Consider the following 243,793-nt stretch of genomic DNA (forward strand, 5'->3'; position numbering starts at 1 on the left):
TAGATTCATACAGCATGGATGATATTGTGCTTTTGGATTTCTGCCAATAATGAACCTTCTAAAAACAGGAAAGACAGGAAATGTTCCTGGAATGCAAAAGGAAACACCCACAATGATGCCATTGATGCTTATAGTGAACATGTAATCCTATAGCAAAATGTAAACTGCAGAATAAGTAGGAGGGAAAAACTTACAGATTTAAAATTAGTTAATCAGTAAAAATAAACCAATTAAACCTAACATCAGTTAAGATTACAGTGACTGAAAAACCATTTCAACACTAGTTTGTATTTTGAAGTAGGCTAATGGAGTTACATCAAAACAATGATCTACAGAAGATGAATTCACCAAAGCAAAATACAATCTCTAATTCAAATTAAATGGATCAGAAATTCAATAGATACATAAAGACGTAGCTAAAGTTGAGACGTGCAGGGATGTTTCTGACTTATCTGAAAGCCTGGCCTTTAGATAAAATTAACAACCAGTGCATGTTTTAAGGGAGGTTGCTTTTAAAATGCATCATTAAGAGGAGTTGAGGTGAAGAGGGTCTTCATGTGCTCTCATTAAAGATCTGTTGTTGTTCTGAGGAGTTGTTCAGATGTTGTGTATGTGTTCAAGGACAAAATGTTTTCCTTCTCCTGGTAGTGATGTGAAACCTCTTCCTCTCCACTCCCACTGATACGCTTGAACTGTGAAGCTGGATGTTTTCTTGTAACACAGGCAATTTGGATCTCTGATTCTCTCAACATATCCGTTTGAGTCGAGATGTGTTTCTTTTCTGTAATGCCGGACACCTCTTTGTATGTGTTTGACCCTGATGAGTGATGTTATCCAAGGTTAGTTAATAAAAGACTGACCCTTCTTTCTCCCGAAAGACTGAGAATGAAAATACACAAGGCAGCGAGCAGGAAACATATTTAAGATTCCTTTGCAAATAAATCCTTTCACTTTCAGACCAATGGGACTAAACAAAGTGTCACATTTGATTGTTTTGGCTTCTTTTAAACGGTCTTTAAAGTTTGCTTTTATTGTCAACATGACAGTGAGGAAAGGTTGTATCATGCCAAGACAAGTAGTTGAATATGCTGAGCTTTGAATAGAAAAGGATTGTTTAACTGTCTGACAATCCATTATTCTAATAAAATATTTTGCATATGTTTGACATATGTCAGAAACTTATATACAGACATGGTTGGCAATAACTTTAGAGAGGCCTTACAAAAAATCATCAAGCAATTAACAGAGCATTATTCCATCCTCTGTGAGTCTCAGAACATCAATCTTCTTGTTAACCTTTAATATAACCCTGAGTGGAGTTGTGTTGACTTTGGCTTTACCTATTACAGGCAGCATCAGTGAAAAGAGACATGCATGTTAGCTTTGGACTTCTTTCTGGTTCGTTATCTGCACACTCCATCAGCTTTGGACATGCAGGGAGCAGCATGCAAAAAAGACAAGCTTCCAAACGCAGGAGGTTTCATGCACGCAGCACGCTGTTCCCACATTCCTCCCACATCTCTCATGTCAGTGCCGAAGTCACGACCTGCAAGAAAAAAAACCTCTCCACCTGATTAGTGCATCACTTCTGTCACGTGTGGTCCTCCAATGAGTCGATGTCACACCCAGTGTGGGCGGAATGATTAGGATTTAAATTGTGTCTTGATTCATTTGTGTGGGTTGAAACAAATTCAAATTCCATCCCTAACAAACCAGTTAAAAGCATCCTGTGGGGAGCTTTTTAACTTATTAAAAACAGCCTGACTTTTGAGCTTCACAAACAAATAAGTCTATCAGCCGCAAGATTGACTGTAATGTATTGTCCCCTTGATAGGTGTCAAACGAGCATGTGTGGAATACTGATAGCTGAGTGGTTATGTCATGAGCCCCATGTGCAAAGGCAATTGTCCTCGTTGCTGCGGCTATAGGTTCGAACTCGATCTTGGCCCATTTGCTACTTGATATCCTCTACTCTCTCCTACCGACATTTATTCTATCTTTGGCAAAAGGGCCAGAAAAGAACTTTAAAAAACACAATTTAAAAAAAGAGAGCATTGACAACATGCTGGTTTTCAAACCACATATTCACAGTTAAACCAACACAAAACATTTGTTTATGATTCGGCTGTAGAACTTCAGTGATTGATTAAGATGTATAAAGGATTAAAATAAACAGTCAAATTATTTATGAAGCAGGTTCTGAATCTTTGTTTTCTTTTACATGTTACATTATAGTGTCCTTGAAGATTTCCAGTAAGCACATGTAACCCTATGTTGGTCAGTCTAAGTCTATACTCTCACACAGCTGTCAAAGAAGGCTGGAGGTGGGTCCCCGGGGCCATATGTTGAGGTCAGGAGAACAGTGTAACGTGTTGGGCAGGGGCCAGGCTGATAGTCAAACACAGCCCTGTTCTTGCTGTCAGCTCTGCACGGAGAAGAAAGGCCTTTCAGTCAGAGCGACACACACAGACAGCTGGAAGAGGGACAAGTGATAAGAGTTTTTGTTTCTGCGTGAAAAGCCTGTTAACCTCTGTGCAGCCATGTGCCTGTATGTGTGCTTCTCCTTGTTAATGTCCATGTTCACAAATGATGACAGTGAACTCTGTGGGATTCAGAATTACTTCTTCTGCAGCGTCATGATGACAATTCCTGCAAAAGAGCAACAAAACAAAAGGAGCACCATTAGCACGATTAGAACTAAACGGTTACTGTAGCAACCGGGAGTCTCATCCCAATTTTACCCAAAAGCTTTCCCCTGAGTACCTCAGAGAGTATTTGCATATGAAGTGTTTGTTTTCACCATGATTTCTTCACACATTCCTCACATGACAGTCATCTGCACCACACCTACACGTGCGTTTCCCACATCCCATCCACTTTCACGTTTTACTGTTTACACATCTACTCGTTTATTTAAGCGTTGCACCTTCTACCTTCTGTCTCATTATTCGTCTTGGCAGTGTGACAGAACATAAATCATACAGAGTGACAGCTGAGACATGAGATACGCTGAAGAAGTCATTTGAGACGTTTCTTTTCTTTTCGCACTGGGAACACTTCAGGACTCATAGGTTTGACATAATCTCATACGTCCACAGCTGCATTCTTTGTCTCCATTTCAACGTATCACAGCCACCTGCCAAAGATTCAGGGACAGAGAATCTGATAATACCATTCCTATCTCAGTTTAGAACGTATATCGAAACTGTTTTGGTCCAGACTAGACCTACTTGTGAAACCCCAGTCGAGTTTCAACTTGTTTTGACAATCGAAGCAGGATTACTTGATTTCTTCTACCTTTTATTATCCCTGAGCCTGGTATTAGCACATGTTTTTTAATGAACGCCTTGTTACACATCTCTATTATAAAGCTCATGAGACACAAGTCCTGCTTGTGATGTTGTGTTATAATGTACCTTCCTCTGAAACCATTCCATTCACAGCAGGTTACTGATACCATGTAATCAAATGAAGTGTTTTGTAGGGAGGATCCTTCACAACACATTGACCATTCATCAAGTTAACATAGAACAACACAATACTTGATGTACCAGGATCATTAATTTCAAATTTAGCGCCTCAGTATGATTTACAGCTAAGTATTCACGGAGGTTAACCTTTACACTTTCATATCCATGTCAATGCAGACAAATGTTTGCTGACAGTTATTACAATATTTAACAGAATGAACATTTTGTTGAACAAATGCTTTTTTTTGCAACTCAGTTGAGAGTTCACAGAGAAGATTGAAGAATAAGCTCTATAGTATGTGTAAATTAAGCACATGAAGACATCCAAAATCAGACTGTGACTTTTGCTATTTGTGAGATATCAGCTCTTTATCACATTTTTAAATTGTGATATTATCAGGTTGCAACATTTTCCAGTTGATTTGTTGATTTCTTACCACTTTGACTGACTGAAATTACAGCGCTTAAGGAGACTAAATGTGAACTTACTGTCAGGTCTGCACAATATCAGACGATTGTTAACACTGTTTTGCTGCCCCTGCTAAATCTCTAAATAGAACTGCATACCTCATCTATTTAACAGGTGATAATATACCAATTGTGTCTTCACGCTAGTTTCCACTGGCCCCAGGTGAACAGCTGGAAAAGTGAAAATGACAGGTTGTGGTTTTGGAGAGTGTGGGAACTGTTCCCTGGCTGCGCTTAGTGAATTCCTAGAGACTGACAATGATATTCCAGAGAGGCACGTTGTTAATGGTAGCCTTATTGCTGTCAACTAAGGGATTTATCCGTGTTCTGTGATTGTTTGGGTTAACCTCCTAACTAAAATGGTTTGTTACTATGAGCAGATTTGGCATACAAGTACAGAATACGTAGGCAAAAGACCTTAGTTTTGTTATCATTTGTGTTCTTACTATATTAGGCATTTATTGTATTTTAGTTTTGCAAGGGTTTTGGTGTAGGCCAATTGTCCATGAGCATTTCAACAGGCAGAAAAAGAGAGTGCATAGTGCAGTTAGTAGTTATGCAATTGTGACACCCAATAATTTAGCTTCTTTAATTGTATATTAGGACAGGTGTCATTTGAGTGAACCCATTAGCATGCTCTTTGATTTCGTTTGCATTCTTGCTTCTCAAGCTGCTCGAAGGACTGTTAACCAATCACAGGGAAAAGAAAGTCAAGGCCAAAAGTCCTTTATTGCTAACTGCTGGCTACCTCAGGATTACCGAAAAGTTGGAGGTTGAAGCTGTATCGCACTGTATCGTCGATGATAGCAGATGTTTTAGGAGATTATACTGTATGTGTCCTGGTTCAGAAAAACAGGAGGTAGACCCAGAACAATTGTAGAAATATTTATTAAACAAAAAGTCGAAAAACAAGGCTGAAACAAGGCTCAAAACTAAAAAACCACACAGGAGCACAAGGAAAAACTTGACCTCTGATGTGGGAAGAACATATTGATGTGACACAGAAGAGAAGACACAAAAAGACTAAATAGAATCAAACACAGGTGAAGACAATGAAATCAAACTGAAGAGAACCACACAGAGGCTAAGCACAAGACAAGAAACATTGGGGAATAGAACTACGTTATAAAACCAGACACAAAACCAGACACACCTAAAGATACAGAGAACTCAAGAATTTAACAACACACACAAGAACAGAAAAAAAACTTAACAAAATAAAAACAGGAAACAGTCAAGACTAAACAATAGGAAACAAACACACAAGGTAAACACGCAACACCAGGATAGAACAGGGAAACTCATAAAACATGCAAAATACAAAACCAAATCATGACAGTATGCAGCAAACAAGTCCATGTGGAGAGAGAAAAGAAGCAGAACCAACAAGTATATTTCCTACGTTAAAAAGATGATCTGCTTAAAGGTGCAGATCACCAGTGGTAAAGAGACATTTGCTTTCAACTCCAAAGCAACTCTTGCATCTCAAGTTGCTTATCCCGCAAAACCAAAGTCAATGTCATGATCAACCTGGAATTATCTGTAGCCTTCGTGCAAAAGAATGAGTCATTTTTTCTCTCCAGTACATTACAGTTTATCGTGATTGTTATTTGTTAAAACTGTAAATCAACCCCTCGATCTGGCCCCTGATGAGTGGAAGCCGATGGGAGGATGGATGTACTTGTGGAGAAACATCTAAGAATCTTTTTTTTTTTTTTTCGAATTCAGTTGATTCAATGTTGATTAACCAAACACAATTCTGTCCTCTGTCCACTGACAAGTGATCCAGTTCCCCTGAAGTTCTCCGTAGACACTGGCTTTGCCCTGTAGTCTTAACGCCGCTCATTTGGTTTCGTGTCTAGTGGAGCAGGTGATTCCTCATGTCCAGCACATAAAGAGAGATTCCCACCCTCTCCTCCTCTGTGAGAAACTCTCTGCGGTCACCCTGCTTTGTTACTCCCACGGGCTGGAACACCATTGTCATGGAAATCTCTGTTGTGCTTCCCTTGTGTGTGTGTGTGTGTGTGTGTGTGTGTGTGTGTGTGTGCTTGTGTGTGTAATAGCATGCAGTGGGGTGGGACAGACTACAGATTGAGCCAAGAACAACACGCCGTTGGTTTAGTACTGCCGCCCGCCCTTCTTTTTATGCTGCCCTCCAATGCACCTCATCTTTCTCCTCTCCTTTAGCACCCACCCTTGCCTTCTCTTCATCCAACCTAATGCCCTCTAAAACCACGGAGAAAAGCCTAGAGTCTGGACTGGGCAAGAAATCACATGGGTGGACCCCTTGATTCACCCCTCCCGAGCATCTGGAAGGGGGTGTTGGGCCTTAAGATCTGGTTTATGTTGTTGCTCTGTCCAGCTGATCGGGTGGAGCTCTTTTTCCAGGGTTTTTTGTGTCACCAAATTAAGCAGGGAAACAATTTGAAGGCTTTGGATTCTTTTCCTCGTTGGAGAATATGACAAAATACTTCACACAGGCTTTTGTTTTTACAATTTTGCAGAACTTTCAGGCCATATTTTCACAGAGTAGGGTTTTGGATCAAGGTGAAAAGTTGTGCAAGTCCTCCCTGTTGCTTTTGGAGAATAAAGCCATCGAACTGTAACACAAGCTGAGGAAGTGTGTGCCTGATGTGGTTCTGATGGTGAAGCAGGGTGAGGCAATGGTCAGATCAGGGTGGGGGTTTGTGGTATGCAGGACCTTACAGGGAAGTTATTTTAAGGTAGAGCCCTTCTGGAAAATCACTCAGAGGTTCCCGCTTCGGCTGCTTTTCATCAGGATGTTACTGCAGAGAACACCACATTAAAATCCAAAGTCAGAGTATGGAAAAGAAATATGTTCCTTCACTATATTGAGAACGTCTTTACAGCATCTTTGAACAGCATTTCAGTTTGAAAGAATGCACGTTAACATGTGTGGAAGGCAAACCCCTATAGGCAAGAAAAACGGGTGGCTAGAAAAGAGAATGAAGCAGCTTCTTTATGAGGAAGAAGATCACATCATTCTCAAGATATAAACATTATCATCTCCACCCAAACAATCACAATGTTACTTTTTTACTGTTACTCCTGCTGCCCTATAACATCAACTCTACCCAACTTAGCAAAGACATTTTTTACTTGTAGAGAAACATTCCTGGTACAGTCTGGGTGAAAAAGTGTTGTATGTAAAGCTGGGTGGACAACATGACTTGTATAACAGCAGTGTTGGTTTTTGTCGTGTAATCGTTGCATCAAGTTCTTCCAAAGAAACAATAATCATAAAAAAGTGCACTAAAAGCTTTTTTAAAAGGTCTCTGGAAACGACAGCGACTGAAAATGTCACTCGTTGACAAAATGGATGGATTCTTTTTTTTTCTTTCCTGGTAATGAAGACTCACTGGGGTCTGTCTAATTGCTGGTATGATATGTTCACAGTTTAGTTTCCAACCATCCAGGAATGCTTTAAAACCCTACAGTCCGAGGGAATGTGAGGAAGAAAGATTCACAGAGGGGGAAAATGTTGGCCTCTACAGCCTTACAACCAGGGAAGAAGGTTTTTTTTTTCTTTTCCTTACCACTTATCATGTTCCTGTCACTCTATGTTAGAGCTCTGGCATGTGCACAGGCTGTAATGTTAGCAAATTAACCAGTTCAGGCCTTGACTCTCCCACTCTGTGTGTTTGTCAACTTACTTCAACTTCTCCTGCTTCAGTGGAACAACAAATTGGACACGGTAGCTTAACCTGAATTGTATTTAGCTAAAATCTTTTTTAAATTAAGTACGGTAACCCTTTCTTCTGTTTTTAAGATCACCTTAAAGTGAGGGCATCACCCAAAATGGTCAGCACAAAAATGCTAACACTTAGCTCTCTTCATCATTTTTGATAATGCAAAATAATGTAGAAAATTCATGTTGTGCAAGTCAGAGTTTCCTTTTATTCATTCTGTCAAATAATCAATTTTTAACATTTCAAATACGTTACACTTAGCTAAAACATGGAAGTCAAAACTCTCCAAACATGAGTGAAGTTGTATGGAATAATGCTCGAACATGATGAAGCAACACATACATCAGGGAGCAATGAGTCACCGTGCATGGACGTCTGTGTTGTCGGAATAAAACCTTTTAATCACGCTTGGCTGTATACTTTCGACAGTCTGATGTTAGTTTTCCAATGTTGACGTTTGCTTTGCCAGACTGTCCCAGAGGTGGCGGGGTTGGAGTTGGTATCAAACAGTCTGCCCAAAGTCTGTGTAACAATGTCTGAGCTGAAAAAATCGCAAATATTCCCATGCCTTCTTAATGTAAGACATTGTCCAGGGCGAATGTAAGAATTTTTATTGACCTGTCCAACCATAATTTTGGTTGCTCAGAATTTCTTATTCTCCTGTATTTCATTTCAAACAAGTTACTCTTCCAACTTATAGTATGGAAAGTTACAGAACATAACAAGTAAGCATACCAAATTAGTTCATATGTTGTATTAGTACATTGTTATTGATGCTGTCATAATAACAGCTTTATTATACATTGCACATCCTTCTCTTTAAAGTTTTGCCCTGCCTGCTCATCCAGCTGTAATCATGGGTTAGTTTAAAAAAAACTCCACCCTGAGCCTGAACTACTGAAACCACACAGTTTAATCAGCTTCACCTGTGACAACACCGTTAGTGTTATTAAAATCACTTGTTTTATCGGGGGCATTTTGTATAAAGTAGAATGTGATTGAATACAGTACTTTGGCATACTCTTATATTACAGCCTAATTCCACTGTACAGACTGAATTCATTGGCAGCTCTCATTTTCTTTTACAGAACTAATTCAGTTCAGCGCGAGCTGTTGAGACTCGCTTTGTGGGCACCGGCAGCAAAAAAAAAAAAAAAGTATGCACAAAGAAGTAGCTTAGTGGAAGACAGCCTCTTCGGGGATACACTGGGGACTATGCTTCCTCTTTGTCTTTGAAACAGTTGACTAATTCTGGAAATGCCCTTCAAGCTAAGTTTGTCTCCGTCATGATAATGTGTTTTTAATGTTTTCCAGAGGCTTATAAAGGAAAGAGAGGAAGGAACGGCTTTGACAATTTGCTATAAATCGTTGAAAACACCAGCGAGACGTCACTCACTGGCGTATCAGAAGAAGAGATATGGAAAGGAGGATTTCTCTGGATGGGACTCTTGAATGATTATTTTTGTGGCTTTTGTTTCTCAAAACAGGAATGTTGTTTTCAGAGATGGGACAGCATCTCAAGAATGCAGACTGTGTTCTGAGGAAATGGTTGTTGTCTCCGGAGGGAACTTGGCTGCAGAGGAGGGGGGGGGAGTTTGACAGGGACGGACTTTATGTGGAGTACAAGGAGTGTGTTAAACTATTCTCCTTTCCCTTTAACATACAATGTATCGATAAAAAACACACAGAGCCTCACACATGCAACAATACAAGCTCAGTTTGCATTACGAAATCAGCTAACCACGCAAACATCATTAACAAAGGTCAACCCTGAGTTTGCAGCTTTATGACCCAAGTCTTACGTCACATTTATTGAGAAACTGGTTTTGGTTAACTGTTTTTTTCCACAGAGACATGTTTTTGGATCTCAAATATTGGATACCAGCCCAGCATTTGGTGTAATCTACAACATAGAATCTGTGTATTTTGAGGGTGAAGCTAAACTGTCAAACTTGTATTTTTCAACACTTTGGAAGTCGTGTTAGCTGGATTTTTTTTATTCCAAGATGAAGCTTGGCATGTTTGGGGTGTGCCACGTTTTAATTTCAACAGTGTTTAACCCCCTTTGAAGACCCTTTCTGAGTAGTTGGTTTAAAGATTAAAGTAATGTTGTATAACCAGGTTGTTTGTGAATGTGTAATGTGGATTGAAAAGGATAAGTGGTTAGCAAACTTATGTTCATAAGCACCAAGGGACTCCACAGGCACAAAAAAGCATCTCGTCATGATGATGTTATGGTATAAAAAAAAAGAAGAAGCAGTAATTAAATAAGCTAAAAACTGTGGAAGTGCAATGTATTTTGAACTGTATGTGAACACCAAGGTAAACCATTGTCAATGAAGACAAAATTGATGCTAGTTTTGTTATTTACTGTCAATCTTACTTATTTACATGCTGGTGAAAACTGTGAGATTTTAAAAATCTTGTATCTATCTTTGTATCTATGTGTGGATTCATTTTGATTGTGATTATTTCCATTGTAATAATGGATGTTGCTATCCGTTAATTCTATTTTGAAGTGTTGAAGTGGAGACAGTAACACTTTTATGATGCATACTGTGAACTTCTTCTGAATCAGTGCGACATTTGTGAATTTGTTTTTGGCTGATTGGTAATCTGGCATCTGTCTGCATGTAATACTAGCATGGGGGTGTTCAAAAGTCTGATCTAGCTGCAGATCTCATACAAACCCCAACAGGAAGTGACATCATCTGATGGTCAAAATTAACAAAGAAAACAAACTTCAACTTGCAAAAATGCACAATTATATATATTTTTTTAAAAACATTCATAGAAACAATTGTTTTAGCAAAAACTGAAAATGGTTTGGGCATGGAGAGTATGAATCTTAATGGATCACCAAGCTGATAATAGATACAGAAGTGCTCAGATCGGAATCCCCACCACTGCAGTTTCCATGTGATGACACAGCAGTGCTGACACTACTTTTGACTTGCTCAATTACAGACTGTGGTCCAGATATAACAACAGCATTCTGTGCCCTGGTTTAATAGTTTACAGGCTTTGTGTTTGTCTGAGCTAAGCCTCTCTCTCTTTAGTTCTGTAGTTTCCCCTGCAATTTCCACAGCTACCTTCGTGCCTGACTCATCCTATCTTAAGATCTTTAGATTTCACAATCTCTGTACTGGAGGAACAAGTCCTGTGCCATGGGACAACCTGAAACTGTCTAACATAGATAGGACTCACACAAACACATGCTTTACCTGTCCAGGCCTGTGGAAAGGAAAGGTTTAATCACTTTAAACACAGCAACACACGCATATATACACTCAGTGCATAATTAGACCTACTTAAAATACCAGGATTAATGTATCACATGTTTTCCACCCAACTACATACTCTCTAAGTGCAAAGCAAGAGCACAGGGATTATGGCGGGTTTAAAGTATGGTCTCTGCACTTTAAATCCACTGAAATGTGACAGCGCTATGGAACAAGGGTAAATTAGTAGCCTATTTCCAAATGTCTTCTGAGGCCAAAAACCAGTCAGAGGAGTTTGTCACACCCTGAATTCTGATGTCACATTAACATTCCTCACTCCCATTCTAGATCGAAAGTTAACTGTGGTTTAGGTCCATTAGCATAAATACAAAAGTGATCCTGGCCTCATGAATTTGGTAGATAAGTTCATAAAATTAGTTTCCTACCCATTTTCTGTGGTGCTGTTCCAGGCTGTACATCACTTTGACTTCTTGGCAATCTGATTCTTTCTTTCTGCCTAAGAATTTTTCGAAACGATTAATGCTAAGTCTATTTTAAGAACGAATGTCTGTTTTTATGGACCAGCGAGATCAGAAACGTTCACAGTACATCCCCTCCTCTGCGGACCACCAAGTTCGGATTTTTTTGGCAGCCAGTTCTGACTCCCAAGTTATCAAACATGGCAGCCATCGGTCAGTCCCCTTACAACTCCAATTTCTAGACATTGTACCCTAGCTTTTTTGTTGGACGTGCTGTTAAAGACAATCGACGCACTATGGCTCAAGGGTACACTTGGATGGTGGTCAAGGGGCATTGACATTTCAAACAGACCCAGGAATTTCATCCAAGACATTACACTTCCATTCTTTATGAAAACTAAATCCATGTTGTCTTATTTAAGGAGTGCAATGTTGGTAAGGTATTGGTGCTGGTGACTTATATTTTGTGAATTCTGTCCTTTTAATTTCAGCCACTATACTTTCCTAGCCCTTACCTAAGCCTAACTGAGTAGTTTTGATTCCTTAAGATAAGCTGGTGCATTAATGTGTTATAGAGTTTTTGCACATCTAATTGTCATAGAATGTTAAATGTTTTTTTAGGATTTTATCTGGTTGTATACACATCAAGGGTCAAGGGTAATTCAAGAACAGCAGCAATAAAACAAGAGAAATGCCTGCACACATGCTCAATATGACAAATAACTATTTATTATAACCTTAATTTTAACCTTATGGTCTCCTTAGGGAGATTAAGGATTCTTTATTGGGACAATTGACAGAATTGTGTGTATTTTGTTTTCACATTCCCTGTTTTGTTCTGAAAGTCTTACCTGACATTGCTTATATGCTTATGCAAACTTAAAAGCAGAGTCCAATGGGGAACCAAATTGGGGCCTTAGTTGTACCCAGAGAGTCATGTTTGAAGCTTTGGGAAACAGACCAGACCATGTTTACCAGGAATAATAACATGTTGAATGTCTCTTGATTAACTTGTCAGGAGATCTACTTGAACTAGAACTAAACTGGCAAAATATTTCATTGGGACTTTCCAGAAGAATGTGAAAGCATCCAGAGTCCAGCCCACAGGAATGTCCACTTCAAAGACAGGCAAAGTGTTAGAGATCAGCACGGCTGTATATTAGAGTTTATGGGTGTTTTTGGTTTTTGGCATGTTTACTAGGAAGTGGTGAAGTGAACCTGAATACAAGTTGATAACACATGAAACATTAGTCATAAAAATAGTGGATTTTTAATCTGCCACCTATGGCTGTTGTCATCATTGATCTCTACAGAAAGTAGTAGGAGTAGTGTTTGTGTACATAAATTGGCTATATATATATATATATATATATATATATATATAAGATTTATTTTTGGCATTTTGCCTTAATTATAGAGGGAGAAAGGTGGACAGAGGTGGAGTGGGGAGAGACATGCAGGAGAGGAGCCGCAGGCCGGACGTGAGCCTGGTCTGCCCGCATAAGGACTATAGCCCCAATGCATGGGGATGCGCACAATGCCGCTGTGCCACTGGCACCCCCATAAATTGGCAATATTGATTGATTGAAGCTGGTTTTATTCCACACCAAACAGACACCTTATTCAAAAATGTCTGTTTTTACAGCACAAGTTAACATGCTTTGTACAGAAAAACATTTTGGTCTAATTCGTAGTTGTTTTCATTGGCTCACTTTGGACCGAGGGGAAAGTTGTGCAAAGTCAGGCACCTATCTGACCTGATTGGCGGGCAGGAGCAATATAACGTTTTCTTCAAGAGGCTTTAAACCCACCTCAACTCCAGCTAACCTGTCATTAGCTTGACTTAAAGCACCTTAACCACAGCATGTCCAGCATGGCGACTGTCACCGAGGGGCTTCCAAAGCCCGCTGATGGATGACGTCACTCACTCCAGTAATATTAACCATCTACTGTATTACCCTAGTCTGGAATTCCTACTATGTATAAGAAAGACTTACAGACACTTAAAATGCATTTTTCTAATAATGAGTCTGGGCAACAACAAACATCTGGAACTGATCAGTCTGAAGACTGGTTTAGCCCCCCCATCAGTGTGCATGCCCAAGGGCAATAAGACAGGAGGGTGAGGGAGGGCAGACAGAAAACCAGAGACAAACTTAAAAATGAAAAGAGAAAAGAGTAGAAACTACAGAAATGTGATTATTTCAGGTTCATAACTTTGTCCAAATGTGCTGTACTAGTTTATAGACATTGTTTTTATTTTCTCATGAGCTCAATTTACTTATAGTCAAATTAAGCTATTCTTATTGCTGGCCAGTGTTAGCACAGTTTTCATTTTAAGCCATACTAGTGTTGCAGGGTTAAAGGCACCTTAACTGAGGACATCAGGACAAAAGCATGTTTGTTGTAGTTTGCAGCTTCCTTCCTGTTTTCTTCTTCTTTGGTTATTTCTGTATATTTGTTTTGCTCTCTCCTCTTTACGATATATATATATATATATATATATATATATATATATATACACACACACACACACACATATATACACACACACGGGAAAGACATACTGTGGCCATGTTTTTATAAGCTCCAATCCATTTTGCCTCTGTGTGCTTCTTCTTGGCATCTGTAAATTAAACTATTAGCTAACACGTCAAACAGACTAAATGTTCTGGAAAAAAAGTTTAATTTAGTACATCTGTTCACCGCCTACTTGTTGTCCGAGAGCTTTGATTCAGCTAAAGAATGTAGTGAGAAAAATATGACTTAGTCTTTCCTTCCTTCCACTTTGTAAATAAATAGTCACATTTTCTAGAGAAGTTTGAAAATGTGCTTCTTAAAGCAACAGGTTCGAAAGGACTGACTTGTTATCACAGTGGAGGGTTTTGTATTTAAACAATTCAATCCCTTTAAATATTAAAAACTTTCCCAATGACTCTGAGAAACACAGTAAAACTTAATTGTAGAATTACTATATTGGTAATACAATGAAGGACCATTATCACCCCTAAAAACCAGCGGTGCCAGAATTCCTTTTCCCAAATGAACTAAATGGAGCCACAAATCTGGTTTGAGTGTCGCCTTTGGGTCCTGTTGCAGCATTTCCCCATGGAGCAAACAGCAGGAGGAGGAGGTCTGGGTAATACCAAACCCACCATGTGTGTTGATCCAACCATCTGTTGCCTTTGTTTCTCTTTGGTTGCATTGGGTAGAGGACGCTGTAATCCTCTGCCCTGTGGAGGTCAAGTCCATGTCAACAGTCCGTCCAGGAGTGATACGGCAAGTCTGTCTGGACATACAGTGGGTACATGAACGTATTCAGACCTCTTTAAATTTGTCACTCTTTGTTTCATTGCAGCCATTAGCTAAAATCCAAAAAGTTCATTTTATGTCTCATAAATGTACACTCAGCACCCCATCTTTACAGAAAAAAAAAGAAAGGTAGGATTTTTTGCAAATTTATTAAAAAGGAAAAACTGAAATATGACATTGTCATAAGTTTTCAGATCCTTTGCTGTGACGCTCATATATAACATACCATTTATTCTGATCCTCCTTGAGATGGTTCTGCTCTTTCATTGGAGTCCAGCTGTGTTTAATTAAACTGATTGGACTTGATTAGGAAAGGCACACATCTGTCTATAAAAGACCTTACAGCTCACAGTGCATGTCAGAGCAAATGAGAATCATGAGGTCGAAGGAACTGCCCAAGGAGCTCAGAGACAGAATTGTGACAAGGCACAGATCTGTCAAAGGTTTCAAAAGAGTTTCTGCAGCACTCAAGGTTCCTAGGAGCACAGTGGCCTCCATAATCCTTAAATGGAAGAAGTTTGGGACGGCCAGAACTCTTCCGAGACCTGACCGTCCAGCCAAACTGAGCAATCGTGGGAGATGAGTCTCGGTGAGAGAGAAGAACCCAAAGATCTCAGTTGGGAGATGGGAGAAAGTTCCGCAAAGTCAACTATCACTGCAGCCCTCCACCAGTCGGCGCTTTATGGCAGAGTGGCCTCTCTTCAGTGCAAGACATATGAAAGCCCGCATAGAGTTCAAACACATGAAGGACTCCCAAACAAAGACAAAGAAGATTATCTGGTCTGATGAGACCAAGATTGAACTTTTTGGCATTAATTCACCTTCCAACAAGACAATGATCTACAGCTAAAATAACAAGGAGTGTGACCATTCTTGACTGGCCCAGCCGGAGCCACACACCCATCGCTATCGCCGGGCCACAGCACGCCCGAAAAAATGCTTGTGCCCGCCACATGAGGCACAGATCTTTTTTTCTTTTTTAAACTTAATATAATATTATCATAGGTGCAAATTATGTTGCATTGATGTTGCATTATTTATCAGTAAACCATCAAAAATATAAAGAAACAATGGTGTGATTGTGTTTGATGAGAATTTACACTGCAACAGTCTATCACATGGTTAGCCTTTTGTCATTCTGTTAGCATGTAGCTGCAGCATTTCTTATAAGTATGAGCATGTACTTCAGTGACTATGTGTAGCGTTAGCATTAGCCTGGGTGTTTTATGTCATACATTTCTTCTGAGCTTGTGATGTAGCATAGCATGTTGCTTAGCTTGAGCATTAGCCTTGTTGTTATTTTTTATGTAATGCAACTGAGGTAGCATAGCATTAGCGACAACTACGTATTCAAGTTATTTTATATATTTGCAGTACGTCAGCATTTACCATTTAGTTATTAATGTTAAAAATGTATTTCTTTTAGGGATGGGACTTATACCAATTGCTTACGATTAATTAATTACAAGAAATTTTGTAATTAAATCACAGTTTGCCTCATAAACAGCACAGAACTGTTTGTCATTGCTCCGCACTCGCTCTGCGCTAGCTTCGCCACAAGACTGACTTCTTTTTCATTAAGGGAAACTAATGAGGACTCTGAGTACGCAGTGTCCTCTAAGGTATCCTGTCAAGGCGACTGGAGGTGCAGTTTTTTTACCATGGAAACCCCTCCTTTCCTTCACTCAGCATCTTGTTTTTTTTCCCCTTCTTTTATAGACATCTGCTGGCAGTTTAAACCATAACTCCTTTACCATGTGCCTCTGCAGCAGCACTGTGGAACCAGGAAAAAATCCACGCTTTTCCTTTTAGACCAGCCAAGCTGAGCTGATTTAGAAAGCATGAAAAGGTGTTAAGAATGTGCAAAGTATGTAAATGTGACTCTCAAAGCATGACTGGACTAGTAGGTACATTACATGTGATAATTGAAACACAGCTCTGCCTGCAGAGCATTCATTTTGCACCACTTTCGAGACCTTTCCAACAACCTTTCTCTTCTTCTAGAAAAGAGAGGTAGTTAGTTTCTGCAGGCTTTAGCTGTGTCTGATGGAAAAAGGCTAAAAGAAGGCAAAGTTTATCAGTTTTTTTCTATCTCAAACTTCTTCGCTCACACGAATTAGCTTGCTGCAAGAAATGCACTGTAAGCATTACTTTGGCAATACCTCAAGGATTTGGAACTTATTCCGAGGTGTCATTTTACTGCCATTGAGAGCCCCTCTAATACTCTGCGGTGTTCAGAACTGTGGCAGAAAGACTTAATTTGTCTGAAATAACTCTTAAAACCTGCTTTCAGCTCTCAAATTAACCTGGCGGTTTACGCTTCGATTTTAGACTTCCATTCCTCAGTCAGTTTCGGTTTTTTCTATTTAACTTGATGATGTCTCCTCCTGGCACATATCATGAAGGTGACATCACTTCAATGCTCCAGTTGCATACCAAAACCTGAGAGAGCCCAGAGTATTAGCATTTGAGCCAGGCAGTGAGTTCAAATAGAAACATCTGGATTCTCTTCTCTTTTCAAGTTGAAACGATTGCAAGTCATCAAGTGCATAAGCTACTTGGATATTTTATTCCTGACAGACAGTGGAGCAACTTTGATTCTTAGCATCCAAACTTCTCAATGCAAAAGTATTGTTTTGAAAAAGGAAAAACATTTTAACTGTTTAAACACCTGTTGTCTGGGGGGAAACAGAACAGGGAGCTTAGTATTCTGAATCTCAGTGCCAACACCTCATTCACTTTTAACAGCAAAGCTGTTGATTTGAGCCTCACAAATGAAGTGTTTGCTTCCGAAACATCTGGAATATGTAAAGAGAACCTTGTTTGTTTGACTTTAATCGGTTGGAATATGCCCATGATTAGCATCCATTAGTTGTCTTCAAGAATGTATTCATCAAAACTAATTTCAGGAAACTTTTAATAAAACTTTCCTTCCCCCAAGGTCTATCAGGATTTGCATTAGCTTAAAAACACTCCACAAATCCTGTTGTTGGAGGCTTTTCCGACCCTCTTCCTCTTCTACTTTTAGACTGAATGGACAACAAAAGTTGCAGATAAGTAAAGATAACAAAAGACAAAAACAGAGGCTACTGTTTTAAGCTAACGCCCATATCAGAATCCTAATGACCAAAAGCTGTGTCTACATTCAAGGGCAGCTCCCTTTGAAAGGACCCAGCATACGAAGGACTGAAGCTTTGTAGGGTACAGGCCGGCTGGAGTGAAATGAGGCAGTCTGGTTTACAGAGGATTTACCGTATGTGTCAGCTGTTCCCACACCTTACCCCTTCATTACTAAGTGCTTCTACTGTCACTAAAGAGTTTGACAGCTTTGTGAGAACGAGTTAATATAACGTAACTTAACCTGTTCATTTACAGTTTCCAAGGGTTTACTTCACATCTGAATCTTTAGTTTTTGAAACCAGTTACAAACATTAAAGTGTAATTGTCAGCAGCTTGAAAGGCTTCCATTCACTCATTGGGCACGTAATGAATCTTATGATGCTTTGAGTTGCTCCAGAAAGAATCCTTTAGGTCCCGGAAGAAATAGGATTTGTTCGTCAGCATTTGAAGGAGCTTTTTAGGTTTGACAGAGTCTTCAAAATTTTAAGGATACGTCCCTTCAATTTAGACACGTTTTGCTTGTTAACATGCTAACTCTTGCTGATCAGAACCAAACAATCTTCAATGCGGAACTAAATTTATCTTTTTTTCCATGAAGGCATGTGGAAGTACATCCTAAGACCAATTATTAGCTTTGAATGTATTTTCAGGTCAGTAAGTGGAGGCCTACATTTACTCACCCTTTGCTTTTCAAAAGAAATGTGTCTAAATTCACACCATTCAATGTAGAGGTTTTCTAGATTCACTCATGATACATCTGTTAACCTCTGTATTGGAAAGTGAGGAAAAGCTCAGGGATTACTGTCCTCAGTATCTAGCGGGAGACATTGATGTTTCTACCAAATTTCATGGCAGTCCATCCAATAAGTGTTAACATATTTCTGTCTGGACACTCAGACAAATGTCTGCCATGGCGTTACCATGGTTCAAAACACAGTAAAATATGTAGTCTGGTCAAAACACAGACATGATAGATATAACAGATTGTCTTCTTCAAACCAAAACCTTGGATCTAGCACATCTGGCTGCATGTGCACATGCGTCTTTGTCTAATTTACTTTGCTGTAAATCACTGTGTCACTATGTTTATAAGTACACGTAAATTGGGATAACAGCTCCTGGCTGATCTTGTTTGGATCATATTCAGGACAAACTGACTCTTTGTGTAATCGCATCCTGTTCAGAAATATCAGTATCAGTTATGGATAGAGTAAAACAATAGTTGGAATAAGACAAAAACAAAGGCCTATTGCATAATGGGTTTCTTTTTGTACACTTTAGATGGGAGGAATGAGGAACATTAAAAAATAAAGATGATGCACATCTTCCAACTATAAAACTGAATACTACACCGTCGAGATGCAATGCATGTTTGGAAATCCGATAAATAATGCTTGAAATGATGAATATTCCTGTTATAAAATTCCACAAAGAAGAGAAAGACAGAAAGTGATCTCCATCATTGCTTTTATTAAGACCTTTTTATGTCCCCTTCCCTTTAATCATTTGACAAATCACTTACTGCAAATCCACATCTGTTATTTCAGAGATTGAAACTCAAGCACAGACTTCCTGAAACTCCCCAGGTCACACATTCATGTAAAGAAACAGTCACTTGTGTGAAATGCCTGGCATTTAACTTATCATGCAGCTTTGGAACATGAGAGGAAAGTGTCGTTATGAAACCTGATTAGAGCTGCAAGCACTTCTTCGAATGTTTCTTTTTTTAGATTCTCCTTTGCACCTTGCATGTTTTCCTTTTGCCAAAATCTCTTTGCCTTGTCCTTTTTTTTGTTTATTTTTTGGAATGTTTCTTTACTTGTTCCAAATGAGCTCTTCACATTTACTCAAAACAGATTTGAATACAAAACCAGAAAGCACATTTAAGTTCACAACCAAACAGAGTAAAAAAAAAAAAAAAAAGGAAGCCCGGTAGAAAATGTCTTGACTTCTTTGGTCTCGGAGTAACTGCAACAGGGTTCAAATGCAAACAGATGTATAAAAAGCAAAGGTTTCTTCAAAAATAAACCAATGAAAACAACAACAGCATATTTAGACAGCAAAGGGTTAAAGGCTGCAGATGTGGATAGAACAGTACCAGTCCTTTCTGAGTCACACACACACACACACACAGAGACACAAACACAGCCTTATTTGTTTACTGAAAAATGTGCACTCTGAATCAGCACATCTTTATTTTTGTAGAACCATAATAAATTTTGCAACTTCAACTTCTGAAAAACAAAATGAACTTTTTTATTTCTCATGCTTCCACAAACACACGATTCAAAGATCAAACCCTTTTAAGTCACAATGAAGAATCAATCCCGACCAGTTGGCAAATTAACTCTGGGAACAATAAGAAGCGTGTCAGGCTCACAAAATCCTCGTCTACACCACTTGAGGTAATGCTAATAAATGCAACAGACTCCAAATAAAACCTCTTAGGTTAACAGGACTCTAAAGATAGTCTCGTCCAACCGCATGTTTCCAAAAAGTGTTTTTTTCTTGTTAAAGTGAATGAGTAATGTTACTGGAACAACTCTTATAAAGTAATAAACACTCAAAACTGAAAAATGAGAAGACGAATCGTCAGTCACCCAAATCTCATTTCGAGGGGAACATTTTCTTCACTTCCTGTTAAACTATACATAAGAGTCACTTAATTGTGATCACAGCTGGAATAATTTTGGGTACATTTTCTCTTTTCTTTCTTGCAGAGTGCAAGACGAGTACATCAATACTGCCTGTAAGACATTTCAAGCTTGTTAGCTTAGCTTAGCATGAACACTGGAAACAGAAAGGGAATAGCTTGCCTGGCTCTGCAGACGCAATAATCTCTGCCTTCCCTCATTTTGAAAATTTAACTGTTGGATGGTGAACTGTCACTTTATTTCCCGTCTTTATGCTAAGCTAAGGGAAGCTACGCTAAACAGCTGCTGGATGTAACATTATATTGAATATACAGGAAATCAAATATGTATTTGAGAAAAATATATAACTCCTTTAAGTTACTGGTGTGGTACAGAGATCATTTAAATGGTACAATAGTTTTAAAGTGCTTGATGTTATCCTTAAATCCTGTTGTTTTTAAACCCACCATGCATCAAACCCTAACCTCTAGTAAAAAGAAGGGTTTGGTTTTGTATCAAGTCAATGTTTGAATGTAAGTACCTGACATCCTTCCTTGATGTTCTACCAGTTAATCCACTTTAACCATCTTGTACTTTTCCTTCCAGTTAGCCAGACAAACCTGCTGCCACAGACAACGATTTCTTTTTTTTGGGTGTGTTTTCCACTGTGGAAAAGGGAACTGATCAGCACAGCCATAGACTCACTCTCGCACATAAACGCACACTCCCACAGTTACTGGAACAACAAGAACATGTGCAAACTTGTTTCTACATACAATTCATTCCTATCAAACACAAGCCATGCTACAGACAACTCGTCTATTTTAAATAACGCCACCAGAAAGCCTCTGTTTCTTAAAAGGCACTTGCTGCATGAGATAAAGAAAATAACTGAGCTGATTTACATGATATCAGTGAGTCCTCCACGTCAACACAAACATTTTTTCCTTGGACTACGACAAATCAGAGACACTGACATGTTGTTTTATGACCAGAACACTTAATTTTATGGATCGTTGAAGAAATGTTAAATCAAGTAATTTGAATCAGTCCCAGCAGAAGCCAAAGTGCATGATGTCAGAGGGAAGGGGACAATCTCTAAACAGAACCCGTTTTGTGGCATGTTACACTATAAAAACCAACAACTAAAGTTTTACTATGAATTTGAAACCTATATTGTTATTTTAATGGTAAAAACATCTTAAATTATGTAAAGTAAACAATATGCTGTCATACTGTCCATGTGATGTGTATATCGTGAATTAAAGGTACAGTAGGTCTTTAAAAAGAAAAAAAAAACATGACTTTGAATCCATCAAAGTGAAAGACTGACTGGCTTCTTATGTCTTTCTGATAACTCCTGCTCCATTTACCTGCAAGTCTTTTGAAACAAATCCAAACATGACCAACGCAGAACACCTTTATAAAACAGTTTTCTACTTTCTACTTTTTTTCCGTCTGTTTTTTTGGCATCTTGAACTGGGCAGCAGTTCGTCGTCCTCACAGACAGTCGTACATGCGCAGCGTGCGCTCCAGTTGCTGGACGATGCGCTGGTAAAAGGCTATCTGCTCCTTGAGGTAGGCCTGCATCATGTCTTTGAAGTCCACCTCTCGCCGCTGATGGAAGTGGCTCATCTCCGCCTGAAGGGCAAACCCAACTGTCCGGCAGCGTTTCCTGATGCCGTCCGCCTCGTCCTGGTCCATCTTCCCTTCGTCACTCATCCGCTGGCTCTCCTTCACCTTGGCAAAAGCACCTTTGGATGAGACAAGAAGAGATATGAACGTTAAGACAAATTAAGACAAACAGATTATTAAAGCCAGGCGAGACACCAATCTGAGAAAGCTTGTTCCAAAACAAAGTTGAACCTTTCACTCATGGACACGGACTTAGTCTGCTGTCTGTTGGACAGTCAGATGGCAGTTAGCTTGTGCTAGCATGCTGTAGCTTGAAGTGTAGGCACAGACAGTAAATGTACACAATAAACTCCTGCAGTGAGTATGAGCTTCAAGGGATGATGAGCCCAGGAGAGGAGGTGTCCCAGTTTGTCCCAAAAAATCTTGCTGACTCCACCTTTAAGGTAAACTCTAATAAAGTACATCAGTATAAAATATAGATCACTATAGGCTCATCAGTCGTGACTGAAAAGATCTAAAATGTGTCTCTGATTTTCACAATAATTCATAACAAAAGTTGTAAGAAAAGTTAAATATAGTCCTCAAGGTTTTTTTTGGCTCTTTAAGGTGGTCTGTGTATTTCTGTATGTCGCACTATAAGAAAAATGACTGCTACAGTAATGCTATGTAAACATCACCTCCACTCAGCACTCAGCAGTTAAAACCGACATTGTAAATTTTGACTCCAGTATTAACTACAGCAGAGCTGCACACTTTATAGGTAAAGCAGTGAACAAACCACACAATTACTTTTTGTTTCATTGCATACCAAACGTCTAGTTTCAGTGCAAAGCCGACCAGTTGTAACCACATTCATCCAGACTGCCATGACGTCACTTTCCAGAGAAAGAACATGGCAGCCTGATGGCATGTGGCCACGCTGCATTTCCCATCAGATCACTGAGACATGCTGCGACGCAAACCAAAAAGAAGACAGACGTCAGTCACACATCAGGTAGATAAGCTAGGAAGGGTTGGGACGAGCTGGTGTTTCAGGTATCCGCAGCAGGGTTCAGGTTTTATCCATTAACTGTATCTGTGACTTTTATGCCGCCCTGGATTTTTGTATGAAATTCCTGGCAGAAGTCTGGGAAAGCATGAACAGCACTTCCAGTCTGTTCCAGCGAGGAGGCGTGCGGGCTTCAGTCTGTGGTGCTGACCTACATTCATGTGTTCTGTTTTCCACATGAGAGGAGAATATGCATCAGCAGATAGCAAGTCTGTGGGACATAAAGGAAAGGCGCTGTGTGTGTGTGTGCGTGTGTGTGTGTGTGTGTGTGTGTGTGTGTTTGTTTGTTTGTGAGTAGAGCAAAGAATTATGGGGGGTGGAACCAACATATTTGGGTTATGGCTATAATGCAAAATCTCAACCAAAGGAAGGACTCGCTCATCCTTGCAGTTATATCTGATGTCTAGAATTATGCCGAACTATATGAATGCTGCAAAAACGACAAACATATTACAATTTAATGAATTTAAAATGCACAACTGGTTAGACCAAATTCTTTCGAACAAACTCAGACCATATTATCACAAAGACAGCGTGATGCGCTCTTCCTGCTGCTATATGCGCTCTCTTACATGATGCAACCTTTAATATTTAAGCGGCAAAACACAAGCTTGAAAAATATCAGATGAAACAAGCCGGGCTCTATAGATCACATTTCTTCCATCAAAATTCCATCTTATCTTCATCTTGGAGCTAATTCTGCAAACAGGAGGTCCAACCGTTGCATTAAAGCTACAAACACAAGCGACGAAAAAGAAAAAGAAAAAATGTGGCAAAATAAAACAGACTTTTCACAATGCTTTTGTTGTCTAAAACTTGATTCCTCTCAAAACAAAAAGAGCTAAATGTGCACGCCCCAAAAACAGGTCTGCTGTCCAACATAAAACTATGATTTAAAAGCTGCAAATGAATTGTGCACTGAATATTAACGAGGTGTTGCAAAATTCTACATAGAAAATGAATGAATAAATATAACCAACTTCCTTCCAAAAACGTGGAACCAAAGAAAGCTTGATGTGCTCTCCTTGTAGATATTCTGCTCACATAATGCAGACTTGGAAAGGAAAGGAGGGGAAAGGGCAAGGACATCTTTTCTGCAATCAAACACCAGAACATGTTAAGATCAGAAAATGCTAAATCGTCTTACACTGGAGACCTGATTGTTCTGTTTCTCACAGCTAAATCAGCTTGTAATTTAAAAAAATAAAAAAATAATTCCCACAGCTCTGTGATGCACGGCCAGTGGTGTGGAAAGTCACCAGATTTGTTTATCTTGCCCAACCAGACTGGCTACCGCATGTTTTATGGCTCTCTCTGTAAGACAGAATCAAACTATTTCAGCTTCATGAGTCTGTGCTGCGTAGATATTAGTGCTCTGTGGAGGATAAAGAAAGAAGGAGAGCAAAGGAGGCTGCAGAGTTTCTGCAGGGTTCACCAACTTACACAACATCTGTTTTATATGGAAAATATTAACTACACTTTTAATAATTATACCTCCCAAAGAATCACAGTAAAGTTAAAATCTAATTGTCACAGTATGTTCACTGTTTCATTTGTCATGGTATCATCTTTACATCAGAGTACCTGGGCTCACAAGTGAGGACAAAAAACAGATGAACTGGCAGAGAAAAAAATTATTAGTAATTCTATTCAAAGATTAACAAAATAAATACACACAAAAAAGCAGGTTAAAGGGCTGAATAATGTGCAAGATTGCTGCACAAACAGACCGCACACTCACACAAAAACATGTAAGTGATATTTAAATGTTTTAGATAATTTTGCATCTCTCGTTTTTGCCAAAATGGACGCTCGTACTTTATGAACTTGCAAGCTACAGGAGCAAGCCATCCTTTTAGCTACACGGCTGTTGATGCTGACTTAAACTCCGCCTCCTGCACATATACTGTATGACATGCAAAAATCTAATGTATTCTTTATGATTATGTAACTTGTCCTGACATGCCCTTTTACTTCTGGATTTCAAAGTTTTGGTTGGCTTTAGTTTTCAAGACCTGCAGATACAACACTACAGCATGCGTGCATTTCAGATAGAGAGGGAGAAAAAAAAATACAAGGACAGTAGATTAAGTATGACCTCAACCCCCCCTGGGCGTCTTAACTCATGCATCTGCTAGATTCCCCATTCTCCCTCCCAGGCTTTCGTGCTGGGCCCGAGGTCACTGCACGATGAGTTCAGGAAGTTGGTCCTCTAAATCCATCTTGTGTCTGTTTAACATGTAACCTGAGAGAGGAAGTGAGTCTTTCAGTTATTTGTGTGTTAAGCAGACATGGTGTTTGTGTGCTCGTATTTCTGTATGAGTAGTGATGACATTTCCCCAAATGTGCTCCTTTTCAGCAAAGCCAGCATTACATTTCTGCACAGTGTGCACATTATTTCAAGGTCTAAACATCTGCAGCACACTGCCGTTTAAAGACAAGTGAATATAATTCTCATCTGGAGCCATGGTCCCCATTCGTAGCTAATTAAATCCTTCTTTTGGTTTCACCATAAAACAAAGGGTTTGGGGGCTCTTAAGTTAAAGCTAGTTAGTGTAAATTGTCCGACTGTGAAGTGTATGGAATGCATCAACAACATGGACTGATAGGTGTTTTTCTGGCTCTCTGAATAGTAGTCAGTGCTTTAAGCTTTTAGAAAGACAATATTAACTACATTTCCAAAACAGAAACATGAAAACGTCTTTGGGTGAAGTGGAATGACCCGACCATAATAAGTCATAATAAGATCCTTCAAAAGTTGCACTTTCTCTTAGAGGTTAAATTTGAAAAAAGAAAAAAAAAAAAATTACTGTGCACTGCTTCTGAATCCTCTCGAGGTCTGCGAGTTTGTGTATGAGTGGGGAAGGGTGACACATTACTGGGTTAAAATGTGAGAGCATAACCACCAGTATGAAATGACTTCACTGCTCCAATGCAAACCACAAACACACAACACCCCCGTTTTTCTTAAAGACTTGGACCCGGGCTACAGCTCGCTCGCTCTCTCTCTCTCTTCCAAAGCAAAAGAAAAAAATATTTGGCAGGTAATGATATGACGTTTGCAAATCTAAGATAGGAAGTGGTTTGGAGAACCAAGTGGCTGAAACAGCCATAACTGAGGTATATTATATTCTTAAAATACAAAGTAATTTATAAACTGCCAGTAGATAATATTCAAAATGCTTACATGTCCAAATACTGCCTACTCAGAGTGACTCTATCCACAATCCTATCTCTACAATAAAGGCACAAAACGTTGGGGGGGGGGGCCCTTAATATAATGGTAGGGGAAACACTACCTTATAGGAAGGATAAGTATGGCAGATCAGTGGATGTTGCAGGAGACAGATGAGTGAACAGAAACATTTTTCAACTGAGGACAAACAAGGTTTGTCACCACAAACACTGGCCATTAGTGAAGGGTTCTGAGTGTGAGTGTGAGTGTGTGTGTGTGTGTGTCTGTCTGTGTCAAGCACAGCAGTGAACTAATGACACATTTGTCCTCTTTTAACCCCTTGAAGAACAAAATGAGCTAAACAAAATGCCTTTCTATGGAAACATACTGATGTTAAAAATATATGTTTTCTTAGCTGAGGACTTTTTGGTGACATCAGGAAACCTAACCCTGTCTTATGAGTCAATGTGAAATGAATCAGGCCATGCCAGAGGCTTTATAACTGTGGTGCTTTCAGATTGTCAGTTGAAGGTGCAGGATACTTGATCCCCTGTTACACCTTGTGTGAAATGTGTAACATAAACAGAATGGTGGGGCAAGTGATGGCAATGTGTCGGCCTAACAATGGAGTTGGCCAGTTGTGACTGTGTGTGTGTGTGTGTGTGTGTGTGTGTGTGTGTGTGTGTGTGTTTATGAAGCTGCCACTGTGTGCTCAGACGCAGTTTTTCTTACAAATCCAAAAATTAAATGTCATTATGGATGCAAGTATGCATGTAAAGGCCAAGTATGACACTGGAGGGTTAGCTAAGTCAGTCGTCCCCTGAACTCCTTAGCAAAAGATTTTTCTAAATAGCTAGCAAAAAAGCTTGACTAGCAAGCAAACAATTACTGAAATATCTCAACTGGTATGAGTCTTATATGATTTTGTTATCCTAGATGTTTCTTGTCAGATAAGTTGTTCAACAAACACAAAACTGTGTCTTAAATGTCTGCATTCTTCATTGTCATTACATTTCAGACAGAATACAGTTTAATCTAACTGGATTGTCAAAATCAGCTAATGAGCAACAACATCGTCCTCCATTTTCATCAACAAGTAGTCTGAGCTAGTTGTTTAGCTAGCTAACTTTTCTGACTTTGACATTTAAAATCTTCCTTGGGCAGTATCAAAAAGAATCAATCCATCTACGATTTGAAACAATTGGTCCTACTAAAAAGACAGAATGCAGAAGGATGAGAAAGAGAGAAGAGGACAAAAGGATTGAAAACAGGACAGGACATTTGTAGAAACTCTGAAAATGAGGGAGGGTTTAAAAAAAGGGAGGAGAGGAGAGGGTCAAAAGGACTCTTCTGGCTCACTGGGGGTTTAAAAGCCTCAAGTATACACAAACATGGAAAAACCCTACTGCTGAGTAAGCTAACAGCATAAGAGTTTACAGCAGCCACTCACATACACAGATAAAAACAGGGCTTGAGTTTATGTCCTTAGTTGGAATGTGCTCAACTGATTCTATTCATCTCAAATATCCTTTGTCAATCTCTCTGCAAGCTTGATTTTTACTTAAAGGGGATGGGATAGGCTACTGACGCAAATTTTTCCAATACTTTCGTTTTTGTTTTTTTTCGACTTCAGGGATGAGGAATGTACAAAACAGAACCACCCTCTTTAGTTGCATGGGAAATTAGTTACCAGAAATGTTTAATCTGTGGCCGGGCAACTTCTATTGCACGCTCTTGATTACTTTGTAGACATCAACATCTTTGTTTTTTGCAACTGTTACACTTGAAGAAACAAGACATGAAGTTTCCTACAAGCTCGAAAGCTCTATGGTGCAGATTTTTTTTAATTAAAGCCATGCAAAGAAATGTTCAACAGATGTTAGACGAAGAGGCTGATCTACAACTATTGTACACTTGTTTTTTATTACTCCACCCTCTTGTCTGACATGTTCTTATCAAATGGAGGAATACCCTCAACACTGGTGTTTATCAACTGGTGGGGCGATACCCAAAAGTGGGTCGCAGCACAATTTTGATGTGTGCCTGGAAAAAATAATATTCTAGAAAAGTTTCTTTTGTTTTGTTCTGTCACATTTTGCACTGTGTGGTGTCCAAACTGCACAATTTTTCACTGAGTAAATCTGATTGGTTGAAAAATATCTGAAATTTAGGTCGAGATTTTTCATGAAGGAGTTGGTGGTGGGTCCTGAGGCCAGACCAGATGAGAAACACTGCTCTTCATTGATCTTGAAGCGAAGAATAGGCCTAATTTATAACATTTGGAAAAGCTCTTGCTTACACACAAAACTCCTCTATGTAAGTATTTAATTTGTCCCTTTTCCGCTCAGGTTTCAATCCAACATTCTTACTGAATGAGGGCTGCAGTCACTGTACAATCAACAGTTGGACTGATTTTTGGATAAAAATACTTGGGATTTCCAGCTGCCATTTGTAAAAAAAAAAAAAAAGAAGAAGAAGAAGAAGAAGAGAAAGATGACAACATTCATTGTTATTTCTAGTCGTTCATTTGAACTCACACAGCCACACAAAGACATAAAATAAAATTTATGTCACTAAACATCAAGTAAAACAATGCAGCACCATTGATCAATGTGACAGAACTCCTTTTATATTACATTAAGCTTTGAGAGACATCCTTCAATCCCTCTGGGTCTTAATGCTTTGTACTCCAACTGTGACATTGCATTGAAATTTAACAGTATGACTTTTGTTATGTAACATTTGTATTATCCCCTGAGTGTTTGCTTTGGAACTAGTGTCTTTTATTTCGTGTTGCAATGACTTGGAAGAGGCAGAGAGCATCTGAAAATTACAAGATGTTCTTTTGATCAAAGATGTTCGCTGATGTTAGAATGTAAACTGGCCTTGTTGTAAAATTGAAATCCTCTCTGCAATGTGGAAAATTAACCTCAGTTGACAGTCAAATAAAATTAATTTCCAATGTCTTAACTTTTATGATCGCTAAGCAAATGACATCTTTTGAAACCGGAGAAGACAGAACGCAATGGACAATACTCTCCTCTAAAGGATGGGGGCTTTGTGCTTCTCTTGAGCTGCACTGGAGGTCTAGTGACGATGACTTAAGAACAATTCATCTCTGAGCTAACTGGCGTGCATGAAGCCAAGAATGAATGGATCAAAACACAAACAAATACAGATGGCATATATTTATTTTTTTCCATTTATTCATCACAATTCAAGTACTTGGAGAGTTAACCTCCAAAACCACTTTTCCTGTCAAGACCACTGAGGATTAAATCCTCTCCTAGCATGCAAAGCTGAGTAAGTGACTGGGTTCAGCCTACAAAGCTAAGACAAAAAGAACCATGTCAATAACAAACTGAAAACGGCAGTGCATGTAGACAGCATTATGATTGGCCATTTAAGAACATTGACACACCTGAGACCACAACAGTCCAATAATAAAGCTGTTACATCAACCATGTCTTTATCAGACACAGGACATCATAAGTATGCAGTCAGAGATACGTTTTAGCTTTGTTTTGGTCTCTACCGACTTAGTGCTAAATTGATCTGGCTTGGTAGTTGGTAACTCTTTTGACTGATTAAGCTGAAAATAGGATTTAATTTGCAGTGAGAACAAAATGTAAAGTTTGTGTTAACTCAAAACAAAATACTTGGCTAAAAGACACTTAAATTCCCATACAGTAGTCCTAATCATAAATTTAGGTTATTAATGCATGAGCATCATAGGCTTATGCATGCTGAAAGACAAATCATTGCATTGTTAATACTGCAACTTAAAGCTGCATATAGGGTGTTTTTAGCGTGTTGTGACATGGACTGAAATTGTAAGTAATTCCTCTGAAACTCCTTCAAAAGCAAACAAGCCCATAATCATAAAGATTGATTATTTCCTTGTAGTATTTTTATGTCCAAAACTGCACCTGTGGCGTAGGTGTTAGACCAAGTTTAACTGCTTGGTCTAACAGACAGCAAGGATAATTTTTCAAGGGAAAAAGCCACCAGGAAATATACATTACGAGATTACTTCCACACGATCTTAAAGCTCCTCACATGAGCTTGAAGTAACTTGAATTTAATCACTTTAAATGTTTAGCCATATGGTTTATGACTGTATTCAGCTCAAGAGGTTAGCTAGGCTACTATGCAACCTTTGGTACTCCAGTTATTGACTCTTTGTGACGCATAACTTTTCTGCCCCATGATACAGTGTAAGAGAGGTCTTAGACGTTGTTGTATGGAGATTTAAGTTCAAGATGTTTTAGTATCAGACCCCATCATAGACTGAAAGGTAACCTTTTTTTGTAAATTCTCTAAATCTTCTCAAGTCGTAGAGATTAGAAAACGACGTGGGAAAAACTGAAGCACCAATCTTTAATTTTTCACTTCTACCAAATCTGTCTTTCTTTTGCTTTTCCAGTCCAACACCGCTCATCCACTAAATCGGTGCTTCTTTAAGAAGGAGAAGGAGGCAGTGGTGTTAAAAACCGAGTTCTTGGAAACATCTGTAATCCCCTTCAGTGTGAAACAACAGTTCACTGGGCCAACACGGACAGGAATGCAGAAGCATGAGGGCAGACAGTGTGTGTGAAGACGAGAGCCGAGCCTGTGTTAAGATTTATGAGTAAACAAACAGCAGAGAGAAAACATTTGCTCTCCACAGTAACCAGAGTCAGAAAAAGGACTTTAGCTAACAAAATAACATACAATCAACATTCAAAAAGTGCCATACGTGGGATGCTGCACACTCCTGAAACCAAAGCCAGGTTTAACAGACTAAGGTTTGTCTATCTGCTGACAGTGCATCGTTTCCTTGTGTGCTGCAACCAGCGTAGGGAATGTTAATCTTTAACATGTTTGTCAGAAATGAAAAAGGAGCGCTGGCAAACACTCATAAACCCTCAAACCAAACACACAAAGTTGTCCCTTTGTGCATGCAGGTACCTTGCTAAATCTTGAAGTTAGACAACCTGGTGATCAAGCTCAAGATCTTCGGGGGATTTGGCTAAAACATTTCTTCAAAACTGCAAACAAAACGTCTTTTTATCTAAAACTGATAGAGCCTGCATGTGGTTTTGTAATGTGTTGCCACATGGAGGACAACTAAACTGTTGTCCAGATTAAAAGTCTGGCCTGCATGCAGGATGGCGTCCCAGGGGAGCTAGCTCATTCTTACTCTGAATAAAGCTCTGCTCTGGTGTGGATCATAGAGGGTTTTATCCCACTATCTCGAATGGCTGGAGGCTGAAACGGAGAGAAGACAAGGAGCACACTCTCTGTACTTTAAAATGCCTTCAAAATGTCAAGATCAAAGTAAAACAGCTAAGGTCTGGTGCATTTAAGTCAGGGAAAACATTCACAGTACGTTTGTAAATGTTCCAGATTTTAAACTCCAATTATTCCAATGGGGATATTTCTCACTGTCCCACAAATTGCAGTTCAATTGAAAGTACAATTTCTTCATCGTTTGGTTTTGTCCACAAGCATTTCTCAAAAATTGTTGCCTTACTTTTGGGGACGCAGGTGAAGCCAATCCAGACCTCAAGCTGAGCCAAAGACTCAGATTTCATTTTACATGCAATCGGATCGGATCAGAATGAGGTGGCGAACACACAGCGGGCGGCGGGTATCTATCGGGTTTCAATCTATCGTGAACTCCTTTGTGTTTTATCCAGAGCTTCAAGAGGTGGGTTTGTCTTGAATAACTACCTCTGTTGTTGCCAAATACAAAATCCACTGAACATGATATCTGCTTTAGGCTCACTAGTTCTGATAAAACTGCTTAGTAAAAACTATAACTGATTCAATCAAGCTATACAAAAATGGAAATATTCAGATTGTTCTCTAATAACATCCTCAAAAAAATCTGAGATGAGGCTTAGAATTTAATACCAACTGTGAAGACTATGGCGGTAGCTAGCTCTCTCCACAAAAGGTAATCAAGCAATAAGACCAATGCAGCTCTTGATGTTTGGGTCGTCTGATTGTGACTCAAAGAATTGAGCAGAATCCCAACAATGTTGGTTTGTTTGCAGAATTGTGCAATTTCTGTGGAAAGGTAAAACTGCACCTCAGTCAAATCAAAAAGTAAGTCCCAATACTTCAAGTTTAGATTTATACTTGTTTGTGTTTATACAAAAGAAGGCTCTTTACTACATTGGTCAGAAGACTATTGTGGGTTTGGGTCTCAAGTGGCTTTTTCATATTACCAAGAGGAGCATTGCTCACTTCATGATTATGTATGACAACCCAAATGAGTCTCATTAAACAGGAGACAGGAGACCAGGATAACCAACAAACAGGCTGTTTTATTGTAACGATCAGTGCAGTTGTAGTCAGCAAAGCTCACATCTGCCTCTCACACAAGAGGCCCTTTTATTCTGTTGCAGCTAGATGTGATTAACCCTTCAGATCAAGATTTTCTAATGTATTCAAACGAGATCAAGGTCTAATCATCGGATTAGCTTTGGAAGAGGTTCAAAGTACCCAGACAAGATTGATTCTGTCCATTATTGAAACAAGGGCAGCTGCCCAGACAGACAACTGTGGTACGGGTGTGTACAATGGGAAAGATAAAAGACAAAGATGTATGTGAAGAGGATAATAAAACAGAGGTGACGCTGTAGTGACAGACTGACATTCAGTTTGCGCAACAGCAAAGACCGAAAGAGACTAATCTGTCAAGTAAAAGCCAAAGGGAGAATAGGGATGTCTGGAGCACACCCTGACATTTTTCTGACATCACCCAAAAACCTCTCCTCCCAAGGTCCATTTTATCAAGGCCACATGCAACACCGCATCTCAAAGACAGCTAACATTCCTAAAGTTCACATGCTCACTGGGATCACTTTTAAAATAAAAAACAGCTCCTGCAGACCTCAGTGAATGGGGGGGGGGGATGAAGAGGAGGAGGAGTGCACCGGAAAAGGTCGACCTCAGTTCTGTGTGTTCTGAGTGTTGCCACAGCTGCGTCTGCTTCAGCAGAACACAAGTCACATCAAGAAAAGTGATCTGGACCGGCAGGCGAGACGCAGCAGAGGAAAGAAGGTCTCTGACTGCACAACAACACTGCTGAACGACCTCCTGTACTGAGTTAGTGTCTTTTGGCTCCGTTTACAACAAACAAGTCTCTTGTGATGACATTAACAAAATCGTGAATTATGCTGGTTACCTAGCAACATCATAATGTCAACAACTCTCCAGGAATGTAGTCTGGTCCATGACACCCTTTGTATTGGCAAAATGTATTCAAAACTTTTTCTCAAATTCATTCGCAAAATAATTAATGAGGCAGATTTTGTTAAAGAGCCATGTTAGCTTTTCACTCTACTATCATTTGTTCAGCGAAGCTAGCCCACTGCAACCTCAAGATCTATTTTTAGTCAACTCATCTAACACTCTGCTACAAACATGAGAAAATAAACCTCCAACATTGTTCTGCTACTACGTTAGTGTCGATAAAACGCTGCTAAATGTTGAAGCTCCTGTGAGGAGGTTTGAGCTGGAAGCTCTGTATGATTTATGACCACAAATCAGACCAGCACCAACAAGATTCAATATTTCTATATCTATATAATTAATGCCTGAAACTGCTGGTAGGTGTCAGATACATTCTGCACTTCACTGCTGGTTGTCTTGGCCAGGTCTCCTTTGGAAAAGAGGTTTTGAATCTCAATGGGACCAAAGTGGGTAAATATAATAAATAAAAAACCTGGCTCTTACACACTAATCTTTAATTGACAAAACATTTAATTTAAATGTTAGACCAATTAGTTTGAACTTTACATATGATATACTTGATATCTACATATCTGTATGATATTCTACATCCCAATCTAGTAAAGAATATGTACTCATTGTTTTAAACGCACGGGTATAAATAAAAATGAGCAACATGATGGCAAAAAAAAGCCCTGACTTATCTTCTCTTACATTAAGAGGAGTTATTTTTGACAAAAAGGGGCTCAAACTCCAACAACTGTTTTGTCTCTTCATATTTCAAAAGTTACAAAGTTCAAGTGAGGCTTTTCTGGGTCCGCTTGTGCAAATTAAAGACAGAGAGGACCATTTTTCTACTTCCCATAGAAAGCCAATCAGATATTTGTTTTTGGCTTTTCGTGCTCAAGCTTTTAGATATCCACCTTTGTCATCCAAATATAATGAGGAATTTCCTCTGTGGAGCTCCAAGTGTTGAAACATTACATTTCAGAACTGATTTCTCAACCAACTGAGAAACCAAAACGAGTATTTCCTTTGTATGTTGTGAGAGAACTTGCCGTTTAACATTAGTCAGATGGACCTTGTTTTTCTTATTTATATCTGGGTGGAGTGACTAAATGTAACAAGCTTAATTGTATCACAGATGACCTATGTTATAAGCAACTGGCAGTTTGTAGTAGATAACGTTGGCAGATAGCATTATTCCAGGGTGGTCACAGCCCTTTCCTTCCTACTGAACTTACTCCGATCAGCTGATATAGGATTTTTTTGTTGTTGTTGTTTTTTGACAGAGAGGAAGAAAGAGAGCTGAAGTAGAACACTGATAAGCCAGAGCTCTGACTTTCTTGGACAGAAACTTGACAAGAGTCACCATGAAAAAAGGGATCCAGACCTAAGTCGGGCTGACGTTCCACCATGGAAATCAATCATTGTGAACACGACTGTGGCAGAGTATTCAAATCAGGAATGTTACACAGTTACAGGAGTATGCTTCATGAATTTACATCAGTATAGTTACTGATTAAACTTCATTATACTCAATAACATGACAGTAAATAAACCTTGTGACTGTAACATCAGCTCGCAAAATATGTAAGCAGCAAATCTCAAACATCTGCCTCAAAGGTTAGAACTCGGCCCTGTTGGCGTCTGAGCTGTGATTCACAGTTTGGAGTGCAAACCAGATAAACCACTTGAGGAAATGTAATAACCCAAAGAAAGATCACCTGATTTGGTTTGTACACATTCACCTGTGAGAAGAAGGAGGATATTGGTAACTGAAACTCTGTTTCATCTGCTTCCTGCTCATTTGAGGATTAGGAATACAATGTCTAGTTTTCAAAGTATCTATATCTGGTTTATCTTGACTGGAATAAAATATCAGCCATTTGCCTTTAAGAATCAACAAATTACGAGAAACCAGGAAGGTGATGGAAAAAAAGAGATTTCAAGGGGTTACTACAGTCATGTTCTTGTTTACCAATCATGAATAATATGTTCAAAATGTGTTTGATCGTCGACAATACAGAACAAACTATCATCATAGGAAAGCCAAGGTTTTAACAAGATGTTGAATTTAGTGGATTGTGGATTAAACTAAAACAAGTGGCTGCTTAGACCTGTAATGACCACAGCCCAAACTCAAAGATTAAATAGTGTACCTGCCTGTCTACATTCCAAGCTGCCTAACTAGACATTCTGCCTTTTCACTTATTACATTCAAATGTATTTTCATGTAGGTAGCAAAGACAACTATGTGCATCTCTCTCCGCTCCACCACACTCACTAAATACTTAAATATCTCCAACTAAAGCCAGAGAAGTCCTTCATTTCTTTCGTGTGAGCTGACATGACAGACATGTTTACCCTTGCTACCACACACCTGCTGTTACATAAAGACATCTGTATAAGGAAGCAGGAATTGCTCATAAAAGCTCCTGTTGTGTTGCTCTATGTTCTGCTGATGCAATTACTTGTCGTAAACGTATTCTCTTCTTTAGGTCGATATCGCCTATTCATCTTGACTATGGTCGTTCGTGTTACATCGAGGGAGAATCGCTCCCATGATTCCCCATGATGCCAGCCTCAACATCATCTTTTGTTGTCGTTTAGATGACGAACACAACAACTTCTGCAAAGTCACGAGTTCATTATTCCTTCATATACTCCCATCGAAGTCGTGTTTGCACTGGTTGACAAAGTCCGTCATTGTTCTAAAAATCACATGTCAGAACACAGAGAATGGGACAGTGTATGGTAGGTGTGTTTGTGTGTCTTACAGGGTGGAGGTCACGGAGGTGGAGTTGTTCCCTCAGGATAACAATATGACCTAATACTCATCCAGACTCCCACTTACTAACACCAACATGTCTGTATGTGTTTTCATTGCTGGGTTTACACGGCGTACGTATGCATGAGTGTGTCAGCAGTATGCTGGAGGTGCTGGAGGCAGAGCCTGACCTGATCTGTCATCCAGAACAGAGTAACTGCAGCGATTGTGAAACAATTGTACTAATTGTTCCCATTAGTACACTCTGTGTATTATTCTTGACTATAACTGAAGCTTGTGAAACACTTTCTCATGTTTAGCTGCTGCCTGTCTCCACTGTTGGATTGTCCAGCACCATGCAAGTCAGTCTCATGTGGTTTTAAGTTGATGGTAGTTGTGTCAAAGCATTAAGGTTTAATGATGATCGGCATAATCCTTTGAGAGCCTTCTCCATTAAATAATGATATTGAGTATTCTTTGATGAATTGTGATTAATTTGACTCCTGTACTGTGACCTCAACTCTCTGCGAATGGACAATAACTTTCATTTCATGTGGAGTACTGCTTTGTGTGCAATCCTTTTAATATGATATACAGTACAACATATCAATACTGGGCTAAATTATGTGCAAGTGTTATACTTCTCTTTCATGTTCAATGACCACCTTTACAATTGGGATCAACTACTGTATGTTTTTTTTTTTAAAGTGCAACCTCCATGGGCAGTATATCTTTTCCATATTGGGCTTCAACATGTTCATCCCCATGTGCAATGTTCCTTCACATCACGTGCAACATCCTTTTTCTTTTCATGTCGTACTATTAGTGCGGTCGCGGCCTGGGTCTAGATTAAAGGGAACCTGGGTCTGTGTCTGAGCAGATAATGTAAAGTCATGCTTACCATACTCACTTACTTTACTTATTATAACCCTATTTCTACTTATTTAGACACTGTTTTCTCTGATTGGATGTTTGAGGTGGTACATGACTTTCCTTCAGGATTAAGGTTGGATTTATTTGATTTTCTAAGAAGGTCATTTGTAGACTGGTTAATCATTTTGCAGCTCTAAAACAGGAAGCTGTCACTGGACACGAACGAAGCTGCTGAAAACATACTCTGAGGTTTCATCTAATATCTCTCAAACAAACACACCACCACTGAAAATACTCATGGATGATTTTACCTTTCTGTAGATGAATGATGTCAGGGAAGTTGGCGAGCAGGCCTTGGTAGAGCGACAGCTTGTCCAGCATGAGGAAGAGGTCATACTTAGGTTGCTCGGCAAACATCTCGCCAATGTTCTCGTAGGTGCGGCCCGTATGGGAGATGGCGTTGTTGAAGGTGTCAGAACTGTGGGGGGGGTCCAGCATAAATGCCTGGCTGATAGACTGGAAGGCATTGCCCAGCCTCTGGAACTCTTTCCGGAAGCCGCCTAAGTGTTTACGGACCAGCTCCGAGGCCACATGTGTGAGCTGCATTACGCTGTCATCCATTTTCTTGGCGAAGGACTTGAAGGAGTCGATCCGCTCCTCTACATCCTGGAGGTCCTGGTGCTCGTTGGGGATTTGGAGGGTCAGCATGAAGTGTGCACCCACCATCTCATCCTTCTCTGCCCGTCGTTTGCCCAGTTTCCACTGCTTGTCGTCGGCACACATCAGAAAGTGCTCAAAGCCTTCGTACTGGGAGAGGACTGGGTGACTTGTCATGTGGTTCATCCAGAGTATTAACCGCCTCTTTCGCTTCTCGATGAAGTCTTCCTCAAACCGCCCAGTAGCCTGCTTCTCAGGCAGGTGAGGCACGGAGATCACAGTGAACTTGTGCAGCAAACGGTTGTACAGCCAGTCAAAGTGTTTGTAGCGTCTGTAGACGGGATGCCCAGTGTGACTCGGTGTGACCCGGTATGAAATGTACGTCTTGATGCCCTTGAACTTTGTCTGTTTTGTTGGGTCTTCAATGGAGCAGGAGAAGGGCTGGGGGCTCTCCTTCCATCCAGGCCCCAAGGGACCCATGTCAATAGTGTATGACTCAGCTATCTTTGCCATCATGGGTACATCACCCAACACAAACGCCTCGACCCCTGAACGGACAAAGCTGGAGAATCTGTTCAAGTTCCTGCCCACCATGCTGCCTTTCCTGGAGCTGGAGATGCTGTCCTGTCTCTCCATGTGTGGTTTTGAGCGGTAGTACACGTTGGGGTTGTTGGACAGTGGGCTTTGATTTGCATGTCCATTGGCCCCTGGGCTCCTGGTGTGGTCCGCATCATCCACCACCGTCGATCTGTCGTCCCAGTCATCCCAGTCGTCATCGTCGTCGTCATAGAAACTCTGCTGCAAATGCAGGGATGAGTTTGGGGTCGAGGGGAAATAGGAGGAGTCATTTCCTAAAGATCCTGCCGGGCTGATGGAGCAGTCAGTCACATTCGAGTTGGAGCGAGTGCGAATAATCTCCACATAGGAAGCAGGGAAAAGACCCCTCTCACCTCGGCTGTTCTCCCCCTGAAACCAGCCGTCCACCGAGTTCTCATCAAAGATCACCAGTTCCTCATTCTCCTTGATACTGATCTCCTCTTTGTTCTCACTTTGAAAAGTGTAGATTGCCTTGGCTTTCACTGACATCTTGATTCTCCAGCGGGTCCTAAAGCAACAAAACTCTACACGCACATAGTGCCTACTTTATAATGATGTTGCTGTCTGGATGCATGCTGTTTTGGAAACATCTGACACAAGCTCACTTTAATATTCAAAACACACCTCAAATTACATGGCAGCTGTTGGATCAGGTGTGCAACAGCACAGCATATCCCATGCAAATTTAATGATCTTACTTAGTAAACAAAGGCGAAGTCAACAGTTGTGTAAAGCCATTTCTGCCATCTGCCAGAATAAAGTCTAAAATGTGTCTACGGTGAGCACTAGCATCCTCAGCCCATTGAGGCTCTTGCTCTATTGTCTCTCATTAATCGTAGGCTGACTATTGTGCTTTAAAGTCTAACCCTAACTTTAAGCAATGAAGGATCTAAATCACAATAAGTCCCACATGCAGACTCTAACGATACCTCCGTTTACATAACAAACACAACAGGTTCAAAAAAACAAATCTGGTTTCACCAAAGAGCTCCTCTAAAAGAAGTGCCGGTGGGTTTAATCCTCAGAAACTGAACTGCAACCTCACGTTGTTCACTCATGGGACACTGGATTCTTAAAAACCCTCCTCGCTGCAAATATTTCCAAGACAAAGCGAGCCGGCGTGAAGAAAAACACAGAAGGATGCGTAATGGTATCCCTGTGCATTGTTAGCCTGATCCGCATTCCCTCAGTCTGAAACTTTGCTGCCTTTTCCTTGTAAACAGGTTCCTGCGCATCTTCCTTCAGTCGATCCTGAAAAGTGATCCAAAAAAAACAAACCAGCCTCCTCCTTCACAGTATGAGGACACAGCGCGGCTATGTGTTGTTTCTTTGGATTATTCCTGAGCGCGCTACAACAAAGTAACTCTTTCCATGACGTTAGGGTCGGACAAACTGAAGGCAACTTCGCCTTTTTTTTTCATCAGCTCCTTTATGTTCTGAGAGCGCGGAGACACTGACTCGACACCGCCCTCTGCAGGACACACAGAGTATAACCTACAACATCAAGTAAAACTCGTTAATGTAGAAATAGTCCGTGTCCTGTTTGTTTTATGTGATAGCCTCAACAGCTTGATTTTAACCAACCATTTAATCCCGCCTTAGATTCATTATGATAAAGACACCAATATAACGCCACTGCAAAAAAAATATATAGCCTATATTGCATACTTCAAGTATCATTTCAATACATAACTCGTCGTAATGTGTTGTCATTCAACATGGTATTTTATTGCAGTAGGTATTAAAAACGAGTCCAAAGTGCAATTAGACATTCAAACAAAGCACACAAACACACAACTAGAGAAATATTGACAGTAAAGTGCAAAATGTTCAAGTATTTGAATACAAATGGCTCTGTAGCCTCTTTTTTTTTTCAACAAACAATAATTGTGCCTTCATTGCTTTAATGTAGCCTATTAATCTTACCAACGGTATGTAGGGCTGTTTTTAAAATAGCTCTCGACAAAGCTGCAAAAAGGTAAATCCATATATCTTAAAGTCCCAATAATACACAGACTGAACACCTGAAGGGGTCAGTCCTCATTATTTTTTACTTTTACTGTTGTTACTAAGAGCACAGTGGTGTAGTTTATTCTCCACAGGGTAGATGTGCATTTCTAAATCCTCTCTGATTTACACCATGATAGATGGACTATTCAGTAACGTGCTGAAAGGATGACACTCCCTACTCCGTCTCTAATTGTTATAACACACACTAACTAAGGATAAGGATCAACTTTATTGATCCCGCAATGGAAGACATGTTGTTGTTAAAGCAGCTCAAAAAACAAGAAAACGGGAAATATAAACAGCATCAAGAGCGACATCTTAAAAAAAACAGCTTACAAGCAAGTTTACATTAATTAAATAAAGGAAGAAAAAATACAATAAAATTAAATAATTTGTGGCAATACAACTAATTATGCAACAGTAGTCTTTCTGTTAGTAACTGAGGCCGATTATCCTCTACTGGATGGGACATGAGATAAAAGAACATTTGGAGTATACCCACTTGTTTAGGCTCCACTGTACGAGCACAGTGTGATTGTTGATAATATAACTATGCACTTAGGCAGGACTTGAAGTGTTGACCTTAACGCTTTTACTTTATGGCAAAGTACTTTCCCACTAATGCAAATATTTATGCACCGCAGAGTGAATATGACTTGAATGTCTGCCATGAGAAAAAAAAAACTCCGGGATAGTTCGCTGTATTTAGTCGGCCAACAACAAAAAAAAAACCCTGCAGCCCTGACGGCAAAGATGACAGCGTGACGTTTCTTCCCCGCCTGTTACCCAAGGTATGTGTCTGCGTGTGATTTTAGCTCATGTTATCGGCTAAAATTTGGTCAGTTACCAAAATTTCATGTCATGTTAGACATGTACAAATATGTGTAGCCACATAAAATATGTTTTAAAAATGTTCTAGAGAGAGAAAGAAAGAGAGCTGCCCACAGCTAGGCTAGTTAGCCGGTAGTATGTTAGCACGTTTAGCATGATGCTAACTGTAAATAAATAGTTTGAACGTAGAGTTCAGTTTATTCATGTGAAACAGGCTTCATCAGATGTGTGTGTGTCATATGTGACGTTTTATGAGCGAATAGTTCAGCCTTTTGGGTCAAACCTATGAAAACCATCCAAGGTGCATGTTGATGCATCTCTGTTTTTACTGCATTCAAACCCCATTAATAAAGATCTCTGCAGTGCATTAGACTGGTTTGGAAAACTAGTTATAGGAGCTACTGGAAGTAATATATGAGCAGGGAATAATGTGTTGGTTGTGAAATGATAGCATGTTAACAGTGTCCTACTACAAACAACAACAAACACTTTTAAAGTTTATCTTACATTTCATCGAACAGTTTATAATAAAGTGAGTCTATTAAAAATGTTAGTCATTGTCATGCAAAAGAGCTGAAAATTTTCTAGTTAAAGCTTTTAAAGTGATGTTTTTTTTTCAATATTAAGTGTTTTATTTATGAATTATCTGTATGTTGAGCTCAGTCTAAGGACATATGACCGGCTCTGTAAAAACATCTTTTTTTTTTTGTGGCATTATGTAGACAAGAACTGGTTGTAAGTCACAGCAGCAATCAAAGCAGATATGTCTTATAGAAATAGGGATGTAACGATTTACTGAACTCACGATCCAATTCTCTGGCGATTTATTTTAAGAGTATCTGGAGGTGATTGGAGCTTCTCGTCGTGCTGTTGATTTAAATGCTGCATCATGTTGGTTTGTGCTGTTCGTGAAGTCCTCTGTCTTCTTGTAATATTTGCCCTCAGTTTTTGTCTTTTATTTAAGTCAAAATGCCACTACCATGATAACGTCCGCTTATCACAACCGACCTCCTCTGCTCTGCAGCTGCTGACGCTTCACGATACGACAGCGATTCATGTTACAGAGAACCGATCTGAACTTTGACACCGGGGAATCAGTTTTGAACCGCCTCACGATTAATCTTTCCATCCCTACTTGGAAACACATTAAAGAGAGAAATGGTGTTTCTGAGGTAATGCAGTGAATAGTCCTGTGTTTATAGCTTGTCAGTGACATGAAGGTTGATAGCGGCGGTCACCCACATTAAGCATCGTGAACATGTCATAACTTCAAAAAGACTTCACTGAATTTCAGTTTACTGTCGACCTGAATATAATCTGAAGTGACGTGTTTTCAGTTTCAAAGAGAGAAAAGCAGAATGAGCCTGAGGTGTGTCCTTTCACAGAGTCCCCATGGATGACCTGACCAAAGCCCTGTCCACCAGCTTTGCTGTGTCCAAAGAGCCCAACAGCACGGCTTGCTCCCACCCTCGGCTGGCTCAATACAAGAGCAAGTTCAGTGTGCTGGAGCAGAGCGAGCGGCGCCGACGCTTCCTTGACCTGCAGAAAAGGTAAAGGCTTTACACGTAAGAGACAGAATCTGAAGGTTTACATTGAAAAGAGGACGTTCAGATCACAGTCCTCCTTTTAGGTTGCAAGTGAGAGTCTGAACTCCAAATAAATCCTATTCATCGGCTGATACTTCAGGTAAAGCTTTGTCTCCTTTGTCTCTCCTGCGTGTGAGGTGTTACCAGTAATCATTTATTTTATAATATACAACTGTCACTGTCGTCATCTCGATCATAGAAGAAGTAAACCTTCGTTCTGGGAAGCATTCAAATGTGACGGACAGAAAATGGTCCTGTTGTCACTTCAAGCTGCGATTTAAACACAATATGTCTTACACAGTGTATTTTTTTTTAACTGAAACCCTTTTTTTTTCAGTAAGAGGCTTAACTACGTCAACCATGCACGGCGTCTGGCTGATGGGGACTGGACGGGGGCAGACAGCGATGGAGAGGAGGACATGGAGAAACAGAACGAGGGGGAGCAGGAGAAAGACGGCAACACGGAAGAGGAGGAGGAGGGAGAGGAGGGGATGGAGATTGAGAGAAGGAAGCTGCCGAAACACTACGCCAACCAGGTCAGCCTTTGATGGGTCATATTACGGAGAGATGTTCTCCTCATTCATGTGTGAAGGACGGAAGATTATGCCACAGGTTATTCTGTGCAGCTCGTCATGTTGGCCAGCAGAGGGAGCTCAAGTTTTGAGCTTTACTGCTCGAGGAGGCAGATAAAAGCAGCCTGGGTCAGGAGCTGAAGGCTGAAGTTGACTCCTAATCCTGACTCTGTTTAGTGCAGGTCATCCTCCCACTCTTTCTTCAGAGTCTCTTTATGTTCAGCAATGTTGTCAAATAAAGGCAAAAAAAAATCCCCCCAAAAAGCAGCCGTGTCTTAATTACATTCGGCTGGATTCAGAGCTGAATAAGAGGAAACGCTGAGTTTGTTCATGAAGTTTTTTGTCTTCTGTAGCTCATGCTGTCAGAGTGGCTTGTGGACGTGCCGTCAGAGCTTGACACTGATTGGCTGATGGTGGTGTGTCCTGTGGGGAAAAGATCTCTCATCGTCGCCTCGAAGGTAAACAACCTGTCATTGCACTTCTTTAGTTTTACACAGTCTGTCCCTGCAGTCCAAGATGTTAGCGAGTCAGGAGAGAGGGAGATCAGCATTTTAAATTCACCACATACAAAACTGTCAGTCAGAAACCTTTGAAATTCTGTGCATTGCCTTATGACTTAGTATTTCCATCGCTCCAGTCTCTCATGTGTCGTCTTCAAAGGATTGTGGAAAGCCTCCTTCATTTTTCAGAGTGTGATTAGCATGAACAGCAGCAGTCGGAGTCTGGTTTTTTTTTTTTTTAATGAAACAATACTTTGAGAGGAGTATGCTGCTGTGCATTCATGTCTCGTAAATTTCAAATCTGTATTTCTGCTTGTGCCTTATCTGATTAATCCTGCGCAAAAGTAATTATGTGGGCGAAAAGGTAGGATGATAACTGTGAGGGAGAATTCAGCGAGCCTGAACTGATCACACTTTGTTTCAATGCAGAAAAAAAATTAGATTTGTGAAAGGAGTCAAATGTGACACATTATTTATCAGAACTTAACAGAGTTTTTATATCAAGCAGTTTTATTCATATCAAGTCAGCTGCAGCATTTCTATCTACTTCTGCATGAAGGTCTGAAACACTAAAGAATATAAAGCCGCCGCACATCAGCGAGAATGTGAGTTGGGCCGAAAAGAGGAGGTTAGCCTCGACACGGACAAAGTGGTGAGGAAATGGTGATGTGCAAGATGTGCCAGACGGATAGGCACCACAAATGTTGTAATCAGAGTCGTGTTGAGCAACTTTCAGTCTCGTCATTCATTCGGACGCAAAAGAAGTTCCCATTATTGTGAGGTAAACATGACTCGTGCCATTCAGGGAGGTATTACAGGAACATAAAGAGAGATCTGGGCCTCCAGTGAAAAGAATGACATGAAGGCTGTAATGTTGTGTCATGTTCTCTGTATCTGGACATGCAGCTAAAATTCCCAAAGGTGTGTGTGTGTTTCTTCTTAAGTTGGTTCTAAGGGTCCAAAAATCCCCCCTGAAGCCTCAAAACTCTCTTGATACGTCCATGTCTGCTAAGAATACGTTCATGTCTAATAAGCAAACAGCAAATATGTTTTTTAAGAATATTAAACACTGACAGATTCATTTATTTTTTCATTGTTGTTTAGACTAAAAAGTCACTTAATTATATAGTATATATTTGCAGCACACTGTGTTGTGCGCCACATGTGAAGAGGCTCCCAGCATTCCCTGTCTCTCTCAGCTGCTCTCTTACGGAGACAAAAAAGGCTTAAACCATAACTGCATGTATATTTAAAGGTTACGTATAATATAAAATACACCTTTTAATAAGTTTTCTGAACACTCATGTGTCCCTGTCCTGTCAAGTAAACCCTCCCCTCCCCCAACTGTGAGAAAAGTCCAGCCTTTTAGCTGCTCCACTTTTCAGAAAATGTGATCTCAAACAGGCCATTCATGACATCACAAGGGGCAGTAAGTCCTCCCCCACGTGGTTGACACTCCCACAGCTTTTTTTTTCACCAGAATCCCACTTAAAACAGATAATTTTTCTCTGTGTTGTAAGACCTTATGGACACTATGGACAGTTGACACTAACGAATAAATGTCCCCTTTAAGAAAACCGTTCAGTCATTTACAAACACAGTTTCAGAGTGATTGACATTAAAGAGTCAAATTAGCTATCTTTTATCAACTCTTTGGCTCTTCCATCAAACACACATCATCACTTTTATCTCTGTGTCAGAGTTAGCTGTAAAAAAACTACTGCATCACGGATCTACTATCAGTTTTCTGAGTAATTTAAATGCCTGTCAGGTCTTATCAGCACGAGATGCAGACTGCGATAGATTTAAGTGTATCATGCCCGCCTGTCCTCTCAAACGAGCCCGAGATTACACCTTCCTTTCTCTCATGCAAACCTTTGTTGTACCAATGTAACAGACGCTCCAAACCCGCTGATGCAACCGTCCCTCGCGTCATAATGACAGTCATCTGCTTCCTCATTCATTATTTCACATCTGTGCAACGCAGCAGCACAGCGCGCCTCACAAAGACCAGAGCTGAGGACTCTTTGAAACACAAAAACAACAGATGGTTTCTGTTGCCTGATGAAAACTGGCTGTGATGCGTTTCATCTGCTCGGGAGTTTTCATGTTTATTTGTCAGAGTTACATAATGTGACACTTTCAGATTTGTATCTCCAGAGTCTCTGTGCAGCTCTGTGGCATTATACTGTAAGATGTCTATTAAATGAATAATATTATAACACAGTTTGAGGTCCAGTCTGAAAATGTTCACAAGGGAGTTGGAAATGGGTCCTTAGGTTTAGACCAGTTGAGAATCATCATCTCACATTCCTACAAAACAAATGAAGAAAAGTCCGACCAGTGAAAACATACAGAATGAAAAGTTCTGATCTTTGTCTCGCAACAACAGTTAAATGTTTTGTGGAGTAGCTGGTGACGATCGTCTCTTCCATCTTTCTTATTTTATTTATTTATTTATTTTTTTTTTTTTTGAAGGGTTCGACTGCAGCTTACACTAAAAGCGGCTACTGTGTGAACCGTTTCCCCTCCCTGCTGCCCGGTGGGAACCGACACAACTCGGCCATGGGAAAAGGTAGGTGGGCCTGTTTGTATGAGGAGCGCTCAGCGCCTCCTGATAGTGAGCCTCTTCTTCTACTTTGACTTCTCTTTAGCTGACAGTTTATTTACATGTCAGGTTGTGTGCATCAACATCAATAATGTCTGTGACAGGTTTTAAGACCGATGCAAACCTGGCTAAACACTGAAGCTACTGCAGACTGTTTCTGTTCAATTAAATAACACATAGAGAATTTTTGCATTTTAATTGTCAATAATTCACATTGGGTGACTTAAAATGAGTTCTACATAACTTTTTTTTATGTGCCCCATGCAGACTACACCATCCTGGACTGCATTTACAGCGAGGTGGACAGAACGTACTACATCCTGGATGTCATGTGCTGGAGAGGCCACCCCGTCTATGACTGCCCGGTAAAACGTGCTTCTAATCCTCCACAAATCCAGGAATGCTCGTCTAATTGCTTAAGTAGTAAGGTCTGGGCCACAGATGTGCTTTTTCGCCACGTTAGCCATCTCATTGGCTCGAGGATCAGAGTTTTTTTTTTTTGTTTACAGTTCTTGTTTTCTCATCAACAGACCGAGTTCCGTTTCTACTGGCTCCAATCCAAGGTCCAGGAGGCAGACGGCCTATCAGAAATCGCCAAACGTAACCCTGTAAGTAAAGGAGGCCGAAATAGAGATTCACATCATGTCCTATTTTTTGTCCTCTCTCGTTTTGAACCCTTTGTGTTGATATTTTACACACTATAGCATCTTTATTCAATCTGAAGTGTTTGGTTTTTCCTGTTTGTTGTCCCGAATGCCTTGCTTCAACTTGTTGCCACATATAGGTTAAATAAACTTCCCCCTCAGATGGAAAGGAGACAAAGGAAAATCAAAGGGCAAAACTCCCTGGTGCTCAAGATCAATAGTTGCACACAAATGTTCAGGATGAAGACTGAGTAAATGTTCAGTTAACGTTCCACTTCTTAATCTGCAGTGTTTGTGTACAGCTCAGTAGGCTTAGCCCCTGTACAGTAAACTTACCATTTGAAAGTCATTTCCCACATTTGACAAGAAGACGGATTGTGTTTGGATCTTATAACGAGGTGTTCGACATTTGTTTGGTCCAACAGTTCCGTTTTGTGAGCCTCCAAAGCACAGAGTGCACATCAGAGCTGATTCAGAAAGCCCTGACAGCGGAGTACAGCTTCAGTGTAAGAAAAGTTCTTTTGTCCTTCAACACTTTTCCACAAACACATTCCTGCTGCACACACTGCAAATGTTGGCCTTGATAATGGGTTTTGAGAAAATGTGCAGAAATACTTTTTTAGGGCTTCCCATAAGTTTAAGTGTGTTTTTTGTTTACCCTTGTAGGTGGATGGTCTTCTCTTCTATCACAGACAAACCCACTACACCCCTGGCAGCACGCCTCTAGTGGGCTGGCTCCGCCCCTACATGGTCACTGACATCCTTGGCATAGAGGCTCCCGTTGGACCTCTCACCACCAAGCCTGAGTACGCCAGCCACCAGCTGCAGCAGATCCTGGAACACAAAAAAACCTCGACTGAAGTCCGCCCGGCCAACAGAAGCGGAGGCTATGAGTTAGAGTACCTGTCCACCCCGGGCCAGGACAGCGGGGACACTGTGAACTTTCTCAATCAAAAGCCAATAAGGGAAGCAAACATGGAGCTCTGAGTGGGAGGCCTTAGCAAGATGCACATTTTGAACTCGGTGTTTTTCTGAGTGATTGCAGCCCACATATGGCTCTTTAGAATGTCTGCTGAATGGTTTTGCAGTATAGGCCAATTGCAAAGCATGGCTAATTCTAATCCGGCACTGTTTAGGACACCCACAGATTGCAGATTAGTAGAGCTGTGCTATATGTGTTTTTATACAGCTGTAGACTCAAGTCTGACATTTACATCTGAACTTTAACCTGCTGAAGAACATGAAAACAGATTTGTTTCCCAGAAAATAGTTGTTAATCAGCCACGAGAAGTGCTTTTTCACAGTCCGTTACAGATCCGTTTCTTAGTGCCATTGTTTTTTTTTTTACATACATTGTGTAAAGGAGAAAAATCTGATTAAGTGATATCATCTCGTAAAGTGCAGAACGGTAGAATTAGAGCATTATTTTGCTTCTCTGCACTTTTTGCACTTAAAAACAGATCCTTGCTAAGAAACCTATTTACTGTCACCAGTCCTTTCTGCTACTGTCATTGTTGCTTCATGAGGTTTTGCTCGTTGATAAGACCCTGTGATGTACTGTATCAGCAGCATGGACTTTTATAATATGATGATACATTTAAAATTGTTCTGAAAAAGTTTTAAAGTGTATGTTTCTAAATAAAGGTGTTTTTTTAATCAGCTGTGTTTTTACAGTTTGTTTTATTTGTAATGGTCTGGATCATTTCTTTAAACTGAAAATACATTTAACAAATGTTCTTAATTCAATCTTGAGAAGCAAAGCTGAAACAAAACTATCAATTTACAACCTCCATAATCAATTTGATTTTTGATGCAAAAAGGAGCATTTGAAAATAAATCAGCCTTTTTGGTTCTGTTTCTTTGAAAGTGTAGTTAGACCACTTTGGCTGTTGTATCTGAACTTACATGTCTTGTTGATTCGGTTCAAAGGTTTTCCCAGAAGACAGATGTTGTCATCTGATTGATTATGAGTATGTAGTTTTTTGTTGTTTGACAGACTGGAATAATGCTGCAGAGAGGAACAGTGATGAGCCATACGACAGTCATCTCTCCTCTCCACACACTCAGACTCTAGTAGTTCACACAGGAGCCAAGAGCTAAAACAGAGTCCTTCCTTTTTCCTGAAGTCGAACACATGACAATCTGTTCACAGGACTTTTTTAAAAGGTCTGATGAAGCTTAGCTCGCAGTGACAACGGACCTACTACATACTGTATTTTGAGCTGGAATCTTTGGGTCACCTTACAGTTTATTTGTTGTTGTTGATTCACTTTGATAGTAGCAGCATTCATGTTGACATTGCCCTTACAAAAAACACTAACTTTATTCCAATTGTTTATAAGTTTGTTTTGCCTATTTCTATATCATATTAAAGCACATTTTAGGCAGTTGTGTGTCTACAGAATAATGAAGTGGTATTCTTAGTTGCACTGATATTATAAATCTTTAAAATATAGAATTTAGTTCTTTTATTATCTATAGTGTATCTATTGTAAAGTGTGATAAGTTGAAGTGACATAAAAGTTCTTTACGGTTGCCGCGACCTCCGACCTCCCCGCCGGCCCTCCATTGTGGCTGTGGGAGGCAGGCGGGTTCAACGAAGGTCGCCCAAAAAAACCAGAGGGATATCATTATTGCCACGATCATCCCTCGACTGGTTGACATATTTGTGGCGTCTCTGCTGCCAGCTCTTTACCATGATATCTACATGTTTTTGTTTAAATTTGGTTAATTTGTTTGTGTGCTTTATTTTAATCTACTCAGGTTATTTTCCATCTTTTTGATTAGAGTTATATTTACTCAACTTTTAACAAAGTTAGATTTAATTAATAATAATGTGTGTAATCTGTTGCCTCAATTGTATTGAGTAGTTTATGTCTATCTCTTTTTACAGTGCATAAACCCTTTCCTTTAATCTCTTGCGGTAAGATGTTTCTTGTTCTTGGGCCACTACTCACTTTTTCTACACACGGGGAAAAAATGATTTTCTTTTGCTCCTACGATCGTATCACTGTTGTTCTCACCACCTACACGGAACACCGACAGGTGAAAATAGCACCATTCACAACGTTTCTGAGGAGTTTCTTAGTACTCATTCTGGGAAACTTGCACTGACTAAATGAGAGGAAAGGTGCACAATGCAGCTAAACCCAGCACATCCCATAAACAGATCTGATCACGGTATAATTCTTAGGAGGCATCGAACAAAAGCAATGAGAATCAATTCTATCAGTAGATAATGTGTTATCAGCAGTTTCTACTACTTTATCTACTTTTGGGTTTGATTTTAGTTTTATTCAGGTCAAAATGTGTAATTGAAGAAAGTTAAGCAGGTAATAACCATTCATGGACCGTTTTGATTTTCATGGAAAGCATTAGCAATCGTTCTGTGTGGTTCTCAATTTTATCTCAGTGTTTCATTACATCGAGGTCAATGCTTTGGCCGCAGATTTAGAAAAAGTCCAAACACTTCAATCTACCAGACTCTTATATCTGTTCAGAACTCAATGTTTGTTCATCAAATACACACGGATGTCTTAACTTTCACATTCAGTCACATCTTAACCATGAGGCCAGTCATGAAGAGCAAAGTCAGGCGTGTGGTTACTTCAGAAATCCAGATATTAGTCAGCAGCGCTACACCTTCCAGGAACTCAGCACCTGTAAGTTACACATCTCAGAGAACCCTCAGTCTCCCACACATTCACACAAAGTTGGTTGCTTAAGCTCTCTCACATCTAATGAAAATCTTGTTGCAAGACTTCTATAGAGGAAAGTTGTTTTGTGTTTCTCTTGTGACATTACTGTCATGTAAGTTCAGCTCACGACTTTGGTATGAATTGAACAAAGATTCTTATTGATTTGTGGGTCCAAACAGCGCTTTGGTGTTGAGTATATATATATATTTTTAAAAGAGGTCTTCCAAAAAACTACTCAGTCTCTATCAAGAAAAAAGGACTCATTTACTTTATAATAAAAAAGTCATTAAATGTTGGTTAGACTGGTAAAACGTTCATGTTTGTGTGGTGAAGAAAGGAGCCAGCTAGTTATTAGCAAGAAGACTGACAACAGGCAAACAGGCTCTGGTTTACAATACGTTTAACAATTAAGTGCTTTTATTATTAATCACTTATTTATTCTACATCAAAATCCTAAAAAATCACAATGTTCTGCTACATTTCTGTTTACAACGCTAGTTCATGAACAATTGATAACCTCAGACATGCAGAGCTGCACTAACAACATCATGACATTCATGAAATACTTTACATGCGAATAAAATGCTGAGGCTTCTTTAAGCTAATTGAACCTTTTTTAAGGCCCTTGAGTGGCTATAACATGAACATTTGTACAGCTCTTTGTTTTAAATGTGCCACAGAAGTAAAGATTGATTGAGTAATTGCACATTAAACAGTTAAGTTGTTAAAACAGTGTAGGATTATTTTTTTTAACAATGCACAACTATACCTTCCTCTCCATTTTTGAACTCATATATGTTTAATGCATTCAAATGTTACTTTGGCAGGGCTGATGGTGCACCGATCACATTTTCCCAAATCACATGATGTCAGCTGGTTTGTCAGGAAGTCTATTGTTGTCCACTCCCTTTTCCCTCCAGTGTCCAGTCCAGACTTTCTCACGACTTATTATTTACAGTTTGCCTATTGTGGGATCTTTTCTTTTCTTTTTTTAGGGAGTGAAAACATAAACAGCATGTGAACACACCTTTCATTTTCATCCCTTCCGACAAAAGCACTTGAAGTCATATTAAACCATTTTTTTCTGATGTTTAAAAGTATGAAAATATGAGTATGATCAGAAGGTTGACAGAGCATTGAGAAATCTTACCAACTTTTAACTTTCATCTGTTCTGCATCATGTTTATTTTATAGCCTCGTTAAAAACACATCAAGGTATGAAGTAAAGTCTATCTATAATCTGTGCTGGGAAGCGTCATCTCCTGACTGCTGTGAATGAATCTCCTGACTGAAATCTATATCAGTAGCCTATAATACTCCTATGGAGACCTGAAGTGTGTCTGTGGGTCGTATTACACTCTCTTTATCGGACTGTCGGGTATTTTCTGTTTCCTATGATGTCATTCAATTCCTGTAAACTGTACCGGGTTATAATAATGTAGCAAGAGGCTGTATGACTTGAGAGTTTCACTAATTAAATTGCCATTCTTGCAACCCACTATTGCAGAACAGCCTGCTCCTATTATCAGTTATTTCCTCTCACTATATTTCATCCATTAGTCATGTGCAGCAGTTGTTTAGAGGGTGCTTTGTGAGTGTGTGTCTGCTACATGAATTAATGTAGACCCATTGCTAAAATAAGTCACTCAATATATAATACATACAATAGACTAAGTGTCAGGAAATGTTCATACATGTTTCACTATACTAGAAAGCAAAATTCAGCTCTTCACCATTACTGATATGGTCAAAGATGCACATGCTTTTTTCCAGAAGTCTCACTGCTATTGACCTTGAAAGTTACACGGGATCATTTGCATCATATACTGTAGATGAATGTGCTATCTGACCACAGTTGGTCAGAGGATTAGCCGTGATATATCAAAGTTGTGCTTTCCTCAACAGCACTCAATACTTAGAAATAGGCATACCTGCTTTCTAATTGAGGGCTTAATAAGAAGAAGATGAATATCTTCCTCAACATTTTCAGTTATGATGATTAAGCATTGAGACTGATGTGCTAATATAGCTGCAAGCTTAGCTTAGGAAGACCAACTGGTTCTTTGCTAATATAGCTGCAAGCTTTGCCTAGGAAGACCAACTGGTTCTTTGTAACAAAATTGACCACAAGCACAACAAACTCTTAAAACGTGTTTCAGTAAAAACAAACTGTAAAAACATTATTATTTATAAAGTCAGTTTTACTAAGGCCTACTTCCTGAAGTCTGTCCTCCATGTGCACACGTGGCTAAACTTCTGCAAATGAGAGTTTTTCTGTTTTTTTTTAATGGATTAGACTTTAATAATAATAAATGATAAAGATTAATTAATTAGCTTTAAAAAAACAATGATTAGATATATTAGTGACTTTAGACTACGCCCAAGCTTCTGTCACCATCTAGTCTATCTTGCTAACAACACTAAGGGATTTTATCTTGGTTTTTTTTAACCTCAGTGGGCACATAGCCGACAGTACTATTATCAGAGCTATTAGAGCTATAGGGCTATTTTAGCAATTAAATGTCTATTTCTAAATTGCCCCTTTTTTAGGTAGGCTATCTTATATTAAGAGAAAAGTCAGCTACTTCAGAATGGATTAGCTTTTCAACCTGCACAGCCAGCCAAGGTTAGATAAAAACACTGACCTCAAATATAATTACAAGCTAACTGTAAGAAGGCTAGGCTATTGTTAAGAATATGCTTTAACACTAATGGTCAGGAACCTAAAATGGGTCGCAGAGCTGTTTTCAGAGTGCTTGAATGAATGTGTGACTGGAAGAAAAAGGCGACCTGTCAGAAAGATGGTAGGTAGCTAGGTAGCTAGGTAGGTAGGTAGGTAGGTAGGTAGGTAGGTAGGTAGGTAGGTAGGTAGGTAGGTACTTTATTGATCCCGAGGGAAATTCAAGGCATCCAGTAATATGTATAAGACATGCAGGACACAAGACATTAGCTACAATATGTCCCCCCTCCCTTCAGTATATGATAAAGCCGAAACAAGATTTAGGAGCCCCCCTGACTAAGAATAAACAAATGACAAATTAACCGTGCAATAAAAAATAGACTTATACCTACAGTATATAAAGAAAGCCTATGCAGCACTTTTTAAACTCGTCTAATTTGTTCCAATGTTGTACTCAATCTGATTGGTTGAAAAGTATCCAAAATGTGGATCACAATGTTCACAAGGGAGTGTTAGTGGGATCTGGGGCTAAACCAGTAGAGAAACACTGTTTAAAAACATGTAGTCTACTTTTAGAGAAACTTCCTTCGTATTCGTAGAAAATGCTCACACCGTCCTGGACAAGTGACTTTAAACAGCAATTTCCCGGTTTTGGTTTCCTATTTTTATGAATGAAGGCGGAGGTCGAGAGCTTTTGTCTCTTTCTAGTGTTAACCACCAGGGGGTAGAGCAACATGCAGAAAGAATAGCCTCCAGTCTCTCTCACTGTTCAGGGCTGTGTGTGTGTGTGTGTGTGTGTGTGTGTGTGTGTGTCTCCCTCGCAACATAAAGGCGACGTTCAGGGGCTCAAACTTGCAATTCATGGCGTGGAGGACCCAGCGGGCCGCCGCAGCCCTCTGATCCGTGAGAGGTTTCATGGTGGATGAGAGGCAGATCATGGTCTAAATCTAGTTTAAAAATCGAGTCGAAGGAAGAAAAAAAAACCTCGTCTAGCTACTCGAGCGCTGTCCTCTTTTTTTATCCCCTCCTTCTCTTGTCTCATTTTCCCTCTGCTCGGTGAAAACTGACACAACATCAGGCGAGTTTTCTCTCTCTGTGTGGTTTTGGATGGCAGACGCAGGCTGATTGTTCTGCGTGTTTTGTAAGTCAGGCAGCATTAAGAGGAAAAAGAGAAACAGAGTCGATGCTGTAGCGATTCAAATGCCTTCAACTTTGTGCCAGAGGTACAACCCCTAAACCCCGTTTTTACACGCGGGACAGACACACAGACATCTCCGTCATCTTCCTCTTCATGAGAAGGACGCGTCGCGGCGAAAAGGTGATCAGAGAACCCGACGGAGATCATGGCAGCTACGTTATCGGTGGAGGAAGAACAGGTAAGGCCTTGCAGAATGTTTATATGCTCTGTTAGTGTCTGTGTGACTTCAAGCCTCGGCGCTACCTGGACGGGGGGTTTTTTTGTCGGCCCTGTGGCGTTGCGTGTTGCGCACCGAAGCGAGTGACGATGGCAGTGCGCAACGGATCGTGTTGCGAAATGCTCCTGAATGCGGAGCGGAAATAATGCATCGATTTGTGGAGCTCGCTTTTGCCCTCGTTGCATCACTGTCAGCTCCTCTCCTTCATCAGCGGCTTCAGGGCCAAATGTTGCGAAACAGGCCGAGCTCACCTTTTCTAACCAGCCTCCACAGGTCGGGGCTTTAAAGTGAGACATTTGTGACTATACAGACTGACGTTGCACCGAGGAAGGTTTATTTGTGAGTGTGTGTGTGTTTGGGGGTGGGGGGTCTAGTTCTTCATTTGGTTCGTTCAGGAATGTATACAGTTGAAACTTGGCTTGAGCTTGTAATGTGTTGCTACACGACAAACTGCGATCATCTAAGTGTATTATGAGACTACTCAACATCAGCATGAGGGGATAATCAAATATATTTTGGACACAGCCTCATGAAGCCTAAACGAGTTCCACACCGTCATTACAGCTGTAAACTTGGAGAGTTTCCCTTATTATACATCCCTGTCTTAAAAGAGTTTGATCCTTACTATGGCTGTAGTATTTAATCAACTCTTCTATTGGCACTATGGACATACTTTGTAAGTGTTGAGGCCAAGTGAAGGCATTGATAGTCATTAAATAATCAGTATAAAATAATAAGTCATCAAGTGGATTAAACATGGAGGTGCGTGGTCAACTATTTGAACCTGTAAAGTAATGGCTATTACAATCACATCTTCATATTTGAAACATCAGAATTGTGACATTTTGCTCTGATTATTGACTTCATCGCTACTGTTTATTATATCAATAATCATTTCAGCTTTAGTATTAGTATACACCACTGTTATGTTCCTGACGCCTTGAAGGACTAGACTTATTTTGTTAAATAAAGGTCCAAATCGGAGAGTACTTTCACAGAAAGTAGCACGATTCTTATAACGCAGCTGGCTAGAAGTTATGCAGTCTTCTTTAGGTTTATTTGTAACTTGTTTTGTGGGTTTAACTTTATCTGCATGACTGTTCTTTAAGTTAAGAGTTGTCCCCGGATGTTTTGTCTCCCTCTTTCTTTATAGACTAAAGTTGAATCAGCGCCTCTTTAAAACAGCTTTAACAACAACAGAACATTACAGACTCCGGGCAGGTCAGATTTATCGCTTATCGGTTATTTCTGGATTATGCTGCTCAAAGTGGAGCTAGATGTACCTTTAGCACCTTTGGATGGTTTTTAGTGGAAATGACCACTCGAGGCTGTAAACCTCAGCAGCGCAAAGCAACGAGAAGTCGAAACATACGGGCAATGTAGGAGTTGTACTGAAATGTTTCCTTCCTTGCAGAGTGCACTGTGTGGGAATAAGTTAGTTTCTAGCGGTTAGGTCTTTAGTTTATGCATGATTTCTTTTAAGTCTCTTCTTCTTCTGTGGTGCTGGTAGTGCTCTCTCTTCCGCTGACTCCTCTCATCATCTGGCCAGCAGAAAGCCTTATCTGGCTACTCCATTTCCTGTGTGAGCCAGGGCCCCCGCTAGGGTACCGGACGCCCTCATTACATCCACATCACGCGGGGGGGGGGGGGGGGGGGGGGGGTGGTTGGACTGTGTGTGCGTGTGTGTATTTGTGTAGGGTGGCTCTCTCGGGAGTACACACGGCTGTAGGAACTTTATTCTAAAGGCAGCTGTTAAAAGCATTTCTACTAGACTCAGGGGGAAGGGGGAGTTTATGAGTTACAGAGAGAGATTCTGCGCGTGTGTGTGTGTGTGTGTGCATCATGTGCTGTAGAGCTTTTTTCTGTTTGTGTGTGTGTGTGTTCGAATGTACTCCCAGGAAGCAGTGGAGTGAGAGGAATTGGGGAATAGGGAGGGAGTGACGTTATCGACTTCCTGTTTTGGTATTGACTCGTGTCGAATGGGACTCGCTGAAGTGAAGCTGCTTGGCAACAGCGGCCCCATATTTGTAAATAGATCTGCAATCAGCTAGATTGTGGATAGAAAATGTCAATGGCAGCCACAAGTCGTCTCTTTAACGTCACAATATAGACAAGCATCACAGGTCTGTGTGCAGCAGTTAAAGTGGAATCATGATGCTGCAGAACACCTTCACTACTTTACATAGACCTTCATTAAAACACCTCTCAGCAGAGCCATTAAAACACAGTGTGTGTGAAGTCTGACTCCCTCTGGCTGGAATGTGAACACAACAGACTTTATGGCAATCTAGAGACACTAATGACCCACTGTAGAAACAAAGGAGCATGATGGAAGTGAGTAAGACAATACCGTCAATCCATCCGTGTCAGTAAGCCGGCATGTGCAATCCCAAAGTCCTGGCACTGACACGTCTAGATAAGAGGAAGCGATTAGTGAAGTGATATAGTGCCTATACGCATGGCCTGTAAAGTGTTAGTGGATCACAATATGGAAAACATCATCAATCATCTATCTGGAAACTTATTGCATTAACTCCACTTCCTGTCACATTCAGGTTGGAAAGGTTAACTCGTGTCAGTGAGTTGTGGCAAATGATGAATGTGCTATCATGATACAGCAATTCTGCAACATCTGACATACATCTTTTTTTTTTTCTTCCAAAATATCCCTGTATCTGATCAACGGAAGAATGCAGAATTTGTGTTCTGTAAGGTAAAGTGCAGGATTAATGTAATACTCGCTGTATTTTTTCACCTTAGCCTGATTCTTCCTTTAACTTCTTTTTACCGCGGCGCTGACAGACATCATCGTGCTGTCAACTTGACTTCTGTCCATGTTGCCTTCCTTCGTGTCATGAGCGCCCTCCTGACATGTCATGAAGCATTGACACGGTGGGTTGAGTTGGCGGGGGAATCTGCTTACAGTAATGAATTCATTTGAATTAAAGTAGCTATATTTGGAACCAGCGATCCGATAACTGCATCTTAATAGTCAGGAAGTTGACTTATTGCTGTATCAGAATATTGTCTCCCCAACTTCACAAATACATGACGGATCATAATACGACACAACAAATCAATTGAAAAATAAGTTGATCCGGGGAGCCACATGGCCGAGCAGTTAAGTAACGTCCCCCGTATAGGTGCTGTAGTCATCCAAGCATGCACCTTGGGTTGGAATCTGACCTGTGGCTCCCTCCATGCATGTCATTCACCACTCTTGCAACATTTCTGACGAACCGCTTTCCTTTCAAAATTAAGCAAAAAAGGTCCAAAAGTAAAACAACAACATAGTCCACCCCTAACTTTATGTCAGGTTCACAATGAGTGCACACCAAAATGGCTCTCAACCATGAAACAGACCCCAGCTGTGCATCTTACAGGCACTATTAGAAAACATCGTTTCATTTTCTTTTAGTGAGAATTAATTAAAGACGTCCCCTTACAAAATGTGACTTTTCAAATGAGTTTAGTACTTCAATAAGCACAGACTGAGTTCCTCCATGACGTACAGCCAGGTTATTGAACTCGCCCAACGAATGGTTTGGATTGGCCTGACCGTGGCCAGATTTCTGTAGTGCCAGGGCTCAAATATGAGTCACTGTAGGGTTTAATAGGCCTTTTTAATGAAGATATTGAGACTTGTAATACAAGTCTCACATTTTTCCTTTGGCACTTGTAAAATGCAGCTGCCCGATATTCTTTTTCTATGTTTAAACGAGGAATCGTTTTGAATAAATCAAGGTACAATGTCACTAAGAAATGCAGTTAATAATGCCATAATGATTTGCAAAACAGATTTCTTTTGCCTCGTCTAAAAGCAGGTGTAGCTGTCGAGCTGTTTTAAAGTAACTGTTGCTTTCTTAGTATAATCACGACAACACATTATCTGACTATTGTTTCATGGTACGCACAGCTGTACCTCTAAGTATGTATCACACCAGAGGAACAAAACCTGTCGTGACAAAACAAAAATTGATCAATCGTCAGTTTAAGGATCAATCTGTGCTCAGCTGGTGCATAGAAAGCCTTAGTCGAATAGGGTTGGATGGAGCACAGTGTCAGTGTTGTGGGAGGCAGTTTGCTAGTTTATAATAAGCACATGGATGATAAATTCAGACCAGCAGAAAGTCAATAAGTACAGAATGATAGAAGAAGAAGCTGGAGTATTTCACATTCAGATGACCCTTTGAGTTGGATGGTCAAACTTATCAGTCTTATTTAGAAGCCGCTGAAGTACGTTTTCAGCATTTCTTAACATGTGTTGTTCATAATTCCCAACACCACCTTGGAAGTTTATGATTGACTTTTAGAGACAAAGTCATCAGAAGACTCGATATCCACTAACATTATTTTGTCTGACATGTTCTCTGCGCATTGAAAATTACAAAGGTGTGACTATAGCTGTCATTGATGCTGCTCCACAGTAGTTATTGTCTAAAAAAAATTCATTTCTATTGATGGTTTCATATCATAAAAACTTTCTGAGAATTTAATGAGTGCACAATTAAGTGATTTCTGAAACAGCACCCTTGGCACATGGCAGCAGTTTCCCTGTGATGTCATGGCGTTTCCTGGTAGTAGGGAGTTCTCCAGGTCATAGTGTCCAATTTCTGTGGACCTGTGGATTGGCAAAGAACCAATCGCAACGTCATTCAACACACAGCACAGCTGGTTACTACCACAGTGAACTAAATCGATTGCTTATTGACATTCACGGTCAACGCCACCAACGGACATAACCCCCGACAACAAATACGATTGTGTAATAGCAGCTGTTTACTGGAAGGCCTGAAACCACTCGTTTCAAATGCCTCACTCACCGTTCATGAACTGAGGACACAAAGACAGCTGAACCTGTACTGAAGTAAAACGTATGATCAGACACCGACCTTTGAGTCTTTCTAGATTTATAACATGTTGAAATGAAAGGCTTTAAAAGAAGTCATCAAGAACTTCTTGGAAAAGAATATCAGAACTGGAGCGAGTCAAGCAAATATTTATGTATCCTCCAGGAATCGAATAAGTCACTCCTCCGCAGCGATTCTTCCACTGCAGTCCGCTCTGCTATCATGAAAAAACAAACTGGTTCATCCTCAAATTCCACTTTGGCGGATATGGCCCCTAGTGCAGAAAAACCAAACAAGACTGGTTTCTCCAGGAACAGAGGGGTCACTGGCTCCAGTTGGCAGGCGCTCCTTAAAAGGCTTCAAGAGAAAGAGCAGCTGTCAGAGAATTGAAGTCTTGGAAACCAGAGTGTACCTGACAGCAATCTGACAGGAAGTTGTCTTTGGCCAACAGAGAAGGATTAATGCTTCACATTGCAACAACAAAGAACACATAGTCCTTAATGAGTTTAAAGTGTGCAATTGAGGTTGAAACACAGAACCAAAAAAAAAAAGATTTACTAACCATTTTATTGACCAAAACTGTGATAGAAACAAAGATTGACAAACTGACTACTTAAATGTAAGACTTTTTTTTTTTTTTTTAAAGCCAGTCTTAATCCCATGAGAAAACCTTGTTACTCCTTCCCCCCCTAAAAAGAAGATCCAGATTTATAGTGTTGTTGACATCATAAAAATGTGTAACTGCACCATATCTGTAAATAATTTACAACATGAAAGGGAAGTTCACAGAAGTAGATTTTACTGCATATCAGCTTGACTCAAACCGACTTTAAGATGACCGAAGATTTAAATCAGGAAGTCATCCACGAAAATCAATTATCTGATGTCCTGAGTAGTTGTCTGATGTCTTGCCTTCTTTGTCTCAAATCAATGACTCCAAAAAAATTGCACACTGACTAAACTCCCTATGTATGTCAATAATACTGTTAAGTGAGCGTAGCTTAATGGGAGTGAAATGAGAGGGACAGAAACTCTTAAAGGTGCTTCACTACGTTTTGTAAAACATGTTCCAACCTCTCCGTGGTCTTCTTCGGTGGTTGCAACTGTCTGGGATGGCGTAACACTCGAGTCACATGATAACGTGGTTAAATGCTAAAACGGTTCTTGTGACTTACGTGAATGACCTCCCTGATCTTTCTTTGGCCTTTTGCTCTCAGACTTAGTTTGACCCTCTTTCCAATGTAATGCTGTAAAATCCAAGAATCAGTTTCTCTATGGGTTTGTGTTGCATACTGCATCACATTTAATAGTAGGTATGGTATTCTTAGCTCTTTGGCCTACCGCACCGCTAACGGTACTGTATCGTAGGCCTGGTGAGATTTTAGGCTTGAAGACTGTGAGATTTGGTCGTCAGTGAACCTCTGGAGAAGAACTTGCTCATTGTTTGCTTTGTTTCGATGGAAAGAAACCCAAGACTTTTCCACTGAGATATTCTGTCATTGTACTGTCGCTCATGGCAGGACTGTGTTGTGTATTTTGAAGTTTAGCTGAGAGCTTTTATTTGAATAGTCAATGTTTGATGTAGATATCGTGGAATGGGCTTGAAATTATTGGAAGTTCATTCACTTGTATGCTGAACAACTACGAATTCAGAGTAACCCTTCTCCACCCCCCCCCCCCCACCCCCCCCACCCCCCCCCACCCCCCCTCCCTTCCCATGAGAATCGGATATGAACCGACGTCAGGCCTGTCAGGTGCAATCATCCCTCATCCCTTGCATGTTAAGGCGTCTGAAAAGGCCTGAAGCTGCAGGCCCTCCTGTCTGTGAAAGGCCTGGCTTTCCTTTGGAGAGACAGTGGCATCCTGTCTTCGGGGCTCAGTGCTCGTCAGTGATCGTTTTGTATTCCTGAAGAGCCGCGGACTCCCAGAGCTTGACTTCCTGTCCCCCGTGCATGCCCCACCGAGCCTCCACAGAGAAGAGGAACCCTGTGTTTAAGTGTGAGCTTTCAGTGCCTCCTCTGTCGCCTTTTGACGATTCACTGGGTGCTGACTCGCTAACTCTGTGGGCACTCCGGGTGGTGGTGGTGGTGGTGGTGGGGGGGAGTGAGGGGGGTTCCTGAGGGACAGTATAAAGCAGGCAGAGAGGAAGACAGGAAGCCCTTGAAAGACTACTAGCTAAATGCACAAGTTATTTGCAAGATGGGTGGAAGGCTTTGATGGTAAACTGAAAGCCTCGTCACTGATTTTTCAATGCTCATATCTGTATAACAAGAGGGACACACATTAAGGAAGCTAGCTAGCGTTTTTCTTTATTAATGTTGGTTAGTTTAAGTGGCTCAGACAAATGGATCACATGGCTACATTTACATGAAAAGTACCACTTAAAGTGACGAAACCTCAGAGTGTCACTCGGCTCTTCAGTCTCCTCAAGACTTTATAGAGTCTTCAGTGGATCGTTTTATTTCAACAGCACACATCTTCTGTTTTGGTTCACTCTCTAATCTGTTGCTGAGTTGTTTTCAGTGGACAAGCTTTAAAAGAAGCTCTAAACATTTTCTTACCAGGACTATATGTGTCACAGTCGGTAAACCGAAGGACATTTAGTGGATAAACCTTAGAATTGGCGTGCTGGTAAGGAACAAATCAGAGAGAAACATCCGGTAAGAAACAGACTCCATGTTGTTTGGTATCTGCTGGATGTGTAAATGAGCCGCCATGTGCCAGCACTGATATCGCTAACTTACCAGTTGATTCTTCAGTTATGTTTCCACTTCCCACCCAAGTGGCCAAAAAAAAAAAAACCCCAACCATAATTGTATGTTTCAAATTACATTACACCAGAATGCCCAAAACTTTGAAAATATATAATCACTCTAATCTGTCTCACACTGAACTAAACTCAAGTTCTCATTTTTGGCTCTTTTTCACTTTGCTATCTGGTATGTTAGAACAATTTTTCACAAGAAAACTAATCGGCGTCTTGTTATGTACTGCGGTAACGTTTCATGAGTGTGACGGCTGCTTTATCACCTTCTTTTAGGTAAAGAGGAACAGAAGGCAAGAATTAAGCTCTCAAAGAAATCTTCTTACAAACCATCTCTCCATCTGTCATCCTTTCACCAAGCGCTGATTTCTTGCCAATGAAAACGTCCTTTATTAGTTTATGTCCAGCTGACAACCGTCTGCGTCTGACTTGACTGTGAAGTGCAGTTTTAAACGTCTGAGCTCGTTGACCTACTTCATCACAGCTTCATGACATGAGCTCCAGTTCAGCAGGATTCCGTCTCACTCGTCACTCGTGCAGCTGCCGCCTTGAAAATCTATCTGGAAAATGTTTCAGTTTCTGAATGATTGTCCCTGTTGTTCGAAGCGCTGAGATGTTTTACCTGGAACCTGTCTTTTTTTTAACTCAACCATGCCCTGTATTTTTTTATTTTTTTTATTTAGTGCTCTGTAGCGACAGTTCAGACATAAGATTATTCAGCAAAACTTATATTTGGTTGGCTGCACAGTTCACACATCTGATTATATACCTCCCTTTTTTTTCTCTATATCAACCTTTGGCAAGCAGTGGCCCAAAACACCCTTCAGACTATACAGAAGTACATGCAACAGCATTGTGGATGACAAACCCGGCCATGAAGTTGTCAAATATTATGAGAGGCTGCTGATGGCACTTCCTCTGAGGATGTATCAAGTTTAAAGCCCAGTTTCACTTCCTTCCTGTTTGACCCCTCTCAATGACGGGGAGTTTGTGACCACATCTGTGTCTGTTTCAGGCTACCAGGCAGTTTCTGGAGGAAATCAACAAGTGGACCAGTCAGCATGGAGTGTCACCGCTGTCCAGGGAATTGGCCGTCAAGTTCCTCATGGCTCGCAAGTTTGACGTCCTCCGGGCGATTGAGCTTTTCCACAGTTACAGGGTAAGCCGACACAAGGGAACCGTATGAATGAACTATCAGCTGATTTTGTTTACATGAGCACTCTTTGATAGTCTTATTAGACATCCACATCTCTTCGACGGCTAAACAACACGTCCATAGAAAAATCGTCAAAAAAACAAACAAACAAGGTCTATTCTCCTTGTTTGTGCAGCTCTGGCTCCGTCGGTAGAGTCAGTCAGTCTCGTAATTGGAAGGTCAGGGGTTCGATCAGCAGCTCCTGCAGCCACATGTCCGATATGTCCAAGACAAGACACTCAACTCCAAGTGGCTCCCACTGCTTCGTCGGGGTGTATGAATGATGAGTTCACACTGATGGTCACTTTACACAGCAGCCTGTGTAAGTGTGTAGGTGGGACCTGCACGAGTCCATTTACCATTTTTCTCTATTCTCTTTTTAAATAATCCATATTATGTAAAAGAGTAGAGTACCAAGGGGGCTGGAAATATACTTTGTCTTTGGTAGACCTGTAAAGATGTAGATTTAAATATCCCTAGGGGCAAACAGAGACTAATGGACTGACCTTTGTGAGTTTAAGAATCGCTGTGCTGTCCAAGATAAAGGAAGATCTGATCTTGGACACTGACGATGGGTGGATTGTTGTTGTTGTTGTTGTTGATTTGCTTCCTACTGTTGTGGAATCGTCACAGTATTCGGGAGCACTTGAAGCTTCTAATGCTGATGACTTTTTAAAACCAGCTGAACACCACATCATTACCTCTGCCCTGAGAGTTTCAATGACAGACTTTGCTGTGTCTGACGCCGTATATTGATAGACTCGACAACATTACGATACTGACATTAAAACATATTCTTCTTCACTCCCTTTTGGCATACACGCATGTCAGCCTCCTTCTATTTAGTACAAAACTACTGAAAACATCCATGTTTAATTAGAGGCTTTGCTTCTGAGACAAGACAGATACTGTAGAAATGTCCCTGATTTGGAAGTAAAAAGACATTTGTCTCTTACACTCTTAACAGTGTGCAAACAAGTGTGTTGATCAAAGACCGCATCTGCTTCAGCTCATACTAGTTATAAAAGAAAAGAGGCAGTGAGGAGGATGCTCATGGCGTGCACTTCTGTCAGCATGTTCCATCAAATGTACCGAACCCTGAGGCTGTAACAAAAGCTGTAACAGAGCATGCAAAAGGAAATCCTATGAGTTTGTGTTTTTTTTTTCTTTTCAGACGAGCTGATTCATCTCAAAGTTTATCTGAAGTTGTTTTGGGGAAAAACTAGTTTCCAGCTCTGTGTAGCCTAAATTTAGAAACATCAACATTATCAAAAGAATTACACCCACACTGGAACAAATCTTTCTTATAAAACCATGCGTCAGCCCCGTCACGAAACCAGATGTTTTCTATTAGCGTCTTGTGTGCAGGGTTATTAAATGAAAAGATATATGATATAATGCCACGTTACAAAAGAAGCTGGAATCAGGTAAAGACATGTTGTATGTAAATGTAAAGCCTAATTAAAATGTACCTTAATGCCTATTCAAAGTAAAGGACTGCACAGAGATACATGATGACCTCGAGGTTGCAGAGTGAAGGTCATGTAGAGATTCTTCATGACGCCAAAGGCACAGCAACACGAGGCTTTCTTCAGTGAGCAAACCCCTTTAGAAGCTCCAGCCAAGCAAGAGAACACACACACACACACACACACACACACACACACACACACACACACACACACACTTCATTTTAAGAAGCAGCATGCAGATTTATTCAGAGAGCTTGAAGCTTATCATGTAATAAGAGTTCATTGGGTACAGCAGAGGTTATTGACTTATGAAGTCGGATTAAATGAGGAACTCAAAGTTTCAGAAGGACACATGGTTTCTGTGTGTGCAAAAAAAAAAAAAAAAATCATAGAGCTGAGTATTTGTCAGGTAGGCATGATAGGTGGAGTAAAAGACTTTGGAATGAGGTTCCTCTTTACATTAGTGATCTCATTTGAATAAACATGCAGAGCTGTAACTGACTCATTGAAAGTGCACTCCAACAATGCATTTGCATTTGATCATTATTGATCTTCTGCTTTTTTGTTTCCTGTACGTTTACAGTACTCTGAACCAGCTCTCTGGGGGAAACACTATGGAACAAAACAATTGACATTTGTATCTGCTGAGACTGGAGCTGTGTCTTTATGTGCACATTTACTGTCTCATAATCAGTTGGAATAAGTAGTACCAAAAAAAAAAAAAGAAATCGACCTATCTTTGAACAGGAAGAAGTCCTGAAGAATGTTGATATCCTCCGGTAGGGGAAACTGAAGTGAGTGTGTCATGAACGATGACATTTTTCATGCATTGCATTAACATTGTTGTGCAAAAAACAAAATTGCATTCTCATCTACAAAACTGAACTACGGCCATTTTAATGTTTCCCCTCTCATCAGAGATGTGTCTTATTTGTGCATTCAGCGCCTTCAAGTATTTGACACATAACACACATTCCAGAAATGAACTGCATAAGAATAAAGAGACAAATATTTCTATTGTCTTTATCTATCTTCACTTTGCAAAAACTAGAATGAAGTCTCAATATCCTAAATGAAGTAAGTTACATTGTGCATCATTGTCATGTATTACATTACAAGCATCTGAACTTCTGATGAGGTCCTGCACCTTGTCAGATTTTTGTCTTTGGATTGAGTGTGATTTGTCAGGAATGGCTGACGCTTGAATTCACATTGATATTTGAATGGGGGGGGTTTTGCCTCAGGCAGCTCGAGCAGTTGTTAGCGCTGTTGCCTCACAGGTAGAAGGTTCCTGGTTTTGAATCACCGTCGGACGAGATCTTCTCTGACTGGAGTCTGCGTGCGTGGGTTCTCTGTGGACACTCCAGCTTCCTCCCACACTCCAAAGACGTGCTTGTTGGGTGAACTGGTGACTCTATTGTCCGTAGGTGTGGCAAGTTGTCGCTCTCTCTGTTAGCCCTGTGATTGACCAGTTCAGGGTGTGTCCATGCCTCTCGCCCAATGACGGGCTCCAGCTGCACCACCACCCTGAATGAGAGAAGTGGCGTAGATAAAGGATGGATAGATGGACTTTGCTTCAGCATCAGTCACGGACATTTGTAAAATAAAACGATGAAGGTGTAGGAAACCCCAAAATGTAATGACCCCTGATGAGGACGCTGGGTCACAGGAGATATGTAAAGTATCTGGCTGTATAGCTGTAAGTGAAATATAGATGAATGGTCCCCACTACTGTGAATTCCATTCGAGCCCAATTTGAACATCTATGTGCTCAAGTTGATCTACCGCAGTGAACAGAAAGTTCCCCGACTTCTCTTTCAGACTCTAACGAGCAGAATAGCTTCAGGCCGTCGCAGGATTTAAGTGAACTCCCTTTCAGTCACCAGGTGGGTTTTTTTTAATTCTGCCATGAAAAGTTTCCCCTGCATCAACATGACTCGTTAAAGAACGCCTTGAATGTGACTTTGAGAAGGATTAGTCTCCCCCTGCCGCGCCACGCTTCATTTAACCCGCTTTAATGCTGTGTCAGCGCCCCGACACAGGCTGGGTACACATTATCGGTCTGAACAAACTTGAGAGGAATTTTTATTATTATGTGAGATGCTTTTTAAGTTTTCGCGGTCGAAGAAAGAGGCCAAGCTGACATTCTAACTGAGGAGTTCAGCAGAGCTTATAGGGTCGACCATTGCCCAGCGCTATCAGCATATGAGCATGTGGGAGAAGACGCAGGAAGGAGTTATCCTGTGCCGCTGAGGTGAAGGTCGATGGTTGTGTGGACGATGCAGTCGGATTGTGATGGCTAAACGTATAGGTAGCAGGCGCAGGTGGTAAATATGTTTACGCAGCCTTATTTAACACGTAGGCTAAGAATCAAACCAACAATATATAGCATGTTAACTGGAGAGTTTTCCAGTTACTGGTTGGTGTTTTTTCTTGGTCTCAGTTCATTTTAACTTTCAGGTTTCCAGTGTTTCCTTTCATTGTGACGTCAATCCAAAAATTCAGTCAGGCTGACGCTCAGCTGTCAGGTACACAGGAAGGCATCAGGTCTCTGTGCAGAGCTCCAATATTACATTACATGGAAGACGGCTGCCCTCTGCTATCATATTATCCTTTCTTTTTATACTCCTCGTATCAGATATCTTTCTTTCATATGTCTAACAACACGTAATGGATTTGTAAAAAGGAAGAAGAGCTGCCGTCACTGTGACAGTAATGACTGCTGCTCCAGGTGAAAGAAAAGGACATTCGTGACTGTTCCCTGTCTGAATTTGTTTGGATATCCCTTAATCACAGGTTCAAGCCCACATTATTTATAACACAAAGAAGCCTCAAATAAAAGAGTAAATGGGAATGACGCCTCCCGTGCTTTGGCCTTAGACTGAGTTCAAGAAACTCCCACACGGCCTCCCCAGGGGAAGAATGGAAACGTTGAAGAGAGGGATCCTCCTGACAGGAAAGTCATGCGGATAATTGTCTATTGTTCGCGGAGAGGAATTCACCTCAAAGTGACGGCCCTGCTGTCGTTACCACGCAGCTTAGCTTCACCTGCTGTGATCTTTTTCTTCTCCGACAGGAAACACGTCTGAAAGAAGGAATAGTCCGACTTCAGCCGCAGGAAGAACCTCTGCGCTCGGAGCTGCTCAGTGGAAAGTTCACTGTGTTGGTAAGAAACCTCCGTCATTATGCACTTTGTGCCTTTAAATGTGATGTATTACACAACAACCACGCAGTATTACTGAATTAACTGAAACAAAAGGTTGAAAACAACACTGACAGTAGTTGTACCTCTTGCTCATAGACCTCCATTGTTCTTCAAACCATATTGAAAACACGTGACCAGTGACACGTGGTGTAAATGAAAGATGTGCTCCTTCATTAATAAGACGTTTGTGTGAGCCCTTTTCCAGACGCTCTTTTCATTGACCTTGGTTGAGAACATGATGTGGTCAAAGCAGCATGTGAAGAAACATTACTAAGGACTTCGGAGCTGTAACAAAAAGGAAAAAGAAAATAGGAGTTTACGTACATCAATGTCTTTATGAATGAGTCTGTTATCTTCAAACAATACTGCGAAATCTCAGATCAGCTGTTTTCACACATGCTCAAAACTGTGCAATTTCTCTTCTTCAGTAGGGATTGTGTGTAAAAAGTGCTTTAGCCCATCCTGTGCATTCTTCCGTGTTGACATAACTTTATTACTAAGTTTGGGAAAAATAAGGATAATAGGATGCAAATTTCAAGTCTCCTGAGGAACACACTGTGAAGGAAAGAGCGGAGAACAGCAGACGTACTGCAGCTGTTTAATGACGTGCACGGAGATCGTAGCGGTCGCCTGCGTACACTCTACGCACCGTGCAGCAGTCAGTGTCGAAGCATCACTCCCCCTCCTATTGGCTCGAGCTGAATTCTCCGGGGAATATCCTGTGGCGGTCTCACATCAGCTCACTCGGACTTGCTGCTGGAAAAACAACAGGGGGTCTGGCAGGAGAAAATAAATGTGTCTGTTAGCATTCACGCATACAGCACAGCTCCGCCTGCAAATATCAGGAGGACTGCAGGAGTTTAGTTCTATCTCCCTCTAAGTGTTGTGTTTTCTAAGGTGAACATAAAAAAAGGTATACATGTGTAGCTTCAAACAGTTTGCTTGGTAATTTTCCACTTAAAACATGAGTTGAATGTTTTGGGTTTTTTTAAATAAAAACACTTGGGACATGGTCACATCTTCAGAAGGAAACATGGGTTTAAATGCATGCTGAGAAAGTCCAAGTGTTACGACGGGCGTTGTCTGGTTTGATAATATCACGAGGTTTATGACTCTCAAAGATGCAGTCTTAATGTTTAACGATCAGCTTTATCTTATATCTCAGCTTACTCGACAGTATATGGTCGTTCTGATGAAACAATAGAGCAGAGATTTCAATAGCGTCAGTGCTGCTCCCCACACTGACAAACATGGAAGCTTTCTGTTCAGCTTTTTTAGATTTCTGGGCTGGCTCGTTTTTACTTCCCGGTAGGTTCACATTCCATGTATTTAATTTAAGTCTGAGGAACAATTAATGACTTCTCCTTTAAAGGAGCCATTACCCCGTTAATCTAACTCGATTTTCATTGAGAAAAAGTTCGAGGCTCTGGGCTCTCATAGTGAGAAGTGTAGTGTGCTTTGAGGGTGTATTTAATTGACTTGCGTTTGTGCCAAGTGAGGTTTCCTGTGCCAGGTAAAATTAGCCCCTTTTATCAGCCAAGTCACCATAAAAGACGCTCAACACACACACACACACACACATTTAGAAGCACACACACTGCCACTCTGCTGTGTTTCCTTCCTCTTTGACGTGCCACAGTGGCATTGATGCTGCACATCCTCTTTGTCTGACGTCGGAGTCCTCCAGCCTCACCAGCGGGCTTCATATCCTGTCTGAGGTATTTTTAGCTCCCTGGGGGGGGGAGCAGCGGCTCATTTGCTTACAAAGGACGTTTCTATAGCACCTCAGGTCAGCTCCTTCATTCAGCCTCTTCTCTGGTTTCATTGCCTCCAGCTCCCATAAAACAGATCATGTACGATGTGAAGGAATATCCTCTGGAAGAATAAAAGCAAAGCTGTGTGACCTGCAGCATCATCCATGACAACAATTCTCCCTCCTGCTGAACTGTTGACAGCCCCCTTTGATTTGGCAAAATGCCAGCAAGCAGACTGTGAACCTTAGTGCCCCCCGGTGGTCACTGTTCGTCCTTTCCTTTTACAGAGCTTCCATTTGGCTTCCTTGATTTTAAAATAACCCCAGTTAGATCCATGAATAAAGCATCATCGTTTTGTTTTTTAGGAACATCCCAGTCTGGTCAAGTTTCTGCATTTATAAGACCACTAATAAAGAACACTTGTCCATCAATTTAAACTGGAATAGGATGAAGGGAAACATGGAGTCTGAAGTTTAGGTTTAGTCTGTTCTACGTCATGGAGTTTTTGTTGGTGGTTTAAAAAAAACAAAAAAAAAGTGTTGCACGAGGTCAGTGGCTGATATAACATGTAAGTTTTGTGTATCTCAGAGTGTTCGGGACCCTTCAGGCGCCTCCATTGCCTTGTATACGGCTAAGCTTCACCACCCAAACAAGACTGGGAACCATGTGGTGCTGCAGGCCCTCTTCTACCTCCTGGATCGGGCCGTGGAAAGGTGACGACTGTAGTCTGAGATAACTCATGTGTTATAGAATTTATTCTGTTTGTTTCTAGACTATAGAAGTTTCTTCTTCTGTTTATTGTTATGCACTGAAACCAACGACCAATGACTTTCTCTTTCATTGGTTAAACTCAGATCTCTCCTCCCTGACTTCCAGTATTATTTGTAAAAAAAAAAGTGTGACCATTAAAAGACAGCGTTCACTGTTGTCCTTGCTTACTAAAGTGCATGAAAAGTTACTAAGTATTATGTGCCGTCTTTCTCGGGGCTTCTGGTGTCTCTTTTACTCATCAGTCCTGTGGACTTGTTTGATGACCATTAACATGCAGTCTCACTTTGTGTTTACTCTCAGCTTTGAGACCCAGAGGAATGGCCTGGTGTTCATCTACGACATGGCCGGCTCCAACTACACAAACTTTGAGCTTGACCTGAGCAAGAAGATCCTCAACCTTCTCAAGGTTGGAATTACTGTGCTGCATTTGACATGTTGACATTTTCATAACCTGTTGAGCAAATGGCCAAAAGCGGCAAATAGTGTATATATCAGGACTAAGCATCTATATCTGTGTACCATTAACAGCATAGACTGTGTTCTCTAAAGAGACTTAGATGCAGAACCATTATTTGTATTATAAGGCCTGTTGATTTTCTTGGTCTGTTGGATATGATCCCCTTCTGTCGAGGGAATGATCAAGACCTGACTCCACCCTATAAGACTCCTTAGACTGGCTCACGTTGATGAACGTTTATACATCAGACGAATACTCGAGTCGACATCACACTTGTGATTCAGTGTCATGTTCAAACAGAACTGCCGGACACTTCCAAAGGCTCAGCTTGTATTCAAAAAGACATTATCATTATCAGGGTCGTGCCACATCGACCCACCTACAATAATCTGTGACGCTTAAGGAGCTTGGAGTGAACGAGTTCTCCCAAACATCCTTTCAGATATCAGGAAGAGCTGCTGACACCCTCTAAGATGTCCTTGGTCTCCAGACAAAATTAACATTACACATTTAATCAAGTAATTACAGAACTTCTATGACTGCGAGGTGACTGCAATTGGATTTATGTTCCTCATCCTGTGAGGCAGCTCATAGATTTAAAATAAAAAAAAAAAGGTCTTAAAGCCTGACATTAGCTGAAAAGCACACGTGTTATTCTACATGGCAATTGAAGGATCAAAGACTGGTGCTCTGTGCTTTAATGAAAGCAGTATGTCATCAGGAGTCAATAACAGACACTTCAGTGGCCACATCAAGATCAACAGAGCGGTTTGTACCCACCCAGAGCTGAAGCTGAGTCGCATAATATAGCGTGGATAAAGTGTGGGTATACATGTGTCCTTTAATGACTAACTGACTGATGATAACACACGTGGGATATAAATTGAACTCGTCATATATTGTGCTGTATTTCTCCACCAGGGGGCGTTCCCAGCCAGGCTCAAGAAGGTGTTGATTGTTGGAGCCCCTGTGTGGTTTCGAGTGCCCTACAATCTGCTCAGCCTGCTGCTCAAGGAGAAACTGAGAGAGAGGGTAAATGGAGGAGCCTGCTGTTTGTTTTCTAATAACTGCATCATGTTTATCATCATACTTTTAAAAGTGGCGTGAACTGAGTGAGCAGGAAAATCTGTGTCACAAGCTATGTTTTACATGTGCAACATTAATTAACCACTAAGGGTAGGTTCAGTCCATGACATTACTGTCCCTAAAGAGCGGAAACAGAATGGATTACTTTGAGGACAGTCCCCTGATCCTCAACAGGAAATAGTTTGGGGTTTTTTTATTACTGGATCCAATCAAGAATTTTTTTTTATTTTTTATGTAGGCTCCTGCTAAGTTATTAAAACTGTAACACACATTCTCCCTGGGCTCCTTACAAAAGAAAACAAGATTGGAACAAAGACAAAAAAGAAACGAACAAATACACTCTGACATGTAACGGCATAAAGTAACCACCTTATCCCAACCCTTAGAGTACCAGGAGGTGACTGACTTGAAACTTCTGTCGATCCCTTTCTCTTCTCATTCTAGGTTCAGATGGTGAAAATGGCCGATCTGCGCCAACACCTTCCCAGAGATTGCCTCCCCCAGCACCTCGGCGGCCTGCTGCCTCTCGAGTCATTCAGCTGGAATCAGCAGCTGTTGGCGGGTCAGAACGGCCGAGTCGATCCGGTGGACGAGCTGGTGGGCATCCCTATCGAAGATGCCTCCATTCACGTCCCCGGACCAGAGTCCATGCGTCCACAGGAGCTACTGACCCACCTTGGGAGGCTGCAGCGCTCCGGCATTCATTTAGAGTATGAGGAGCTCCGTAAAGAACCTCCGACCGGAACCTTCCACTGTGCACAGTGAGTTAACACAGTCTGAGGACTTTAGGCTAACATCTGCAGCACTAAATATTTATTTGGGTATTGTGAAAAAGGAATTCCAGGGTGAATATCTGTAGTGTCCTCATAGCTAGAAGCTACTGTAGCAAAGGGTCCTTCGTAATTAGCTTTACTCGTCCACAGATCCGTCTACAATCAGGAGAGGAATCGCTATGGAGACGTGCTGTGCCTTGATCAAACTAGAGTTCGTTTGAAACCCAGAAGAAACGAGGTTTGTGCTTTTTTATTATGAAATATCAAGTGTCCTTCAAACAAAAGAAAAAGACTATCTGACCAGTTAGCCATTCCATATGTGCTCTCTGTTGGCTGCCAAGAAAAGTGCCAAGCATCGTCTTTTTGAAAGGCGGACACACTGCCAGTGTTCTGCTTCACAAGCAAGCTGGTAATAGTCCAGCCTGAGACCCAGTTACTGTGATCATTTTGTTGTGCTCTCTCTTTTAAAATCACTGGATTCTCTCATTCAGCCTCATTATGTCATGGCTTGGTTTTTTGTTTTTTTTGGGGGGGGGCGAGGGGGGGGTTACTGACATTGACATTATTAACATCGGGCAACAGTTACTACCGTCTTTATAACAACGTTTTGCTGCTTCCACAGAGATCTGACTACATCAATGCAAGCTTTATGGATGGCTACAAACAGAAGAGTGCATACATAGGAACTCAAGGTATGGAAAGGTTCACCTATACTTGTGTTTATTGGTAGATCCATGGTTGATGGTCATCATGATCATGAGAGCCAAAACAGGGGGTTCTTTTACAACTGTTTAATTTTAGTTTTCTTGTAGAGAATGTGGGTGTACCTTCATGACTATAGCTCAGGTATACATGAAAGGAACATCACTTCCTTGGTCTTGGGTTTTACAAGCAGGTCCTCATTTCCTTGGATGGATGCTCAAAGTCTTTGATAAACGAACTGCTACAGAGCAATCCTGTCTGAATCCGATAATCGTTTTAATGTGTGTCGACTGTTTTCTGCGCAGGACCACTGGAAAAGACCTACAGTGATTTCTGGAGAATGGTCTGGGAGCAAAATGTTCTTGTTGTTGTCATGACAACCAGGTAATTAAAGCTTATTTCTCATAAGTGCCTCGTAGTTATTTGTTTAGTCAAAAAAGGAGCCCTCTGAAATGTGTCTGTGTGCTGCAGGACAGAGGAGGGTAGTCGGAGGAAGTGTGGACAGTACTGGCCTCTGGAGGAAGGGGGACAGGAGGTCTATGGCCACATGGCAGTGGTTAACCAGAGAGTCGACCACCACACCCACTACAACCACACCACCCTCGAACTACACAACACTGAGGTACAGACGTGGATCACTGCAAGCATTTGGGAATTAACAAGAAGCTGCCTGAGGGGGAGGTTTTTTTCATATGGCAACAATTTTCAGTTTATCAACAAACAACTTGTGGAATATAAAAATGGACTACATCTTGGTAGTGGGATACATGCTTCTTTGTATTTTTTTTCCAGTCAAGTGAAATGGAGGCAGCATTGTAGTCCAGATGTTGTGCCCCCTGACTTTTCATGAGGTCTTGTCCTCTTTTAGAGGAAAGGAAGTCACTACTTTGAGCTTACTGTTTAAACCTTTCTACGTCCTGATCTTTAAAAAAATGACATATACTCATTTTTGGATGTAATGGAAGGCTGTTCGTGTTAAACTTTCACAGAGCCAAGCTAACTTTTTAAACCTATTTTAAATCCTTAAGTTTAAGCCAAACCACGCTAAATGACATGACCTTGTTTTTCGGTCTTGTTGTCCAACTTGTGCACAAGAGGAGCTAACCCTTTTTCAAAAAGTAACAAACACTGAAGGTGGTACAAGCCGTTATAAGAGCAGTAGGCAGTTTTCAAATGTGCCGGTATTTTAGTGCAAGAACCTAACTCATAGCATTTGATCTATTCAGACATGTGAACAGAGACAAGTGAGTCATTTCCAGTACCTCAGCTGGCCTGACTACGGGGTCCCCACCTCAGCAGTGACTCTTATTGACTTCCTGGGAGCTGTGAAGAGACAACAATGGAAAATGGTGAAGACTTTGGGACTTCAGTGGACTGGACACCCGATGGGACCACCAATGGTGGTCCACTGCAGTGCAGGGATTGGGAGAACAGGTGAGTGTTTACACCTCAACTTTTAGATTATACACTTTTCTTTTTGAAAATCATGATCATCACACATCATGATTTCATGAAGGAGATATTCAAGCTTTACATTTGAACACACAAACCTTCCATTTTAGCCACATTTCTACAATGAATCTAGTTTCCAATGATCTCATATTGTGTCATTTCTAACAAGCCATGTTTTCGATAGGTACCTTCTGTGCCCTGGACATCTGTCTGTCCCAGCTAGCTGACGTCGGCTCACTAAACGTTTGTCAGACGGTGCGGCGCATGAGAACACAGAGAGCCTTCAGCATTCAAACCCCGGACCAGTACTACTTCTGCTACAATGCCATTTTGGAGCACGCTCAAAGACAGGGTCTCCTCCCATCCAATCAGTGAGCTTAAACCCTGACTTAACAACCCCAATCCCTGAATCCTGAGATTTCTGCAGTCTGTTAACCCCAAGCCGCATTGTGTGTGACCAATTAGTGAGACCAGAAGAGTTCACATCTTGGCTATCTTTTAGGAGGAGGAAAGTCTTTTGTGTGCAAGCCTGACCGAGACAAAAGCGTGACAAGGAAAGGCTTAAGTGTTGATGGATGTTCATGGTGTTTCAATGTTAAACATTCCCAACTATGTGATGTTTATTTTTTACAGAACATATCTCAGAAAATATGGGGAATATAGGCTACTGCTCTTCTAGTGTCTGGGCCAGGTGGATTGGGAGACAAGATTGAGATAATGTTCATTAACTTCTCTTTATTTATTTGCTACTTCAAAGCAACCGTTTAGGTAACCTTAAAAGAGTAGCTCACCCTAAAATGGAAGTTATTGACTCATCCCATATCACTTCAAACTTCAATATATCAAAGTTTTTATTAGTGCAAAATAATGAATTGGACTTAATAATTGACTTCAAATTGTATTTTTGTTTAATCAGCCTGACTTCTAATTATAAAGTCATTTTGATGCAAAAAAAAGTGCGTTGCCCTTCAACTGCTATACAAAACAAAGTAGCCAAAACAGAACCATATGGGTACAAATTAAAACAGAACAGATTAATTGGCCAGCTGATAATATCGTCCAATATTACCTTAAATTCCAGACTATTGAGCGCACCTGGATATAAGCCGCACCGGCTAAAAATAAGTAAATAAATGTATTTGTACATATATAAGCCGCACTTGATTATAAGCCGCAGGTGTCCACGTTGTAACTTTTAATTAAATACGAAGCCTACTGGAAATCCTTCATCGAACAGTGTCTGTAACACGGCTGATGAAAAAGATGACCGTAATACATTTCACAAGAAAAAGTCCATCCATTCACTGCCTCAGAATGACTTCATTACTCACTTCCTCAGTCTCTTTTTCGTTGTCGCTGTCAGTGTCAACTTTACGTGCAGCAGCTCTGTTAGCTTCTTTGACAGCCAGGTCGATCGCCTTTAACTTGAAAGCTGCATCATATGTATTTCTCCGTGTGTTTTCCATGATGAGGGTGCGTGCATGAAGCGCAAAATGACTGATATTAAGATCTGACGTGACGAGGTCAAATGTTTTTGCAGCAGAAGCTCATTATCCCCCGACAAAAATCCATCAATAAGCCGCATCCTTGTAAAAGCCGCAGTGTTCAAAACGTGACAAAAGTAGCGGCTTATAGTCCGGAATTTATGGTACACATCCAGTGACTATTGGTATCGGCTAATTTTATCGCAGATATGCCCTGATGTTACTAGATTTAGTCGTCTGTCAAAGAACATTTCATTTGAGTATCGTTTCACCAACAGAGTGTGCCAAATGGATCACGACAAGTATCATCATTCCCTAAAGTGTCAAGCATTGATGCACGTACATGGACAGTTAGTCTCCAGTTGAGTGACTATCTGGTTTTCGTCATACATCTTTTCCCCAAGTGTTTGAGAACTGTAATTGAGTTATCAGCACAATATGTTTGTACATCTACAGTATTTACATCCATCTGTAAAGATCTCAGATATCAGACTTTATATCGGTACCAAAAACATGTTTTCCTTCCCAATACCACTATTGAATACAAATCCACATCAGTACCGTCCTAGTAAAATATTTAGACAATAACACCAGTGGTTCATAAAGAGCGAAAACTGGAATTTATAGTTTTGCTGTTGGATTAAGGTAGCTTAATGTAATCATTTTTATGATGTATTGGTATTTAAAGTGACATGGGATCACAACTTTGATTTTGAGGTGAGAATTTTTGGAACCCGGACACCATTTTTATTTCACTCAGTGAGCTTTATCTCCACTGCCATGAAACAGTCAGGAGTTATCGAGGAGTTTTAACACCACCTGTGTGCGGGACATTCAGCGTTCACTTTACTGTATTTGTAGCACATGGTGTTTGTCATGTAGATGGTACGAGCTAGTTCTGCGTAGTCTCAGGAGTGTCGTTCTGAACACAAGGAGGTGAAACTGCCCAACAAGCCAAAAAACGATTACAACGGTTTGGAAGCCTCTTGCAAAGTAAGGTGCCGTGTTTCTGTGAGGTTGCCTCTGCCTCAGGAAACACCCCTGATTTGCAGTAAAGAGGGGTAAAGCACATCCTAAATAATCCAGCTGTAAACTCCCATCTGTTATCAGTCATTAAAGTGCTGTACATGGGAATTTTGGTTTCTTTTTTTTTTTTTTCTTCAAATGTATCAAATGAACATCAGACCTTATGTATATCTACAGCTTGAGATTTCCTGTCTTACAGTACAAACAAGTGTCTTTGCTCACTAGCAGTGCCATCATGCTTTAGTGACTGTGGGAATGTAATGCTAAGCGCCAGCACAATGCATACACGCACATGTTTAGAGCAGTCTGCTGTGACTCTGCCATTAAAGTGTACATCTGTGAGAGTCATCGGTTGAGACTTCATGAGCAGTGCAATACTTTTTTTTCTTCTTCTAATAACACAAAACATGTGATATTGCACTTTCAAATAAGTTTCCCCCATGTGCTCGAGGAGAAGTGATCATGGCGGTAGGGTTGGATTTGAGTGACTCTGTGGACCTTCACTTCATGCTGGAATAACAATAATAAATTTAGTAATGCTATAATATAAAACATTAAGTGGGACTTAATGTAAACATCTGCCTGTAGCATCATTTGGTAATTATTGAAACCAGAAATTCTTGTTAGAAGCTTAGCTAAAGAGAAGCATGAACAAATCTGTGCCTACACCTTATAGAGTCCCTCTTGGACACTTCAGTCAGAATATTTGTCTGTAGTATATTTTCTTTTCTTTTTTATTGTGTTACTTTAAGTTCTACAGACTGTGGTTGTGATCCGTTCTTTCATCTGGTCCAAGTATCTTGCCATTCTTAGAGTACATGTACATATGTCTGTGTCATATGTTGCATTCTGTCGCTGCCAGGAGAAAAAAAAACTAAACGTCTTCTTTACTACAGAATTCATATTGAATTTGCTTGTAGTGAAGCCTTTTTAAATTCTGCCATATTCATGCACTCTGATTTTAAGATTTTTTTTTTTCCTTTTTCAATGGACGCAAAATGTGCCCTATTTTTATTTTTCTATTGTATTCAACAACTGTTTTCATACGATTATCCAGGATATACAGTTATCTACATTAATTTTATATTTGTTTTATTATAACCTTATTACTTTATCATTCGTATGACTATTGAATCAAGCTATACTGTATTAAATACAAACTATGTCAACGGATACGTCTGTGGAAGTGTCTTTTTTCACCCTCAGGTTATTAAGGGTCTCTCATTTTTGGAGAAAGGATTTGTTGAATTTCTCTGTCTCAGATTTAGCAAAGCACAAAACACTGACATATATCCTGAATTTGGCTCTATATGTGTTCATCAACTTTCAAGCTTTACTTGTATATATATATATTTTTTTACATATTCTGCTAATTCTATTTTTTTTTTACAGTTTATTTTTGGGCTTTTTTTATATCTTTATTTTAGAGACAGGATCATGGAAAATCTGTGTATATGTGAGAGAGAGAGAGGGAAAAAAAAGGAGCCACAGGTGGGATTCAAACCTGTGCTGCCCACTCGGAGGACAGCAGCCTCTCTACATGGGGGATGTGCAGTAATCACTGGACTGCCGGCGCATAGAGAATTCTGTTTTAACAGTACGTCAAAAGACATGCTGAAATGGGAAAGTAGTCACAGAAGAAACACACAAAGAATTTCACCCAGTTCTTTAAATCCTCCAAGTTCAACAGAACCGTTTAGTTTTTCAGCTGCTTGTTTTGGTTTTGCAGCTCTTTTTAAGGATTCTACTCTTGCTAATAATCACGGACTTATTAGGAAAAATGTCCACGTTTTGGTCCCTCTGAAACTTTCGAGTGTGTTCGACTTTTTTTTTCCAGCAAGAAGAAAAACTGATGGTGCCAGAGAGAAACGAGGAAATACTGCACTTTTTTATTTTTAAGTGGCTAACTCAAAGACTGCAATTAAAAGTCAAACACCAAAAGACTGAAACAATTCTTACTTTTGTATTTTCTATCTAAATATTTGGCACTTTTGGTTCTAACACTGCGACTACTTAAAGTAGCTGACACGTTGAATTTGCAGCTTTATACACAACCTTTTTATAACCCAAGCTTAAATATATCAAATGACAAGGCTTGGTAATGATTACAAGTCTGACTCCTACGCTGCAGCAGACGCTCAACAAATGAGACTGAGAGAAAGAGTTTGGTGAAACTGCTGGGGTTTACCTCTGCACTAAAGAGAGCAGCGAAACAAACGGTGCTATACTTACTCCCCTCAAGTTTACAACACTGCAACTGTGAGGCATGCTGGGAGCTGAGTTAAGCAGAGAATGGATGTTTCTCTCTCTTTGTGTTGCTTTGGTTTAATGCTCATATTATTGCGTTACATTGCAGCAGTTAATCTTTCTAAGAGTGGCGCAGTCGTCTTTTTCTCTCCATATAATTTCAAGCTCAGGAAGATGAGGATTTTTTTTTTTTGACAGCTTTTATTTTGTTTGCAAGATTAAAAAAATGAATGTTAATGCTATATGCCAACATCCCCTTGATGTTATTTCCCCTTTAACTGGAGGTAGCTGTGAGGAAGAAACGACTTACCCCCCTAAAAGACGTCTTTACTCACTGAAGTTACGCTTCTAATAATCAAATCATTGCTCTGAAATATGTTCTGGGATGTCAATGTATTTGCCTTTAAATGGTAGTAAAGAAAAGCCTCAAAGCTGTATTTGTAATAGACAAAACACAGTGAAGTGAAAAGTGAAGTTAGAATGTCTTACAGTTTTTTTTTATCAATACTGTTTGAAATAATAAACAAGTGGCTTATATGCCACAACGTAGTAAAATAAAAATATAAGTAATTTTGTTTGAAGTTAAACGTAATTTTATATTACGTTTGTTTAATTATGTAATACGATTTAGTTAAATAATATTAAATATTTTAAGAGAAAAATGTGCACACCAACCCCTATTTCAAAAATCCCCTTTTACCATGTGCATACATGGTAAAAGGGGAAACAGTGTAAAGACCAGCAGTAAGAGGCAGCTGTTACAGCTGTGCTAAATTAAAGATTATTCACATAAAGACTTATGATTGAGAATAATATTTGAGTAAATGTCTCCCCACCTATCCCCTGTTCTTGTTCTTCCACAGTGGGAAAAACAAAAGAGTAAGGATGTTTCTCGAGCCTTCACAGCTTCTCTGAAATGGAGGGGGGGCGCACTTGTGTCTCCCTGACGCTGGCTCGCTTTTAGCGGGTGATATTCAAAATAAAGTGACGCTGACTGGAGTGTGCGCCAATGCCGACGGAGGGGGGCGTCTCCAACTATTTTGTTACAAACACGAATCCGGAGTAAGGAGTCTTTTTCCTGGGTATGTAACAGCTGCATAAATACAATTCTAATCACTGTACTCGTGTTATTACAAGTTAACGTTGAGGTTCGTGAAGTGTTGTGTGACCACTTGCGCTTTGTGGGTCTTTAAAAATGAATTGACGGGGGGCTTTTTTTAATGGTCGTAAAAGGGCTACGGAATGAAAAGCCAAATAGATAACGTGGTGGCTGGATAAATCAGCAGGTCGTCATTTTGTGTGCTGGTTATCAATCTGTCCCCGGGTGTGTGTTTGTGTGCTCATGATCGGGGGGCATCCTGCTGTCTGGGGAGTGCAAACATTTTGTCTGCAGCGTTGTGTGAGCATGTAACGCTAATGGATCTGTAGCAGGGGGAGGGAGGGAGTTGTTGTGGTGAGGCAGGTTAGACATTTTACTCCAGACTGTTGAAGTAAACAAAGAATGGCTTGGGTTGTTTTAGGGCTCGGTCGTCAAATGTGCAGGGGAGAAACGAGGGGCTGCGTATTTTGGAGTTTACGCGCTATGGCGTGGCTCTAACAGCGCGACGCCGCCGTGTAGTTCCCCGTTTCGTTTGACTTTGGCATTGTTTAGTAAGGGCAACCGGATCAGCGTTCTTGCCGCCCCAGAAAAGATGCAGTGTCGCTCGCTTTTTGGGCCGTGTTTCCCCCAGGCAGCAAACGACGTCCACGCAAAGGCGTCGATTTCCCCAGCTGATGCGTTTGAGTGCCATGAGCCTTTTGTTTGGAGAGTGCACGTCGACGAGCGCCGAGTGGATGCGGGCTGAATGGTCAGCGTGTGGCTCGGTGTTGTGGGGGATCTACAGCCCGCACTGCGTTGTCTTGCATGCTTTTGCACAAAAGTTAAGGAGAAAAGGGAGCCTACTTGATCCGCTGCAAACACGCCCCATATTGTGTTAAAACCGCGCGTAATGATTATCACAAGCTGGCTTCGTGTGTTTCGCAAGAATGCACGTAGTTTTGTACAGAAAAGCCGTCGGGATAGTGGAGTACGGTGTGTGAGTGCGTGCTGCAGCCTACGATCGCTGCTTCCCTGAGTCCTCCGCCTCGGCTGGAGGGAAGAATCCCGGGCTGGTGGCGCAGCTCCGCCTGTCGTGGGCGAGGGTTTATTTTGGAAGTTCCACCTTTTTGGGATTTGCAATGACGGCTGCATGCAATGATTGGCTGAGATGTTCAGAAAGAGGAGGGACACAAGTGCAAAGGCAGGTCTCCTTCTGTCCCCCCCCCCCTCCACAATGTCACGTGTGTTCAAACTCCAGGAAGTAGCTAATCTTGTCGATTTTTTTTTTTTTTTAAATTAAGATTTTAAGCACAACGAACTCTCAAATATATCCTTATAAAGCACCCATTAATGTAAAGCTTAGCTGTGCTGGGTGCGTTGTTGTATCACAGTGTATGTGTTTTATGAAATTAACAAAGATAAAAACCCAAAGACAGAAAACAAGAGCCTTATTCCAGAAATGCAGCACTTTTTGTTTTGGTTTTTTTTTGTGCAACATACACTGATACTCTCAAAAGTGTTGTGTGGAGGATTGGAAATAAATTAAAAATAAAAACATCTGGAAATAAAACATCTTCCAAACTGCATATACTTATACAAAAAAAAAAAAAACGTAGATTTTCATTTTGTATTTGCTGAAGGGACATCAAGCATTTCTTTGCTTTAGGATATTTTCTCACTTCGGTGGTTATGAATAGAAGTCATAAACAATATTTATACACAGAGAAATGAGTGCTTGTTTATACTGGCTTACATGAGTGTTTTTAATGTAACATACATGTACTTTTTCTCATCATTCCTTATCGAGAAAGTTACTTTATTGAAGTAGGTAGAATAATCCTGCAGGACGATTAAAAAATGTACAGATGAAGATCAGTCTAGATCCTGCAATGGTAAATATAATTTTATTTTTTATGTAATCTTTTCACTCGTGGTGTTACTTTAGATTATAGACTGTTCTCATTTAAAACAAGCGGGACTCATCTCACTGCTACTTGCAGTGTCGCGCTTCAAGTTAAAATGGGCGTGCTTGGTTACTGTGCAATAAATTCTTGATTGACAGTTCAGATTCACGAACCGGGTTCATTAACCCCGCCCATTAGTGGACTCCCTGAACGAACTGACCAATAGCCCGCATCAGAGGGCGGGGCTATATCTGAAAACCCCGCCCACTCCCTCCACAGCTAACTGAGCGGAGATTGTTTTCCTCTTCTCGGGGAGATCTTCACTTTGCTTGAACTGTTTATTTTTTAATTCACACGCTTCTGATAAGTTGCTATCAGCCCTTACTGTGGTATCAACCTCCCAGCCAGAGTTGTAGCGGTTCACCCACACTTAACGGATTATATCTATTCATCATTTTGGGATCACCAGGTTGCTATTTAGGAAGAGGGGTGAGTTCATTCAGCGAGCTAACACAGCTAGCTGCCTAGCAACCGTTAGCAGCCGTTTTCAGTAAACCACACAGGGGGATCGCGACATGTCTTTGCTTGTCATTCACTTGTGGCTCAACATAATACGAGTTGATCTAATAAATCGATGCCAAGTGCTGTCTTTTTAAAGGCATGTGTCAGCAACAGGGGGATCGTTAATAGTTAGCTGCATGTGCTTCCCCGCTAGCCCACTTAACACTGTGCTCGGTGTTGTTTACATTAGCATTATCAGCTAAACTGGCAGCTCACACTCAGCCCCCCCCTCTCCTGACTGACTGAACAAGTTCTCGGCGTGGTTTATGGAGGGTAGAAAAATGCTTTCATTCACTTTAAACACTGAGTGGGTTGTGAGACACCCTGGGAGTGTGAGCCTTACCTTCCTTGAAATGGAGGTTTGCACGGCTGCACTCCTGCGCCACGCTGCTGTAAATGGCGGGCGGTGGTGGTGGTGGTGTGTGTGTGTTTGGGGGGGGTGGGGGGGCGTCGTGCTGTAACTCGAGTTCGGTGCTTGTGTTGCGTTTGCCAGGCCAAAAAAAAGGGGATGGTGACACGCTGTTGCTGTAGCAGACAGAAGGGGACTATTTGCCGCTATGGGACTGTGTCGTTAACAAAACCAGAGTGTAGCTGAGGTTAACTATAAATACTGCCGCCTTGATTTATTTTTGTAAAGTATACACACCGACTCCTCACTTTGACACCCATTAAGTCACTTTTGCTCGATACTCTGGTGCTGTATTTTCCCATTGCTCATGAGTTGTTGCTGTCTTGAGGAAGTTGTGAATGGCGAGCTGACTTCACACGGCAGCACCTGTTTGTTGCCTTAGTGACGTAGGCTGCCTGTGTTTTCATTGGCTCCGGACGATTTAAGTTTTTGCATTCAGCGCGTGCTAACATTTTAGCAGACGCATTACAAGATGTGTTTCTTATTATAGAGTTGACGGTACGAGACAGGCAAACGCGGGAGTGCAGTGCTGCATTGTACACCCTCTATGTTACCATATACACACAATAAAGTGTTAACTAGGTACAGACACAGACTTTCTTTATTGTCATTCAAACTTGAACTTCACAATGCAGATAAAAAAAATTCGTTGTAGTGCAGCATCAAGTATTTACATGAGGAATGTAGTATTTTCAAAATAAAGTGCAGATATAAATGGACTATGTTGAGATTGTATTCAACCTCACCAAACGGTGTTTATATTGCACACTTTAGAAAAAGACATCAGTAATGTTTTATTGTTTACTCTGCAGATATGTAACCATGTCTTTGTTTACCAATTCAATCAAATGTATCTCTATCATCCAAAGAAAAGGATCATTTACAGAAAAAGTGCACATTTAAAGAGACCATAGATGTTACAAAAATAGGCTGCACCCTTTCAGAGTGCACACTGCTCCCTAAGTTCTTGTTTTTGCCTGAACACCCTCTTCCAGTCTGCTCTTTCCTTGTTTTCATACTGATGCTCTGACATGTGGTGACGTTTGCTGCTCTGTTGTTATGTATGCGGCGCAGTGAAGCGTCGGGTCTTGGCCCGATAAGCAGGATCTCCTATGGATATGCTTCTGGTCCTATCCTGGTTTTGTGAGCTATAATGAGACATTTGATGTCATGTCTGCGGCGATGCACACCGAACTACGTAGCTCCCATGAAAAGAAGAAGAAACGTCCAAAAACAATAACAAACAACAATCAGCATGCTGCATCACGAGCTAGGAAGTCAAAGCAGTCCTTAGAATTTGACCTCAGGCATTCTTGTGTAGCAATAAGGAATCAGATATTTTGATGGCTGTAAGGTCAAAGTCCATGTTAAAATTGTCCTTGTAAGCAGCACAACAGAAGTGGTTAGCTGGCAGTGTGTGTGTATCCATAAATTTACAATTTAAGTAGAGCAAATATTTCCATGTGTTCACGAGCGAATGATTGAAAGCATCAAGAAGCCGACTTGACAGATGTCCTCCAGTAAGAAATAAGATCCATATGCTCTTTCTACGCAGGTCTCTCACTTCTTACGAGTATGAGTTCATAATGAAGCGGCGTCTGGAGGATCAGGAAACTGTTTTTGCGTCCCAGCAGCGGCGCCTCGCTGGCAACGCGGAAGCTTTCCAGCATCGGGTCCTGGCCCCTGCTCCAGCCCCGGCTGTGTACGAGGCCGTGTCTGACAACATGCAGCCCACAGCAGGCGTCCAGTACTCCGTCCCCCAGGGATACCAGGTATGTTCCTGTATGTCCTCTGCAGATTTGTGCAAGCTTAATGTGTTTCTTAACGTTTGTAAGTCAAGCTGCTGCTATCAGCATGAGCTGCCTGTCAGCGACTGACACTGAAGCACTTTTTCTTTCTGTAAGCAGTCACATTTGTTCAATATAACTAAGGAGGGTTTTTTTTACCATTTTAAAAGAGCTACTGGTCTTCAATGCTCTCCCATTAAATGACATGATCAAAGTGTCCTTCACTGAAGTTCACCATTCAGCATCACCCGCAATGTCTCTCTGCTTTCCCAGGTTCCCACTGTGGCCCAAAACAGCGGCGGGCACGGGCACACTCCGAGCCCAGCCGTTCACAGCGGGTCCCACCACCACAGCCCGGCAGTCCAGTCCCATGGGCCCTCGGTGATGTCAGGGCACAGCCATACAGCTGCTCCCCAAGCCTCTGCACAGGGCCAGCAGCAGTTCCAGAGGCTCAAGGTTAGTCAGCACATTTTGTTTTCAAAGATACAGCTGACTAATCATGTTTGATGTACATGTCAAAGTTTTCCTCTTCTGATAGTTTGGCACTTTTTATTTGATTTGATTTGATTTTTGTTTAATGATTAATAACAAATGTTCCCCTTTTAAGTCTTTTAGTGTCTACATTCAGATAAATCCTCAAACCTCTGACCATCATGTTTTAGTAGAGGCTGTGTAAATCTCCTTTTTGAAGCTAGGTTAACATCTGAATTATTCACATCTTCATTACCTTGTTGACATGTCAGAGTAAAGAGTCTCTTTTCATAAGAATGTTGTTGTTGTAGTTTTTTTTTTGGGGGGGGGGGTAAAGAGGAAAAAATGCAAATTGATGAAACTGAAATTTCCTTGTAGGTGGAAGATGCTTTGTCCTACTTGGACCAAGTGAAACTGCAGTTTGGCAACCAGCCTCAGGTCTACAATGACTTTCTGGATATAATGAAAGAGTTCAAGTCTCAGAGGTGAGACTACTGTTGAATTTCACAGAATTTTTTTTGGGCAAAACTGGCAATGGTAACACCTGTAGCCTGCACTGTAAGTTGCAGAAGTAGAAGGTCATACTTCAAGTTTGCTTTAAAAGATGTTGTTTGAGGATGATCTTTTCCTGTTTAAAAAAAACATAAATCAAAGTTTTCTACTGCTCTTTTAATCCTTGGTCTTAGTTTTCAGTTCAGTTCTGACGGCCCGACCAGTTAGGGGTTTTTCTGCTTTCCATTCTTTTGAGTTTTATGCCATTTTTTTTACAAGAACAGCAAGACGATAAAAAACTCATTTATTTATAAAAAAATATTATTATTGTACTCTTCAACAACGCCAAAACATTTACATTTATACACATTCCTGGTGTATGGTGAACGTCTCAGTGAAAAGACGGCAGCATTCAGGTCGTGCTATTTAGACCCTCTTTACAGATAGGAAGACTTTCAGTATTTAAAAACAATATATTTATTTAGGCTTTATATTTTTCACAGACTTTCACACAGAAAATAGGTCGCGAAGTATTGATATTTCATTCTGTACGGCAGCTTTGTCTCAAACACTGCTCTGCTTTTTCCCATCGTTCACTCTCACCTCGTCATGAACGTATCAGCTGGTGTCTGCGTGTCACAACAGACGGTAACTTCACATTAGTAATGTTAGAGCCTGTTGTAAACTTTAGTCAAACTCCCCTAAATGTTTCCATTTGAGTAGGCGACACGTGTAAAACATTTCTCCTGTTGACCGTTTTTCTCTTCCATGTCAGTATTACACCTGCGCTGAAAGGGGACTGTCCACACAGCACTCTTTTAAAAGACACCGATGCTTCCTCATACTACTCTGATGTGTGAAACCTGACACCAGTGTTGTCACCTTCCCCCAACTTTAGCTCATTGTGATTTGATAATAACTTGGGGGAGGTGTTTCCTTATCCCAGCGCATGGACTTGCAGGTGTACGCACACACAAATCAATTCATCATTCCTCTCAATCAAACATGAATGAATAAAACCTGAAGGTCGTCAAAATAACAAAGAACATGTTTTTGTTTGTGTAAATACATTTGTCCCTACACATACCAACACGAGGTATAAAGTTATAAATTAGTCAAATACAGCTTAAAGGGAATGACAGAATGAGTACAGATATACCCACTCAAATACTCAGACTGGTCCTTTAACCTTTACTGAAGGTTTTGTATATAAATAACCGTCTGTGTATCTGAGATTTACTGACTTAAAGGATGACTGCCATGGGTGGTTTTGAATGAATTTTTCCTTCTTTTTGTTTTTGTTATTCCCAGTATTGACACTCCGGGGGTCATCAGCAGAGTGTCACAACTTTTCAAAGGTCATCCTGACCTCATCATGGGCTTCAACACCTTCCTGCCTCCCGGTTACAAGATCGAGGTCCAGACGAACGACCTGGTCAACGTGACCACTCCTGGTCAGATCCACCACATCACCCCGCATGGCATTTCAGTCCAGAACATCCCCATAACTGGAGCGGCCCCCCAACACCCGGCTCAGCTCCCGTCTGCTCCAACCACAACTGCTCCGCCCCTTCTGACGCAGCCCACCCCAGCCAAGATTAGCAAGGTGAGGACTTCAATCAGGAAAGGAACTTAAGGACACCCTCCCCCCCCCCCCCAAAAAAAAAAGAATAATAAAAAAAAAATTGCGTTTTCTCTGTGGTGCATCATCAAATCCTCTAATACCTTCCATCTTGTCGTCACCTGCAGCCTCCTCAACCCCCGGCGTTGACGCCCAGCAGTCAGAGCAATCCGTCCATACCTGCATACACCTCTCCTCGCTCCCCGCCTACGCAGATCCATCCGCCTTTAAGTGGGACCCCCACCGGGCCGCCCATTCAAAACAACCAGCCTGTGGAGTTCAACCACGCCATCAACTACGTCAACAAGATCAAGAACCGCTTCCAGGGCCAGCCCGACATTTACAAAGCCTTCCTGGAGATCCTCCACACGTACCAGGTCGGTCAACACTACTCTAATCTCAGCTGAACAGTACATGTGCTCCTGCTTGTCAGCAGTAAAAAGGCAGTAAGCAACCCGTACAGTCAAACCCTGTAGCACTCTGTGAAGTCCCTCCCACCAAATCATGTACCAAACAGGCCATTGTCACTATAACTGCCTGTGCTACTCAGCAAGTTTGGTTAGACTGAGCAGCAAAGACACTGACAGTAAATCAATTAACATCCCCCCAAAAATGTAAAAGTAGGAGCTGCTGTCTGCTGCACAGCTGTTGAGTTCTGAGCACCACCGAGACAAAGACAGAAAGTGAGAGAGCCACAGACAAATGTCGCGTAAAAGACAGATGATATAAGTTCATAGAGAGTGGCTGTGATTGGCTAGCTCGGCAAGACTAAAGCTGATCGAAGCACCTCTAAGAGAGGCTTAAACTGGAGCTGCAGTTAGTTAGTGTTTCCCAATTTGGGAACCAAATTGAGACCAATAGGGAAGTGCAAAACGTTGCAGTTCCTCAAGTGTCCACTAGAGGCTGGCTGCAGAAGCTGATGATTCTTTATTGGGTCTCGAGCAAATTTACAGCAGAAATAATTAGCTCATTTCTTGATTGGTACACCCACTACAGGGGTGACTTTTTCGTAATATTAACCTAGGAGTTATTCTTGACTTTGCATAATTAGGGGCGTGGCTGAGATGCTTTGTAACTGGATGGTTAAGCTTATGCATGTGTTCACCCCCCACAGAAAGAGCAGCGTAATGCCAAAGAGGCCGGTGGGAACTACACACCGGCTCTGACGGAGCAAGAGGTCTACGCTCAGGTGGCAAGACTTTTTAAGAACCAAGAGGACCTGCTGTCAGAGTTTGGCCAGTTTCTCCCAGACGCCAACAGCTCAGTGGTGAGCACAGCTCCGACATCGCTAGTGTTGCTCTGCAGTTCAAAGAAGAAGAGCGTTTATTCCCGTTTCCTCGTCTTAATCACCTGTGTTTATTTCCTGTAGCTGTTAAGTAAGACCACGGCTGAGAAGGCGGAGTCAGTGAGGAATGATCACGGTGGCACCGCTAAAAAGCTGCAGCTCAACAACAAGCAGAGGCCCAATCAGAACGGCTGTCAGATCCGTCGACATCCAACTCCAGGAGCCACGCCCCCTGTGAAGGTACAAACATGCGTATGCATCTCATATACAGCTGGAGATGGAGTCGACTCCCTTATTGAGAGTTTTAGTGACTGATGTTCTCGTACCCGTGTGTTCTGCTCCCTCTTTGTGGTGATGCTGCAGAAGAAGCCCAAGTTACTGAATTTAAAAGACTCCTCGGCGGCGGAGGCCAGCAAGCATGGCGTCGGAACAGAATCTCTGTTCTTTGAGAAGGTGGGCTTTCGAGTTGTTTGTGTTTTTATTTACGTCAAGAAACGAACAGTCATTAAATAAGCCGATCAAAAGACGACGTGAAGGAAGAAAAGCAGATCAGCAAAGTGAATCTTTCTGTCATGATAAATTTTCAAGACCTCTGCTCAACTTCAGACAGTAAAGACTTGTATACTCCTATCAAATACATCTCTCAGGAATGTTTGGACATATTCTAAGATGTACACTAAGTACAAATAAAATAAGGTACTGTGCAGACGCCTCAGGCCAACATTAGATTTCCTTTTTTTAACATTCTGGATATATGAAGAAATCTGTAACGTTCTGTTCATTTTGTTTACCCTTCTCCAGACTCTGTCATCTATTCTAACTTTGAATTCTCGTCACAGGTCCGCAAGGCCTTGCAAAGTGCAGAGGCCTACGACAACTTCCTGCGGTGTCTGGTCATCTTTAACCAGGAGGTGATCTCCAGGGCTGAACTGGTGCAGCTGGTGCTGCCCTTCTTAGGGTGAGTACTCAGTCCTCTCTGCTGACCCATGACTTGTTCTTATTGTTTATTTTTCAGTCCACAATATCTGTCGTTGATATGATTTTCTTTTTCCGTACAGAAAATTCCCCGAGCTGTTCAACTGGTTCAAAAACTTTCTGGGATATCGGGAGATGTCCCACATCGAAACCTACCCTAAGGAGCGAGCCACCGAGGGCATCGCCATGGAGATCGATTATGCTTCCTGTAAGAGACTAGGCTCCAGTTACAGAGCACTACCCAAAAGCTACCAGCAGCCCAAGTGCACCGGCAGGACCCCCCTTTGTAAAGAGGTAAGACCTGCGAGAGCGCACAATAGACATCAGAGAGGTTTTAGAGAGTGGTCTTAGATGATTAAAATACACCTAAAAAACCTGTCCACGTGGACACACGTTTACATCAATGATCCGTCTTATAGCATCGGACAAGAGCTTCTTCAAAGGTTAAAGTCGATATCTATATGTTCATGTGAACGCTTCAGTTCTCTCTTTGTTTCTTTGGTTTCCAGGTCTTGAACGACACCTGGGTCTCCTTCCCATCCTGGTCTGAAGACTCCACGTTTGTCAGCTCAAAGAAGACGCAGTATGAGGAGCACATCTACCGGTGTGAGGACGAACGCTTCGAGGTGAGCAGGAACTTTAAACACCTGGAACGTATCTGTTGAACAATAAAAACCACAATAATCTGCCAGGAAAACAAGTTTTTAAATCACTTCGCTAGATTATTTTTTTGTTAGCAGTGAACCTAAGAGCACGACACACACAGAACATGATATTAAATCTGCTGTGCTGTCTCATCCACAGCTGGATGTCGTACTAGAGACCAACTTGGCCACCATCAGAGTCCTGGAGACGGTACAGCGGAAGTTGTCCCGCTTGTCGGCGGAGGAGCAAGCCAAGTTCAGACTGGACAACACTCTGGGCGGCTCCTCGGAGGTCGTGCACCGCAAGGCCATCCAGAGGATATACGGAGACAAGGCGCCCGACATCATCGATGGCCTGAAGAAAAACCCAGCCGTGTCCGTCCCCATCGTGTTAAAGAGGTGAGAGATGTGTGTGTTTGGAAAAAGAAGAAGCCGCTTCTTATTACAAAGTTTAATTTAAGGTAACAGGTTGTTTTCGGAGTGGTGAGGAATCAATAAAGAATATTACCTCAGTTTTTTTTAGAGAGGTAAATGAGCGTCTGATTCCTTCTTTAGGGCTTAAACTGAGCTTTTCAACACACTGATGTACACAGGGAAGGGAAGAGCTGATATATTTTGAGGAGCGGGTTTAAAAAAAGTTGTGCTTGATATTGAGATAGATTTTTTTTTTTTCCCTGCACTCTCCTTAGCCGTGAAATGATTTAACAGTATTTAAATACGCTGCAGCACATTCTTCTGGCTCGCTGTGATGATGCAAAGTAACTGAAACTCTCCATATAGCTTCGCAGTATGTTCCCTCTCCTGACTTTGCCTTCTCCTCCGGTCCAGGTTAAAGACAAAGGAGGAGGAGTGGCGGGAAGCCCAGCGAGGCTTCAACAAGATCTGGAGGGAGCAGAACGAGAAGTATTACCTCAAGTCTCTCGACCATCAAGGCATCAACTTCAAGCAGAATGACACCAAAGTGCTTCGGTCGAAATCGCTGCTGAATGAAATTGAAAGCATTTATGATGAGGTACATTTTACTGTCAAGCTTTATGGCACACTTATACTTACAGGGACGTCGTCAAAAAAAAAAAAAAGATTACTGTCACCTCAGAGTGTGCATCGCAGAAAATCACACGTTTCTCAAAAGTTAACATGTTTTTTTGCCCTGCAGCGTCAGGAGCAGGCATCTGAGGAAAACGCCACTCCACCCTCAGGCCCCCAACTGACGCTGGCGTACGAGGACAGCCAAATCCTGGAGGACGCCGCCGCGCTCATCATCCACCACGTCAAACGTCAGACCAGCATCCAGAAAGACGACAAGTACAAGATCAAGCAGATCATCTACCACTTCATCCCCGACATGCTGTTCTCCCAGCGAGGCGCGCTCTCTGACGTGGAGGAGGAGGAGGAGGAGGACGAAGAAGAAGACATGGACCTGGAGGAAGGAGCTTCCAAAAAGCACAACGGCGTCCCCAGCAGCGGGAGCCCGTCCAAATCCAAGCTGCTGTTCGGCAGCACGTCGACGCAGAAGCTGCGGGACTCGGACGACGCCTACAACCTTTTCTATGTGAACAACAACTGGTACATCTTCCTGCGGCTGCACCAGACGTTGTGCTCGCGTCTGCTGCGGCTGTACGGGCAGGCGGAGCGACAGATCGAGGAGGAGGTCAGAGAACGAGACTGGGAGAGGGAAGTCCTGGGGCTGAAGAAGGAGAAGAACGACAACCCGGCTATCCAGCTCAGACTGAAGGAGCCCAGTGAGTAAAACGAGAGAGGCTTTTTACAAATCTGGTTCATTTTCTTTCTCTATCCATCACACCGTTCTGACTTTCCCTTCAGAGAGCACAGAATCAATCTTTTGTCTTCACCTACGGTTTGGTCACAATTTGGTAATTTAAAGGGGACATAATATGGAAATTGACTTTTACAGTGTTTTTGAACATTTATAGCAGTAACCTGAGTGTCTATGGACCCATAAAATTTGAAATTAATCCTCCCAGTCATTTGTTTGTGGTCTGCTTAAGTCTTACCACAAAGAGAAAAATGCTCCGTTTCAAATTTTCTCAGTTTGTGACATCACAAGTTGGATTCTGGTTAGAAAAAAAAAAATCCCCTCCCGTCTCCTGGTATCTCCACCTCCAGCCTAGAGCAAAACTTTTGCAGAGGTCCGCCATTTTTATTGTCGTTAAACTCGGGGTTTCATTGCATTTAAAGAGACACACCAAAACGGAGCGTTCTGAGAGAGCTGGTTTCTACAGGGTCACAAACCTCCTCTGGTGTTGATTCATGTTAGATTTGGACCAAAGCACAGCATACATGTTTGATTTAGAGCACAGAGAGACTGTTTGAAAAGGTCAAAAAAGAGTAAAATATATACCCTTTAATAGATGATGCAAATTCCTCATTTTCCAAGAGAAACTGTTTTGGCCTGTTGCACCAGCTTGGTGTCAGTTCTGTGCTACGTTAGGGTGTAAAGTCCACGTTAAACCCTGCCATAAAACTGGTCAGGCTCCAATTAAAGGCCTGGCAAAGCCTGCTTATTAGGTGATCATAGCTGTAATCTACAAATGAAATAATGGGAAGTCTTCAACTTTAAGATAATGGAACTATTATACTTTGAATGGAACTATATTATTAGAAGCACAATTCAAAGCCATGGGATGTAATCTGTCACAGAGAACTCACTGCAGACACCAAACAGCCGGTCAGATCCTCGGCTCCTCCTCACCCCTAACTCAAACATCCCCTCTGGATCCGTCTCTGGAACGTCAGCGCAGCGGAGCGGAGCGCGCCCGTAAAACAGCAAGAGAAAGATAAATGAAGGACATCAACAAAGAGATGAAAACACAGTTTACCATTTGTGAGTTATTCAAAGACAGCGAGAAACTTGCAGCAGTGTTTCCAGAAAGACGAGGAATCCTGTGTGTCACTTACTGAGGGCCGAGTGAGAGACATGATTCATGATACATGCATGTATACATCAGTTTAAACTACCAGTGATGTCGACGTTGGAACACACTAAAATGTTTCCTTTGCTTTTCACACACACACTGGATATTTATTATTTATTTGATGTGGACATAGCATTGCAAAATAATTAAGAAAGCCAACAGCTGATGAAATCAAAGAGGGCGGGACTTCAGGCAAACTTTATGAAAGCTAAGCGAAGATGATTTGAAACTTCTGCCAGTCTTTCTGATCAACTTTAAACGTGAACGTTTCTTTCTACATTCTCCTCTCTAGTGGACATCGAGGTGGAGGATTACTACTCGGCCTTCTTGGAGATGGTGAGGAACTTGCTGGATGGGAACATGGAGGCTTCTCAGTACGAGGACTCGCTGAGGGAAATGTTCACCATTCACGCTTACACCGCCTTCACGATGGACAAACTCATCCAAAGCATCGTCCGACAGGTTTGTTCCACCATGTGCTCAGCTGCCTCATGTAGCTCACGTTAAATGCTTTTTTTTTTCTTTTCTTTTTCTCGATGGTTGTTGCCGAGTCTGACACAGTTCTCTGCTTCCATGCAGCTCCAGCACATCGTGAGCGACGAGATCTGCGTCCAGGTTACAGACCTCTACCTCTCCGAGAGCTCGAACGGAGCCAGCGGAGGAACCATGTCCACGCAGTCTTCGAGGAGCTCGGCGGAATCCATGTACCAGCGGAAAGCCGAACAGCTCATGTCTGATGAAAACTGCTTCAAGGTAAATCCCCCAAAATTAAATATAGCGTAAAAATCTGGAATATAAGACTATAAGTCTATGAGACAGTCTGTTTTTCGAGGTCACCAAGAAAAAAAAAACCTTTAGTAATCTGCAAAGTGCAGTTTATGTACAGCTGTGTAACTCTTTTAGTACCATATGTTCGCTTTCACACCTCTTCTAGCTGCAGTACGGTAGTGAAGACATCTCTTCTCCTTACCAGCTGAGGCTCTGAGCATTTCTCCTGTTAGGGTTTGATCATCACATTACTGCTGTTTACTTTCAGTCTGGACAGCTCTGTACTCTTCATTATTATTATTATTATTATTATTATTATCTAAAGGGGCTAAAATGAGGCCGGCAGCTTAAGAATTACTCGACGATGAGATGCAGTTTTAAAGATAACAGTGTCGAAAAGCTCAGGTGGAAGCACCTTCGAAGCACTCAACCTTAACCTTACACTGCAGCTCATCTCGTTAAGAAATAAGAGAAATGACAGGTTCCCCTGAAAAAAAGACTTCAGGTAGTTTAGGTCACTCTTGATACCTGAGCATGTGAAGCATCTGATTTTTTTTCCTGAGTTTGCAGCTATGAATCCCTAACTAGGAAGCTAAATCCTCCGTGTTCAGTGACTCAAGTGTTCTGGCAGCTTCCTGATTTTTGCTTCCTCTGAGCCCTCAGGACATCCTTGTTATTTTTACCGCCACTTCGCTGAATACGTTTCCCCTCACACTTGCTGCACGCGTGTCACTTCCTCCAGGTGATGTTCCTGAAGAACAGAGGGCAGGTGCAGCTCACTGTGGAGCTGCTCGACACAGAGGAGGAGAACTCGGACGAGCCCATGGAGGCCGAGGTAAGGAAACAGTAAACAGTGAGCTGTCGTTTTTTGATGCCTCGTCATGCTCTTGGTCCAAGACGAGTAGAATAGAATGCCTTTATTGTCAATATACAAATTGTACACCTTAAAGCGCACACAGCTAAAAAGAAAAACAACAAGAAGAACATAAAAAGTGACTCTAGTTAAAGTAATGTATGTGTGGTACTGTAGGACTCATTTACAGTTAGCAGCACAATACATTTGAATAGATATAGCAGAAATATCAGATTAGTTATTGCACAGTACGAAATGTAAACTAGCAGGATATAGAAATAAGAATATTTGCACTGCATGAAATGTAAACTATTGCAGGGTATAAGAATATAAACATCGTGTTTTACCAGCACGTGGCTGTTAGATATTACGTTGCATCACTTGCTCTCCACACTGCATCCGTTACATTTCTCATTCTTTGCTCTGTGATATTAGTTTCCCCGGGCAAATAAAATGACATCCAGTGCTTTAGTATCGAAGGTGAACAAACTGAAGTGTGGAGCTGTTGACTCAAAGCACAACACTCAGAGGCTCGTCAGTAAACGACTCGCAGCGAGCCAGGAAGAAAGGTTACTCCTCTTTTATTCACCGTTAACTCCACTCTGTAAAACGAGCTAACGAGCTCTGTCGAGTGAGAAGAGCTCCTCGTCTGTCTGCGCGAACAACACAGAGGAAAATAGAAACAGGGCATCAGGGTTAGAGCTCCAAGTCAAGCTGCTTCATGCTGCGTCGCTCCTTTTCAAGTTTGGACACTCCAAGAGGACAAGCTGGAATCAAGCTGGTTCTGATGCTCGCTCACGTCCTCTTAGGAGAGGTTTCCTTCATTCTTCCCCATCACATCAGACAAAGCCAGACACATGATGTTCTGTTAAAGTAAACAGGGAGGTGTTCATTCAGAAGGGAACTCAGAAGCTAAAGACACTTATTTTAGTTTTTGACTGTGAGACGTGTAAGGCAGGAGGTCTCAGTAACAACATGCTACAGAAGTATAAATAACAAATCTGCTCTGGCTGTGTCAGCAGGCATTACAGGGTTTAAGAGCTGATTTAAATTGAAAAGTTTTGACATTTTATGCCCTTGAATTGTCACATTTGATAGAAATGTCAGTTGGACTTCAGTTTGTGAGTTTCATTACACTTCAGTCTTCCTACTAAAGTTTAAATTAAAAAGAAAAAATCATGTGCAGTACCTCTTCTTTTCATCAAGTCAAAAGTTGACTTTGTTTCATACTCGGGTCCACTGTCCCAGATGTTTCCGTCTTCACGTTTCCCACCTGCTCACCATGCTGCTGATAGAGCTACTGTACGTCTTTAACTTGTCGTTTTGTTCGCAGCGTTGGTCTGATTACGTCGGCCGCTACTTAAACTCCGATTCCACCACACCTGAGTTGAGGGAGCACCTCGCTCAGAAGCCCGTTTTTCTTCCAAGGTGGGTGCTTTAGTTTTTGTGTGAAGTCTGAAAAATCCTTTTTTTTTTATTTTTTTTTTTATTAGATTTAGACCAAATCTGATCTTAATATTCAGCATGTTCAGGAAGTTGTTGTGACACAAAGCCAACATGAATGCCTCTGATGAATGAACTGTTATGGATAAGTTCTGACACATTCCCGCTCTCATTAGTCACTCTCATCTCGTCTCATCCCGTCTGTCTTTGCCATCGAAACAAGGAATCTGAGACGGATCAGGAAGTACCAGAAGGGCCGAGAGCAGCTGGACAAGGAGGCCTGCGAGGGAGGCAAGAAATCCCTGGAGAAAGAGAAGATGGAGTGCATGTTCAAACTCAACTCTTACAAGATGGTGTACGTCTTTAAGTCGGAGGATTACATGTACCGACGCACCGCCCTTCTGCGAGCGCACCAGGTAATACAGCTTCCTGTTCCTGTTGGCTGGAACTTAACAGTTAGGCACAAACTAGGCCATGTCAGCATCTCAAAGGACGAAACAGACTAAAGGTCACAGCTGGTTCAAAGGCACACAGAGCGGTACATAAACCACAGTGCAGATATACTAAAAATCTTAACCAGGGGCGCTGGTGTCATAGCGGTAGCGGGCGTCCCATGTAGCGAGACTGTGGTTCTCGCGCGGGCGGCCCGGGTTCGCGTCTGGCCTGTGGCTCCTTTCCCGCATGTCTCTCCCCGCTCTCTCCCTGACTCTATCCACCTTCCTCTCTCTATAATAAAGGCAAAAGGCCAAAAAAAAATCTTAACCAAAGAATAAAGTGTCAAGATGCAAATACAAAGTTAAAATACAAAATCTAGTTTAACATGAAGGTTAAGCTGATCAGATCTCGTCCAATCACGTGTGTTCATGTCATTCTTTAGAATTAAAACAAGCGTCCATCTCTGTGTTTCCTCAGTCTCATGAGAGGGTGAGCACACGGCTGCACAACCGCTTCCAGGCCTGGGTGGACGCGTGGGCCAAGGAGCACGTCACCCGCGACATGGGCGCCGAGACCAACAAGTGGCTGATGGGTGAAGGGCGTGACGGCCTTCTACCCTGCACCACCAGCCGGCAGCCGGAGATCCTTCACTTCATGAACATCAACAAGTACAAAGTCAAGTACGGCGCTGCCAGCAAGGCGCCGTAACGGAGGAGGAAGAGGAGAGAGAAAGACTTATATCTGGGAGTGTGTGGCCTCAAGTCACACAGGTCAGGAGTAGACGTAGGGACGAGGGCTTATTAAAGTATTTTTAAGGCCGAACATGGGAGCACAATTAAGCTAGCTACCGTGTGTGTTGCACCCAGGGCGGCAGGATTACTGATTTTACCAGCGTTTTTAGCTGGGCCCATTTTTTTTCACAGGGCCTTCAGTGCCAAAACTTAGGAATGGTCATGATCCAGTCGCAAACCTGAACTCGCACCAGCACTCAGAGCCACTTCTCAAACGAACGTCCCTCGAGCCTTTTGTTCGACAGGGCTTAGCGTCGCTAACAGTGAGCCTGTGAGAGATCAGAGTGGTGCTTTTTGTACTTTATCACAAACCGAGCTTCGGTTCCGTTATTTCCACTCACTCATACGTCCGAAGCCATCAGAATAAGAGTACAGGGTCTTCTCGTTGGTGGCGTTATTCTACATCTTCCATGGAAAACAATGTGGTGGACAAGTGCACTTATTTAGGAAAAGAGGAAAAATGTCTTTCAAGGAATTTTTGCTTCCCAGATTGAAGGCTTTCGAGGGACAGACCTGGTTCAGACATTCCTGCGTTACGGCCAAATCACAATAATGTATCTTTCACTAAACGGGAAGAAGGATTGTTTCCTTCTTTCCAAAACACATGGCAGCATTATCAGAAACTGTGCCTGAGCCCCAAACAGTAGTGTCGGGTTAACATCCTGTTGCATTTATGTAAAAAAAAAAAAAGCATCCTCACAACACTGTTTGGTCTCAGGTTGTAAAATTGTATAGCTCGTGAATGTCAGATACTGACATGTATTCCGGTGTATGTGTTGTGTATATATATTATATATAGTTCTATTAACACAAATGATCCTCGCCGCCCTGAGAGTGTCAACCGTTTTAAACTGCCCTCCGCCAATACACCAGCTTGAACACACAGACACACACACACACACACACACACACACACACATCGACAAACACACACTTGTTCTCGGGGGGACTGTCCACATGTATGCCGCTCACTTTGTAAATACACTGTAAATAGTCTCAGACTTTTTATGACAGATCTGTGTTGTTGTGCTAGTTATTCTTTCCAAGCTTTCTGTGGACTTTAGTGATGGATGGCTAAAGTTAGTATGTATATGAAAAAGACAAATGCCATTTATTACAGTTTTTACCAAAGGGAGTCGATTATCAAAACTAGCTGCCCCCCCCCTCCCCCCTTTGTGTGTTCCTTTATGTCTTTTCTTTTTAATTTCTGTAGTAAAAATGTGGGAAATAGTAGAAATGTATCCAGGTCTTTCAGTTTTTATATATAAATATAACATTTGTTTCTCCTGATTGTGACATTTGGTTTGTTAAAATCACTGCCCCCCCTCCTCCCAAACCCCGACGCCATCATGGTGGGACTCCTTTCAAAGTTCCTTCTTCAGATGAACAGACTGATCGTCCGCCTCACTCTGTGATCTACGCTTCCCTCGTCCCTGGATAGATTTCTGCTGCAAACTTCAGCCCACAGCATATTTTTGATAACGAAAGAAGAAGTCACACAAGCATGTCTTTAGTCCCTTTATTTAGACATTATTTAAAGTATTAATAAAAACGACATTTGTAGCCTATTGAAACGTGGAGTTGTTGAGTCACTTTATTTTAACCCCTTTATATTTTGCTTTTGTGTGGCCCATTAAACTAGCAGGAAAGAAAGAAGAAGATGATTGATTATGTTTGACTCTTGTCAAACACTCAAAAAGCAAACACTGATTAGTCTTGGTTTATCTGTTCAGAGTTGGTTGTCTCCCACCCTGAAGGTTGGGGGTTCGATGCCCAGCTCCTGCAGCCACATGTCTGACAACTCCCCTTGTTTGGACGGCAGCGTGTGTAGGAATCACTTCTGATGGTCACTCTACGTAGCTAAAAAGTTAACGATAGATTAATGTCGTCAACCAGTCTGTGGCACTCGGAGGCGTTACAAGTCCACCTGCATTGACTACACCATCGCATTACAGTGGAGAAGTCTGTCTGGTCCAGCATGGTAAGAGACAAGTTCCAGTCACAGAAATAAGGAACATTTGTGGAGGCTTCATCTGTGTGAATGTGGTGTGACCTCAGATGACCTTGAAATGCACTCTACAAGCTGGAGTCCATTCACCATTTACAGCATGATAACAAGTAGACAGGCCTCTTCTACATCCCGTTAAAGACTAGAAGACCTATTACACGTTCATTCAGTGTAAAAGGTTTAAAGAAATGTCTACTTTTTCCCCACAGGAAAAGTTTGGTACATACTTCTTGACCTTAACCATAACAAAATGTATGTTAATGAGGAAGGGTCCAAGGCTATGCTACTTCAATTATCTGAATCTAGAGGAATTATTTTCAGTTACTGTTTTGAAGTATAGAAAAATGTGGCATAAATAAATGTAGACATTATTTATTAGACTTTAATCCGAGATATTGTAAAACAGGTAATGTGTTATGGCAACCTCCATCAAATAATCATTTCCCTTCACATCCTGTAGAGGGAGTCCTCTCCCTGATCACAGACGTAAAACGCGCCCTTCGGGGGACTAACATGGGCAGCTTTACGCTCTCCTTTATGGATTATTAATGAACCGATTAAGTGCATGTGTGTAATGCCTCCCAGTTTAAACGTCAATGCAGAGGACCTAGAAAGCTGCATTCTTTCTCATAGCCAGCAGGGGGCGACCCACTTCAAACATAAAGAGGGCCTGAAGAGAATCTGTACAAGTGTGGAAGAAAATGGCCCTAATTTCTCAATGAAGTTTTTGCCACAGTGTTTCTTCTTTTTTATTCAGCAGGATCTTCAACTTATAAATCATGGTCCCATTTAGACAGCACATTCAATGGTGGCAGTTTTAGTTACTTTTTTTTAATTTCCTTTCTTAACAATGTTATCAGTTATTTAACAAAACAAAGATGAGGTCAAATGATCAAAAATGAAAGACAGTTTAGGGCTGCATTGTGACATAGAGGGGCAGATAATATACGACGAATCTTCTTTCTGCTCCTTTTCATTCAAAATGTTATGTTTTATAAATTATGTTGTATTTAATTGTAACGTTTGAATGAAATAATCATTGAAAAATAACATACAGTATAAGTCACTATAATAGTTACAAAAACTGGGATAACGGTGTCGTGCAGCTGATTCAACATATAAAGCTCTATGTAGGAGAAATATCTAACAACACTTTGTTTATTCAGGGTGCCGGTGGTCCAGAGGGTGTGTTCCTTGAAGTGGGAGGAGTTTGAAAATGACCTGCAGCTGATTTCAAGCATGTCATACCCCACTCTGTCTTTGCCGATGTCTGAGTCTGTCCTCCGTCACGTCTCTCCAATAAAGGCATAGAAAACGTCTTGTATTCAGACACGAAAAACTGTATTTTGATCATCTCTGACATGATCTCACAGGTTTTAGGGACTGAAGACTTTCACAGATTAGTCAGTGACCCCTGACAGAGATGGAGCAGATTTGGGAGAGGTCCAGCTCTAATGGGGGACAATCACTCTGAATGTAAAACGTGAATTCCTCGGGGTAACTGGCCCGACTCCAACAGCCGCTGTGGGTGGTCCAACATACTGTACAGTGAATCGAGTTTACAGGCAAGAGGCTGAACGTATCAACGACAAAGAACAACCTCCCATCCTTCATGGTACCTGCAGCTTCCATTCCCCTAACAAAACCCATCCTCTCATGGACACACACCCTTTACCCACTTGGCTGCTGCAGTGCTGAGGCCATGATGAGGAGTGAGGCTGACACATGCCAGCAGAGCCCTCCACGCCTCCCACTGGCAGCGCTAACAATGAGTTCCTCAAAGGCAGCACCGGCTATGGGGGAGTGGAGAGCTTTTTTCCCCCCCCCTAAAGCTCTTCTGCGTGATTTCTTCCTTGGAGTGCACACTCCTGAACTTTCAACAGCTTTCAGCTCCCTAATGTCTGCGCTTCCGCAACTTCTGACTCAGAGAGCTGGACTATTGTCACAGCTACAGAGCCTGTATTGTCCCTCCAGCTCTGAGGCCTTGGCACTCAAAATGTGGACCAATTAACTCACAGTGAATGACCATGTACATTTCTGTTCCCTAGATTTGTACATTCGTAGGCGGAGGTTTCCACAGTGTTTGCTGAATTTCAAATTTGAGAGCTACTTTCACCCTTCTAATTGCATATTTAAGAGGAACAAAACCTCAGGAGTAATAATCCTGTACTTTATTGAAGCACCAGAACATTTCGGCAAATAGACACAAAGCTTACAGCGATTTAATGATGACAGCTGCTTGTTGCTGAGTGAGACAAGGCAAGACTTACAGTGCTGAATAATCTGAAACTGTAATTTATTTTTGGACTCAGTAAAAAGGTTTGAAGACCGGCGGATCAAACAAGTTTAAAGCTTAAATTGGAGCAGCTATTAATAACATAAGGCACTGGTCCTTTTTTTTCCCACATTTCATCTCTCTCACATCCAATAAAAGTCTGTGATTTCCACCAGCAGCCTCCAGACGCTGTTTGTGTCTATGTGTGCCTTTAGTGGTTTTGGACGCACCGTCTGGCTGTGACATCTTCTCTGCTGCCTGATTTGTCTTAATGATGAGAAAGTGCCACCCTGCAGCCTCCTCTTCTCTATAAAAGGATTATTGAAGTCTGGCACTCTTACATAACCTCGGCAAGCTCCTGTGCTGAACAGCTGGGTTTACATGCTCAGCTGCGACAACTTGAACAAAACAGAAATCAACAGTCGAGGTGTTGAGTTCTATTAAGTATGTTGCCACACTTTATTGTTTGCTATTACATCTTGACTAAGCTTCATACTGTATGAATGCTATGAGTTCTTTATAAAGATGACAATAAATTAGTGTTTAGATCATGCTAAAGTGGCGCTCTAATGGCATCCAGATGTCAGTCAGCTGCTCCAAGAAAATATGAAAATAAATATCATAGACACATTCAGGCTCTTCGCATCAAAACAATTTAACATCTGTTATCACATCATGTGCTTAAGTGCTGGTGTATGACACATCATTATTAGCAACTGTTAGCATGCTATGATGCTAAAAGGTTCACGTGTTAATGAGCATGTTTCTGTCTTATGGACACAAAGTATTAAAAGTCATTTGAGTAAATTATAAATAACTTAAATAAGCACCATAGCGCTTTAGCCATTCTTAAAGTCTGCACTTTCACACCAAGTTCCCGTTTGACATTGATCATATGACTCAGATAGGACTGTTTGTCATTTTTAAATAACTGTCAACTTTGTTTTCTTCAGTCACTTTGAAATGATTTTCCTGTTTTCAAAAGAAACTGAACTATTGACTCATTGTTAGATTTATTGACAGCTGTTTTGATGTTTATCAGAAGCCAAGAACCAAAATTTGGCGGAAAACTGACATATAGATCAACTTAACATGTGTTATTAATAAAGATCAAAAAGCATCACTGCAATCAGTTTGAACAACGTTTGGCCACTAAACCGGTTGGGTTGTCAAAATCCATTTTTCAGTCGCTGAAAGCAGCAGATTTTCCAAAGGACAGACAGTTTAAAAGATTCATAGAAGATCGTAGACTGACGGCCAACAATCTCCTTGGTGTTTCAGGGCCTTAAGACTGACCAAGGATTATTTTTTTGAACTACTGCTATACATTCATGTTGTACATAATCATTATGTTTGTCTTACGTTACAAGCATACACTTGAGTTTCAACTGCAGAAATGTTGTCTATATCTTTGTGTCCCCTCATGAGACAAACATTCATTGACACCTTGATGTGACAACCACTCTGCCCAGCCATCAACACAAACCATATACCAACACACCGAGTAGTGCTTGACTTTGACCTTCTCCACCCTTGCATCCCCTCAATTCCTTAGTGTTTGTGTCAAATACATGCAACCCTCTCTACACCTGATTGAAGGGTTATTCAGCACCATCTGTTTGGGTTAAACACAGGTGCAATGATTAGCATTTTCATACACCTTTGAAGTCACTTCTGCATAAGGCTACACTCCTCGACTCCTTGGTTGCTGGATAGATTCCCAATCCTGATGCTGTTTGGTAAACTAGGTAGCCCCCCCCATGTCCTTTTTTTCAGAATCTGAATTCTATCTTCTATACAGCTTTAAAACAATTAAATATATCTTCTTTTTTTCCCAGAATGGTGTTTGATATATAACTGTTTATGTATTTTACGCAACTGGACTGCTTTGTAATTTTGTTGTTACGTTCCCACACTTTTATAACAAACTAAGAACATTCAGTCTTATTTAGGAAAGGCTGGCAAAGCAAAGAAGTGTAAGACAGAGGTTGTTTTTTTGAAGGATTTCCATTAAAGTTTGCACTAATTAGTTTGAGGTCTTATTGTGAAGAAGACAAAATGGGCAGTTTTCCGAAGCATCCAAAGCCCAGTCATTCCCTGGGAGAAGTTAAACTGGGACACCAAGTGGTGAAGAGGAGGGAAAGTTTTTGTTTGTTTTTTTTTCTTTAGGAAGCGACATTGCACTCGGCTGTACGCACAGAGGCTCCTCTGTTTCGTACCCAGACGAGAGCGGTAAGACAGGCGGAGGGGCCTTTCACTACGAAATGGAGCAAAGAAAGAACCCACAACAATCCCTTTATTTGGCTGTTTGGACCTGCCATCTGAACAGCGGCTTGTCATTAAATTAACATCACAGCAGGCGCGCGCCCTGGCCCTTGCTTCCCCGACCATTGTGGTGCACTCAGGAGGAAACTCATTCTTTGAGGGGATACCAGGTCAAAAAGCAGGGGTGGTATAGATTCGACCCAGCAGCCTTGGCGTTGAGAAATGGGAACAGTCGCCATGGAGTGTTAGTCCTCGCGAGGCTTGGTGTTGAAAGGACAACCTTTTAATCTTTGGCAGCCGTGAAGGACATAGACAGATTTGCTTTTTGTTTTTGATGTTGTGCCACTTTCTGGCCACATCCACCCCGAGGACAAAACTGTAGTCTGTGCCAAGGCCTGCGAACACTGATGAGGCTTCAACGCATTCACTGCAATCGAGCAGTGGCTGTTTTGGCCTTGGTTATGGACTTGTGTGTTGTGCACCTGCTAAAGGGGAAATGTGTTGCATAAGTTCCCCAATGTTTATTCAAAAGAAAGATTTGTATGGTGGCAAGGCACTGCTTGGCTCAGGTAACAAAGCTGTAAATGAGCTCCCGAGCAGCTTTAAGACACAAGAAATAAGAGACAACCTCCTGCACTGTAAGAAAATGGAATATTTTGCCTTTTTCATTGTAAAAATTGAATATGTTTTATCCAGTGGTAAAAACTGGGCCTTGGAGTGCAGCATGTGTGAATGAGTTCATTTTTCCCAGCCTGCCACTTCGCTTTGTCCCCCAAAAAACCCTTCTGGCAAAGACATCAAAAACAACTCCAGCTGGGGCACTGATAGCCTAGCGATTAAGTTGCGCGCGCCCCATCTATGAAGACTGTAGTCCACGTCACAGCCACCATGGGTCCAAATGAGACCTTGGCCTTTTGCTGCATGCCTTCCCCAACTCTCTTCCCAACATCTTCTGTCTTGCAGCTGCTCTATGCAATACCGAAAGGCAACAATGAAAAAAAAAAAAAACTTCCGAAGCAAAAAACGAGTCCCTTTCCTACAAGCAAATGAAGATGGTTTAAATACTGGTGGTTAACATGAAGGACCTCAGAATGTTTAAAATTTTGATTTTACTTCGAAAAATTATAAATGAGTAAGCATGAGGCCTTCGATGTGAGCCACATATTTTATGGCCTGACCTGTATCGAGTACCCAAATTAATTAAATAGTTTTTTCATGCACAAGTATCACCTTTAACTATCAGGTAAAACCAAAACAGGATCCCTCACTTGTAGACCCTGGTCAAATGAAGTCTTCCTAAACTAGCTGATGAAATCAAATCAAAAGTGTTTCTTGCTCTTCTTGGTTTTGCCTTTTTTAATGGACTTTCTCTTTGAAGTTTTCTTCCCGTTAAGACAAGATAATCCGTTTGGAAAAGCAAGTGAGGCAAAAGAGTTCAGGTAGACGAAATGACCACAACATTACTGTGTCAGTTTACTCCGATAATGTAACCTCTACATGACGGGACCTGAGGGCAAGTCATGCATGGACACCTTTCTGGATTTCTATGTACTTGAATTCCAAAATACATCATGCAAATAAATGAATGTCCTGCATTAAAATTAAAAAACATTGAGAAGATTGAAGGTCGTCTGTATTCTCAATGAGTTGTTAATAATAGAAGACCCATAGAAATGTGAAATTATGGCATGAGTCACGCTGGAGTGACGGGTCCCGGCTTTGAAGCTTTCAACTGTATTTTCTCTAGTCTCTGGTCTTATCTCGCCACCCCACTCTGTTTTTAATCTTGTTGCCTCAGAACTGCATCAGACACAAAGAAGCGTCTCTTGGGAGAGTCTGGGAAGAAGCAGAGCCAGTGACGAATGGCAGGGAGGCTGGAGCATGATGGGATGTGAGGTTTTTTCAAACTAAGACTCTCTTAAACAGACAGTCAAGGAGGTTCAAGACATCATTCAGAGAACATGAGAGGCTGTTGTCATCACTAGTTGTCTGTTCAAGGCAGAAAAACAGAAAATATTTCTTAGACAATCCTAAAACTTTGTCTTTGAACAACAATGTCACCCAAAATCTAAGATGAGCTACTGGAGTGACCTGGAGTGACAGTGATTTGGCTTCTGGTATCCAATCATCTTTTTTTTTTTTAAAGATGCTTAGAGGAGTTTTTGGTATCTAGGGGTGCTGTGGCACAAGTTACAATAAAAACACTTTGTTTTATTGATAAAAGAACAACTAAGTAGAATTATAAGGTGCAATTAAAAACAGACCTAATGGTCACTACCCAGGTAAGCTGAAGTGCTACAAGTCAACCTTTGTAACCAATAGCAACATTAAGTGCCAGTGAGATCCCTCTGAAATCGATCTTGTTGCCACTGCCAAGTGACACTAAATAGGCTGTTTATGGACACAGGCTCTTATTTTGAATTTTCCAGTAGAGACTTAGACCATAACTTGTTATTGAATGCATCCTTAGTGAACAATGAAACTGAAAAATGTAACTTCCTGTTTGTTGGATAACTCACTTCTTTATAACCAGCGCAGTCAAAAAAAGGGACTTGTTAATTATCATGGACTGTATGTGTGTCGTCTAAAGAATTGACAGGAATAAACGTACCCATTTTACAATCATTTCTAGTTGACTATAATAGAAATGTAAATGAACTCAAAGAGGCTCTGAGACTGTTTGTTCAACTTTTTATTGTTTCCTGTCTCTGAACATAGTCGTAATTGATGCAATAGACGACAGAACACCGGGGTTGCGGATAAGAAAGCAGACAAATCCAGCTGAAGCAATACTCACTACAAATAACCAGATTACAGAGACGTTGCTACTGTTTGTGGAAACTATGCAGTTTGAGTGACTACACTGAAGAATTTGCTAAATATGTAAGCGTGTTAGCGTGGCAGAGTGCTTTTGTGTAATAAACAGGTTGTGGTCCAATCGGTTTCCTGCCTCGTCCTGACGGAGGTCGAAGAGCGTCATTCTCGGTGGTAAATCCGTGTGCAAACTACGTCATCTGCCCCGAAAGTCTGCAGGAAACAAAAATATAACTCTTCATTAGACACCTGATATTGGTTAGCTTTTACATTCAGCTTGGCTATTTCACTTTTAACCTGTGACAGAAACTCATAGGCTAATTGAACACTTAATTCTGAAGTTGAATTACTGATCATAATCATAAGAGACAAAATTGTTGATACTGTGACAATGTTGGATTCTTCTTACTTCTAAGTCTTAGGCGCCCAATGTACCCCTTGTCCCTACCATTAAGCCCTACCACTTCATTCTGTGCCAAGTCAGCTTGGTTTAGTGTGTCCGGATTCTTCTGGGGATGGAGGTAATTTAGGCAACAGGCTTGCAGGTTTACTAGACATGAGCTTAATTCCAAAATGCCAAGGAAATCCCATTAATCAATGATATATATTTCATTCACGTTTACGGCCACAGTAATTCAGGTCATACTGCGAACGGTTGATGATGAAACCAAAAGAAACCCCTTCAGAATTGACTTATTCATCTCTTGAACGCCTGAGCTTTCAGTCATCACATCCAATATTCTGATGTGCCTTCATTTTTGGACTTTATACTAGGCTTGATCTTTCTGAAGAAAATCCACATGACTCTGCACCTCTGTGTTTTCAGACTAAACCAATTAAACGGATCATGCAAATCGTATGGAAATGTGCCCCACTTACAGTGTGAACTGCCACAGCCAATCAGACCACTGTGTTATGATAGCTTGTCCTCCATCTCAAGTTGAAGCCCCGCAATTGTTGGACTGTTTTTCTGTATCAGACCATTTGTTTGAAAACAGATTTTTTTTTTTTTATCCTAAAGAATGAGGTGTTTTGGGAACAAAGAGGACTCAAGTCTCTTCTTTTCTAGAGGAGACTACAACTTTTCAAGATTTCTATAAAACAGTTATTGTTATAAACCCATGTATATACAGTTTCTGTTCAACATGTCTGTTTTAAAATTTGAGAGAGCAATCACAGTAAGCTGCAAATTCATTTGAACTTCAACTAAGTCAATTAAGACATGTCATAAACAAGGAGTGCTCAGCATAACCCCAGTCAAGTTATTAAGTACAACAGCACAACCTCAAGTGTATAAATCAAACTCTATCAACTTTACCTGCAACCCTGCTACTTTGCGTATGTCTATATACAACAAAACAAATACAATCTTTCAGGTAGCATATCTGTATGTTAATGGGGTCATATCACTTTTTGTCTACCGTTGTTTTTCATTGTCTTTGCTTAAACCAATGATCTCCAGCTGCTGTGGCCGCAAAACTAGGGCAGATGTCTTAGGTGAATGATGAGAGGTGTTGTCATGGAAACAAATACAAGCCGAATCCTGCAAGAATCAATTTGACACCATTAATCCTAAACTATAATAGAGGGTTGGTCTGATACTTATAAGGGGGGAAAAAAGTCCAAATTGGGACTGTAATGAACAGTGAACTTTTTGTTTCTCATGGTAGTTTGATGGTGTGACAGCAGGGAGGACGGAGGTGAGAAGAGCACAGACTCGGCTGCAGTCACAGCTTGGCCACATCTATTTCCATCAGTACATGAATGCTTTAACTCCTCCAGGGCTACAGGGCCAAAGTGTCACAGGAGGGGCCGTCGGTTTAACACATTCTGCTTTTATCACCCAAAGAGCAGAGGAGCTTTCTGCCTCCTGGACAAGGGAGAGTCATGTAAGCATTGAAAGTTTGATTAAAGCTGGGGTATTTTCTTCTGGGGGGTAAGATTAGGCTATGAAAACATCCTGTGAATACTTTTTTTGCAGCATCTAAACCTTCCATATTGTTGTTACAAGCTTTTGCCTTTTGGACATTCATCTTGTAAGCACTTGCGGAACAACAAAGCAGAGCGTGGGAGCGAAGAACGATGGGAGAGGAAAGCTGTTGAGTCCCTGAGAACTCTTCGCCCGGTCCATGGGTCTTGGATGGCTCCCCTGCACATCGTTCGAGGGGCTTTGGACCCATTGACTTCTGCCCATATTAATCTGGCTAAATACAGAGGGTATTACTGCGATGTTAGCGTAGCAGCTTCTCTTGTTCTCCTTTCACATCTCTCTGCGGGGTGGATGAAAGCTGGGCTCCTTGGGTAACGGTCTCCCTTATTTCCTTAACGGATGAATATCTCCAGGGTGACTTCATACAGACCCGGCCTCGTTTAATTAACCATTTCTCAAACGTTTCTCAAGAGTTGTTTGAAATCCCTCGTTAATGCATCCCTAGCCTCCATGAGAAACAAGCCATGTAACAGACAAACCATACGGATTAGATCTGCATCAGATCCTCTCTCTCTCTCTCTCTCTCTCTCTCTCTCTCTCTCTCTCTCTCTCTCTCTCTCTCTCTCTCTCTCTCTGTGTACTCAGAATGACATCTTAGAAGGTATTTCTCTGTCTTCTTTCTGGTGAGCCAATCCTGAAGCAAGAGTTCATTAATCGACTGAACTTCTGAGCTTTTGTCTTTCTTCAGACACTCTTTTCTGAGCAGTAATCTATTAAGAAGCTTTCAGTAAGATGATGAATCATTGCTTTGCCCTCACCAGTGTGAGCTCATCGCCGTTCAGCTCTCGGGTCCAGAAGGTTTTGGGGCCATCACCATCCACCAAAGTCTGTTTACAGTACATCTTGTTCTCCGTCTCCCAGGTGGCGAGACTCTGCAAAGAGACAGCAAAGAGTAAAGGTCAGAATGATGGTAAAACACATTAGTAAGACATACAGTTAAGGGATTACTTCATAATGGCCTCACTGATTAATATGGCAGCATCCCTTGAAAAAGTGATGTGACAATTTACTGACACACATGAATCAAGTTGACATTTTAAAATGTCTATTATCAACATGTTCATAATGATAAAGTATTAAATAACAAAAAAACCTATAACCTATAGAGAACAATCCGGATAAGAGCAACAACCGAGCTGGTGAAACAGCAACAGGTTTTCTCCCTGTGTGTTTGTGTTCCTTTTTCCATGACTTCTTAATTTTCCCTTTGGATATTGAATTCCTTGTACTACTAACAGTAAGCTTTCTTTGGGTCATTTAAAATACCCTTAAGTCTCTCCATCTCTCTCTCTGTCAATACTACACTTGATCAATATTTCTCTGAGGAGTTGGTGGAGACCCAAAACAGAGATAAAAGAGTGTGCATTACATTTGTCAGCTGGACATAATGACTAAATAATTGATCATTTCAGCAAATAAATGTCATCATATCAATTTGTTTTTTAACCTATTCATTGAGACAAATAAAATTGATATTTCAGCATAATGCTAAAATTGGTTTTTACACTTCCTATTTGAAGAGCAATTCCCAGAGGTTTTACTACCACAGAGTACTAGATAGCACAAAGTGTGTATCAATGTTCATGGTAGCGCTCATTTGGAGGTCATTTCCTGTTCTAATGCCCATGTGAACCACAGACTTTATAATAAAATGTCCATGATGTACACAGAGAGCCAGGTGCATAAAGTAAAACTGCTGTTGGTAAATTGGACAAGTCGGCATGAACTCAACCATATCCATGCATTTCAGCTGAAGTGAAACATTTTTGTGAGCTATAGACTGACCTCACCTCTCTTCCTGCTACTGAATGTGGAAAAGTGTCTCAGCCAGAACCTCAAATCTGTCTGAAATGCCTTTCTGACGATTGAAGGATTTTTCAGAGTCAGATGTTTTACCATCACTTTCCGTGTGTTTCATGTCCACATTGTGTCCACTTTTAGCCATATTTTAAAATATTCCAGCTACTACAAATGTAATTTGTGACATGGTTATCAATAAATGGCTAGACCTCTAGGAACAAAGAATCAAGATGTTATAAATCAGACCTGAGTTTTTAGAGAGGGCGGGGGGGGACAATCCTCTTTGCAATTAGGTCAGTCAAGGTCCCCAACTCTAGCCTACTAATTCACTTTAGTAATATTTCAAATGACTTCAATAGGATTAGTCAGACTCTGACATCAGGACTAATTTCTTTAATTTCTTTGAGAGCTCAGAACTCATAAAAGATCAGGACCAAGTCGACCCTGTGGCGCTAATTTGTGATAATGGGGAGTATTTATTATTTTTCAGGGTGGGTAAAGGTCCATTAAGTGACATCATATTTCAGTACTGTTTTAGTCATAAATCTCCAGGGTTAGAGAACAGCTGGACATTTTGGAAAATACATCTATGAACTTTCTTACTAAGGGTTCAAAATGAAGTTATGTTACAGCTCTTGTTCATATCCACTGTATTTATTTAAAGTTAGGAGGCTCAAACCAGGAGACTGCCTCATATAATCCCAAGTAGAATCCAAAGTCTTTAATTTTATCATCAGCAGTTTGGTTAACAGAATATTTTTGAACTGCTTTTTCGTTGTTGTTGTTGTTGTTGTAGGTATTCAATTTGGAATATTTGTGCTAAACCAGGCTAACCAGGCAGATGTTATTTCCCCAGGTCACCGGCGGACTACAAGGACTTTTATTTGTCTGTCTTTAATATGAACATATTGAAGGCTTAGTTTACTCGTCACATTTACTCAAAATTGGCTTCTCATTGCTATCTGGCTTTGATTAAATCTTCCCACCCTGCTGAAATTTGTTTTCCATGTCAACACAGCCAGCTTAATTTTTCTTTTCAATATCGCACATTAAGCGAGTGATCCCGCTCCAAAGCCTGGAATTTATCAAAACTGCCTTTGCTTCATCCAACTCAAGCAAAACTTCCACATCCAACACAATGAAAATCTGGGCGGACTATAATAATTGTTTCCAAGCGTTTTTTGGGGGTTTTTTTACACATATGCCTGTTTGTACTGTTGCTCATAGACAATTTGTTGAACAGTTTCATAGGCGTACTCTATGAGGCAGCCATATGCAATGTTCAGAGACGCAAGGTGTTAGTCACCAAATCAAAGGTAAAGAAAACCAACCCTGCAGGATGCCATTGAGAGACTCTGCCAAGCTGAACAACAGCACAGCTGTCCCTCTGACTGAAAAAAAAAGCCAGAACTCTGAGATGCGATTAGCTACGGCCACATTTTAATGTTAGCGTCAGACTTGGATGGATTTTCTGTTTTCTGTTGCGCATAAAGTAACGGACTTTCTCTTTCAGAGCTTGTGCAAACAGTTGTACCAAGTTTGTCAAAGCATGTGCTGTGTATAGCCTACATTCATTCTTTGAATTATTTGTTTTCACAGTTTAAATTCTATTTGCATTATACGGCCTTCACATTGCCATATTTATATACATTTATATTGTATTGTATATTTTATATATCATTATTTTACAACACTGATGATGTGTCTAAGTTGCACCAATAGTGTTTGTTAGAACTATTTTTATTATTATCATTTTATTTTGCTACTTATAATATTTTCTATTTTTAGGCATTCAGTGTGGACAGCAAAGTATGAATTTCATTGTACATGTAGATACTGTGCACATGACACAAACACTTTGAATCCTTGGCTTTGGTTCTGTCTATGGAAGAGTTTCAAGTTTGATCAGACATGAACAGTGGAAAAGTAGAAGATCTAATATCCTGTTAGGTTTAAAGTTTTGATGTTAGATTTTATTACATTTTCTCTCAAACTGAAATAATAAGCTAACTCCCGCTTAGACTCATCTGCTCCCACAATTTGATCACATTAAACCTCCCACGTTAGTGTTTGCTCATCAATTTTCCAGAACTCAATAGCTTTGGCTTTAACCTCAGGGCAACTAGTGTTAGACACAATTTCTCTTCGATCAAATCAACTCATATTTCGGGACACAGATCCCATATAAGCAGCGAAGACATGGAAAATTGCCCTCAGCTGCAATTTCCTCAATAACTGCTTACAGCTGACAGCAACGGAAAAACTCACAGTGGAAAACATCTAATTTTTCTCAATGATAGGTTGGAAGAAGCTTATTGGGCATCTCAATTATTCAAATACATACTCCTTAACATTTCTCAAACAAAGAAATTATTATTGGTCATTATTCGTCTGAAAAGTCAAGTATTAGTCCTGAAAAGGTCTCAAACATTTTAGACCGACTTCCTTCAGTTTCTAAATCCTTCTAGGTTCTCCCTTCGGCGAAGCCAAACAGGGTGGGTTCAGGTCGTTTCAGGTGTTTTGTGTATGTGTGAAAGCACCAAACGTTGTTTTCTGTGTCAAAGTCCAGTTTTTTCATGTGATTATAGTAGTGCCATTTTTCATTTCATAAGAAATTTCCAACAGGCAATGAAAACTTCTTTAAATCTCTCTTTGCTTTGGAAACATGTCAAGTCCTGCATCTAAAGATTTTAAAAGATTATCCTTCACTTTTTGTAGCAAATCAAGTTTTTCAAACGTGTTTTTTTCATTCTTTTGCCCAAAGCCAATTTATTATCCTAATATTATGTGATTACATATCTTTACAGTTTTCATTGTTTACATTGGAGACAAATAGAGCACAAATGAAAAAGCATGTCACTTCACTTAATCTGCTGCAAGTTGTCGATCTTTAGGTATCCCTGGCAAAATTTGCTAATGCAAACATTAGTTCACTCACAGAGCATTTACACTTGCATATGAACTGCTTTGTATGACCAACTGTGGCAAGTCCACAGAAATGTTGAGTGGTTATTTTCTATCCAGAACTAATAATTAATCTGAAATCATTTTATATAGAAACAAAAAAAACCTCCCATCCCCTGAAAATCAACCAGGATTAAAATTTCAGCTGTCTCTCCAAAGAAATGAATATTTGACATCACAGTTTTTAAGCCCACAGCCTCTAATCATGAGGGGTAATTACATGTCTACATAAGTCACAGACAAAATGAAAGGAGATCATTCAGCAATAAGAGTGTCGAGACAGATTTTACAAAAAAGAGCTGCCAACCAGACCTCAATATCTTTACCCTTTGTTAAAGTCACACTGTTAGAGAGTCAGTCAAACTTAATCTGTCTTCCTCTTGTCTTCTCTTTCAACAGATTTTTCATTTGCCCATCATTCGCCTCAGGCCTATTCCTGCTGCTCCTGAGCTTTGGTAGCACCTCTCTATTCTTCTGACAGCTCAAAGCGCTTTCACACCCCATGTCAAAGTCATTCACACACTGATGGCAGAGGCTGCTCTGTTACTGTAAGTGAACTTCCGAAGTAACTATTCATACACATCCACTGACAAGGAGGAGCATTTAGGGTTGGCTCAAGGACACAACGGACATGTTGCAGGAGCTGGGGATCAAACCCTCGACCTCCCGGTTGGGAGGCAACCGACTCTACCAACTGAGCCACAGCTGCCGTCAGACAGACATCTCTGCTCCATTTGTCTTTCCATGTACCCCGACAGAAGTGACTGAGAGTAAAGATTTGTGTCTTGAGCTCTCAGCTGTGTTAAAAGATTTTAGCATTTAAGTGACAGACGTTGTTTCATGATGGGAAAAAAAGCTTATAGGTTCAGATGAAAATATAGCTGTTGCACAGGTTTTCTCTCCCTTCTCAAAAAAAAAACAATTTCAGTCAGTAAAAGTTTCTCTTTGAGCTATTTCACGGTATTATACTGCCTTCATCCTTCTGCACAGCTTAAACTTTGCCTTAGTATGATTTCAGCACTGAGCTACAGCCCGCCTGGTGTCTGTTACTTCTTTGGCTTTGAGATCTACAGACTGTGCCTTATCACGTTCTCCTCCTGGAAGTGAGAAGAGGCTGTTCCCTGATCCCACTGCACTCCCTCAGATTAACTGGAGCTTTTTAACATAGTGGCGATGTTAATCAGACCTCTGCTCCACGCCAGTCAAAGATCAGCATGTAATCCCTTTAACCCGGCAGCCTCAGCCAAAACCAACATAGGACTCTTCCTGCCAACCACCACCTGAGAATCAGCCAACACCCCACACACTCCATACTGCCCCCCGCCCCCCTTCCTGCACATGTTCCAGTGTCAGTGGGCGCTGCCTCCTGCAGGTCAAGCTTCACTCTTGCGTATGATTGCAACACAAAAGCATCCTGTTCGTGCTGCTGTAAGCCACCTCCCTCATTTCTTCTTGATAAATTATTGATTGAATACAGTCACAATGACTGATTAGTGATTTTTCCTGTTTCTGTTAGTCTTGTATGTCATCAGTACTGTTTCTGAGCTTCATTATGAGGTTGTCAGATCAACAATGTGGCGAATTAAACTCAATCAGTTTTAATCAATTCTCTGCTCCTCGTGGGAAAGCTCTGTTAGGAACCTAAAAAAATGAAAGAGTTTTACCACACTTTAAAAACTCATCTCATGAGTCACATGTTGAGCTAGTCTGGGCAATTTGGGGAAATGACATTTTCAGAGCACACAGTGTCATTACATTACATTACCATTTTTGCAGGCCAATGATTTCATAGTGATGCTCAAGCCCAAATAAGTGGATGTGGTAAATGTCTGCTGACAACTCGACTTGTCGGCCCCCGTAGCCCCGCGGAGCCAGAATTCATACTGAGAGCTGTCGAGCTCTGCCCAGTACCCAGCATGCCCCAGGCCACAGACAGAAGGAGAAACACCGTCTACTGGAATCTGAAATAGGCCAAGTCTGCTCAGCCTGATGGCAACATGTTGTTCATACCATGAATATAAAGGTATATTCATTCATCATGTATACGATATAAGCTAATTAAAATACTGTTGTATTTAAAGGACAGAAAATATGAAAATAAACTCCTTAACTCGATATTGAGCACTCATGTAGTTACACATCTTCCCTTTTACATCTGCAGTTCTTCTTCGCCACAAGCGTGATTATCAGATATTGTATGCCAAAGGAGTTAAGGGGAATGTTGAATTTCCATTTCACAGCTTTTTTTTTTTTTTTTTGAAGAAGGGTTTTTATTTTTAAGAACGTTAATATACACATGCTTTTCACATTATTCTTCCTTTATTGGTTTATAACTTCAAAAGAAAAAATCACCCTCAAAACTTTCAAAAGCTTGTGCAGAAAAGTCATTCGGAATTTTTTTGATTGAGATGGATTCTTAAAAAGTTCTGAATAATCAAATAAAAACATCTTGAAACCATTTTAGCATGCTGGTTAAAGTTTTTAAATATCTTTTAATGTATATCACAATGCTTCCTTTGTTGTTTATGAGCAGTTTAAGCAGACCAATTTCATTGACACTCTAGTAAATTTTTGTGGAGTGGATAACACTTGATTATATGGTCATGTTGTTTATCAACTCTGTCCTAGCTTAACTCGAACAAAACATGTTTTCTCTCCAGCTGAGACTCTGTCTGCCGAGCAGAGGGCGGTAAATTGATGTCCGCATCTGGATCATTAAGGCATAATTTGTGTTAACCTGAAAAGACTAAGTTGCAGCATGTTTGTGCCGTGGCAGCTTGTCTGAAAGTTAAATTGCGTGGAGGTGCAATAATTTGGCTGATAAATTATGTAAAGAAGCGAGATGCTAACACCATATATCAGCTGATGCAAAAGCTACGAGTCTTAAGGGGAAATAAAACCATTCGTTTCAATAGCTTTGTCTCATTTTATCGAGTCATGACTACATGTCCACAAAGACACTTACAAGCAGTTTTAATTTACTTTGTTATACTCAGCCCAATATATAGATGTAATATGATCGTTTTGTGTTTACATGTTACTAGCCTCAACAATCAGCCGCCTTATGCCCTTAATCTACTTTATATCCATTACACAGATGACATAACTGTGTCAGTGTGGAGATAATATCAGATGTGTTTCAGGGACCTGTTCACTCTCATTACATGGAGCAGAATACTTTTATTTCAGAGCTTCAATACTTACATTACTATTCTGAAAGATATCCTACACTGTACGATACGTTTGTGGTTTGCTTTTTACTTAATTGATGTCTGACGGTGCTGCAAGGATTTAATCAGAATTGTTTAAATTAGTTTGGAGGATTTAAATCAGGCAATTTATGGATGTCTGTCTCACTCTCTCTGGCCTCAGCAGTACCTGTAGACCTGCCAAAGAAGCTGTTTACAATGAAAACATAGACAGTAAGAAAGAGTGGGCCTATGTGTTTTCAGAGTAAGACTGTTGTTTTAGCTCTGAATGAATTCTAGTGAACCAATCACTGTTAGGTAAAAGAAAACGTGTCTCCCATTGATGTCACCACTAAGCACTATCATTAGTATCACATTTTTATTACGTTCCTTTTTTTGCCGATGTAGATAACTGATATTCATGTGAATAAAATCTTCAAGATTATTACCTTAAAACAAACCTTGAAGTTCTGATAAAAACACAAACACGTCTCTTCTTTCTTTCCAAACCTGTGAAGAAGCTCTGACAGCGTATATGTGAGAAATCCCCCTCAGGGACTGACGAGGTTCAAAGAGAAACTCAAGCTGTCCTTAATCCAACTGCACAGACGTGAGGATAATACAAATGGATGAAACTGCAAGGAGTTATACATTTTTCATTCAACCCGAAGCAACTAAAGCATACAGATAGCTTTGTGGACCTGGAATACTAACATATGAAAACAGGGATTAGGCAGGTAGAATGTTAAATATTACAGCTGTCTGCTGTAATATACATCTGTAGAGGTTAGGATAAAAAAAAAACAACTTGTAGTAACTAAAGATGGAATAAGTTATGAATCGCAGTTTTACCTTGCACTTTCGTCCATCCACTGTCTCCTCATCAAACTCTTCACCGATGTGGAAGTTGATTTCGGTGGTGCGAACACTGGTGGATGTTTTGATGTAGAACTGCTCCCCGTCCTGACGGATCTCCACGTGGGGGTTTGAGGCTGCTGCTACAGCCACCTTCCTCAGCATGGTGTTTACTCCTAACCAGGAATAATCCGGACAAACAAGAGGGAGAGAGATTCATTTAGACATTGAATTTGTATTGAGTAGGATTATTAGTAGCCCACATATACAAACTTAAACAAAATGCTCTTTGTGAATGTCGCTGATCATTCTCACTGAGTCAATACTTGTACAATATGTTGGCTTTTGTGGCATTTTGTCCATTTTTTCAGTCTGTAGCTGAAATATGCCAATACTTATTATTTCTTCGATTTCTGTTATGATACTTTTTTAAGGTTCATTTTGGGTCTTTGGACGTCTTTATTTTAGAGATAAGACAGTCGACAGAGTTGAAAATTTGGTAGAGAATGACAGAAGGATAAAAAATGAAACATGAAACTGAAACATCTTCTACAATTTGCTTTTGTCTCTTTTATTCTGCCTTACCCCGAGACCCCACCCAGATTTAGACCTCTCCAGGCCCTCATGCCAAACTCTATCAGACTCGTGACCTTAAATATGGGGGCTCCTGCTGGCTGCATGTCTCCTTCTATTTCTTTTTAAATGGATAAACCAGAGCCTCTACCAAGTTCACATTTTAACAAAGAATGACAGAAATGTATTTTTTTTTTCCAGAGAAACAACCCCATAATAAATCCTTTGTGGCTCTGACAGAAGCCTCAGCTATTTGTCAATGTTGAGAGAAATCTGTGGAATTTTGGCACTAAATGCTGAATGAGGGATTTTTTGGCAATGTTTAGAGAATAAAATAAACCCTCGGGTAGGTCAGCGCTGGCTTGTCTTTTGTCTGTGGTTTGTAGGAGTGGTGATTCTGCAAGTGGCCTTTCCCAAGGATGTGGCAACACTTTGGCACACCCAGTTTGACTCCTAGAGACCATCTGGCTTCACGTCAAACCAAAATCCTGATTTTTTAAATCTTATTTTCTTTCACCACTGGAAATAGTTGAGAAAGACTATATCTTATAACAAGATTAAGTTTTTATTTTTGTTAAGTTTTCCTCAGGCTGCAATTGGTTTTGAGGATTCCTCTTCATCCAAAACCACCGGAGAATTGTTAAGTCAACACCCATGCAGAAAAACATCGATATGACAGCTCGCACCCGACCCCACCCTTTATCTGAGGGATCACGCCATGTGTTTTTATAGCATTAAATATGTATGAGCATCACTGAGCCAACCGTCTGTACTCGATTTTTGGAAATTTGACATTTTTAATTATTTTGCATTTTAGTTGTTAGACAACATGCACTTCCAAAGCAATGTAAAGAGGAAAATAAGTCTATATTTCTGGAGCTTTTGAACCAAGGACAGCCATGTTCTGCCTGAACTGTCATTCAGCAGGATAAATAATTTCCCAAAACATGACTGAATAAAAAACTGGGCATTCTACTGATCCAATTGCTCCATTTCATATTTCTGCAGTTTATGTGATTTTACCACTTCTAAAGTTGACTATCAAAGCTGTTCTCGAACAGTGCATAATTTGACCTCAATTAGCAAACTTTGATCCTGATCAATTTGTACAACTGAGTTCACTCAGCATGTTCTCCCGTTGTATGTAGCCTGAATATAACAGTCCCCTCCGACTGAAGGGAAACCTACGATCATTATAAAGATGTTGATGGAAAGTGGCAGCCCTGCAGAACCAGAATTCACAGCATTTCTCCTTTGCAGTTCTCCAATAATATGACTAAAACCTTATGTAAGGTTGAATAAGTGATTATCTATAGGGCATATCTAATGTGCTCAGAAATGGATACGGTTCTCTTCGTGTACTTGCAAATGAAGGGATGGTTGCTTTGTAGACCAAATATTGGAAATATGTATATATTTAATCGGGGTCATCCTTTTATCAAAAATATCTAATAACACTGGAACAGAAGAGATTTTTTATCTGAATAGTTTTATATGACTCAAACAGTAAATGTGTTTGAGGATGAACTGTGACAGCTTCTTCATTGATTTTCAGGTCTTAACAATGAATATGGCAAAAGTTATTTGCATTTTTCAAAAGTCAAAAAATTTCACGCAGAGTCAAAAAAAAAAAAAAAAAAAAGGATGATTACAAGAACACATTTTGGTATCCTTAAACAGCAGAGCCCCTTAATATTGCAGTTTTGGGCACTATTTTGACCCGTGAATTAACACTGGTATTTATGGCTGCAAAAACATATTTGGCAAATGTTTTTTTGTTTTTTTTAAAATGCAGTGTCTTGGTACAACATTGAGACAAAACATGTCTACACGTCCAACACATTGCTCACATATGTTTTTTTTTAATTATTATTCACATATATTAAGATCTATGGTACAGAGAAATAATATCACCTGCATTTGACTAGACTTTACAATAACCATCCTTATATAAACAGAATACAACATTAGAGAGAATTATATATGTAAAAAGGGAGTTTCCAACCACAAATTGGAGACTATTTGAGACAAACCTGCACCAAGAAATCTTTCATGTGCAGAAGCTTACGCACTGCAGTAAAGCACAACTAATCGATCAATTGTTGAGACAGTATTTTCAAGCACAATACTTCCTTTTCAACACTAATATTAAACAAAAACAGGAAGACTTCATGTGTTAAAAGTAGTAATTGTTTTCCAGTTTTATGTCTGCAGATCCTGAGTGTTTGAAGCAGCTCCCTGCACTCACAGTGGGACTTCTCCCAAAAGATTTCTACATTATTCTAAAGACAGCCAGCCTTTGGCTGTGCCCTGTGTGTTTCAGAAGTGCCGGCGTGACCAGACGCTTTAAACACAATTGAATGACCCAGTTAAAGTGGTCCAAATCTAAACCATCACAATCATCAGTTAAAACTAAAAAGGGTGAGGAAGAATGAAAAAGATAGGACACAAGAGACTAGCACTGGGCTCCAGAGACCTCCCCTGGCATTGCTAATGCATGCCCTACTTAAATGCTTAACATGAATAATGTTGTGCCCCCTCCTCTATTCATGCAACAATACCACGTCTGTTTAGGCAGGAATTCAGCATCCAGTGTTTCATATCTCCTGTAAAGCCGAGGGATTTCCCTTCAGCAGCATCTCCCTGTGGATCTCTGCATCTTTTTTTCCCAGAGAGCTTCTCCGAAAACAAAACCATGTTGTTGGAAGTCAGGCATGCCAGCCTCAAAGAACAAGAAAAGCTTTTTTCTGTATGGACATGATGGATAGTCAACCTCACGCAGGGAGGGATGTAGGGGAGAGAGGAAAGGGAGAGAGAAAGGAGGCAGGAGAGGGCTTACCCAAGGCTTTGAGAAGTTCATCAAAATTCTCGCTCTTCTTCATCTTCCAGGTGCCGGCAAAGTTAGGCATGTCTGCAGAAAGAAGAACCTGTTTCACGCTGTGATACCTCTGTCTGTCCTCTTCCTTGTGTCTCTCTCTGACTCTTTCTCACCCTCCTCTTCCTTCCCTGTGCTCCTCTCTCAGCCTCTTGCTCACTCTGTTAAACCCAACTGACTCTCTGGTTGTCTTTACACCTTTTATTTTTCTTCACACACACTCTTGCTGCGGCTGTATGTCTCAGTGTGCCGGCTGCAATCTTGTCTCGGGCTCCTTTATAGCTACTGTCTTAAATGGGAGTCAGAGGAGGTCCCTCCCCCTGAAAGCTCTGTCCCATTAATACAGTAAAGCAAGACTGACATGTCTGCTTTCTCAAGGGACCAAATAAACTCAAGGGATTCTTTTATAGAGACTATTTTTAGAGCTTTAGTTTGTTGTTATAGTGTGTTTTAAATATCTATAAATTTAAAGTTCAACTATTCTCATGAAAGAGTCATTTCATGAGGAGTGATTTATACAATTTACCATTTACATTTTAACTTTGTCATAGGTTCTTAATTTTTATTTCCTTTGATACAGAGTGCCAAACCCTGATCCTATAATCAGGAGAGACTTTATAATTTAGGGGTCCAAAAGCAAGAAAATGACACAATTACATAAAGGACTAACTCTGTCAAAGACTTTGAAAGTTAAAGTCCCTGTTTGTGTCAAATTGTGTGGGAATGACGGAGCAGGGACAAACGGTAATTTCTTTACAAGTAAAGAACATTAAACATTTGAGATGTGTTTAAAAGAGAGATTTTGCAGGATAACGGTTTGACTGTGACTTTGCAGTTCTGGCAATCACATTATCTTTATCTCAGCATTTATATCTTCAAGTTCTAATAAAGCCTATGCATGCAAGCTAATTACATATATTGAATGATTTATGTTGTTCCACTCTCAGAGTGCATCATTTTGTCCCATCCAAGGTAATGAAATGAGATGTACGTCTTTCTTTTTAGCGCGCAGCAGCTAATGCCATAACATAAGGTTCATTACCCTCCTCCATCATTAATGCCCTGAAAACATGAATGAATCACTTGGCTGAAAATAGCAGCACTACCATCATTACTGCCTGCAGGACCAACAACAGAGGAAAAAATACAAGTGCCTGAAAAAGTCATTATTGATTCTATTTGAGGGTGGAGAGCTGAATCCAGACATCATAAATTATTTTGATTATTCTGAAGGTAACTTTGCTCTGCCGGTAAAGTTTTCTCCCCCAAAATGATGAAAATGTACAAAAACAAAGTTGATATAATGACCTTAGTCTCAATGTTTAAAAATATGAAAAAAAGTCACTCAGTCCATTGTTGGAAAAATCTGCACTTGCCTGCAGTTCAGCAGTGGTTAACATGTTCACTTTTTGGATGTGACAGTCACAAGAAAGTAGAATAAGTTGCGGACAATTGCATTACAGAAAGTTGTGATACATTCATGGTAAATCTGGTTGAATTTTGTTTCTTTCACTATATGAACCTCAATCAAATATCTCCAATGGAGGCACGAACAAGAAGGCACTGTATGAAATGTTTTAACCTCTTGCAGTGCACTGAAAGCTGCAAAAAATGTAATTATTGATCATGCTTCAGCCTTCAGTGCTGGATGGATTGTACACCATATGTCTCCTTTATCATCAAGCTGAGAGTGAGTTTAAGATACATATATCACCAATTGCTCAATTATAATTAAATGCACAGTAACTAAATATAACCTGGGATATCAGTAAAACATTACATAAAACACAATAATAATCCCAGACTTCTGTCTTATTATAGTCAGAGAAGATATCTCTTCTTTTTGCTAATTACTATTTCAGCTTTCATTCTCTAACACCTGTCACAACTTAAACATTTGCCACATTTATTTGTTGTATGATATTTAACCCTTTAACTGGATGTTTCCCTGCGTGATGTAGTATACTTGTTAATTCTCATCTAACTGGTTCATACATGAAAACATAATATTAAAGGAGAGTTGCGTAAAAATTACAACAGCTGTCGTTATAAATATATTTTAAAGTCAAGAAATTGTTTGAAATACTCGTCGCGCCGTTCTATACCGCTGGCGGCGCTGGTGCACCCCTGAACAGGTTTTTCCAACAATTTAGTACCAAACGAAGAAGAACGAAAGCGGAAGTTACGCTAAATGCTGTCATGGCGTCTCACATGTAAATTATCGAGTTTCAAAAATCAAATAAACATCTTTATTTGGTGATTTGAAGGTAAGTTGCTGCACCTTGAATGCAAGTGAAATTGTTCCCGTCTTGTTATTTAAATACAGAGAGTCAGTGAAGCTGAGTGTTCATGTCATAATGTTGTAAATGTTTTACTTTGTTGGTGCTGCTACTCACAGCTAGCTCCCTCAGCAGCATGAGATCCTAATCTGTATGCAGTTTTTGTTCCCATTCATTTCTTCAAGCATGTTTCTGATTTCATGTTTCTGATTTAGTTTGTTGTCAGCCTCACCTCTTTATTTAAAAATAAACATGTCGTGTTTTAAAAAGTCTGAACTCTTCTCTGTTTGTTTTCAGGCTGATCATCTCATCTGTCTGTGAAACTAACCCAGGACCAAAACAATGAGCACTCAAGTAAGCAACACGTATAACACTCAGTTTAGTTTCTTTAAGTTATTTAATAAATAGAAGAATTCAAAGATTAACTCAAAAGGTGTTTTGATTTCAGTACAGCATCCTTTTCAAACAAGAACATGGTGAGTAATTATTATTTTTATTGTTCATCTGTTTACTTCTTTTTATTTTATAAGCTTATGTTGAATTCTTTGGATGTTTGTGCTCTGCTGTAAGTTGGGTTTTTATACTTTGTTGTGATTAATTATTTTTGCATTTGTTAAAGCACTTTTTAAACCTTTTTTTTGTTTTTTAAATTCTACACATGTGAAATTATTAGCTATTATAAGTACACCATGTTTACCAGAGGGAGTCCTGCCTGATGTTTGTTCTCACTCAGCGAGAATTAAAAAAAAAAAGTTCTAACAAACAAAATAAATTGTAGGGATTTAATGATTTGCTCAACTCTTGATACGAATCACGATTTATTTTACAAAATTAGACCGAAAGAGATTTTTTTTTTCATGAAGCCACCAGTGCACCTCTTACTCTCTGTGGCTCTTGCATTCATTTGGGGCGAGCATGGCTACAAACTAGCTTGTTAGTGGGGTTTGGGGTCACAGTTTCCATGGTAACGCCTGCTTGTTACAACCAACCGCATGATGCTCACGATATTACTACGATTCATTTTCAGAGTACCGCTCCAAAATCAATCGCATTTTATAAACACTTGCTGAAAACTAAACCAATGTCGTTTAAACTGCATTCAAACCTTGAAATCATCATTTAAAAAAGAGATGTGATCCACAGACAGACCGTCAGAAAGTAGGCAGAGTTTCAGTTCAACATGATTTATTCGGTGTTATACTGTCTGGGCTTTGTTGTTGACAATAACAAAAGAAATATTAATCCTCATCAGCCCTGTGAAAATGTTCAGAGTTTAAACTTTAGTTTGTTTCCTGTCAGCTCACGATGATGCCATCTGGACGGCAGCGTGGGGTAAAAGTGAGGCGGACGGGACGGAGACGATCGTCACTGGTTCCTTAGATGATATGGTGAAAGTATGGAAATGGTGAGAAACACACACACACACACACACACACACACACACACACCAAGCTGGTGTTGTTTTCCCCCCAAATGTTGTCTTTGTTGTTTTTTTCTTCATTTTTATTTAGACAATTCTGAACTGTCAAATGAACTGATACTGATTACAATAATTCTTTTGTCATAACGAATACTGTTGTTGTTGATGTTCTGAGTACGGCTGCAGTAAACCTTTGCATTGTGCTGTCTTCACATATAAACAGGAAGCAGCAACAACTGAAGTGTAAGAATGTTATTTTTGATCATCTAAATGTTTCCAATCCCACTTTTGACGGGTGTCCTGCCGGAGATCTTTTCTCATCATGAAGTCCTTCTTCTCTCCGCTCCACTGGTTTCATGTTTTATAGACGGAGTCTGCAGCAGCACAGTTCATACAGACCTCAGTGTGTAAACTTGTCAGCTCCTCCCAAACCTGTGTGTTAAAACGTGACTCATACTGTCGAGGCAGAGAACATGCTTCAATATGAAGCAAACACAACAGCCGCTTCAACACTGAGGTGCTTCAGCTCCACGTCTGAAAGGTCTTAGAGCCTAAATCTGTGGTATTGATACGATGGGATGTCACGCTATGGCTTCATGTTCATCAGCAGACAGACTTTTAAAAATGTCTGTTGTGGGCTTAAAAGTTCAGTTGACTTTATTGGGCGTGACACGGTGGAATAATCTGGCCGCCGCTCGCCTCCTGCAGGTCAGACGAGAAGCTGGAGCTGCAGTGGACTCTGGAGGGCCACCAGCTGGGTGTGGTGTCAGTGGACATCAGTCACAACGGAGCCATCGCCGCCTCCAGCTCCCTCGACGCTCACATCCGCCTCTGGGACCTGGAGTCTGGAAAGCAGATCAAGTCCATGGACGCCGGACCAGGTAGGTTCAGTGAGGCTGATTGTTTTTGAGTAGGTTTTAACCACAGTGATAGAAAAACAAAAGCGCTTCTGTGTGGCTTTGTTCTCCACCTGTGGACTGAAAGTCTGCGTCCAGAGGGGAGAGGCTGAGGAGCAGTGTGTAACGTCCTCTCATCCAGGCAGCATGATTTTATTTATTTTTCACTCTGTACCTCTAAGGACAGATTGATTGACTGGAACTTGAGCAGCCAGTTTGTGGTAATAGATGAATAGTACGTTCTTTAAGACCAGAGGCTGGGGAGTGAGCTCCTTCTGTCATGTGATCAGAAAAGTGCAAACAGGCTTTCAGTTGTCCCTCATCACATGAACATATTCTTAAATGAATTGACAAATAGAGAAAATAAAGAATAGAACTGTCCATTTCTTACAGCCTTATTGTTTATTTTGAACACATGTCATTAACAGTAGCCCGTTTTTTTTAAAGGTACAATAAATCCCATTTCTAAAACAATGTCTGTCTCCTTTAATGTGAAATCAGATTAATATTTGACCTTGAGAACGAGCTCTGCTGTGCTCTGTTGAGAGTTTCTTCTTTTCCACAGTCGGCCTGTCAACGCTGAAAATGAGGTCACTCCAAAAAAAAAAAAAAAAAGGTCACCCAGTTTATCATGGAGAAAGACCTCCAGGGGTGACAGTCTCTGCTGTGTGGCACACTGAGCTGGTTTTTATTTTTTACTCTCACCTCTCAGAGACCCCACACCCGTGTGTGTGTGTGTTGTGTTGTGTGTCCTGAACCAAGCTGTACTTCATCTAAATGCCATGTCAGCTTCCATTAGTGACACTCTGTTTCACACAGCGAGCGCTCTGGGTCAGGGGATTTAGACCCTTTGTTCCCCCTTTAACTTACCGTCTCTGCTCTGTCGCTATATTTAGATTCTGATTCATGTACAACGTGCATCTTGTCCCGTTTTTATTCAAATTGAAATGATTAGCATATCGTAAACAGAGAAGGATCATATTAGAAAGTCTGTAGTCTTTTCCAGGGGCAGTGACAAAATAAAGCTGGTAAACGCATGAAAATATAAATGAACTTTAAGCTTGTTTCAATGAACTCCTAAATGAAAAAACCACATACGCTGTTTTATGTTAACCTTCACTCCGTCTGCTCCCTCTGCAGTCGACGCATGGTCGGTCGCCTTCTCCCCAGACTCCAAACACATCGCCACAGGAAGCCATCACGGCAAGGTCAACATCTTTGGCGTGGAAAGCGGCAAGAAGGAATATTCCCTGGACACCCGAGGAAAATTCATCCTCAGTATAGCTTACGTAAGGAAAGCGTACATTGTCATTCTGGTCAGCCGGGCGGGAGTCTCTGCAGCTCTCACTGCTCGCTGCCTTGACTTTCTCATTTGTGTTCCTTCTCGTTCACATGAAGAGTTTCTCTCGTTTAGTCACACTGTCTTCAGAGAGAGTCTGAACTTACCTGGTGTTATGTCTTTACATTTTGACACTTAACATTCCTAAAAAGTGTTTTTCCTCCTTCTTTGCACTGCAGAGCCCTGATGGTAAATATTTGGCCAGTGGAGCTATCGATGGAATCATCAACATCTTTGACATCGCTACAGGGAAGCTGCTCCACACACTGGAAGGTGACCTCACTCACTAATATTCTTCATTACGGTTGTGAGTGACTCGTGCTACATGTATTAAATCATGTCAGGAACAAACAGGAAACGAGTCCATGTGAATTATGTACGCACAGGTTTGGTATGAAGAAGATCCTGACCCATGTGGGATTGTAGGGGCAGATACTGATATCAATGGTAGGAGGGGGGAACATCCGATCTCTCAAACGCAGTTATCAAACACTGGTGGAAAATATTTAAAGGTTAACGGAAGCAAGGTTTTAGCATTTATTTCGGCTGGCTGATTAATCAGTCGGGCTCTAGAATAAAGGATGTAAAGGAGTTTTTCACTAATAGACTGTAGTGTTTTCTTAATTTGTAGCCATGATGTTCAAACAAAGTGATGGCCTTCTCTCTCTCTCTCTCTCTCTATCGCTCTCTCTCTCTCTCTCTCCAGGTCATGCCATGCCCATCAGATCTCTCACGTTCTCCCCCGACTCCCAGCTGCTTGTCACCGCCTCTGACGACGGTTACATCAAAATATACGACGTGTGAGTTCAGCCGAGAGTTTGTAGGAAAACTCCGCTCCTTGGTGTGTGACGGTTTGAATGTGTGAAAAGCAACGCATACACCTATTAGACTTTGTGTTTGTGCTCGTCTCTCAGGCAACATGCTAACCTGGCTGGCACTCTGAGCGGACATGGATCCTGGGTTCTTAACGTCTCCTTCTCCCCGGATAACACCCACTTTGTCTCAAGGTGAAGTTAAACATGTTGAGGTGGATTCAGGAGAAAGAAAAATCATTCTGCAGGATTTGATTCTGTCCTGGTGAAGATAGAGGAAGAGGGTTTATTCATGTTACTCACGCATGGAGCTGAAGAACACTCAGTGTGGTCCTGCACTTATGGAGGGAGGTCAGAGTTGAGGGCTATGTGCCATGCTCAAAGGCACCTCTGCAGTGCATGGAAGTAAACATACACCTCTCCAGCAACCTGCCCAGTCTCAAGTCGTGATTCATAACTGGACTTGAACTAACAACCTCCAGTTCTGCTGCCCTTCAGATATTAACACCTGTTTACACTTGAAGCAGACTGTGCTGGTTAAAATATATACAAATATTTCAAATGTGCTCTGAACTGAACATAAGAGAGCTGGGCATGTTGTCCGTCTGTCTGCTTTCCCATGCACACACACACTCACAGTGTTGTGAAGCAGTCATCGGCTCACTGTGCCAAGATAAACGGAGCAGGTCAGCCAGACAACAGAAGAGCCCGTACGTCTGATGTTGTTTAACTGTGTCCTCTGCCGCTCTCAGCTCGTCGGACAAGAGCGTGAAGGTGTGGGACGCCAGCTCCAGAGCCTGCATCAACACGTTCTTCGACCATCAGGACCAGGTGAAAAAGCTAACCCTGAATCATCCTCGCTAAAGTGTGTTTATAATCCCATCCCAAGTGAGAAAAGACGTCGGCTGATGTGTTGAGGGCGGAAATCAATACGTCCAATGTCTCTCCCATGACGCATCTCTGGTGTTTCAGCTCGGGCTAAAGTAATAATCCCAGCTGTCATTAGATCTGTGGTTGCAGGCGCCTGTAGGGAGGCTCATCTTTTTCTCCTGCAAAGCCTCTAATTGAAAGCAAGGCTCCTCAGAGAAGGAGATCAGAGGCGGTCCACTCTGCCATATTGTTTGTTTCTCATCATAAGATATCTACAAAGACAGGAGACCTGCAGGGACGTCGAGCAGCCAATGACCTACTCAGCTTTTCTTTACTCCTCTGTCATCTTATCATACATTTAATATTCAGTACATTTGATGATTTATTTCACGATTATTCCTTTAGTTTGTAAAATGTCAAAACGTTATGGAAATGCTTGTCACAATTCCTCAAAGCCGAAAGAGATGTTTCAAAGGTTTTTCCTTTATGAATGTTGACGTGTTTAAAGTTCATGTGATCCAGATTTTTGTAAAATCATTGCGTAGTCATGTTTAATAATTGTGATGTTAATATCAAATGAATCCTGATTCGGATTTACTTGCTCCTCCAGCAACACCCGTAGTTAGAAGATGAACTTTATTAGACCCCTCGTGTTTCTCCTTGTGGCCTGCATCAGGCTCCTCGATTGTAATTTGGAATTGAAGTTTTTCAAAGTGACTCACATCCCTCCTCTGCATGTCCTCTGTCAGGTGTGGAGCGTGAAGTACAACAGCAACGGCTCCAAGATCATCTCAGCTGGAGACGACCGCGCCATCCACATCTACGACTGTCCTATGTGATGGAGAGGATCCACGCTTCACAGCTGCACACGTTAAAGATCAGATGGTGGGAGGAGTTAAATATGTAAATGTGTTTTTTTTTTTGCACTGGCCCAGTAAGGTCAAATAAAGGTTTTTTTTGTAAACTCTTGAGAGTTATTCATCACTTTAAATTTTTTTTTAATCACTCCTTTTCAGAATTTTTTTTGCATTGATTGATAGGACAGCTGAAGAGACATGGGAACTATGGGGGAGAGAGAAAGTGAGGTAGCAAAGCTGGGAATTGAACCTGTGACCGATGCATCAAAGACTTTCTCTTCTGTACGTGCAGCGCCTGCTTTACAGGCCTGTAAATTCGTTAAAAAAAGTAGAACGTGAGTGTCAATAGATGCCCCATGAGCAGAGGCTGTAGCCTCAGCCCTTTGCTACATGTCACTCCCCACTAGTGTCTCCCTTCAGCTGTCCTATAAATGACTTTAGACAGGAGAACAATGTCAGTGTTTTTGAGTTATGATCAGGAGCTCCCTCAAGGGGACGAGCAGGTGAAGTGCAGCCTGAGAATACTGACGTTTTCTAAAGTGACCTCTGTAACGTGCGGGTCAGAACTCATGTAACCGACCTCAGCATTCATTCAGAATTCTTTATTACGTGTCAAAGGACCAAAAATTTAAAACGCATCAAACTGTACTCTTTTTTTAATACAATCCTCTGATCTATAACACACACAGCCGGTAGTCTGTACATAAGATGTAGCACCTCCTCCGTACAGACACATGTCCATGATATTTGTTTTTCAGTACCTGGAGGTGATGCAGAGTCCGAGGTTCTTCTTGAACATTCATACTGAACAGTTTGTAAAAAGAGGAAACATCACTGGGTTTCCTGGCAGTACTGACGTCTAAATATGGCTGTATCACAGTGGCCTGCAGCTCCCGCACTCACTCAGAGACAGATGACACCTCAAGGCCACTCTGGAGTTTTATTGTACCAGCTGTTGTCTGAGTCTCTGTCTGTGTGTCCACTTTGAAACAAACGGTTCGTTCACATCTCTCAACTCCAATGGAGCGGCTGCAGAGTTCATTTCACATCATTCAAACAGTTGACAGAGACCGACGAGGAAACCTCTTATGCTACCACGCCTCTTTTCTGTAAAGACCCAGGTGGATGTTTTTGCAATCCACTTCAACAAACTGAAATGAAAACGAAAAGAAACGTGTACCTGATTGGCTCGATCAGCTTATCTATGTGCTGAATTCATCATTACACCTCTAGTACTGACTTTATAGACATCTGGAAAATAAATCAGAGACACAGCTATGTATATTATATAAAGGCTTCAGATCCATTCACAAACTGGAACCTGATTTCAAGAAAACACCTTATTTGCTAAATGTAATGTTTGCAGTCCTGTATGTGAACTGGGGCCCGTTTCAGTAAGCACTAAAGAGTTGCTTTATCCTGAAGGTGGGAAACTCTAGGTCTTCTGTTTCAGCAGGAGAGGTAACTCAGGCCTGTTCCAGAGAGAGGTTACTTCAGCTCCAAGTTAGTTACTATGGTAACTGATTCTGTGAACCTCACCTCTTTCAGAGCCAGAAACACCGTTTGATTTCATTCATTGGTTGTACATCGTGGTACCACGCTGCGTTAGCTTGTTTCAATATTATAGACTCTACATAAACGTTTTGTCAAACTTGGAATGTCTTTAAGTCGCAGAGCCTCAAGGTGAAGGGGCTGCATCACTGCAGGAAATAAGAGCCTACATTTATGTCATCAAATCTATAATCTATATCTATCTATACAGGATAAAGGTGAGAGTTAATGGGGTAAAGGTCCTCAGAGTTGATTTAACAAACTGAAATCAGCTGATCTGGAACCAAAATCTCAGAGTTTCCCACCCGAGGGTAAATCACCTCAGAGTTCAGAGTTCAACTGAGTTTGTTGAACCGTCTAACAGAAACGGACCCCAGAACATCAAATAAATCATTTTTTTTATATCCCACTTGATTATCAAACATCCAAGAAGTAATTCATGTCTACTGTACAATTGCCACTGCATTATTATCTTTCAATAACAAATCTCTTTGTTGATTTAAGTCTAAGGCGAGTTCTTTTCCACTGGAATGCACAAAGATTTCAAGCTTTTCCGCTCTTGATGTGCTCAATACAACAGAAGGTATTTGTGTCTCCAGGTTATGGCACATTGAAAACTCTCTTAAGGACACATGTACTCAGGCTGCCTGGATGCAGTTAAAGGAGTTTCTAATGACGCTGATACAGTCATCTCTGGCTGTTTCACTTCAGTACACAAGGCAGTGATTGATCTCCATTCCTAGGAGAAGATTTTCCAAATGATCAAAATTAAAAAAGATCTACCTAAAGTGTCTACTTTATATCTTTACCCTTCACAGTAACCCCCTTTTGCAGAAAATGGCGTGAAAAAAAAGGTTTGGTGATAAATCTTCAGGGTACCTAAAGACAAACATCAACACTTGAACTCAGCTGCGTCACTTCTGCATATAACGTATCCAAAGTCGTGTAAAAGCAGCTACGCGGCTGAGCAGTTCACCCGAGACTGCACTCAACTCTGGGTTTCCGTCCTTCGATGTCGAGGTGCCTTCTTGCTCCCCTCTCGTCTCTTCACCAGTGTCTAGACTCGATCAGGTCGGCTCGCAGGCTCAGTCTCTTCAGAGTCTCGTATCCCACCACGATGAGCACCGACGTGGGCATGGAGGAAATGATGCGGGCCGACAGCCCCTTGCTCATCCCCCAGACGCCCTCCTCTGCCAGCAGCTGCTTGAACGTCTCGATAACAGACGATCGGCCCTCCACCTGAAACAGACAAAACCTTGTTATCTAATACGTTTCAACATGTGATTAAAATGCCTTCAAGCTCCGGTGAGGATTTTTTGGCCGGTTTGAAACAGACTGAAGTGAATACTAAGGCTCATATATGACCTACAAAAACCAAGACTGAAGATTAATTGTGTCTGTATACTGTCGTTTTTTTAACTGATGGGGCGTGGCGGTGTGTGCGTGACCCATGTATGGATGCTGTAGCCCTCCAGACGGGCAGCCTGGGTTTTGATCCAACCTCATTTCCAACTCTACCCACTGACATGTCTCTACAATAAAAGGTAAAAAAAAAGAAGCCCAAAAACAACTCTTTAAAAAAAGACCATGAATGGCAACTGATGAAAACAAGCAGAATCTACAAAGTCATCCTCTCGACATGTCTGTGGGTTGTGCAGAAGCCTGATGTTGCACCACAAACAAGAGCGAGTTGACAAAGTCTTGTGTAATGTCGTTATAAAGGAAGTGCAGAGAAAAGGAGCTGACTCCAGCTGTATCTGGTGTTTAAAGAGCTCTGCACTGACAGACTCATGTTGAGGGAAGCATCGATTCAAAATTGAAATTCTTGTTTTTATTTATCTACGTGATGTTTTTACTCCAACTGTCTGCTGGGTTGTACTCACTTTGAAACAAGATCCAAAACTAAACCTCCACATGAAGGCTGAACATATGAACCCTGAGTTGAGACAGGGTTTAAGGTTTGTGTATTTATTTCAGCTCCTAAATTGATGCCACACACTGCAGCGTTCATGACCAAAGAGAATCTGAAATGGCGTCCCTAGATGGGTCGAAACAATGAAAACACAAAAACAGAAGCGTACAAGCACAACGATAAAAGAAAGAATAGTCCAGAATACAACCTATCAAACAATAAAGCAAAGTTTGAGCTGCGCGGGTTTGTCGATGTTCATTCTTTCTTCATTTCAAACATGTTAACACTTTTTGTAATCCATATAGCGCCCTCTGCTGATGACAGCCAGAAAAAAATTATAGTTTTATTCAACAAAAACCCCCCCCACAAATCTAGTAATATCACAATAAAATTAGCCGACACTGATAGTGACAAGACAAGCTCATGTTGGCCCGTATTATCGCCTGCTCGATTAATCAATCAGGATCTGATTAACAGCTGAAGTAGAAGTTCAAAGTCCTCAATTCTTCCCCGTTCTTACAAAACAAAAACAGTTAAAAGATGAACCTGACAGCTCAACATTAAAAACAGCTTCTTAGAAAAGAATCTCGAATAATTCAATCGTCTCAGCTTCTATGTGTTGCACAGCGGTGGCGTTGGGTGTGTACCTGTACTCTTGCTCGGACGACATCCATGGGGTTGGTGATGGTGGAGGCGGTTGCTGCGGCCATCGGTCCTGCCAAAGCCTGCAGAATCAGATGGGGGCATTCACTGGGCGCCATCAAGGACAGCTGCTCTGGGAAACATAAAGGACACAGAAACACTGTAAGGGAAATACTGTCACATTACAAGCACAGCAGGTTTTTATTCATGTCGCCATTTCTCCAAAATCTGCTGGACGTGTTGCAGGTTTTCACAAAAACTAAAAAAAGAGTTTTCTCACCTACATTTCAGAAGCTACTGTAACAGAAAGGGAAACCACATGTTGACTTACCTGCGTAGAAGTGATAAAAAGGCCACCAGAGAGCACTGTTTGGGATGTACGTGAGCAGAGATGCCACGTAGCCTCTGTAAAATCCTTTGAAGCCATCAGCTGCAAATATCTGCACCGTTATTTCCCGGGACTGCCCAAAAGTCAGTCTGCGTTTACTGGTTGCGAGCATCATCTTGGGTTTGGTCTTGAAGCGCGTCAGGTGCTCGCCCTGGCCTTGCATCATCAGTTGCTGCGACACCACGTCGATGGGCACAGTGATGGTCTGGGCCACAAGGGACGCAGCTCCTCCTGCCACCACCGACTTCACCGTGTTACTGGGCGAGTACTGGGACACGTACTTGCGCACCAGTTCATATGTGGTGATATAAGCCTGTCCTGAAACCAGTGTGAATGTGTTGACCATAAAACCACGGTACAGGCCTTGCACACCCTCAGCTCGGAGGATCTTGAAGAAAGCATCAAAGGTACCGGAGTAGAGGGTCTTCCCCTTCTGGACCTGGAGCCGAGTGCGGATGAGGCTGGCCGGGTAGACGGTGGCTCTGGTGGTCAAGGTCATGAACACACCCAGGGAGTAGAACTTCCTCTTGTCCAGGTCCTCCCATTCTATGATTTGGATCGCACCTTTCTGCTGCATGGTGCCAGCTGGGCGAGCGCTGCACCCCTAAAGCCTCGTGCCTGAAGTTATTAACACGCTCTCTGCCATCACTCCTGAAAACAAGAACATTCAGCGTCAGTACGGCAGTGTGACCACACAGTCAAAGTATCTAGGTTCACTCAAATAAAGACTCAGTGACCTTTCCAATCTAAATATGAGATGGCCGAGCACGAGTAACTCTGTGTGAACAATACAGTGTCACAGTTGATCAAAACAAGTTCAACTAGGCTACAAATCAGGTCATTTCCATTATTATCCAAACAGTTTCAACTTCTTTTTTCATGTATTGACTATATCTGATTATAATGTCTGCAATTTGTTTGTTTAATCTAAACACCTGACTAAAGACCCATACTTTATTAAATTAGTAATTATATAAAACAAATACAAACCAACAAGGTGTCACAGTTGAAAAGCTGGAAATTATTAATATCAGGTTTATTACTGGAATTTAAAAAAATAATAATCAATGCACTACATCTGAGCAGACTATCATCTGGGATGATCTTCTGTTTTTGTTAGCTACATAGTCCTTTTTCAATCTTTACTTTAGATAATCATTTATGACTAGTGTTTTTTTTCCTTCCACAACTTTCTGCTCCAGGTTAAAGACTCACCTGTTTACAGCCTTTCACTAAATTATTTTAATAAACATTTTAATCTTTCACTCTGCACTGTCACTTCTGATTATTGTTAAATGTTTCCTTAAATTAATTTTATTTCAATTATTTTTTTTACATATTGTCAGTTTGAATAATTTCATTGATTTTCTGTTTTAATATTTCTCTTCTTTTCCTCTGTCATGATGCTTCTGATGTCTTGAGTAAAACACTTTGAATTGCCTTGTTGTTGAAATGTGCAATATAAAAAAACCTTTTTCAATCCTGCTGGTCTGAGAAAGCTGATTTCCAACAGTATCAGCATGACTTGTACCATGAATATCAAATATAAATCACAGATGTCAAAAAGGGAAATTTAATTCAGATACTTTTAGATAAAAAAAAAAAGCAAGAGCCTCCATCTTTTCTACACTGTCAACATTAACAATGTGAATTACCCGTATGTTTACTAGGACCTGCTGTAAACCCCTGCAACATGAAAAGTACAAGTCACAACCTGATAGACCTGACTGACCTGCGATATCAGCAAAACACATCATGTACCCACAGGGGAGAATGCAGATGGGGGGTTGTAACACGGAAATGGCCTGCTACACTACAGAAAAACACAGCCTTACGAAAAAGAAAGCACAAAGAGGGGAAGTTTGAGAGCACGGATTAGCATGCTACCGAGAACTAAATGTCCCCTTCAGTACAGGAAGTGATCATTTTATGTGCAGCTGGTGTTTGAATATCATCTCGTTTATCTTTAAATTGCACATAAACAGAAATAAGTCACAGATACACAGCATGGCCACATGATCGTCTAATCAAATAATCAAACCTGCATGTTGTTTTTGAAGCAGCTGGAGGAGCAGAGAGGAAGCACGTGCAATGTCACCCGTGTGTAGCATGAGGTGTGTACCGACGAGCTAACGAGGCTATCAACAACAACATTTTACAGCATATGAGCCACATAAATGTACCTGTGAAGGGCTTATGTAGCTCGGGGTAGAGTCCCTCCTCTACAACAGTCGAAGACACCAAACTGAGCTGTTTTATTAAACTCATACGGCCTGTTCTGCTGCAAGGTGGGTCAAAGCGTCCGTCCATTACTGCTGGGAACAAACATTGTCAAAGGTGAAAGGTCACTTTTTCTTTTTACCAATCTTACTTTTGAGTACATCGTATTTGTTTTCGTCCTGGGTTAGAAATGTAGTGTGTAAAGTAGATTTCCCTTACATGGGGGTCCTTGTAATACTTGTGTTTACTTAACGAGCAGTTTGTTGATTTTGACGAAAGTGACGCATTCAATGTCCCGATATGAACGTAGGAATTTTAAGAAACAAGGTCGGGGAAATATCAAGTTATGCACTTAAAAAGAGCAAAATGTAAAAACTGAAACAATTACAAATAAAAGCTGATAAATATACTCTTGGATATTAATGCTTATTCGGGAGCAGAATGTTGTTACATAGTCAGTCATAATATTGTTTTATAAAAGTTGGTGACGAAAGACCTCCAGAATCCCTCATATCTATATGGAAAATGGTTTAACTTTCTGTATTTAAAAATGTTGAAAAACATAAACCCTTTTTTGAACTATGAATGTAAAACGGAACGGATTAATTTAAACGGTTGCCAAGCAACGCATACATTTTTTTAGAACTTATCATTGATTCCTTGTTAGATTAATTTGCTAATCGTGATTGATTTAAAGCTGATTGGTCTAGATAGATTTCCTTTGTTGTTGTTGTTTTTAATGTTTTTGTTGTGATTAATGAGTAAATGATGAATGGGCGTGCCTGTAGATCTCAGTGTTCCGATTGGACGAGTCGCTGCTGCCCGGTGAGGAGGAGGAAGAGGAGGAGGAGGAGGAGGAGGAGGACGGGTCGTGTTGATTTCAGAAGTCATCATGGCGCTCACTTCTCCAGTCAAAGGTAAAGAGGTGTCTTCAGCTAACTCACCCAGCCAGCTAGCATCTTTACCAACAGCTTTCAGCATCTCAGTCAGGAATGGATGAAAAACAAACATGTCTCCCGTTAGACGCGGCTGTCGTTCGCTGTTAGTCAACGTAACGTAAGATATAAACTGTAGGAGACATCAGAGCTAACAGCAGCTAGCTTTGTAGTGTCTGCTCTAGCAACACCGCAAGACACTGGAGTCTTTGCTCTGTCCCAGAATGTCACAAATTTAGAATAATTAAAACGTAAAATGATGTGCTAATTATTACGTAGCTTCTTTGTATCTCCCCACGACCTCCAGTCAGCAGAGAGATAAGAGGCTGGTTAGCCGGAGTGTGCTACACGATAAGGAGGACCAGAGTTAGCAACATTAGCACAACTAGCTTTGTAGCTGTCATCGGGAAAACATGTAGAGAGATATCTGATGTCTGCTGGTCATGACAGTGCCTAAACTCTACAGTTATGTTTTTTTTTTCTTTTTTGTTTGTTTGCTTTTTTAAGTTTATAACAAGACAAGGGTTGTCGAAAACAGCTGAGTGGTATGTTGAAAGTTGAATTAAAGGCCATTACTGTATGACAAACACATGATCTGACAACACAAATTATGACAGATGAAAGAGTAGCACTCAGTTGAAGTATTATTTAATATACATGACTTCACATAAGTATTAACCTCTGTGATCTCACTTGCTTTTATTTTTAGGCTCTGTATGTTGGCTCCTGTTTTCTGCCTGTCTGATTTGCATGTATTTATTTTTGATGTTTTGCATACAGTTATTTAAAACCACGTTATCTGACAACACCACCTCATTGACGAAGCCGCATTTTATATGGGATCATCTATCACACTATGTTAGAAAATAAGTTCACTAAGTTGTAAAAGAAGTCACATTTAGGCATCTTTGAATGTGTGAATTAATTCTTCAGTTGTTTATTGCAGTACTCTTGTTTTTAATGTGTTATAATAACTTTAATACTGGATATGTTGCAGCTATAATATTAAAAACAGAGCTTAATAGCTGATTTTTAGTTTTTAATTATGTCTGTTGGCCTGCTTCATCATCAACAAGGTAACACTGGTGCTGCAGTACTTCACCACCACAGAACATGTTCAGAAGAAAGGCTGCAGATGTAAAAGATAAAATGATACTAAACAAGACGTGTGATAGGAGAGCTTACTGTACATCTTTTCTCCATGTTAGGCTGAGGGCCTTGAATCTTCTCTCAATGTTTGTTCTTGAGGCCATTCTTCCCTTTTGTGTTTTTATAAGGGCAACATACAGTCATTTAAATCTAGTGTGTTCTCTGTTGATTTCGTTTGATAAAGATCAGAAGTGTGTCTTCCAAAGGTGCGTAAACTGAGAGCTGGAGTCACAGCATGACGTCCTGTTGTGAGACCAGTTATTCGTGCTGTGCCAGGATAACTCAACCTACATTTATCAACCCGACATTTCAGGAGTATTATGAATTTTATTTTGAAAAGAAAAAAAAAACCCTGAACACCACTCTTCCCATCTTATTAGAAAAAAAATCACAAAGTTTCTGTCCTTCTGAAACTTTGTCAAATGAACTGTAAATGATGTTTTAATGGTTTTGTAAGAAAAATCCTTATTGTTTTATTCAGCATGCTGTTTAATGTACTCGTTGATATTTCAAGAGTGCAACTGCTCAGCTATTTATAACAACTAATACAACATGGTATGTAATAATCCCAGTGTATGGATGACGTATGTGCACAAACTGCACTGAAAAATTTCTGCCTCTATCATACAAGCAGTCTCTGCTGGGCACATGTTAAAGTAAGGTTGAATACTCTGAGTACACCAGAGCGACCTGCACACAACACACACTAAGACACTAAAAGCTCATCCATTCTGTAAGTTACTGGCCTTCTGTTTCTGTGTGCTGATAAATGTTTGTTCATACTTCACAGAGGACCCGTACAGCCATCTGATTGACTCGCTGAAAGATGGCAAATTCAAATTCTACAACCCCCATAAATTAAATGATCCACGATATGGTGAGTATGAGAGAGTTTTCAGACATTTACGTCCTGCTCATTTAGCGTTCGCCAATCAAATATGGAAATCTGTCTGGTAGCTGGAGAGGTGCCAGTTCAGTTCCTGGATACCACTGAGGTGCCCACCAGCTCAGGAGCGCTCGCTGTGGGCAGCCCACTCACTGTCCCTCACTCTCTCCATTAGTGCACTTCTATAGGATCCTGTCTGTCCTATGTGTGACGAGCATGTTCAACAACTGAGTGGATTAAAACAATCTGTCTTCTTCTACATGATAAGACTGTTCTCCATCCCAGTACCATCCTAAAATTCTGTTTAAAAATATAAAGAGTTCCATATTTTAATAACAGCTTTAAAGAAACGTGTTTCTAAACTTTGAGATTGTAGAATTTATATTTTTTTTGTAGATTTCTAAACCTGTTTTGTGTTTGCTCGGTTTAGACAAGCTGCCCCTGTCCATCCGTGTCCTACTGGAGGCAGCAATCCGTAACTACGATGGCTTTTACACGAAGGACGAAGACGTCCAGAACATCCTGGACTGGCAGCAGAAGCAGAGGAAAGCCGAGGTGCCGTTCTCTCCAGCTCGAGTCCTCCTCCAGGACTTCACGTGAGTTGAGCACGCTTTTTGTTTTTGTTCAGTGACACAACGAAATGAGCCATGACAAAGAGAGTCCCTCTACAGATCCTCAAAGGGAGGTCAGGTGTGATCGTTCTTGTTTTCCTGCTTTGCTCGTACAGTGGTATTCCTGCCATGGTGGACCTGGCAGCCATGAGGGACGCTGTGGCCAAACATGGTGTCGACCCCGGCCTGGTCAACCCAAAGTGCCCCACAGACCTCATTGTAGACCACTCTTTACAGATTGATTACAGCAAATGGTATGTTTACGTTCATATCTTCTCTTTTTATATTTTTACAGTAAGGAGGTAAAAGATGGAAATATGTGGCATTTGATTCCTGATCAATCATGTTTTTTATTTTCTAGACTGCTGATTTAGTAAAGGATACTTATGTTAAATTTTTACACATAAAATACTGCTTTTCTTTATAACATTATTATACCTGCATCTCATTCAACCACAGTGCCATACAGAATGCTCCAAACCCAGGTGGAGGGGACGGCCCAAACCAGGGTCCTCCTCGTTCCTCGTCCTCCAGGCCTCCGTCCAGAGGAGGCTCGCAGTGTGGGGGCCAGCGCGGCTCCTGTAGTAAAGCTACGTGCAGCGACCCCCCAGCCTCCCCAGGTCGACCGTCAGCGTCTAGTGTCCAACAGATCGAGAACACACCTCTGCTCTGTCCCTTCCACCTGAAGCCTGTGTCTGAGTGAGTTCAACAACATGAACCACTCTTCATCGCTGGGAACTAGTTCACAATGCTGCTAATATTTTCAGTTTGACAACATGCTATAAATATAGGAGAGGTGGACTCTTCTTAATGTTTTACCTTGATTTGTGTTCATGTTGAATCTCCAAACTCAAATGAAAACCAGTGACACTTTTTCTTTCTGGCACTCTTGAGTTCCTCCTTTTGATGTCATGTTCATTTTTCTGCAGAACTGACACAGCTCTGAAAAATCAGGAAATGGAACTCGTCAGGAACAAAGAGAGGCTTCAGTTCTTCAAGGTATCAAGAAAGGGAAACGTGATTTCATTAAAACACATCAGCTGAACGGGATTCTGCAGAAAATGTGGCGAACACGCTTGTGATACTTAGAGGCGATGTCTCACGAGTCAGTCTTAACTGAGATGCATCGATTAAAGGATGTTTGCTTGTCCATGTCTGGTATCAAGTTTGTCGTCTGAAGTCTTAATCTCAGATATTTTACCAACAACACAACAAGGCTGTACTGACTTTAAATCGAGGGAGCAACCTCTCCTCAGGGTTTTAGGACTCCCCCCTGCAGCCCTCTTTAAGAGACATACACAAAGAGAAAAGTCAAATAACATCGTTTTTGTTTAAGGTCCTTGGATGAGACACAAATGTGATTTCTTTGTGCCTCTTTCCCTTTCCAGTGGTGTTCAAAAGCCTTTAAGAATGTGAACGTTGTTCCTCCGGACGTTGGAGCAGTCCACCAGGTGAACCTGGAGTATCTGTCCAGAGTGGTCCAAGTCAACGACGGTTTCATCTACCCTGACAGCGTGGTGGGAACCGACTCACACACCACCATGATCAACGGCCTGGGCATCCTGGGCTGGGGTAAGACACAGCCCTGTTTGATGGTTCTCATTCTGATGAAGGGTCAGAGGTGAAACTGAAAGTAGCTGCTACATGTTGACAGCTACCTGTGGATTCTCTCCACAACGTGATCTTGTGTTCCTTGAATAACATCTGGATTCCCTCACCAGGTGTTGGTGGAATCGAGTCAGAAGCCGTGATGCTCGGCCAGCCGGTTTCTTTGACACTTCCTGAAGTGGTGGGCTGTAAACTGGTGGGAACCATCAACCCCCTGACCACCTCCATCGACATCGTCCTGGGCATCACAAAGGTACCACTGATCTGTTCTCCAGCATGTCATTCAGGTCAGGTTGACCCCTGCCACAGTGTCAAATGCAGACAGAGGTCATGCACAGCCTTGAGAGGGTGGCGCTGTGCTGGCGACACGATGAAGACGTTGTCGTTGCTTCTTGAAGTTGAAAGATCTTGTCTTCTGTATGTTCTGATGGGTCATGTGATTTTGGTTTTTCCAGCACTTACGACAAGCTGGGATCGCTGGAAAGTTTGTGGAGTTTTTTGGACCTGGTGTCTCCCAGCTTTCGGCTCCAGACCGAACCACCATCGCCAACATGTGCCCAGAGTACAACGCTACTGTGAGCTTCTTCCCCGTCGATCACGTCACACTTAAGCACTTAAAAAAGACGAGTGAGTCATCCATGATTACAGCTGTGTTGTAAATGATCTATGGTTATCTGCCTGTCCATATTCACAAAGTCCAGCTGTTCGCACACGTGTCATCGTTTTCCTTCCAGGCTTCACGCAGGACAAACTTGAATTACTGGAGTCTTACATGAAAGCTGTCAAACTTTTCCGAAGCTATGAAGACTCGTCAGAAGACCCCGTGTTTTCTGAGGTATCGTGTCAAAGCTCCCCTCGACTCTTCCCCCAATCCCCCAAATCACTGCTGAAGAAGTCACTAAGCCTTTTAATTAAAGAACACGCTTCCTTTGTTTTAATGAAATCCCAGTTACAGAAGAAGAATTTAATTTTTAGTAAAACGATTGTAAAACCCAACACTGACCTTTTGTGCAGGTGATAGAGATTAACCTGAGCTCCATGGCGCCTTATGTGAGCGGGCCCAAGAGGCCTCAGGACAGAGTGGCAGTCAGCAGTATGAAAGAAGACTTCCAGAGCTGTCTTGATGAGAAGGTAAAACTCCAAACAAAGCTCTCATATTCACTTCTTTCCTCTCGGACGAGTCCATGAAGACGCTGCTGACGCTTTGCTCCCTCGCGTCTTCGTGTAAATCTCACGAGGGATTTGTGTCCCCGCAGGTTGGCTTCAAAGGCTTCCACATCTCTAAGGAGAAGCAGGTCCTGCGGGTTCCTTTCCTGCACTGCGGACGGGAGTACCAGCTGGCTCACGGCTCTGTGGTCATCGCTGCCGTCATCAGCTGCACCAACAACTGCAACCCGTCTGTCATGCTGACTGCAGGTACACGCAGCTGAGCCAGTCTCACTCTTATCATGCTGCACGTTTTCACGCTTTTGTGATTGTGAGGTTAGTATGTATGTAAAGCATCATGACAGGTCTGTTTTCCACTCACATTACAAACAGTCTGATTTCAGCTTCTCCCTCTTAAAAAAAAAAGCTGGAGTGTCATTCAATTCAATTCAAAAAACTTTATTTGTAGTTCAAGAATCATGTATCCAACATTCTGCTTTTTACCTTGACTACTCATTTCCTGCTTTTGTGATACTCAAGTTCTGTGGCGTCTTCTAATTGCATTTAGCGTAGGATTACATTTAGACTCATTGGAGGGTTGTTTTTTTTTTTTTAATTGACAGGTCTACTGGCCAAAAAGGCTGTGGAGGCGGGACTTGTGGTAAAGCCTTATATACGGACCAGCCTGGCTCCTGGAAGTGGCATGGTCACTCACTACCTCAATACCAGTGGAGTCCTGCCTTACTTTAGCCAGCTTGGGTAAGCATGTATACGCAGTGATGACACACACACACACACACACACACACACACACACACACACACACACACACACACACACACACACACACGTGGAAATGACCTGGGATCATCTCTCAAATGCTGAGGTTTGGTGACGGCAGATGCTTTCTTCCCTCAGGTTCGAGGTGATTGGTTACGGCTGTGCCACGTGTGTAGGGAACACAGCTCCGTTACCTGAAGCCGTCGTTGATGCAATCAAACAGGTGACAATAAGACCACATCGCGCCGTTTCTGTCCTACTGTCGAAAAATGTTCTTCTCTCAGAAGTCACATGTTGGTCTGCTGTGTTTCAGGGAGAGCTGGTGGCCTGCGGCGTGTTATCTGGAAACAGGCACTTTGAGGGGCGTCTGTGTGACTGCGTGCGTGCCAACTACCTGGCCTCCCCTCCTCTGGTTGTGGCCTATGCTCTCGCGGGCACTGTGGGAATCGACTTTGAGAAAGAGCCACTGGGTAAGAAAGGCACATAGAAGGAGCTTTGTGGAGCTTCAGGTACACTTGAACCCGAGGTTCATCAGGGGAGTTTAGGTGACTGTCAGAGTATAGTGAGTTAACCAGGAAAATGTCTCCTGGAGTGAGCAGGCAGTGGTGATTATATAACAAGTACGATCTTGCTGTGAGTAATGAAAGTGCTTCATACTCTTTTCTGCTCGGCAGGACGCTCTCTGTCACTCGATCATCGATTCTGTAAAAATGCTTTGACGCTTCGTCTGCCATCTTGGATTTTTACGGTGTCTTTTTTATGTCATGTCTTGCCTCTTGAGACTGGACATCCACCCGCCCATCACCCTTTTTTTGGCGGGGGGGGGGGGGGGGGGATTTCAGGGACATGCTGTCCTGAAATCTTCAGGATTGCGTGTGCAGAGTTGAGTTGGTTGGTGTGTATTTGAAAGAAGTTTGAAGAGCCGTGGTTAACTGTGATCCTCCTGATGCTGGTGCAGGTGTGACCTCAGAGGGGAAGGAGGTGTATCTTCATGACGTCTGGCCGTCCAGGGAGGAGATCCAACAGATTGAGGAGGACACTGTTATCTCCTCCATTTTTAAGGATCTCAGGGAAAGGATGAAGGTGAGGAAACCGTCTTCCTGTCTGTTTTTTTTTTTTTTTTTTTGAAGTATGTAAAAAAAGTCCCAAGGATGGATGAGGATTGAAATGTTTTCTTCTCCCCGCTGCGCTCTTTCCCCAGCAAGGGAACTCATTTTGGAACAACATTGAGAGTCCGGATTCGGTGGTCTTCCCCTGGGATCACAAGTCCACATACATCCGTTCGCCATCTTTCTTCAGCAAGTTGGTGAGTCTTTGTTTTTGTCGAGTGCAGATATTGAAGTGAGCAGCAGCAGTTCAGACAACGCGCTCGTCCTTTTCTGTCTCAGAGTAAAGAGGCGTCGCCCCCGCAGACCATCGACAACGCTCATGTCTTACTATTCCTTGGTGACAAAGTGACCACAGACCACATCTCACCGGCGGGGAGCATCGCCCGGGTCAGCGCCGCCGCCAAGTACCTGCTGAGCAAACGGTCAGTTTACTCTCTGCACTGACGTACTGTCTCACATCATGTGACCCAGCACCATGCAGAGAGCTCTCTGTTTTCAAAAGTCAACTGAAGAACCTTCTTCTTTTTTTTTTTTAAATCTGGCTCACTCTGAATATTTTCCTCAGTCTCACGCCCCGGGAGTTTAACTCGTACGGCGCTCGCAGAGGGAACGACGCAGTGATGACCAGAGGCACGTTCGCCAGCATCAAGCTTCAAAACCGATTCATCGGAAAACCAGGCCCCAAGACTTTGCACATTCCTTCAGGCCAGACAGTGAGTGTGACCGCACGCTCAACGGGGCGGATGCTATTTGTGCAGTTCGTCATGTTTCAGCTGGAAGCAAACTCTCAGCCGTGCTGCTGACGCTGTAAACAATGTTCAGACGTGTTGCAGACCCTCTTGCTTAGTTTCAGTAGTGTCAGACGTGCTGCCAATGAGACATTCTCTCTCTCTGTGTTTGTGTGATCAGCTGGACGTCTACGAGGCAGCCGAACGCTACCAGAGAGACGGCATTCCTCTCATCATCCTGGCAGGCAAAGACTACGGCTCTGGAAACTCCAGGGACTGGGTCGCCAAAGGACCATACCTGCTGGTAAACCTCAGTGCACGTCACACTACAGGTAATTACTGGATTTTATTGGCGTCTACAAATTAAACTTTTTCCGGCTTCTCTGCGGTCAACAGGGCGTACGTGCGGTCATCGCCGAGAGCTTCGAGACGCTGCACAAGAACCAGCTGGTGGGAATGGGCATCATGCCGCTGGAGTTTCTGCCCGGTCAGACCGCGGACTCACTGGAGCTCAGCGGGAAGGAGAGGTTCACCATCGTCCTGCCCGAGAGTCTGAGTCCGAGGCAGCAGCTCACAGTCAAGGTAGGAACACGATTAAGGGTTCACCTGCCAGGGTTTTTTTCCCCCAGCAGAAAAGCGCTGGCTGTGCACTCTGGATCGCTGGGATTAAGTGTTTGTTAGCTGAAAATAAAATCGATGGTGTTGTTTCTATGACAACGGCCGCTGTATGACCAACACGGCTTGGGTCCTTTTCACTTGTTTTATATTTGAGATCGCTGATAATGTAATAACTGACCCATGACCAGTTGTTACATTTTGGGCTCTAAGAAATGCTGTTGTTGTATTTGCACCTTTACCCTTCATTCTTACTGACCAAGCTGAAATCTAGTTGTCATGGTGATTGGTATTTTGTACCTCTACAGTCAAAGGTCTTACTGTGGTGGTGTAACACCTTCTTACACTAATTCAAAATGCACTGAATTGTACATTAAACAGATTACTTGCTGAACTAAATCAGTTGTTTCTGTGTTTTTCAGACGAGCCAAGGAAAGTCGTTCGTCGTCAGCGCGCTGTTCGACACAGAGACGGACCTCATCTTTTTCAGACACGGAGGGCTCCTCAGATACGTGGCTCGGACTTTGCTCTAAAACAGCCTAAAGCCTGCCGAGCGTTCTTCCTAAACCATGAACATCATCGCCACTCTTCATGTCACCTGTTGTCTTCAGTGTGGACAAAACCCAGCCAAGTGGAGCTAACATGAAGACTGATTGTCTGTTAGAGCCAGAAGAATATCTCCAGCCTTCTGGAGCCTTGAGACGTGCGTTTTGTTTTCTTTGGACCCTTACAGCTTCTCCATCACTCACTACGCTTAGCTGGTTCAGGAACTCTGCCCACAGGTCGGACTAAACAAGCCCAGAAAAAACTGGTGAAACTCTTAACGAGCGGAGTCGAACCTTGGACAACATTTTTTTGTTGTGACAGAATCTGTACTGAGTGAGGATGTTTTCTTTACAACAGGTTGGATTCTTTTTCTGCTTCGTTGGTCATTTAACTACAAAACTTAGTAAGGCTGACATGGTGCTAGGTACTAAAGCATGAGTACGTTGTGTTTTGGGTAGCAGTAAAGCCTGTTCTTTGCAAACATCCAAGTATATTTTAATTTCATGTATTTCAAGCATTTGCAGAAGTGATGTTCCGCTTTTTTGTGGCCAAACAATCATCAAGTAAATTATGTTGGTTTTTTTGTGAATATTTCTTTAATCAAATGGCCTTCTGCAAATTGTCCGTGGATCGTTTTTTTAATGCAAATGTGAAATCCAGTTTTGTGCTGTTTCTTGTATCACTGAGCTGTCTGCGTGAAGATGTCTCCTGCTGCAACAGTCAGTCTCCAGCATCACATTAAAGAGAGATGAAAAAAAGCTTTTCAGTCTGAACAATCAGTTTATGTTGTGCAAAGCAGAAAACACTTATTGTTAAAGATGGGACAGCTGATAGATTCACAAATACAGGAGAGAGACCAATTAGATTTACTGAATGGAAATATGTCAGCTTTAGACCTCAGACATGAATCAACAGAGGGAAGAAAACGAGCATGTTTTAAGAGCGCTTCACACTTTTTGAAACCATTTTAGGAACATTAAATGAATATTCAGCACTGAAGTGAAATGTTGATATATTGTTGTTGAGGGCTGCAGTTATAAACGTCATTAAGAGGGAACATGGCTTCAGTGTGATACACTACCTCGGGTCATGTCATCAGTCAGAGCATCACGTGAAGATAAATAACATCAGGCTGTAATCAGGTGAAGTGTGCTTACCGTCTCCAGGTGAGAAAAACAACTTTCTGAAGGCCTTCGTCTTCATCCAGTGTGGCAAGAAAGACTCTGATTTCTTCTTCAGAGCCACTTTAATTATCTTCAGCTTAAGTGTTTAATAATTCACTCATGAACGCTCCTGCGTTCATGAGTGAATTATTCAGAAACTCCTCAATAAAATCCGACGCTCGACTGGACGTCATGTCATCACACCAGGTGCAAAACATGTTTTGTTAATAAGACATTTTATTTTAATTCAAGTATTGCACATCAACTATTTGCGCAATTAAAACTTGTAAACTATTGTAAATCTTTTTCGTAGCATCCATGCTGTTTGTTTTGATAATATTCACACATAATAAACGGAAAAACACGTAAACACACTGAAGTCGGAAAGCCGGAAAAATGTACCATCCGAGAAGCACCTGAACGCAGCATAACCTGCCTACTGACCAATCAGAAGAAAACAGCTTATAGGGAAAATAAAGGGGGCGGGGGCCTTAAAGAGACAATACCTGAATACCTCCTGTCAAACTCAGATGAGTGTTTTCATCTTAGTCTCTGAATTGTTTTCAGGACGAGATGAATACTTTTTTTTTTTTTTTTTAATTAGTAAACTTACAAAGTTTCTAAATGGGATTCACAGAGTAAAATTATAAAGCACAAAGTTACCATTATGTGTAAATGACTACTGAGCAGTGCACTCTGGTGGCCGATCTAGGTAGTCTGTTTTTATAAATTACTTTAGCCATGGAAAATGTTAAAAGCAACTTATTACAAACAATATTTAAAACCGTGGAATTGGAGGTTATACTTAACATTTTTACCAAGAATATATACATTATCTTGGGATAATGAGATGTTAACCTGTTGTCTCTAAAAAATAAATATGAAAACTCCTTAAACATATTTTACTGAGATATGGACCACCTTTTCAGCATGCATATTATCTACTGTACGAATGTGGCAACACATTTAAGCTAAACATGTCAAAGTTGGTAAAGTTGTATTTTAAGAGTCACTGGTCAGCTAAATGTCATGACAGATCAAATCAATGGAGGGCCAATATTTAGAGATTTATTCTCATTGTGTCCAGAAATGTTTTTCTCAAGCAAGGAAACTAGAATTAAACCTCTCAAAGAGAAAAGACATCTCCTCTCCAAAGCTAGATTTCAGTTTAAGTCTGTAACAGCCCCAAGCTATCTCACAATATTGTTGCTTTAAGCACAGATATTAAACATCTATTGTTTTAAAAACCATATCAAGTCCAAGAAAACAACACAAGTAGAGAAATAAGAGACTGCAGTCTGAAATTCTTTATGAAATCTCCAAGTGTAAACAGTGCATCTTTTATTGATTTGCTTTAAAAGAAGTTTCTGACAGTGCACGTCGCTCTGCACATTGACAAGAGATGACGACAGACACGCTGAGCCGCGTAAACAACCGCGTTTATGAGTGTTGTCTGACAACGGCTGAGAACAGGCAAGCATCTAATTGTCAATAAAACAAATAATAAAAAAGGTGCACAGAAAGTGACATGATGACAACAGATGACACAGTGCAGCTCCATTCAATTTAAGTGTGCAAATGTGACATTCAAGCTGTTTTCAAAAGATGGCCGCCCTGCCACACAAAGAACAGTGATGCAGGTTTGTAGTTTAACTCACACAGGGACGATGCAGGGAAGAGTCACGTTCAAATGACATCAGTACGTTTAATCTCCAGCCTTTAAAACAGCATGAACAGTTGGTCCTTGGTGTTTTTTTCAAGGATTCTTTTAGTGTTTTTTTTTTTTTTTTTGCATGTTGTATCCCATTTACTACAAATCCATCAATGCCAATACACACAAATAATCCCTGACATACATCTATAACTATTACATAACAAACCCACATACTTGCTGATTTGACTGAATGAAGTGAGATAATTAAAGGCACCCTGTGGCTCTGTTTACGTTCATTAGATCAACTATTTCTGTATTTCACAGCTCGAACACGCGGCTTCCTTTCTCTTAAAACATTTTCAGACATTTTTCGTCTGGTTGGAAGGTCTAGAAGCTAGCACTCTTCCTCTTTGTTGACAGGTTTCTGTGTTTTTGGGCCACCAGCGTGCAATCAGTGCAACAGAATTAAACCACAGACATGACAAATCTTTCAGGGGTGATATTAAAAACATCCCTCGCACGGGACATTAGTAACAAATGTGGATTGGAGGTCAGAAACCTAACAGGGTACCTTTTAAATTGTCACTATTTTTAGACTCTGGGGAAAAAGTGCATGTTTGTCATTATTTGACAACATAAACTAAACACTTTTTAGTTGCAGTTTAAATGTTATCTGTCGACTGTCCAGGCTGCCTTCGGTTGGGAAACATATCCGTACTGTTGCAGAGTAAGCAATGAGATGTTCATGCAGAGACTTGAACATTGCTCAAAAGCACTGATTCATACACTGCACGTCAGCATTTCCTGCATGTTGCTCAAGGAAAAGTGTGAACTGACACAACAATGATCCAAAGAAAGGGGGGGGGGGGGGGGGGGGGGGGTGACTTTGACAGTGAGGTTTTTAAGTCTCTGCAGGTTCATGTTTACATGATTAGGACTCCACAAAGTGTCCATCTGCAGTAATTAGAAACAAAAACATAGGGGAAAAAACAGCTTGATTTGTAGTAAATAGGTTTGAACAAGAACCCCCCCCCCCCCCCAGCATGATTCTACCACCTCAGAACTGACAGCCATGAAATCACCGTGGCGGTCGTGACAGTAACTGTTCAGGCCGCTGCACCGCCCGTCACCGTGTACAACTTCCTCCCAAACTGGATCAAACCAAAAAAAAAAAAAGCTCATTCTGAAAAGGCACAGACATGTGAATTTGTAAGAGTAACCTTTGCACAATGATTGAAATCGTAATCTAAAACATTAAACTCACAAGCTTGACCTACAATGCGACCCCCTGAACGCAGCTGTAGACCCTGCTAGCCTAACGCCCTCTCAACGACCTGCGCAGCCCCCCCCCCCCCCCCTCAGCAACGACATGAATTTAAATCTGATAGAAAAGTAAAGAAAACAAACAAAATGGCTGGTAATTAAGTTCTTTATCCACCTGGTGGAAGTGCTCATTATTCCAATTCTTTAAAGTGTTCTGTTTTTTTTTTTTGTTTTTTTTAATCCCTTTGAGTCATTAAAAAAAAAATAAAAAGAGTGAGACCTTGGGCCGCTCTCTACATCTAGGTCCCCAGAAAGATTTGATGAGATAGCAGCCGCTGTAAACAGTTAATCACTGCTGATGTGAATGAGATCCTCATCACACGAGGGAGAAAAACCTGAGAACGACCGACTCTCGTTTCCCTTCTCTGGTGGAAATTTATGGAAGAATGTGTCTCTAAGCTTTTCTCTTTCGGCGTGTCCATATCTTTGTCTATGCAAACTCTTTTTTTTTTTTTTTAATCTAATAAGAAAATATTTGTGAAAGGTTAAATGAAAATATACAATTATTAATACAATAGAATACAGAGCTATATGTTAAAGGTGATTAAAAAACTGGCTGATTGTATCTCCCTTTACAATGCATGTTCCTTGGTTTAAAGGCAAGAGGTAAAGTGTATCAGAAAAAGGCAGCCTGTTCAGCGTCCAAAAGGCTGGTGCGAGAAGATTAGGCGATTGCTTTCGCTTCAGGTAAGAAAGCCTCCCAGTATTTTATCATCTGGAAGAAAAGAGATAACAGTGTGAAGGATAATCAACATGGAGAAGACGAAAAGCTTTGTAGACAAACAAAGTGCTGACTGAAAATATAGTCAGAGAGATCTTTGAACACTGATGGACTTTGATTTGACAGAAGAAAATAATTCAAAGACATTCATCTGGCGCTTTATCAAACTTTGTTTTTGTACTTTTTAGAGCCCGACCGATTAATCTGCTAGACGATAGTAAATCGGCCTATGATGGCATATCCAGTGACGATCTGTGTCGACTAATTTCATGGCTCGATTTGTTCACCAGTGAAAAAGTATTTACTTTGAGTTTCTTTGAGGAGTTCTCTTTCTGTCTGTCAGCAGCAGAGGGCGCTATATGGATTACAACAAGCGGAGCTGCACGAACAAGCAGCGACCACGTTGTCTACGTTATACTGAACATCATTTATCACTTTGTTTGAGGTGTGTCTCTAAATCTATCTCATCAGATATTAGATACTATACATCTAAGAAAGATATCGGCCAATGTATTGGTATCAGATTTTTTTCTTCGGAATATTGATATTGGCCCCAAAAATGTCATATCAGTCGGGTGTTAGAAGGCTATTTGACTTAAATGAACTTTTTGAAATACATTGTTACTTGTGTGAAGAAATATAAACAACCAAGAGGGTAGTGCTGTGTTGGTGAGGACTTTTAAACCCTTTAATATAAATAAGACATCACATAGACCCAAAAAACCAGAGTAACGTTATATTCCACACCGACCGGTTAGACGAGGAGAGAATGTGAACACAAGTTCATGTGTGTGGAGGAAGAATCTCACCTGTTGCTGAGACTGAAGCAGACACTCCAAGTACTTAACGATCTGTCTTTTGAAATTCTTGGCTTTTTCTTTCTGTAAGGTGATTTAAAAAAAATAAAATAAAAATCAGCAATCATAAGAAATGTTTTCAGTGTTCCTGTCATGTCTTTTCAAAGCATCGCGGGCAGACAGCAGTACCTCAAAGCGGACGACTTCTTTGCGTACAGTTGCAGAAACTCTCTCAAAGTCTCTCTCGTACTGCGTCACTTTGGCCTCCCACTGAAACATGAACACAACACAGAAAAAGTTTCAGGTCCAGCTGTATCCAAAGACGTTCATGCAAGACGAATGAGAGAAGAAATCTAAAAAGGTTAAGAAGAAAATAAATAAAGCCTCAATCAAAACAGGGATGGTCGGTGAGAACGACAAAAACAAGATGAAGCCCTTCAAGTTGCTCTCTCCAAACTCAAACATTGTTCTCCAGCTCAAAGATAAAACAGATCAAACTTGAGCACTTCAAGGTGTCCCAGCCTTGTTGTGTGTTATTGTCACTTTGTTGCTCTTGGCCCGTGTCGTACCTCAGCGATCTCCTCTTTGGCCAGCTGCAGCTTGTCCGGCTTGTTGGCCCACAGCAGTTTGGCTTCAGTCTCCCTCTTCTTCTGCAGCGCCGCCTGAGCATCCTGCCAGCGCTGCCACGCCTTCATCCGGTGATCAAACGAGCCCTGCAGGTCAGGATGGTGTCGTGTTTATATTTACTTAGCGCATGAAGCCGAGGCTCCCATTAAAAACAAATGATCAGATAAATGTCCAGCCTTTAGTTGTTCTTGATGGACATCTTGCTTGTTGTGGAGGCGAGTAATCAGAGCTACGTCACTGATTCTGCAACTCTCTAAACATTACATATGCACAACTTTATAAACCCACCATTCTCCACTGCTTTTTGTCAAAAGGACTCAACAAGGACTTGGACTAAATAGAAACCTCACTGTTTTAGAGCTGAGCTACAAGACATATTTGACTGAAGGCCTGGTGCCATGCAATATAACATATTTAGTGCAGTCACAGTGAAGGCTTGATCAGTACCCTCACGGCTCCGAGCAGGCGGATGTAATCTGCGATGACTTCGGCAAAGTTGAAGGTGTCGTTGGCGGCCTGATCCTGGTGCAGCTGCTCCATCTTGTCCTCCACCTCAGCCAGCTGAGACAGAGCTCGGGACAGAGCCGTGTTGTCCTCAGCGCTGCCCAGCATGGCCGTGCTTTTGGCGAAGCTGGCCGTGTTTAACGACAGCTCTGGAGGGGAAGAGAAAGACAAACATTGGTGCGACTCTTGTGGTCATTCATTCATTCATATGCAGAGTAGGAGATTCAGCAAGAAGGTTTTTTTTAAGGGAGGCAGAGGCCAGACCTAAATTCTTCCATCACATTTGTCAAAGGAATGGACCAATATTCTCCTTCTGATCTTCTGATCCAGGACTTAAAGTGAAATAAAAAATCCCGAGCCTGAAAAATTTGCTTCAAGGGCAAATGGCAAAAATGGCTCTGAAATTCGTGTTTGGACGATTTCTCAATATCATAGAACAAATCAGAGGATAATTCTTCAATGTTCACCTTAAATGGGTGCAAAAGAACCTTGGCAGGATTTGACAGCATGTGGACAGTGTCTGAGATGTCGAGTCGATGAGGGTTCTTTTTCCTTGCTTGTGTCTCGTCTTCTCGTCCCTCATCACAGCACAGTTATCCACTCAAATGATGACTGCCTGCTGCCACTCGAGCCCACAGGACAGCAGGACATCGTTCATTTCTTGAATGAGTACTGCAGCATTGGCAGTATTTATAGATAGAAATAACGGGTTCTTTTCTGTGAATTGGGTTAATTATTTAATTATTTTGCGCCACATGCCTCACGCCTGAGTTGAGGCGCGGCGCCTGAAAAACTTAAGCCCTATCTCAATACCAAATGTCACCATGTGGTTCTTCCTTTGAATCATCCTCATCTACTTTCAGAAATGACTTTGATACGTGATCTCCACAGGACATCAAAACAAAGACAACTAACCTTTCCTGTGAACGACCAGAGACTCGACCAGCGCGTGGAGCTTCCTGAAATGTTGGTCTGCAGACTCCACCTCCTGCAGCTTCTCCTCAAACCACTGCAGGAAAACACACACAACCCAGAGCACAAATAGGAAAATGTGAGGGGGAGAGTTACACCTGCTACACCTCGCCAAAAATGCAAATGTATCTGAGCAAAAGCAGAGGTGAAACAAGAGTCACTGTAAAATGTCAACAAAAATGAACAGTGTTTGAACCTGTGCTGTTTGAGGTTTTTGCCTCTCTGCTTTCTTCTTGGTTTTTAAACGCACACTGGGAAATCCATTAGGCCTTTAAGGGATCCAATGTCAAACATGAAGACTTGAGTAAATCAGTGCACGAGCGATGAAAGATACTGAACAACAGGAAACTCAAAGTACTTGGTCTTTTTCGATTCTCTCTCTTTTTTTTTTGTTTAGCAGAGAAATCTCAGTATAAAAAAAAGGCTTTTGTTGCCCTGGTCTCAGAGACTGAGCGCTCCTTCCACGTGGGCCAGGAAACAAATTTTGGAACAAGCATTTAAACATAAATCTGCAATATCAGGTTTAAATGTGACGAGAAAATGCGTCTGGGTGGGTTTTTACATGTGCACGAATAGCTGCACTCTCGTGACCTGATCACTCAAGATGTGTTGATCCCAGGCATAAACAAGGCTTCAGTGCTTTCAGCTTAACACCAAGACTTTAAGCTGCAAAGACATCTTGAATAAGCTAATGATTTTTGTGCATTTACTTAGCTGGAATAAAGGAGTATTTGAAGATTTAAATAAGCTTATTATTTGCATGCTTGCGGCACTTTGTACTCAGCTCTGATGTATCAGCATCAAACCTTTGTTTTTCTTCTGCATTAACTAGGAATGAAAATGCATTTCTCTTTTGTCACAGACAGCCGATCTTTAACTCTTCAATGACGTTTTACGGTGCGAGCGTAAACATTTACTAAACGGTTGAAAGTGCATGACCCTGTTTATAGTAGGTTAGTAGGTATAGGAAGTTGGAGCAGGTGAGTTTCCAGGGAACGGAAGGAGTGAACTCACCACGTCGGACTCATTCATCTTGATGGTCATTTTACTGACAGCATCTGTTGCTTTGGTGATCATTTTCAGGAAGCCCGCGCCGCTCAGAGCCTGAGTGCTCACAGCTCTTGGCAACTGAAGACAAACAAACGCACATCCTTTACAACTGAGTTCAATAAATACTGTCAAACTTCAGAAACACAAAGAAGAAAAATACACATTTAGTTAGACAATATTATGTGACGGAGAGGCCAGGCTTAATGATGGTTTAAAAAGAGTAATGCGAGTTGAACACATAAAAAAGTCTGCTCACTTCTTCTCTCTCCAGAAACTCTCTGACATCTGGATCTTGGATAAGTGATGGGTGGGTAACCACCCTCTGGAGATACCTGAAACAAAGTGTTTGTAGTATGATACCTAAAGGAATAGTTTGTGACCTTTTCAGGACACAGTTTTGGCCTCGGTCTTTCTCTCTCACCTCTCCAAGGCGCCTCTTCTTCTCTCCACAAAGTCTGCAGAGGAGGAATCTTCTTTTCCCACCTTCACCTTAGTCATACCTGCACAAGACGACATGCCTTCTTAGCTTAGCCCATGAAGATTTAAAGGATCGGTATCAGAGGAAACATTGACGTTCATGATCCTACCCAGGATGCTTTTCTCTGGCGGAGGAGGCACAATCAATCCATTGGGTCCATGTTTTTCAGAAAGCTTCTCGTAGAGGCCGAGGAAGTCGCTGAAACGTCGCCTCACCGTGAAAGTCTTGTTGTGGAACATTGGCATCGTGGTCTGAAAGCGTTCACACAATTTGATTTCATTTGATTACTGACCGATTCAAGTTCAGCAAATGTTACGTTTTGTTCTAATCTGACTGAGCCTGAAAGGTTCGTGAGTGCTTCTCTGCAATTCGTTGGGTCAGAGGTATCAAATATATGAGCAACTGCACGAGCAATCTTTGAACCACAGAGGAATGACTTCAGATCATTAAAAAAAAAAAAGATATACCGGTAATAGAAATAGCTTTTACCTGAGTGGCTACTTTGTAGGCCATGTAGGCATTCATTCCATCCCCTGCAAACAAAGGAAACACTTAGTGAGTTCATTGATCAAAAAGGCTGCAAGAATCCCCCACCCCCCCCCCAAAAAAACAAAAAAAAACACAGGATCTCTATAAACCTATAAATCTTTGGATTTGTTCACAAGTTCTAGATGTCTAAAACAAGAAACCTTTTCTTGCAGTGTGTGAACTTACTTTAAGCCACATATTGTAACGGAGTGAAGAAGCCTCACCTATTTTTTCAGGATCTTTGACAGAGACAGCAATGTCAAATTTATCCTCCTGCTCTTCTTCCTCCTCTTCCTCCAGCTGAAACAAACATGCGAACAGGGAAATATTAGCAGTAATAAAATCCTGCTGCAGCCTCTCACACTTCTCATGAACAATGCACTCGTTTAGTTCCTCAGAACGAGGCTGTAAATGGAACTCTGAAATATTTATAATGCAAATCGAACTGGCCAACCACTCAAACTTCTACTTATGCAGGAGCCACTGAAAAACCAATAGCACAGCATGTCCCTGAATTCAAACACTTTCTAATGTTACTGTTGCAGTCACAGTGGAAGTTTCACCTCCTCCAGGGAAGCAGACTGCGGCTTGGACAGGCTGGCAGCAGCTGACAGGGAAGGGGCGGATACAGACGGTTTGGCTGTCACGTCCTTCTTTCTCTCTCCTCGAGGACTGTCCAGGGACAGCTCCACGGTGGCTTCTAGAAGAAGAAATACACGGAGCAGAAATGTGTAGAAGTTGTCATCCTTGTCCTGTTACGAGCCTGCCTTTGTGTTTTGTCTTAAACTGTCAATGTTTATAACAAAAGTGCACCGGTTCTGGTTTCAACATGTTTTATTAAGAGAAACAAAGAAACAAAATGCTGACCAAGACAGACAACATGAAGAACAGTAGGTGATGTTATTCTTACATTTATCAATTAATGTCCTGTTTTTTATTGTTCCTCTTTTTAGAACAGCCGACACAAAACTCTCACAGAGTTTTCAAGGTCTCGCTGCAGTAGGTGATGTGTGTTGATTCATACAGCAGGAGGTGAGTTTCAAACCACCAACAGTGTGATTAAAAGCTCGCCTGCTCCTCTTTCTGAGCCGCAGGTTCTCTCTGCGTCACTTCTCAACTACGCGCAGGGTTTCATTTCTTGAGTGGATTCACCTGCTTTACAGGTGTAGATCACAAACAAAAGGGCTTCCTCATAAACGACAAAAGGTTTTTAACAGGAACTGAGAAAGGCCGTGACCTGCTGTCTGTTAATGTGCAGAGAGACTGACCTTGAATACCTGCAGCTTCAAAAACGAGGTGAATGAAGAGCAGAGCTCGTAAAGTGAAGTCACTAGTCCTTTCTTTATTGGACACACTTTGTGTGCAATAAATGTGAACTCCTACACTTGTTGACATCAGTCAAGTCTGTTTAAAGAAGTTGCAGCACAAGCTGTGTGAAGTATGATGTTTCACCTTGTACACGTTTTAGACTTCTCGGGGTTTGTGGAAACATTTCAGAAGAAGCAGCTGAAGACGACACGATCCACTGCTAGCATAACACACCCGTGAATCTGACTGTCAGAGGTCAAGTTACAGTTTGATGATCTGTAAAACTACAATTGTATCGAGAAGCAAGAACATCAAAACATGTCCGCCTAGAAACTCAATCTTTAAATCAGTCAAACGACAGGACAAAAGTTCACAAGTATTCTTTAAAGATGAACTATCTAATCAGGTCATGTGGGTTTGAGGTTGAACGCGAACACTAATCTCTCGTTTGATCCTGCCTGTTTGTTTCCTGTTATTTAACTCCATCCATTTCCTGTTCTCTTTCAAGAATCCACTGTCAAATAAAAGGCAAAAAAAAAAAAAGAACCCAGAGAGAAGAACAGGCTGATGATCCCTTTATGACAATCTGCTGCTTTTATGTATGTTTATATAGTTACTCCAGGTTATGTCTTTTGCTCTTTCCTCAACAACAATTTAATCTCATAGTTCAGTTATCTGTATAGACCGGATTTTCACGTTTTAATTAATTGAAATAAGAGGATAAATGGCTAAATAAGAAGCTCTTTAGCACTTTGGATGAACATTCCCTTTGTTTTCTGCCATCTCAGCCGTCAAAATCCTAAATCCTAAATCCTGATATTTTAAGAAGAAAAGTAGCCGTCCTACCTGCAAAAATATCTGGCTCTGCTTCGGAGTGGACTCCATTAGTGTTGGTGGTAGAGATGCTGGGCACTGTGGCGACGGCCTCCTCGCTGAAAAGATCAGCGGGCTCTGCAGGACTGCTGTCGAGAAGAGGCCCACCTATGTTGCTGCTGTCCCCAGCAGCTTTGGTTGTGACAGACTTCTCCTTCTGCTCTTTGATGAGCGTTTTCTTTGAGGTGGCACCCAGCGGCTCGCTGAACAGATCCTCGTCAGTTTCACCAAAGAGGCTTTTCTGTGGCTGCTTGGCTGATTTAGTCTGCCGTGGCTCTGTAAACAAGTCGCTCCCCTCGTCCTCAAACAGATCGATGGTTGCCGGGCTTGATTTTGAGGCTACAGCAGCAGGTGGAGCGTCACTTAGGAGGTCAGCCAAAGGGTCGACAAATGTGTCACTGGTGGGTGCCTGTTGTGTGTTAGCCGCTGGCAAATCAACACCGAGGTCGATAACTGGAGCAGTGGGAGTTTCTTCTGCTTCCTGTTCAGCATCACTTTCTTTGTTTCCGTCAGCGGGCGGATTTATAACACCGCTGGCCACTTCGCTGTTTTCCATTGCCTTTTCTACCGCTTCCATATCTTCCACTACAACTTCCTCATGGTGTGCCTCAGTTTCACTTCCAAATATGTCGACGAATTCTTCTGAGGGTTCATCTAGAGGGATTTCAGTTGAGTCTTTTGCTGCATCCGCGACGGCGCTTTCCACTTCAGGAGAGTCGGTTATGTTGTTTGTCAGGTCGACGAAATCGTCCGAGGGCTCGCTGACGACTTCGCACTCTTTCTTCTCTGCTTGGCTGCTGACGGGCTCAATTAAAGGTTCGCTCATGATGTCAGAGGGGGGCTCCATTAAAACATCAGTGGGCTGAGTGGTGGGTGACAGTGTGGGGTCCAGTTCAATCAGTGGAGGGTTGCTCTGTAGATTAGGGCAAAAGGGGGGAAATGCATTTGTTTAGTATTTGAAGAAGAGCTGCAGAAATCTGTCAATTTGATAAGACAATAAAATATCATGAAACGGTAAAAAGTAGCCTGTCATGGTTTCCATGGTGATGTCTCCCCTTTACTTGTTTTGTCTGACAAACAATCTACAACTTCAAGCTATTCCATTTAAAGCCAAGTGTTGAAACTAACTCACCTGAACTTATGCTGTATTAAAATGAATGGCTACAAAACACAGTGGATGAACCAGCCTCTAAGTTTCCCTCTCAATGTGACTCAATGTTTTCTTCGTGTCTGTCTTTTTAATCTTCTTTTCCAACAGATTACAGGTGGGGTTTAAGCGGCGTCATGCTTAAATTGATTACATGACTTTGGCTTAGTATTGATGAGTAAGCAGTCTGATGAGTACTTTTAGAAGAGTTGCATAATATTGTGCTACTCGATTCTAAGCCGAGTAATCACAGCTCATAGTTGGAAGCCCTACTTTTTTAAACAAGAACAAAAATATCTTACCAACTAATTAAACACAAGATTAAACACGATTAATTCACATTTTTTTCTCCATTTACCTTTGTTACATAAGAAAAGCCATGTCATGCTGAAACGTTCAGATTTTGCTCCCAAAGTAAACAAAGACTGGTGACTGGGTTATCAGGTAAACCCAAGCCAAACTAAATCTTTCAGAGAAAAGAGTCCTGAAAAAAGATCTTACATTTTTGAAGGTAGTTATTTTTGTTTAATTAGAAAGAATTAAGAATGGTGTTAGGAGGGATTTGATTCAACCTTGTAAACTACAATCATACTTCTTTAATCTTCTGACCCGGAGCTGCATCACTACTCAGCAACGTTACACCAGAACTTATTCACCAGGGTCTGCACTGAGCAGGGCAACAAGCCCTTTTCCTACTCTGTGGACTTCCTGGTGCTGGATTTTGTCTTTTCTTTGTTTTATTTTTAACTTGATGTTTTTGAACTATAACTGCTATAACTACTTTGGCCAGGAAAATAAAGATCTATGTTTCAAGGGGCTTTCTTGTTGAATTAAGTTGAAAAGAATAAATACTGATAGGGGTGACTTTTTTTCATCATACTCCTCCAGAATGTAATATAATAAGCACTCCTCGTTCAGATAAAAGTTTATTGTATCCAACAAACATGCAACTGGATGTAAGATCAGTAGGTCATCATGGTGTAACGGTACGTCTATTTGACTCAAACTGAACTGTCATGGCAAAGGAACATCACGCTTTGATGTATGCAGTGCTCTGATAAATGTTGGAGCCGTGGATGGATTTAAGATTTTTTTGTTTTGTTAATAAAATGTGCACGAGCTACAACTCATCTGTGCTCTTCTGAAAAGATTCTTGCTTTGAAAGCAGACTGGTGTAGGACATGACCAAAGCTTATACATTAAAAGGCTTTACTGGTGTTCAACAGCGGGTTTTGAGCAAAAGTTGTTCGATGACTACTAATCAACATCTCAAAGTGACCGCACAATTCAGAAACTCTGAACAATCACTACTTCATTTTTAGAGATGCAAAAAGACGACATGGAAAAAATAAATAAATGTAATCATAAACATGATACATTGCAATTTGCACCGGAAAGCATGCATTTTATAATTTACACTGTATTTATTATATTTTTTTCTAATCAGCTGATGTTACCGTAAGCATTTCTGAGTTGCCTTTTATTTTTTGCATCATTTTTCCTCTCATTTTGAAATTTTAATTATCCCAGTTGGCTCTAAACCACATTAGATGTGGGGAAAAATTAACCTGTACTACGGTTCAAAATACATTTGAGAAACCTAGACCGATGCATTCAGCACTTTTTTCTTGCTGTACCAAACTGCTGACCACAAAACCAAGGTATGACCTGAACTGTGACGTCTGAGTACTGCTGCAGTACTCGTTGGTCTTCTTGGGTGTGCATGCTGAGAAAAAACCTTTGGAGTTATACTATGTAAACAGTATCCGTTCAGTGATTTGAAAACAAGGGTAAACAACCCCGCGGGTACGTCAACCATGACAACAGGGTATGCATGCATACAGATAGTGGATTTGCTTAAATAATTTTAAAATCACTAATTATAGTTACGGTTGACGAGTTTAAAATATAAACTAGAAGTTATTGTTAAGCTTCACATGACTGAAACGTTATCAAAAGGTTTTAAAGGTTAGCTTCACTATTGCTGAATAAGCCACCCTATAAAAATACATTTTCTGTTTAAAAAAATACTGCAAAAAAGTATCTAATTGATGTTACTGTTTTTGCACAACTCATGAGACAACCACTCCCTGCTCACTCCACAAACATGTCCCTCGCTTCAGGCTCTGTTCACTGTAACATCCCTTACTGCTGCTGAGTAATGGGTTTTTTTTCCTGTGGCAGTTCACTTCAGCCCTAAAAGAAGAAAAAAAATCAAAAGACAGCACATTTTCAATCTCTCCTCTGAACTTTGACTGCAGGAAAACATCCGGGTTCTGACCATGTGACCACAGCTAACTCACATGACAGGAGGCAGCTCGGGCCAGCTTTTTACTGCTCATTCAAATGCAAGACTTTTAAACCAGCTCATTTTAAATAATCCCATCTATCAAACTAAAAAAAGAAACGTCGAAATTATTCTTTTGCAATAAGAAATTCAGATTATTGTGCTGTTTTTATAAACCCAAGGGGCGGCCTTTAGAGAAATATACCTTTATATTTAAGTGCAAGTAAAACCTGGAAGAGATGAGACACACTCTCCACATATTACAAATCAAACAGGGACCACAGTGGATGCATTTGCTCTCCCATTTGTTTCCAAATCGACCTGGTGAAATCAAAGTTTTTAAAAGAATAAATCAATAATGGGCGTTTGCAGCAGAGTCAAGTATGAGTATAAACTGCAGGGAGCGAGGACAGATTTGTTTTTTTGCTTCACGTCCCCTCTTACTATTGCATGATTCACGTCTACCTTCAAATACGACGATAAAAGTATAATAACATTTTACTTCGTACTGTCACTTCACTTTATCACTTTCACTTAAAAAAAAGATCTACGTGTTACCATGGTAAACTTTGGCAAAAAAAAAACAAAAAACGCCTCATTAGCTTTTCTGCGCTGACGTTAGCTAAGTTCACGTCACTTTAGCCAAAATCAGATGAATTCATCAACCTACCGGGTTCATAAAGAGGTCCTCATCATCATCATCACTGTCTCCTCGGCCTCCGACCTCTTCAGAGTCCAGCACATCTTGGTCCTCGGAGGAGTCCGGGAACGGAGGAGGACTGCTGCGCTCCGAGCTGGTCGCCATCTTCAATCTTTTTTTTTTTTTTTTTTTTTGAGTGGGGGGGGACGCAACGTCAACGGCTCCCCTCTCGTTCACGTCCCTCGCTGTTAAACAGACAGACTTTTTAGCCAGCTAGATAAGCTGCTCACTTTAAAAAAGGCAGAGCAGTGTAGTGAGGTGGGAGTAGTTAAGCTCAGGACACAAACACACCGACTGACCGACCAACCGCCAGACCGACCGGAGGAGACGCTCGAGACTCCGCCGCGCGCTGTCTCTTTTACTTCCTGGTCCTCCTTCTTTTTCAGGTTAGCTTCCTTCAACCGGTAGTTAGCTCGGCAGTCATCATGAGATAGCTCCAGCAGCGGAGACTGTGACACCAGGACCAGGACCCGGGGTGCTGCTGCTGCTGCACTCAAATATATTCTAGCAGTCACTGCCCGTCTGGACTTGTTTTTTGGAGATGTCTCGTCACGTGCAAAACGGAGACGCCGAAGCGCGAGAGCCTCTTCTCACGCGCTACGACGACCTGAAGGAGGACTCTGATGAAGGTTTATTAAATATGGATTAAAAAGTACTCGTGGTTTGCCTACTTAACGTGACAGCTAGAAAAAAAACCCACATTTTATTCAAAGCTCACAAATCTGAAGCTTGTTTTTGTACTTTAACATGCACAAAGAAAGACTCAGATAATACTAGAGTACAAACTCTTAAAACATATTGTTAACAAATGGCTGTATTTTATTTTGCATTTATAACAGCTCTGTATTTGTAACTCAAATGTTTCAATTTTCTTCTCTAGTATTTTATTTTTCATTATTTCTATCTTTTATTTATAGAAGCCTTCAAGCTCACCCAGCAAATACACAGTTAAAAGCTGCCTACATATTCACAATCATATTATGTTGCCCTTGGTACTGTAATATGGCATGTCTTTATAATAATAAGTCATTTTAACCTATGTTTATTAACAATGTTTAGTCTTAGTATGTTTTTGCATGTCATTACATTTTTGGACAGTATATGCTGTTGTAGTTCTGCACTTACTGAAGATTACTTCTGACCCAAATCCTTTTCTTGTATCCTGGTTTTAATAACTTGTTTGGCTGTGTGTTGGTGTGCTCTGAAACCCAACCATTATTTTTTAGTATAGTGCACACTGCTGCAATTCCCAACTACTTTGGCTCCCTGCCTAATGCTCATTTATTGATAGAAGGGGCCCCTGAAAAGATCACTGAACAGCCCAGTTTTTCTTGTTTTGATGCAAATTCCTACAAAATAAGCTCACGAACTAAGACCCAGAAAATCTGTGAAACTGCAATATTTTTTTGGGTTTTTGTTTTTAAAGGCCTTTATGTGGAACCTCTGAGTGACTTAATCTGTTTGTGTGTTTTTGTTCCTGTTTTTCAGGCGTTGTCATTTTTGAAAGGAGCACGTCAAGCTTTAAAAGTAGTTCTGTCGGGGGATCGCAGAAGAGACTGAAATATGAAGAAGCAGTAGAGGCAGCAGGTAGTGTGCAGTTGTTAATTTCTTTTCTACTCACTATAGTAAAGTGAGTAGAAAAGGAACTGGAGGGTCGCCAGTTCGAGACCCAAATATTTAATTTGGTCCTGGTGCATACCAAATATAGAAACTTGTCTGGTAGTTGGAGAGGTGCCAGACCTCTTCCTGAGCCCTGTCTGAGTGCCCCTGAGCAAGGCAATGAATCTCCCCCAACAGCTCTGGAGCGCCTGCCGGGGGCAGCTCTGTCTCTCCGGCAATGCATTTCCATAGGATCCTGTTTGTGCATGAGTATATTTCAGCCTATGTGTGTGTTGCATGTTCACCAGAGTGTAAACACCTCTGGGATCAATACAGTAAAATTAAAATAAAAAACATTAGCATCATTTGTAAACATAACATAGTTGTGAATATCAAACTGCTGCTCTTCTCTTTGCTCTCAGGTTTTGGAGTGTTTCATTATGCACTGCTGGTGGTGTGTGGATGGGCCAATGCCAGTGACGCCGTGGAGATTCTCTGTGTGTCTTTTCTGCTGCCAACAGCACGCTGTGATCTGCACCTGGACTCTTCAGATATGGGCCTGCTGACTTCCAGCATTTTTCTCGGTAAACCACTATTATCTAATCATTAAGGTATTCTAAGCAGTGGTTTATCAGCGTCTCAGATTTGACCCAAAGATTTGAAGTGTGTCTGAGTGAAGACACTACTACAACTACTACTGCTAATGATTATGATAACCAAAATACAAAATCCAATCCAACTTGAGTCAGTAAATGTCATTTCTCAAACTGAAGGTTGGGGGTTCGATCCCCAGCTCCCGTAGCCACATGTCCAAATGTCCTTGGACTTCGATAAGTGACCTCTACCTGCGATTGTTCAGCGAAGAACTGTCCTTCCTTTAACTCTATGTTTGAGTCTTTAATGCTAAAGCTACATTTGAAAAATCTCCTCTTGCCTTTCTTTTGGCACTTTGAATTTGGAGCAATGCTGAGGGATAAAAATGCTAATGTTAGCATGCCAACAAGCTCACAATAGCAATCCTGATAGACAGGTATCAAGTCAAAGTAACTGTTTACAATCTGATGATATTTTTTAGAAAAGTCTACCAGTAAGCAGAAGTTATATCAGAAACATGAGTGTGTTGTTTTTTGTTTTTTTACTTCCTGTTTACTAGGAATGATGTTTGGCGGCTACATGTGGGGATACTTAGCTGACCAGAAGGGGCGCCGTAAGGTTTTGGTTCTGTCCCTGACTGTCAACGGGATTTTTGGAGGTCTGTCCAGCATGGCTCCATGGTTCTCGGTCTTCCTAGTGCTGCGGTTCGTCAGCGGCATCGGGTGAGCATGTGACCTTTTCATACTTTGTCATAATTTGTTTTTGTTTGCGTCATACCAAACAATACACTTGATTTGTAGAGTTAGTGTTTGGAGTGATCATATCCTGCTACCATAGGGTCACAGTTTGTATCCCTTCAGTGTCTCCATGTTACTTCATGAAGATGAGTGTTGGAGAAAAGTACAATCATGTAAAAACTTTGACTCATAGTTTCCAAATCAAGACTTTATTAAGGGCTCAATCTTTGTGACACATTTGATTCATTTTCTCCTTTTCAGTCGAGTTTTTTTTTTTTTTTCGTCCTTCAGGGTTGGAGGTTCGATCCCTGTTATCTTCTCCTACTTCTCAGAGTTTATGCCCAGACTGAAGAGAGGCACAATGATCAGCGCTCTGGCTACCTTCTGGATGGCAGGAAACATTCTGGCTGCAGGTGGGAACAAAGATGACTCATTAAGAAGTCAATGTCAGGGTTGCATCAGAAGCTGCTATAAAATAAGAATAAACTGCAGAATTAACAAAAACAAAAGATTCATGTGTTTTAAGAATCTATGTTTGGTTTGCAGGTCTGGCTTGGTCGGTAATCCCAAGAAACTGGACGGACTTTTTGGGATTCATGAACTTTCAGGGCTGGAGATTGTTTGTGATGCTCTGCTCCGTTCCAAGCCTCACCTCGGCACTCTTCTTCCTGCTGCTCCTGCCCGAGAGCCCCAAGTTCCTCATGGAGGTATTAAAAAGCCAGACTGGTGCGTTGTTTGTTTTCACTTTTAAACTCTCAGCTGACATAAAGATTTGTGCCTTTTCTCTGCCAGGCTGGTCGGGAGAAAGAGGCGCTCCGAGTCTTTAAACGGATGTTTGAGCTGAACATGCGGGGAAAAGAAAAGGATTTTAAGGTACCAACTGAATTAAGGGCATTTAAGATTAATCATTAATTGGTGTACATTTTTTTAAAATATGAGTTTTAGCTTGATAGAGACAGCCTGAAAAAATAATGTGTTGATGATCACAGATTTAACATACCATTAAGATGACAAATATTGAGACAACAAAAAAGATTAATAATAAGTGAAACGTGTCAGGAAGTGGTGCAGATTATTTGTATGTAATTTAAGTTCTCTGATCCTTTTATTTACTTCTGAGCATACTCCTGTTCTTTGATGAGAAAGAGTCTCACTGTGAACTCTTTTGAAGGTCCTTGGTTTGTGCATCAACCCCAAGAGCGATCTATTAGACACAGGAACACTGGGTAAAGGAAGACTGACGCGGCCGATCAAAAAGGTAAATCTCTCACGCACAGAAAGCAGAGAGTGGACGCTCTGCCCTGCTCAGAACAGGCTGTTTCTGTGTCTGTAGCTTTAAAGTCAAGTGACGTGTGTTTGGCCACGCCCCTTTCTGGAAGGGCTTGTGTTGCCTGAGCTTTCTTGTGCCAGGGTTTCCCGCACAGATTTATTTTTTGTATTCATAAAAGTGCTGCATGCACAACAGGGGGAGAGAGAGAGAGAGAGAACTGCAGCTACTTTTCTCTCTGGATGTACGAACACCTCCTTACATGATATGATGGTACATTAAAATTCTGTTGGTTGAACCTAACAAAGTCTACAAGCTTGTTCTTTATTTGGACTGAATACTTTATAAAGCCTACTTTTCATTCTTCCTTTAAGTCTCACTAAATTGTTAACGAGTGTATTATTTCCTCATTGTTTGCAGCTCTACAGAATGCTAACAGCCTTGTTTTGCTTTGCAGGCCTTGATGCCCATTAAACAGATGTTTCAGGGTTCACTCCGAGTCAGAAGCTTCGTTCTGCTCATCGTTTTCTTCTGCATCTCCTTCGGGTGAGAGATCCCACCTGGAACTTCTTCATGCTGTTTTTACTCTCCACTTTTCTGGATCCTATTCAAGTTCAGGGCTTGTACTCTGATGTGTATTCAACATAGCTGATGTGACTAATCTGGAGCAGCAGGCAGCGCTGAACAGCACTGAGAAATAACAGACGCAAATACTTCATCTTTCACAACCAGGAATCATGTTACATCACTGATTGAAAAAACAAAAAAAACCCTGCTCAGAAAATGTAACATTTGTTTGATGTGTGTGTGTGTGTGTGTGTGTTAATCCATTTACCCTTTTAACCCTTCAGATGCTTGTTTGTATTTGTGTGTTTGTAGTTACTACGGGCTGTGGATGTGGTTCCCCGAGCTGTTTTCGAGACTTGAGAGCGGCGGCTCGCCCTGCAGGAACATGTCGCTTCCACGTCCATTGCAAAACCACAGCTGTTATCCGGTAAAGACAGCAGGTGTGTATCTTCTTCTTCTTCTTCTTCTTCTTCTTTTGACTTCTGGTCAGCAAAGACAGAAGTGATCTGAACCACTGATTAAAAGCTCCCAGAGAGAAAAGGAGGAACAGAGGTTTTCTAAAGCAAAGGTTGCCCAAGACCAGGTAAGTGAGACATGGAGACAAACACTAGAGACCACACAAACACTGTTCTTCGGGGTCTTGACACATAGTCACTGTAATGAACGTTGTTATTGCTAAGAGTAAAGACGGTAAGCATTAGAGCTGTGAATTTTTTTGCCGATTCGATTTCAATTCTTGGGGTCACGATTTCACTCAGAATTGATTTTCACTCATGATTCAAAGTCTCTGTTTGAACGAGTCCATACATCAGGATCTGCTGCAGTCATCATGAGACTGCATTTCTTGTTGCTCCATTTGGCTTTCTACTGAGTTAAAGAGCTAGCCTTAGCATTTAGCAGGGAGTGACTGACCAGTCAAAAAAAAAAAAAAAGAATCGACTTTTGGGAAAGTTTATGAACTGAAGATAAGAATCTCGATTTTAACACATTTTTTTTTGTTTGTTTCCTGTCCGTGCCGACGGCTTTTATTTCTATCTTATTTAATATTACATCACACTGCAGTGACATGCTGCTCTGCTCGACAAGAGCCGATTTGTGGCCTTTAAAGTTTTAGTGAGCTTTCAGTCTTTAATCGTCGAATTATACCTAAAGACCTAATTACTACTGTGAAATAATTATGTAACTTTTACAAGTTCAGGAAATGTATGAGTCCTTCGATGGTGATTGAATAACAGCGAGCACACAGAACAAAGATGCTTTATTTAAAACTCAACTTTGTTTTCATGTTTTATGAATGTGCTTTTCTTAGAAAGTAACTGGGGACAACAAAGTCGAAACAAAACAATCAAGACTTTAAAGATATGTGGCTGACAGCCAAAAACCAGTATGGTGTTTCTGTTATAGCAATGGGAAATCAGGCTCTGGTTCATCAGCGCAAGGCACATGTTCTTTTGAAAAGGATTGAAGTAGTCGAGTTTCATCAGTGGAGGAGAAACTCAAACTATACAAAAAGTGTGTTCAATTATTTCAGAACGGACATTAACATTTCATCTCATTTATTTGTTTCCTGATCTGACATGGCCTTACTGTGCGTCTCTGTCCTTCCAGTGTACATGGAGGGCTTCGTCATCGCTGCGTCAAACTTACCAGGAAACCTCTTCACCATCCTGATGATGGAGAGCTCAGGAGGGAAGGTTCTGCTCTGTGAGTCTGATGTCTGGATTATTACAGTGTGATAATATTACACAAGGCGTGCTATCAGTGGGTTTGATGCCCCGCTCCACTGAGATCAGACACAATGTGCGGAGGAGGTTTTAGGATCGTGCTGATTGTTCAGACCCGGGTGTAGTGACCCAACTCTTCAAAAACATGAATGAAAAACTTGTGACAGGGTGACACAAAGTCAGCTGCTGAGAAAAATCAAAGAGTGCTTCAGTGCCAGAAATACAGACCTGAACCTGTTTAATAAAAGTGTCCCTTTTCTAACTGATAGAGGATTTGTGGTCAGTTCCTTTTACTTCAAATCAATATTTCAAAAGGGTTTCTTGTGAGATATTATCTTTGTCACTTCTTATATTAAAAACAATTATGCACTGTTGTATTCATAACCATACAAACCCAAAACTAAGTATTAGTTATCTTTAAATAAATGTATTATCACTGTCAGAGAATTGAAACATAACATATTCATACATTTTTTGGCAGATGTGATTTGTTTCCTATCAGTTTTCAGTTTATCCTGAGCTCACTTGTCCTCAGGACAGTTTTCTCGTCAATATTAACAGTAGACGTGTTTTTATTTCAGAATATATAAAAATATCTTCTGTTTTTGTTTTTCTTTCCAAAACAAACTTCACAACTTATGAGTTATGGTCACTAAAACTTTGTTTCTTAAACTTTCAGAATGTTTTTATTGATTTTTGTGGGCTTTTTTTCTCTCATGTCAGCTTGTTTTTAAAGTGCATACCTATAGTTTTTCCTCCATGATTTTTCAATATCATCAGGATATAATTCTGTTTTAAAGGAGCAATCCACCTGGAGATTTTGTCCGTTTCATACTTGAACTGATGAATCATGTGTGACCACCCTGGAACTCTTCTCCTCTTCTGTTGCGTCTCCAGCCTGCAGCCTGATGGTTTCCAGTCTGAGCGTCTTCCTCATCTATCTGGTCCAGACGAAGTACCAGAGTCTGATCCTGTCCTGTGTCTTCAGTGGCGTGTCGGTGGTCGCCTGGAACGCTCTGGACGTGGTGGGAACAGAGCTCTACCCCACACATCTACGGTAACCGTTTCCTCTTCAGGTCAACCACACTCCTTAAACGTGGCTCCAACATGAGTGTCAGCAACGGCCACCTGATCAGTCTGAGTCAACAGATTCACTGCTTTAAGTTCTTAAAGTAGGAACAAGAAAGGTTTGGGTTTCTTCAGCCTGGGGAAGTTGTGAGGTTGTTTAATTGATTGGTCCTTGTGTTTCTTTCTACACCTTTAGGTCCTCTGCTCTTGGCTTCTTCACCGGAGTGGGCAGGGTGGCGGCCATCATGGGCAACATCGTCTTCGGAAAGCTGGTGGACACAAACTGTTCAGTGCCGATCCTGCTGGTGTCAGCGTTGCTTCTGACCGGAGGACTGGTGGCTCTGCTGCTCCCGAAAACCAAGCAGACAGAGCTCACCTGATCGCTCGGACTCCAGGTCTGAGTCAACCAGCTGGTTTAATTCTTAGTGATCATCTTCTAGTGTCCTCATGGGAGCAGACCGGAGGACTGCTGCCTTCATGTGGCCCCTTTCTGCTCCCAGCGGTGCCTTCTGTCACCTGTCCGTGCCTTTTTGACCGTGCCTTATTTAGAGTTTTCAAAAGGCCGCCGACTCTCTCTGAAGCTTCGATTTGTCATTCCGAAGCATAACGAGAAAAGGAAATGCAGTCGCACTCTCATTTTTATACGTTGAGTACACAAGGATTGAAAACCTGACGAGTTGTGGCTTCACACATCAAGGACATCTGTCAGCAAGTGCAATTTCTTTAGTCCGGTGGAGTAGAGTCTCCTTAGGGTCCTTAGTTTTACAAACAAGAATCATTCAACTCTCATGTATCTTCTATTTTTCTTTATTTAAACTGCTGCAGCTGCTGTCAATTAATTAACTGTTTTATTTAATACATGAAGCTATTATGAAAATCGTTCATCACGACGATGGAAAGCTTAAGGGGACATCTTGAAGAGACTTCTTCAGTCTAATCACCGGTCCAGAACTCTCAAACACCAATCAGAAATGACTTCTTCAGATTGAGGAATCTGGTACCAGTCGTTGTGTTGAAAGCTGAAGGAAATGATTTACTCGAGAATTAAAATAACATATTTATTTACTTCTTCACAAACATCACAGTTGTTGCTGTAAAAGAAAAGCCGCTGTCAACAGTAAGTTCATTCTTTCTTTCAATCAAAGTCTTAATAATGTGTTAACACGGGATCATTTGACTTTGTGTCATTCTGTACTCGAGCTCTTCTCTGTTTTCCGTTTTTGGAAACGCACTGGTCCACATCGCTTGAGTTAAAGACTGAACATTGTTTGGTTCGCACTCATTGAATAGCTGCTGATAAATAAATGTTTATAAGATGTCTTTATAATAGAGAGGATCCTATTCTCGTCAATAAGCTGTTTGTTTACAGATTCTTCACAAAATACTTTGTATCATGTGAAGCTTTTTTTTATTTTAATAAACTACTTTTATTCATGTCAGCTGTGTGTGTGTGATCCACTTCTCACACAGATCAGGTTTCTGTTTACAGGTTTGTCTGCACCATAGACCGTTAACTAGGAGGAACCGTCATCCATAACTTGTTGATGCCATCACATTAACAGTGTCAAGATTAAAAAATAAAGGTTAAAACAATAAGAACAACCTCTGCCCCAACTTTACAACAGATAAGGTTGGAAGATTACATCGAGCTTGAAAAATGAAAGGTAAAAACAAAACAAAAAGAATATTATGAAACTCCATCCTTGAGTTGGCAACAACCAAGAAAGGTAAAAAGAAGAATATTCTACAGCAACAAACGATGTCCACATCCTTTACAACAGGAAAGGGTTAAAGTTATTGTAAGAAGTTCTGAAGAGGAGGGCTTGTTGGTATCATACATTTTACATTGCAAAAAAAACAAAAAACTAAACATCCTAAAATAGGCACAAAACAACTTAGAAACATTTAATAGCGGGAAAAAGTTTGAGGTTGAAAAATAAAAGATACAATTTTGTTAAAGTGGTGTCACAACTTTGATCCGGTCTGTCGAGCTCGGCGTATTTGCTGCTTGTTATTTACAGACGACACATGACAGCCATGTTTCTTTATTTTTTATTTGTATAATAAATAAACTTGTAATACTTCAGAACCACAATTCACAACCACACACAGAGTATCATAAACCGTACTTTGGATATTTGAAAGCAGATGCAGATAAAACATGTTTCCTGTGGAGAGTTTCTAACCCTTTTTTTTAAAACATTAAAAGTCTAACTTTACATTCTTCATTACGGCCTGCTGCAGAGAGTGACTGAGAGTGGGTTCATTGTAAACAATGCAACAAGGTAATAACAGGCCTACAACTGAACTGTCCACTGACGCTGCTCGTTGTTTATGAAGCTTGACTATAATATACTCCTTTGGTCAACACAGCGGTAACATTTTCTGAAAGTAAAAAAAAAAAAAAAAAAGGGAAAAAAAGAAATAAATCAACAGAGAAGAAACATGCAGACGTGATAAAAAAAAAAGAGCCACAGGGCCAGAAATCCTGACGTTAAAGAAAGGCATGAGAAGGACTAATAAAGAGAGACGAAGGCAGCACGCAACCTGAAAATGTTCATCATGACCAGAAGCAGTCCTTCAGTCAACATGTCGCGTTACTATAAGATCAGTCGTACAAACTGAACCCTGTCAGAGCCAGAAGGAAACACTCACTTTCACAGAGCTTTAGCAGGAAATATAAATCATCATGAGCATGTTCACACTGTGTTTTAGCAGGGAAGGCAACATTTGAATCCTTAACAAAAAGTCAAGAGCAAAGGACAGAGCATAGGCGGGCCTTAGGTTAGGACAAGCTTTTATTCTAAGTGTTACGGTATATGCCTCTTTGCTTTCTTGCTGACAGTAAAAGGACATTAATACCACCTGCACGTGTGGTTAATAACATACTGTAGACATAATGTATTATATATCATGTCTATGGTTAATAAGCTGCATTAGCTACATGAGCTTGTTTGTTTAAAACAGTGTGTAAACAGCTCACTTGAATCTGTCTAAAGAAAACAAATGTAATTCTTCAATTATAAAGCTAAATAAATTTCATTTTATATTTCCATAGCTACAAAAACAAAGTGTAAACAGATCATTTCTATGCTAAGCTAACCCACTTCCTACTTAAGCCTACAATACACTTACTCTCAGCAAGAAAGCAACCCCCAAAATGTCAAACTACTCCTTTTGAATCACTTCTCAGGTACAAATTATGAAATGTTTTATGATCTGTATAACGTTAAGCCAGTAGACATAAAGCGTTTCTGAAGCTGAATTGATATCAGATATTGATTTTTATTCTAATAAAAAAAAAAAGATTCTGAGAAGTGTAATTAAATTATCAATGTTGTGTGTTGAGGCCGTAGAAGTTGTGTTTCTTTAACTTGTGTGGTTCGATTAGTCAGAAATAACATTACTACTAAAGTTGAGCTGGGTTCATTATTGATCGCTGTCACCAGAGATGACTCTTCACTTTCATGACAGTACCAAGTCAAAACGGATAGTTCATGTTTGCTAGGTAGATTTTCAGTGTCATCATGCCCACACACACACACACACACACACACACACACACAGGTTCACACACACACCTTATAGAAGTACTGTAGTACATGATGCAGTACATACAATAACATGTATACATCTTCACGTTTTTATAAATGCCCATCTTATAAGAATGACCATGAGCACGAGGACAGCTGGGAAACGTTTGACTGACTTTAGATCACTCCGATATTTTGCGCCAGAATGAAATGACTGAGTTTATATGTCATTTTTTTTAAGTTTAGCCTTCATGCTACATTGACTTCAAATAACTGTCTGAGACTACACTGATCTCAAAGTCTACTCTGCTTTTGTTGTGATGACGTGTTTGTTGTTTCAAGGGGATTCATCCATCTTCTAAAGGAACACGTTTACCTTTTTTCTCATTTTGAAGCGTAAAAGCAAAAAAAACTGCATCTTATGGCCTTTTTTAGCATTATGTTCTATTGTTGCATTTCTTTCTTTTGTTTTGATCTTTTCAATTGTTGTGTGATTTCTTTTCATTTATCTGGAAATTCATTTTCCAAGTGAGAGACTGCAAAAGTAGTAATTGTTCTGATGTTAATGCCTCTCTGTCTCATGTTCAGCTCCTGGAGCTGCACTTTGGTTGTGATGTGTAACTTGAAAAAATAAAAAAATAAAAAAACTCTTCTTAGCTTCAAATACTAATACAATACTACGTGTGCTGAGAAAAGCTGCAAAATTGAGTTGAAATTAAGAAATGTTTGAGCTTGAGAAAAGAAGGTCGAGGGTGGAAGTGTCAAAAGATGTGCAAATCCTTTGTTCAATGATTGATCTGGACTTAAATAAATTAAATGAAAGGAATGAAAATATGTTGAAAATACGCGTTCTGGGGAACTAAAACAATAAAAATGTACACGACAGAGGGGGGTTTGCATCACGTCAAATATCAGTCACGTCTGATTGTCAACAATATAAACTACAGTTGTGGCATTCAGTAAATATCAGTTCCTTAAAGTCGAGGGCTCTTGAACAAAAATAACAACAATCTGGACTTAAACATTCTGGAAACTTCCCTCACTGGTTGGTCGGAGGAGTTCGGAGGAGTTGCTACAGGTGTGATGGACGATACGTGGAAGGCGTGTTTGGGATGAAGAGGGTGAGAAAGGTCACTGCGTCAGAGCCAGCAGGATGTCCTTCACCAGCATAGTGCCGATCACCATTTTCTCACAGTTGACAGTCAGCTGGGCCGCTCCTTCCTCTTTGGTCGCCACGGTGACCAGCACCAAGCTGCTGCTGGACACCGTCCTGCCAGCGAACCTGTGGACAGGGTGATCAGGAGGAAGGCGAGGAGGACTGAGGTTTAGAGCAGCAAAAGATCAGAAGTAAAGATGAAGCCGCGGAAATAAAAGAGGGAGACAAACGTGTCAATGCAAATAACAAAGACGAGAAAACAAACAATAAACATTCAAATCTGTACCTTCAGTGTAGCTCTCTCTTCCGACATGTATTAGTCTTTTATGTGTTCATATCGTCTCTGACTGAAACGTTTTTTTATTCTGTAAAAAGTAAGATGATTTACAGCACCAACAGAGGGGGGTGTTGCTCTCCTTTACCTGCACTCTTTGTCAGAACCACAGGGCACTCTGCTGAGGTTGGCGGCGGTGGTCACCCTCTGGACGATGGCGTGTTCGTTCCGACAATTCACGTCCAGTGTTAGCTTCTCCGTGATTTCATTCATACCCATCAGCTGGCCTGCAGAGGAGTGAGCAGAGCACTGGTCAAACAGGAAAGCTCTGAGGTCGGTTGAAGACACAACAGGGAGCTGCTTTTGAGGTTCAATTACTGTTTTATTGTCTCCTCATTGTCAGCATACCAGCTGCAATCAAACAATCAAGCTAAAATGTATGACACAATGATCATTGATAAATAGAAAGGCTGGTTGATCTGTAAAATGGAATAGTTGAAACTTTGATCTTTTAAATTGAGCAGTTTTCAGTTAGACGTCAAGTGTTTGTTTTAGCCTGCAAATGAAAAAAAGACATTCTCCACTGGTTTAAATGCTGAACAAAAATCAAACAGAAAAAAAAAAAATTGCATAAGAACACTGCAGCATTTCAGACTCCCAACATGGACAGTGGTTCCCAGCAGCGTGAAGGCTCAAAGAACAGAAATAAGAGCGATGGTGCACATGATAAGGGGGACACTTTTTTGTCCACACGGTGCTCCAGTAGTGAATCGGGATCAGTGGGTGAGCATTTCCATGTCATTCCTGGCGTTGCAGAGCGTGAGCGGCCTTTTAGAGATGCAGGTTAGTAGCGGTGAGTCTGTTCGGTGGAGATGACCATGACAGGGCAGAGAGGGAGTGAGGGGTCTGTGCGAGGTTTCAGGTTGGCTTAAAGGCAGGTGAAAAGACAAATCTATCGAAGCCGACTTACCTAGATTCTGTAAGAGCAGCTCTATGGGAGGGGGAGGTACGAAGAGGGAGGAACCGTGGATATATGACACATGTTTTAAAGAGTCACTATGGGTTTGTTAGAGCTCAGAGACCGGAAATGAAAACCAAACAACAGAAACATGCTGGAAACTGTTGTCTGTAGCGACTCCAACAAACTGCTTTTGGTCTCATTTTAATCTGAACTCAGTTTTACAGTGGGCGATAAATGCTTGGGATCCATCCCAACACACACACCTGCAGAAATGTTTCCAATTACATGCAGTGTCTCTTATGCACCAAAGTGTTTCAGCCTCACTTGAGTCTAGAGCACCTGTCCTCACACTGCTTTGATATAGAGTCAGACTGCTCACATGTCTTATATTCTATGAGCTTTAAGCAAACTTTGGGATAAAACATCAAATGATAACATTTATCTTTAATAGTGTAAATCTTCCCTTGACTACAGAGGCCCAAACAGACTTACTTCCCATGACTCCCATTAAGTTTTTCCATGGTAGCAAGTTATTTCCATGGTTTTTGTTTTTTTTCCCCAAAGCTCTTATCTCTTATTTTTCTTATTCTCTGAAGAAATGTAAAAGCTCTTTCTCCCTTGATAAACTACTTTACTGATAGGACAAAGCTGTTGTTTTTGGGAATACTGGATTATTTTTGGGTGATCTAGATAATAAAATAACAAACTGGTTACCGTGAGAGGCCACTTTGTTCGAATCCATGAGGTAAATTAAGGCTATTTCTATGTTTATTTTCTGCTTTGGCAAATCTGAAGAATGGAGGCAAATAGGACGAGATCTCAAGAAAACAATCGATTTGTTTAAGGATAAGTGGTTACAATTTCTGCTATCGCTCCTCTGAGCTGTGATGTGTTTATCATTATCTGAACTGTGAGTCTGTTGGTTAAACCATATTTATTATTCTCAGTGAAATGAAACCAACAGAGAGGTGTTGAGGTCTCGCTGGGCGTCAACACACCGTGATAAGGAAACTGAGGAACGTGCGGGTGTTGAGATGGATCATTACATTTCCAGACTGGATTTAAAAACTGTGCAGCGAACAGTTTTTAATAAAGATCTGAAGAGACTTTCATGCTGTCAGTGACTCTGCAGTATTATCTTCTGATGGATAATGGTAACAGACAAAAACAATGAAAGAAATGTGACAAAAATGTTCCTTTGAGTTGAAACAGATACTGCAAAGAAATAAATACACATTTCTGATTACAGGTGTATTTATTATTATTATTTATTTATTTTAAGTTGGTTTAAGTTGGTTTTTATTTGTTTTTTGATGAGTCTTTATAATTGACCCTCCTTTTATCAGTGAGCTGAATTTGTCTCGAGTTACTATACAGCCTACACACACGATCAACAAAGGTGCCGTAACTTTTTCTTTTTTTTAGTGGGGTCATACGAAGCTCATAAAGCTCTGATTCAGTGCAACAAACCATGACCTTGCGATGCTAGACATACTTTACAGGGTACTAGATTAAAGCTTTTACTTTCAGGACAGAACATTGACATGCTACAGAATGATCTCGAGACACTTTGGTTCAAGAGACAGCTGAAGAAAAAACAAACTACTTCTTTGATTGCCTTCAATCACTCACCTTGCTCTTTTTTAAACTCATTCTCCGTCAGGAAGACGGGCCTCATCAGCTCCCCGACAGGCGGCTGAATCGACACAAAGAATTTCCTGGTGTGAGTGCTGACAACGGAGATGAAGAGACAGGAAGAAAACAGGGATTCTTAATATCCTTCCTTCAAAGGACAAGTGATTTCTGAATGTATGCATTTCTGGCTTCACGCTCACCACAGCTGGAAGTTTGCCGCTTGTGTTGAGTCGCAGAAATCGATGCCCATCACAGCTGTGGCCGTCTCTCCTGCTGGCAGCAGCTCTGTCGACACAGAAGAACAAAGAGACACCAGTGTTAAAACTGCATCACAAACCTTCAGACAGCAGCTCGCCAGCTTTGATAAGAGATGAAGCACCTGTCCTCCACTGACAGTCTGTGTGGTTTTTACGACGATGAAATGTCCAAGATGGCAAACTAGAAACTTTCATGAATTAAAGTCATCTATCATTTAAGAAAGGGGAGTTTTCCTTATGATCACAGTAATGACTCGGAGAATCAGTGGTGGTCTTGAATTTAAAATCCAGAGTCCACCCACTGAGAGACAGACACAAGACTGAGTCAAAATTCTACTGATCTGACGAGACCGGATGCACACACTTTAGGTTTCTCTTCTTGCAGATCAACTTGCCTGTTGTTCTAATAATTAGATTATTAGGAAGTTATACACACACAAAATAAAAACTATAGATGTGTTTGTGCTACTCCCCATCCTTTACTGAAATGTTCTTGTAGCTGCAACCAGCAGGAGATTGTAGCATATTGTTGCTAGCTTAACACTTTTCCTATAATGACGGTAACAGTAAGTCAAGTTGCAGCTTCTTGTGGTGTTTCCAGGTTTGTAAAGAAATAATCTTGTTTGGATTACATTGTATTAAAAAGCTCATCGCTCACCAATCTCAGCAAACTCTTTGACCTTCATCCCTGACTGGAGCTTCACGTCCTCCATGTGCAGGTTCTTGGTTTCAGAGGTGGCGTTGTTGGTGAACTGCATCTGCACCGCCACCATGTTGACTTCGGGGCTGAACGGCTGTCGACTGAAGCAGTACTCCACTGACAGACCCTCCCCTGTGATCCGGTGCAGCAGCTCGTAGCTTTTCAGTGCACTGGAGGGAGTGATGGTCTGGAGGCGGAGATGAGCAACCATTAGCAACCCTGAGACTCTCTTGTTTTTCATGCAGGCTTCATGTTTGAGTATGTTAGGAAATATATGAACTTAAAAATATCTTTGATTGACTTTGCTGAGATGCTCTAAATTGGATGTCCAGGAAGGGGGGGTTATTAAAACAGCAGATCATGGCTGTATGGGTCATATATCTATTAAAACCCCAGTAGTCATGACAACGTATGAAGTGTCATACATGCATGTGCTCACTCAGCATCACACTATGTCCCAAACAACAGATGAAGCTGTATAAATGTAATGGGCTCAAAAGCCAGACTGCCTGTCCTTTAGCACAGAGCTACACATTTACAACAAAGACATACTGTGGGTGTCCTTGAAGGATTATGCCACAGAAGACTGAACCTCCTGAACTACTGCAGGTTTCAATCCTGATCATTTTAGTCTCATTTGCTCCTTCAGACAGACACAGCCGAGTATAATTTCTCTTACATACGAACAAGAAGACGATTCACTTACTGCCGGCGAGAGAACAGCGTCAGACAGAGATAATCCCTCCAGGTCAGTCACAAGGCTGTTTGAGAGGAAGGTGTTGACGGGTGTGACTTGAGGAGATGGAGCGGGTTCAACTGGGAAAACAGACAAGCACAGTGAAGTAATCAGTTGAAAGATTCAAACTATTATCATCTTGTCAGAGAACAAAATGTAATCTTTTTTGATCTCCAATATCCAGACGTGTTGGTAACTGCTATTTCAAAAAATGTTTTTCAAACGTCCTCGTCCGCTGACGTTGCCTTGCTGAGGTGGCATCAATACGTTGGCACTTTCTGTCAGAGTACAGATTCTTATTAGATTAAAATAAACTCACAATCGTCAAGGTCAAGCAGAGACATTTCTTTCTTCTCTTTCTTGGTTTCTTTCTTGACAGGCTTAGAAGGAGGTTTGGATTCAGCTGCCTGGGAGGTAGAAAAAAGAAAACTGACATGAAGAGGTGCAGATTTTTTACGTCACTGAATCCGAGTGCAGAAGAGAATGACAGAAATACAGTTCGAGATTTCATTCAAAAGTCTTTCTTCACTTAAATCAAACTTTAATAGTGTGTTATTTTTTGTAATCTGGGGACATTTTTGACACCTTTTTTTTCTTTTTGACTTCCACCTCAGACTCAGAGTCTTCAGACTCGGACTGGCTGCTCTCAGACTCGCTGTCCTCCTCATCAGATTCAGACTCTGTGTCGCTCTTGCGTTGTTTTATCTTCCTCTGGAGCTTCCTCTCTTCTTCGCTGCTCTGTTCACTGCAGGGGAAGGTGATCAGAATCACAGATGAATTGTATTCAGGACTGAGCGGCTTGTTAGGGAGTCAAGATGTGGATATCAGAGCATAAGAATGGACCCACACAAAATGCAGTCATAAATGAAATATCAGCCTAGGATTAAAGAGAATGCGACGGACCTTTCGCTCTCCTGCACTGGCTTCTTTAATTCCTTCTTTTTCTTCTTCTTCTTGTCCTTTTCATCCTCGTCTTCCTCCTCCTCCTCATCCTCAGACTCGGAGCCCTCCTCGCTTTCTTCGCTCTCTGATCCCGAACCGCTCTCCTCGCTGCCGCTGCCACTTTCCGAGCCGCTGGCAGAGTCTGACTCTGAGGGAGAAAAGGTCAGACTCAGTCGTAAAGGTCAGTGATTCCACACAGAAAACAGGGAGCTAAAGGTCTCCCTGTCTCCCATTAAAGTTTTTGAACAATACAAAGGAATCTTGGTCAAACTAAACCAAAGTGTCTGAAGTAACTTTTGAACCTGTGTTCTCTCTTTGTTTCTTCGCATACACCAGTGAGGAACACATTTTTACTCTCTTGTATTATTGATGCCCCAATTTACTATAAATAGGTGCACCTTCGACATTCAAAGATTTGATGTCTCTTATGCTGAAACTGAGGCACATATGCCACCAAAATGACGCAGGGCAGATATTATTAAGACAATTTTGTGTCAATGCTACGCCTTCCACACAGACAACACTTTAATAATTTTCTTAAAAATGTTGTGTGAGTAAGTGGATAGCTGTTCTTTTTCTTTTAAAGTCAATCTTGTTCATTATCGAGGAAAACAAATTGTCAGATGCAGAAAATCAAGAAGACATTTCAGTGGAAACATTTTCCATATTGCGCCATCCATCTTTATCTAACATGTCCAAGTTTATCAGTTCTATTTATTATTTATTATTTATGTCAGTTTGGGTGTTTTCAAGTGTTTTGTTGCCAATAATAACAAAAAATAATTGGTCTCATACCAACACAAAAATACACTGTGGTAGAGCTACTTCTACAAAACACATCCAGGGGCCCCATATAGTTACCACTGTCAGCCGACTCAGTTGGCCCCGACTCGCCCTCTGAGTCCGAGTAGAACGGCTTCTCCACCTTCTTCTCCTTCCTCTTCTCGCGGCTGCTGCATTTGGTCCATTCAGGCACCTGGCAGGTGAAGCAGAGTTCAAACAGTAAGCCGTCAGCTCTGCCTCGGTTGAAATAAACCCTCAGACAGCAGCAGAGACGTGGGCAGATTACAATAGCATGGCCATGAATGCCTCTGCCTGGGCGTGATGCAGCCAAATAAAGCCAGCGGTCAGATCTGCTTTTAGATCTGACAGTCAGACAACAGATTCAGTACAGACAGTAACGCTTGCATGGAGCTTTCTTCCTTTTTTTGTGTTTTTAAACAGATAAAGCACCAGGGGATGCCTTCATGACCAGTTGCAGAAATGGCTTTTTTTTTAAATAAAGGGAGCAGTTCCATTAAGAGAAGTGATGTCTTCGAGGAGCGAGGCCATCCTCCCACACTTTCAAAAGCAGGCCATCTGTCTCGCTCTTTCTATGACCAAACTCATTAGCTAAAGCCATCAGATAATGAGTGTGGACATCGCCACACCACATTGGAAACTGCTAATGCCTCTTGACATGTCGGAGGAGCTCACGCCCTGCTAAAAGAATCACTTCTTTAATGGTAGAGACCGAGGAAGAGGGTGCTGTGTTTCAGGTAGCTTTGGCTGAGCTTAGCACAGGACAGCGACTACGTTAGGCGGGGTGTCAAAAAGCACTCGGGTTTTTTTTTTTGCGTTTCGTTACATGGGTGTTGAGGCTTAAGGAGTTGGGCTCTTTGCCGCTAACTGACTCACACTCGTTAATGTTGTGACTCTTTCAAGCAGCGTAAAAACCTGGCAGATGCAGAAAAGAAAAAGATTGGGATGGAGGTGAGAAAAAGGAAAAAAGAAGGGAAGATTTTAGAAAAAACGTCAGGAAAGCAAGAGAAAACAGGCACAGGAAGGATTCTGGGTCTAAAAGAAAAAGACGTGTGAGAACAGTTTCTGATAACACAGAGACAAAAACAAACCCCAAATGTCATCACAGTATACTTCTTTACCACAGTATCTGGCCGGTCAATAGCTACTAAAAGGATCCTAATCATATACTCCAATATAACTTCAATACAGAAATATATACTGAAAGAAATTAATAGTAAAATTAAACATTCACTACTTACTGAAACTTCAACATAATACACAACAATGCATTGAGTATAAATGTCTTCATCAGTGACCAAGCAGGATGTTGTATTAGCATGGATTGAAATGAGTCAAAGGTGGGAGGAAAAGTGAAAGAGACGGAGGGGGGAAGCTGCTATGGAGTAAGAAGTCACATCACTCAGCATCACGCAAAAACGTTTGTGACACTTTCACACACCGTGTCACAAATTTCATGAGAGACCATTGAGGTGCAAGAAGAGGAAACAGTGTCCAACTAAACAACCAAGAAATCTCCACTCTGAGAACCCCCCCCCCCCCCCCCCCCCCTGTAGAAAGTGTTTTATTTAAGGTCATGAAACTGTAGAGGTTCAAACTTTCCATCATTTCCCCTCTTTTAGCATCAAACTAAGAATAAGCAGGTCAGTAAATTGACTCTGGGAGAGGAGGGATTTGTTAGTTTTTGTTCTTTCAATTCAAAAAATGAACTTTCACTCTCAACCTTTTTAATCCTCTTCACACAGTAGTGGACTTGTGATTTAATATCATGGAAAGTTTAGACTTCTTATTTCATACCATCAATTTCACCAATTCATAAAATCATGGGATTTGACAAACTTTAGTTTGTAAACCCGTCTATGAGGCTTCAAGGTCAGCTCTTTGGTTATCCCCTTCTGACCACATCAGGACAAGATGCTTCATTTCTGTCTCTCTAACCAGATGTAAAGGTCACCATGGGAACGACTCGACCATCACACATGGTAAGGCCTTAAACGTACCCTGCTTTATAGTCTATATAGCTCTAAATGGGACTATTATTTAAAAAATTGAAAATCAGACCGTGATTCGAGTTTAACCTGTTAAGTGAAGCCAATGCATGAGTGCCTATAATCTGCATTCTTTCTAATGTCCAGCAGGGGGAGACTCCACTGGTTGGCAGAAGACCATGGATTGTAAAGTTTGAGACCAATTAAAGCCAACTTCACAGTTTAAAAATGACCTTGACAAACATTTTCTAATAGGTATTTTGTCTGGTACTTGTTTCAGGATGATTCCACATGTTGATGATTTCATTTAGAGTCAAAAGGACGAGGCTACGTTCTAATTGAGCAAATGCGTACTTATCAACCCCCGATGACCATCTTATCCAAATATGGTAACTGCATTTTTCAAAAATGGAAATAACCAAAATTTCAAAAAGTCCACAAAACAATAAGTGATGACACAGTTATTACATAAGCTCCTTTTAAGTCTGAGGACAGAAAGCTCCCTGACAGGCAAGTAAGTAAAACAAGTGTTCTTATTTTATTACCGACTTGGGTTTGTCAGCGGGAGAATTAACTATCAAGCTTAGGCGTCTAATGCTTGGTGCAATTTGCCTCTTGAGTCAGCTTTGTGTTGAAGTTTTAGCGCCATTCTTAATTTTACGCTCTTTTAAGACAATCATGAATAATCTCTTTCCACATGAGACAAAAAACCCCAGCAGCCCTGTTTATCCTCTGCTTATCTGCAAAGATTCCCCGTTGAATCTCATTAATCTTATCTTTTCAACGCGATCATCATCGCTTACTTCATGATGACAACCACAAAAAGACCAGAGGAGGAAAGAGAGAGCAGTCATCACAACAAACACCACCGCACTCCCAAACTGGAGAGAGAGTGTGTTGGGGCACCTCTCGCCAGTCCCCCAGCAGGCCGATCCGCCCCTCGCTGGTGTCTATGACTTCCTCTATCTGTGGAGATGGGGTAGTGAGCAGAGGAGACAGTGGGTCAGAGAGGTCGGGGCTTCAGAGGACCCTTCCAGCGTCTACAGCCACATCATTAGTGGCTGTAATGTGACTGTCGTTTCCATTTTCAGCCCCTGAGGCATCTAATCTTCATAAGTGAAGGACCATACCAGAAGTTTCTGCTTATTAGCTGCTCCAAGTAAACACACTATGTTCAATTTGGTCAAAAAGACTTGAAATTACATGGAAAAAATGTTATTATTTGACAATAATCCGAATACAATAAGAGATGTGCAACAAGAGTTCAGCACTGAAAAACCTGTTGAGACATGTTGTCAGAAAAACAATCTGATGTTGAAGCGTCTTTGAATGCAGCTGCAGAAAAGAAAAAACAGTGTGTGCTCACAGCTGCTCGAGCTCAGGTTGTCTGTGGTAACACAAGCCTGTCTGATAAGAGGGGGGAAGAGTTCACTGATTGATCTCAAGCAGACATCAAATCTGTGCAATGAAAACAAACATCTGCCTGCAATGCTCGAGAACTGAATTAGATGAAAATTAAATGGAAAACAGACGACACTAACGTTGCTTATTGGACTGATTTAGCTGAACCTCCTGGTATGGTCTCTTTTTGTTTGTGTGTTTGCGTCGTCTTCATTCATCAAAATCGTTACATAATTAGAGCATAATGCAGTAATGCACCTGTGGCCTCATCCTGAAATCTGCTTCACAACTTTAGGTTAACACTCAGCATGGAACATTTAGCATGTGGGTTAATATATATCTACACAACGTTAGAAATAATCAACACATATGACAACAAAATCAAGTCTTGAGGTCACTCTTAGAACTGAAAACCAAGTGTTTTTGTGAAGTCTTGATTTTTCTCTTTTTACGCAGAAGTGACAGACTCAAGTTTTGATTTCATGTCTTCATTCAGATCACATTGTTAGTTATGAACCGATGGCACATAAAAGGGGGATGGCATGGAGAGGGAGAGGAGGGAATCTGGTGAAGCGGGGTGTTGCTATAAAGGAGGAAGACTATTCCTGATACGCTTTTGTTCACGTCTAAGTGTCTTTGTTCGGGAGGATATAACCCTTTAAATATGTCTACTTGTGAATTTGGAAATGTAAACTTTGAAAACAAAACTGGCAACATTATCCTAACCCAAAGCAGGGAACGCCAGGAGCTGTAGTTTAGTGTTTATACAAAGCTGTAGCGAAAACTTGGGCTCCAGTTCGTTTTTTGTATCCCATGTGCTATTGGCTCAAACATTGGTGAGAAATCACCTGGACGGGGCGAGTGAGCTGCTGCCAAACAGAAGCAGGTGCAGCAGAGAGGTTGGGGAGTTCACTACAAGTTTTCACAGTGGTTCAGAAGCTTTTAAATATATATTTTTTTCTCTCTCTTCTCCTCTATGGAGGGGGGGAGTCGTTGACAAGCATCATCCATTTGGTGATCAAACAGGATGCATGTTAGCGATGAGCTGTTAATGCTAATGAGATGTAAGTGAATGAAAGATGGCCAATGAAAGAGGAATCAGTGTTATATTGGAGTTAATGTTATATTGGATGTGAAACTTTGGTGACTCTGTCCGGCCCCTCTGAGGCACTTCTCTGGGACAGGAGCAAACGTCGCTCCCCTCCACTTTTTGGGGCCCCTGGAGACCCCAGAGGGCCCCTGTGTCTCTGTATGTTACTGTTCCCACTGCACGCACAGACTCCTTCACCTCCACGTTGCGCACGGAGGGATCTGGGGCGGCTTCAGGCCAGTCAGGCAACTCCTGGTAGCCGCCAGCCTTGGCATTCAGCAAGTGGGACAATGACCCCAACTGGAAGTGGTCTCGATCTGCAACGGTACAAGAAAAAGGGAATCCAGAATGCAAATCAGAGTTACACTAACTCTCATTGTAGATGTTTTGTAAAGCAGAAACTCATGTCTATCATTTTAAAACAACTATTCCTGTAACTTGAGGGCTTTAAGTGAAGTGCAATGTTGCCCTGGAAACATTAAGGTTATAATCTTATGAAAGGGAAAATTATCCCTTCTGAAAGTATGCAGAATAAGATATTAGCAGTTTCTGTGTGCAAAGTACCCAAGGATACAAAGACAACTAGTTTCATAATATAAAACCATGATGTTTGACAGGACAGTCCTGGGGTGATTGGCATATTGTCCTGGAGGATTTCTTTTTAAACGGTATCTTTACCTTTAAATGGAGACTCGAGCACTGGTGCAGGTTTGAGGGCGAGGAACAGCTTCTTGGCGTACTTGCTGAGCGCTCCACTCTTCTCTGTCGGAACAATGAGCTGGCGAATGAAACGAGCCCGATCACGGATGTCGTAGTTCTGGTCATACTTGGCCAAGTTGAGAACATACTGCGTCAAAAGTTTAGTCTGTGAGAGGAGAGGAAAGACACCTGTGACGAGGGCAGTACAAACAAGTATACCTGCCATCTGACACTTAATGCTTTCATACGTGTGAGGTTGTGTTTATGAGCTGCTGTCAGCAGGTCAAACCACATTAAAATGTCTGACAGGGTCAGGCCAGTGAAAGGAAGTGAACTCTACATGGACAATTGGTTGGCGGATGACGTATCACAAGGTGATCGTAGCTGGTATGCAGCATGCTCTGTCGCCAATAAGATGTTGCGAAGAAAGTTCAAAGGTGAATTTGAGGCTTGCTGCAGTGAAGCTTGGGTAAGTAGTAAGAAAGAATTGGATGGTTGCTAGGTAGTTTTAAAATGGGTTCAAATTGGAAGAATTAAGCTTTCCTGAATATGTTGGTGCTTGTCCTCTGTTACAACAGGTGTTTGACCTAAGTTACAGATTTGAGCACTTCTTTCTACCAGTACTCAAACTATTACTGTAGTAGTTGCCATAAGCACAGAGTTTAGTATTGTGGGCATAGGCTATCATAGGTATGGCAGTTATTATGACTTGTATTATTTCATTCTATTGTATTTTTTCTTCCTTTATTTAATTAATGTAAACTTGCACTTGCTTTTTGCTATTGATGGTGTTTATATTTCCTGTTTTCTTGTTTTATCCAGCTGCTGTAACAACCAAATTTCCCCCACTGGGGGATCAGTAAAGTTTATCCTTATCCTTATGATAATATTATAATTTATAATGTTTCAAAAAGTCTGAAAGGGGCATTCATTTGTGATTTTACTGAAAGATCTGAGAGCTCATCTTTTAAAACTTTTTTTTCCAAGTTATTCTTTCATGTGGGTTTCCTGTGAACATTGCACACTCTGTTGACCAGTTACACAGTTTAAATAATAAAATGTACCAACCTGTTTGGAGTTGGTTAAATAAAGCTTGGCAGCCAAATTTATGATCTGCAGCTTGACGATGTCCTCTTCACTGGTGAACGACTTTGCCATCTTCCTCAGGACATCCGGGGCAATCTTCGGTACATGCTCACAGTACTCTCCAATCAGCCACAGGATGCTCGCCCGCGCCATCGGCACCTGAGAACAAGTTCAATCACATGAAAAGATTGTATGTGCATCTACAGTACCTCTTTGACTTGTACAAAAGACAGATGTTACTCCTGCTACAAAATGTCGGGTTGCACCTCGTTAATGTCTCACCTGGATGTTGTCTGTTAGTTTTGCCATGTGCTTTATGATGTCGCAGTGCTTCTCCGGCTGCATCTGCAGCAGTTTCTTAATAACCACCACTGACTCAGCTACAACCAACTCTGCACAAGAGAAGAAGAAAACATTTTATGAATACATGAACATAAATACTGATTGGTAATTGCTTTTTCTTAATGCTCGACTGAGTGACTAAAATTAAATGTGTTTATGAATTAATTTCACATTTCTCAACTTATCTTCTTTCCCTTTTTCTACTCTGCTAAATTCTTTTTTTTAATACCCAAATGCACAACTAATCAAACTGAGGCTAACACAATTAACTTAACTGTTTTGTGAGTTTTGTAAATACTGCAACGCGTATCACCCAAAGAATATCACAAAGACATACTTACCATCTCGGTTGGACAGCAGCTGCACAAGGCCGTTCAGACATGTATCTCTGACCTCGCCAATGTTTGTAGCACAGCGGCCAATTGCTTGGATTGTCGCAGCCACGAAGTCTTTATCCATGCTCTTAATGTATGTCTGCAAGAAAAAATGTTCACATGGGTAAATAAAACATAAAAGAAGCCGAGTCCCTTTCTCGCTGAAAGACAGATATTTAAATGGTGCAGATTTGTCTTTCAGCATGAAGGGACTCACTTTCTCTCTTCAGAAAGTATCAAACGTCACGCTGTACTTTACCTGAAACTCTCTGAGGATGGTGGAAATGTTTGTCTCGTTGGCCAGATTGGTGAGGACCTCCAGCTGCCAAAAACAAAAAGAGAAAAAAACGTTTTTTGAACGCCTCAATAAAAGCTGTAGACTTCTTTAGCATAGCATCACTCAAATTCAAGAACCTGCTACAGTGACAAACCCTCGAATTAAAAACATCATTTCAGCATGTTAGAGTTGACTTCTAAAGCTCAGGACCTGCTTGAACTTTTATTCAGCATGCCAAAGTCACAATGTCTTTTGAGTGCTGCTTATAACACGCAAACGAGTCTGTTTAGTGTTTGAAATGACTGACGAGAGGCCGATGTACTGTTGCATCTGAGTTAAGAGAATCAATAGTCTTCCATTGAGTCAGAGCTAAGATTCAATAAGAGGACACAATAGAAAGCACCTTGAGGACTTTTATCTGCGTTGGGTCGGTAGAGCGGATGTAGAAACTCTTCAGGTACGGTTCAAACATCCCCTGTGAAACATGGAGACAGGAAGAAGTGAAAGTAATAAAGGTGTACGGCCTTTGAAATTTGATTTCCATCTCAACATACAACCATCCACCATATTAAAAGATGGGACTCACCCGTCTCTTGATGGTCATTGTTGCTACGTTCTGAAGAACTACATATTGGACTTCACTACAATAGGACACATAAATGGGAAACAGGGTTATAACAAAGAAAAATATTCTAAGACAACGTAATGAAATGAAAAATACTAAGTGGACTTGAGCTTGTATCGCTCTTTTCAAGTCTTCTGACTTCTTAAATCGCTTTTACTACGCAGGTCACACCGACGCATTCACACAGGCTGCTATGTACTGCAGTGAGACCATCAGAAGTAAATAATCCCATTAATTCTCATTTTTGGACAAGAAACCATGGTCCTATTCTTCATTATTTTATCTGCTCCTACACATGCCAAGCCACTTTAATCTTCACTTTTAATCTTCATGAATATCGTAAACAGTTTGCTTTTTCTGACGTGACTACTCTGGTGAAATGTCACTATGCATTTGTTGAGCTTTACATCTGCATCTTCTTGTATCTTCTTGGCTCACCAAATAAAAACGGTTTACAAGCACTTGAGGAACATTTGATTTTTTTTTTTTTTTTTTTTGTTTTTTGTTGTTCATTGTTTGAGCTGAACCAACGATAACTCAATGCTAATAATTAGGCCTGATGAAACGTATCACACAGTACGATAGATTTCTGACAAATCCCCCACAGAGAGAGGCCGCGGCTGAGTGATGATCCCATTACAAACACACCCTGAGCCACCGGAGCACTCGTTCAATAAGGAGCTGACAGTTTTCAGGACTAACCGCCACGAAGCCACTGATGTGTCACCATCACTCCTCATGGTTTATGCTTTCATGTTTACCTCACTCTCACTCGAGCTCCCCGTTTAATTTCGCTCGCTGCTTCAGGGCGGGGAGAGATTTATTTTACTATCCTCGCTTGTCCTTTTTTTTTTCCCCACACTGTTTTCCAATTTACTGAGTCTCATGGTTATTACACGTTTCTCTTATCACATTCAGCTTCTCTTTTTGACCCTTTGATGTGTTTGTATGCACATCTCGCATCACATTTCACCCTCAGCTGCACTCTCAGACACATCAACAATTAGAAATGACTCATACTGCTAGTTTGACTGACTCTACTGAGATTTAGAACACCCTGCTAAGGTACCGAAATATAAAAGTCAGAACGACTACTGCTCACCTGTGGCTCCTCAGGAGACGAACCAGGGCCTTGGCGATCACTCCAACCTCTGCTTTTGGGGCGAGATGGAAATACAGCTGAGCCACAGCCATCACCACCTGGAATGAGGAAACAAGGGAGGGGGTGGTCAAATTTCCCCAGGGATACGATCTCATAAATATAAAATAGAACAAATAAAGGCTCACTTTTCTTAAACCTGCCATTGTTTGATCTTTGGGTCTGTGACGGGCTGAATTATCTTTGACTTGTTCTGAACAGAAAAATGACTGATGATGAAGATATTTACAGGCAAAGCTGCAGGATGTAAACAGGATCAAATACTCTTTCATAAAGGTTTAATATGTGTATAGATGTGTCTGTGTCTGAGTTTAAGGCATGTAACTACGTAATGAGACTGACACTAAGGGGCCTGGATGGTCAGAAAACTGTCCGAGCTGAAATCTTGCAAATATTTATGTGCCAGCTTTATTCTTCTGCAAAATAAAACCTGTAAGGTCGATCAACGTCAGACATTATTATGACTTGATAACAACATCAGATTTGGAGACATTGGTTCAGTTTCCTCAACATAATGAGCTGTCTATAGGGCCTAGTGGTTAGTGTGCACACCTCATGTACGAAGGCTACATAGATCCAAGCAGGCAGCCTGTGTTCAAATCCGATCTATGGTTCCTTCCCGTGTGTCATTTCCCTCTCTCTCTCTCTCTCTCTCTCTCTCTCTCCCTCTCTGTCAGACTCTGTTCACTTCCCTGTCTCTAGCTAAATGCAAAATGGCCAAAATAAAGAAATAAACTATTTCCTATCTGTATATTTTTTCATTTCTTGTTGTGCTCTCGTGTTCAGAGGACAGCTGTTCAACATGAAGCTGGTTCCCTTCGAGGTTGCTGCCTGTTTAAACAAAGATTGTCATTGGAACATTTCCTCCAAATGTTTTTCTCATGAGAGATCGATGTTTGGTCTCGTCCAATAATACATCAAAGAGTGTCTGCTTCCATTTTGTAAAGTGTCTTTAGATAGCATTTGTTATAAGAAGGCGTTATACCAATACAGATTGACTGATTGATTCTGTGCGTTGTCCTGTCGTATATATCCAGCTTAAGTCTGTCATAAACTTTAGAAATGAATTTAAACTCAGTCTTTGTTCTCCATTGAAGATACAATAACTTTGAAGCAACAGCGCAATATAAAGCATCACTGTGCAGGATTGGATTGTGTCTGATTTATTCTGCCTCTGTGCTGAATATGCATGAAAGAACTGAGCAGATAATCTGTCAGTGACTTATTCGGTGTCTTTTTCAGCTTTTCTAAACACTCAATCAGCATGTTGCCGCTTTGGAAGACTTTTTCTGCCTGCACATCAAATTTTAAACACAGAATGTATTACCATATAAATGTGTTGTTTTAAAAAAAGGAGCAGCACTAGCATTAACTTGGAGTCTTCTTATTGTCAGTCCAATATTTGTTCTTCTTTTATCTCCGTTTTCAGCCTCTTCGTACTTCAGGGAAAAGTTGTTCCTTCAGCTGATAACTGCTTCCCTACGTTCAGCTGCTAGGTGCTAATCAGACTGCTAATTTTATCTGTTTGGTGCTGGGCACATGACAACAGTGGGGATATCAGAGCTTCTGCATTGAAACACCTTGAAGATAGCAGCTTGGCGACAGCTGTAGGCAGAAGAGTGTGTGAAACATAACACATAGAACTAAAATGGCCTTGAAAGGTCGATAAAGTAAGTAATGTAGGAGCGTGGATTAAAAAAAAACATTATCCCTCAAAGATGAACTTTGAGTTAATATCTGGCAAATCAAAATTTTGGATGGTAAAACAATAGTGTCTATGGACCACCTACTGTATGATAGCCTGTGTTTTATAGTATAAACACCAAATAATCACTAATAAAAAATCCATACAAAAAAACTGCTCAACTAGAGATACTGTCATCATTCAATGGTGGTTCATCCACAAGAAGCTAATATCATTTCAAATGTGTAGTTCATTGTGTGATCCTGAAGGTTTTGTTTCTTTGGTTGTATACTGTCACACTCGCACTAGGCAATCCCTGCTGTGCCCCAGCAAGCTTCACCCCTGAAGTCCAACTTGTTTAGCATGTGTGAGCGCTCCGTTCCATGCTCAAGCACAGTTGGTGTGTTTCTGGTAGTCACACACGAGCACAAACACGGGCAGGAAACGTGGATAGCCTTCCATTATCTAGAAATCCCAGAGTGTTGTGTCTGTATCTGAGTAAAATGACCTTAAAAAAAGTCAGTGAAGTCGCTGAGCTGTCCTCTGAGCCTGTCGGTCTTGTAAACTAATCATGCATAGTGTTGTAGTTTGATGTTATGTACAAGAGGAAAGGTCCTCGGGTTCAGGCAGTGGGCGTGTAACTTCAGCCATAATGTTATAAAATACATCATATGTATTAGTATGTTTTTACCCTCAGTATTTAACAATGGCACATAAAGTAATGCTGGAGAAAGGAACTTGTATAAGCGCTACCATGGCAACTGTCTCAAGGCTGCTCTTTGTTGAACTGATGTTTGCTAGTCAGTCGTGTTGTGGACTCACAGCAGCATTGCGGCTCTGCAGGAGCGGCTTGGTGTTCCTAAGCAGCAGTCGATGGTCTGGATCCATCACGTACGGCTTCCTCTTGGCCATGGCATGAGCTTCCTCCTTCTTATCTTTCTCCTCCTCCTCGTCTTCCGAGTCGTCATCCGAGCCGTAGAAGGTCTTGTCTCCGCCGCTGCCCTCCTCCAGCAGAGACTCCTGCGGAGAAAAGGTTAATAACACAGTGACGTGGGGAACAGACTTCCTCTTGCATGGAAACTAGTTTTTGATAATAAAAAGTCACCGAATGGTAATTTGCTCTTGAATATATTATAAAAAAACAGCAACACGGTGTGTGGGGAGCATTATCATAAGACTTCCTGTAGAGCACAGCGGTAATACCAATTTATCACCCCTTGTACGCAATGTTTTTTTCTGCAACAACAATATTCCAACACAACATGAAAAATTGCTCGATTGTGTTTCTAGCAGATTATGGGAACATAAATAAACAGGTGGGTCTGAAAAAAAACTGATAAAAACAGATGAGAAATATCAAAAGCTGGCAAATATGAAAGAGGAAATAATGACAGGCCTCAATTTGTGCCTCTGCAGGGTCATAATGACAGACCTGGAAAAACACAATTAATCCAAACAAATAGAAGTTGTTTCACTACAAAGAAAAACATGCACCTGTACACTGAATGTTAGTAATCTCATAAAATCCTATTATTGTGTAAATAAGTTGTTGGTGGCAGCAGAAGTTATTTAGGATTATGGAACATATTCTTTTAAGGGATCACAAAGCAAAATAATAGCTGTACAAGCAGCAACAAAATACAAAGACAATGTTAATGGTCACATATGACATATTTGGTCCACCGGCCAGCACAGCACCCGTGAGTGATTATATTATCAGGAGTCCTTTCTTCTTTACTTGGGCTGTGGAATTTCTGGAGGTCTGTATTTTTGATGTTGTCTTTTATGTATCTCTTGTGTCTCGGTACAGGTCGCAGATAATGATAAAGTTATGTTACCATAAAAACTGAGAGAGTGATCCACTGAGCAGAAGCGACACTTTCCTACACAGAAACAGATTTTTCTTTCTGTTTCTTACTCACATTCATGTTTGGGTTTAAGAACTGGGTCCTGGCATAGCGGGTCAGCATGTTGATGATGACGACCTGCCCCCACTCCTCCACGTCAATCAGGAGGTTACACAGCTTCCTGTAGTTCTTGTGGATCAGGTCGATGCGCTCCGGACAAACTTCCTCAAAAGCCATGACGACACTTCCTGCCACCAGCTGCGGCACAGTTCCAAACACAACAGGTGGTGATGTTAGGATAATTTTCTGAGATAATAGTAACAGGATTACTGAGCCCGTGCCTGTGTGCTGAAATCATACCTTGAGTTCAACAAGAAACCTCAATTTATAGATTAAATTCTACATCCTGTTATTTTAGTGATATTTACTCATTTTATGCAAAAACTAAAACCAGAGGAAGACTGGTTAAACAACTGATACAGTTTGAATCCACTGAGGCGTTGAATTCAATCAGGTTGTGTGAACTGAAGCTGGTTCTTATCATTTTGTGAATTTTGTGTTTCTCAGACTTGTATTTGCCTGAAAAAATAATTCTTGTGAAAAAATATTTGATCAGCAGTGCAAATACTCACCGTGGTTTTGTCAGCAAGGAGTTTCTCTATGACTTCAATCAGCTGGTCCTTCTGTTCTGGATCCAAACTGAGAGCAGAGGAGAAGAAAATATTTGATGTCTATGAAACAAGAAACGTTAAATAAAGTACAACTCAGTAACATTATAGGATCGAGCATAAAACAATTTGATTTTTTCTCCCCTGCCAGAGCAGAAAAGGATTTCTGCAGGATGAACCTTTCACCGCCAAAAACAACACAAAGTCAGAATAATATTTGATCTTAGCCGCATGAGGTCAGCCCTGTGATTGACCGGTAAACAATCCAGGGTGTAACCCCGCCTTTAGTCCAATGACAGCTGGGGTCACCACCAGCCCCCCGTGACCCCAAATGGTAAAAGCGGTAAAGATAATGGATGGATGGACTGGACAACATTATTTTTATTCAGCTTTTTGTACATACTGTATTGTTGTAGTTCTTCGTTTTGTTGTTTTTTTTTAACACAGCTTTTCTTTTTCTATTCCTTAAATATTTAAATATTTCTAACGGCCAGATTGTATAAAGGAAACCTTGAGGTCCAATTTTCCCCCAGGTCTAAATCAAGGGATTCTGATTCTGCTTAATAAACATACGCGTGATGATCTGATGTCAGTGAAAACAGTTCTGTCTTTATACACAAAATCAGTGAAGTCCAGTCGAGGTGTGTTACCTGTATAGTTTAGGGATGGCGTGAGCAGCTGTCTTTCTGACGTATGGGGACATATCAGAGGCCGCCTCTTTGATGGCCAACATCATGATGGGTACGATGATCGTCACTCTGATGCTGGAGAGAACTCGCAGAGCGCTGGCTCTGATCAGCTGGTTTGGATCCTGAAGAAAATACAAAGATAAAACTTTGTAAGACACATTTCTGCCAGGGTTGACTAGTCTTGTGCAGAAAGTAACCTTAAGAAAAACAACAAGAGTATAAATGCCCTCACAATGACAGCAAAAGGAATAAAGACTGATTGAACAACGTGGCAGTCAGTCCCTTAAAGGGATACTTCGCCCATTTACATGAAGCTGTGTATCATTAGAAACATGGTAGTAGTGTTGAATGGTTGTGAGTCCAGCCCTCATTTTGCCCTGAGACGAGAAAAATATGTTTTTGAAGTTTGTGAAGTTTTCTTCATGTGATGCAATATGACGCTTTTTGCATCACATGAAGAAAACTTTCAAGCAAAGAAAAACACATTTTTCTCGTCTCAGGGCAAAATGAGGGCTGGATTCACAACCATTCAACACTGCTACCATGTTTCTTATGATACACAGCTTCATGTAAATGGGTGAAGTATCCCTTTAAAAACCAAAGCGGTGGACCACTTGGGAAGATAACAAGCTGTTAATGACATCTAGTATACATTTCTCTAGATTCCTCCAAATGTTGAAGTTGTAAATCTGTCAGAAAAATCTTGTATGAAAGCTGCTGTACCTTCAACCCTCGCTGAAATGTTGAAATGGACAGCAGAGCCAGATCCTGCTGCTCCTCAGCATAACGCACCAGGTAAACGTAGACCAGCTTCTTCACCTAAAGGGAGGAGCAGGAGAAACACAGACGGATAAAACATATATTCAATTTATGTAGAATAGTTGAAGTATGTTCACTGATATAAATCCAAAGAGAAGAGATGAAGCAAAGTGATTAAAACCTTTAAAAGTAGAGGGAAAGTTGAATTGTGTTCAGGTTAGATAAAGCACGATCCTTTGGGGCTTCATAAATGTGATAAGATGATGCATTAATTATAAGCAAGCAAAATAAAATATGAAATATTTAAAAGTCCTTAATGCAGGCGGCGACTTTGTGTTTGCTTCACACAATTACTTTAGCTTTAGAGGCTGGGAGCAAATAATAGAAGAAGAAACATGACGCTGGAGTTCATTACAAACCTCAATGTTCTTACACGCCACATTTTTCACCACAGCAGGGAAGAGATCTGATGCATTTTTACCCCGGGCAATCATCTGCAGGAAACACACACAAGAGAAGAAAGTAAGAACACTGAGAAGTCAAGGTGACATTTTTCAAGTGTAAGAGTGTGAATCATTTGCAACCAAAGCAACAACTTCTTGTTATCTTATATTTTCTCATTTCGTTCCATTCCCTCACATTTATCTTCTCTGTCCTGCAGGGGACATGAATGAGGAGCTGGGCGTGGAGCTTCAGAAGGAAGACTCCCACACAGATTATGAATATTTAACAGCCGACTGTGCAGCTTGTGTGTTTAACTTTCAGGATCCCAACTTCAAGAACTCTTTTTTTTTTTTTTACAAAAACTTAAAAAAGAAGTTTTGAATCTAAATATGCCACATTTTTTGCGTGCCTTTGTCTTTTGTTCACCTGATCAGTGAAATCCCAAAGTCAACCTAAATTCATACTCACAGCTACAATGCGCTTCATTGCCTCCAGCTTCAGGGAGTCTTTGTTGCTGTCCAGCATCTCCTTCAAGTCGTCGTGTCTGAGGGAGGAAAGCGCTTAAATTAGCTCACGCCATGCCACCCATTTTTTTTTTTTTTGCTTCTTTCTTCGCAGTATTGTAAATAGCAAAAAACAACTCTTATTACACAGACTTCAAACAAAAAATACAGACTGGTTTGATCATTTCCATTCAAGGCTCGAAATGTATTCCTTTCTGCAAGTGTGACCCAGAAATTATTCTCTTTGAAGTGGGAACTCCGGCTTGAAAAATATGGAAACCTTTGAGATGGCAGCTCATAAAGAGGCGATAATGTGAAAGTCACATAATCCCCTAAACATGTTGACATCCAGGAGAAACCATCTCCTTATTTAAGCATAGGATAGAGTAAACAACTATCAAAGGAATTCTGTGGAAGATGTGACACAGTGTGACTGTAAATCAGCCTCTTCTCTGTTAGTTTGTGTTACCAGTGTTTGGAGAGGCCCTTTACCTAATATGTCACCTCCAGGGGAAAGTGACTGGGTCCCCGGTCTCTTGCATCCTTATTAAGCAGGTCTGGCTAAAAAGTTTGGTAACCCCTGATTTAAACTGTCCCTCCTCTTGAAATATCCCTGGAACATGTCTTCCTCACTTTCTTAGAGACAGTATAAGACTAGACTGACTGATTTCTTCTGCCCAAACACAAAGCCTCTTCTCTGAATCGGGGGAAAGGTATGCTAGCTTGAAGTTCATGAAGTTGATGTGAGCAGCAGATAAACGCTGACCACCAACATCGCTGAATGTCACATTATTTGCACATTTGTCAACAGGATAATAAGAGGATAATGAGATATTTAGGTAAGACGGTGTTTTAATCAGAAGCTATTCTAGTTAAATGACTTCCTTGAATCGTTTAATTATGCACTTCACTACATGAAAACACCATGGACAGTTTTAGTTCATTTTAAGATTTGAGATATTCTGGACCTAAAAGTTGTTTATTTTGTGAAGGTATCAGATATGTTAGTCTTTTGTTATCAACACGGAAGAGATTTGACTTTATACCTGTACCTGTAACAGATACAAATTCTGTATGTTTTTCTGTCGTTTTCTTTTTTAATGAGGTTTCTATCGACATCCAAGAGAAGCTAACATGTCACTCTGCAGCCACATTAGCTCATCCTCCTTTTCAGAGATATAGAGACTACAACCAGCGACTTCACCCATGAGAAGCAGGATCTGTGTGTGTGCGTGGATCATCCAAGCTGACATCCCCACCCTGCTGCAGTATAAACACACATAAACAACAACGACAGGTTCACCCAAAACCTGCGACGGTTATTCAGAGAGCACACAGGATCACTGCTGCAGCTGCCAAGATAAAGACGCCATAACTGAAGGTTGAAATGCTGATCAACGACAACTTCTGACAAACATTTGGAGTGAGATCTTTTGTGCCAAATACAACAATAATCACTTGAACTTGCCTTTACACTTCATTTACATTTTAATCTTTTTCAAGACCTGCAGGATTCTGTCTTCAAAGCAACAACAGACCCTGAAAACTTTTGGTTTATTTACACGTTCAATCAAGAACCAAACCCTTCATTTCTATAAACTGAAAGGACTCTGTCAGTAGAAATGTGTTAGTTTGGTTTTTTTTGGAGGAAATGAAATAAAGTTGTACTTATTCATAAACCTCTGAGATATTAACAATCATCCGTACATTATGGTGAGGAAAATAACATGAGCGTGTGCAATTATGGGCATACTTTTTATTTTTGTGAAAGTGCATTTTGTTTTTAAGAGAGAAAACTGATCAATATGAAGGGAGTAACACATGCAAAGACATTTAACCTCTCGTCATTAAAGGTGTGGGTTTAAGGGAATTAATGGAAGGTTTGGTCGGAAGTGGGCGGGGTGATGAAATCACTGCAGAGCTCTCTGACTCGTTTCCAGGGTAACAAAGGAAGTAATAAAAATGTGTTAAGTGATTTCCTGCCTTCGTGCAAAGCATGTGTAACACCTCACTGTTTTTTTTTTTTTTCCACCAGGGACTGAAGGTCTGTGGAGCTGCAGACACACGGCGGTCTGCTCCTGATCCACAGCAGGAGTTACATGGTGGACATCATGTAATCCATGCACCATGTCTGTCTGTTACACAACTTAAGTGGTGCAACAGTTGAAAAAATAAACACTGGTCATGGGATCAAGTCGACTTAATTTTCAGGATATTATACAACATCACATATCATTTTAAAAGTGTTAGACTGAGGCCATGAGGCTTTGACGCGTTTTGTCTTGATTTTCCTCTTTACCTAAAGTGGCGCATAAATTATTCGGAAAGGCCAAAAAAAAAGTAGAAGTTCTTTGTTGCTTTTATGGCCACATTTAAATATCCATCTCATGTAGAATTTATCCTTGTATGAAGTCATTTGTGCAGATTTTGGTTGTCAGATATGTCATCATTGCCATCATCAGTGCTTTAAAATGCATGCTCTAAGGCCGGAGGCAGGTAGCAAAAAATACCCAAAACAACACAGGCAGGTAGCAAAAAAAAAATATATATATATATATATATATATCAGTAAAAAAAACATTAAAGGACAAAATTCCGACAGGTAGCGTCTAAAATTGGTGCTGCAGTCCAAATGAAAAACATTAAAGGAGAGGTGTCTCCCCAGAGTCAATGTGAATGCAGGTTGCCATGTCACAGGAAAAGAAGCTTCAGTGTTTAGCCAGCTCTGCATCGGTCTTGAAACCTTTCTGTGTTCCTGACCACGTTTCTGATCTAAGATCTTATTAGCAAAATGCAGAGGCTTTTTTAGATCAGGTAGAATCAGATATCTCTGAAGCAGAACATTTTATCATTTAATTCAGCAGATATCTTACATATTGCTCTTTCGGAAGACAGAAGAGTGTGCAGCTTTAACATGTTCTCTGACTAGTGATATGAGGATTGAGGATCATGTGTGAATAAATTAACCACTCTGACAACAATCTTTTCCTCCTTCTTTTGTTTGAGCTTTGCTGTTCTCTTCATAGCACAATTTGCAATGAATACAGAAATACTTCCCAATTAATTTCCAAACTAGATGATCCAACTGGAGTTAGACATTTTACTTATTCATGTGCCTGAGTGGGAGACTGATGAAGTGATACAGATATTCAATCGTGGTTTTTTTTTTATTTCGTGGTGTGACAGCAGGGAAGGGAGGCCTCGCAGAATTTGAGGAGGCTGCTGCATACCCCAGCTGATTTATGAGAAATGAACAAGCATGCATGAGTGTGAGTGTGTGTGTGTGTGTGTGTGTGTGTGCAAGCAAGTTCACCTGTGTGCAAACCAATGTGACCTCTTTCGTTTCCATCAAGCATCAAAGTTAATAAGTAGATTGCATGAGTAATACAGTTCACTCTGTCACACACTTCAAAACATTAACGTATCAAAGAGTGTCAAATTAAACCTGACAGTATCTATAAAATGCTGCTCCTGATTATTTTGGGAAGCAGGCAGTGCAGTGTTTCTTGGCTGCATATTAGTGGCCGTGTCCCAAAACAAATGAAAAAATAAATCTGTGAAAAATGTAAAGATAACTTGCCTTGAGCGATGAAAGCCCAGGCATCAGGATGAGTAACACTAATGCTGATTTCCAGCATAAAATGAAGGTCCCACTGGTTCATTTCTCCCTGTGAAATTGTGATGATGGGTTGCAGCCCCTGGCCATGACTCCAAAATTGTGAACACATTTCTATCAACTAGTCTCTTTATGACAGCCTGAAAACTCCTCCATCGCCTGCGTTTGATGTCAAACCTGAAGTGTTTCTCTTCTCATAACATTTGAAGACATGATGTGAAAGCAAAGGTCAAACCTGAAACACCTACAAGAGCAACAAGTGTCGAAAAATCTCCCCCGATATATTCTTTTTCCTCATAACACATTTGTGCAAGGCTGACGCTAAATTGACTCAACCTTTTTTGCTTCGCTCCAGATTAATCAAAGCGTAGCTTACAAACATGGCGACAGCCATCGTTAAGCTTCATAACGCTCTTCAGAAACCACTGTGTGATGTCACTGAGAAGACGTCTATGTGTTTTATACAATCTATAAATCCAAAATGAGTAACTCCCCTTTCTGAGGGGGAACATGAAGGCCTGCTTTAAAAAGATGTAAATATTTCAAACTTGATACCAAAAATGTCAGCTTTATAGCACAGTCCGAGGAGAAGTCAGGGGGATTATCATTTACATGAGGCTTCATCTATGGGGCAAAAAAAAGGGATAAGAAGGAGAACGCTTGACAATAAATAATTTTTCAGGGGCACGACGGCAACAGGGCCGCTGCTCTTACCCAGATAAAGGAAACTTTAGTGTGCTGAGGCCCCATACATGTCTGTAACCATTTCATGACACTCCAGCCAAACTAGAGAATGTCACTGCTGTCCACATAGAAACATGTTGTTACTTTGGGCTGTAAAAGCTTTTTTAATTACCCACAAGTCTGACACATAATCTTTGATGTTCAGACTTCTTTCAAGTCGTACTATTTTGCACCAATACCAAGAATCACACCGGGCAGAATGTACGAATGTATGGATTTTCCTTCAAAAGAACGATCTCATTGACCCGACGCTGCTGCTACATGATGCTGCTCTGACCTTGTTCGCACTGTGCCTCTCTCTCACTTTCACTTCTTGCTGCTGAAAAGCAACTCACATCATTTCTCTGTTTCTGTTATGAACAGAAACCCACAGAAAGACAAGACATCACGTCTGAAACCATGATAGACGGGTCAATTTCAAAATTTACTTCACACTGTCAGAGTGCCAAAGTGTAATGGTGGAGAGGAGACACATATCAACCGAAGACCTAATTAGTTTTACAGCACGTGTCTATTTACCGCCTTCATCGGCTTCACTAATTAAAAAAGTGACAGGGATTTGTGTAGCCTGTTTGGTGACAAACAGGTTTTTGAAGATCTCATTAAAACTGGTCCTGAAAACATTGATTACATTTGCTGAGGCAGTGACCAAACATGAGAGCTGTCAACGTGTAAAACTGATCTTCAATTTGCAACCACAGACGAGGAACAAACACGGCTGACCTACGCCCAGGAGATTATGTTTTTCAGACCTAATTGTTTGTCTGGTTATCCGTAGAATAACTGGAAAACTTAACGGATACATGTTTCTCTTGATGGAACTTAACTTGATGGTTAAGACCCCGACAATGAAAAAACATATTTTTGACTCATGTGAAACTGTGCAGTATAATCTTAAGCGTTCATTTTATTCAAACCTCTGAATCTGATTACAGAATATTTTTTGCTTTTAAGCGTGCATGATAAAATATTTCCAATTTAGAAATGAAGAATCAAGCAAACGCCTTCATGCTTCATTATGGCATGACCCTTCTTGACATTTTAACAAGGGCCAGACCGATATTTGGGAACTCTGGGGCCGATACCGATATCAATATTGGGGAGAGGGAAAAAAATCATATATATGCTGATATGTTTTTTAGATATTTGTAGCGATAAATGAGCGGACAATTGGCCTTCCTGTGTGTGGTTGTAGGAGTTGGTATAGAGTTAGTAAAGGAGCCCATGATGTATGTTTGCTTAAAGACACTTTTACAAGTGAAGGAAACGATGAAGAAAAAAGGAAACTAGAAAAATGATTTTTGCAGCACAAAAATGCTCAAAGCAGTTTTCTTAACAAAAGCTACAGTAACCGCTCGAGGTACTTCACTTTCCTCCTTTTCAACCACGATGTATTTTTTAAACTGTGAATGCCACCTCAGTGAATTAACTTTGGAATAAAGCCCTTGTCTTGAGCACCTGCAGGGAAAAAAACAACCCTTTGACTGGGTTCACAGTCTTCTCTGCTCCCGCCCAAAGGGATCACAGTAATTCTACCCCAACAATGGTTCTCTTATTTCCCTGGATTTTGTCCCGTCTTCATGACAAACAACCGCTGAATTTACAAACAGCTCTGAATTATTTAACCCGCGCTGGTACAACAGAGTACACCGGTGGTCAGGTTACCCGTCACCAAACCCGGCCAGGAGATCTGCAGGACTCTCCAGCTGGAAACTCTTTGCGGAAGAAGTCCAGTGTTCAGTGACACAAGACGCAATGTACATTTTGAAGAGAGACTGCAAAAACATTGGAAGGAGTAAATATGGAAATGCATTTGCATGAATCACAGAGAAGCTTGCATTCATAAGCAGCTGGTTTTACATAAGCTGACTCTTTTGGAAGAGACTTTCAAAGTTTCTTGTTTTTCTTGGTGACAGGTGAAAAATGTGCCTGCATAAACCAACCTCTAGAGTACTTCAGTAAAACTCTCATCCAGTAAACATAAAAGCATCGTCTTGTTTGTTAGATGAGTCAATAAAGTTGAGAAGAGTCATTTTTACCTCTCTGAGCTGATTCTGAAGAGCACCACTTGTTCAGCTTTGGTTTTTCAGTCCAATTAACTTAAGAGCCAAACAGCTCCCACAGACTTTGAATGATAACATACTGTAAGTCTGATTTACTTAACGGTATGTGCATGTGCTATACAAACAGCCACACTGCAGAAAAGCTATAAAGATATATGGATGTTGTGTTTCCAGAATGCTGTAGATGATCTAGTATGGGTTTCAGGGCACTGGAACATAGATGGGCGTATCGTCTATGTCTACTCTTACTTCTATTTTACATATTGACAGCAGTAAAAGGTCAAAACAAGGATCCGCCTACACTAAATGTCTTTTTTTTTTACTATTGCTTTGACAAACTGCTTTTAAAAAAAGGGCATGGGATGCTGTGAAATTCACATTTTCACTATTTTCTTATCCTTTACACACTGAACCTACTTTGAATTTATCAAGTGAACAACGTGCAGATTAACCATTAATGAAAGTAATTATTAATTGCAGCACTGACAGCGCTCTCTCACTGCCGTCTAAACTGTCTTTCGTGTGAGTTTGTCCAACAGGTGACTTCTTCTGCCCAATACAAATCCTCTCCTCTGAATAAGCGGTTAGGTATACTCGCTGCTTGCAAGCTTTAATCTGATGTGACACATAAGATACACGTCGGCTACTGACAGCTGTGCATGCCACTTTACTTGCCGATAGGTCAGTGTCTGTCGAAGGGGCCGATGCCCATGATCAACCAACGTTGCAGTGCATCTCTAGGTATTCAAAACTGTCTTTTGGGCTTTTGTCCCTTCATGGTGAAGCCTTTGCCATAAAACGAACATGTCATATGTTGTGTTTTTCAGTAAGTGTAGTGTAGGGAGATTAACCAAAAAAAAAATCTCATACGTTTATGTAATGGAGAAAACGATATAGATTTGTTTAAAGATACTTTGCTTATTGTCTTCTGATACATTCTCTACACTCCTAATAGTTGAAGCTACCATCCAGTTGCATTGGTCCATCCGGTTTCATCCGCACAGGACAGGAAGCAGCGAAATGCCTTTTAAAGAATGTGAGCGTGTGTGCATCCTCCTGGATAATCCTACCGCAAAGGTTGACTCTGGAAACTGCCACCTCCACTACCTTCTTCCAGTGGTGCTCGTTCCTCGTGTTCTCCACCACCACCTCCTCCCCCTCCTCCTCCTCCTCCTCCTCCTCCACCTGTACCTCCAGAACGGAGGTGTCGCAGCTCGTCAGGTTGCAGGGCGCTGTACCAGGAATGCTGTGTGCTATCAGGGGTCAGCACGGGGCTCTTGTCCTCCTCCTGGCCCTGGACCTGACTCTGCACCGTCTTCACCATGTTCACTGCGTTCACAGGCAGCTGCAGCAGCCTCTGCATGGTGGTCATGCTTGCAACTTGGCTTGAGGGGAAAAAAAACCTGTAGAATCCCTGGTAGATGTAGATACAAAAACAGCACTTTTCTTGAATTAATCCGTTGTGTTAATTAGCTGGATCAATTCTCGAGATCCTTCTTGGATAGATTTCCCATAGCAGAGAGGCACCTCAGTTAAAAATACTCCTTTCCTTTGAGGTTAAATACATCCAATGTGGATCATTTTGCTGAACTGATGCAACAAACCTCTTCAGAAATGCTCCAGTGTCTTCTCCACGGTGACAAGAATGATGTACTCTTTGGATGCTCTGTCAAAAATCCACACGAGTCCCAGTACACCACGTAGGTTTTCTTCTTACTGCTGAGTCTGTACGCATCCAGTGAGGCAGCAGGCATCAGCTGCTCAGTAAATGGATGCTCGACAGAGAGAGGCGTGGAGTTTTATTCGGCATGAAGCCTCCTCTCCTCTCGCGACTCCTCCCCCTCTCTCTCTCTCCCTCTCTGCCTCCCTGTACTACATGCATCCATGTATCCCAGCTCTCCAACAATGACACAGCCTCTCCCATCTTTGGCCACGTAATCACTCCCCCCCCTGCTTCATGCTTGTCATCGCTGCTCCGCCTCGAGCAGCTAAAAGTCTCGCTTACCTCATTCACCTTTACTCTCGCTCTTTCACAGCTTTCTTTATCTGTCTTCTTATCTAACAAACCCTTCCTCGTCCCAGACAGATGCTTTTACATATCACTAACACCTCCTGCTTATCAGGTGAAAAATGTCCCCATCCTATTCATTTTTAATACTCTATGAGGTCCTTATTTTTCATTTCTGGTCTTTCGTGACTCAGCTTTCTTGGCAGAGTCGTGATCAGGACAACTCTCTCTCTCTCTCTCTCTCTCTCTCTCTCTCTCTCTCTCTCTGTCTCTCTCTCTCTCTCTCTCTCTCTCTCTCCCACTCTTTTCTTTTAGACTGAAACCAAAATAACTGCCTCGAAGCACAACTCACATATGCTCTGCCTGTGATCTGTAACATCTCAGTCAGGTGTTGAAATTAACCAAAGACTAATTGGATTTTTAACCTGTCTTGTCATCAAGCTGCACAGCCCAGGGCTGCAGCACTCTTAACAATCATGGCCTAAACAGAAGCAACGCTGGATATAAAATAGCAAAATGATCATTGAACAGACTGGAGTCTTTCTTTCTTTTGAGTTTTCAACATGTTTGAAAGGAGAACTGCATTAAAAACTCCCCATCTATCAGCAACAACATATAAATCACTATCTAAAACAATCCACTAAGATCCAGTTTTGTAAATCTCTAATCATTCTCAGCACAAAACACTGATGCTGCCAAACGTTACTTAAAAGCATCTTTGAACATTTTCCCCTTTTATTGTCAAAATATCAGATTTGGAGACAGTGCTGTGGTATTAAATTCTCATAATAAAGAGAGCTTAACTGAGTGTTGATCTCAAGAGGAAATGTCTGTCATGAATAAATAAACTGCTTAGAGTATGTATCTAAGTCTTAAAGTTGGGTAATTTAAATTCATTCCCTCCCCTACTGGGATCAAAATGGAAATAAGCTTTTTAGCTTTATCTCTGTATCTTTAATGGTTTCCAAAATGCTAATGTGTGTTTGACTTTTTTTAGAGTAGTTTAACATTTAAAAAAAAACCTTTTTTGCTTCTTGCTGCCTGTAAATCAGCAGATTGATGCTGTGTAAATGAAACAAGAAGAACCAAAAGTCTGATGCCAACAGCGCTAAAGTTCACTTAAGTGTGTTTAATTTGTGTTTAAAAATTAAAGTGTGATGAAATTTTGCCATTTTCAGGTAAAATTCTTAACTGAGTGTCCTTATAGTGTGTGAGCTGTTTGTCTGACAACATCAAAGGGACGACAGCAGTCTGATTTATTTGGGGGGGAAGCTATGTGCTTGAGTGTTACAAGGTTGTTCAACATGTTTTGTACTATGATACTTTTCAATACCTCCATTTCTGTTTTTTAAAGGTCACATCTTATCTTCCTTCCCAACCACTGTAAATAAGTCTCAGAACTCCCCAAAACACGTGTGAAGTGTGTTGTTCTAAATCTGCTCAGAACATACTGTTTCTGTGTCTGTAGCTTTAAATATGTAAATGAGCTCTGTCTGCCCACGCCCCCTCTCTGGAATAACTTGGGCTGTCTTGCATCATGGCCTATTGTTCATTGTTCAAAGGCAGACTCAGAGGGCAGAAATAACACCTAGCTGTGGGAGTGTCACGAACCTGGGGGAGGAGTTACAGCCCTTTGTGATGTCATGAAGGGAAAATCTGCAGTCTGCCTGTTTGAACACACACTTTCTGACAAGTGGAGCAGGCAGAAGACGGAGAGGATGGACTTTTTTCCTAACTGGGAGCTTGTAGAGAGTCTAGGGACACATATTAGTGTTTGAAAAACATGGTAAGATGTATTTTGTATAACAGAGTGATAATAAAATTGAGAAAATATTAAAGAACATTTTCACAAAATAACTAGCTCTCCTTCAACTCGAACAAGCCCCCAGATTCGATTTAATCACCCGCCAGAATGTTCAACCACATGGTGAGATACAATGATTCATATTTAATATTTGATTAAATAGCTTGAGAATAAAATGTTCTAAAAGTGCGTCAATATAAAAGTGCAGACCATAATTGAGGGATTTTTTTTATCGTGAAATGTCAGTACCTGACCTGGCAATGAATAACGATATTTAACTCAGAAAAGTCTTTCTATGTTGAACAATCTCTTAGCAGATAAAGAAAGGTTTGTTTGGGTTTTTTTTATCTCAAAGTTAAAAGAAAGAGAGCTGGGAATAGTTTGAGGACTGAGGCAACAATTCACATCTGCCATGTTTCCAAGGAGATGACCATGAAGGACGAGTCAGCGCTCTCATCATGTTTACAGATAAACCAGTTGATCAACTTTCACTGTGGAGACATCAACCCCTGCAAACATTGATCTAGTTAGACAGGAACAGACCCAGCTGACGCTTAAATCAGTTGCAATGGCAGGTTGTTCCCAAAATGAATTCACAATTTATGGATAACTTTTGACAAACAGACACAAGTCAATAAAACCTCCTCCATCAGAGCGAAAGGTCACAGATCTCAGACTCAAATGCCATCTACCACCCATGAGCTCCCCCTGCTGGTGAATAATGGTATGTAATATTAAAGGGCCTCTGCTGTCTGAAAGTTTGACAACAGTAATGGCACAAAAAATACCATTATAATAACTCTTAAACGAACAATAGAAGAGAAGAGTAGGGATAGATTTAAAAGCTACAGACTCCCCTCAGTTTAACATGTACAAATATAAAAGTCTGTGGAAGAAGAAAGGCCTGCACACAAAACAGTTTTTTATATATATCGCAACGTTTTCGGCCAGAGGTCTTCTTCAGGTGATAATTTTGTGTGGCCCCCCTCCTGAGTTAAAAAAGGATCCCCTGAAGAAGACTGCTTCTTCAGGTGAACGGGTGAGGTTTTGATTAATAAAACACTTTTTTGTGGCATTTGAGCAAGTGTGCGGGCCTATCTTGTTCCTCAGTTTGCTGTTTTTGTACTGTTGTGATGTGCGTATAACTACCTCCTTTTCCAAATATATAAGTCTGTCCTTGAAGGAAAGAGCATGTGTTAACACTTTTAATAGGTCAATAATTAATGTTATGTTATTTCACCAGAAAAGGGCACAAATATGTACAACTCAACCATGTACAAAGGCATTGTTTGAGCAGCATTAGCCAGCACACTGACACATAGCTACTGAACATAACACCAGTACCAATCAAATCAAAGTCAATCAATGCATACTTAAGCTCCCAAACATCCCAACCCAGCATGCTTGCTTGTATGTTTTCTGGATAATAAAAAAAAGTACTTAAAACCATTATAGTAATGCTAGTCAAATGACTATACTAGATTTATAGTAGAACTGCAACATAAATCACAGTTCTTGTAATCACAACATGAGCTTTCACAAGAAACGTCGCAGAGGTCTGAATGTATTGCATTAAATGGTTGTTGATGTGTACATTTTACATAGATGAAACTTAAGCTAGCCATCACTTAACCTCATATCAGAGAGATTGCTGCAAATGTTCTTTTGTTTTCAAAAGAAATGTGTTGCAAACATCTGTTACTTAAAACGGATCCTGTACAATGTGCCCATATTACGGCCTTTAGAAACTCACAGCATTTGTTTGCAATAACTTCTTGTATTTTTTCAGATCGCAAAAAGAAAATATATGTTAATGTCACTTTTGTTAGTTCTTGCATTTTTTATTTTTTTCACTCTTGGCTGGTGTTAGTCGTGTTTCACTTCATTATAAATCATATAAAGACGCTTCAGCGTGCGCGCGCGCTCACAGTCAGCTGGTGTCGCGCGTTCGAGCTGTCCAGCAGGGGTGGTGCTGAAAAGCAGGAGTTGAGGCCTGGCGTCCCCTATCTATGACAACAGGCCTTTATCTAAACATCCCAACACAAAAAGATGACATAAACACAATATGAACACCGAGCATCTCTCTGCTGTCAACACAGACACGGCAAAGCGTGTGTATTTTACGTACAACGCTCTCAGTCGGCTGTTGTTTCACACTGGGACAAAATCACGGGGGAGAGATTCAGCACCACATGAAGAACACGGCTTCAAATCAGGGGCCTGTTAGCAAACTAAGCAGAGTTTGAGTGGGATTTTTGTGCCTTATTCTGACGTTAAAAGGCAGGAAAACACATCCATAGTCCTGTGCCTCCCCCGCCATTATCTGGCCCAGTAGCCTGTATCACCCCCCCTCCTCCTCGACTATATGTCAAATGAAAACGGCGTCAGACTGCAGGTAGCTCCGTACCTTTTGTAGTCGGAGGAGAAAATCCCTCCGCTCGCCGGGTCGTGACCATATTCAGGCTCTCCGACGCTGGACGAGCCCCCCTTCTCGTCGTTGAAAGCAGAGCTGGAGGACATTGCAGAGGCTTTATTTCTCTTCTGTGTGTGTTATTTTCCTCTCTCTCTCTCTCTCTCTCTCCCCCCTCCTCCTCGCCCGCAGAGATGGAGATTTAGTGCAGAGGGCAGCAGGATATACGGCTCTTAAAGGCGCACGAGCACACCACCGTTATCTCTGAGATGCTCGCGCTGATGGGTGGAGGGATGAAGCTGCTGTCACGTGATTTTTGTAGTCCTAACACCCGGAAGTATTTGTCACACAGAGGCTATCTTTTTTTCCCATAGTAAAAACGAATCAATAACAATGTAAAAATGAAAATGTTGAGAGATTAATTTGAATTGGTTCACAGACCAAAAACAAATTATCCAAATGTCCCCAGACCTGTGAACACATGAAGAGAAAATAAAAATAAAAAAACAGGATGAAGGATTTAACAAGGAGGGCAACAGCAAAGTTGACGAAGTTTATTCTTATTTTTTATAGAATCCTTGAAGATAATTATATGTAATTGTATATATAATTATATATAATTATATATAAATTATATATAATTATATATAAATATTCCCTTTATTCTCCTAACAGATTGATCCACTCCTGCGTGCTAGTTGAAAGTATTTTCAATATTAAAAAAATTAAGCTTGAAGACAAGCCAACTTTACATTGGTTAATTCAGTAGTAAATGTATGCACATGTTGGTGTTACAGAATAAAAGCAGAAGCACCTCAGTCTTTTGCTGCCACCTAGTGGACCAGCAATCTTCATTGAGCCACTAACCATGCAGAGGCTTCCTTGTATATGCTGCCTGCAGGCTTTTTAAAAAAAAATGAAATATATGATAATATATGACAGGATCTCTCTTTCTACAATAGAAGCAAACAAAGGAATCGACAACTCGATTCATCGCTCGGAGTTCGTCTTATCATGTCTGTTTCTGTAACCTGTTGACTTCGGTGTTGGGGGATTTAAAGAGTTATAGTAGTGACTGAAGCGTCGAACGCTAAACCCACCATCTAAAAGCCAGAAAACTGATTAATTTTTCGAAGAAAATCTCATCAAAAATAGCACAAAAAGTGACTTAAAAAAAAAAAAAAAAGTTAAATCAAACTTCCGGATGAGATGTCCATAACAAATCGTCACGTTACCATGGCAACACGAAACAAGCGTCGACAGGAGGAGCAACGGATGTGTAGGCTATATATTAATACAGATAGATATTACAAGAAAAAACAAAAATGTACAACCAAGTGGAGAACAAGAAGAAGGCCGGTCATGTGCTTAACTCGTAAGTTGTTGTTGTTGTTGTTGTTGTTTTTAATGTCGCGGTTAGGTGGCAAGAGTAGCCCTGCTTATTTGTCAAGTTTTTTGTTGTATACGTGTCTCCGAGGTCTTCACGAGGAATGACCAACTCTGTATCAGGAATGCATAAGGTCGGCATGACTTCGAGAAACAAATGGAGCTTCACAGGTTCACTAAACCGGAAAGGATCCATCCTGGCCGGTCACAGAGGCAGCAAACTCAGCATCGTCGATGACAGGAGTGAAGTTCCCAGAGCTGTGCAGGTAACATAAGTATTTAAAAAATACTACTGGAAGTAAAAGCATTCAAAAAGATCACGTAAAAATGCTTTAATCTTTCTCACAAATGCAGTGGAATTGACATGTCAATTCACAGGTAAGGAATATCTGCCCAAAAGTTGAAATCAAGTAGGTTACTGTAGCCTACTTGATTTCAACTTTTGGGCAGATACTCCTTTTATTATACCACGGACTGAATTCATCACAAGGGTAAATGTAAACACCTCATCCAGAGGAACAAAAGGAAAGAAGATTATTCAAAGTAAGAAGAGTTTAGAGGTATACACAACAATGCATGCGTTTGTTTTCTGTTGTGTTGAGTTTTCTTTGAATTTGTTTTTAAAGTTTGATTTAAAGAAGCAGATCAGAATATCTGCTCTTTGAACATAGGTGTTAAAGTTTGAGATGATAAACAGAACACTCATTTTGCGTTCACTTTCGGTGATAATGTCTTTTCTCTGAAAAGTAACTGAATAGCAAGTTTCATTGTGAATCCATATTGGTCAAAATTTACTGGAGGAGGGATTATTTAGTAATTTAATAACGAATGCCACTCTGATTAAGGATGTGGTCCTCGCCTTTGCAGGTCTTGGATGGTGAAGGCAACGATGTCACTCCTCTGCCCCTATATCAAGAAGAGCCAGGAGACAAGCTCAAGCAAGGCAAATTCTTCCTGGAAGAAGTATTTTCCAGCTTAAGATCTGACCACTTAAAATCCTCTTCCACCTTCAATCTGCCCAATGCCAGGTATACCATCGACATATACATTCTGATCAGATGTTCTAGTTATAGCACTACTTAGTTTTAGAAAAGTTGACTTAACATTCAACTTTACCGTCACGTGTTAAACAGAAATAAACCCACTACTCAGTAGTCCGTTGTACATATATATTCATAGTATAGAAAGTGATGGTTTTGGCGGAAACATTTAACATTTCTATAAAAGAATGACACACAATGACATGAATCTTGCTAACTTTGCTCTTTGCTTCAGTAAGGTGTCCAGAAGTTACACTTCGGTTCCTTGTGAGAGAAATTTCACCACAAAAATATACTCTATATCATAGGCTATATCAACACTTTTTCTTTGCAGCTCATTCATGGAAAGCAGCCCAACATCAAGCATGAGAGCATCAATGACCAAGGAGAGTGAGGATAGTGTTCTCGACATACCGACCCTACCTCCAGCTCCATTGGGTGACAATTCCTCACTGTTTAAAATATATACTGTACTGTCATTGTCTTTATCAGAATGTCAACCTTTATTAAGACAATTATATGCTGTATACTGTATATATTTATTGTCTTTGATATTCTTTGTGGCTTTTATACATTAAGCATGTATTTATATCATTATTTTTTGTCATTGTTCCTCACTAGAGGTCCCAAGAAAAAGAGACAATGTGCAACAACAGGTGACAGAAGAGATGCTGGATGAGGTAGTAAACGTATTGCTCCATGAGACAGACACCATTACCCTGCTGGACATACCCAGCACCTCTGTGTCAGAGGATGCTGAGGAGGCAGAGGCCATTGAGTGAGTGAAATCCCCTGCATTACATCTTAAGTAAAAATTACACAGGAAGTGACTCCTAAACTTGGGAACATATATTGTGCTGTAACGGTGAAGAGCTAAATGCAGTATAAGCTCCTTAAAAACATACTTGAGTTCTTCTTTGGTTTTAAAAAGCTATTGTTGCTACAGAAAACAAAACATTCAGTATGCCGAACTTTGCAAGAACCGACTGGGAAATGAGAAGTATGTGGTCCGATCAACACAGACATTCAGCGGAGCGCCAAAAAACAAGCAGAACCAGTGTGACCAGATAGTCACAGTGGATGAAGGTAAGGCGTAATTATCCATCTCATCTCCTGAGTAAACAATGAAACCCTCATAAGCAGAAGATGCTTCAGACTAAGGTTCAGTAAGTTGTTGTTTGTAAGTTTGCAAGTGAAGAGTTAAGTTGCATTTCTTTCATGTTCACAGGCATGATGGCAACTGTCTGGGACATCTATGACTCTTTCTGTGAGAAAGAAGAAACACCTGAAAGTGAAGTGACTGACTTCCCTGATTGTGCTATGAGTAGCAGTCAGGAGAGGAAAGATGAAAAGAGCAGCAGCTGCAGCACAGTCGTCACAGGTAACAGCCTCTGGGAGAACACTGACTGACTTAAGTACTCAAAACTGTATCTCATTTATTAATCACTGTTTGTTAATTAATTAAGGCAAGAAAAAAGTAAAAGAGACATGTTGTCATATATCATTTCTCCAGGAAGTAGTACCGTTAGCTCACTGTTTGAGAAAGAATCATGCAGGAGCGGTTTGAATGCAGAGCCCGATCCTCTAGTGATCACCATGTCTGAGTCATTCCGACACAGCTTATTAGTGTTGGAGAGGAGTATTGTGCTAAACCTCGTCCAACCCAAGCTGGCTGCTTATAGACAGCTGCCTGTACTAGAAGGTAAAGTCAATTCATCCCTTCTTTCTTGTGTGAGTGTGTATGTGTGTGTGTGGTTTTTAAATTTTTAAATCAACAAATGTACTTGTATTTGAATAAACATTTGACGTCATTTTCAACGTGTAAGATCCTGACAGCACGCCGAAGCCTTCAGCTGAGATACAGAGAACGGAGTGTGAGGAGAGCTCTTCATCTCCAACTCTCGAACCTCTTTGGTCTTTCAGCTGCGAGTTCACCAGAGGGTGCAACATTACAAGCATGGCCTTGAACAAGGAGAACCCGGTAACACTCGCCAAAAACACACAGACCAGAACAACACGAAACAGCTGCTCTTGTAGCAGAGCACAAGCTTCTTTGTCATTTTCTATTTACTTTACTTCTATACTTACAGCTCTTTCAGACACATAGGTCTACATCATATTTATAAGCTGCCTTTGGAAACATATGCACTCTGTAGCTGTAACTGTGGATTTTGTGAAAGATAATTAAAATAGTATGGTTGTCACTCGAGTTATAAATGGCGATTGTTACTTTTTAGTGCTTCTAGCATTACTAGTATTTTTAAACTGGGCTGGTTAGTTGTGTCACACGCTCATTTGTTTTTTGTTTGTGCTCTGTACTCTCTAAGGATCTTCTGGCTGTAGGCTATGGTGACTTTGTTACCTTCAGCCTGAAACCAGGTTTTATCTGCTGCTGGTCCCTCAAAAGTCCTGCGGTATGTTTATCCCTTCTTTTTTTTTTTTTTTTTTACTTCTTTGTCCTTTCAGCCAACGTCTTCCGGTTCCTAATCTTGTTTAACCACACTGAGTTGTAATAGCATTTTTTGAAACCCTTTTCCATATATTTTCTAAGTAGCCTACGGTAAAGTTGGAGTTTACTTAAAACGTGGTTAGACAATGAATCCTAAATTGCACCCATTGGTCAGTTAAGGGCTTCACACAGTTACTAGCAGCAGTTAGCATGTGTTGTTAAATGTTCTCTCTTCTTTTGGGACTGACAGTGATAGTAAATATGTACCCCTATGCAGTGGCCCGAGCGTGTCTTCCACTGTCATAGTAGTGTGACGTCCCTGGATTTCTCAGCCAAAAACTCGGGTCAGCTAGCTGTGGGGATGTATGACGGCACCGTGGCCATCTACAATGTCACGAGTCTGAACAATAAGGCCTGTATTGCCAGCAGCAGGTGAGGACTTTGAGGTTCAAATTAATGATGAAATGTCCCCTTTCAATGTACAAACATAGTTTTCCTTATGTTTGTGTTTCAGTGCGTGCTCGAAAAGGCACCTGCATCCAGTGTGGCAGGTGAGGTGCATCAAACAAGAGGTGACTCTGTCAGGACAGGAAAGTGTAGAGAACGTTATCTCAGTGTCGACAGATGGAAGGGTCTCCAAGTGGCTCCTCTTGAGCAACGCTCTCGAATGCATAGGTACTTCAGTCTGCACGACATTGTGGTTTAAATATTGAATGTAAAAAGAGCTTTATCACATTTTAATTAGTTTATTTGGTTTCACAAAATGCTGATGAGGCCAGGGAAAGACACACAAACACATTACTACTGTACTTCCTGTTTTATTCGAGCTGCTCTTTTGATTTATTTGCATCTTTACAATGTATGTTCTAAACTGTTGCTAAAGAGGGTTTTCCCATAATGTGTTTTATTTGATTTAAGATTTAAATCAAATAAAAGACAATGATGATGAACAGCTGGCAGGACAAAACTGGATCCATGCATGTTTTAACCCTGTATATGCAAATGATTTGCTTTTACATTGTACTTTTTTAAAGGTTAACTCTTTGAAACAAATATTCCAGTCATCATTGCATCTTGTACGGCAAAGATGATTTATAGTAGTTTACTGGCCTACATCACTTCTCTATTAATCTGGGCTGATAATCAATATCAGACTCGATCAAGTGACTAACTAATGTTGAAGGTCCCACGAGTCAACACTCACATCGGGAAAACATCCTTTACCTTTTTGTGCCGCACACACCTGGAACATATGACAAAACATTCAAATGTTCTTTCTGTAGTCTCCTGCTCTCCTGCTGACTTATTCCTCTGGTCTTGAACTCCTTGCCCGAAAGCATTTCTCGAGAAAAAAATAGAGGTTAAATGAATGAAACAGTTATTATCATAACCCTCATATGTTTGTCTATTTGTAGACCTGAAGAAGCTAACGAGAACTCAAAATGTGAAAAACACAGAAGAAACTTTTTTATCTGCAACGACTCCTGTTCTGTGTATTGACTTCCACCCAAAAGTGAGTTAGATTAAGGTTGATTTGTTTTAAATGTCTGTGAAGCTGTTTCCTAAAGCCAATCATTCAGTATTCATGAAAATAATTTGAATCTTTGGATATGGGTTTTGTTTGCTTCTTTTTTTTTTTTGCTTGATTGCTCTTGTCCGTCAGGATTGCAGTGTCTACCTGGTGGGCACGTATGAGGGACACATCCACAAGTGCTCCATCTCAGACAGTCAGAATTGTGTTGGCACCTATAAAAAACACATTGTAAGTCCTTCTGTATTAAGCATTCGATTCAAGGCAAAAGTTCAATGCATGTGTGGGAAATTACTAATCTATTTCAAAACCTCTCTGCAATTTAAAGATTACACCACCATATGTTTAAGAGTGACAGTCACAGACTTTTGGGCTGAACACGTTTTTTAGCCTCATAACTGTTGCATTGATTTCAAATCACCCGACAGAACAAACATGCAAAAGTTGGTTTTAGTTGTTCTAGTCTACAGATACAATAAAAAAATGGTGATGGAAGATGTCGTTTTAAATCAACATAATACTATGGACAGAAGTACACGGTTTTGTATTACTGTTGTTTATTAGAGGTTGGTCATGACAGTTTCAATCATGCTTTTCTCAGTGTCCTGTGAACCACATTGAATGGTCTCCATTTAGTCCTGATGTGTTCCTGAGCTGCTCCTCTGACTGGAGCATCCAGCTGTGGAGGCAGGACCTCTCCAGCCCCGTGCTTAGCTTCACCACCACCCAGACGGCCGTCCATATTGTTAGATGGTCTCCACACTGGTCCACGGTATTTGCCGCCGTCAAAGGAGAACAGTTGGAGATCTGGGACCTGAATTCAAACATGTGAGTCAGACTGCCAGAGATCCTGTCCTGCCTTCAGTGTGTCCTGTGTGTTGTTGTTTTTATTTGTTTTTATCTGATGTGACGCATGAATCAGAAATCGTCCCGTGTGTGCACTCAATTCAGATGTCTTTTTTTAGCCTGAACCCAATTGTTGTGCACCAAGCCAATCCTGGTGTGAGCTTTACGTTCCTGCAGTTTGCCAGAGGGACAAACTGTGTGTTGGTGGGGGACAGTGATGGGCAGGTGACTGTCTACCAGATCAAGAACCTCTGCATGGACGAAGGCAAGCAGGTAAAACTGAGAAGGCCTGTGTGAGAATCTACTAATTATACATTATCTGCTCCCAAACACATATAATACATCAACAAATAGAAGGGTATATATGAAGTAAAGTAGGCATAGAGCAACGATAGGATTTAAAATTATGGGGGTTTTTTCTCTTTATTTAAGAACATTTTACAGTTCTGACTCTAATTTTCTCTTCTTTGTCCTTTCAGGTGGACTGTTTGGAAAACATTGTTCGCTCTGTAGTTTCCAGGCGGATTTAGAAACAAGTGGTTTGTGGCTTGATGAAGAAATAACACTATAGATAAAAACCAGACAAACTGGCTCAAAGTCAGTGAAAAGAAGGGTATCACACATGAAACGAGGTTGATTGGAATTTATCATTAAAACTAAACTTACAACAATCATAATTATTCAAGTCTTTTAAATTGGTCATGCATGCAATGTATGGATGAGTGAAGTGTTGTGAAGTGCAAACAAAAGCAAACCAGCTGGTGGAGGCCTGGGAGGAAGAGAGGTGGAAGCCACTTAAAGAAGCCGGTGGCCTTCCTGACTCCACCTACTGTCTGCCAAACACATGCAGCCAGGGGGCAGGACACCACCATGTTACAGATGTAAACAGTTAAACTGATATGAAGCCGGTTTTAAATGCTGCCACACTGGAGCAAACGGGTATGACAGCGGGCGCTAAAGACACTGCTAGGTAAACGTAAGGCTGACAATCACTCTACACCAGAACAACTACAAAAACTAAAACATGTCAATATGACAAGTCATATCTCGCCCTAAGCTTCCCCTGTACATCGGTGGGTTCTGAAAAGAGACACACTCCTTTATTTTGCTGTTTTTCTGCAGTTGCTGCAATGAACACAATAAATACAATACAATCAATTTGCAATATAAGATATAATCGCTTCCTCTTTATAAGCCGTTTGTTAGTTAATCAATAGAGGTTTATGTGTCGATGTGTCTGCTATGGGGTGGGGGGCTTGAAAACATGTTCATCTACAGTATATCACAAATAAAGGACCAAGTAAAAAACCAAAAAAGTACTGACTAGCAGTTTGTGACAGTAAACATCATAGATGAACAGTGTACAGGGCTCAAGAATGCGTCAGCTAACTCAGTTATTCTGGATGACAGTCCTCCCTTTCACGCTCACACTGGCTTCCACAAATCACATCACGCTCTCTGGACCGGCTGGTATGTCCATAAACGACAAACTCCAGAGCGTGAAGTTGTGGAGACTTGCACTGACATTCCTCCAAAAAACAAAAACAAAAAACCCAGAGGTTTCAGATAAAGGAATCAAATGCTCAAATCTGTGAGTCGTCCTCTACTGCAACTTCCCCACGTTAAAAAAAAAAGATTTGTTTGTTGGCGATAATGTCGTTAAGTCCAATCCAGTGCGGCTGAAAAGATAGATGATCAACTTTATTGTTAGTTCTGCCAAATGTATAGGAGGTCCACTTTTAGACATCTGTGTATGAGAAAAACAAAACAAAATAACAAATGATAACAGACACAATAAACAACTATATAAAGATTGGGGTGAATAAACAGGAAATAGGACAAACTTATTTGTGAAGGAGAAAGAGCAGTGAAACTAGTGAAAGCCTGGCCTTCTGTTTAGTTAATGTGTACGTCTTCTCTCTGCTGACACTGTGACTTAAGACTCAGTGTGTGTCAGAACAATGATTCACATGATTTATAGTAAAAACACTGCACGCAGACGTGACCACGCTGTTATACTTTTACCCCGCTGTGATCTTTGACTTTGTAAGGTCACATTTCCTCTCACAGAGCTGCTTTAGTGAGCTCTTCTGTGTGCTTGAATTAAAACTCAGTGAGCAACAACAGGGACGGGAAGATATAAATCCCATGACAGGCGGCGGGTCAGCATGTGATACTACACATGGAAAATGATCTGTATGCAGGATTTCAACAGTGCAAGAGGAAAAATGAGTCAAAGTAAAACAACTTGTGAATCAAGTTTGTGCATGAAAAATGCAACACTTTATTTTAAGGTCTTATAGTAGTGAAGCAATGTCCCTCCTTTTTCTCCTACCTGTTGTCATTACACTAAGTTTTGTTTGATTTGTATGGCAGAAAATGTTTGAGGGGATGTGGGCACAGTTTTGTGTTTAGTACACATGGTTTACATCCCTTTTTATGTCCAATGAGTTTATTGTGTTAGGTTGTTTTTTTTTTTCAAGCATCATGGAAAGTGAACCTGGATTTGAAAGTGACCTGTGACGATGTTTCTTTCTGAAGTCTCTTTGTTAAAACCTTTCTCAGCCTTTAGTTTAATCACTTGAGTTCTCACAAAGCAGTGAACCAACATCTGGTTTTATCAAGAAAATGTTTTCAAGTCTTTATTGTTTATGTGTTACAATAGTGCTTGTTTTTTGCCATTGATTTTTTACAAGAAAACTGTGGCACTTCACTACTTGAGATATTTTTGGACAATGTCTTTAGAGATCTATTTGTCCTCTGATTGGAAGAGGAATATTTAGGCCTTCCTGATGAGCTCCTGTGCTGTGTATCAGATCAGAGGTTGAAAATGCAATATGTCTTTTTGTGCTGACTGGTTTTTCAAGTTAAAAATAAATCATCACAGCCTAAGTATAAGTGCTGCAATAGTGGTATGAGGTCACTTCCACAAGAGTGGAAAACAATATAATGACAACTCAAGTGAGTAGGAGTCCTCTCACCCTCTCAGTTATTTTTAACATACTAAGTAAACATTCAAACAGTTTCCTAAAATAATCTCTGTCCACTGAAGCCACAATTTATATTCAACTCAAACTAACTGTTGAACTTTTACGCTGTATTCCCCCTAAACGTTGGACTGCACCTTTAATTTTTGGATTCGCCTGTCTGTCTCGCGCTTCTCTTTGTCCAATTAGTGTGTAGGTGGAGCACAGGAGGAAACCGGAGCGACAACAACAGACACGTTTACTTTTTCAGTTCCTGGACGAGGGAGAAAACCCTACTGAAGTTACCTCTCAGTCTTTTATCAGCAGCAGAAGTTGCTCTCACACAGTCGATAGAGCCTGGTGTCGCTCGGGTAAGATTTCAGGATGATTGAGGTGTCGATACCCTCCATGGAGAGAGAGGTGGATGAGTCAGGGAAGTCAAAAAAGGTGAGGACGCGCCTCAATCTTTTGTATTTTTGTTGTTGTTGTGCGTGCCTTATTATTTCGGGAGCTTTTAACTTATGCTTCTTCATTTTATGGTTCTTACACATTTACACGAATAAGTCAAATTCGCCGTCTTTATTGTTAGGTAGCAAAGGTGAGCTGTGACGCCAGGTGAGCTCGCGCCAGGTAACACGCAGGGTGAGTGAAAGTGATAGAGCTCGCGCTTATCCGGAGGAGGAGGAAATAGTGAAGATATGAAAACAGCTAATGGGAAGCGTTGAGCAGAAAGTACGCCAGGGTCACTTTCTTAGTTAAATGAGAAATAGTTCTTCACTTAATTTCAGTCTAAATTTGTTTTCTGAGCAGCAGTCACACATTAAAATGTTCTACTAGTTACAGCATGAAGACCTACTTTAAATATCAACTATAAATATAATGCATCTATCTCCAAATGGATATGACGCAGGATGGACTGTAGGGTCTTTTCCTGTGGATATGTAGTGCACGTCCCAACACAGTCTCTGTAGATGTGCATATCTATATTGTCATCATCATCGCTTGTACAGTGTTGTTACAGGAAACCACATCTTAATATAACTTCACCCTAGTGAAGACAGTGTACAGAACTTTATGAACTTTTAGCATCATCCACTGTGGTAAAGAAATGTAATCTGCACCTGTGTGCATGTAGTGAGCTGAGAGCCATAAGAGCTCAGCCTGTAGAGTCACAGACCAACATGTCAGCAGCTTGGTGTGTATAGTACCAATTTTGTAAGCATGAAGTACATAAGATGACGACTAGGCTGAAAGTACCAAACACCCAGAGTAGGACCTTGCAGACGAAGATAAGACTGTGACGAACAAAAACACATGAATCTGATGATGGACTGGATTTAGTTCAAAATGGGCATGAACAGTTACCAGGGGGGGGGGGAAACTACCCCAAGGAGAGTCTAATAAAATAGTGTCTTTGACCACCAATAACAATTATGCCAACCACTGAGATAAAGCAAAAATAAGTTTTTCTCCACGCCTCAATCAAAGAAAAAAAAAAATTCAGATTACATAATTTACATAAGCAAAACTACATTTCTGTTGGGCAGTGGGATGGATGTTTTTGGCATTTGTATCAGTTGTCCAGCTGGGCCACTCCTGGCTTTGTGACTTTGTAATTGATGAATAAAACTATTTGATCACAGACGTTGCTGTCTTCTGGTCCTGACTTTGAGGAATACTCTGCGAACTTTGAAGACTCTGATTCTACCTGAATATCAACTCAGACTTAGAGAAACAAAGTGTTCTGTTCATAGTGGGAGTCCTAGCGTAGGCTACTTGTGGCCCAGGCCTGAGTACGGGTCTCTGCTAAAATATAGGACCCTCTTCCTTAAACCATTTTTAAGGAATATTTTCTAAACATATTACTATGTGAACTTCACTTTGATGCTGTAGTTGGTTGCAGTAAAGCTGATTTATATATTAAAGTACTTTTTTTTCCTTCAAATCACACACCTAGCTTCAGTATACTTTGTTTGATTTCTCAAACATTAATTTCCTCTGACTTTTATCTGAGAGGTTTTTTGTTTTCATAATTGTCATCTGTCAAACCTGGGCCACCTGCTCGCAAAGACTTTGGCCTCTTTACATGTGGCGCGGGCACTGACCACTAGGCGATCAACCCCTTCAATACATATTCACGATTGAAAATCCTAGATCAGTGTTGAAAAGCACATTAGCAATGAACCGTCCTGATACAAACAGGTGCAGATAGTATTGCATATAGAGATTTACATAATGGATGATTAAGATTCCATGTTGTGGGACACAAAATGAAAGGACATAATATTGATTTAAAAAGTATTTACCTCTTTGTTTGTCAGAATTTGAAGCTATATATCTCCCCCTGGTGGACAAATGAGGATGTGTCACAATGCAAACTTCAGGAATAAAACTAATCACAACTCTAAGACAGGATTTTTTTTAATCTTAAAGTTAAATGGAATCATTGTTCTGTAGTTCTTTATTTCTGCTTCTTTTTTGGATGGGTGCAATGTATTCAAGATAAGAATGACTAACTTTAACTTCTTTGATATTTTACACTATTTAAGGTAATAGACTGATGGAAATTGGTGGTAAATGAATATTGCAGTACAAATCTGTGCTTTTGTGTTTACTTATTTGCCTGCAGCTTTTCAGAGTCGAAGTCTTGTTCAACGAGAGGAAACATTATGTGCTCCGAAGAAGCAGCGAGTTCCAGGCTCTGCACAGAAAAGTAAGTTTATGACTTCAATGACTGTTTGCTAGTCGTGTGGGTTTCAAACCAGAGGGGAGCGTCATCATGAGGGTCTCTAAGTATACGCCCACAGACGTGTAGTGTTTAGAACATTTGTGATATAAAATATTAAATAGATCAAGCAACTCATTATAAAGCCTACATGTCTTCTCAGATCGCAGGGTGTGTTTGATTCCTCCTGGGGTATAAGAGGCATCGCCCTCATAATAAAACATTTGGATCAAGGTTCAGTTTTATTGTCGTCACACAACACAAGATTACATATTACATAATAAAGATGGAGGCCCCTTAGTTTAACTTAAACTAAAGCTACACAAACAAATATTCAAATATTTCCATAAAACTAATTAAACTGTACATTTGCATTAAGATACTTTAAGTGCTTAGTGTATGGAAAAAGGGAAACTATAAACTATAGTCCAAGAAAGATGTGCAATCAGGGATTTTGCTCAGATACTGTATGTATGCACATGTAGAAGGCGTGTAAATATCTTTATATAACAAGTTTCTATGCAAATATTCTCACAAAAAAATGCAATTTGTGATGCTATAGTGAAACATTTCAAGGTCGTTCTGTGATTAAATGTAAAGTAATCATGCTGAATTACAAGCATCCATATTTGCTGTCTCGCTTCTTCTTTTTCCATCTTCTTCTTCTCTGCCTTTTTTGTGAGTTACTAATTTGGCTAATTAGTAATTAAACCCGTTCATGACAGTCGATTTATAAGGCTGTGTTTTGTACGTTGGTTTTTACAGCTCAGAAAGATCACCCAGACCCCGGATTTCCCCAGCAAAAGAAACCCCCACCTGAGGACCAAACCTCCAGAGCAGAGGAGGCAGGAGCTGGAGGACTACGTTCAGGTAACACTGTTGTTTCTCAAGTGAGGAGGGGAAGTCTTCTGGGCCCCACAAGAAGGATTCAGTCCTCAATATGTCACCTTAAAATATTACACCTCTGGCCTGCTAAAGAACTCATTATGAAAAACAGATATCTGAATTTTTTTTAAATTAGTGAACAGGAAGAGCTGACTGAACACATTTTTTAAAGTTGCTTCTTTTCTCTGTTGGTCAGGAGATCATCTATCAGAATGAAGATGTGCCGCAGGTGCTGCTGGACTTCCTGCATGTGAGACACTTTCACACGGGGAACAAGGTCAGCAGCATGGAGTAAGTCCTTCAGCCGGGATGTTGAGCATGTTGCTATATTTGGAGACTCTATTTTTGGATTGGGGGCAATGCAGCAACGCAATAAAAGTTTGTACACATTTCTCACAGTGGTGCTGCTGCACTGCGTATAATCCACAGTGAGACGTGTGAGAAATGAAGTAAACAGAAAAAACACAGTCCATCTGTAAATTAGGTTTTAATCACGGACACAAAAGTATAAACTCTTCTTAAGACATTCATGTTACTTCTATAAGAGAAGTATGGCATCTTATATTTCTGCAATGTGTCTTTGACATTAAACATTTAAATACACTTTATGCGATGCTCTCTTGCAAGAAAACTGTCAAATGTGTGTTCTTTCATTCCAGGTCACTTGATGAACTGGACAGTCAGGACTGCAGGTGAGAGCTGTTTCCAGTGTCTCAGGATATGTGAGGTCCAGTTTATAAACTGAGTCTGTTAGAACACATAAGTGAGCTGTGCTATCAGTGAGAGTTACTGTATTCTCCCCTGTCTTCTTGCCTCTGCAACACAGTGATTTCAGAGATAACAATATTTGTGTCACTGCAGCCCTGCAGTTGTCATATGAACACAGAATGAGAACCCAAGAGGTATAGAAGAAATTTTTAGATGCTGTTAATCTTTATAGGTCACATACCTATTGTAAATAAGTCTCCCCAAAACATGTCTGTGAAGTTTCTTATTCTAAATCAACTCTGATCCTGTATTTGATCATACCTATTTCAGCCCTGCTCTGAACAGTCTGTTTCTGTAGCTCTAAATATGTAAATGAGTTGCATCTGACCACGCCCCTCTAGATTTACATTTACATTGAGAAGGCAGACTCAGAGGGATAATATTGACCTTTAATGTTTCGTATTTGGTATTGAAGATGAACAGTAGTGAGTAGGAAGTATACTGGCATCTTTCAATCAAGTTATGCAGCAATACAGATTTCCTTTGAGAGATTTGAATGCAGTAAATCTCTAACAATCACATTGTCCTATTTTCTTTATCCTCAGTTATCAGTTACCACATCAGAGAGTCTTTGGATTTTTCCAGGATCCGTATCTCTCTGACTGCACTTCAGGTAAGAAAAACAGACTTCTGTATGGCAGTCACATTTACCATCAAACATTAGCCCTATTCAGCCTGCCGATTCAAGATGCGATATTTACATCCTGATGCATTTTGCCTTCATTATAAAGGTCGCTGTGGCGTAATGTGGTGACGACGTAATGCATACTTTTTACCGTTTTCTGAAGAAGTAACAGAGGCATGACAAGGGCAAGACGGGATCGGTGGAGTCTGCAGGAGAGTGCAGACCTGTGTGTGCGCATGTCTGACTGTGTGTATGTGAAGCTCTCAATGTGCCGAGCTCTCTTGTGCTGCAAATGTGAATTCACAGACTGGGACACCAATATTATGCCATTATCAAAAACAATCTGACTGTCTGACGGTGTAATGGCAGCTGAGCTTTGTGAGAGCTACCTTAAAAAGACACTGAATCTGCTTTACTGTTGTGCATTTGTTTAGCTTTGTGACTTAAGACTTCAAAAGCAAGAAAAGAACATCAAACAAAAAAAAATGCATTTGCCTGATATTGGAATTTAACCTGAATATTTTCTTTTCAGATCTCCCAGACGTCATTGTGGACGGGGTTCTTCAAGGTTTCTATGCACGGGACATCCGGGTCACCTTTACCTCTCCAACCATCATCGAGCCCTGCTCTAATATTTCTATGGAAGACATGTGAAAAGACAGATTTTCAGACTTGTTGACAAAACCATCCGCTTATGGTTAGACACTAATGAAGAAAAACTGCCTAAACCAGATGACTTTGACAACACTTTTGTCGAAAATCAACACTCCCAGTGGGGGCGCTGTGGTCCTCATTCATCTTCTGTTGTGACGTTCAACCACATAAAACTTTTTGTCATTCTCATTTTAAACCAAAACACCAAAACTCATGAGAAGATAGGTGTTAGTTTAAGAAACGTACTTAGCTTTTTTTTAAATGAAGAGGAATACTATTACAGCATTTAGTCATTTACTGTCTTTTAGCTCTAAAACAAAAGAGCACTGTGTGTGTGTGCGTTTAGAAAATGACTTGAAGTTAATAGGCAGAGGGGTTATAGTTTTTAAGATGTTAAATATTCAGACTTGAAAAGTGATCCAAAAAGGATGTGTGTGTGTGAAGTGACGTTTCACTTTATGACTTTTTTTTTTAAAGAAATTTGAGACAAGTCAGGCTGATGTAAGATTTCTAGTTTTAAGGTCAATCACACTCAGCTTTTGAAGCTTCGGGCCAAATACTGATGTTAACAGGTTGGTTTATAGAGGTTTATAGAATTGTTGTAAACAGATGTTTGTGTAGATGCTTTTTACTTTTGTATCACATTGTTTATTTTGAAATTATAATAAAGAATTCAAAATGATTGCTGTGTGTTTATTCTCTATTATAACTTCAGTTGTCAAACAAGTTGATCCACATCGTTCTGTTAGGGAAACTAAACACTCAAAGCTCTGTTGTTTTAACAGTTTTGCTTCCTTTTGGCTGTATCAATCATGTTTAACTCTTTAACTTTTTTAAATATAGTTAAATATAGTTTCAGTCATCTAAATCCATAAAACTTGTAATGTGATTTAAATATTTTAACTATAACATGAGGTAGAAATCAAAGTTTACGTTTTATGTTCAATGACCCTTTGATTAATTTAAAGACCGTAAAACTAATTTGTTGAGATTAGATTGACAGCCACCAAACAAGTGCAATCATATTTAGACAAACAGGTTTACAAGTTGTTATATTTTTACCTCAAACAAGCCTGAGTCTGTAAAAAAAACACTGATGACTTTCGTGTCCTCTTAAAATATATGAGGATGTAAAAAAACTGTCCGTTTTCTCTCCAGCCACCACGCCTCATGCTGATGCTGCATTGAGCCAAATAGTTTCACAAGCAGCAACATGCAGATCAGACAGAGCAAACACACGTTTGCCTGAGGGAGAAAAGACAAGAAGAAAAAGGGCCTGAGCCTATAATTGTGTTTCATTGTTTGTGGTTTACTAATGCACTAGCCTGTGTGGCTCATTTTAAGACCTAATAAGACAGGCCATAAAGCAATTGGACACACTTACTTCAGAATGAAAGGAGAGTTTTCGAGATTTAACTGTGATCAAATGTGCTTAGCTGACGGCCCAAAACTAAGAGAGGAAGAGGATCGTTATCTTTTGCACCAATACACCAAGACAAATTCCTCGTATATGTAAACGTACTTGGCAATAAAACCAATTCTGATTTTGACCAGGCATGAGAAATAAACAATGAGGAGGATTTTTTTGTTTTTATCATGTACTTTGAGATAAATCAGAATACAATTTACATTTGTTTTTCAACATTTTGTTTTCTCAACGTTTTGACTTTTTTTCTTGATATTATACTTTAATAATATCTTTTATACCATTATATAATAATTCATTTCTCATGTCTGGCCCTGATCAGCTCTTCCATCCATCCAACAGTGGAGTTGATAAGAGGTTTCTTTATTATTTCAGGGAATGCCATGAGTAAAACATTTAGAATTAAAAACCAAATATTGATTTTAGATCAAGGCATTGAATAACTTTGTATCATTTCAGGACTTACAGTATATTAAGCCTTTTGACCTCTCTGCTCTGTTCTTCACACTCTGTACCGTGAATGTTCCCTGAAGCAGCGCATGCGCAGAGCGATAACCGGAAGCCGCTCCCGTGCTGTGTGCTGCTGCTGCGTCCACCAATCATTGCTCCTTCAATGACTCGTACCGACTCCGGACTTCTTCACTCTCCTCTCCCTCCTCCTCCTCCTCCAGCGGTATTCAGAGAGCTGCATGGTGTTAATGTGATCGAGCAGGAAACATAACTTGAAGCCTGCACATTAAAGGTACGTGCCGCTCACACCTGTGAAGCTTTGGCTTCTTCTTCGTGTGATTTTAATCAACGCAGCACTTCTTCCCGTCTGTGACTGGGAGACTCCTCTCTGCTAAGTCGAGCTGGAAGCTTCTGAGATTAGCTTTAATAAACTGCAGCCAAAGATACACCCAGTGTTAGCATGTTAGCTCTCTCTCTCTGTGTGTGTGTGTGTGTGTGTGTGTGTGTGTGTGTGTGTGTGTGTGTGTGTGTGTGTGTGTGTGTGTGTGTGTGTGTGTGTGTGTGTGTGTGTGTGTGTGTGTGTGTGTGTGTGTGTGTGTGTGTGTGTGTGTGTGTGTGTAACTTAAACCCTGTGTACTGTACCACAAAGTGCTTGACATATCTGCAGCTTAAAGGGCAAGCTCACTTATCAAGGATCATCAATAATTAAAGGAGTCAAATGCAACCCTAAAGATTGATTGGACTCTGATGCGTCTTGTTATAATGAACCTTGAGTACTTAATAGTTAATTCACTCACTTTAAACGATTATCTGTGCACATTCTTGTGTGAACTTTATTGTGTGGTTTGTGAAGTGCCAACACTGAGTAAATGCATCATCCCTGACACTGTGTGTTTTTAAAAACAAATGTTTATACAGAAATGTAAAACTTCTGATGTTGGGTTTTTTTAGGGATGTTCGTTGGACTAAAACAACACAGAACTTATTTTTGTAGTTTCCACTTACATGGTGATAGCAGCTCTTATACAGTTTATGGTGAGGTTTTTTTGGAGTGAAATTGAAATAGCTTTCAGTGCAGAGAGAACTAACCACAAAGGCTGCTACACATCTACTGTAGGGCTGCAACAACTATTGTTTCCATTATTTTTCGATTTGGGCTGTGCAATAAATCGAGTTTTCAAGACAGTAATACATTTCAAAACAAGGTATAGGGTAAGACAATATTGTTTTTATAGATATTGTTTAAGTTGAATCAAAATAATGTTTCATGTTAATTCCATTTCTAGTCTCACTCTGCCCGCTCTCCATCTCTGAGCAAAACTCAAAAAGAATAACAAAATACTCTGCTGTGTGTCATAGATACATTTCTTTAACTCCTGTAGCCATTCAGATAAAGAACATATCTCCCCGCCCTACTTCTCATAGTCTGGTTTATTTGGCAGCAGAATAACTTGTATCGCATTGCCTGAGTGTTCATTGAAGGTTTTTCATTTTGTGCCACCAACAGGGCAGGAAAAGTTTCAGACTCTTGAATTTGAGAACCTCTAACCATTAAGAGTAAAATACCTCGGAGGCAGAAGGCGTAGGTGCTGTTGTTTGAAGTGTGTAAACAAAACACAATTAAAGTCCTTGAGTCTTAAGCACCCAGGAAGATTCCTCTTGGGTGCTCATTGACTACAGGGAGACCCTTACACCCCCTGCCCTAAGGCCGACCCCCCAAAACAACCATATCAAAGCAAAATATTACCAATTTTTTTATCATAACATTTTTATCCAAATTATTCATTTAGCTGTAACTATAGAGGAGTAAAAATAAAGTGAAGTTTATTTTTCTATTTTACCCGAATAAGTAAGGATTTCACTTTTTCATGCTAACAGTTGACAGAACATGAGAAATGGAAGTGACTGATTTCCTTGTGTTGCAGGAGTGCGTGGGAGCATCATGTGGAGGAAGGCTTCTGTAGCGGCCCTGCTGGCGTTAGCTGTTGGCTATTTGTACCACGGCAGTCCAGAGCTGCCGGAGCAGATTCTCCAGTACATCAGCCTGCCAAACTTTCAGCAGTCATCCCAGAGCCAGGACAGTCAGAAGAGCTTGGAGGAGGTGATCTCCTCCGCCTGGGAGACTCTGATCACTCTGCCCAGCCGGCAGTGGAGCAAAGTGGCAGTAGGGTGAGTCAGACCGTCAAACTGCCTTACCGTTAGAAATAGATACGAGTCTTTTTTTAAGTCAGCCTGAGTTTATATTTAATCCTGCTTTAGTTGCTCTCCTGTACAGTGTGGGATGTTGAGAGGCTGTTTTCAGTTCTGCTGCTGAGGAGGAACGTGTGACCATGAGCTCACATGGCTGGTTGTGCCTCAGTCAGTTAAATGTTGTTTCTTACTTTCATATAGCCGGCAGGCTGCTTTAGTAAAGCCAACCCACTGGAGCAGTGACATTCAGAGGTGGAGGGTGATGATTGGTGGGCCCGATGAACAGATGATGTTTATAAACATGCAGGAAATGTAAAGGAGAAAAACTTGTTTCTTCAACTACAAATAAAATGTATTATTATTACTTCTCAAGTCACAGTGTACATTTTTTTCCTCCATTATTTTCAGTATTTAGAATGAATAAAAATAAAGTAAATTGTGCAAAATATGAGAGCTGTCTAAAAAGAAGTGACACCCCCCCCCTCCAAGGAAAACAGCCTCTATCCATGGGGAGCGCAAAGTCAGTCCAAGGCCACCCAAAATGCCTTCTTCAAGTAATCTCCTGCCCTCAGTCTCAGCAGATACAGCTGGACCTCAGTAAGTACTGTAAGCCGTTGTGCTGTCCTCTGTGTTCAGGGTGAATGCCTGTGTGGATGTGGTGGTCTCAGGAGTGGGTCTGCTTCAGGCTATGGCTGTGGATCCTGGCGTCGGCCTGGATCATGAAGTGTTGCACTCCAAAGAGGAGCTGAAGGAAGCATTCGTCCATTACATGGAGCGAGGCGCAGCAGCCGAGCGCTTCTTCAGCGACAAGGAGGTGTTTCAGAGGATCGCACGTGCAGCAGCAGAGTACCCCGGTGCAAAGGCAAGCCTGACTGGACTTACTGAGAGGATCAGTTCTTGTTTTTTTTTTGGTTTTTTTACAAGTTAAATTATCTTTTTTTTTGTTAACTTTACTTTTGTCTTCTTTCAGCTGTATGTGGGAGGGAACGCTGCTCTCATTGGTCAGAAGCTCGCCACGTATCCTGACCTGATGGTACAGTAGCATGTTTGTTCTTCTTTCATACCATTGACACTATATAAATATGGACGGCACATCTCCATCCTATCGTACAAAGTCGAATTCAAGATGCCTTTTGCGTCGGGCGCTAACATATTACTTATGATGTCATTTTAAGTGGAGACATGAGGAGCAGGAGTCTGGCTGGTGAAGCGTCAGAATTGTTGCCACGCCTCCTTTTGTAAAGTTAAACACACAGTTCTCTTTTGGGATGAAGTTGAGTCGTCGATCTTTTTATCCAATCAATGTTTCATACTCTAAGTTAGTGAGGTGTCAGGGTCATTAAAAACACAAACACACACTCAGTCCAATATAAATCTGGTATTTAGGTACTTTAAGTGATGTTTTATACATCTAGTCAATGATGAGATATAAAAACATTTCATACATGGAAACCTGTATGATTAAGGAATTTCTGGACTTCCTGCCCAAAATTAAACTTTTTAAAAATTCAATTTGCAGACAAAAAAGAAATCCATGATTTGCTATTAAGGCAGCCAAACTAGGAAGCAGGATTTGAATACAAAATGTTCCAGACTAGCTGAAGGTTGAAGTTCTTATGCTTGAATATTTTTTTTTATGCCCCAGGTTTTGTTATGCGGTCCAGTCGGCCCCAAACTTCATGAACTGCTGGATGAGCAGATAATTGTTCCCCCAGAGTCTCTCCAGGAGACGGATGAATATCACCTCATCCTGGAGTACAAAGCAGGTAAAGTGCTTTTTTTTAACCCGTCCATCCATCTGAGATAAGATTTCTTCCGTTTTTCAGGATGTATTATAAACTATTCTACTTGTTCTACTTTTATATCTCCAGGGGAAACTTGGGGTTCAACTCAGGCACCTCAAGCAAACCGCTTCATCTTTTCTCATGACGTGTCCAACGGTGGGATGAGCTCGCTGGAGACATTCGTGGCGAGCTTGGAGGACTTTGAGCCCGAGCTGGTCGTCCTGTCCGGGCTCCACATGATGGAGGGTCAGGGCCGAGAGCTGTGGGAGGAGCGGCTGAAGGAGGCAAGAGGCTGAAAGCTGCTCATGTACAGTTTCACTACCTGCTGTACAGCTTACCTCACTAACTGTTCTCATTCACGAAGCTGCGTGTTTTTGAATGTTTCATTTCTTTTCTCTTCTTGAGCGGCGGTGTTAGTGAATGACGTGGAAACTGCTGCTAACATTTAAGACGACCAATTGCTCAAACCTAAATAATTACTAATATTTAATTTGCAGTATTGGACTCCATGTCCTCAAGCTTAAATGTATAAAAACGCTGGTGTGCCCTCTTTGATTTCAGCTACTTTAGAACAGTTTTCAATGCTAAATGCTAACAATTCATGTGAATGTAGCATGACATTTGTAAAGTCAAGGCATGAAGCGAATGCTTGATTTATTCATGACAAAGAAGTGTAGGTCGACAAGTAAGGTTAATGTATTTGCACTGGGTCAAACTACAAAGTATTTTCTTCCTCTCTTCAGGCTGTGTCGGCCATATTGGACATCCGGAGAGATATTCCCATCCACCTGGAGCTGGCGAGTATGACTGACAAAGAGTACATGAGCAGCATCATGCAGGAGGTACATGTCGGACAAAGTTTAGTCTACTTCACAGAGAAGAGATGAACGTAAAAAAAAAAAAAATCACAATTCCCCGGAGAGTTTTGTATGTTTCATTCAAGTTTTTTTTCCTGTGTTTCCCGTTAGCAGGTTATGCCCATTGTCAGCTCCATCGGGCTGAACGAGCAGGAGCTGCTCTTCCTCTCTCAGGCCGGTGAGGGGCCTCACGCAGACTTGGCCGCCTGGAAAGGCATCCCGGACGTGGGCCGGATCAGCGACATCCTCCTCTGGGTCCTGGAGCAGCACGGCCGCAGCGACCCTCTTTCAGAAGCCGACCTGACTCGCATTCACTTCCACACGCTGGCCTACCACATCCTAGCGACAGTGGACGGGTACTGGGGGAACCAGGCGGCGGCGGTGACAGCCGGAGCTCGAGTGGCGAGCAGTCAGGCGTGTGGACTCCAGGCTGTGGATGTTAGCAAAGTGGAGCTAAAGGCACCACTACAGTTTTACAGTTCACACAGTGAGCCACAAGAGAAGCTGACACTAAACCCAGCACAGCCAGTGACTGTGTGGCGCAGAGGAAACGTGACCTTCCACATGACACCGGTGCTGGTCTGCAAACAGCCTCTGAGGACAGTCGGGCTCGGGGACGCCATCTCAGCAGAGGGACTAGTTTACTCTGAGCTGAAACCCCAGCAGCCTTTCTGAGCTCTGCTTGAAGCTGACACTCCGTTTGTCCTGAAAAAGGATGATGGGAAGTGCTCCTGCTCCTGCTGCTGCGGTTGTTGGATTTTTATTATTATTTTTTTTTTTAGATCCGTGTGTCTTGAACCAGGTTTTGTGTCTTCCTTTAACTCCACTGAGTTAAAGGACGTGATCAATGGTGATAGTTTTAAAAATCCTGCCTGATGAGTCCTCCAGCCGGCTCAGCTCTCCTCTCTTCTCCCTCCTCTGATACTCCAGCAGAAAGAAACTGAGGCTGAGTTTCTCACACGTGGATCTGACCAGACCGTGAGGCAGCTTGACTCTATGCACTGGGCGCAGCTCAAAGACGCCTTCACAAACTTCAAAAAGCCCCCCCCCTCCCCATTTCCTTTCACTCGCGTACCTTCAGTATGCTGTGCCTTGAGATAGTAATAGTCATAATAGAATACTTTATTCATACTTTAGAGCCAAACAAACGTCAGTTACACTTCTACTATAAATAGAAATACATATAAACAACAAGTCTTACTCTATCGTAGAAGGTAAGTGGTATTCTCGATGTTCTTTGTTTCTGGTGCATTCATGTCAAATAGTCACTTGAAGGTTCATTCCCTCATGAGTATCTGACTTCTTAAAGTGTAATAATGGTTTTATTCTCGATAGTCTTCTTTGTCCTGTGAGGATAAAACTACAGAAAAGTTTATACACTCCTACACCATTTAAAGATGCTAAAGTCTACATAGCTCAAACAACACTCCTTATGTAGTATTCGTGGTCTTGGTGTTTGCTCTACCTTTTGAATTCCTGATCAAATAAGATAAGATAATCCTTTATTTATCCTCGCAAACAGAGACATTTATGGAAAAATGTTTATTGAAAATAAGGAAATATTTTGCTTATACATGCAACATTTAAATTTGTTTTTGAAGGGAAGCCTTCTTTATGCAGTAAAGCTCAATAAATTATGATTTTTGTTGGGGGGGGTTTTACCTTAAGATTCCCTTGGCATTTAACTCTAAAATGAACTTTCTAAATCCGGTTTAGGTCAGCTGTTATCAGGGTCAGTGTGTTCCTTGTTTACTTTGTTTTGTTGCTGTAACCAGAAGCGTTTCCCCCTGCTTATAAAATGTGATTGTATATCACTATTAGCTTAAATCCAGAGTATCTATCTCCTGGTCAAACTTCATAGTTCATGTTCTGTTGCATTGGTACCTTTTTTCATTGCTTATTTGTTTTTTTCTGACCTTACTTGGGGAAAGCCGGCATCATGTCAGATGTACAGTACGTAACTGTACAGTTATTATTTGTATACCTCACATGGCCCCTGAAGGCATGCAATAATAATGAGTCTTAATGCAAACATACAACTAAAACATGTATGGCATTTCGTTGAGCAGAATTAATTCTTTGCACTATAGTAAGAAGCTGCAGGGCAGCCTGCAAAGGTGAATGTAACCTTAACCTCCAAAAAAAACCTGTGTTATCTCTAGCAAGTACAATCTTCTCGCCTTTCTTCATTTCATAGTTTGTTGTCTTATGTTTTTAACATGTAAATGTCAACACGTTTTATGTACTCAAGTTAGTCATTAAACTATGTGTTGAGAGAAGAGCTTTGCTTGGTGTTTTTGTTCCTCAGTGTTGAAACTCTAACTTGGTGTCTGCCCTTTGATTGAGTTTTGACGGGTGAAGTGAAAATGCAAAAAATGGAAATCTGTCGATTTTTTCTTTATACATCTGCTGGATCGCTGACGGACTGCTTTACGCGTCTGCATCTGATTGGTTTAGACGCGCTGCCACGTGATCCAATCAGAGCGCCGTGCGTCTGTGCTCTTCGTTCTTAAGCCCCGCCCCCTCACCGTGGAGGCAGCTCACAGCAGCACACTCAGCCCGGAGCGGTCTCCACCCCGGATACCGCACTCCTTCTTCCCCTCCATATATAAAGGTATCAGAAGCGTCAGGCCGACCCCCGGGCTGCTCTACTTTCTCGTTGATGGTGAGGCTGTGTGAGAGAAGGATGAAGTTACTTGTCGCCGTCACAATCATCGTGGGATCGTTGATTTTTCTCGCTTTCCCGGATGGCTCATCCGCTGACGAGAAGAAGAAAGGCCCCAAAGTGACTGCTAAGGTAGGCTGGTGTTAGCCCGCTAGCTCGCTCCCGCTAGGAGAGATCATGATAAAAAAAATCAAAGCTAACTCGAGCTGCAGTAAAGCCACGTCATGCAGACCAGATCCTAATCCTCTACATCCAGCTTCTATTGGCTTGTTAGCCGGGGAGATAGCTGCAGCCAGCACACGGCTACTGCTACATAGTTAGGCGGGCAGCAAATGAGGACATTAATTATAATCGCATCCAATTGTGCATCTAAGGCCAGACCAGGTCACCAGACTAAATGAATCTAGTATGTCTGAACCTCCGGCTAGCTTAACTAGCCGCCAAAGCTAGCCCCCCCCCCCCCCCCCTGCGCCTGTTGGCTCTTTCATATCAACCAAACAATCAAAATGCATGAATGTGTTTAAGGGTTTAATTTCAGGGCTAAGTGATGTAGATGTCTTCCTCTCCTCTGACGCTCTCCTGTCTGGATTTGTTGTGTCTGGGTGCAGCAGGATTGTCCACGTCCACAGTTGGGACATCAGCTGACCCAAAGGCCTCCTGTGACTGTGACTCCAGATATGATTCTTTTTACCTGCAAACAAATATACCTGAGAAACACTTGAAATACTTCTACATAAATATGCATTAGGACATAAATATGCACGGTTATGGAAAGAAAGCCTTCACTGGAGTCAGTGAAGTTAGTGTTCAGCTTCCTCTGCAGAGAAACACAAGAATTGTAAGACTTTTCATTTGTCCTGTTGATTATTTCTGACCTGCACTTATTTGTCAAAAGAGAAATGAAGGACAGTTGGATTACTGAATGAATAGCTGGGCTATTATAATAACATTTCAACATAATTTTGGCCATCATTAGATTGTAAAGTGGAGCATGCAGCTAAGGGAGGTGTCGGATTCAAACCCAGGGCCGCTGCAATGGGGACTATAACCTCTGTACGTAGGGTGTACAACATAACCACCAGCCTACTGGACTATTATGACTTGTAATTTGTTCGTCCTCCCCAGCAGAGTACGGCAGTGATGTAATGGTCGACCAATAGGAATGTGTGGCTGCTTTTAAATGTAGCGTCGATATCAGCAGATTGTGAGAACTGAAAAGACTGCATATCAGCGCTTCATCAACTCATCGATGTTAAGAAGACATTTGTGAGGTATATAAATGGGGATATTGTAGTCCTGAAAATGTGATTTTCTTTTAAAGGTCTTCTTCGACATTAGAATCGGAGATGAAGATGTTGGAAGAGTCGTCATCGGATTGTTTGGGAAGACTGTTCCCAAAACAGTCGACAACTTCGTGGCACTCGCAACTGGAGAGGTGAGAAGATCACGGTTCATTATGTTTACCCAAAGTGATGCTTATATCTGATCCCTTTTACTGTTTGGCTGAGACTGAATGCACCGTTGAAATGTCCGATACAGGCAGCTGCTTTGCTTCTTGTGCGTTTTTTTTTTTTTTAACCCATTGTTTGTGTTTGCTAATTCAACAGAAAGGATTTGGCTATAAGGGCAGCAAGTTCCACAGAGTCATCAAGGACTTCATGATCCAGGGTGGAGACTTCACCAGGGGGGACGGCACTGGAGGTAAGATGCCATCGGCTCACACCTGCAGACTGGAATTTCTTACAGATTTGTCCCTGCAAGAGCAAACTTGCCCCCTACTGTGTGAATCAGTGCTGTCCTGAACTCTGAATGGCTTGAGTTATTTTTTTTTTTTTACCCCTTTGTTCACAAGAAGCAGTTTAACTGTTGGAGATGTGAACTTTATAGTGACCATTTCTTCACTTCTAAGTATCTTCTATGTGTTTTTATAATGACCATAATGACCCAAGTACAGACGCAAGCCGTTCAAATGAAAAATAAAGTCTCATCAGTGCATCAGGCTGCCTGGAGTAGTTTGCAGTTTGATCCAGCAGAGGGCGCTCCTCGGCGTATAACTTGACCATTGCAGCCACTCTCAAAGTCAGAAAATGAAGACGGTTATGTTGTTGTAAAACCAATGGGCGTGATTCGGGAGACTCGTGTCTCTGTAGGTGTCGGCCAGCTGGAGAGACACGGGGTCAAATATTTGTCTGTACAGGGTCAGCAGGTAAAACGGTAAATAATATGATCGCTGCACTCGATCATGATCCATTCAAAGGTCATCTGTGAGCAGAGTTCAGAGTGGCTCTCAGTAATGTTGAGATGATGTCATCAGGGTAACTTTAGCATAAGTCAAGTCATACGAGTGACGTGCACAGGATGAGGAAAGCGTAAAACAACAGGATTAAATTATCTGGCACAGAATGACGTGGTGCAAATAAAGCATTTTCTGTTCTTTCAAATAAAGGAAAGAGCATCTATGGAGACCGCTTCCCTGATGAGAACTTCAAGCTGAAGCACTACGGCCCCGGCTGGCTCAGCATGGCCAACGCCGGCAAAGACACCAACGGCTCTCAGTTCTTCATCACCACCGTTACGACTCAGTGGCTGGACGGCAAACACGTCGTCTTTGGAAAGATCTTGGAGGGCATGGTGAGTTCAGGTCCCCGAGGGTCATCGCAAACTCTGGCTTACAGCTGCGTCGCTATTTGTGGAGGTTAAAACGGGTGTAATGTGGGCGTGACTTAGCGATCAAATCTACGGAGTGTTTCATAAAAGATAAACCTTGATGTCCCCAGAGGGAGATTGAACATTGTCCATGGAACAACGTATCACACAACAGCAGCATTTCCATGTGAACATTTGCACATAGGAACACCTTCTGACAGCCGTTGCACATCACGCCTGTTTATCAGCATCTTTATTAAGACCTGGCTGATATCGAGAATAGGTTCCTCACTCTAAAAGTCAATGTGGATTTTGAATGGGTTTAAGGTTAAAAGCCTTAAATAAGGTCTGTGTTTAACACGAGCTTAAGAGATGTTGACGTTTTGTTAGACCAGATAAACTACGTTGGCTAAAACCCCCACTTGTAAATTATAAAGTTTCTACATGTACTTAAAACGGCGGTTGCTATGAAGTGGCTAAACGAGACTACAGTGGTTGCCATGGAGACATTAAACGTCATCACGCCGGGAGCTCTCTCAATAATCCTCCTTACAGCCTCTAGTCATGTTTGTCAGTGCTCTTGTAAATATGAGGTTAATAAACAATTTATGAAGCTACGGTTTAGCTAGCTTGTCGAAACCGCTGATTAGATCGATGAAGCGTATCAGTCGTGGCGTCAAAATCAACCGACCGCGGTGTAGTTAGCTTGTAGCATAACGTTAGCTTTCTCTCTCGATTTCATTAACTCTTTAAACTTCAGTGTTTATCTGTAAAGATTATCCAGCTGAACAAAACGGCTCTAAAAAAGTCAGGCTCTAATCTTTAAGGACACGGGCGAACGGGATTGTTTATGTCGGGTCAGCCTGATATATGAGGGACCGTGAATCTTAAAAAGCTGAAACTTGTAGGTCGACTCTGTTTCAGTCGTCAGGATGAAGCGTGAGCGGTGTTGAGAGGACTGCTGAGCTGATGTACGGTGACTACGTGCTGCTCTTTAAAGTTTGTCACAGGATACCTTCAGTATCTCTGAAATCCCAAAAATACCAGGCGAACTGAAATAGTTTTCTCGTTTCCTGCTCCGTTACCTCTCAACATAACAAGAAAATTTACAAAAACCCCCGTCAACTCGCATTTTACATGACGCACATTTTTTAACTTTATATACTTAAGTTTTGTCATTAAGTGTCATTTGACTGCATAAAGCATTAAAATAGATGTCAGTACTGATGTTGTACACAGTCTAAATGATCTGCATCAGTTTTGTCAGTCCCATTTTAAGCTTACTTTTTTTATTTTGAGTGGTTAAACAAAAGCAGCCGTCAGGAAAATGTCAACTTTTTAAAGCCTGATTTAACATTTTCTGATGCAAAGACAGACGAAAAAAAATCTTCGTACAGGTGAACCTTCTTGGCACTTAACAGCTCGACCTCTGCTTCAAAGTTCGGAGAAATGAGTAAAATCCTGTAATCTGGTATAAATGACCTCGTAATAGAAAACAGAAGAGTGGAGACCTGCAATCAACTCTTCAAAAGCTCTTGGAGAAAAAAAGACCAAGTGGAGTCCGTGTCCTCCAGCAGGACAGATGTAAAGATGAAATGAGCTGACGGCCTTCGTGCATGTTCCTGCGTCTCTATTCAAACTCCATCTGTGAGCACACGCCTTAGTCAGTGAGGAAGATGTACTTGAACAGGGAAGACTGGTTATTCGATCAAATCAGTGATACCTACAAGTCTGTCAACTTGTCCTGCACAGGTATTGTGGAGGCTCTGCACATCAGTGTTGTGCTTGTTTTTTCAGTCGGACACTTTTAGCTTTAGAGCTTACTTCGGCTGGTCGATGTTGTAAAACACCTCCCAACAAAACTTAATGTGAAGATGTATGTTTCTCCCTCTTTTTTTTTTGTTGTTTTAATGGTTCAGCTTATATGTAACCTAAACAACCTTCTGAATTCGTTTTTCGTCTCTGCTGAGCATTCTATCTGATATCTGCTTTTTATCCTTTGTGTGTCTTCCAGGATGTGGTAAAGAAGATTGAGAAGACGACGACAGACGGTCGTGATAAACCTCTGAAAGACGTCACTATCCACGATAGTGGAAAAATCGATGTGGAAAAGCCCTTCGCAGTGGCCAAGGAGTAAAAGTGCTGCTTAGAGAAAACAGGACTAGGGGGGGGGGGCAGGGTCATTGTGCGGGTCACCTTGTTTTATCACTAGCAGCCCCGTGTGGTCCTGGATGAACAGGCTGTGTGGGTCATGACCATCATGATGATGATGATGTCGGTGGCTGCCGTCTTTAAGCACCAGAAGAGCTTTAACGTTCGAGCAATCATTACAACACTCTGGGTCCATTTACCAACAAGCATTCCAAGGTGCACTTACTGTTGCTTGGTTTTGTAAAAAAAAAGAAATCTAAAATAAAGGTTTCCCTTTTTGTTAAAACTGTTGAGTGCATTTCTTTTTTCTTTTTTTTTTTTAATACAATCAACTCATAAATACAACTGAAAGAGCTTTTGCAGTTACTTAATTTGGTCTAAAAAGGTTTAGTGAGAGTTATACATGTTGGCTTAGTTTGATTTATTTAGACAGAAAATGTCGACTGTGTTCAGAACGATGACGGTTCTTCGTGAACACTAGGGGGGGGCTAGATGGTCAAATTCCATCTCACTACAACAAAGGAAACGGGTAAAGGAATCATTCAGTTAAAGTCACTTCAGGGTCAGGACTTTAGCAGTGTTAAAGAGACGAGTTTAATTTTGTACAGACTGATACACAAAACTTGTTGATGGAAACGGTAATTAAAATTGTCTGGGGTGTTTTATAAAGATGGTTAGGTCCCTGTCTAAATAAAGGCTGAAAATACGTCGCAACTAATTTTAAATGCCATTAAACAGCCGGACAACTGAATCCAGGTAAAGCTAGTTTCTCATGACTCTAAACTTTCCACATTTCTTCATTTCTCTAATTGCTATATTTTAACCTGATCAATACAGGAAGGAAATTTAACTTTGTGCATTTTTATCTGCTAATGGAGCTTTTATAACTTTAACAATGTTTAGAATGATTAATACGAAATCTGTTGATACTATATATAATAACATGGCAGTAATTCAAATATTTTTTCACCTTTAACAGTGAAAAAATAAATGCTACATGTCAACTTTGATACCAAATGTAAATGCACCATTTGTACACAGTATTACCACTTCAACAGGTTTAGTCTCTGAGTTCTTCTAACGACACTTAAAACAAAACAAACACAACCATCACATAAAGCTGATGCATGAAGAAGTTCCACATGTGATCAGTGTTTTGCAAAGGACCGGGGTGAAAATCTCATTGAGAGCTGGACGAAGTGGCACAGACTTTATTTGACCTGCAGAGGGCGCTCTCACTCCTCTGTCCTGACTCGTGGTGTCGCATGTGCTCTTACTGCAGTATAATGAGTATTTGTGCATTTCTGTGGTTTTCTGCCTGTGTGTGATTGGTGATCACACAAACACGACTCCTCTAAAGTTCTACTTGCTTGTTTCACTCACATTAACTGTGGGCAAATCAGTTTATAGAAAAACAGTTTCCTCAATTTCTATATAACATCGTAGCTCGGGCTGCACAACAAAGAGAGCCAGAGCAGATGGAGGTTCAGTGTCCCTCAGGTGGAGACCTTGCACCTCTCCAGCTTTACCAAACCAATTTCAAGACTTGGTCCGCACTGGGACTTGAACCAGTGACCCTCCAGTTTCCAATGCAGGTCCCTACAGGCTGAGCTACCGTCGCCTCCCAACCTTACAGATATTTGAGGATAAATTTTAAATACTTTGGGCCGGATTTTATCCATATCTTACAAGGTAAATATTCTGGTTGAGATACAAGATCTCTTTTTTTCAAGAATCTTGGCCAAGACAAAAGCACAACAGCTTCATCCAGGTAACAAAAGACAGACAATAAACAAGTATGACATCAAATGGCATCTTCCAGCATTTGTCTCTGCCCTCATGATGGATTCTGCTGCTCCAGGACACTGTGGTTACTGTTGTCTGATGCAAAAAAATAAATAAATGACTAGTGGACACACCTTCCTGTGATTGTCTGATGTTCCTGATGCTCGTGTGATAAAAAAAAAAAACACTCCCACCTCGAGCTTCAAGCATTTTAAAACAAACACTGTGCAGACAACTGCAGGTGGGGCAAGCTGTCCGTACAGCGTGTTCTGTTGTTTGATCAAGAAAGAGATACTCACCTGTTTGTTAGTCGAACAACTTCCAAAACAAAAGGGCAGACTGCTTTGATTGACAGAGGGAAGCGCTCCAATAAAGATTCTATTGTTAGTAAGTAGAGCAGAGATACCTACATTTGAGTTGCTGTAGGGAACTAGCCATGTGAGGATTTACAGGAAATATTAGTGTTTTCTTTTTCATGATTAACAACAGACTTTTTATTTGGGCTTAAGCTCTTTCACCACTCAAAACACTACATCATTTATACTACGCCACGACTGCCCTCTTCAGCTTTGAGCTATCGAAAAATGTTTCTATGATAACAGCTGAAAAATCTGATTCATTCCCATGTAGCCATTTTTAGAAGAAAGGGTCTTGACGCCTGTTGAGGCCATGGGAACACGACTGGATGAGAAATTCCTAAACATTACTGACCTCGTCTGCTCTTTTGTAAGTACGAGAACTATGAAGGTAATCTGAAACATTCATCCAGTGTTCTCTAAGTTATCGTTTATCTGATCGTCTTTTTAGACGTTTGTTTTTTTCCATCCAATGAAACACTAAAATGTGCATAGCTGTAGCCAGAGGCGTGTCCAGAGCGGTGGCCCCCTTGAGATTTTTTTGGCCCAAAAAAATCCTGTTGAACTTATAGCCTATTTTGCCTTTACCAGAAGTGGGGCTTATGTTGAAATCAACCATTCAGGCTGTGTTGCAACAGGCAACTGATCGTTTTCAGTGTGCAGATGTTTGTTTGCAATATTTTAAATTGTGACTTTGCACACACACACATTGTTTTGAGTCCTTGAAGAATTAGGCTTAGAAGATGTACACTTCATGGTAGGGATTGGTGGTGTGAGTGCTGGAGCCTATAGAATTGGTATATACAGGCAGATTGAAGAGACAGATGTGTGAGAGCTATATACATCTCTTACCAAAAAAGTGGACAAAGAAGTTTATTAAAATTGTCTGATTATTCCTTTAAAAAAAACAGCTTTTGCAGTTTCGGTTCACAAACAAGCATGATCCTAATTAAAAACATCCTCAGCCTTCAGAAAAACAAGTTCCTCATATGTTCACATAAACACGGCAGGTACACGCCCAGACTGAAATCCTTCCCGCCAAAATGGGGAAGTCCATCTTATTTTTAGAAGTGGTTAAGTTTGAAAAAGTTGTTTAATTACAGAGGAGTGTG

General features: G+C 41.0%; 15 protein-coding genes and 1 long non-coding RNA gene across 31 annotated transcripts; 10 read left to right on the forward strand and 6 right to left on the reverse strand.

Moving 5' to 3' along the window:
• Positions 1 to 19,225: 19,225 nt before the first annotated feature.
• snx33 (sorting nexin 33) lies at positions 19,226 to 39,768 on the reverse strand. The gene is made up of 2 exons (XM_079346135.1): positions 37,450 to 39,768; positions 19,226 to 22,167 (listed from the first exon to the last, which is right to left on the reverse strand). Exons 1-2 carry the CDS (start codon positions 38,879 to 38,881, stop codon positions 21,914 to 21,916), a joined length of 1,686 nt encoding a protein of 561 aa, XP_079202261.1. The 5' UTR covers positions 38,882 to 39,768; the 3' UTR covers positions 19,226 to 21,913.
• A 1,315-nt stretch (positions 39,769 to 41,083) lies between these two features.
• Positions 41,084 to 48,797, forward strand: snupn (snurportin 1). The gene is made up of 9 exons (XM_079347138.1): positions 41,084 to 41,193; positions 42,619 to 42,783; positions 43,157 to 43,355; positions 43,745 to 43,849; positions 46,370 to 46,466; positions 46,767 to 46,864; positions 47,030 to 47,107; positions 47,569 to 47,649; positions 47,810 to 48,797. The coding sequence occupies exons 2-9, from the start codon at positions 42,626 to 42,628 to the stop codon at positions 48,128 to 48,130; spliced, it is 1,137 nt and encodes a 378-aa protein (XP_079203264.1). The 5' UTR covers positions 41,084 to 41,193; positions 42,619 to 42,625; the 3' UTR covers positions 48,131 to 48,797.
• A 5,385-nt stretch (positions 48,798 to 54,182) lies between these two features.
• On the forward strand, positions 54,183 to 79,100 carry ptpn9a (protein tyrosine phosphatase non-receptor type 9a). Its single transcript, XM_079346134.1, has 13 exons — positions 54,183 to 54,897; positions 63,566 to 63,709; positions 68,294 to 68,383; positions 70,765 to 70,889; positions 71,248 to 71,353; positions 72,326 to 72,436; positions 72,935 to 73,251; positions 73,414 to 73,501; positions 73,886 to 73,955; positions 74,271 to 74,349; positions 74,437 to 74,587; positions 75,192 to 75,399; positions 75,602 to 79,100. Exons 1-13 carry the CDS (start codon positions 54,865 to 54,867, stop codon positions 75,790 to 75,792), a joined length of 1,713 nt encoding a protein of 570 aa, XP_079202260.1. The 5' UTR covers positions 54,183 to 54,864; the 3' UTR covers positions 75,793 to 79,100.
• LOC306825414 lies at positions 68,391 to 85,622 on the reverse strand. The gene is made up of 3 exons (XR_013779260.1): positions 84,061 to 85,622; positions 75,228 to 75,288; positions 68,391 to 69,198 (listed from the first exon to the last, which is right to left on the reverse strand). It is a non-coding gene; the product is annotated as an uncharacterized lncRNA (long non-coding RNA).
• On the forward strand, positions 81,159 to 100,201 carry sin3aa (SIN3 transcription regulator family member Aa). 3 transcript variants are annotated; one of them, XM_079346133.1, is made up of 21 exons: positions 81,159 to 81,256; positions 85,682 to 85,898; positions 86,187 to 86,369; positions 86,763 to 86,869; positions 88,188 to 88,482; positions 88,626 to 88,874; positions 89,612 to 89,764; positions 89,867 to 90,022; positions 90,146 to 90,235; positions 90,622 to 90,740; positions 90,841 to 91,051; positions 91,267 to 91,383; positions 91,562 to 91,800; positions 92,230 to 92,413; positions 92,558 to 93,143; positions 94,630 to 94,799; positions 94,917 to 95,090; positions 95,848 to 95,940; positions 97,292 to 97,386; positions 97,625 to 97,817; positions 98,314 to 100,201. In XM_079346133.1, exons 2-21 carry the CDS (start codon positions 85,713 to 85,715, stop codon positions 98,542 to 98,544), a joined length of 3,831 nt encoding a protein of 1,276 aa, XP_079202259.1. In that variant the 5' UTR covers positions 81,159 to 81,256; positions 85,682 to 85,712; the 3' UTR covers positions 98,545 to 100,201. The 3 variants fall into 3 exon arrangements, with proteins under 3 accessions (XP_079202259.1, XP_079202257.1, XP_079202258.1); XM_079346131.1 differs by lacking the exon at positions 81,159 to 81,256 and adding an exon at positions 83,405 to 83,645; XM_079346132.1 differs by lacking the exon at positions 81,159 to 81,256 and adding an exon at positions 83,405 to 83,645 and having other exon boundaries at positions 90,149 to 90,235.
• Positions 100,202 to 108,117: 7,916 nt separating this feature from the next.
• On the reverse strand, positions 108,118 to 122,500 carry crabp1a (cellular retinoic acid binding protein 1a). Its single transcript, XM_079347231.1, has 4 exons — positions 122,199 to 122,500; positions 118,784 to 118,962; positions 110,738 to 110,851; positions 108,118 to 108,202 (listed from the first exon to the last, which is right to left on the reverse strand). The coding sequence occupies exons 1-4, from the start codon at positions 122,266 to 122,268 to the stop codon at positions 108,152 to 108,154; spliced, it is 414 nt and encodes a 137-aa protein (XP_079203357.1). The 5' UTR covers positions 122,269 to 122,500; the 3' UTR covers positions 108,118 to 108,151.
• A 1,879-nt stretch (positions 122,501 to 124,379) lies between these two features.
• On the forward strand, positions 124,380 to 130,814 carry skic8 (SKI8 subunit of superkiller complex). The gene is made up of 11 exons (XM_079347230.1): positions 124,380 to 124,501; positions 124,811 to 124,867; positions 124,962 to 124,989; positions 125,813 to 125,918; positions 126,642 to 126,814; positions 127,970 to 128,118; positions 128,348 to 128,441; positions 128,875 to 128,968; positions 129,083 to 129,175; positions 129,733 to 129,811; positions 130,600 to 130,814. The coding sequence occupies exons 2-11, from the start codon at positions 124,856 to 124,858 to the stop codon at positions 130,687 to 130,689; spliced, it is 918 nt and encodes a 305-aa protein (XP_079203356.1). The 5' UTR covers positions 124,380 to 124,501; positions 124,811 to 124,855; the 3' UTR covers positions 130,690 to 130,814.
• A 480-nt stretch (positions 130,815 to 131,294) lies between these two features.
• Positions 131,295 to 137,511, reverse strand: slc25a44a (solute carrier family 25 member 44a). The gene is made up of 4 exons (XM_079346893.1): positions 137,384 to 137,511; positions 135,144 to 135,851; positions 134,818 to 134,945; positions 131,295 to 133,497 (listed from the first exon to the last, which is right to left on the reverse strand). The coding sequence occupies exons 2-4, from the start codon at positions 135,775 to 135,777 to the stop codon at positions 133,306 to 133,308; spliced, it is 954 nt and encodes a 317-aa protein (XP_079203019.1). The 5' UTR covers positions 135,778 to 135,851; positions 137,384 to 137,511; the 3' UTR covers positions 131,295 to 133,305.
• A 731-nt stretch (positions 137,512 to 138,242) lies between these two features.
• Positions 138,243 to 147,631, forward strand: ireb2 (iron-responsive element binding protein 2). Its single transcript, XM_079346892.1, has 22 exons — positions 138,243 to 138,337; positions 140,295 to 140,381; positions 140,821 to 140,986; positions 141,118 to 141,255; positions 141,461 to 141,700; positions 141,931 to 142,000; positions 142,390 to 142,573; positions 142,723 to 142,862; positions 143,065 to 143,236; positions 143,344 to 143,444; positions 143,624 to 143,740; positions 143,866 to 144,025; positions 144,379 to 144,514; positions 144,674 to 144,758; positions 144,849 to 145,005; positions 145,494 to 145,618; positions 145,737 to 145,841; positions 145,924 to 146,066; positions 146,210 to 146,357; positions 146,554 to 146,676; positions 146,769 to 146,954; positions 147,410 to 147,631. Exons 1-22 carry the CDS (start codon positions 138,313 to 138,315, stop codon positions 147,518 to 147,520), a joined length of 2,919 nt encoding a protein of 972 aa, XP_079203018.1. The 5' UTR covers positions 138,243 to 138,312; the 3' UTR covers positions 147,521 to 147,631.
• Positions 147,632 to 150,000: 2,369 nt separating this feature from the next.
• Positions 150,001 to 163,770, reverse strand: snx1a (sorting nexin 1a; the record flags this gene model as incomplete). Its single annotated transcript, XM_079347227.1, has 15 exons — positions 150,001 to 152,388; positions 153,204 to 153,275; positions 153,381 to 153,461; positions 153,761 to 153,904; positions 154,266 to 154,471; positions 155,238 to 155,331; positions 156,309 to 156,422; positions 156,601 to 156,676; positions 156,766 to 156,844; positions 156,932 to 157,073; positions 157,312 to 157,355; positions 157,575 to 157,650; positions 157,914 to 158,050; positions 159,505 to 160,444; positions 163,636 to 163,770. 15 exons carry the CDS (start codon positions 163,768 to 163,770, stop codon positions 152,338 to 152,340), a joined length of 2,391 nt encoding a protein of 796 aa, XP_079203353.1. The 3' UTR covers positions 150,001 to 152,337.
• Positions 163,771 to 164,159: 389 nt separating this feature from the next.
• sv2 (synaptic vesicle glycoprotein 2) lies at positions 164,160 to 171,969 on the forward strand. Its single transcript, XM_079347229.1, has 13 exons — positions 164,160 to 164,294; positions 165,154 to 165,252; positions 165,687 to 165,848; positions 166,418 to 166,580; positions 166,887 to 167,008; positions 167,142 to 167,302; positions 167,388 to 167,468; positions 167,767 to 167,853; positions 168,320 to 168,408; positions 168,742 to 168,869; positions 170,038 to 170,133; positions 171,051 to 171,210; positions 171,418 to 171,969. The coding sequence occupies exons 1-13, from the start codon at positions 164,207 to 164,209 to the stop codon at positions 171,599 to 171,601; spliced, it is 1,620 nt and encodes a 539-aa protein (XP_079203355.1). The 5' UTR covers positions 164,160 to 164,206; the 3' UTR covers positions 171,602 to 171,969.
• A 3,224-nt stretch (positions 171,970 to 175,193) lies between these two features.
• Positions 175,194 to 210,793, reverse strand: ap3b2 (adaptor related protein complex 3 subunit beta 2). Of its 12 annotated transcripts, XM_079347215.1 has the most exons (29): positions 205,345 to 206,512; positions 197,817 to 197,892; positions 197,324 to 197,398; positions 196,869 to 196,964; positions 196,107 to 196,267; positions 195,421 to 195,487; positions 194,864 to 195,046; positions 193,764 to 193,961; positions 191,201 to 191,298; positions 190,060 to 190,114; positions 189,877 to 189,948; positions 189,456 to 189,518; positions 189,164 to 189,296; positions 188,763 to 188,872; positions 188,463 to 188,639; positions 187,374 to 187,560; positions 186,882 to 187,012; positions 185,111 to 185,170; positions 183,093 to 183,131; positions 182,277 to 182,391; positions 181,377 to 181,563; positions 181,059 to 181,218; positions 180,793 to 180,880; positions 180,444 to 180,553; positions 179,696 to 179,924; positions 178,981 to 179,065; positions 178,778 to 178,875; positions 176,333 to 176,471; positions 175,194 to 176,072 (listed from the first exon to the last, which is right to left on the reverse strand). In XM_079347215.1, the coding sequence occupies exons 1-29, from the start codon at positions 205,644 to 205,646 to the stop codon at positions 175,886 to 175,888; spliced, it is 3,681 nt and encodes a 1,226-aa protein (XP_079203341.1). In that variant the 5' UTR covers positions 205,647 to 206,512; the 3' UTR covers positions 175,194 to 175,885. The 12 variants fall into 12 exon arrangements, with proteins under 12 accessions (XP_079203341.1, XP_079203343.1, XP_079203349.1 ...); XM_079347217.1 differs by lacking the exons at positions 185,111 to 185,170; positions 205,345 to 206,512 and adding an exon at positions 210,494 to 210,793 and having other exon boundaries at positions 175,194 to 176,036; positions 186,894 to 187,012; XM_079347223.1 differs by lacking the exons at positions 185,111 to 185,170; positions 205,345 to 206,512 and adding an exon at positions 210,494 to 210,793 and having other exon boundaries at positions 186,894 to 187,012.
• Positions 210,794 to 211,712: 919 nt separating this feature from the next.
• Positions 211,713 to 218,425, forward strand: dnai4 (dynein axonemal intermediate chain 4). 2 transcript variants are annotated; one of them, XM_079346923.1, is made up of 17 exons: positions 211,717 to 211,871; positions 211,974 to 212,148; positions 212,750 to 212,910; positions 213,257 to 213,360; positions 213,544 to 213,700; positions 213,869 to 214,008; positions 214,151 to 214,303; positions 214,436 to 214,624; positions 214,749 to 214,903; positions 215,250 to 215,336; positions 215,649 to 215,803; positions 215,886 to 216,046; positions 216,787 to 216,884; positions 217,035 to 217,133; positions 217,504 to 217,730; positions 217,868 to 218,021; positions 218,228 to 218,425. In XM_079346923.1, the coding sequence occupies exons 1-17, from the start codon at positions 211,822 to 211,824 to the stop codon at positions 218,276 to 218,278; spliced, it is 2,316 nt and encodes a 771-aa protein (XP_079203049.1). In that variant the 5' UTR covers positions 211,717 to 211,821; the 3' UTR covers positions 218,279 to 218,425. The 2 variants fall into 2 exon arrangements, with proteins under 2 accessions (XP_079203050.1, XP_079203049.1); XM_079346924.1 differs by lacking the exon at positions 218,228 to 218,425 and having other exon boundaries at positions 211,713 to 211,871; positions 217,854 to 217,976.
• A 2,340-nt stretch (positions 218,426 to 220,765) lies between these two features.
• On the forward strand, positions 220,766 to 227,053 carry snx22 (sorting nexin 22). Its single transcript, XM_079346925.1, has 7 exons — positions 220,766 to 221,161; positions 223,344 to 223,427; positions 224,205 to 224,309; positions 224,521 to 224,615; positions 224,984 to 225,016; positions 225,638 to 225,705; positions 226,250 to 227,053. The coding sequence occupies exons 1-7, from the start codon at positions 221,099 to 221,101 to the stop codon at positions 226,369 to 226,371; spliced, it is 570 nt and encodes a 189-aa protein (XP_079203051.1). The 5' UTR covers positions 220,766 to 221,098; the 3' UTR covers positions 226,372 to 227,053.
• Positions 227,054 to 228,285: 1,232 nt separating this feature from the next.
• adpgk (ADP-dependent glucokinase) lies at positions 228,286 to 235,357 on the forward strand. 2 transcript variants are annotated; one of them, XM_079345906.1, is made up of 8 exons: positions 228,286 to 228,539; positions 230,173 to 230,416; positions 231,074 to 231,299; positions 231,408 to 231,470; positions 232,083 to 232,203; positions 232,309 to 232,505; positions 232,965 to 233,063; positions 233,190 to 235,357. In XM_079345906.1, the coding sequence occupies exons 2-8, from the start codon at positions 230,190 to 230,192 to the stop codon at positions 233,751 to 233,753; spliced, it is 1,497 nt and encodes a 498-aa protein (XP_079202032.1). In that variant the 5' UTR covers positions 228,286 to 228,539; positions 230,173 to 230,189; the 3' UTR covers positions 233,754 to 235,357. The 2 variants fall into 2 exon arrangements, with proteins under 2 accessions (XP_079202032.1, XP_079202033.1); XM_079345907.1 differs by having other exon boundaries at positions 228,287 to 228,539; positions 233,193 to 235,357.
• Positions 235,358 to 235,623: 266 nt separating this feature from the next.
• Positions 235,624 to 240,826, forward strand: ppib (peptidylprolyl isomerase B (cyclophilin B)). The gene is made up of 5 exons (XM_079346935.1): positions 235,624 to 235,875; positions 237,065 to 237,178; positions 237,351 to 237,444; positions 238,190 to 238,374; positions 240,404 to 240,826. The coding sequence occupies exons 1-5, from the start codon at positions 235,741 to 235,743 to the stop codon at positions 240,524 to 240,526; spliced, it is 651 nt and encodes a 216-aa protein (XP_079203061.1). The 5' UTR covers positions 235,624 to 235,740; the 3' UTR covers positions 240,527 to 240,826.
• Positions 240,827 to 243,793: the final 2,967 nt, after the last annotated feature.

This window comes from Symphodus melops (assembly GCF_947650265.1).
Source record: "Symphodus melops genome assembly, chromosome: 6".
Classification (NCBI taxonomy): Eukaryota; Metazoa; Chordata; class Actinopteri; order Labriformes; family Labridae; genus Symphodus; species Symphodus melops.

Coding starts and splice junctions, on each gene's coding strand:
- ap3b2 (XM_079347215.1), bottom strand. CDS start 205,646: ATGACCACCATGCAGAGGCTGCTGCAGCTGCCTGTGAACGCAGTGAAC. Junction 195,488..196,106: donor GCCATCCCTAAACTATACAG/GTAACACACCTC, acceptor CTCTGCTCTCAG/TTTGGATCCAGAACAGAAGG. Junction 178,876..178,980: donor GCGGCAAACTTCCAGCTGTG/GTGAGCGTGAAG, acceptor CTCCGTTGTCAG/CACTCACACCAGGAAATTCT.
- ptpn9a (XM_079346134.1), top strand. CDS start 54,865: ATGGCAGCTACGTTATCGGTGGAGGAAGAACAG. Junction 71,354..72,325: donor AGATCCTCAACCTTCTCAAG/GTTGGAATTACT, acceptor TTTCTCCACCAG/GGGGCGTTCCCAGCCAGGCT. Junction 74,588..75,191: donor TCGAACTACACAACACTGAG/GTACAGACGTGG, acceptor TGATCTATTCAG/ACATGTGAACAGAGACAAGT.
- snx33 (XM_079346135.1), bottom strand. CDS start 38,881: ATGTCAGTGAAAGCCAAGGCAATCTACACTTTTCAAAGTGAGAACAAA. Junction 22,168..37,449: donor CATCATTCATCTACAGAAAG/GTAAAATCATCC, acceptor TCTCATCCAAAG/GTGCTTTTGCCAAGGTGAAG.
- adpgk (XM_079345906.1), top strand. CDS start 230,190: ATGTGGAGGAAGGCTTCTGTAGCGGCCCTGCTGGCGTTAGCTGTTGGC. Junction 232,204..232,308: donor CATCCTGGAGTACAAAGCAG/GTAAAGTGCTTT, acceptor TTATATCTCCAG/GGGAAACTTGGGGTTCAACT. Junction 233,064..233,189: donor TGAGCAGCATCATGCAGGAG/GTACATGTCGGA, acceptor GTTTCCCGTTAG/CAGGTTATGCCCATTGTCAG.
- sv2 (XM_079347229.1), top strand. CDS start 164,207: ATGTCTCGTCACGTGCAAAACGGAGACGCCGAAGCGCGAGAGCCTCTT. Junction 167,009..167,141: donor AGGAAACATTCTGGCTGCAG/GTGGGAACAAAG, acceptor TTTGGTTTGCAG/GTCTGGCTTGGTCGGTAATC. Junction 170,134..171,050: donor AGGAGGGAAGGTTCTGCTCT/GTGAGTCTGATG, acceptor TTGCGTCTCCAG/CCTGCAGCCTGATGGTTTCC.
- slc25a44a (XM_079346893.1), bottom strand. CDS start 135,777: ATGCAGCAGAAAGGTGCGATCCAAATCATAGAATGGGAGGACCTGGAC. Junction 134,946..135,143: donor TTTTTATCACTTCTACGCAG/GTAAGTCAACAT, acceptor TATGTTTCCCAG/AGCAGCTGTCCTTGATGGCG. Junction 133,498..134,817: donor TCGTCCGAGCAAGAGTACAG/GTACACACCCAA, acceptor TGTCTGTTTCAG/GTGGAGGGCCGATCGTCTGT.
- crabp1a (XM_079347231.1), bottom strand. CDS start 122,268: ATGCCTAACTTTGCCGGCACCTGGAAGATGAAGAAGAGCGAGAATTTT. Junction 110,852..118,783: donor TGGATGGACGAAAGTGCAAG/GTAAAACTGCGA, acceptor GTCTCTTTGCAG/AGTCTCGCCACCTGGGAGAC. Junction 108,203..110,737: donor ACGGCGATGAGCTCACACTG/GTGAGGGCAAAG, acceptor TGTTTCCTGCAG/ACTTTCGGGGCAGATGACGT.
- ppib (XM_079346935.1), top strand. CDS start 235,741: ATGGTGAGGCTGTGTGAGAGAAGGATGAAGTTACTTGTCGCCGTCACA. Junction 235,876..237,064: donor GCCCCAAAGTGACTGCTAAG/GTAGGCTGGTGT, acceptor TTTCTTTTAAAG/GTCTTCTTCGACATTAGAAT. Junction 237,179..237,350: donor TGGCACTCGCAACTGGAGAG/GTGAGAAGATCA, acceptor CTAATTCAACAG/AAAGGATTTGGCTATAAGGG.
- ireb2 (XM_079346892.1), top strand. CDS start 138,313: ATGGCGCTCACTTCTCCAGTCAAAG. Junction 140,382..140,820: donor ATTAAATGATCCACGATATG/GTGAGTATGAGA, acceptor TGCTCGGTTTAG/ACAAGCTGCCCCTGTCCATC. Junction 143,741..143,865: donor AGAGCTGTCTTGATGAGAAG/GTAAAACTCCAA, acceptor GTGTCCCCGCAG/GTTGGCTTCAAAGGCTTCCA.
- sin3aa (XM_079346133.1), top strand. CDS start 85,713: ATGAAGCGGCGTCTGGAGGATCAGGAAACTGTTTTTGCGTCCCAGCAG. Junction 91,052..91,266: donor GGACCCCCCTTTGTAAAGAG/GTAAGACCTGCG, acceptor TTTGGTTTCCAG/GTCTTGAACGACACCTGGGT. Junction 95,091..95,847: donor CTGATGAAAACTGCTTCAAG/GTAAATCCCCCA, acceptor CACTTCCTCCAG/GTGATGTTCCTGAAGAACAG.
- snx22 (XM_079346925.1), top strand. CDS start 221,099: ATGATTGAGGTGTCGATACCCTCCATGGAGAGAGAGGTGGATGAGTCA. Junction 224,616..224,983: donor AACAAGGTCAGCAGCATGGA/GTAAGTCCTTCA, acceptor CTTTCATTCCAG/GTCACTTGATGAACTGGACA. Junction 225,706..226,249: donor TCTCTCTGACTGCACTTCAG/GTAAGAAAAACA, acceptor TTTTCTTTTCAG/ATCTCCCAGACGTCATTGTG.
- snupn (XM_079347138.1), top strand. CDS start 42,626: ATGGATGACCTGACCAAAGCCCTGTCCACCAGCTTTGCTGTGTCCAAA. Junction 43,850..46,369: donor CTCTCATCGTCGCCTCGAAG/GTAAACAACCTG, acceptor TTTTTTTTGAAG/GGTTCGACTGCAGCTTACAC. Junction 46,467..46,766: donor CAACTCGGCCATGGGAAAAG/GTAGGTGGGCCT, acceptor TGCCCCATGCAG/ACTACACCATCCTGGACTGC.
- dnai4 (XM_079346923.1), top strand. CDS start 211,822: ATGTACAACCAAGTGGAGAACAAGAAGAAGGCCGGTCATGTGCTTAAC. Junction 215,337..215,648: donor GGTCCCTCAAAAGTCCTGCG/GTATGTTTATCC, acceptor ACCCCTATGCAG/TGGCCCGAGCGTGTCTTCCA. Junction 218,022..218,227: donor GCATGGACGAAGGCAAGCAG/GTAAAACTGAGA, acceptor TTGTCCTTTCAG/GTGGACTGTTTGGAAAACAT.
- skic8 (XM_079347230.1), top strand. Junction 129,176..129,732: donor AACACCCACTTTGTCTCAAG/GTGAAGTTAAAC, acceptor TGCCGCTCTCAG/CTCGTCGGACAAGAGCGTGA. Junction 129,812..130,599: donor TCTTCGACCATCAGGACCAG/GTGAAAAAGCTA, acceptor GTCCTCTGTCAG/GTGTGGAGCGTGAAGTACAA.